The following is a 228,509-nucleotide window of genomic DNA, read 5'->3' on the forward strand; positions in this document are numbered from 1 at the left end:
CAGAACAAGTGGGTTCAGACTCCAGTACCCCTGCAGGGGTGGTGGGGTCTGCCCCAAAGATGGAATGACAGAAGGGTCCTGATCTGCTGACCTGTGTGCTGTCCCCAGTTCTGGCAGCTGTTGCTCGGCAGGATGGGGCCCTTAATGTTTCGACTTTTCTAGGGAAACTGGACATTCAGGTTTTTTTCTTTTTAGTATGAAAATTCCTGATTTGGGATGTTGGAAACTAACAACAACAACAAAGGAAAGTTACTGTATGAGATTTCAAGTGCTTGGGGCCATGGTAAGGCTCAAGTGGTAGAGTGCTTGCCTAACAAGTAGAAGGCCTTGAGTTCCAACAAAATAACAAACAAAACAACTCCAAAGGTATCTTTTTTTTTTTTTTTTTTTTTGCCAGTCTTGGAGCTCGAACTCACGGCCTGGGTGTTGTTCCTGAACTTCTTACTTCTTGTACTAAAGGAGAGCACTCTATCACTTGGGCAACAGCACCATTTCATTTCTGGCTTTTTCTGTGTGTGTGGTACTGAGGAATCAACCCAGGGCTTCATGCATGCTGGGCGAGCACTCTACCACTAAGCCACAGTCCCAGCCTCAAATGTATCTTGTAGGGCTGGTGGACATAGCTCAAGTAGTACAGCGTTTTTCCAAACAAGGTTGACTTCCTGGATTCAATCCTCCATAACACACACACACACACACACACACACACACACACACACACACACACACACACCTTTTTAGTTTTCATGTTGCGCGGTGAGTCTGGTGTCAAAAATTTGCCTAAGTGCTCAATCTCCAAGTTATATGCATATATGGCTCCTTCCTCTTCTTCACTTTGTAGCCCAGGCTGGCCTGGAACTTGTGATTCCCCTACCTCTACCTGCCAGATGCTGAGATTACAGATTACCATGCCCAGCTGTTTCTTTCTTTCTTCTACATTCAGCAAAGAGCTAGGCACAAAAGCCTCTCTCCCCTTGGCCCAGGTCTCTGAGGAAGAACCAGAATCGGGCTTTCAAAGATGTGTCTGCAATGCCGCCGGAGGCCATTAGAGGGCACATGTGAGTGCTGAAAACTGGCAGAGGTGGGGGGTTATGATCTGCAGAACAGGGTGTAGGCTTGAAAACCGCCGGGGTTGCTCCCTGGGAGTGCAGTGTGCCATGCCTTTCCCGGGACACCTGCCAGTGGGTACGCTTGGCCTCATCTGTGGATCCCAGGGGCATCTGCCCTTCTGGACTTTGTTCTTAACCTTTCTACCCATTCCACCCTTCCCCGCATCCCCCAGCCACTCTGCAGTCACAGGCTTCACAGGGATCTACCCTGGCCCCACCCGCTAAGGATCATGTCAAGAGTCTTCACAGGGGCTGGTAGAGCACTTGCCTAGCACACATGAAGCCCTGGGTTCGATTCCTCAGTACCACAGACACAGAAAAAGCCAGAAGTGGCGCTATGGCTCAAATGGTAGAGTGCTAGCCTTGAGCACAAAAGAAGCTCAGGGACAGTGCCCAGGCCCTGAGTTCAAGCCCCGGGACTGGCAAAAAAAAAAAAAAATAGCTGGGCTGGGAATATGGCCTAGTGGCAAGAGTGCTTGCCTCCTATACATGTAGCTCTTGGTTCGATTCCCCAACACCACATATATGGAAAACGGCCAGAAGGGGCGCTGTGGCTCAGGTGACAGAGTGCTAGCCTTGAGTGGGAAGAAGGCAGGGACAGTGCTCAGGCCCTGAGTCCAAGGCCGAGGACTGGCCAAAAGAAAACAAAAAAATAGCTCAGGAACACCACCTAGGCCCTGAGTTCAAGTTCCAGTACTGGCACACATACAGAAAAAAGATGTTTTAATCACAGACTTCATGTTACATTAGCATAGTATCAGGGAGAGGAGTGGAAAGAGAATAAATGTTTGATTTATTTATTTTTTTTTTTTTGCCAGCCTTGGGAACTGAACTCAGGGACTGGGCACTGTCCCTGAGCTTCTTTTGCTCAAGGCTAACACTCTACCACTTGAGCCACAGCGCCACTTCTGGCTTTTTTCTGTTTACGTGGTACTGAGGAATTGAACTCAGGGCTTCATGCATGCTAGGCAAGCACTCTACCACTAAGCCACATCTCCAGCCTGAGAATAAAAGTTTAAGGGGAAAAATTAGACGCAAACTTCCCTATGCTAATGAAGGGCTTATTTATATGTTTTGCAAACAGTTGATGGCACCAAACCTTCTTGTTGCTTAGACCTGACTGACATTTTATTTCAAGCTGTCATTAGTTCGGTTTCACTATAATTTCACCTTTTTTAAGTATTGAGACTTGGTGAAAAAAAATTCACATGAAATTGTAAATTTCAGAAGGATACATTGCTGTTATTATTATCCAAAACTAGGGTTTGAACTTAGGACATCATATTGGCCAAGCAGGTTCTCTACCACTTGAGCCATACTTCAGACCCAGAATGCATTATTTTTATTTGCTTGTTTGTTTTTGAAAGTTTGCTGAGCACAGATTTGTTTTAAGAAACCAGGGTTAAGTAGGAAGAAATAGAAAGGGAAAAACATTTCCTGTTCATGCAGAAAATGGAAGTTGAAAACTCAAAATGGTGACTTTTTTTCCCTTCAGTCGTGGGGCTTGAAGCAGGACCTGGGCACTGTCTCTTTTGCTCAAGCTAGCGCTCTACCACTTTGATCCACAGAGCCACTTCTGGTTTCCTGGGTGGTTAATTGGAGAAAAGAGGCTCAGGGACTTTCCTGCCCAGGCTGGCTTTGAACCTTGATCCTTGGATCTCAGCCTCCTCAATAGTTGGGATTATAGGTATAAGCCACACATGCTCGGCTTGCTGTTTTAATTATATCGGATTACAGTTTCCTTATACAAAATGAGCGGCTGGGAATGTAGCTGGGGTAGAGTGCTTGCCTAGCATGCATGAAGCCCTGGGTTCCATTCCTCAGTATCACGTAAACAGAAAAAAGCCAGAAGTGGCGCTGTGGCTCAAGTGGTAGAGTGCTAGCCTTGACCAAAAAGAAGCCAGGGACAGTGCTCAGCCCTGAGTTCAAGCCCCAGGACTGGCAAAGAAATAAATAAAATGAGAGCTTTATAGATAGGACTGGAACCATCACCCCCATTTCTCTCTCACCACTTCCTCAGAGATGACCTGGAGCTTTAGCTGGGCATGCAGTCCCTCGGAGCACATGGGTTTCCATGTGGGCACGTGTTGTCGGTGTTGTGCTCCTGAGAGCACACCGAAGCTCACGTCGGTGGCGGCGTGGGGCTGGGAACTGCTCTTTGTGCCTTGCAGCTGGGATTGGCTGGCTGAGAAAATGAGAGCTGTGATCACTGTGCTGTTAGAGTGTGGCATTCACAGCCGTGGCACTGGGAGGTGGTGGGAGCGCACTGAGCCTGAGCTGTGCTTGTTTATGGATGCCGGGCTAGATTCACCTCCCCTGGCGCGGGGATGCTAAGCTTACTCCCTTATCAGTGCTCCCCTTTTCACCCTCTCCCCTGGGCGCCCGACCCGCGGGCGGCCAAGGTGGAGCGAAGGGACACGGGCAAGCCTCGGGTGCACGTGGCCGAACGAGATCCCCTTTTCCTCCTTCCTTACCCACCAAGGAAGCCAGGCGCACACGGATCTCGGAGACGCTTCGGAGAGCAATCCGGTTTATTCAGGAAGGGCTCACAGTAACATAGTGATGATGACGAGGACTGAGCAGGAGCTGGCGATAGGCTGGTGAGCTTGTCCGTCCTAGAGCAGCTCCCAAGGACCTCCCTCATGGGCTAACGTCACTTCCCATAGTACCGCCCTCTGGGCAAAGCCCTTGAAAAGGGAGCACACGTGATCGCTGGTGCAAGGTGGGGGCTGGTCTCAAAGCTACCCCTCTGGTTCCGGACCCAGAAGGAGATAGGTGTGGCTCACTTCCACACTGCCCCAGGGCTGGGGGAAGGGTGGGGTCTCGGGAGCGCTCTCATCGCCCTTCCCCCCTCAAGGCCAAGCTGAATCCCCAACATATGGATATGCCTAACTCTAGAAACCGGTGACTCACTTGGTTTCTTCTGACCCTGACAAGGGCACAGAACACAGTGCATCCATCCACACAGGTGCAAGCACCTTCCCCCTCATCTTCACCCCGTCTTCAGCCTCATTGCTGGTGACAGGGGTAAGTGGTGCAGACTGTGGCGTGATGGACCAGCCAAGCTAGTTCTAATGGGAGCCCAACCAATGGAGGAATGTAGTTTTCTTGTTGAGTTTTTTTTTTTTTTTTTGCCAGTCCGGGGGCTTGAACTCAGAGCCTGAGCACTGTCCCTGGCTTCCTTTTGCTCTACGTTATCCCCCTTCCAAATGGAGCCATAGCGTCACTTCCAGCCTTTTCTGTTTATGTGGTGCTGAAGAATGGAACCCAGGGCTTCATGCATGCTAGGCAATCACTCTACTGCTAAGCCACCTTCCCAGCTGCCTCCTCCTCCTCTGTAGTAGCTTATTGGAGATAAGGGTCTCACAGACTTTCCTGCTCGTGCTGCCTTTAAGCCTAGATCCTTAGATCTCAGCTTTCAAGTAGCTGGGATTATAGGGTGAACCACTGGCACCCAGTTTCCAAAAGATTTTTACACATTTTGTTGCTCAAACATGGCATGCGTCTGCAGGCTGCGTTTATTCCGTGGGCTTTGAGTTTCTCACTCTGAGGCCAAGCATGGCGCCTCCCATTCATCTCCTAGTGTGTGCCTGGCTCTGAGACTTCAGTCTCCACCACTGTGGGAATGGTTGACTCCACGCCCCTTTCCAGTTCCTCCTGGCTTTCCAAAATCCATCTAGTGAATAGAAGGTTCCAGAAGCAGCCCTTATAAGTCTAAGGAAGTCAGCCAATCTAGATCCAGCCGAAGCCAAGGTCGGGCACTGGTGATTGGTCCTGAGGCCCCGTGTTTTTCTCTCTGCACTGGGGTGGGGGCGGGTTCCTGGGCAGCTCCCAGGTCGCAGTGCAGTGGGAACGGAGACTGGAGACCAAGTCTCAGAAGGCTTTGTCTGGTGACTAAAGCCAAGCAAGGCAGTCAGACACAAATGGAAAAGTACACACACACACACACACACAGACACACACAGAGCGCATGTGTACGCAGGCCTCAGCCCTCCCAAGACCTTTTCCCACGCAGCCCCAGCATCCGCCGGAAGGGCAGCCAGTCGTGGGAAGGCACAGAGTCCCCCTCTCCCCCTCCCGCCCCCCCCCACTGTGGCAGCCCCACCCTGCTCTGCGCAATCCCTGGCCGCCCTCCCCACTCCCTCCACAGGAGGAAGTAGCTGAACAATGTGGCAGATCAGAGAGCAGGCGTGGTGCCCAGAGCCCAGGGTCCAGGACTGGCCCTCCACAGGCCAGGGCCCTGACCCCTGGCTGCCCTGCTCCCCACCACTCAGGATAGCTTCTCCAACCCTCTACCCGTGGCCACCCACCCGAGGTCTCATTGTCTGTTTTGGATGGAGCCATTGCCTTGGCATGTGGGCCATTCTCAGAGGGACACAAGGTGACGGCCAGGCATTTCCAACTCCCTGGGGCTTAGAAACGGTGGGAACCACAACTTTGATTTTTCCTGTTGGTCTAAAATAGTGTTCTGCCTGGGACCGGAACCTGACCCAGCAGGACTCACCTCCCCCCCCCCCCCCCCCCCGCACCTTACGCCCAGTTCTAATATTTTCAATTACCTCATTTTCAAAAAAATACTCATTCAAGAGCAGGGTGTGGCAGCCCATGCCTGTAACTCCAGCACTTGAAAGGCTGAGGTGGGAGGATAGAGTTTGAGGCAAACCTGAGCTAAATTTTTTTAAAAAGGAAAGAAAACTGAGAGGCAGGGAATGTGGCTTAGTGGCTGAGCGCTTGCCTGGCATGCATGAAGCCCTGGGTTTGATACCACATACACAGAAAAGGCCAGAAGTGGCGCTGTGGCTCAAGTGGTAGGGTACTGGCAAAAAAAAAAAAAAAAAAGAAAAGAAAATAGATTCAGTTGGGTGTGTTAGTGGTCACCTGTAGTTCCAGTTACTTAGGAAGCTGAGGTAAAATCATCACTTCAGACAGGTGAGCCTGAGAAACATGAGCTCCACCCCATGTCTGTGTTGGTAGCGGCTTGAACTTAGTGCCTCAGGCTGTTTCTTCCCCCCCCCCCCATTCGTCCTGGGGCTAGATCTCAGAGGCGGGTGCTGTCCCTGAGCTCTTTTGCTCAGGGTCAGCACTCTACCACTTGAGCCACAGCGCCAACTTTTTGCAGGTTAGCTAGATAGAGATAAGAGTCTCCAGGACTTTGCTGCCTGCTGGACTGGCTTTGAACTGTGATCCTCAGAACTGGGCCTCCTGAGTAGCTGGGCTCACAGGCGTGAGCCACTGGCTCTCAGTTCCCCAGCCCTGCTTTGTTTTTGAAGGCTATTTCAGTGGTGGAGTCTCACAGACTTTTCTGCCTGGGCTAGCTTTCAACTTGCACATGAGCATGAGACACTAGGGGGCCCACTCTATTTGGGGGACACTTGGGATTGGAGGCTGTCTGGAGCCTTAATGACTTCTAGTTTGTAGTGCTGCTCTGTCTGTGAAGCTAGCCTTCCCCCAGCCTCCACGTTAAGCACTTCACCTTGTATTGTGATGGCCTCTTTGTGCCTCTCCCCCGGTCAGATTGTGACATCCAAGGCAGGAACCTTGCCTAGCTGATCACTGAGTGTTCCTGGACTCTAACCCTACCCTGAAGCACATAGTAAGTAGCTACTCAGTGAGTGTTGTGGGACAAATGAGTGGATGTGACGAGGTGTCTGGATTGCAGTGTGGATGGATGGGGAACAGAGAGAGCTGAGGCCGTCAGTGATTGTTTAGAAGTGCCTGTCATTGTGATTACAGTGTGATTTGAGGGCCTTGTACACCAGAGATAGGTCTTTTGGCACAAATCGATGGTAAGGATCAGTGAATGGACAGTGGTAGGTCAGTGAATGGAAGTGGCGGTGTAATGTTACATGATCCAGCCAAGCAGCCTGCATTGATTGTAGGCCTGAGTCAACAGTGAATGGGTTTAACGGTGATGCCTGTGGTCACGACCTACAAAGAGGTGGCTTCAGGTGACCCTGTGATTGGCCAGTGACTTAGCTTTGCCCATTTACCTGAAATGTGTCTTCAAGATGCAGAGCTGACAGCTGAGGTATTGATCTGTATTGGGATTGGGAACGGTGTATTGAGATCATCTGTGGGCCTACATCAGACCGGAAATGGCCTTTATGTGTACTAGTTGCAGATGAATGGTTTCGTTTCATTTAATGAAATATATCTCCCCCCCAAAAAAGTAAAATAAATAAATAAATAAAAAATAAAATATATTCCCCCAAGACCTGCGGGTTGAGTTGATCCGACTATCCTCCGACATTCAGTGGCATCTTGTGGGTAGCGCTGTCCAGACCACGCCCATTTGCCTTCATCCCGCTCCCCCCGCAAACTGGTCCCCGGTGCGCCTGCGCAAAGGCGGGGCGGTGCTTTGCCCTTTGTTGTGGGCCCCAGTTTCCCAGGGCACCGCGCGGCGCTGGGGTGTGGCTATGCAGATGAAGCCCTCGGGGGGGCGGGGCAGTTGCAGCGTCGGCGGCGGCCGGGGAGGGTCAGTTGGAGGCAGGCGCTCGCTGAGGCAGGAGGAGGAGGGTTCTCGGCCCGTGGCCTGACAGGGACTTAGCCCGCAGAGGTCGGCCCACGCGCGCGACCCCACACCCACCCACTCATCCACCTGCCCACCCCCCTGCGCCGCCTCCTCCCACCCTGAGCTGAGCCGCCGAGGATGATAAACACCCAGGACAGGTAACGGCCCGGCCCAGGCTCCCCGCCCCCATCCTCCCCTCGGCTCCGGAGGCCCCCTCCCCCACCGGGCCGCCGCTCCCCGCGCCCCACGGCCCCGGCCGCCCCCGCCGAGGCCCTTCCCCACCCGGGGCCGCCACGGTCCGAGCGCCAGCCCCCGGCCCGGGGCCTCCTGCCCTCCTTCAGCCCCTTCCCTCCAGCCCGGCCCAGCCCCCTCCTCTGGGCCTCCTCCAGCTCTGAAGCCACCATTTCCCCCCTCCCCCGCCCCGTCCAGGCTCCCCCATACCCAGACTCTGCCTTCCAGTCAGGCCCATCCCTACCCCCCACCTTTTCTTTTTTCTTTTTCTTTTTCTTTTCTTTTCTCTCTCTCTCTCTTTTTTTTTTAAAGCCCCAAGGACCTGTGCCTCATTTCCCCAGACTGGGGTTGTTTCTTCAAACCGATCTGCCTGGTTGGCCTCCCGTCTCCCCCAGGTCTTTCTTAGGCCGCCCAGAAGTCACTTCATAGCTTGGAATCGCTCCCCGAGGAAAACGGCACCCCAGCCCGGCTCCTCGCATCCATCCCCCCTCGCCCCTCAGAGTCAAGCCCTGGCCTTCACTTCTCCACTTGGGCCCTGTACCCCCAGTCATCTCTCCTACACCCCCCCCCCCCCGCAGGCCTTTACAAGGATGCCCAGTCTGCCTTCCGTTCCTCACCCCAGCTTTGTCTTTTCTCTTCCTTCCTCCTTCCATACACTTCTCCCCTGTAGGCCCCATTTTCCTTGTCCCCTGTCTTCGTGTCTTTTTATTTACTTAAACACTCTGGACTCCTGTCTTTCATCCTGTTCCTCTAGTGGTGGTCTTCCTACTATTCTCAACACCTTTTAAACATCCCCCTCCCCCTCTAGAGCTCATCTTTCCTCTTTCTCACCCCTCTCATTTTAATCGAACCCCATCTTTAAGGTGGTTTATTAAATCTGAGAAACTCAGCCCTGCCTACTTCCAGTGGAGACCTTTCAGGGCAGCCTCCATTCCTTGCACTTCCGGTGCCTCCACATTCTGCCCTGTTCCCTGTATGGCTGGGCCTTTGCAAGTTTCCCTCATCCCAGAGATAGCTGTGCTTCTTTCCAGAGCAGCACAGTGAATTTCTAAACTTTCATCCTGTATCCTTCCTGCCCAAACCTGGCAGAATTCATTGCTCAATGTTTTTTTTCTTTCTCTCCTCTTTCCAAGCACCCTTCTCATCCATCTCCCTCAAATGCACCCATGTCAGCTCTCTGATTTTCTTATTCTCACAATGTATGTGTGTGTGTGTGTGTGTGTGTGTGTGCACCCACAAGCACGTGTGCAGTAGTGGAGCTTGAACTCAAGAGCCTGAGCACTGCCCCTTAGTTGTTTCTTTGCTCAAAGCTAGTGCTCTCCCACTTGAGCCATAGTTCCATTTCTGACTTTTTTGGGGGGGGGCTAATTGGAAATGAGTCTCATGGATTTTCCAAGTCTTTTCTGCCTGTGCTAGCTTCAAAACTCAGTCCTGATTACAGGCATCAGTCACTTACCTGTGTGTGGCTTTCGTTCTCAGTTAACTCCAGTTGCTCCTTATGTATTGGAGTGGCTTCCATTTTCAATTCTGACCCATTTCCCTTTTTTTTTTTTGTCCCTAGAAGCACATTAATTTCACACACCAGACCTTTGTCCTCAAGTTCTACCTTACGACCTCTACCCACAGTAACACCTCATTTTGCAAGCAAGATCTGTTCCCTATAAATTCTCCTTAAAAACTGCACCAAGGTTACCCCTAAATCAGATGTACTGCCTTTTACAAATTAATCATGCTCTTATTATTTTATTTTTTTTTGCCAGTCCTGGGGCTTGAACTCAGGGCCTGAGCACTGTCCCTGGCTTCTTTTTGCTCAAGGCTAGCACTCTACCACTTGAGCCACAGCGCCACTTCTGGCCTCTTCTATATATGTGGTGCTGAGGCTTCACATGTGCGAGACAAGCACTCTACCACTAGGCCACATTCCCAGCCCCCCACGCCCCTTGTTTTTGAGACAGTCTTACTGTGTAGTTCCTGGCTGGCCTTGAACTTGACTTGAGGTCCTCCTGCCCCAGCCTCAGCTTCATGAATGATGGGATTATTGGGATGCACCATCATGCCTAGCTTTTTTTTTGCCAGTCCTGGGGCTTGAACTCAGGGCCTGAGCACTGTCCCTGGCTTCTTTTGCTCAAGGCTAGCACTCTACCACTTGAGCCACAACACCACCTCCAACTTTTTCTGTTTAAGTGGTACTGAGGAATCGAACCCAGGACTTCTTGCATGCTAGGCAAGTACTCTACCACTAAGCTACATTCCAGCCCCAAATAAGGGCTTCCTTAATGCTTTTCTTGACATAGGGCTAAGCAACTCATGTTTTTTGTCAAAATTTGGGTTCCCTTTTCCTGAACTCCCTTCTCATTAAATGGTCTCTAACTTTCTCCTTTGTTTAGTGTTTAGCAGCACCCTTCAGTATTCCAACTGGATTTTCAGGGTTCTCCCCAACACACCCCACCCCATGGCAGTACTGGAGTTGGAACTTAGGACTTGCTTGGCTTAGCACTCTACCACTTGATCCACACCTCCAGCTCAACTTTTTTGCTGCTTAATTGGAGATGGAATCTTGAGCACTTTTCTTTCCCAGCTGACTTTGAACCTCAATCTCCAGGTCTTAGCCTCAGTAGCTAGCATTACAGGCTTGAGCCAGTGGTGCTCTCAGTATTTCCTTTTCCTTTGTTGGTTGTGGGGCTTGAACTCTGGGTGTGGACATTGTCCCTGAGCTTTTTCACTCCAGGATAGTACTTTACCACTACCACTTTGAGCCTCACAATTGAGCTTCCGGTGGTTAAAGAATTTCACTGATTTTTCTGCCCAGACTGGCTTTGAACCACGATTCTCAGATCTCAGCCTCCTGAGTAGCTAGAATTACAGGTTTGAGCCTAGTGCCCTGCTCGTGTGTGGTCTCTCTCTCTCTCTCTCTCTCTGTCTCTCTCTCGTGCCAGTAATAGGGGTTGAACTTGGGGCCTCTCATTCTTGCTTAGCTTTTTCTGCTATCAGTTGGTGCTCTTACCATTTGAGCTTGCCTTCAGTTCCAGCTTTTTGCTGGTTGGTTGGAAATAAGAGTCTCAAGGATTTGTCTGCCCAGGATGGCTTTTCAACCTGGGTCCTCAAATCTCAGCCTCTTGACTAGCTAGGATCATAGTATGTGCTACAAGTGCCCTATTATTCTCAGTGTTTCTTAGCCCTGGCTGCTTGTATGTAAAGTTAGTCCCCTGGCCCTCCCTCATGGATTGTTCTTTTAGGCCTAGGATGGGACCTGGTCATCAGCATATGTGTGTGTGTGTGTGTGTGTGTGTGTGTGTGTGTGTATGTATATATATATATATATATATATATATATATAATTTTTTTCTCTCTCTTTCTCTCCCCCCCCCCTTTCTTTCTTTTTGCCAGTCCTGGGACTTTAACTCAGGGCCTGAGGGCTGTCCCTGAACTGCTTTTTGTTCAAGACTAGCACTCTACAACTTGAGCCACAGTGCCACTTCTGGCTATTTCTGTTAATGTATTGCTGAGGAATTGAACCTTGAGGGCTGCATGCATGCAAGGCAACAAGCACTCTACCACTAAGCCCCATTCCTAGCCCAGCATATATATTTTAAAGCTCCTCCAGCTAATGTGAAACCAAGGTTGAAACACTTTGCCCCTGTTCCCAAGAAGGCTTCTTTTAGCCCTCTTTTACTGACAGGGGCTGCCGAGATTTCTAAGTCTTTTTCTGTTCGGTACTCTTGAAGTACCTAGAATACTAGCAAGAATCTCTTAAATTCTACTACCTCCTCTTAGCCATATTACCAGTTTTACCCACCCCCATTTCACCCTACATAAAGAAAATTCACTCTCCATGTCCTGCTTTGTTATGGTCCTGTGTGATCTATTCCTGTCTCCCAAACCCTCTTTATGTATAGTACCATTCTGCTTTTCTATGTTCCTTTTCTATCCCTCTTTGTATTGCCCTCTTTTATTCCATCTTTTCTAACGCGGTCTCTGTGGAGCTCAGTGGTGGCAGAGGTGGATGCAAAAGATGTCAATGGTGGTGAGGCTGTGTGTGCACACACACACGCTCACATACACACACACACCCGTGACAGGAATGAGAGGGGGAAGGAGATGGTGGAGGGGTTGGCAGCTGAGGTGGCTCCGCAGTCTCCTGTCTCCTCTGGAGTGCTTTGGACTCTTGTGGTCGAGGGATGCTAAGTCCTTTGCAGACTGGCCCAGAGAACTGAGAACTTGGGACCAACACTTAAGGTCCTCGCTGAGAATTGGCTTCATTTGCCTTCCAGTCGTGCTTCCCTTGGCAGTCTGCCTACATGGGAATGGGGGTGGGTGGGTGGGTTAGATTAGCTTAACCTGGAAAATTTCTTTCAGTTTCCTAAGTGGCAAAACAGGCTGGCTCCTTGGTAGTCTGAGGGGCTTGGCCGCATGTGAGGCAGGTGGTGGGAGGAGCCTGCCGCGCCGGCCCAGGGGCAGGAGCTGGGCGGAGGATCCAGCTCCTCCACTTTGGCCTGGGGGTGGGGTGGGGTGTGCGGGGTGTCTGGTTTCTTTGAGCTGTGACAATCCTGTTTCCCAGCCTCTGCTGGCCTGCCTCTTGACTTTCTGAAAGGAACCCCAGTGGAGCCCTAGCTAGGGATTTTGATAAGAGCCGGATGTCTTGGTGTTTTGCGTGGCGGAGAGGGAAGCTGGCTGGGAGTTTGGCTCCCCCCCCGGGTGGGGGATGGGCCACCCAGCTTCCCCAGCTCCAGAGAAAAACTGCGAAGGTGGAGGCTTGGTTTCCTGGAAGAAATAGTTGGGCAGTATGTTTTCAAAACAGATTTCTTCCTTCCCAGTACTGTTCTGATTGGTGTGTAACTCCATAATGCCAAGATTCCGGATTGGGGTGGGGAGGAAGAAGACACAAGTACAAACCACTTTATTATGTTTTTTGGAGGCTTTTGTTGTTTTTTGGTGGTTGTATGGGGGTTTGAATTCCTCAGGGCCTTGCCCTTGCTAGACTGGCTCTCTACTGATCCAGCCACATCTCAAGCCCTGGATGTGAGGTTTAAATAGACGAGGAAATCACACTTGTAGCTTTTCTCTGCCTGGAGTGGCAGGCGTGGGGAGACAGTGTGTGTCCAGGGCTTGCCAGTACCGTGTGTGGAGAATGGTTAGCTCTGGCTCCTTAGCAGTATGGGCTTTGGGGAGAAGCATCTGATTACGCAGGCGTGATTCAGGGGAGAGGGACAGAACACAAGAGCACACCGGAGTACCTGAGGCTCATCACTGAATGGTTTTCTGGCTAGTTACTCTATATCTGCCTGTTGAGTGCAGAGTGGAGAGAGCACAGCTTCTAAGGTGTACCTTCAAGGTATGCCGACAGACAGAGACAGAGAGACTCCCAGGAATCCCCCCAAATTGGAGGGGGATTTTTCAGAAAGCAGTGTGGACTAATAATAGAAAGTCCTCATTCTGCCAAGAAATCCAAATTTAGCCTCAGAGCTGCTCGGATATATGGAGAAAGGGGACTGAGGAACTGAGTAGAGGAATGTTACAAATGTGCATTTCTGGAAAATAAAGTGAGTAGTTGGTCTGTTTTTGAAGCAGTGTGCATTGTTGATTCAAGTTAAGCGTCATGATTGGGAACATTAATTGAAAGCCGTGGACTAGAAATGGCTGAGCGGCTGAGCAAGGATTCCGTTACTTGAAGCCAGTAAGATAGCTTTGGCTAGTAGCAGCAGCAGCTACAGGGGCCACAGCAGTGCAACATGCTTTCTGTGAGATAAGCCTTAAATTTCCTAGGTATTTGCTATTATATAAACAGTGATGTAACTCTGTCCTTGAAGGCCAGGCTTTTGAGCAGCTTACTGCCCACATGAGGTTTCATTGGAAAGCGTGATTCTCTAGGTGTACCTGCTATCAGCAATGCCATTAGCAAACCTCCAGCACCGACAGTCCACCTATTCTTGCTTCTTGTCACACATGTGTTTCTTGTGGGGAATCAACCCAAACCCAATTTTGCCTTCAGCCTGTGATTCAGAGAGGTGACGTCATTATCTTATAATCATGCTTAGCAAGTAAGACTCCTTTGGAATGCATAATGGCCCTAAGTGAAATGATTTATGCCTGGCATCTGTTTTTCAGATGAATAGGGAATTGACAGCTGTAACGAGCCTCTGGTCATCCTAGACTGGGGGTGGCCATCGCCTCCCACCTTTCTTCCTATTTCTTCTTTGCTCAGTGTGATGGTAGGCTTAGATTAGTTGAGTTTACGTAAGGATTAGTCACCAGAGATATTCCTAGTCTCAGTAAAAGCAGCCTGTGAGGGTTATGAGAGCCCTCTGGGTGGGTATTCTGTGAGGCAGGGCCAGGGACATGTTTTTTTGTTTTTAAAGGAAATGAATGTAAAATACTAGGAATGTGACTTTCGGGTAATTTTTCCTTTTTGGTGCTGTTACTGGGGCTTGAACTCAGGACTAGAACACTTGCCCTTAGCTTTTTTGCTGAAGGCTTGTGCTCCATCATTTGAGCCACAGCTCCACTTCTAGCTTTTGGTTGGTCAGTTGGAAATAAGAGTCTCATGGACTTTGCTACCCAGGCTGGCTTCCAACTGTGGTTCTTAGATCTCAGCCTCCTGAGTAGTTAGGATTCCAGCTGTGAACCACCAGTGCCCAGACCTGGTTTTTGGATCTTTTCTTTGGGAATTGAAAGGTAGGTAAATACTGAGGCCATCGTGAAGGGGTTGAAGAGATAGGAAGAGACTGGCTGAAGTGAAACAAGATCCAAGTGAACGAGAATTTGAACTCAAGCAGTAGGTTGAGTTCTACTATGCTTTGAGCAAAGTAAATGTAGAAATGGAAACTGATTAACTAGAAGTGGGTTTCTTTTTTTTTTTTTTTTGTGGTACTAGGGTAGAAGCTAGGGCCTTAAGCATGCTAGGCAGACACTCTATCCCTGAGCGACATCCCCCTCCTTAGAAGTGATATTTCATTGTTATCTTTTGGGGAGGTTTGAATTCAGAGCCTGGGGGCTGTCCCTCACATTTTTGCTCAAGGCTACTGATTTACCACTTGAGGCACTGTTGTACATGGAGCTTTTTAGTGGTTAATTAGAGATAAGAGTCTCACTGACTTTCCTGCTTAGGCTGGCTTTGAACCTGATCCTCAGATCTCAGCCTCCTGAGTAGCTAGAATTACAAGCATGAACCAGTGGCACTCAGCTTTATTGTTATCTTTAAGTAGTTGTACAAAGAGTTTGGAAGTCATCCTTGAAGATATCAAGATATTTAAGCTTCAATAGTACCCCAGTGATTTCTTAAAAAATTTATTTATTGCCAGTCCTGGCGCTTGAGCTCAGGGCCTGAGCACTGTCCCTGGCTTCTTTTTGCTCAAGGCTAGCACTCTGCCACTTGAGCCACAGTGCCACTTCTGGCTTTTTCCGTATATGGTGCTGAGGAATTGAACCCAAGGCTTCCTGTATATGAGGCAAGCACTCTACCACTAGACCTTTTTCCCAGCCCTACCCTAGTGATTTTAAAATAGGATTTATGAAAATTTGATTAGCATCAAACTTTATCAGGAATATATCTGCCATATACCCTGCTTATTGGTAGCCAGTGGACCTGCTAAGGACATGCCACACAGTAGTTTTACAGGTATTTTATGTTCTTATTTTTGCTATACGGGATATCAAACCCAGGGCCTTATGCATGGTAGGCAGGTGCTCTGCCTTTGAGCCTACAAGGGCTGCAGTGAGATAGGTCCAGAGCCCTCCAATGTATCCCAAGGGATGTTAATTAACAATGGCTTTTTCTTTAACAACTGAGGAAGTGAAACGTAAGGTACTAATGTGTGGCTTGAGTCTCCCCTGAATTGCCTTGGCTGCTGGATACCTGTACCCTATTTCCAGCTTGGTCTATTTTTTCTTCTCTAAGCAGGACCAGTCCAGCTGGATGCTTTGGCTTGGTTTGATACATTTAACCCTCCCTAATCAGCCTGATCTTTTCAGCCTCCGGACTGAGCTGCTTAGGTCAATCTTTTCGGTGGGGATTTGAGCTGTACCTGCCCCCAGTAGAGTGACCCGCATGTAAGGAAGGATTGGAAAGAGCTGAGCTGAGCCAGTTAGAAGTAAGACTGAATTGAACATGAAGCCTCACTTGGTTTGGAGCTTGTGACAGACTTGTGTCTAGAAGCCACCTTCTCTTATGCTTAAATTCTTCGTCAGTGTTCCTAATGTGGTGGTTGATATAATTTGCTGTCACACCATTTGAACACTAAAGTCAGTATTAGAAGAAAAAGCTGTTGCTGGGCAATTTTGTACCCTTTATTTTCTTTAACCACTCATCCCCCTTCTCTTCCTTTCAGAAAGGAAGTGAACTCAGGGCCTGGGTGCTGTCCCTGACCTCTTTTGCTCAAGGCTAGTGCACTAGCACTTCACTTTGAGCCCCAGCACCACTTTCAGTTTTCTGGTGGTTCACTGGAGTCTCACAGACTTTCCTGCCTAGGCTGGTGTTGAACCACGATCCTCAGCTCAGCCTCCTGAGTAGCTAGGATTACATTACTGGGTGATCCAGGGGTGCAGGCATTCCATTGGAGGTTCAAGCCTGTGCACAGTTCCCTAAGAGCTCCATTTCCCCCAAGAAAGAGCCACGTATGCTCTTAAGCTCCTGCTTGTGAAATCGCTTGTGGACAGCGGGCTCACGCGTGGACTTGATGTCTCAGCCACATGCTGGTCACAGGCTTGTGTGTGCGGTGCTAAGGCGCCTCTACAGCCAGCAAGTGTGCGCTCAGTTGTGTTGCACTTGTTGCCCAAGGTTGGTGTGACATGTGTGGTCAAGCAAAAGACAATGGGAAGATCAGTCCCCTCACACCACTTCAGGGGTGAGAAACCTTCCACTCGCAGCGCTTGCTGATTGCTATGGTCACAATATTTCTTGCTTGACTGGTTCAAGCAAGTGACATGGTGTTACGTGTGGTTTCAGCACCCGTATCACTCTGGGTACCCCAAGGCTGTTGTGTTGTCCTGTGCTAGGTCAGGGTGTATGTGTACACCCAGTTCTTTCCCTGCGTCTTCACTGGTCCTTGGTCTGGGGGTCACCCTAGGCAGCCACTAAATCAGAGTCAAAGAAAGCTTGGAGTTCATCTAGAGACCTGTGGGGGCCGCCTGCAAGTCATGCCATGGCCAGCAAGGGCATAATACCACGAGGTGACAAGAAACGGCCGTGGGCGCTTCTGTTCCCATAATCCAGCCAGTCCTAATCAGGTTCCAGTGTGTGTGGCTTCTCCCCGCCCCGCCGAGTTACCCTGCGCCTTCACCACGCGCAGCGCAGCTCATGAAGGGGATCAGCAAAGGAGGGCAGGGGCAGTACAAACCCATACTCTGCTCTGGGCTCCAAATCCTGTTTGGTTTTTTTGTCTTTTGTAGTACTGCATTCTGTCACTTGAGCTATCTATGCCTTCAGTCCATCACACGTGGTTAATACAGAGATAAGAGTCCAACAAATTTTCCTGCCTAGGCTAGCCTCAAACGTCAGTCTTTGTGTTCTCTGCCCATTTGGTTGTATAGGCACATTTCTGGCTAGACATAGCCAGCCCTCTTTTTGGTTGTTGGTCATGGGGCTTGAACTCAGGGCCTGGGCACTGTTCCTGAGCTCTTCGGCTCAAGGCTGGCGCTCTACCACTTTGAACCACAGTGCCACGTCTGGTTTTCTGGTGGCTAGTTGGAGATGAGTCTCACAGACTTTCCTGCCCGGGCTGCCTTTGAACTGCCATCCTCAGATGTCAGCCTCCTGAGTAGCTGGGATGACATCGGGAGCCACCGGTGCCTGGCATAGTCGGCCCTTTTGACTTTTCAGAATGCTGGGTTCATTCAGGAGAGTGGAAGTTTTCCAAGAAGCTCAAGGAGACAGGGACTTGAGTGGCAGGGTGTGGCCTTTGGGCTTACGGAGGGCAAGTGGAGGCAGAGCAGGGTTGGGGCAGGATGCAGGTCTTGTGTTGACTGCGTTCCCTTCTCTGTCTCTTGCAGTAGTATTTTGCCTTTGAGTAACTGTCCCCAGCTCCAGTGCTGCAGGCACATTGTTCCGGGGCCTCTGTGGTGCTCCTGATGCCCCTCACCCACTGTCGAAGATCCCCGGTGGGCGAGGGGGCGGCAGGGATCCTTCTCTCTCAGCTCTAATATATAAGGTAAGTAGGGCCCCGGGCGGGAGGCGGGGACAGAACCTGCCGGGATGCCAGCTGGACTGTTGGTATTGGGGTTTGAACTTAGGGCCTCACTTAAGGTCTCATACTTACTAGGCTGGTGCTCTGTACTGCTTGAGCCACACCTCTGACCCTGTTTTTGCTGGTTATTTTTTTTTTTTGTTTGTTTTTGTTTTTTTAGCCAGTCCTGGGCCTTGGACTCAGGGCCTGAGCACTGTCCCTGGCTTCTTCCCGCTCAAGGCTAGCACTCTGCCACTTGAGCCACAGCGCCGCTTCTGGCCGTTTTCTGTATATGTGGTGCTGGGGAATCGAACCTAGGGCCTCGTGTATCCGAGGCAGGCACTCTTGCCACTAGGCTATATCCCCAGCCCGTGGTTATTTTTGATAGATTCTCCACCATGGTTTTTTTTTGCACCTTGGTCCTTCTGCTTTTGGCCTCCCAAGAAGCCAGGATTACCGGTGTAAGCTACGGGGTCCAGGCAGTAGTCACTTTTGCTAGTGAACAGTAGGGAGCTGGGCAGACGCCACTGAGGCTGCCACGTAGCCTTTCCAGATTCTTAGCACCAATTGCTGCCTTTTAATCCACTGGTTCAGCCTAGGTTAGCAGGCAGCGAGTCCTAGTGCGACTGGGCCTCAGGGAGATAATAAGGACTCCATATTCTCCCTGGAAGCTGGCTGTGGTTGATGGGGGCCCCAGCCAAATCCTCATAAATAGCCTTTTTTTTTTTTTTTTTTTTTTTGTGGAGACAGGATCCAGCTAAGCAGCCCAGGCTGGCCTTGAACTCTGGAGATCCTCCTGTCTTGGCCTCCCAAGCATTAGTGTGCATCCATCACTACAGTCTCATTTGTTTTTCATGTTTCCTTCATAGAAGGGAAAGAACATGGTGTTGGAAATAGTTTTGGCTTTTAGTCAAGGGGCGGGGCGTGGGGTTTGGATTTTAACACTACTATTCATTACTTTGGGAGCCTTATGTCTGTTACTTCAAATTCCAGTGGAGATATTAATGCCCATCTCAGGTGCTTGCATGGTAAATGAAGTAATGCCTGGGACTCTACCTTGGACAGTACTTGGCACCCAGTGGAGACTTTGTAAATGTTTTCCTTCCCATAATTCTGGCTCATTTGTGGGGTACCAGTGGTTTCCATCGGTAAAGCTAGCTACTTGGCAGGCTGAGAGCAGGATGGAGATTTGAGGCCATCCTGGATCTCAAAAATAACCCAGAAAAGCAGGATTGGAGGTGTGGCTTAGGTGGTGGAGCACTAGCCCAGCAAAGTGTGAAGCCCTGAGTTCAAACCCCAGTATCACTTCCCCTTGATCTATGCTACCCTGAGATTGGCCCAAGAGGCTGGGGTGTATGGTTCAAGTGGTAGAGTGCCTGCCTAAATTCCAGTGTTGCCAAGCAAAAGCAAAAGCCTTGGCTTGCCAAGGGATGCACATGGGCTAGGGGCCTGCAGTGTGGCCAGCAGCGGTGATGTCCTGTCCTCTCCTCCCAGGACGACAAGCTCACTGTGACCCAGGACCTCCCTGTGAACGATGGCAAACCTCACATCGTCCACTTCCAGTACGAGGTCACTGAGGTGAAGGTCTCTTCCTGGGATGCCGTCCTGTCTAGCCAGAGCCTGTTCGTAGAAATCCCGGATGGATTATTAGCTGATGGGAGCAAAGAAGGGTAAGGCTGGCGTGCTGGAGTAGGCAGAGGGGCGAGCGAGGAAGGTCTCCTGGCATACACGGGAGGGCAGGTGTGTATCAGGGTCACAGACCGTAGGAGAATTTGCATCTTCTCTTCTAGCTCTAAACTTGCCAAGCAGATCCCATTCTGTAACAGGTTATATTTAGCCAGTTAAAACAGGCCTCCTTTAGGTTATAATTAAAGCAGACAGTTATCACATTAACCAAATGCCTACCAGTTAATTGTCCCTTGGTTCAAGATTCCCAGCCAGCATCCAGTCCCCTCTGCCATTGTACTGGGGTTTGGTGCAGAAGGCCACCAGGCTCCCACACAGCAGTAGCATTTCACTGGCCTGGGCTCTGGGTAGCCTTTCTGTTATTTAAGCAATCTTGAGGACAGTTCTCTGAGTGGCCCAGCCTGTTGAGAAAACCCTTTAAGGCAGCGTCGGGACCCCCTGGGTAACAAGATTCAAGATTCATTCTCAGTCCCAATTTCTTGTGAGCCGCTTTACTTTCAGAGGAAGAACTCTTATTGTAGGAGGAGATAACTCGATAACATTTTTCTCAGGGATGGTGATTTACTTTTTTTCTGAACTCAGGGCTTTTGGGGTCCTGAGTTCCTTATCCCTAGAGAGTGTGTATTGTACTGGCTCAGAACAGCCTTTTTTAGGGGGGTGGGGGAGATGAGAAAGGAGGTCTTGGGAGTAATGTGTGAGTCATTTTCTTTTTTCTTTTTTGCAGATTGTTAGCACTGCTAGAGTTTGCTGAAGAGAAGATGAAAGTGAACTACGTCTTCGTCTGTTTCAGGAAGGGCCGGGAAGACAGAGGTTAGGAGTGAAAACTGTGAGAACTACAGGCGTGGGGAAGAAGATGGGGGGCGCAGCACCTTCGGGGAAATCACGGTGGTGGGGGCCTTAGTGCTGATTCCATCTGTTTCCATTTTTCCGTACTCTGAGTCCGCTCTCGCGTTTCTGCTCTTATCTCCTGCAGCTCCACTCCTGAAGACCTTCAGCTTCTTGGGCTTTGAGATTGTGCGCCCAGGCCACCCCTGCGTCCCCTCTCGGCCTGATGTGATGTTCATGGTTTACTCCCTGGACCAGAACTTGTCCGATGAGGACTGATGGTCATAGAGGATGCTTTGCCCAAGAGCTGCCGCGGGGGGTGAGGGGGAGTTAGGCAGCCATGGGACAGAGGAGAGGGGTTCTCGCTGTCTAGGCAAGGACGCAGAGGGGCTCGGGCTGAGGGTTGCCTGTTGTGTTCTTGGAGTTGACTCGTTGACATTGTTTTCCATAAAGAACAGTATAAACATATTATTCACATGTAATCACCAATAGTAAATGAAGATGTTTATGAACTGGCATTAGAAGCTTTTTAAATTGCGCTGTGTGACGTGCTCTATCTAGCCTAGGGGAGGACACTGCCGAGAGGGGGAGGGGCTGTCTGCACCTCGGGCCCAGAGGCCTCATGGGCGGCACCGGCAGGCCCAGGTTTCCCTATTGTTGGACTTTCATTTTGGATTTGTAAGACTTCATATTTTCTTCCTTTGCTTCCAGTCACCCCCAGGGCTCCTGGGCAGTGTCCCTGGGTTTTTTGACACCCCACCTGGGCTTCTCTATGTGCATTTGTGTCTGGCCTGGTGTACGCGGGTCTGACCCCTTCCTTCTTTACAGCTTAGTGTTATTCTAGCATTTGGTTAAGCTGGCTTAATCTGTTTGTTACCAGTGCATTTGAAATAGGGGCACTGAAGTTCACTTCCACTACTAGGGCCTTTTTGGGTTTTTTTTGGGTGCCTGAGCCTTATGGAAAGCCAGGTTCCATTTCTCGGATGACCACTAAGGGTTTTTGCTCCAGAGGCCGAGGCCCTGAGATTTCCTTCCTCAAGTTACGATGAGTAAGGAGGAAGAAGCCAGAAGCCGAGAGGGAATCTGTTCTTAGAGACTGGATGCCTCTGGCTGCCTCTCCCAACAGGTCTGAGCGACGCCTGGGCCCCTGCTTTGCAGAGCCTTAGAGGTAGGTTTTGGGGTGGAAGTGGCCTGGCCTTTTGTGTTTTCACTGAACAGCTTGTTGTAAGGGGAGAAGAAAGGGGGAAGAGATCTAGATTGGGTGAAGGGAGTGGGGTGTCAGGGAGGCAAGTGTGTTATGTTATTGTGTCAATAAACTGATTTAAAGTTGTGGTTGGTCTATTCTTTATTCTTATACCAGGACCAACTTCCTGTCCCTCCCAGAGCCTAACTTCATATGGCTGCGGTACATGTTTTTGAGGAAGAGGCTGTCTTTTGCAGGACAGAAACTGGTCAGGGTCTCTGGGGCCACGTTCTACTGTGAGGCGTGGGGTTCCTGGGAGTCCCCTAGAGACGATGTATGTTCACCAGCTTCTTCTAACAAGACTGGGTTCGGGCTTTTGCACCGAGTCACCTGCCATGTCATTTTTGAGATCTTTGAAGGAAGTAGCACACACCTCTCCTATTCTAGTTCCCTCCTTTTGCAGCTCAGCTTCTGGTCCCTCGGCATCACTGGCCTAAAAAGAATCATCTCAGCGGCACTATAGGGAGCCAGAATCCCCTTGTTTTTTCCCATTTCTCTTAAAAATTTCCCCTTTGCTTTTTTTTTTTTTTTTTTTTTTTTTGCCAGTCCTGGGCCTTGGACTCAGGGCCTGAGCACTGTCCCTGGCTTCTTCCCGGCTCAAGGCTAGCACTCCGCCACTTGAGCCACAGCGCCGCTTCTGGCCGTTTTCTGTATATGTGGTGCTGGGGAATCGAACCTAGGGCCTCGTGTATCCGAGGCAGGCACTCTTGCCACTAGGCTATATCCCCAGCCCTCCCCTTTGCTTTTACTGCCTCCTGGAGATTTTACAATTGTTGACTGTTGACCCTTCAGTTTCTGTGGGACTGTAGCTCATTTCCATGGAGCCTGGGCTCTACCTGACAAACATTCAAAGTAGCTCAACACTTCCACTCCCACAGTGTTAGAGAAAGTCTAGGACTTATACTTGAATCAGATGGCCCGAAGCTGTCCTACACTGAGCGGATGATTTAGCTAGAGGCAGCTCAAGAGTGGTAGGCAGGTCAGGCTTAAGATGTAAAACCCAATGAATCTACAGTACACAGGAATTTAAAAAAAAAAAAAAAAGTTCAGTTTAGTCCTTTACTTCCCTCCAAAGCTGGCAAACTGGATGGGAACACTGGAGATTTCTGCTGCCATCTGTTGGCGGGTCCTGTTCAACACAGCCAGAGTTAAAGGGCTGAATTAGAAAACGCAGGTACCTAAGATTTTCCTTTCACCAAAAAACCTGGTTATTGAAGACTTCTGACCGGGGGCAGGGGAAAGAAGACACCCAAAGGCTGCACTTCAGTTAAAAAAGGACTAGAATCTAGGAGTGGCGGTATTGGGGAGATCCGTGAAAGGCAAACTAAGTCTAAATTTAAGAACAGGGACATTAAAAACTTTATTTAATAAATACAGCAAATAATTTAAAAATATACCTCAATTCCAAAGCCAATTAAGAAAAAGAAGTAGAGACAAAGGGAAAAGATGGGAGAAGGTGGAGAAGGGGAAAAAGGAGGGACAAGGGTTTGGCTGAGCTCCTCTGAGGCTGACCGAATGCTCTTGACTCATAAGCCTATAGCCCTTGTTCTGAGGGAGGGTCCCCAGGCAGGAGTGGTCCTCTGGTCTCTAGGGGGTAGTGGAGGGAATCTGGAATCTCGGGGTGAGTAGTTTCCCACTTGTTCCTAAATAACACATCCTAACTCCCAGGCAGTTCTAAGTCAACGCTTCTGGCTGCATAGTTTCACAAGTGGCATTCACAGCCAGGGCCTTTGGGAGACGGTCCCAGAGCACCCCAGCCTCCAAAGCCACGCTGGTGAATGGGATCTGAGGGCAGAGAGGGGGGAGGCCCAGGCACAGGATGAAGCTTCTGAACTAAGCCCAGTGGCCAAGCCAGAAGACAGCTGTGGGCAGGTTGCCTGGACACTGCCATTAAGCTGGGAAAGGTGAAGCTGAGGATGCATTTGGCGCCGGACCAGGAAGACTGGGAATCGAGGGAGAACAGGAAGGACGGGAGGGAGGAGACAGCTCAGCAGCACACTCCAGGAGAAATAACCAGCAGCCCTCACAGATTTGTGATTGTCTCTTAAAAAGATTTATTTTCTCTTCTTGCCTGAGTGTACAAAGGCAAAAAGAGTACAGTTTGTATATATATTTATATATATATTTATATATATATATAAAAAAACAAGGAACTTGGTAATGTACACTTTACAGAAGGGAAGAATCAGGAAGACTGAAATTAAATCCAACAGAGCAACGCCAATGGAACAAAAGCTATGAACAGCAACACTGCCCCTCCAGCCCGGGCCTCCAGCTTGCCCCAACCTGCTCCCAGCGGGAGGGCTGAGCACCAAGGCAAGCGGGTGGGCTGGGGCAGGAGGGGCGGGGAGCAGGGCCGGGGGCCGCCCTGGCGGGGGAATCACTGGGGAGCTTCCTGGGATGCCCTGGTAATAAACGACAAAGGCCCAAGGTTAGGGGGCCAACTAGCTGCCCAGTTGAATCATGGGGGCATCAGAGTAGACACTAGGATGGTGAGAAGGGGATATATGGGTAGTAAGTGACGTATGAGGGCCTTAAAGCCTGTGTACACGTCTCTAGTCCTGCATAAGTCCCAATCTCTTTTAAGTCCTCCCACCCCTAGCTGGAGAGGAGGTCCAAGAAATCCATTCCCTTCTCTATGGTGCCCTCTTTACCCTTCCACACGGGATGCTTTGACCTTGAGATGTGTGGAGAATATGGGAGAAGAGACTTCACACACATGCCCACACATGGATAAGGCAGGGGGAAGGGGCGGGCATGCTGTACATGAGGAAGAAGCAGAGGCGAATCCTAAAGAGTAGCTCTTTGTGGGGATGCGGCCCTCATTTCCTGTCGCTTCTCCCCCATGGAGGCCCCAGAAATTGCTGTGAGGGTCCGGGCCATGGCTCAGGGAGAGGTTAGGTTTGGCGCCTAAGCCCTTAGCAGCAACCTTTTCCAGCCTTTGCTTGTCAAGTGGAATGGGGAATGGGGATCCCTTAGTCTAACTAGGTTACGGGGGCTACAGGACAGCTCTGGAATTGTGTTTCTCCTGTGTGAGAGGCTGGAGGGGGACAGCAAACTTCACTCGGCACTTGGGGATCTCCACAGCTCCTGCTGCTTCATTACTATTTCAGGGAGGGATTAGGGACCGGGCGGAGGGGCCTAAGGCAGCACCATTCTGCCATCGTTGCTACCTGCTCTGGGCAGCTCCTACTCTTGAAGGGAGACTTAGATATAAAGATCAGTGAGCCAAATGCTTTTTTAAAGTTAAAAAAAAAAAAAGAAAAGAAACAGCTATTCCCTTCTGCAGAACTCGAGGCTGTCCTGCAAATATGGAAGTTCCTCCTCTCTTACAGAATGAAGTGGAAATGGCAGGAACGTGGGCCGTGCCTTCCCAATGACAGAAAGTACTCCAACAGTTTCTATACACTATGTACAGAGCACGCTGCGGGCCAGCGCCGCAGACACAACACGCAACGGCGTTTCAAAAACACAGCAATGGAGATGGGCACTCGGCTCCACTGGAGGGGCGCGGAGGGCGGAACTGGGCGGAGAGGCAGTCACCCTTGGGTTACGTGGGGTGAATGTGTTCACACCAGCTGCTTCCACGGGTGACCGGAAAGTCAACTGCCCAAACCACTGCCCAATGGCCATTTCATCTGCTGGCTGACAAGAGGCAGAAAGAATGATGACGGGGAAGGAGGCTGCTCGCTGCCCTGCCTGCCACCGGGCTGAAAAGAAGGGGATTGGGGGGCGGGGGGCTCTGAGCCCAATGAACAAAAACAAGAACGTGGACACTAAAGGAAGAAAGGGCTGCGGGCTGTAAGGGCTCCTCTTGGACACGCGATCCTAAGCTGATGAGTGTGGAGGGCCCCAGCGGCGCCTGGAGACCCCCCTCTACTGGGCACTGTGCTTATGGCTCCCCACCTCCCCGTTTGCCAAAAGAAGAGCCACTCTTCCTGCTCTTGAACGCTCACTTTTGGCACTCTGATCACAAACACCTTTCTGAGCCTAGGCTAGTGTTTGTCCATCTTTCTCTTTTGCAATCCAGAGAGTCAAGGAAAGATGGGAGGGAAAAACAAAGGGATGACACACGAAAGTAAAGAGCTAAAGCTTTTTCCTTCAGGAGGAAGTGACTTCAAGAAAGCCACCAAATCATCACTGTCCCCGTGAACACAGCCATCTACCTCGGACCCAGAGGGGCAGAAAGGCTTTCTGTCTCGAAAGCGTAGGTCCACCGAGTCCGCTCTAGGATCCAACGATACGTAATGCTCGATGTGTTACCCAAGGGTCTGGGGAACAACAACCTCCCATGACCAACGGCCCCTAAAACAATCACGTGTGTGACAAAAACACACAATTGGCACATGTGGAGGCTGTGAGCTGAAGTACATAAAAGCACGTACTTCCAGACAGAAGAACTGGGCCGTGGACATTTCTGGCCCTAAATGAGGAAGCTGCTCGGATGGCTGAATGCCTGGAGGCCTCCGAGCACGCCAGGGGCTCCGGAGCCTGCCCGTAGCCAGGACTTACGGCGACCTGGCAGGCTCCGGGGAATTCTTTTCTGCCTGAGTCTTGAGCCAAGCACTGGGAAGGAAGAGGTGAGGCCGGTGTGGGGGCGCCCCTAGGAAGGCACCGAGGGGTCAGGAGGGAGGGGGAGGGCAAGGAGTCGGGAGGACAGAAGCAGCAGGACTTGTGGGGAAGCAGGTTCAGTTTTACACACTCCGTTTGTGTCTCCGCTCCAGCTTACTTGCAGCACCCCTGGGGAGCCCTGTGCTGGGGCTGGAACCCCGGACCTGGGCCCGAAAGGAAGTGCAAGGCCGTGGTGGGGCAAATGCCTTGGTCTTCCTTTCCAGACTAGGTGCTGAGCTCAATGTGCTCATGTTAGAGGGCGAAGTCTCCATGGCTGAAGACCTTGTCTTCACAATGAGAGAAAATGGCCCCCAATTTCTTTCCTGAGATTCTAATTCCTCCAACACGCTGCCAGTTCCCAGGGCCCGAGCCACTGGGGCGATGCAGAATCTGGTGATGGTGCTAATTAATGACAGAGGGATATGGCCGCTGTGCTGTCTTCAGGCTTTACCCAGTGCTTGGGGGAGGGGGGAGGGGCTCCCCCTGGAGCTGGGGCGGGGTGCTGGTGCCCTGACAGCAGACCGGGGGCTTGGAGAACAGAGCAGTGACTTCTCTGGGATGAGGCCATATTCCCCTAGTTGCTCCCCAAACCTTCATCTCCACAGAGGCCACAACAGTCATGATTGTGGCTGAGAGAATAAATATTTTTTGCCAAGTACCAGGGAGTCCAGGGGGGCTGGTAGAGGCAAGATAGCCAAGGGTCTGCCTTCAGTCATGGTAGAATCGGCAAACAGGATGATCAACACCATTTAACTGATGTCTGAATGGCACCTCCAGCACCTCCTTGGGTGAGCCAGGCTGGCCTGTGATGCTGACTTTAATCCGGGCACTTGGTTGTCTGTAAGGGAAACACGGGTCAGGTAACCAGGTCCTCAGCCTGGCAGTTTAACAACCACAAGGTGGCGCTAGAAGGCAATGAGCTGGGGGGGGGCGGGAGAGGTCAGCGCCGGTCACCCTCAGAGGCACACGGCCTCAGGAGACCTTCCTATGAGAGGACTGGTGTGCGGTTCACCCTTTCCAGTCCCCGCACTCAGATCCCTCACTGGGCTCCACACCTACTCTAGGATCCAGGTAGACGCTAGTCCTGTTCATCTGGCCACAAAATGAACAAAAGTTACTCACCATTCTCACCTCCTGGGAGGTGGGTAGAGGGAGGGAGTTGAGCCTTGCTGGCTGGCAACAATGGCTGTAGAAGAAAGCCCTAGGAGAACAGGAAGATGGGGAGTGAGGCACTCAGCAAACATTCCCTTCACACCAGGTATGGGGAGGAGGTCCCCCCTTTAATTCTTAGCTCCACTGAATTTGAGGTGCTGACAGAAAAAGAAAATCTGCTACTTGGTTAGAGCAGCTGAGGCTAGACAGTACAACTCTCTTCTTGTCCCTCCCTCCCTCCCTTCCTCCCTTCCTTCCTTCCTTCCTTCCTTCCTTCCTTCCTTCCTTCCTTCCTTCCTTCCTTCCTTCCTTCCTTCCTTCCTTCCTTCCTTCCTTCCTCCCTCCCTCCCTCCCTCCCTCCCTCCCTCCCTCATTCCTCTTTTCTTCCCTCCTTGCCAGTACTAGGGCTTGAACTCAGGGTCTGGGCAATGTCCCTTAGTTTTTTTTTTTGTTTTTTGTTTTGGCCAGTCCTGGGCTTGGACTTAGGGCCTGAGCACTGTCCCAGGCTTCTTCCCGCTCAAGGCTAGCACTCTGTCACCTGAGCCACAGCGCCCCTTCTGGCCGTTTTCCATATATGTGGTGCTGGGGAATCGAACCGAGAGCTTCATGGCAAGCACTCTTGCCACTAGGCCATATTCCCAGCCCTCTCTTAGCTTTTTTTAAGGCTTCCACTTGAGTCATACCTCCATGTCTCTCTTTTTGGCGGTCAGTGGAGATAAGAGTCTCTTAGATTTATCTGCCCAGGCTGGCTTTGAAACCATGATCCTCAGGTCTCAAGCCCTTGAGTAGCTAGGATCTCAGGTGTGAGCACCTGGCTTACAGGTCTGTTTTGCAGCTGCTTGTTTCTCCTTGGTGGAAGGATCACCTGTTCCTCACTCAAAGCTAAAATTCTGGAGGAGCGTGAGGGTTCCCAACTACCAGGGAGGGAAATGGCTGGCGTGTGCTTTAAGGATGACACAGGAGGCTAGGACTCTGGATGGATTAGAAACTTGGGCAAAGAAAAATTTCTATTTTTTTGGCCAAGACTGGAGGTGAAACTGTGCCTGACACTTTCACTCACTGGCTGGCGCTCTACCAGCTGAATCACACCTCTGAACCCAATAAAAGGCTCTAGTGGGACAGGACCTTGCTATAGGTACTGCCATGGAAACAGAAAACCAGGAGCCCGGGACGAGACCCACCTGCTGCATACGGTAGGTTGTATTGTGCTGGGAGCAGTGAGTACCCCAAGTGGTGGTGGTGGTGATGCGTGGACATGAGGCGCTGGGAGGGGGAGGTGCGGGGCCGGTCCACATTCCGATCACCCCCTCCTGATCCTCCAAGGCTGCTGCAGCTGCCACTACCCCCAACCACCCCACAGCCTCCCCGATCTCGCTCCTGAGACGTTTTATCACTTATCTGCAGAAGAAAGGAGACATACAAAAGCACTGTAGTGAGACACACGCATGAGGATTCCCTAACAATGCAAGATACCCCAAAACAGAAGAGGTGCCCTGTCAGCCAAGTGCACTGGAGTCAGACCCTGGGGTTCGGCCTCCTTGGTGGTTGGGGGACAGCCAGCTGCTGCAGGGCCTTACCGTCGGGGACTTGCTCTTGTAGTGGCTGGCGTGCTGCTGCAAGATGTCCAGGGCTTTGGACTCGGAGCTGGATTTACAACCGACGCTGGGGCTGGCTCGAGCCTTGTCCACATCTTCACCACCTGAGACCTTGCTGCCATATGGGGAGAAAGAGTAGCTGGAAGGCAAATAGGAACCTAAAGGAGGAGACATCAGTCAGTTACAGATGGGAGAGAGGGGGAAGAAACCGTTCGTGAGCGTTAGGCAGGCACTGGCTTCAGAGACACAGGCTAAGGGCATCCATGGCACGAGAGGACTGGCTTGTCCTTTAACAAGTTCTACAGGAAAATCAGAGAAGGGACAGAAGGGCCATGGCTCTCAGGTTCCTGGATTTGACTTCTCAACTACAGTCTTTTTTAATGCTATGGGTCTTTAAGTCTCGATTCATTGGGAAAGGTGACATGATAAAGTGGAAAGATTGCAGGATTTAAAGTCAGATAGGGGCTGAGTTGGGGGCTCAAGAGATTGCTTGCCCCATTGCTGGAGGCCCTGGGATAAAAAGGAAAGAGAGTTGGGCTGGTGGCTCATGCATTTAATCTACCTACTCAGGAACCTAAAATCTGGAGATTGATCCAGCCTGAGCAGAGATATTTGCCAAGGCTGAGGGCATAGTTCACGTGATAGAATACCAGCCTAGCAAGCATGAGACCCTGAATTCAAGTCCTACACCTCCACCAATACTACTATTACTAAGAAGAAGACAAAGAAGAAAAAAGTGTCAGATGACCTTGGGCTCAACCATACCTTTGAGAGTTACTAACTGGGTAACTGAGTAAATAGCCTTTTTGAATTTCAGTTGTCAAAAATGAAGATGCCAATACTTGAATAACTAAAAGATGATGGAAAGCCAGGCCTAGTACTGTATGCTTGTAATCCCAACACTTGGGAGACTGAGGAAAGAGTATTGTGAGTTCAGGGCCATCCTGGGTTACACAGCCAGACCCTGTCTCAAAAACAAAAAAGAAGTGCACCAGTTGCCCAGAATGGTGTCTGGATCAGAGCAGTTATAGGGGCTTGAACTCAAGCACTCATTGTCTCATTCAGTTGCTTTGCTCATAGCTGGCACCCTTAGTACCCGAGCCATGCCACCATTTACAGTTTTCTGCTGGTTAACTGTAAACAAGACTCTCAACAATTTGTCTGCCCAGGCTGCCTCCAAATTGTGATTCTCAGATCCCAGCCTGTTGCGTAGCTAGGATTACAGGTGTGAGCTACTAGCAACTGGTGATGATTTCCTCTATCAGTTTGAAATACTTGTCCTATTTCTGTTGTAGAGGGCTGGGAGTCTAAGGTGGAAGTGAATGCCCTAGTTGATCAGAATGTAGACTCGTGATTACTAGAGGGTGGGGATGGGGTGGAGACAAGTTAGGTAGAATGAATGAGTAATCTTGTATATACTTTGTAAAAGATTTAAAAGTACAGGAACCCAAAGGCTACAAACATAAATGAAGAGGGAAATGTTATTTATCCTGATTCTCGTGCATGCATGCATGTTATGCACATGTTGAAATAACACATAAACATGTATAATTATTACATGTTAATAAAATAAAATGAAATAAAACAGAAGGGTACTTCTGCTCCAGAAGAGTACCACATGGTACTTTAGGCCCCAGAAATCAGTGAGCAGAATTGAAGAACATTTTGTTCTGTTGAGTTAAAAAAAAAAAAAATTAACCCCCCCTATATGCCCCCACTAGAACTCACTGACATCAGCATAAAGCTCTCATCTTCCTCTAGCTGGACCTAGCCAGACGTTTTCCAAATTTGACTTCAAACTGTTCTTTCCGTCCTTTCCATCCTTGACTGCCTTCAGACCTCATCAGCTGAGCTTGAGCTTACAGCTAACGTTATTCTCGTTGCAGTTTTATTTGTTCCATGTGTCTCTTCTGCTATAATTAAGTCGTAAGGTCCTCAAGTGGAGGGAAACTGGTCTTCCTTCCCCACTTCTTTTTTTTTTTTTGGCCTGTCCTGGGGCTTGGACTCAGGGCCTGAGCACTGTCCCTGGATTCCTTTTGCTCAAGGCTAGCACCCTACCACTTGAGCCACAGCGCCACCTCTGGCCTTTTCTATATATGTGGTGCTGAGGAATCAAACCCAGGGCTTCATGTATATGAGGCAAGCACTCTTGCCACTAGGCCATATTCCCAGCCCCACTTCCCCACTACTTTTGTATTCCTTACCCTACAAAATTAGAGTATAAGTTGAAAAGTAAAACATAAAATCCAGAGATGGCATTGTAGGAAGAGAAGTTTTGTTGTTTTAAGGTGCAAGACCAGGATTCCAACTCAGTACTTGATGCTTTGGCTAGCACTCTACCAACTGAACATGCCTCCAATCTGGGAGTTTTTGTGTTTTATTTTTTTTAATCTTTTGTTATCAAGGAGAATCAACCCTAACTGGAACAGGGAGGAGAGAAAGTCCCTCAAAATGTAGTTAGAGGTCATTTAAAAGGCTATGGGAAGCTAGACATAGTGGTTCACACCTGCAGTCCTAGCTACTTAAGAGGCTGAGATCTGAGGACTGTGGTTCAAAGCCAGACCTGGCAGGAAAAGTCCTTGAGACTTTTATCTTCAATTAACCACCTGAAAACTGGAAATAGCTTTGTGGCTCAAGTGATAAAGCATTATCCTTGAGCAAATAAGCTCCGGTAAAGCACCCAGGCCCTGAGTTCAAGCCCCAAAGGCGGGGTGGGAGGGAGCTATGGGTTAGATATGTTATGTATTCAAAGAAGGGCTATCATCCAAGCCAGCCCCACTGAGCAGCAGAGCTCCTCCGGCTCTCAAGTCCATCCGTACCTGGGTAGTTCTGCATCATCACAGCAGGCATGCCTCGGTAGCTGGGATGGTTGGGGTCGTAGGACTGGCTGTAGGAGTAGCCGTGCATGTAGGGGATGTAGGACTGGTGCTGGGTGAGGGGGGAGGACACAGGCACATGGACACTCGGTCGGGGCTCCTTGCTCCCAAGGCGGGACTCCTCAGATGTGGGCAGCTTGCAGTCACTACTTGTGCTTTCTTTCCCATCTTCCTTGGGGATAGAGTCCTTACTCCGACTTCTCTCCTCCTTCAATTTGCGGTCCCGCTCCTCTTTCCACCGCTCATCCTCTGACTTGATGTCTGAGTACTTGGCAGGATAAACGTATGTCCACATCCGGGGCTCTGTCTCCTACAACAATCACAGAATGAATGCTGCGTATTGTACACAAGTGACAGAGATAGATACACTGGAACCTTGGACTTGTAAAACAAGAACAATTACTAGATACCTGGGGGTGGAGCAGGGTCTTGGCTCCTACTGACCCTTGTTTACGATCTAATTCCGCTCTCTTTTGCTTAAGAAGCACCCACCCCATACACCTAAGCAAACAAGATGCAAAGAGAGAAAAAAATGGCCAGGTGCCAGCAGCTCAAGCCTGAAATCCTAGCTACACAAAAGGCTGAGACCTGAGGATCATGGTTCAAAGCCAGCCTGGACAGGAAAGTCCCTGAGACTTTTCTCCAATTAACCATCAGAAAACTGGAAGTGGCGCTGTGGCTCAGTTATAGAGTGCCCACCTAGAGCACAAAAGCTCAGAGAGCACAACAGACCCCCCACCCCCCAAAAAAAATCCACCATGGATATTCACTAGGTGAGAACAAGCGTTCTGGGGCAACGCCTGCTGGACTGAAAGAGCCGCCTCCTGCCAAAAAGTTCCAGCGGCTTCCCTGCTGGGCAAGCGGAGGGGTGGAGGCGGCCATTGCTGCCTGGCTCACAGGAGGGCCGTGGCTGTGGCATCAAATGAGGGAGGACTTCACAATCCCAAGACCTTCTGTAGGGTCTCACAATACCTATAAAATCCTTTCAAAGGAACTCAGTAACTGAATAGTGTACTTTGACCCACTTTAAAGAACTGAGCAAGGGCCACTAATTCATTCCACAGGACCAATCAGAGAATGGAACAATGGGCTTGAAATCAAGATGCCGGGGTTCTGGATGGCTCTGCTAGTGAAGTTTCAACAAACCTTAGGCAAATTAAACAAATTTATCTGGGCCTTTTTTTCTGTTGTTGTTTGTTTTTCCTTTGTGTGTTGGTCCCGGGACTTGAACTCAGGGCCTGGACATTGTCTCTGAGCTTCCCCCTCCCCCCCCCCCTTTTTAAACATAAGGTTAGTGTTCTCCTGTGAGCCATATCTCCACTTTGGGCATTTTGGTGGTTAACTGAAGGTAAGAATCTCGTGGACTTTCTTATCCCGGTTGGCTTCAAACTTCAATCCTCAGATCTCATCCTCTTAAGTAGCTAGGATTACAGGTAGAAGTTACTAGTGCCTGGCTAATCTGAGCCTTTCTTGTCAGTAACTTAAAAAATGTGGTGCCAATCCTGGGGCTTGAAAAGGGACTGGGTGCTGTCCCTAGGTTTTCCCTACCCCTCAAAACTAGCAATCTACCACTCAAGTCATAGCTCCACTTCTGGCTTTTCCTGCCAGGATTTTCCTGCCCTAGCTGGCTTAGAATTGTGATAACCTTAGATCTCAGCCTCCTGAATAGCTAGGATTACAGGTGTGAGCCACCAGCACCCCGCTAGAAAAATAGCTTTAACAGAAGTAACTTTTTTTTTTTTTCTGTTTTCCTTTTTGTTCTGGTACTGAACTCAGGGTTTTGTGTTTGCTCATGTGGCTGGTGCTATACCGCTTTAGCCCACCTCCAGCCCAGCTTTTTACTGGTTATTTTGGAGATGGGATCTCATGGACTTTTCTGGTGTTCCCTCTAGATCGCTCCTTTTAAGGAGCTAGAATTACACTCCATGCCTGGCTGAAGGTGTTTTAAAATAAGTTCACGAGGGTAAAGAATTCCTAAAATTATTTTTTTAAAAACTGTCCTGTTAATGTTAATTCCTTGAAACTCCTACAGCCTTGATTTGTGGGGGAGACAGTTTATCAGACAGCATTTCCACATCCTCCTGTACACAGCAAACAGTTACCTGTCGGTACCAGAGTATTGGATCCACCTCCGCCTGCCGACCGCACTCAGTGCCTGTCTTAGCTTCGGAGGACTCCTTGCTTAGGTGGCTTGTTTCACTGAGCTTCACTTTAAGACCTTCCGGGGCCTGGCTGGGGAGTTTAGAAGAGTCATCTAACTTGGGAATGATGACTGACTTAGCAGGGTCAGCCCCTGGCTCTTTGGCCTTGCTGGGTCCTGACTTCACCAGGTCTGTAAGGCTGGGGGCCTTGGTGAGGGTTGGTGGGATGGACGGCTTTTGCTTCCACTCCTCCTTGAGTGCTGCCTCTCGCTCCTTCAGGCCCAAGTCGGCCTTCTTGTCCAGTCCCCGCGGCTGCTGCTGCTGCTGCTCCAGGTTCTGGCGTTTCTGCTGCTCCTCATACTGCTGCCGGTAGGCGGTGCTAGTGCTCAGGAGGTGGGTGTGGTAGCTCTGATCGCTGTAGCCGTATGGGGGCACATAGGCGTACTGGTTATAGTACAGGGACTGCATGTACATGTTGGGGCGCTGCTGGATGACAGATGGCTGCTGACTGGAGCTGCTCAGCTCCGATTTTTTGTCCTCGCAGGCATCGCTCTTCACTTTCCCCTCTATGCTTTCAGGCTCCTCATCCTTTTTTGTCTTTAGGGCCTGGCTCTCTACTCCTGCCTGGCTTCCAGAGTTCAGAGCCCCAGGGCTGGATTGTGCATAACTTGGAGAGTAGTAACTCTCGAAGCCTTGGTAATATGGAGAGTCTTTGCTCTGTGGCTGAGGGGGAAAAAGTGTTTTCTTAGCCCCTTCCTTAACCAGCTGTTCAGGGTCCTTGGATTTGACATTGTCCATCTTGCCCTCCCCGTCCTCCCCAGCATCAGAGATGTCAGAGTAGGCAGGGCTGTTGGTTTTCACCGAGCTGGCTTCGGCTCCATTCTGGGTCACCACATGTAAGGGTGTCAGGGGCTGGGTCGGGGTCCCACTATCAAGGCGACTGCTGCCTCCAATTGAAGGGCTGGGGGCATTGTCCGTGAAGCTGTAGATCTTGTCCGCCTCAGCTTTGATGCTGGCCAGGCGGCTCTGGTGGGGGTCTGAGGAGCCATTTAGGAGCCCCTCCATTTTAATCCCATCTCCCGATGGCTCCCTGTAGGGGCTTTTGCCTTCTTCTGCTCGACACACCTTCCCAGGGGTCAGTGGGCTTTCAAGTTCTTTCGAGGACTCCTTCTTTTTTTTGTCTTTCTTTTTCTTGTCCTTGGCGGGCGTCAGGGCAGGGTTGACGGTGAAAGGCTCCCCCATGACCGTGGGCTTGGGCTGAATGGGCTTCAGCTGGGGACTGTTGGGCATGGCCTGGACCACGGTGGTGGTCAAGCCGGAGGAGGCCCCCGGGCTGGCTGCTGTGAAGGTGGCCGTCTGGAAGGTGTAAATTTGCTGGGGCGGGATGGCAGGGGCAATGGGCCGGGCTGACTTTAAGCTCTTGGAAGGAATCTTTTCAGGTTTCAAACTAGAGGGCTTTTTACATTTTTCTTTGTCCAGACACTTCCTTTCCAAAGACTCAAAGGCATCATTGCTTGTTTCGTCCATTACAGAGGGGCCATCGTCAGAGCCATCATTAGACAAGGCGCCCAGGTCTGTGTCTCCCTCCCCGCTCAACTTTTTCTTACAGAGGCCTTTTGTGCTGAATTTGCTGGAAGGGGAAGGGCTATGAGGCTCTATGAGCCGAACTTTGGGGGTAGCTGAGCGGGCAGGGGACAAGGATCCTTTCTGGGAGACAGAGGCACCATTGCAGCTGCCAAGGTCTGCGTGGAGGCCGGGCTCCTCTCCGTACTCGCTGTCGCCGTCGGCTTCCGGCTTGCTGTCATCATCTGTATGAGCGTGAGCTTGGTGGTACTTCAGTCCATTGATGTGCTTGTACTTCTTGTTGCAGTTTGGGTGGGGGCAGTCGATCAGGACTGGGGATGGACAATTTCTGTCCAGAACAGTGGGTTCCACCTTGGCCCCAGGGAGGGGGCCAGTGGCCGAGCCCATGGAATTTGTGCGGACACGCTTGCTCCCTTTGGAGTCCTCTGAGCTGGAATTCAGCTCCATGTCAGAAAGGGGTTTATTCTTCCGCTTATTAGCTGAGGAAGGGCTGGCCTTGACGTCTTCAGAGGTGTTGCTGGCGGGTGGGCGATGCTCTGAAGAGTTTTGGCTGCCCCGACGGCCCTTGCTATTGGCGCCTGCTCGGGTTTTGCTGCTGCTGCTGGTCCCTTTGCTGTCGGTGGCTGTGGTGGCCTCGTTGACAGGTGTGTTACTGTTGGGACGCATACGTTTGCCTCTTCCTCGCCCATTGCGCATTTCTAAGTCACTGGTGGGGGAGTCACAGAACCTTGGCAAAGGACAAACACAACAGAATATTAAGAGAAAGCATCTTTAAACCAGCTGAGTGATACCTTTTTGCTTTCGTTATTATTTGGATATAAGGGTTTTTGTCTGGGCTGGCCTTGGACTATATCTTCTACCTATACCTCCTGAGTAGCTGAGATTCCAGATGTGAACCACCATGTCTGGTTTATTTGTGGAGATGGTGCTCCCACTAACTTTTTGCCAGAGCTGTCCACGAACCACAATCTTCCAGATCTCCACTTCCTGAATAGCTGGAATTACAGGTGTGAAATAATGCACCTAGCCTGCATTTAATTCCATCCCTCCCCCTCTCTTTCTTTCCCATCCTTCCCCCCATTTTATCTTCCTTCTGTCTTCCCCTTTTTTCTCCCCTGGTGCTAGGGCTTGAACTCTGGGCCTGGATGCTGTCCCTGAGCTTTTGTGCTCAAGGCTACCCCTCTAACACTTGAGCCAAAGCTCCACTACGGGGGTGGGGGGTGGGGGGGTGGGGATGTGTGTGTGTGTGCGCGCGCGCGTGCGTGTATTGTAGGGCTTGAACTCTGGGCCTGGGCACTGTCCCTGAGCTCTTCAGCTCAAGGCTAGCCCTCTACCACTTTGAGCTACAGCACTACTTCCAGTTTTCTGGTGGTTAATTGGAGATCAGTCTCTCAAAGACTTTCTTGCCTGGGCTGGCTTTAAACGACGATCCTCAGATCTCAGCCTCCTGAGTAGCTAGGATTTGCAGGCATGATCCATCAGCGCCCAGATACAACAGGAAGAACAAAATATCTACCCATCCATTTAACAGTTCCCTAAATAGTCTTAAACATAGTCAACAGTAATCAGGGGATCTAACCCAGGGCCTTGTACAAGCTAGGCAAGATCTAAGGATTGAGGTTCAAAGCCAAGCCAGGCAGGAAAGTCTGTCAAAATGCTCATCTCCAAATAACCACCAAAAAGTTGGAAGAAGCTGTTGTTCAAGTGGTAGAATGCTAGCCTTGAACAAAAAAGATCAGGGACAGTGCCCAGGCCCTGAATGCAGGCCCCAGGACCAACATATAGACATATAAACAAAAAACATCATCAATAAATATTTGTTCACTCCTAAGGGTCTCTTTTTGGGCGGTTGTGGGGTCTAGACCCAGGGCTTCACATTTGCAAGGCTTGAGTCACCTCCCCAGCTTGTTCATACATAGGTAAGATTTGATGGCTTTAGTCTTGTGGCGACTACAGGCAAAAGTTAGACATGGGCTTAGAAAGGATTTCTTCTCATTCTTTAATCCTCCCAGGAAACATTTAAATACAGAATTCAATGAGATTTTTTTTAAAATGCCAGATGAATATAGTGCCTTCTCTTGTCTCTACACTATGTTTGTAAAAGGTGGATGTGCATGCACCTGTAGCAGTAGAAAGGCATAAGAAGCAACTGGTAAGAGTAGTAGACTGACTACTATATAAGCAGAGAGCTCTAAGTGCTCACCTTGGGGGCGCCCAATCATGCCGTGTGCAGTCAAGAAGTGTGCCTACATACGTCTTATTTCTCCACGTCACGTTGACCACCAACATTCCTGGAAAAGAAGGGAACACAGATATGAGACAAATCTTGTTGGCTTCTGAGAAGATTATTCTTCATCTAAGCACTCTGACTTCTGTTAGGAGCCAGGAGCTCTGGAGGTGCCAGCAGAAAAGATATGACTGCATCAGAAGTGTTTCATGGAAACCGACTACAGTGCTACCTAAGAACCTTAGCAAGGCAGGAGGTTCGAAGACTTCACAATCTGGTCAGGACACAGTTGTTCATTCATTCTTTCCTTCCTTCCCTTTCATGTCTTTTTGTGTTCAGTACCAGGGCTTGAACTCAGAGCTTGGGAGCTGTCCCTGAGCTTTTTCCCAAGGCTAGCCTTGATGAGAGCCACAGCTCCACTTCTGGCTTTATTCTGGTTAACTGGAGATAAGAATCTCATGGACTTCCTTCAGTGGGCTAGCTTTGAACCATGACCCCTAGATCTCAAGAGGCCTCCTGAGCAGCTACAATTATAGGCATAAGCCACTGGTACCCAACTCTCTTAGTTATTTTTAAAGACTGGCAAAAAAAAAAAAGAGAGAGATGAGTCTCACAGATTTTCCTGCCCAGGCTGGCTCTGAACTGCAATCCTCTGATTTCAGCTTCCTGAGTAGCTAGAATTACAGGTATAAGCCATTGGTTACCTGGCTTAACATTTTTGCAATGTTATAAAAAAGTGAAAAGGAGAATAACATTTTTTGAAATTTCAATTATATAATCAAATATTACTACTCATGTGAAACAATCAGATTTGTTCATGACTACTTTCAGTGAGGATACAACCAAGAATAATACATGAATTGCATAGCTTAAATTTTTTATTGTTTGCCACCCCTCTTTGTTTTTTTTAATTATCATTATTATTTTATTTTTATTTCTTTGTGCCTGCTCTGGGGCTTGAACTCAGGGTATGGATACTGTCCCTTAGCTTTTTTGCTCAAGGCTAGCACTCCACCACTTGAATCACAGCTCTGCTTCTGGCTTTTTACTGCTAAATTGAAGATAAGAGTCTCATGGACCTTCTGCCTGTGCTGACTCCCAACTGCAATCCTCAGATCTCAGCCTCCTGAGTAGCTAGGATTACAGGTGTTAGCTGACAGTACCCAATCCCCTTTGTTTTATTTTTATTAAGACAGGGTCTGATTGTGTAGTGCAGGCAAACCTTCCATGTGCTAGAAATTACAGGTGTGGGACACCATGTCTAGCTTCTGTTTACTCCTTTGCAGAAAAACATCTCAGTGCTTTAGTGCTGAGGACTGAAGCCAGGTTCTGCTGAGTGAAAAGCATATACTCTACTGTTGCGCTGTACCTAGAAACCATAGTATGAGCATTTAAAGTCTTTTTGTTTTGCTTTGTTTTGCCAGTCCTGGGGCTTGAACTCAGGGCCTGAGCACTGTCCCTGGCTTCTTTTTGCTCAAGGCTAGCACTCTACCACTTGAGCCACAGCGTCACTTCCAGCTTTTTCTATGTATGTGGTACTGAGGAATCGGACCCAGGGCTTCATGTATACAAGACGAACACTTTATTTACCACTAGGCTATATTCCCAGCCCCGCATTTTAAAGTCTTACAGCCTATGTTAGGTACATCCCACGAGTTTGATAAGTTTTCATTTTTATAAAGGAGGTAAAAAAAAATGCTAGTTTCCTTGGCAATATCTTTTTTGATCTTAAGGCTATGTAGAAATGTGCTGTCCAATTTTTAATTGCCTAAAGCTGGGCATTAGTCACACATGCACACGCACGCACACACACACACACACACAGAGCTTGGATATGCGGCAGCTACATCTAAAATATAACTGGATATAACCACTTATACAGGACTCTTTTTTTTTTTTTTTTTGGCCAGTCCTGGGGCTTGGGGACTCAGGACCTGAGCACTGTCCCTGGCTTCTTTTTGCTCAAGGCTAGCACTCTGCCACTTGAGCCACAGCGCCCCTTCTGGCCATTTTCTATATATGTGGTGCTGGGGAATTGAACCCAGGGCCTCATGTATATGAGGCAGGCACTCTTGCCACTAGGCCATATCCCCAGCCCCTATACAGGACTCTTATACAGACTAAAGAAGGACAGACTTAGGGGAAGAACCCAAAGAAACAATTCCTCTTAGTATTTAAATTATTATTTATCAAAATGAATCCTAGGGGGCTGGGGATATGGCCTAGTGGCAAGAGCGCTTGCCTCGTACACTTGAAGCCCTGGGTTCGATTCCCCAGCACCACATATACAGAAAATGGCCAGAAGTGGCGCTGTGACTCAAGTGGTAGAGTGCTAGCCTTGAGCAAAGAGAAGCCAGGGACAGTGCTCAGGCCCTGAGTCCAAGGCCCAGGACTGTCAAAAACAAAACAAAACAAAACAAAAAACAACAACAACAAAAAAACACAAAATGAATCCTAGGAAATGAAACATGATTCTGTCATTGTTGTTATTGGTATTCAAAGTTTCTGCCTTTTTGTTTTTTAGGGTGGCAAAGTGGGGGGGGCACAGAAAGGGAGGGGGAAGGGTGAACAAATGCAATCATGTTATTCAGCATGCACTATGTAGAAAATGAACTATGTAATTTGCAGGCAGGGATTGGGGGGAGGCAAAGGAAGGTGATATTGTCCAAAAAAGAAATGTACTAAATGGTAGCCCCTCTGAACAACACATTAATAATAAAACCTTATTAAAAATTGTGTGGATTTCCCACATATTTCCCTCTTTTAAAACATGTTATAAATGTATAGCCACTGTACAAAGGGGTCTCATAGCTGGGAACTGGTGGCTCATGGCTCTAATCCTAGTGATTCAGGAGGATGAGATCTGGGGATTGAGGTTCGAAGCAAACTGGGGCAGAAAAGTTGTGAGACTCTTCTCTAGGATAATGGGTGTTAGCCATTAGCACCCACTATCCCCAGGGTCTTGGAAAAACTACTTTGAGCAGTGTGCTGATGGCTCACACCTGTAATCCTAGCTCCTTAGGAGGCTGAGATCTGAGGACTGAGGCTCGAAGCCAGCCTGGGCAGGAAAGTCCATGATATTCTTTATCTCCAGTTAACCATCAGAAAATTGGAGGTAGAACAAGGCCTGGGCATTGTCCCTGAGTTTTTATCTGGTCAAGGCTAACACCACTTCTGGCTTTTTACTGTTTATGTGGCATTGAGGAATTGAACCCAGGGCCCTGAGTTCAAGCTCCCAGAACACCACCAAAACAAAACAAAACACCCATCCTCAAACCCAAACAAACAACTACTTTGAAAATGAAATGAAAATCCAGAAAAGATAATTGATTATCCCTTCTAAGGATAAATAGAGGTGTAATAGTGGTTAGATATTTCAGACTCTTGAGATATGCCACTACTTCTAATGGATTCTATTGATTCTTGACCTTAGGCTAGTGGTGGTGGTTCACACCTATAATCCTAGCTACTCAGGCTAAGATCTGAGAATTGTAGCTGGGGCAGGAAAGTCCATGAGACTCTTATCCCCCAATTAACCAGCAAAAAGAAAGAAGAGCAGCTTGTGGCTTAAGTGGTAGAGCACCACTTTAAGAGAAAAAAACTAAGAGATAACATCCAGTTCCTGAGTTCAAGACCCAGTATTGGTACGTACATACATACGTGTACACACACACACATACACACACACACACACACTTCTTTTAAGGCCCTGGCCCCGTAAGGAAATGATATATCTCCTAAGAAAGTAATTAAACTAAATTTTCTCTGGCTATTAGCAAAGTGAATTTAACTGGATCTTCCCCCATCCCTCCTCATGATGGGCTGCTCTGCTTACTAACAACCAAATTAAACAGGGACAGTAGCCATTTATTCTAGACAAAGTAAGACTCAGAGATAGGCACATCATTTATAAGGGTGGATGGGCACAGCTGTATATGGAAGGCTGGCACACAATTAGAAGATGAATGTTACTGCTACTCTTGAAACAGGCAGGCAGGCACACGTGTTTATGAATGTGGCTTCTTCCTCTGGCATAATCTGTAAACTTGAGCAACAATGAATGAACTAAAGTGAAATCAAGTCAGAGTGCTGGAAATGGAAGAGAGGAAGAGGAATAATTCTAATATGGAAAGACAAAATGAAGGCATGTTTAAATGTCAGAGGAAACACATTTTGTTGAAGTGTAACACTCCTCCAACAAGGTTCTGAAATGAGACAGCTAGGAGAATAACAGGACAGGAAGGGAAAGTAGAAAAATAACACTTAACAGGCCTGTTAGAGGCTAGCTTTAGGGCATTAAGTCAGCTGAAGTCAGCTGAAGAAAAATAGGTCCTCTCTGTGGAAAGCTTTTTTCTTATAGTATTTGTAATAAGGAAAGCCTTGGTATGTTTGGAGATAACAATACTGCTTAAAATACTGTAATAGTAATAAATAGTGCTTCTCTAGGTGGTGATTATCTTTACCAAGATCCTAGACAAAATGTCATTGATCATTATCAAGGCTTATTGTTGAAGTACTACCTCTCCCCACCTCCTTTTCTTTTGTGGTGCTGGGAATTGAAGTCACTGTCACATATTAGGCAAGTGCTCTACAACTGAAAGGGTCAGTGTTAGCCCAAACTTGGCCTTAAATTCTCATTCCTTCCAGCTCAGCCACCCAAGTGCCAGGATTACAGGCATGAACCATTATAGTTGGCTCTTCTCTCTTCTTAAAAGTGATCAATTTTGAGACAGGATAAAGAGGACTTTATGGGGCAGTAGTTCGATACTCCCAAGTATCAGGAGAAATCCCAATGCCAAACCAGTCCTCCTTTGCTCCAGTGTATGGTTCACAATGCCAGCACATTTGTGTAGTCAAGACTGATCCAAGCCACTAGTCAGAAGACTAAATTTTACCTCAGTTTTACTTTCTGAAAGCACCCACTTTCTCTGGAATTTTGTGCATTCCTTCTGAGCTAATCTCTTTGGAATACTTGCTTCACTTGGCTTTAAGGACACAATTCTGTCCTGTTTTCCTGTCTTCGTTACTCCTCAGTGTTTTCTGCTGTTATTTCATGTTCAGCTAATGACTCAAGCTTCCATTTTCAGGCTCAATCTTTGCTTCAAGCTCTAGACTTAAATATTCAATTGCAAACATGACATTTTCATCTGGTGCTGAAACAGAGATCTTAAACTTCACATGACTTAAACTGAGCTCCTAAGAGCTATCTTCCCTTTCAGTCTCACAACAACAACAACAACTCTGAAATTTCCCTTATTTCAAGTAATGACATTTCCATCCTTCCAGTTGTTCAGGAATCTTGGAGTTTTATATGACTCCTCCCATACTATCATATCCTACATCTAACAGTCATCATCAGTCCTGGGGCTTGGACTTGGGGCCTGAGCACTGTCCCTGGTTTCTTTTTGCTCAAGGCTAGTGCTCTACCACTGAGTCACAGTGCTACTTCTGGCTTTTTCTATATATATGTGGTGCTGAGGAATCAAACCCAGGGCTTCATGTATACAAGGCGAGCACTTTACCACTAGGCCATATTCCCAGCCCCAGTCATCAAGCACTTTTTTTGGGGGGGGGGGCAGTCCTGGGGCTTGGACTCAGGGCCTGAGCACTGTCCCTGGCTTCTTTTTGCTCAAGGCTAGCACTCTGCCACTTGAGCCGCCACCTCTGGCTGTTTATTGTAATACATGGTGCTGGGGAATTGAACCCAGGGCTTCATGTATATGAGGCAGGCACTCTTGCCACTAGGCCATATTCCCAGCCCCAGTCATCAAATCTTGATGGCTCTAACTCCCAACCTGTCTAATTGCTCCTTAAGGTGCTTTGATCCTTATTCCTTTCTGACCTCTTTTCAACATAGGACCTAGAAAGATCCTGTTAAAGCCTCAGTATTTCTGGACAGTGTTGGCTCATACCTATAATCCTAGCTACTCAGGAGGCTGAGATCTGAGGATTGCAGTTCAAAGCTATCCCAGACAGGAAAGTCAATGAGACTCTTACCTACAATAAATCACTCAGAAAAAGCCGGAAGTGGTGCTGTAGCTCAAGCAGTAGAGCTGTATCTAGCTTTGAGCAAAAAGCAGCTCAGGGACAGCACCCAGGCCTTGAGTTCAAGGCCCAGGACTGCCACTCTCCCCCACACCCCCCAAAAAAAAACCATGTATGCACACATATATGTGCTCTCTCACGCTCTCTGCCTCCCCAACTAAAGTTGTTTTGTTTTTTGTCAGTCCTGGGGCTTGGACTCAGAGCTTGAGCACTGTCGCTGGCTTTGTTTTGCTCAAAGCTAGCACTCTACCACTTGAGCCACAGCTCCACTTCTGGCTTTATCTATATATGTGGTGCTGAGGAATTGAACCCAGGGCTTAATGTATGTGAGGCAAGCACTTTACCACTAGGCCATATTCCCAGCCCCTAACCAACCAAAGAAGTTGATTGTAAATAGGATTTGGGGGATGAAGGGAAAGTAAAAATAATACTAAATTACACTAACAATATTGAAATGCATTGTGAATGTGTGAAGATTGCATAAGAAATCTCACTGAAGCTGGGCACCAGTGGCTCATGTCTATAACCCTAGCTTATTCAGGAGGCTGAGATCTGAGGATCTAGTTCAAAGCCAGCCCTAGCAGGAAGTCTGTGAGTCGCGTGTCTCCAATTAACTACCAGAAAACGAGAAGTGGTGCTGTGGCTCAAGTAGCAGAGCGTTAGCCTTAAGCTAAAGAGCTTAGGGACAGTGTCCAGGCCCAGAGTTCAAGCCCCACAACTGACAAAAAAAAAAAAAAAAAAAAAAAGGAAGGAAGGAAGGAAGGAAGGAAGGAAGGAAGGAAGGAAGCAAGGAAGGAATCTCACTGAAAGCAATAAAGGGTGGGGGAACAAGGAAAGAGAACATATTTAGTTAAACATTATAGAACTTGAAAAAATGTAAAACAGGGGCTGGGGATATAGCCTAGTGGCAAGAGTGCCTGCCTCGGATACACGAGGCCCTAGGTTCGATTCCCCAGGACCACATATACAGAAAACGGCCAGAAGCGGCGCTGTGGCTCAAGTGGCAGAGTGCTAGCCTTGAGCGGGAAGAAGCCAGGGACAGTGCTCAGGCCCGGAGTCCAAGGCCCAGGACTGGCCAAAAAAATAAATAAATAAAAAATAAAAAAAATAAAAAATGTAAAACAAAACCAAAAAGACAGCACACTTTTCACTAAATATTAAAGTAATTTTAAAAGTAATTTTTCATGAAAACACACTAATATGGAGAAGATTCATTAGTATTTGATAATTCATTCTAGGAGTTAAAACTCATGACCTTATTCCTAAGCAGGTGCTCTACCACTTGAATCATACCTCCAGTCTTAATAGCCTTATTTTTCAAATGGAGTCTTGTATTTAATTTTTTTCTTTCCTTCCTTCCTTTCCTTTTTTTTTTTTTTGCCAGTCCTGGGGCTTGAACTCAGGGCCCAAGCACTGTCCCTGGTTTCTTTTTGCTTAAGGCTAGCACTCTACCACTCCAGCCACAATGTCCCTCTGGCTTTTTCTATATACGTGGTGTTGAGGAGTCAAAGCCAGGGCTTCATGTATACAAGGCAAGCACTCTGCTACTAGGCCATATTCCCAGCCCCAAGGTCTTGTATTTATGATTGGGCCTTGACTGTGGTCCTCATATTTATGCTGCCTGCCTAGCACAATATGTATGACAGGCATACAGCACTACTCTCAGCTTTTTATTAAGTTGATTTGAACATGGATCTTCCTGGTCTCTATCTCTAGATAAGCTGGAATGACAGGCATGAGCCACTGTGTCCAGTGAATTATTTCAGTAAATTATTATATATTATCATAACAATGCATATTTAAGTCTCTTATTTTAATTGCTAATATTATTAATAATGTACCATATTAATAATCTACTATTATCAAATGATATAAAGGAAATCTCTTTTAGGTCCTCAACTTTTTATGTTTCTTTGAGAGAGGGTCTCACATGATGGCCCAGGCTGACCTCAAACTCCTGATCCTCTTGTTTCTTCCTACCAATTGCAGGAGTCCACCAACACACAGTAATTGGGTAGGTGGGGGGTGGGGGGGAGCAGATAAGTTCTAGGGCTTAAACTCAGTGCCTCAAGCTCTTGCTCAGCTTGTTGTTCATGGCTGGTATTCTACCACTTAAGCAATACCTCCAGCTCAGCATTTTTCTGGTGAACTGGAGACAGAATCTCACAGACTTTGCAGCTGGAGCTGGTTTTGGACTGTGAATCCTCCAGGTTTCAGCCTCCTGGGTAACTATGATTATAGTTGAGCTATCTGCACCCTGCTTGAATAATTTTTAAGATAAGTGAAAAGGGTTCCTGAGACCAAAAGGCTTGAGAAATGCTAAAGGTATAATACAGAGAGAGGCAGTGCTTTAGTTCTGCTTCTTTAAAAGAAAGTTATGTAAATTGTTGCTATCTTCATGCTGAGAGACAGAAAGCTGGGGACCAGCCAGTTCTTCTATTGCTGTCTGTTTTGCCTTCCAACTGCCTGCGCCCAGTCAGAATTTTCTGTTGTAAGAATTCTGCGTCCGGGCTGGGAATATGGCTTAGTGGTAGGGTGCTTGCCTACCATGCATGAAGCCCTGGTTTTGATTCCTCAGTGCCACATATATAGAGAAAGCCAGAGGTGGTGCTGTGGCTGAAAGTGGTAAAATGCTAATGCTAGGTTTGAGCAAAAAGAAGCCAGAGACAGTACTCAGGCCATGAGTTCAAGCCCCAGGACTGGCAAAAAAAAAAAAAAAAATTCTGCATCCTGGGCTAGGAATGTGTCTTAGTGGTAGAGAGTTTGCCTTGCATGCATGAAGCCATGGGTTCGATTCCTCAGCACCACATAAACAGAAAGGGCCAGAAGTGGCGCTGTGGCTCAAGAGGCAGAGTGCTGGCCTTGAGCAAAAAAAAAAAAAAAAAAAAAAAAAAAAAAAAAGCTAGGGACTGTGCTCAGGCCCTGAGTCCCAAGCCCCAGCTCTGGGGGGGGGGGGGGGGGGGGGGGAATTCTGTATCCTGAAGAGAAGCAGCAGCTGATCTTGTAAAACAAGCTGGAAACTTTGGGCATAACCAGGAAGGAACATGGGTTGAAATCTCTTGAAATAATGTATCCTTTCTATATTCCCACTACACATACTTGAAGCATTACTGGATATACAAAAGGAAAAAGAAAAAGAAATGTGATTACTCAACTCCAAGTTTAATTCTATTTGGGGGAAGAGGAATAAATATGAACTACTATTGTTAAAACAATGACAAGGAACAACTAGTTGGTCAAATGTAGTGGTGCATACCTGTCTCTCCAAATGCTTGATAGCCTGAGCCTGAGACAGGAGTTTGAGGCCAGCCTGGGCAACATAGTAATACCCTATCTCAAAACCCAAACCAACTAAACAAACAAAACAACAACCATATACTAAGACACAAGCTGGTGGCTCACACCTATATCAGGAAATCAAGGTCTAAGGATTTCAGTTTGAAGCAAGTTTAGAACAAATCAGACTCTTATCTCCCAATTAACTAGCAAAAAAGCTGGAATTGGAAGTATGCATCAAGACTTGAGAGAGCTCAAGGCCCTGAGTTCAAGTCCCAGTACCAGCACAAAACCAACCAACCAGGGATGGGGAATATGGCTTAGTGGTAGTGTGCCTGCCTAGCATGCATGAACTCCTCAGTACCACATAAACAGAAAAAGCCAGAAGTGGCACTGTGGCTTAAGTGGTGGTAGAGCGCTAGTGCTAACCTTGAGCAAAAGCAGCCCTGGGATAGTGCCCAGGCCCTGAGTTCAGGTTCCAGGACTGGCAAAAACAACAACAAAACCACACAACCAAATTCTACATTATTGTGGTAGCCATGGAGTGTTACAGTCAGAGAAAGAATACATGATTTAGTAAGCCCTGAAAGGTTTGGGATGAATATAACAAATAAGGAAGTGTGAGACTGGAGAGATAAATGGAGGCTGTCAGAAATTTCAAATATTTCCTCTAGGTGGTGCTGAAGCAACCACATGGTCATCAATGTCAAGTGTCCTTCAAAGGTTAAGAGACGAGGTAATTTATAAATCATTAACACCTTGATGACTCTGCTACCAATTTTATAGCACTCTGAATACCTGTCTAGTATACTGTGAAATTCTGGGCATTATCAAGAGATTAAATTTACAGATAAATAACACAGACCTTAGTAGCTTTTAAACCTACAAAGAGCTCCTAAATCAAAGATGGAAGTGTCACACTGAATAAATTTATCTCTGCACCCAGAAAGTTTATATTATAGAATGAAAAAAACCTCTAAGATACAGCAGATGACATTATTACAAGCTACACTAACCACTACTAATTCAGAATCATAAGAATGCATAAAGTAGGTAGTGGATATTTTAGCCTGCCTAAGAATGTAAGGGGCTTTTTTTTTTTTTTTGGAGGGGGGAGGAGAGTCATGGAGCTTGAACTCAGAGCCTGGGTACTCTCCCCTGAGCTCTTTTGCTCAAGGCTCACCATTTGAGCCAGTGCTACTTCATTTTCTGGTGGTTAATTGGAAATAAAGTCTCACAGACTTTCCTGGCCCAGCTGGATCCTCGGATCTCAGCCTCCTGAGTAGCTAGGATTACAGGAGTGAGTCACTGGTGGGTGTCTGGCTAGTAAGGAACTCTTTTTTAACAGTCTTGCCATGCAATCCAGGCTGACCTGTAACTCACGATCCTTCTGCCTTAGCCCCCTGAGTACTGTTATTATAGATATATGTCTACAAGACTACCAGGGTTTTGGATTTTTTTTCTTTCTGTTCCTGAGCTTTTGTGCTCAAGGCTAGTGCTCTACCACTTGAACCACAGTTCCATTTCTGACTCTCTGGTGGTTAGTTGGAGATAACTGGACTTTCCTACACTGGCTGGCTCCAAACTGCTATCCTCAGATCTCAACCTTGAAGTAGCTAGGATTACAGGCATAAGCTACTGGTGCCTGCCTAAGACTCTATAACATTTTAAAATAAACTTATTGCAGTATGTACATATACTCAACTGGCTTCTGGAGCCAAATGGAAGCCCTGGTTTCCAAGCAGTGCCTGGTGCTGGTCACTCAGCCTTGGAAGACTGATAGTGCACTTAAATGTGTAGTGTTTTGGCTAATACAGTATAATGAGAGAAAAATGTAAACGAGGAATAGGTTACCTCATGTTATGATTTAAAAATAAATCTTCTGAGTAACTGAATTTCTGGTACACTGAGTTGGCTGGTGGTTGTGACAGCAGTTAAGGAAACGGTGAGGTGATACACATGACAGAAACAAAACAACTTCTACTTCCTTGGCAAGAGAGAAGCAATTCACACAAAATTATAGCTGGGGTTCTGGAACACACCTGTGAGAACACTCTACCCACGCATCCATTACCAGCGATCACTGCCAAGCCTTTAGGTGATCTCAGATACTTTCTCCTTGACACCTCCTGCCATAAGTCTTTTCTCTCCAAGGCCAGGGAGGATATGGCTGGGAAACACCCACATCAAGCAGGAGCTGAGTGCCATGGCCCCCTTCTCCAGTCTAACCTCCAAGTAGCAGGTGCCTATTGCAGTTCCTGGTTTCCTACTTAAACATAGGTGGAGCCGGATGCCAGTGGCTCATGCCTGTAATCCTACTCAGAAGGTTGAGATCTGAGAATCATGATTCGAAGCCAGCCTGGGCTGAGAAGTCCCATGAGACCCTTATCTCCAATGAACCACTAGAAAACCAGAAGTAGTGCTGTGGCTCAAAGTGGAAGAGTGCTAAACTTGAGTGAAAAGAGCTCAGCTACAGCACCCAGGCCCTGAGTACAAGCCCTACAACCACTACCACCAACAACAAAAAGTCAGGTTAAAGCTGCTATGGTATATATAGCTGCTTTTTTGTTTGTTTGGTTTTTGCCAGTCCTGGGGCCTGAACTCAGGGCCTGAGTACTGCCCCTGGCTTCTCTCTCTTTTTTTTTTTTTTTTGCTCATGGCTAGCATTCTACTACTTGAGCCACAGCGCCACTTCCGGCTTTTTCTATATATGTAGTGCTGAGGAATCAAACCCAGGGGGCTTCATGTATATGAGGCGAGCACTTTACCACTAGGCCATAGTCCCAGCCCCTTTTTGTGTTGGTTGTGAAGGGTGAACTTGGTCGGCCTGGGCACTGTCCTTGAGCACCTTTTGGTTAAGGCTAGCACTCTACTACTTTGAGCCACAATGCCACTCCTGCTTTTCTGGTGGTTAATTGGAGATAAGAGGACCACTGGCTAGGGGCCAGTGGCTCACACCTGTAATCCTAGCTACTCAGGGGACTGAGATCTGAGGATTGCAGTTTGAAGCTGTCCGGGGCAGAAAAGTCCCCACACAATGGGAGACAGCGCCCAGGCCCTGAGTTAAAATCTCATAACCCCCTCTCCACCCCCAAAGGAAAAAAAAGCGTGCCACAGACTTTCCGGCCTAGGCTGGCTTTGAATTTTGATCCTCACATCCCAACCTCCTGAGTAGCTAGGATTATAGGCATGAACTACCAGAAGCTGGCCCTAGCTGCCTTTTTACCTAGTCATTTTTTGTTGGTGGTGCTGATCCTAGGGTATGAACTCCAAGACCTGGGCCATGTCTCTGAGCTTTGTTGCTCAAGGCTAATGCTTTACCACTTACGCCATAGCTCCACTTTTTTTTTTTTTTTTTTTTTTTGCGGTTAATTGGAGATGAGAGTTTCACTTTCCTGCCTGGGCTGACTTCTAACCTAGATCCTCAGACCTCAGAATTCAGAGTAGCTAGGCTAACAGGTCTGAGCCACCTGCCGCAGGCCCGAATCACCTTTTTAGGAAAGACTGGAAATAAGCTAAGCACTATAATGTAGTCAAAAGTGCTCCTTTGGTTCTCAATAATATGACATCTACTGATTGATTATATCATCGACAGGGATCTTACAACACATTTTAAGACGATAGCTTAGTTTTAGTAAAATTTCCTGAAAAATGAGCTATATACAAAGCACATGAGCAAAACTATCCCACAGTTCTTAGGAACCATAGTTCCTATTAGTATTTAGTATCACATGGCAAAAATGTTGCAGAGTAGTATTTCTTGTCATCTCAGCCCATTTAAAAGCAAACACAGCCAGCTTTAGGCGAAGTTAAGATGTTCTTTGCTGGGTGAGACTGAATGGAATTCATTGTATACATGTGTGGAAATGTCACAATGAGACCTCCCTTGTATAACTAATGTATACTAAGGGCATGGGCTTAATAATGAAATCTAACATTTTCTTTCTTTGTAACAGTTCTTTGTAAAGTTCAAAATAGGTAACATCAACCTATGTTAGCAGTCAGAACTGATGGAGGCGGGGTGTGTTAGGGATTATGAAAGGGCTGTGACACTCTAGTGTTTCTTCATCTAGGTTCTGGAACATGCAGTGTGTGCACTTAGAAAATTCAGTGGCCTGAGTCAGGCATTGGTGGCTGATGCCTGTAATCCTGGCTAGTCAGGAGGTTGCCATCTGAGGTTCATGGTTCAAAGCTAGCCTTGGCAGGAAAGTCTGTGAGACTCTTATCTCCAATTAACCACCAGAAAACTAGAAGTGGCGCTGTGGCTTGAGCTGAAGAGCTCAGAGACAGCTCCCAAGCCCAGAGTTCAAACCCCATGACTGCCCCCCCACAAAAAAAAATAGAAAAAAAATTCAATAACCTGCACACTTATGCGGCACTCACATATTGTGCAATAAAACCTAACACAGAAAGAAACCAAACCTGTGGATTCATGAGTTATATAGGTCAGTGCTGGGGCGAGGGGTGACAAAGCAGGCAGTGCCAGAATCAGCTGAGCTGGGGGCTACGTTTATACTTTAGACAGTCTTCCCAGCCTTCAGGTCAGTAGTGTCTAGGATGAAGCGCAGTAAAACATGGGGGAGATGGAAGGTTCCACTTTCTTCACCTGTCCTTTCTCCACATTAATCCGTGATTATTCAGATCATTTATCTAATTCTAAGGAGAAACCTAAAAGCTGAATGATGTGGGACATTTTTCAAAAGGTGGAGGTAATTAGTCTAATGAGGAAGCAGGTTGTTCACTGAATTGGTTTGGGGTTAAAAGTTTGATTATGAGTTCAATGAAGGAGAAAGCTGTTTGATAGTCTTTAGTCTTCTTTTCGAAAGATAACCTGCCAAAGCAAATAAGAGTGCAACTTGGGGAGAGCAGTTCACTCCATTTTTTACCATAGCCTTTTGATCATATAGTTGTTGCTATGGAGAAGGCTATGAAGGCAGTAACTAAAGGAAATAAAGGATCTGGTAGGGGTAAGCACAGGAATAGTGGATTAAATAAAAAATTCCTTAAGCAATTAGCAAATAGCAGGACCTTTAAATGACATATTTTTCATGTTTTTCCTAATTCTTGCTCCTCGGAAAGTACATGGGCCTAGTTTGCCACTATAATTTACCTCAAAAACAGAGAACCCTGAATGGGCCTAACAAAGCCTAAGCCTGACAGGCAAAATACAATGCCATTTAGCAACGCTGCCGCATGCCAGGAGGAACCAGCTACCTACCCACCCTATCCTGAGGAAATTATCTCCAGCTGCCTAAATTATAAAGTTGATACCCTGTGATTTCTTTGTTCTGTAAAGCCTAAGGGAGATGCGATAATGAGGTATCAGAAGAAGTAGAGAACAGGGGGAGGGGGTGTTGGGGAGGGAAAGGAATAAGGAGAGGGAAAGGAAAGGGGTGGAGGGAGAAGTTACTGATATTAAGAAGCACAGGCAGTCTCAGTAGCAACAAGCCTGGGAGCAAAGATCTGCCTGAACTGGTCTGAAACTGCTGCCATAGGAGAAAAGGCTAGTTGCCAAGTTTGTTAACAGCTTTGCCCACTATTGTTACAGCAGCATTACCCACCAAGGAAAGGCTAGGGCTGTCACCAAAGAGCTAGACATCTTCTAGATCATATGACAACTAATAACAATAAAGATTACATCCCCTCTTCTGTCCTACACACATGATCAGTGTGTACATATCAGAGTTAGGAGGACTACAGGTATCATGTAGTCAAACCTTATTTTATAAGTAAGGAAACTAAGGCCCAAACAAGGAAAATGACCCAAGCAACAGTGTAAGAAAATCCCAACACTGGGGGCTGGGAATATGGCCTAGTGGCAAGAGTGCTTGCCTCGTATACATGAAGCCCTGGGTTCGATTCCTCAGCGACACATATACACAAAAAGGCCAGAAATGGCGCTGTGGCTCAAGTGGCAGAGTGCTAGCTAGCCTTGAGCAAAAAGAAGCCAGGGATAGTGCTCAAGCCTGAGTCCAAGGCCCAGGACTGGCAAAAAACAAAACAAAACAAAAAAAATAAAATCCCAACACTGGGCTGGGAATGTGGCTTAGTGGTAGAGTGCTCACCATGCGTGCATGAAGTCCTGGGTTCGATTCCTCAGTACCAGAAAAACCAGAAAAAGCTGGAAGTGGGGCAGGCTGTGGTTCAGGTGGTAGAGTGCTAGTCTTAAGCACAGAGAGGCTAGAGAGGCTCAGGGACAGAGCCTAGGCCCTGAGTTCAAGCCCCAAGACCCGCAAAAACAAACAAAAAAGCACCCCAAACCCAACACTCTGAAATGGGGCCTTTCTCCTTGCAATCATACTTCCAAACTAAACTAGCCAGGGCTAGTCATCAGTGTCATGTCATACATGGACTATAATGCCTAGACATCACTCATCTGCTGAATGTTAAGTATCAGGAAATACATTATTTATTAAACAATGACATTAGTAACAAAATAGGCCAGTGTCTGTGTGTAAGAATTTTTGTTACTGACATCAAAAGAATCTAATTTGGAAACAAGCTTACTTATCTGCCAGCCCACAGCCAGGCCACCTGTACTGCTTGTCTATGTTTTGCTAGGTGGAAAGGAGGAGGTGAGAAGAGGTGGGTGAGAACAAATAAAATGGGGGCATCTCTTTCCCTTGAAGATTAGACTGCTTTGCAAAATGAAACCTAGAAAATCACGTGACTGAAATTTTTCCTTAGGGCTTCAGGATTTAAATATATGAAAAGTGGACAGATCACATATTCGATGAGGATATAAATAAACATGTCAGGCTCTAAGTATCCACTGAGACTAAGTAAGCTGCTAGGTGTTGGCTGTTGTTTTGGGTGGAGGAGGGGTGGGAGAAGTGGATGTATTGATTTCCCTAATGTTTTCTTTGTGTGGCTGCTGTTGCCATGTGGGGTGGTCTGTTGCTATGAAGAGTTGTGGTGCCAGACAATGGCTGCTAGGCTTTTTATGACTGTGCTATTGGGTAGAGCTGTTTTTGCAGGCATCAGGCTAGGCAGCCAGGAAAGCTTGGTCACCATGTACCATCTCTCTAGGTGAGTGCTGCCTGAGGTAAGCCTGAAGGTGAAAGGGCATTAATTATAGCCTATGAGAAAGAAAAACCAGCAGCTGGGTACCATCTCACTTTTCCAGTACAAATATTAAAAGTTATGTATTTCAGAGCTCATTCCTACACTGCAACGTCAGAATCGATCTCAATAAACAAAAGTAACTACCAAGGTTAACGTTTTCAAGAAGAAAGATGAATAAAACTTCCCTTTCCCCTACAGATAAAGACACATAGCCAATTCTGCAGGAGATGAGGATGAAGAATCACTGGGTCAGGTTGTCAGCAGAGCTACCACAGGCAAACTAACTTCCTGTTAAGCAAAACCACTGCTTATTACTCTGATAATGAGAAAAAGAAAAACCCACAGACCAAAGAGCAGAGCTCAACCACAGAGTTTGATGCAGGGCCAAATGTCTTCCTGAGTAACAGGGGCTGGAGTATAGAGAAGTCACCATGGATCTGTTCAGATGTGAGCTCCTTTCCCACTCTCTTCCCACACAATTACTATTCCATCTCATAGCATATACACATAAATACTATCCAAAATTATAAGCCACTAATTATAATCACTACATTTATTTCACCCCATACTACTTCCCCTTTCTTTTCTTTTTCTTTCTTTCTTTCTTTTTTTTTGGGGGGGGAGGGGGGGGTGCAATCCTGGTACTTGGACTCAGGGCCTGAGCACTGTCCTTGGCTTCTTTTTGCTCAAGGCTAGCACTCTGCTACTTGAGCCACAGCACCACTTCTGGCCTTTTCTACATGTGTGGTGCTGAGGAATCGAACCCAGGGCTTCATGTATACAAGGCAAGCACTCTTGCCACTAGGCCATATTCCCAACCCCTCTTTTCTTTTTCTTTTTGTCAGTTGTGGGGCTTGAACTTGGCGTGGGTGCTATCCCTGAGCTCTTCAGCTCAAGGCTAGTGCTCTACCACATGAGCCACAGCACCACTTCTGGTCTTCTGGTGGTTAATTGGAGATAAAGAGTCTTTCAAGAGTTTCTTGCCTGGGCTGGCTTTGAGCCTCAATGCTCAGATCTCAGCCTCCTGAGTAGCTAGGATTACAGGCGTGAGTAACCAGTGCCTGACTTGGGCCACTGAATTTTCTAAGTGTACACACTACATGTTCCAGAACCTAGATGAAGAAACACTACAGTGTCAGAGCCTTTTTCATATTTCCCAACCTTGCCTGGTCTGGCTGGCTTCAAACTGCAATCGTCAGAGATATCTGCCTCCTAGGTAGCTAGGATTTTATAGGTGTGAGCCACCAGCACTTGGCTGCATTGGGTATTCTTAACAGTCTGAAGGACAGACTGAGTCAAGGAGGAGCTTTTGCAGTGCTGGCTGAATTAGAAACAGCCTAAAGAGAAGGGATCTGCAAAAAACTTTCAAAATGTCCCTGGGGTGAAGTCTAACATGAAAGATAGGAAGAGAAGTGGAAAGAAAGAGAAATACTATAGAATGAAAGGCAAAGAAACCAAGAATCACTGCTACTATGACCCCTATACTTGTTCTTCAGTTCTACAGGGGCCTTAGCATCTTCCATTCTATCCACTGGCCAAGTCTTCACAGCTTCTTTCTAAGCTGGAAGAACTATTCTGTTTGAAGATAGCAGTTTTCTGGCCAAAAAAAAAAAAAAAAAAAAAAAAAAAAAACCCATCAGATGCAGACATAAAGCATAAAGGCCTAGAAATGTTTTTCAAAGCATCTCTGTGTAGTTCTTATTAACCTGAGGACCGACTCAGTACTCTAGATCTTATAATCTTTAGGGAATCATTTTTGCAGAAAATATTCTGTGACTTGAAAAGGAAAGTGAACCAACCATGATCTCAATCAGACCTCTGCCAACTGAAAATTGAGACAAGACTCTCTGGGATGGCCAGCAAACAAAAGGAAGTAGAGTATATCATTGTAGAGTAGTTTTTTTCCCCTTGGAAGGAGAAGAAAAAAGTGTGAAGAGAAGAACTAAGCCTTGAAATATGATATAGTAAATGGGAGAAAAATCTATTATTAAAAATAGAACTGTAAGGCCAGGTGCCAGTGGCTCATGCCTGCAATCCTAGCTACTGGAGAGGATGAGATCTGAGGATTGAGGTTCGAAACCAGCCCAGGCAGGAAAGGCTGTGAGACTCTTTTCTCCAATTAACCACTAGAAAACTGATGGTGTTGTGGCTCAAGTGGTAAAGCGCTAGCCTTGAGAAAAAGAGCTCAGATATAGTAGGCAGGCTCTGAGTACAAAAGCCCAATGACCGACAAAAAAAAAAAAAAAAAAAAAAACTATAGCCAGGCGCTAGTGGCTCACATTTGTAATCCTAGCTATGCAGGAGGCTGAGGTCTGAGGTTCAAAGCCAGCCCAGGTAGGGCTTATTAATCACCAGAAAACTGAAAGTGGAGCTTGTAGGTCAAAGTCGTAGAGGGCTAGCCTTGAGCAGAAGAGTCAGGGACAGTGGCCAGGCCCTGACCTCCAGTCCCACTGTTGTGCCAAGGCGCAAAACCACCACCAAGAAGACCACCGAGACTCAGACATTCCGAAATGCAAAAGCAAGGCAAGGCTTTATTTAACGAGCTGCCAACTCGGGCCTCGTCCTACCCACCGACACAGCGGAGGTTAGGAGGCAGCCTCGAGCTGTGATTACACAGGGCTTATAAAGGCAAAGAACAAGGTTACAACAATCAGCTGTTCAAGCAAGCAAGATTAGGACACAGGTACAAATCTGATTGGCTCAGGGTTCGATTCTAAAATGGGGCTCACGTGGTAAAATGGGGTTCACGTGGTAAAGTAGGGCCTGACTTCAAAGTCTGGCACTTCACCACAACAGATTACCAAAAAGAAAAAAAGAACTACAAAACTACAAAACGAAACCAATCAAACTTATAAGATTTATTCTGACTGTGAGAGAAGTTTGGAAATTATTATGACACGATTACTAAATTAAAGCAATATTATAATATCTGCTGAATATTTTAGCATAGCTCCAGAAATAACAGTGACATGGAGGCATTCATTTATTCACTCAAAAAAAATTTCTTGAGATAGGATCTATGTAGCCCACGGTGGCCAGGAGCTCACTACGTAGTCCAGGTTGGCCTCAAGCTTTCCCATTCTCCTGCCTTATCCTCCCCAGGTGCTAGGATTCAAGGCGTATGTCACCTCACTCAGCTTGTTTTTTTTTTTTCATTTTTGTTTGAGTCAAATACTTTTGAGAGCACATTAGAGGTGTTAAGTTTTGGTGACAAAATAGAGAGTCTAGCTAGATGCCAGTGACTCGTGTTTAATTCTAGCTACTCAGGAGGCTGAAATCTGTGGATCATGGTTCAGAGCCAGCCCAAGCAAGAAAGTTCGGGAGACTTTTATCTCCAATTACCTACCACACCCCCCCCACCCCCCGCCAAAAAAAGAAGGGCTGGAAGTGGTAGAGTAGCAGCTTTGAGCTAAAAAGGGACAGCTGGGAACCAGTGGCTTATCTCTGTAATCCTAGCTACTCAGAAGGCTGAGATCCGAGGATCACAGTTTGAAGCCAATCTGGGCAGCAAATGTGTGAAACTCTTATCTCCAATAAACTACTAAAAAAGCCAAAGTGGCGCTGTGGCTCAAGTGGCAGAGTGCTAGCCTTGAGCAAAAGCAGCTCAGGGGCAGCACTCACGCTCTCAGTTTAAGTTCCAAGACTGTCACCAAAACATAAATTAAAAAAGCTAAAAGACAGAGCCCAGGTTCCTTAGTTCAAGTCCTAATACTAGCACAACACAGCAACAACAGCGTCACTGAGCTCATAAGATTTTCTAAAACAGTGTTTGAAAAGCTGGGCATGGAGGTTCATGCCTATAATCTTAGCAGGGAAGTAGAGGGGAGAGGATACGAGGGCAAAAAATTGGGGTGGGGGGAGAGAAAGGGAAACAAAGGCAAGAAGGCAAGAAGTAGGAACGAGTGGAGGGAGAGAGGAGGAGGAAAAGAAATCATAGGATATATTAAGAGCACCTAAAGCCAGTGGCCAGTGGCACATACCTGTAATCTTAGCTACTCAGGAGGCTGAGATCTTAGGACTGAGGTTTGAAGCCAGCCTGGGCAGGAAAGTTCCCGAGACTCTTATCTCCAATGAACCAGCAAAAAGTAGAAAGTGAAGATGTGGCTCACGACACAGGTAGCCTGAGCAGAAAAGCTAAGGAAGTGCACCCAAGGCCTGAATTCAAGCCCCAGTACACACACACACACACACACACACACACACACACACACACTCTTAAGGAACACACACACACACACACACACAATTGAGGAATGTGGTCATTGGTTGATAGTGACAAGTAAACAATAAGAATGCCCTTCAGAGTCAAAAAGAAAAGAAAAATTTGTCCTATCCTTATGGCAGGGAGGAAATTGATATATTCAATATATTTAGGCAAGGGGTCCTGAAGGTTGCTTAATAAGTACATAGATGGTCTTTTTTTTTTTTTTCACTATGGTCTCAGGCGCACAGTAAAACTGCATCAGCAATATTCTTGAATGCTGAAGATTTATTATATTCCTAATGATGAGACTGCTAAGAATACAGAATTCTTTACCTGGAACACATCAGCACCCATTTGCCTAGAGGACCTGGAATACCGAACAACAAAATATTCAAGGAAACAGAATTCTGGTAGAATAACTAGAATAAAATGCCTAAATTTCTTACATTTTCTATTTTTTTCTTTCTTTCCTCCCCCCCGCCCCCCCCCCCCGCCTTTTGTAGCATAGGGACTTGAAATTACAGCCTTGCACTTGCTAGGTAGGTGCTTTTACTATTGAGCCACGTTTCTAGCCCTAAAATGGCTGAATTTCTATTGGCAGACTGATTAGTTAGCTCTGTGATAATCAGAGATAATTAGCTGTGTTCCTCTGGGCCTGTAGACTCCTCAGAGTGAGGATGCTTTGAAAATCTGGCTACCGATGCAGAAACACGATGGGACTCTGAGACCCAGCCTCTCCAATCACATATATTTTGATGAAGATTTGGATTCTTTATTCAAAGAATATTCTGGAGAATCCTATTGCCACAAGATGTTACCAAGGGATCTGAAATACTTGGTTAAATACCCTTGCACTTTGATTCCACATTTGTTTAGGTTTATGAACTTCCAAAAACAGAAGAGATCTGTTTTCAGTAATCAATGGAACATATAAGAAGCCTGGATGATAGCCTTGGGCAGCAGCAACCTACAGCAAGTCAACTGTTTGGTTTATGGAAGCCTGAAAACTAGACCATGTAAACATTTCCCTGTTGATCTGGCTTAGAAAGTCTGTGCCAAGTGACAGATGCATTAAGTGGTGTAGGTGGCTGGGCAATGAGGCAACCAGTGGAAGGAAGGAGTTGGCCACACTTGTATGTGTAACACATTGGCACTGGCACTCTTTAGGAGAAGGAGACTTTGCTAAGGAGTTTGCTGCTATCCTCTGTGCAGGCATTGCCAGCAAGATGTGGACCTAAGGCTTTCTACAACTATTTGGCAGTATATACAACAGTAAGCACCTTCTGGCTCTTCTGCTAGAGCAGGTTGAGATGGGATGGGAAAGCATGTATAGGACTTACCATCTTCTTTTTTTTTTTTTTTTGCCAGTCCTGGGGCTTGGACTCAGGGCCTGAGCACTGTCCCTGGCTTCTTCTTGCTCAAGGCTAGCACTCTGCCACTTGAGCCACAGCGCCACTTCTGGCCATTTTCTGTATATGTGGTGCTGGGGAATCGAACCTAGGGCCTCATGTATACGAGGCAAGCACTCTTGCCACTAGGCCATATCCCCAGCCCCCAAGGACTTACCATCTTCTGTTTCCTGCCACACAATGCCTTCAAGGTTGACGCTGGTTCCAGGTTCACAGGGGCCCAAGCACTCAGGCTCTGTGGCTAGAGCCACGTCACATGTGTTGACCCCGACTGATCGGGTTCGAACCATGATCTGCTCACAGGGGGATGAGATGTCATTATTGACTACTGGCACCAAAAGGTGCAGTGGTAGCACCGCTGGCGTGGAGACAGGGGACTCCATCTGTGGAAGAAGAGAAAGCAGTAGCTGAGTTTCAGGTTCATTTAAAGGAGACAACTAAATATTTAAAATATGAAATATATTAGAGAATATTTAATCGAGTCCTACATTCTTTGCTACCCAGTGCAGTAGAGATATATGTCCTTCTCTTCAAGTTCTAGCTCATGATACCACTACAAATGTAGAAGTTTAGATGAGAGCACCCTGTGCTAAGAGACACATAGGAATAGACAGACACATACACACATATTCATTTGGTCATTTGTTGGGCTTAAACTCAGGGCCTGGGCACTGTCCCGGAGCTCTTTGGAGCAAGGTTAGTGTTCTGCCACTTAAAGCTGCAGCTCCACTTCAGTTTTTGGTGGCTAACTGGAGATAAGAATCTCAAGGACTCTCCTGCCTGGGCTGGTTTTGAACTGGATCCTCAGATCTCAGCCTCCTGAGTAGGTAGAAATAAGGGCATGAGCCACCGGCACCTGGCTCTATTTTTTCTTGTCTCATTAAAATTCTCTAGTGAAAGAAGAATCAGCGCCAATTTTGATTATATTAAAGCATCTAACTAAGAAAAGACTCGGCTTCTGGGGTATTTTGCTGTTACCATTATTGCTTCTTGCTAATCTAGTATGTGGGTGTATATGTATATACATATGTGTATATACACACACACACGTGTGCATGGGCGTGCGTGCACACACATATTGGTGCTGGTCCTGGGGCCTGAGCTGGAACCTCCACCTCCAGCTTTTTGGTGGTTAATTGGAGAAAAGTGTCTCACAGACTTTTCTGCTCAGGCTGGCTTCAAACCACAGTCCTCAGATCTCTGTTTCCTAGGATTATAGGCATGAGCCACTAGCAGCCAACTAACAACCAGCATATTAATCATATTGTATAAATATAAGTGGGGACAAAGGAATATTCAGATTTAGCAAGCCCATGATTCCTAATGATCTTAGGTGCTTTAATACAACTTTAGCTAGAAGGAAATATACTTAAAAGATATAGGAGAGCTGGGAGCAATCTAACAGGATTTTCTGACCCTCAGAGATTGTAACAGTGTGTGGTTAATGAGAATGGCATTTTGGAGTGGGACTCTAACATCAGATTTATCTGTAAGAAACAGTAGGTGCTATTACTATCCAGGAGCCAATCCACAGCAATCTGAAGATACAACTGACAGTGTAAACAGAGATAAAAAATGGTTAAAACACCAGAGATAACACAGAAGTTGTAATGGAGAGGGTAATGGGCTCTCTCCACTCTCTCAAATGTTATCAAAGTAGCACTCAATGCATATATAAACTTATTTAGTTTGAAGATTAGGAGGATACCAATTAGTAAACCTATAAAACAAGAGTCAAGGATTGGGACTCTTTCTCCTTATGAAAGATTTGTAGTTAGGATAAATATAGCTCTTGAATAGTGATTCAGAGAGTTGTACATATATCCACAATCCAAACGTCTGGACAGTTCTGCACTGGAGCTCTGGTTCTGAGAGAATTTGCTACATAACAACCACTCTATTGATAATCCACCACTTCTTTCTCCCCACCTTCCTAACCTCAAAAACTAGTTTAGAAGCTTTCTGGATACTGCCTCTACTTTGGCAGCTGGCTCTGACTTTTTGGCCTATAAAGTAATCAACATTTCATCTTAACAATGAATGTTAGACCCCAGACTGCTCCTACACTGATTCTGATTAACTCTGGCCCCTGAATAGTTGCTATAACATTATCCTTATTGCTTATACACACACACACTCTCTCTCTCTCTCTCACTCACACACACACTCACACACACACACACACACACACACACACACACATCTTACTCTACCTTTTTTAAAAAAACAATAAAATGGAAGTAGGAGCCTGCATAGTAAATCTTCTGCCAAAGTCATGCTTTGCTTTTTTGAAAATGGGGAATTAATAATTTAAATTGGCAACCTTCTTAGGATGTGGTTGATTTTGAAAGACTTTTTATGTATAAATCTGGAGGCTATAAACACAGAAAATGTAAACTGGAATCTCCTCCCTACTGATCCTTTGCAGTGTCTGAATATGGTTCTAATCCTTAAGCTCATTCAGGAACATTGTAAGAAACTCTTGAGAGTCACTAGGAAAGGAAAATTAGAGAAAGACAATTCAGATCATCTTTTCTTGGCTGCCTCTGCAAAGAATTGAGATAGAAGCAATTTCACAGTCGGTATATTTTTTTTTCCTTTTCTTTTGATACCAGGACTTAAAGTAGCACTCTTGCTGCGCTTGAGCCAAACCTCTAGTCCACCACTTTGCTAGTTAACTGGAGATAGAATCTTGTGGACTTTTCTGCTTTGGTGGCTTTGTACTGTGATGTGCCAGGTCTCAGCCTCTTGGGTAGCTAGGATTACAGGTGTGAGCCAGGGCACCCACCCAGTGTGTGCTTTTCTTTCGCTTAGGTTTTTTCCTTTTTCTATACTTTTTTCCACTGGCAAGATAAATTCTTGCAAGGTCCCCTCCCTCTCTCTTTCCCTTCCTTTTTTGCCAGTCCTGGGGCTTGAAGTTAGGGCCTGAACACTGTACCTATCTTCTTTTTGCTTAAGGCTAGCACTTTACCTCTTGAGCCTTTTCTGTTTATGTGATGCTGAGGAATCAAACCCAGGGTTTGATGCATGCTAGGCAAGCACTCTACCACTAAGCCACATTCCCAGCTTTCAAGGTCCTCTTTCTTGTGCAAAGAAACTGACCTCAGCCTTCTAGGTTACTCCTGTGAAGTTGTTGATTGCCATGCTTGCACGTGTACTGTTGCCAATCTGTTCCAATAACTGAGACAGCAATTCCAGACACAAAAGGCAAGTCCCCAGGGAGACATCCCCCTCAGTCTCTCTCCTCACTCAACTAGCCAACAGGAAAAGCTCTTCCCTGAAAGTGGCTTCTTTCCCGGCTAATATGTTCTAGATAAAGCCAAGCCTCCCAATATAGAATACAACATACAAATGTAAATTGTAAACAACAGTTCTATTGCCTTTAAGCAATATGTTATTTAAACCTTGCTACAAATATCTGAAGAACCACTGGCTGCTAAGAATAACATAATTTACTAATACATGAGGAACTGATAAACATATATATACCAACAATACTACCCAAAAGAGCTTAGGGTCTCTTTTGTATGAGGATAACTTTATTTCATTATTTACTTAGTAAAAAGAGAGCTTGTGTATGGAAAAGTGAAGGTATTTCTATTTGGGTTTGGAATTATTTGTTTCCCTCTAGTTTGCAATAGAAATCTCAAGAGGTCACACTCTAGGGATGACCTGTCAGCTGAACATATATTTCTTTCATAATAAGCTTGTCACTTTTACTACCAGAAAAGAAAAGAAATCTAGAGAGAGATCACAGAGAAGCACAAGAGTATTTTAATTACAGCTCTGGCTCTGCAAACTACCATTTGGTCATATCTATCATCTACATTAAGCCATAATAGATTATATACAGATCTGTGATAGTCATCTTATAACCTAGGTAGCTTTACAGGATTTTATACTCTACTACTCATAGGAATAAGCATTACTTCATTTACACTCTCTGGAGAAAATAAAAATCAGAAAAGAGGGGCTGGGAATATGGCCCTGGGTTTAATTCCTCAGCACCACATATATAGGAAACGGCCAGAAGTGGCGCTGTGGCTCAAGTGGCAGAGTGCTAGCCTTGAGCAAAAAGAAGCCAGGGACAGTGCTCAGGCCTTGAGTTCAAGGCCCAGGACTGGCCAAAAAAAAAAAAAAATCAGAAAAGAGGTGTGGGGTATGGTTCAAGTGGTAGAGTGCCTGCCTAGGGAAAGGCTCAGAGATTCAGAATTCTAATGAAACATATCTATACTGCAGCAAAGGTTTCATCAGGTCTGACTCTGAAGCCCATGGCTTCTCTTAGAGGCTCAATTAATATCTCAGTAAACCACTTTTTTTTTTTTAACTGCAGCTCTTTTGAGGAGTCTGTCTGTGGAGGTTTCTATTTTTCCATAAAACAGCTATGTTAGAAATTTTGTGAGTGCCCCATCTCTCCTCAATAAGCCTCCCTACTACTCTTCCCTCCTGATGAATTGTTTTGTTACTTTGACTTAAGACACATGACCTTAGTGTTGCAAATGCTATTAGTGAGCTATGACATTAACCTTTAAAGAAACGATATGGAGCCAGACACTGGTGGCTCACACCTGTAATCCTAGCTAGTCAGGTCTGAGGAGCATGGTTCAAAGCCAGCCCAGGCAGAAAGTCTTGTGAGATTCTTATTTACAATAAATCACCCAGAAAAAGCCAGAAGTGGGACTGTAGCTCAAGTGGTAGAGTGCTAGCCTTGAGCACAAAGAGGTTCAGGAACAGTGCTCAAGGCCCTGAGTTCAAGCCCCAGGCCTGGCCAAAAAACAAAAAGGATTTGATCTGAAGAACTATGAGCCCTAGTTTTTGCCAGTCCTGGGCCTCGAACTCAGGGCCTGAGCAATGTCCCTGGCTTCTTTTTGCTCAAGGCTAGCACTCTGCCACTTGAGCCACAGCGCCACTTCTGGCCATTTTCTGTATATGTGGTGCTGAGGAATCGAACCCAGAGCTTCATGTATAGGATGCAAGCACTCTTGCCACTAGGCCATATTCCCAGCCCCTGAGCCATTTGGTCACCCAGACTCTTAAGCGTATCTAATATATACACTTAGAACTACCAAACAGGTAGGTTTTGAAGTCACTTTAGGATTTAAAATGTAAGACCATCTCCAAGTCCCGCATCCCCACTTTCAAGTGAAACAGTAATTCTAGAGGTTAAAATTTGTTTAGAGGGGCTGGGGATATAGCCTAGTGGCAAGAGTGCCTGCCTCGGATACACGAGGCCCTAGGTTAGATTCCCCAGCACCACATATACAGAAAACGGCCAGAAGCGGCGCTGTGGCTCAAGTGGCAGAGTGCTAGCCTTGAGCGGGAAGAAGCCAGGGACAGTGCTCAGGCCCGGAGTCCAAGGCCCAGGACTGGCAAAAAAAAAAAATTTGTTTAGGGATAATTAGAGCTTCACTGATGCTTTCTCACTATGAAGTTTTTGGTTTTGTTGCCAGTCCTGGGGCATGGTCTCAGGACATGAGCACTGTCCCTGGCTTCTTTTTGCTCAAGGCTAGTGCTCTATCACTTGAGCCACAGCACCACTTCCGGCTTTCTGTTTATGTGGTGCTGAGGAACAGATCCCAGGGCTTCATGCATGCTAGGCAAGCACTCTACCTCTAAGCCAAATTCCCAGACCCCTCACTGTGAATTTTATGGTGTTGGGTACTTACATTTGGAGTATACTTAGTAAAAACAAAGTTTTGGCTTCTATTTGGAAAAGATCTAGGGAAATACTTTTTGAAGATCTTTCTCTTTCCTGGCCCGGGGGCTTGAACTCAGTCAGGGCCAAGACACTCACCCTTGACTTTGTAACTCAAGGCTGTTGTTCTACCCCTTAAGCCACAGCCCTACTTCCGGTTTTTTTTTAGTGGTTCCCTGAGATGAGAGTCTCATGGACTCAAAGCTGGGTTGGCTTTGAATTGCAAACTCAGATCTCAGCCTCCAGAGTAGTTAGGGTTACAGGCATGAGCCACTGGCACCTGGATGATCAATCTTCCTTTCACTATGACTTATCTACCTAATATGTTTCCTAAGACATGTATGGAAAATTTCAAAACTGTTGTATTTAGAAAATATGTAAGAATCTTTTTTCGGTAGTACCTGGGTTTGAACTTAAGGCTTTTTGCTTGCCTTGAACACTAAGCCTTGAGCAAAAAGAAGCTCAAAAGTGCCCAGACCCTGAGTGTGTACCCCAGGACCAGCGTGCACACATACATTAGTGAGACACCCCCTCCCATTTCAAAATACAAGCCAGGTGTGATAAACAGTTATGTTGTTATATATGTGTATTATCTGAGAAGCCACATATTGAAGGATCAAATCTTGGAGTTTTTATTAGAGCATTAGCAGTCTGCAGGTAGCCAGTTGCTACAGAGGCCTGCAGCCCACAAATACCCTTAACACTATCAGGAAACAGCCCAGAGAGGAAAGATAAGAACAAAAACAATACCAACAAACCAATCCAGCTCCAATAGAGGGCTGCCTTGGGACGCTCTGGTGACCAGAGACGGAGATGAGCCAGGACACAGGACGCGAACATGGAGACATGCGGCACGGCTTACTCGTGCCTGAGCTGGCCCGACCCTAAATAGGGTCAGGTCAAGGGGCAGGGTCACAGGAAGCTCCCAGTCCCAGGCACTTGACTGATAGGTTCAGTAACCTATAGGCCAAGTGCCCACCCCAGTCTCTTGGGATTCAGGAACACCCATCACCTGGGGATGGGACTGCCCTTCCCTTAGGAATCCAGGCACACCCATCAGACAAAATACCAGATAGTTCAACTCGCCAGGTGGCCAATGAGGGCGCTGGCCAGATCAGACCTCCATATTACAATGTAGGAGGCATAGTGATCCTCCAGACAAAAGGCAAGACTATCTAAAAAATAATCTAAAGCACAAAAGCCTGGAGATATGGCTAAAGTGGTGGAGTGTTTGCCTAGCAAGTATTGAGTTCAAAACCCAGTACACACACACACATACATACACACACACACTCACACACACACAGACAAAAATCAGGGGCTAGGAATGTAGCTCCGTTGTAAAGCGTTTGCCTAGCAAATGCAGTGTCTTGGGTTCAATCCACAGTACCAAAAAGAAAAGACAAAAAACAAAAAACCCACTGTTAAGAAAAATCAGAACTAAGTTTACTTCTTCTCATATACCTAAGATATAAAAGCAGAGATTATTAATTCGGCACCAACAGGGAAAATAAGGATTAGGAATATAAAGATATTAAAGTTATTAAATGTCTTAATAATCATCACAAACTGGGCTAATTCTTAGTCTCTGAAATGTTAAGATGTGTCATCCTCCTCCTTGGACTCAGCAGAAGTTAAACAACAAAACAAAAGCCTAAAAAGACTCTTGGACTTACAGAGAATTAAAAAAAATAAACTTTCGGAGTTTATATCCTTTACATTTTAATGCTATTTCTTTTTAGTTTACCTCTAGAAATATATTACTTTAATAGCATCAACTAAAGTTCTGAGTGCTGACAGACAGGTGAAATAGGGATTGAGAGAATAGAGAGAAAGACCAGAGCCATTAATCTCCCCAGTAATTACACATTGACTTCAACTGACTCCCACACATGAGAGGCATTGATGGAGACAATCTTCATGGCTAAAGCATAATTTTTTACTAAAGAAATACCTGGGGCAGACACTTCTTCCTCCTTCACAATGTGAATCTGGACCTTCTATTGACAGGAAATTTGAAAAGACAAATTAAGTTTACTACATTTCCTAATAATAATTTTGCTTATTCTAAAAATGAGAAATTCCTTGTTGTAAAAGATTGGCAGTGGGAAATCATAGAATGAGAAGGAAAAATCTAAATTTCTTCTTTCTGCAAAGTTTATGTCACAATACAGAACATGCTGTATGCAACAACATAATTATTGATGGAGGAAATCAGCTGCTTTCTAAAAAACACAAACAAAAATAAGCCCCAAACCCATTACAAATATGTAGACCTTCTCCCAGTTAAAAAGAAAACAAACAGGTAAAAGAACTGGGAAACTGAGGCACATAATCTCAAGTTTGAGGTCAGTATGGGCAATGTTGTGAGACCCTGTCTCAAATCTTGTAGCAGAAGGCAAAGAAGAACAAAAGGGAGAAGGGGAGAACACATGATCACTGATGCCATAATCAGACTTCAAACAGTTCTTAGAAGTTATAAATTCTATTATTCATAGAAGATTTACTCCATTTAACACTTAATTTAAATCAACTGGTACTTGGTCAAGGTCAACAGTAAAGGCTGTTCCAGTGTGCCCTAGAAAAACTAAGTTCAATGAAGTCACAATACACAAACTGTAGACTTGCCACAGTTTTGGAGTGATCCCTCTATACTTTCAGGTTCAAGACCCTGTTGACCCTCTTTTGGTAAAGAAAAGAAATAGCAGCAGCTTATTCTAGTATTCAAGCCTGTCTAAATTCCTAATGCATAGGAATGGATGAACCATGTTTAAAATTTAACAAAGAAGGGGCTGGGGATATGGCCTAGTGGCAAGGGTGTTTGCCTCGTATACATAAAACCCTGGGTTCGATTCCCCAGCACCACATATACAGAAAATGGCCAGAAGTGGCGCTGTGGCTCAAGTGACAGAGTGCTAGCCTTGACCAAAAAGAAGTCAGGGACAGTGTGCTCAGGCCCTGAGTCCAAGCCCCAGGATTGCAAAAAAAAAAAAAAAAAACACAAAAAAAAAAACACAAAAAAAAAATTTAACAAAGAAGAAATTTTCATAAGCAAAATCAATACATAATACAAATCATGATGATGTCCATTACTGTAGGAAAGGTTTGTTGAAGAAGGCATCATTTGTGCTCCTCCTAAATCTTTTCATTCTACAATGAATTGCCTGCTTGCTTAAAGTTCACATTTTCCTTCAGCAAAGCTATTACCTGATGAGTGATGACTGACACCTAAGTACTACCTCTAAAACCGACTGCATTTTCTTTACCACAGAAGACTAATGATTCCCCCATCTCTGTATTATTACAAAGACATAAAGAATGTGAGAAAAATTCATTCTTTGGCCATAACTACTATGCCCTGAATACGCCTCTTTTAACTCCTTTTACGTGTTCATTTCCTAAGGAGTCATGGCTGAAGTGTGTTACTTGTACTCTCAAAGCAGAAAAATGAACAAAAACTAATAAAAATATAAACCCACCCACAAAATCAGGCTAGCCCAGTTCTGGTGGTTCTGTAATCTCACCTTCTCAGGATGAAAACCAGAAGGGGCAGGGAAGTCTAATAGACTCTTTTTTTTTTTTTTTTTGCCAGTCCTGGGGCTTGGACTCAGGGCCTGAGCACTGTCCCTGGCTTCTTTTTGCTCAAGGCCAGCACTCCACCACTTGAGCCACAGAGCCACTTCCCGCTTTTTCTATATATGTGGTGCTAAGGAATCGAACCCAGGGCTTCATGCATGCAAGGCAAGCACTCTACCACTAAGCCATATTCCCAGCCCCTCTAATAGACTCTTACCTCTAATTATCCACAAGAAACTGGAAGTGGAGCTGTAGCTCAAAGTGGTTGAGTGACAAGGCTGACACAACAGAGACCTAATTTTTCCCCCCTGCATCATAGGTGTCAGAGGAAATATCTATCTATCTATCTATCTATCTATCTATCTATCTTTTTTCCTTTTATTGAGATTAAGTAACTACAAGAATTTTACAGTACACAGTTTTACCTTCCCAATGATGGACATTGTCATTCTAATCCACAAAACCTGTGAACTCTACAAACATTAACAATAAAATTACTTAAGAAGATCTTTGTTTGTTTGTTTTTGTTTTGACAGTCTCTATAGCCTAGGTTGGCCTTTATCTCATCATATATCAAGACAACATAGGACTTTTATCCTCATCAGTTTCCCAAATCTAAGGATTATAGGCAGGGGTTATCATGCCCAGCAAAAAGAAGGGTCTTACACAGTGATTTCTAGGTTAGCTCACACAGACAATTTAACCTTTAACATGGCTAGACCAAACTACTAAAGACCCTAAATCATTATTCATATTAATTGTCATATGAGAAAACATGACAATTCTAAACTGAAATCTCACAAACTATATCTTGCTCTTTTGTAGCTTAGGGAGGTGAAATGCCATGATTTCTTTTGTTCTAAATATATGTTCCTAAACTTTTTCGTTTTTGGAATCCTTTATGCTCTTAATAAATAAGAACCTGACTCTAATAAATAAAAACCTGCAGTTTCATTCCCAATACTGCAAAGTAAACAAACAATCAAGAAAACAGAATAGCAGTAGCTAGGGACTGGGGCTGGGAGGGATGAGGTATAGTTATGACAGGACAACACAAAAGATCCTTATACTGGATGGAACTATTCTGTGTCATGACTGAATGGTGAGTAAGAAACCTTATACATGGGAAAGAATTGCATGGAACTAAACATATATGCAAAATGAGCATAAATTGAAGAAATGTGATTTCATTACATAGGCGTATTGCATCAATGTCAACATTCCAGTTTGGATGCTGTGCTCGGCACATGAGCTCTCTCTGCATTATTTATTAAAATGATAACCATTTAAAATTGTCACACAAAAATGAAAATCCCAAAAAATTGTTACATGGGATACATTTGTTGCTATTTAGAAAACTGGTATTAAAACAAACAAAATTAATGTTCATTAATTAAAACATACTTAAAAATCTTGTGTCTACACAGTACGTGGTGGCACATGCCTATGTGATGTGGTAGCACAAGCTACTAGAGAGGCAGAGGCAAGAGAATACAGGGAAGATAGCAGGGCAAAACTAGGGAGTTCCTTTCTCAAAAACAAAAACAAAAGGGCTGGGGTCATGGCTCAAGTGGTACAGTGCCTGTCTAGAAAAGTGTGAGGCTCTAGGTTTAATTTCCAGTAGCAAAGAGGGGGTTAAAAAACACATAGATTTATTTGTGTGTGTGTGTGTATGTGTGTGTGTGTGCGTGCGTGCGCGCTTTAAGAAAGAGTATTTTTCATGTTTTTACATTATATAAATCTCCCCCCCCCCCTTGGTGCTGGTCCTGGGGCTTGAACTAAGGGCCTGGGAGCTGTCCCTGAGCTGCTTCTGCTCAAAGATAGCACTTTCCAACTTGAGTCATAGTTCTACTTCCAGATTTCTGGTAGTTTATTAGAGATAAGAATCTTGCAAACCAGGTTCTGGTGGCTCATGCCTGTAATTCAAGCTACTCAGGAGACTGAGATCTAAGGATTTGGGGTTGAAGCCAATCTGAGCAGAAAAGTCCTCATATAACTCCTATCTCCAATTTACCATTCAAAAGCCAGAAGTTCAAGTCCAACAACAACAACAAAAAGACACCAAAATTTAAGTGATGTTGTCAGTAGTTTAAAGGGAGAAACCAACAGAAGGGGTAACACTGATCAAGATGCACTGTATTCAGAAATTGATATGTTGAACTAAAACCCTTTTGTACAGCTACTTAAGGCCCATAGGCTTTGTGTCATGTGAAAAAAAATTTTTTTTTTGCTAGTTCTGGGGCTTGAACTCAGGGCCTGGGCTTTGTCCCTGAGCCTCTCTGTGCTCAAGGCCAGTGCTACCCCTTGAGCCACAGCACCACTTCCAGCTCTTTCTGTTTCTGTGGTACTGAGGAATAGAGCCCAGGGCTTCATGCATTCTGGGCAAGCACTCTACCATTAAGCCACATCTCCAGCCTGTCATGCAAGATTTTTAAATATCGTTCGGGGAAATCCTGACTCTGAGTTATACACAGTCCTAGCAAATACACATTTCACTAATATAAAAATATCATACAGATAGATAATGAAATATATTAATAGTCTGATCTAATTTAAAAAAGGCTTTAAGTACGGTGAAGCTGTCAAGTTTAAAGAGAAACAGATACATGTTTTCCAAGATTATATTTCAGCTTAAAAGTTCAAGTTTTGTCATTAATAATAAATACTGTCAGTTGTTATCCTTAGAGAAATAGGCTAATTTCATTCATTTTTGAGGAAATGTCTACTAAATAACCAAGTCTGATAACTATAATCTGTCAGTTGTTCTTTCAAGGAAAAAAAAAAACAATTAAAAGTTTAGCTTATAACTCAATCCATCACACAATGCTTTTCTGAGACACAAACATCATACTTTGGCACAAAGCAAAAGTGTCTCATGCTACTTCTAAAAGAACATAAATGGACATGTACTCAAAGGTTGAGATTTAATAAAATTACTATTTTAGTGGTCATACCTGGGGCTTGAATTCAGGGCCTGGGTGCGGTCTTTGAGCTTTTCTGCTCAAGGCTCTACCATGTGAGCTATGGCTCCACTTCTGGCTTTCTGGTGGTTAATTAGCGTTTAGCCACTGGCACCCAGCAATAAAATTAATTTCACCACATTATTAAGGACATCTGTAGGGCTGGCTGGGATGTAGCTCAGTGGAGAAGCGCTTACCTAGCAAGTACAACATCTTGGGTTTGATCCTCAGTACCAAAAACAAGACACCAGTAGCTCACACCTGTAATCCAAACAGAGGGCTGATACCTGAGGATAACAGTTCAAAGCCAGACAGGTGAGGACAGTCCATAAAACTCATTTACAATTAACAACTAGAAAGCTGAAGTGGAGCTGTGGCTCAAATGGTAGAGTGCTTGAAGCTCAGGGACAGTGCCCAGGTCCTTGGTTAAAGCCCTAGTACTGGTACTAACACAAAAATGACAATTAAAAAAAAGAACCTGGTTCTTAAATAAAAAAAATTTCTTTATTTGAGTACATAGTGGTGAGGAAGACTGTGATGCTACTACAAGTATAATTTGATGTTACTGCTTTGATTTATGCAAAGATGCCAGCAATTTGCACACTATCATTTCTGCATTAGCAATGTAAATGTCAACAGTGTAAAAGGCAAAATGTTTTACTATGAAAATAGTTTAACCTTGAAGAAACCTTGAAAAAGTTTCAGAAATACGTAGCAACTGTGGGTCATATTTTGAGAACCAATCACATTTCAAGATCTGAATTTGGAGATGAGAACAGCTTCTCCAGACACATATATACACCTGAATTCCTAAACTGAATAATAATTTATGCCCCAATAAAACATTCTAGAAGGATAAGCAAAAAAAAAAAAAAAAAAAAAGCTGGAGGATCATAAAGGATCATAAATGGTATAGACAAGTATACTTCCACTAAGATTTTATGTCATCCTACATATTTCATATCAGGGATGCTTAAAAGCTAGATATTAATAAATCTGAAATCTTAGCAACTGAGTGGTAAAGAAGCCTGTCAACTCAGTTCCTTGGGAGGTAGAGTTTGGGAGGAAGGCAGTTCAAGACTGGCTCCAGGGGACTGGGGATATGGCCTAGTGGCAAGAGTGATTGCCTCGTATACATGAGGCCCTAGGTTCGATTCCCCAACACCACATATACAGAAAATGGCCAGAAGTGGCGCTGTGGCTCAAGTGGTAGAGTGCTAGCCTTGAGCAAGAAGAAGCCAGGGACAGTGCTCAGGCCTTGAGTCCAAGCCCCAGGACTGGCCAAAAAAAAAAAAAGAAAGACTGGCTCCAGGAAATAAAAGCAAGACCTCATCCAAAAAATAGCTAAAACAAAAAGGGCTAGGAGTGTGGCTACACTGGTAGAGCATCTGCCTAGCAAACATAAAGGCCCCCCCAGAACCATCAAAACAAACAAATAAATAAAATAGCTAAGTGAATGATGATGAATGACTGTATTTACAAAATTGACCTCTTTCCATTGGCAGAGGAGGGGGACTAATTTTCTCCAGTGCCTTCTTTTGCAATTGCCAAGAACAAATCAATTATCTCTGCAATTAGGATTAAGTAATTTGGAAATTGCCATTATCTAAAAGAAAATTTTAAATAGGTCCTCAATTGACCAAGAGTCCTTATTTCCTTGCTCTTGCCATTTAAGCTAAAAGTAGAGGGATGAAACTTCAAAGTGGTAAGATGGGTATAAGATGGGTTAGTTCTTGATCAGGACACCTCAGCACCCTTTGAATCAAGCAGACAATGGCTATCATCTTAGGATCCATTGCCCAAGTGTTTCCTACATGATTTTGGATTTTGTACTCTAGAGGACTCTAGAATAGTCAAATCCTATGTCTAGCTTGCATGTAACACTCATGGGTTTGACAAGAAATAATGAGTGATTCTGATGAAGTCATTCTATCTAAAAGAAAGCAAATAAAGCAGCAAATTTGTGTTCCTACAGAATATATTCATATACTTTATATCATGTACATCTTTCTAAAAAATTGCACAAAATCACAGTATCATAGTATGGAAGAAAGTTAAAAATTACTTAAGTAATCAAGGGTAGAATCTTCTCTACAACAGCTAGTCTGAGAAATACTATTTGAACTCCGTTCCCTACCTACCTGGGTGAGAAGTAGAGAAAATGACCCTTACTTTTCTTTACTGGTATGATTGAAAAGACTAAGTTCCTTTTTGGGAAGAGGAGTGGGCAGCCCGAGGTTTGACGTGAGGACCTTGAGCTTGCTAGGCAGTTCTATCACTTGAGCCATGCCTGCAGCCCAAAATTAAGATGTGGGGTGCCTAAGCAGTGTATCTGCCATTCTCACATGAAAGCATTAGATCTTCTGAGTTTGTGTGTTTGCTTTGGTGGTATTCATTCAGGTTTTCAGTTCAGGGTCTTGTTTTTGTTAGGTAGGGACTCTACTACTTAAGCCCAGCCCCTATTCTGGGTCAAGTTATTCCTCCCCCAACTACCCCCACCCCTGCTTCCACATGGGGCTTGAACTCAGGGCCTGGGTGCTGACCCTGAAGCTCTTTATGCTCAAGGCTAGCACTCTACCACTTTGAGCCACAGTGCCACTTCTGGTTTTCTGGTGGTGAATTGGAGATAGAGTCCTGCCTGTGCTGCCTTTGAACTATGATCATGAGATCTTAGCCTCCAGAGTAGCTAGGATTACAAGCGTGATTACACCAGCTAGGATTACACCAGCACCCAACCCATTTGGTGTTTAAAGTAGCTTCCTACAAAGGCTTGAATGATTCAATCATTGGTCATTAGTGAGTAACCTAACTTGAAGCTCCCTAAGTACTCTCAGAGGTCTGTCAATCCCATAGCACTTGAGAGAGTCCAAGAATTTTGGTGCTATGCCAAGTCCCAACGTGGCTCTTGCTGGTTATTTTGGACTCTGCAGTAATCCTTGGTATCCTTAGGGGATGGGTTCCAGGACCCTCAAGTGTATTTAAATACACAGACGAATCCCCTTTTCTGAAGGTGGAGGTAGGGAAACTTTGAGCTTGACACCTGGGCCACCTAGTAAGAACCCTCTCTCAAAATAAACAAAAATCCACAGATGCTCAATTTGCTCATGTAAAGAGCCAGAGTTTTCTTCTCTTTCTCTCTCTCTCTCTCTTTTTTTTTTTTGGTTGGTCATGGGGCTTGAATTCAGGGCCTGGGCACTATCCCTAAGCATTTCTGCTAAAGGCTAGCACTCTACCACTTGGAGCCACAGAGCCACTTCTGGTTTTCTGGTGTTTAATTGGAGATACGAGTCTCATGAACTTTCCTGCCCAGGCTGGCTTTGAACTATGATCCTCAGATCTTAGCCTCCTGAGTAACTAGGATTATGGGTGTGAGCCACCAGTGCCAGCTCAAGTTATTCTTAAATGCTCATATTAAACTTCATATTCTAGCTGCATGCTGGTGACTCATGCCTATAATCCTAGCCTTTAGCACATTGTGAACTTCTTTTGTGTGTGCCAGTCCTGGGGCTTAAACTCAGAGTCTGGGCATTGTCCCTGTGCTTTTTTACTCAAGGCTAGGTTTCACCACTTGAACCACAGCTCTTTTGGTAGTTAATTTGGAGATAAAAGTCCCAAAGACTTTCCTTCCCTGGATGGCTTTGAACTGCAATCCTCAGATCTTAGCCTCCTGAGCTAGAATTATAGGTGAGCCTCTGGCCTTATTATTAATTTTTGAGTATCAATATTTTATCAGGGGCTTTCATTTTAACATGTCCATATATGTATATGATGTGCTGTGATCAGGTTCAACCTCTCTGTCACTGTCCTTTATGCTCCCCCTTCTCTCTCTTTCCAAGGTAATCTCAACAAGCTTCACTCTTCCATTTTCATGCATGTACAGCAAGTATTTTGACTATATTCACCCTCCGTCACCCTCTCTGTTGGCCCTCCTCCCTCCTGCTAGTACCCATATCCAGGCAGGATGTATCTCACCTTCCAAACATTCACTTGTTGTTAAACTTCATGTTAATTGTTCAATGGGGCTTCACCATGTGAACTTTCATCCACACATACAGCACTGGAGCTGCCTCTCTATTGTAGTGTTCATAGTAATGAAGGTTTGACTTTCTATCTGGTAGAACAATCTCTCTTTCCAGCGGGAACTCCTTTTCTACTAATCACTACAGGATGCTTACATATCTGGAATAGATTCTTCCCAGGCTACAGAGTCTCTCTTCCTTTACCCTAAGCTAGACAGGCTAATTAAATCTGCAGCTGTCAGATTTTTGCCTGGCACATGAAGAAAATGTTCATGAGGATGAAGCCAATTCAGGGAAAAGGCAGTATAGGAATGTGGGTAATGACAAGATCCTAATGACATTCTTTGAGACCTTGCTTGATGTTAATAAAATCCATTCCTGGGAATGTACAAATTCTTTGATGGTTTAAATGAGCTTGAGCCAGGTTTTTAACACAAGTGAAAAAGTGTAGCCCACCACCAAGTTTAGACACATATTTTTAGTCACTGAAGTTATTATAAAATGTTAGATAAGATTGGATTGAAGGCAGTCTGGCCTCCATTCTAACTGACAAACAGCTGGTAATCTATATTCATTTTTCCTTGTGCCAGTCCTGGGGCTTGACTCAGGGCCTGGCACTGTCCCTGAGCTTTTTTTGCTCAAAGCTAGCACTCTACCACTTGAGCCACAACACCGCTTCTGGCTTTTTCTGAGTAGTTTACTGGAGATAAGAGTTTCATAGACTTTGCTGCCCAGGCTGGCTTTGAACTGCAATCCTTAGATCTCAGCCTCCTGAGCAGCAAGGATTACAAGCATAAGCCACCAGACCCTGGCTATATTCTTTAAATATAGTTCTTCAGCCAGCTATACAATCACCCAACTTGGGGTTGGAGGTGTAGATCAGGTCTTATAGCACCAGCCAATGAGCAAATGAAATCCTCAGATATTGAGTTTGAGTCCTGGTCCAGGACAAAAACAAACAAAAAAATCACCCAACTCTTATTATACTCCACCATTCAATGGGCATATCATCTAAAATATTATAAAAGTCTTTTGCCAGTCCTGGGGCTTGAACTCAGGGCCTGAGCACTGTCTCTGGTTTCATTCTGCTCAAGGCTAGCACTCTACCACTTGAGACACAGAGCCACTTCTGGCTTTTTATATATGTGGTGCTAGGGAATTGTATACAAGGCAAGCACTCTACCACTAGGCCAGATTCCCAGCCCCTAACAAAAGTCTTTTTCAATACCTTGGCATAACCAAGCTACCCTAAACTTCCCACCTAACAACTCTACTAGTGCAAAAGGAGGTGGGAACAGAGGAAAAAAATAGCACATCTTGCTTTAGAACTACAGTGGTTCCTAATAAGCATATTTTTTTCCTGGACATCTTTCTTTTTTTTTTAAATTGAGATTAAGGAACTACATATATTTCACAGTACACATTTTAACTTTTACAATGATGAAAATCATCATTCTAATCTACAAAGCTTATGAACCCTGAACTTTAACAATAAAACAATTTCTGGACATCTTTCTTATTTAGCAACATTAAATACCTACTATGGTCTAGGTACTATGCAATGGGTAAGTGATGAATATGAAATGAACATTCACTTCAGGCATGGGGAAACATGTGAACAGGTAGTTAAAGAAGTACAGATGAAGCAGGTATGCATATATTGGCAGAATCCCTCGTGTCTCTCTGGGAGAGAGGCAGGTGACATTTCAGCTGAATCTTAAGGATGGATTCAACAGAAAGATAAAGAAAATGAGGTTATTTCAGTATCATATAACACTAAAACAAAGACATGTGCAGAGAGTTCAACAATAGTTTGACATGGAGGGGTAGGAGAGAGTAGTGGGATTACATATCATAGAAAAGAAAGTGACTATGAGCCTGGTGCTGGTGGTTCATGCCTGTAATCCTAGCTACTCAGGGGGCTGAGGCCTGAGGACTTCGGTTTGAAGCCAGCCCAGGCAGGAAAATCTGAGAGACTTTTACCTCCAATGAACCACCAAAAAGCCAGAAGTGGAGGTGTGATTCAAGTGGTAGAGTGCTTGCTTTGAGCACAAAATAAAACAAGTTCAACTATGAACACAGGTTTTAAGTGGGGAGCTAGAGGTCAGGACTAGAACTTATGAGAAAAGTCAGAGCAGTAGATAACAGAAGCTATAAACTGATTTGGGTAAGATAGCCTAAGGATATTGGTTAAACAAAAAAAATTGAGAACAGAAGGAATATCAACATTTGAAGGAATAAGAAGAAGACATCACAGAAGTCTGAAATTAATAATAATCATGATGATAAAAGAAAAATTTATTCCTTATTGTATGAATGCACTAAGCACTTTCTAGATCTTGGGTTTTTTTTTTCTTTTGTTTTTTGGTCATGGGGCTTGAACTCTGGACCTGAGCACTGTCCCTGAGCTCTTCAGCTCAAAGCTAGTGCTCTACCACTCAAGCCACATCACCACTTCCAGTTTTCAGGTGGTTAACTGGAGATAAGTCTCATAGGCTTTCCTGCCTGGGCTGGCTTTAAACCGAGATCCTCAGGTATCAGCCTCCTGAGTAGCTAGAACTACAGGCTTGAGCCACTGGTGCCAGGCTTCTAGATCTTATTTAGGGGGAATACATACATACATACATACATACATACATACATACATACATACATACATACACACACGCACGCACACACACAATTTATTCCTCAAAACAACCCTCTAGAGAAATCATTGTGAGCGACTTCTTTTAAAGATGGGTGTGGGTGATTCACAGCTGTAATCCTAGCTATTCAGGAGGCTAAGATCTGGAGGATGACAGTTCAAGGCCAGCCTGAGCAGAACATAATGAGACTCCCGTTTCGAATTAACCAGCCAAAAAAGGGCTGGAAGCATGCCTCAACTGGTAGTGAGCCCATCTAGCAAGCTTGGGACTTTGAGTTCAAATGCTAGTACTGGGGGGCGGGGGGCGGGGGGCTGGGAATGTGGCCTAGTGGTAAAGTGCTCACCTCGTATACATGAAGCCCTGGGTTCGATTCCTCAGCACCACATATATAGATAAAAGCCAGAAGTGGCGCTGTGGCTCAAGTGGCAGAGCAAAAAAGAAGCCAGGGACAGTGCTCAGGCCCTGAGTCCACACCCCAGGAGTGGCAACAAAAACAAAACAAATAAACAAATGCTAGTACTGGGGTGGGGTGAGGGGCTGGGAGTGAATATACCAAGGGTAGGAATGGGGTAAGTAACAAAGGCTCCCAGCTTGGCACTATTGGGTGGTGGCAGGAATTCAAGAAGTGGGGCCTAGTAGGAGGCTTCCCAGGTCACTGAGGATGTGCCTTTTATAAGGGATTATGGGATGCCAGTCTCTTCTTCATTTTCTCTTTTTCACTTCCTAGCCATAGGGGTGTGCAGGCAGACTTTGCATGTGCTCCTTGCCAGGATGTCTGCTTTAGCCCAAATCCAAAAGCAGTAGGACCAGCTGGTCATGGAGTGAAACTTCTAAAAAGCAAAAGCCAAAATATTTTTTTTTTCTCTAAGTTAATTATGTCAGATACATGTGTAAGGTCCGCCCCTGGGAGGGCTCCATGCAGATGCCTTGGCCTGTCCAAGGTCTCTGCCCACTGCTGCAGTGGGAAGGTGTGGCCAGGTATGGGGAGGTGGCTCCCTCTAGGCACGCTAGTTACCTAGGTAACACAGGTACTGGGCGGAGACCTTAGACAGGTGGGAGCATCTGCATGGAGCCCTCCTAGGGACGGATCTTACAATATGTGATAGTGAAAGAAAGCTAACTTATTCAACAATTTGCTTGGCCAAGTTAGTTACTAGGTAATGAAGTCTGGATCTAAATTTAGGTAAATTTGGTTCCAGAGCCTATTTAGGAATGGTAGGGGGAGGGGGAAGAGGAGACAGAGAACCCAAACACACAAACTGATTTGGTGCTACAAAACTTGAAAGGAAAATGTAGTCTAAATTATAAAATGGAGGTGCGATTCAGTGATCCAACACTGGCCTATTATGTGTAAGGCTCTGGGTGATAGTCTCAACACTGAATACAAAGACGTAAGAAGAAACAGACCAGTGTTCATCCATTTATGAAGAAGTTCCAGCTGCAGAAAAGGATAGGGCACAACAGCTATGCTGCACTGGGTAAAGGAAATCATGAGGCATAAAAAAAGATAATTAGAATCTCCTGTATGTATTCCCATACTGTGTGCCAAGAACTCTGCATATATTGGCTAATGAAATCTACCCGTCCTATGAAATAGTTTATTGCTTTGTTTGGTAGAAAATAACCAGAGTAGCAAGAAAATTAATTGATCTATTTGTAACTACCTAGTTATTATGTGATGAGTCCAGAATTTGTATCAAGATACAGTCTAACTCTGAAACCTAAGCTTGTCCCACTATAGTGTGCTACTCTAAAGAAGCTCAGAAAGGAGAGTCAGAATGCAAGTAGCTCACAAACTGCTGAAGACCACTGGTGGTCTATGGTATATGCTCTTGAAAATATAGACATTCTCCTGTCATGTACTTTTCTGTACTCCCCTATTTAGTAGGCTACCTTAGACAACAGGATCATCGACTGTGTGCAAATTCTTTCTATAGTTTCTAATATGGATACTCTGGATGTAGACACTTGAACTCAGTCAAAAGATAGTATTTGTTATTTGCTTTTGGGAAGTCCTCTGGTAAAGCAAATTCATCTTTTGTAAACTAACAATACTTTGAGGTTGTCTATGGTTTTATCTTTTTTCAGAACTGGAATCATATATTAGTTTTGGCAAATTAACTGGAGGCAGGGCTCAAATGGTAGAGCAATGGCCTTGAGTAAACAAGCCAAGTGTGAGCATGAAGTCCTGAGAGTTAAAACTCCAGGACCAGTGCCTGCAGGTGCATGCGCACACACATACACACTTAAGTTGCTTAAGTTGTATTGTAACATGGTTATAATTTTTCTGCACAAAGATTTTAACCTATAGCTGAAATACTTGTCATAAAACAGTCTTGCTAAACTGTATTTCACTTTTCAACAACTATTCTTTAGTTCAGCTTTACAAACAGACCAACATAAACCAAAACACCAAATAATACAACTATATGACACTTAAGAATTTGATAGAACATACTTAACATATAGAGCTTACAAAATCTATGGAAATTTTGAGAGGCAATCCTCCTTTAAAGGGACAGAATAGTAAGGTTTCTCTTTTGTTTTAAAGGAATAGGGGATACATGGAGGGGAATCCAGTCTCTCTGCATGCTAGGCAGGTTCTCTACCACTGAGCTACATCTACAACCCTTGTTTACTTTTTTTGAGGCAAAGTCTCTCTCTATGCAACCTAAGCTATACTTGAACTCAACAATTTTCCTGCCTCTTCATCCTGAGTGCTGTGATTACAGATGTGTACCACTATGTCCAGCAAAGATTAGGTTTCTTGAAAACCATAATTTAGAGATTTCAACACTGTGTCCATGAAAGCTTATTTTCCCTCAATGAGCTCTCCTTGGAACCATATACCCATGAATACCATGTCCTCTTTTCTTGGAGGGGGGTGTTTTGAGGTTTTTAACTCAGGGCCTTGTGTTTGCAAGGCAGGTACTTTACCATTTGAGCCATACCTTTCTGAGTGTGCAAAATGCATGCCCTTTTTGCTTAAAAAAAATTAATTTGAGGGGAGAAGGAAGGTGGGAAAGGGTAAAAAGTTTGACAATAAATGTACTGACTACGTTACAAACCTCTGTACATCACCTTGACAATAAAATTAAATTAAAAAAATGATTTTATTTATTTGTTTTTGTGGTGCTGAGGAATAGACCCTCATGCATGCTAGGCAAGCACTCTACCACTAAGCTACATTCCCAGCCCCCTTTGTACTTTTTTTTTTTGGTCAGTCCTGGAGCTTGAACTCAGAGTATGGGCTCTGTCCCTGAGCCTCTTTGTGCTCAAGGCTAGAGCTCTACCACTTGAGCCACAGTGCCACTTTTGGCTTTTTCTGTTTATGTGGTACTGAGGAATCGAACCCAGGGCTTCATGTATGCAAAGCAAGAACTCTAGCACTAAGCCACATTCCCAGCCCCCTTTGTACTTTTTAAACAATAAAAGCAGAAAAGGCTGAGGGTATGTCTAGCAAGTGTAAGGCCCTGGGTTCAAATCTTAGTATGGACAAATCCAAATCAAACCAAACCAAACCAAAACTCTTTAATGAAGCATATTAGGCAAACTCAACAGTTTAAGACTTAAGCTATTAATTATAATCCTAAACACAGTAAGTGGCAATATGCCAAGAGAAAAAGAAAAAAGTATACTTTAAGCAGAAGGAACAGCCTGCTCAAAGGTGCAAATATAGGAACAAGCAATACATTCAAAGAGCCATCCAATATATTCAAAGAATAGCAAGTTGGCTTGGCTGGAATAAAGAATACAGGCAAAGCAGAATTTGAATTTAGCTGTGCAGTTCATAAAAAGTCACCGGAGAACTAGAGGTGATGGTGCACACCTGTAATCCCAGCTACTCTGGAGGCAGAGGCAGGCAGATAAAAAGTTTGGGGTTGGGCTGGAATGTGGCTTAGCAGTAGAATGCTTGCCTAGCATGCACGAAGCCCTGGGTTCAATTCCTCAGCAGCACATAAACAGAAAAGGCTGAATGTGGCACTGTGGCTCAAGATGTAGAATGCTAGTTTTGAACAAAAATAAGCCAGGGACAGTGCCTGAGTCCCAAGCCCCAGGACTGACCCCCCCCCCCCAAAAAAAAGAAAAGTTTGGGGCAAAGTTATAAAGTTAGTGATACAGTATCTCAAAAACAAAATATAAAACAAAAGAGGATGGAGGCTTGCCTCAAGTGTTAAAAAGTGCAAAAAGTTCTGGATTCAACATCAAGTATTGGAGGGTGGAAAATGAGAAGCAGCAAGAGCCTTGAGCACATGGGGATACAGCTTAGTGGTAGAGCACTTGCCTAGCATACATGAGGCCTTGGGTCTGACTCCAAGCTCTAAAAAAAGAAAAGAGGTCATTGAAGCAAATAAGTGATGTAATTATATGTAGCTATTTAATGGTGAAATTAATAGGAGGAAGCAGGGAAGGAAGTAAGCTAAAGAGATTGAGAGGTGTGCACAATGGTACATACATGTATTCCCATCGCTTGGAAGGCTGAGGCAGTTCCAAACCAGCTCCTTGCTCAAGAAAATGAGAGGTAGAAAAGGAAAGTTCCTTGAAATAAATACAGTAAATAATGACAGTGGCAAGGAAGGGAGCTGGTGGTTCACATCTGTAATCCTAGCTATTCAAGAGGCTGACATCTGGAGGATCAGTAACCCAGGAAGGTAAGTCTGTGAAACCAAATCTCCAAAATAACTAGCAAAAAGCAGGGCTGGAGGGATAGCTAGTAGAGTGCCAGCGGACTCCGCAAGCTGAGCGAGTATGGAGCCCTGTGTTCAAACCAGCTCCTCCAAAATGAAAAGTTACAAGTAAAGATAGAACAGGAAGGACTCAAGAGACAATCAGAACCTATAAGCAGTTTCACTTTGTGAGGAATCAGATATGCAGGTAATGAGGAAAGTGGTCAGGTAGGATCAGAATGTCTGGTTCAGAAGGCTGCAAAGTGATTCATCCCATAAATACTGAGGACCTAAAATATGCCAGGCACTACGCTAAACAGCTATGAAGAAGACAAAAACTCGTCTCAAATAACAACAACAAAAAACACAAATCTGAAAAAAAAAAAACCCACCAAAACACAATAACTCCGTCTATCACTTGAGCCACAGTGCCACTTCCAGCCCTGGCAGGAAAGTCCATGAGACTCTTATCGCCAATTAATCACCAGAAAACAGAAAGTGGCACTGTGGCTCAAAGCGCTAGCCTTGAGCAAAAAAGCTCAGCGACAGAGGCCAGGCCCTGAGTTCAAGCCCCATGACTGACCAAAAGAAAAAAGAGAGTAGATTTTCAGTACACAATTTTAAAGAGTCATCTGGGTATTTTTAAGACACTAACAGTACAGTGACCCCTTACCTATGGAGGGAGTTACCTTCCAGAGATCCCCTGCCATAGGGGAGGGATCACTATTTATATTTTTTTAAAAAGAGCCACAATACGTTGAAGCCACAATAAGGAACCACAACATAGTGAGGGATGACTGTATAATTCTCCATCTATTTAACTAACTAAGATTTAATAGTTGAACTTATCCAAACTGACAAGGGTATGTTAAAAAAAAAAAAAAGGCATGCATGGAGCTATTATCTGGTGTCCTTTACGGAATGCAGTTTGGTAATATAAATTATACATGTACTTTGCTCCTAAAGCTTCACTTCTAGAATATATCAAGAAGATAACAAGACAAGGCCATAATATAGGGCTAGGAATATGGCCTACTGGGAAGAGTGCTTGCCTTGTATACATGAAGCCTTAGGTTCAATTCCTCAGCACCACATATACAGAAAATAGCCAGAAGTGGCGCTGTGGCTCAAGTGGCAGAATGCTAGCCTTGAGCAAAAAGAAGCCATGGACAGTGCTCAGGCCCTGAGTTTAAAGCCAGGACTGGCAAAAAAGAAAAAAAAGATTCCAATATAGTTTACTTGAAGAGTGTCTTTTATTTCCTTTTGGGGGCATGAACTCAGGGCCACAAGCTATCTAGGTAAGCACTGTACTGCTTGAATCATGGCCTTCAGCCCTCAATATTTTTTGTTTTGTTTTGTGCAGGTCCTAGGGCTTAAAGTCAGGACATGGGCACTGTCCCTGAGCTTTTCTCTAAAGGTTTGCACTCTACCACTTGAGCCACAGCTCCGCTTGGAGCTTCTTGGTGGCTAATTGCCTGGGCTGACTTCAAATGACAATCCTCAGATGTCAGCCTCCAGTAGCTAGGACAACAGGCATAATGAGCTTTTTAATATTATTTTTAATAGCCAAATAGAAACAAAACAAGAAATTGGAGGTATGACTCAAATAGTAGAACCCCAGCTATGAGTAAAAAAACCGAGAGCTTGAGGCCCTTAGTGCAAGTCCTCCCCCCACACACACACACAAAGGAAAGAAATAATCTAAATGTACAACATAGAATAATTTCTATCTACTATTAAGGACAGATAACTACAACATATTCACCAGAAAAGGTTGTATGATAGCATGCAGCATACCAGCCCATTGATGTTACACTGATCTCTACCTAAGAACATATGATTCATTTTTTCTTTTTCTTTATATTATCTTTAAGTAGCTACATAAAAGGATTTAGACCCAACTTGTCAATTTATGAGTACTATGCATCTGATCAATGTCGCCCCTTCCATTGTTCAGAATACACGATTTTTACAACACTAGGGCAGAATTAGAGGTTGAAATTTGGAAGAATATTTTAGCAATCATCTTTGGGCAGTGAGATTCTACATGATTTTTAGTTACTCATTTTTTTTTAGTATTTCATTATATTGAAATTTTATTATTCTAGCTTAAAAATCTATTTCTATTTTGAAGGAAAGAAAATGATTTTGTATGTGATATATTATAAGAAAAAGAACCCAGGCTAACATGAAATGGGCAAGTAGGAGAAGAGACAAGAGTGGAGCACAGTCCTTAGAAGAGGGGGCAAAGCTGGGTGCTGAGGCCTCAAGCCAGTCACCCTAGGAGGCTGAGATCTGAGGATTATGCTTGAAAGCCAGGTCCAGGCAGGAAAGTCCTTGAGACTCTTATCTCTAATTAACCAGAAAGTAGAGCTGTGGCTCAAAAGGGTAGAGCACAAGACTTGAGCAAAATAAGAAAAAAAGAAAGATGGTGAAGAAGAAGATGAAGATGAAGATGAAAAAGAAGGAGAAGGAGAAGGAGAAGAGGAAAGAGCTCAGGGAGAGTACCGAGGCCCTGAGTTCAAGCCCTATGGCCCACAAAAAAAAAAGGAGAAGAGGCGGGGGGAGGAGGAAAAGGAGGAGGAAGAAGAGAAGAGAGCAGAAGCCAGGAAACATCTATTGCATAGGTTGCTGGCTGAGCAATAGGCTTGGCCCAGAACAGCTTGGTGGTTGGGCAGTATCTCAATGATTGTTGTAAGGGGGGGGGGGGAGAGAGGGAGAGAGGGAGACAGAGAGAGAGAGAGAGAGACAGACAGACAGACAGACAGACAGACAGACAGAGAGAAAGTGTTTATGTGTGTGTGTGCACTCATATTCATACCTCTGGATGGCCTCTATTCATCTGATTCTAGATGTCTAGAACCAACAAGTATGTTTCATGCATATGCAAATATATAAAATCCTTGTTGAGAAATAAACAGAAGTCCCAAACCTCTCTCTGTGGCAATCAGAATCCAGTCTGGAATAATGCCAGAAAAAGCCATGTTTCTAGCACTTCTGAGAAAACTGTGGCTGCTGCTTATCAAATTAAAATGCAAAGCAGCTCACTGCAATGTCACTGGGAACTGTCAGAAAGGGATTATGGTTCCCACCCCAAGGATACAGGTCAGCTAAACAATACCCATCTTCCAGAGCTGAGAAGGAGGGGGGAGGAGGAGAAAGATTAGGCCTGTTTCCAAATAACAGTCCTGTCTGCTTGTTACCGTGGTAACCTCCTTTCCCCGAGCTGCTCTCATTTGTCTCTCTGTGCCTGACCTTCATGTTGCTCTGACAGTAACTGAGAAGGAAAAGGTGCCTGCCTGCCAGCTAAGCACTCGAGCTGAGGGCACTGAGCAAGTAAAAGAGGCATTCAAAGGCCCTCTCATTCTAGACACCAAACTATGACCTCAGAGCGATTAGAGTTCTGAAAGAGATTTCTGGTGGCCCTTGTCATTCCATCCTTCCTCCCCTGCTCTCAGGGCCACCTTGCTTCTCAGAGCTATCCTTTGAATGTGAGGAATCTGAGTCAGAGTCAAGTGGGAAGGTGAGAATTCACAGAGAAGAGAAAAAACAAGGCATGACAAGCTGAAGAATAGAGATAATAAAATATTAACTCAAAGCTGACTGCGCATCAGCATGGTAGTTAGGTTCAGCTTCTAGTTTCCGCTCTTCAAGGTTTGTGCCTCAGTTCAGTCCATGGAGGCCTGAGGGCGATAAACATATTTGGGACCAGAGCTGGGGAAAGGGCTCTAAATTCGTATTGCCTCTTTTTGTTGATGAGAACCTGGATACAAAGAATTCAGTCATTTAACAATGAATTCCTTCTACGTGAAGCTCCCCTGCAAAATAAGCACCTTTTGTAGAAGAAAAACTAATGGGCAAATACATATAAACTAGAAACTATTAAGGGCTGCTCATGGTGGTACACTTCTTAGAGGCTGAGACAGAAAGATTTCAACTTTCAGGCCAGGTTGGCTACACAGAAGAAAGAGGAAAAGAAAACAACAGTTATTCAGAAACAAACAGGACATGTGAGATTGTATTCAAACTAAGACCTGAAAGATGAGAAGGAGCCATTCAGATGGCATTACTGGCAGAGGGAACAGCAATGCAACCCCCTAAGGTGGGGAAAGGCTTGGCATATACTTGAGCTTAGCATTTCATTTCATATTACTAGACACATTCATGGGAAAATGAATATGCTGATTCTACAAGCTTAGGAGGCCAAAGGAATGGGCAATACTCAAACAGCTTGTCAAATGTGATCAACTAAGTCATTAATAAGTTATGACTAAGATATCAATCACTACAATCCTATGGTCTGTGAGCACCTTACTCAAAGCCTTAGAAAATTAAGAGCTACTGGGTCAGTTTTCTACTAACAGCAGTTAATGACATTCCCATACTTTGTATAAGACTAAGGTTGACTTTCACTAGTTCATCTTAACTGGAATCTTCAAACCCATGACAGACTATTCCCTCGATGTACTTATATTGATTATGTTGAAGTAAGACGCTTATAAGGGAGGTGGGAGGTCTAGGTATAATCTCAGTCTTCCACCATTTTAGTTGTATAACCTTAGGCAAGGCACTTCATTTCTCCAAACTTTGTATGTGTGCATGTTGATACCTAGGAACTCAAGGACCTCTACCACTTGAGCCATGCCTCTAGTCTTGAGTTTTTTGTTTTTTTTTTGGCCAGTCCTGGGCTTTGGACTCAGGGCCTGAGCACTGTCCCTGGCTTCCTTTTGCTCAAGGCTAGCACTCTGCCACTTAAGCCACAGCGCCACTTCTGGCCATTTTCTGTATATGTGGTGCTGGGGAATCAAACCCAGGGCCTCATGTATACGAGGCAAGCTCTCTTGCCACTAGGCCATATCCCCAGCCCCTCTTGAGTTGTTTTGCTGGTAAATTGGGGAAAGACTATCATGGACTTTTCTGTCCAAGCTTGCTTTGAATTGCAATAATCTATGTCTCCGTCTTCTGAGATTACAGGTGTTCACCACCAGTGCCTTGCTTTCTTCAAACTTAAGAAATAAAGGAGTTGGATTTGATCCCTAAGGAGATTTGCATTTGGAGTCTTTCCATTCCAAGTGAAAGGAAAACACAGACATATTTACTAAGAGGATTTAGTGACTCCCATGTAACTGAAAAAGTCGAAATCAGGCATGTGCTGACATAGGGACCTTCTTTTGTTATTACTTTTTCTGATCTAACTATTTTCATCCAAGTTCACCTGCTAAGGTGGCAAGGTGACTACAACTGAAGCTTCACAAGTTTGTAATTCCAAACCCCCTAGAAAGAGAGGTTCTAAGAATACTAACAAAATTCCTTAGATTCATTCTAATTGGATGAGCTCCTAGGGTTTAAAAAACAATGTCCTGCTAGACATTGTGGTGAACACCTACGAGCACTTGGGAGGCTGAGGCAGAAGGATCTTGAGTTTGAGGCCATCATGGGCTACCTAGTGAGATCCTGTCTCAAAACACAGGGATGAGGGCTGGGAATGTGACTTAATGGTAGAGTGCTTACCTAGCCTGCATGAAGACCTGGGTTTGACTCCTGAGCACCATATAAACAGAAAAGGCTGGAAGTGGCACTGTGGCTCAAGAGGTAGAGTGCTAGACTTGAGCAAAAAGAAACCAGGGACAGTGCTCAGGCCCTGAGTCCCAAACCCCAGAACACACACACACACACACACACACACACACACACACACACACACACACGAATCTGAAAAACTTCCACAGAAGTGAACTGTTTTAGAAAGAGGGCAGCTTTGGTTTAAGAATTGATGAGGGGGCTGGGGATATGGCCTAGTGGCTAGAGTGCCTGCCTCGTATTCATGAGGCCCTGGGTTCAATTCCCCAGCACCACATATACAGAAAATGGCCAGAAGTGGCACTGTGGCTCAAGTGGCAGAGTGCTAGCCTTGAGCAAAAAGAAGCCAGGGACAGTGCTCAGGCCCTGAGTCCAAGCCCCAGGACTGGCCACAAAAAAAAAAAAAAAAAAAAAAAAGAATTGATGAGGGAAGAAAGACTTTTGCAGTAAAAGGGGCAAAGATAAACGATATAGAGACTTTGAAGATAGTCACTTAATACTCAGACATTTACTACAGTTTGTGAAACTATAAAAGATATTTAACTTCAAGCCACACTTTTTCTAGTACAGTGAAAATTATACTAGTCTTACAAAGCTGTTGCAAGAATTAAATACATAAAAAGCATTTAAAGTCAGGCATTGATGGATCATGTTTGTAATCCTAGCTACTCAAGAGGCTGAGACCTGAAGATCCCAGTTCAAAGCCAGCCTGAGCAGGGGCTGGGATAGTATCTAGGTCCCAGAACCAACTCACATAAAAAAAAAAATTAAAAAAAAAATTTAACCATTGCTGGGTATGTAAAACAGGTATCAGCTCTTTTCAGGTTAAGAACAAACAGGTCAGATGTTGTGTACTAAATCATTTAGTAAAGCAAAAACAATCAAATAAATTCTATATCTGTCTCTTGCCTTTTCAAGCTCATCCTTATTTCAGGATAGAATATATATACCTAAGGCAGGAGTATGTTCCACAATTCTTGCACTATTTCTACTCTAGGCTCTACCAGCAAAGCTAAAATGGAATGAGCTACTGTTCACCAAACAACAAACTCAGCAAACAACAAACTCAGTAAATAAATTCTGACATATAGTTAAACTGCCTCCCCTATTTGGGCAGCAAAAATTCTTAACTTAGTGATACTTTTCTTTCTTTTTTTTTTTTTTTTTTTTTTTTGCCAGTCCTGGGGCTTGGACTCAGGGCCTGAGCACTGTCCCTGGCTTCTTTTTGCTCAAGGCTAGCACTCTGCCACTTGAGCCACAGCGCCACTTCTGGCCGTTTTCTGTATATGTGGTGCTGGGGAATCGAACCCAGGGCCTCATGTATATGAGGCAGGCACTCTTGCCACTAGGCCATATTTCCAGCCCTTAGTCATACTTTTAAGCTTGAGGAAGAGCTAAGATATAGCTCAGTAGTAGATACTTGCCTAGCCTGTGTAAGGCCTGGGTTTTTTGGTTTTTTGTTTTTGTTTTTGTTCTGGGTTTTGTTTTTGATTTTTGACAGTCCTGGGGCTTGGACTCAGGGCCTGAGCACTGTCCCTGGCTTCTTTTTGCTCAAGGCTAGCACTCTGCCACTTTAGCCACAGCGCCACTTCTGGCTTTTTCTGTTACTGTGGTGCTGAGGAATCAAACCCAGGGTTTTATGCATGCTAGGCAAGCAATCTACTGATAAGCTACCTTCCCAGCCTAAGGCCTGGGGTTTTGATTCTCTAATACAGCAGAAAGAATAAGAAATAAAACAGGTGGCTCATACCTGTAGTCCTAGATACTCTACAGGCTGAGATCTGGGGATTGCCATTTGAAGCCAACTCAGGCAGATACACCTGAGAGACTTTTACTCAATTAACCAGCAAAAAGTCATAGTGAGGATATCCAAGTGGTGAGCACCAGCCTTGAGCAAAAAATGAGCATGAGGTCTTGAGTTCAACCCCCAATACTAACAAAAAAAAAAAAAAAAAAAAGAAGGAAGGGACAAAGGGAGGGAGGAGAGAAAAAGAAAGAAAGAGAGAGAGAGAGAGAAAAAAGGAAATAAAGAGAAAAAGAAAAAAAAGAGACTGCCACATGCAGGGCACTGGTGGCTCACCCCAGTAATCCTAGGTAGACAGAGATCTAAGGATTGAGATTTGAAGTCAACCTACGCAGGAATATCTGTGAGACTCTTATCTCGAATTAGCCACCAAAAAGCTACAAATGGAGCTGTAGCTCCAGTGGTAGAGTGTTAGCCTTCAGCAAAAAGCTCAGGGAGCTGGGCGCCAACACCTATAATCCTAAGCTATTTAGGAGGCTGAGATCTGAGGGTCGCAGTTCAAAGACAGCCGGCAGGAAAGTCTGTGAGACTCCTATTAACCACCAAAACCTGGGAAGTGGTGCTGTGCTCAAAGTGGTAGAGCACTTGCACTGAGAGCACTTGCACTGAAGAGCTCAGGGACAGCACCCTGGCCCAGAGTTCAAGCCCCATGACTACCAAAAACAAAACAAAACAAAAAACAAACAAAACACAACAATAACAACTCAGGACTGGCAGAGAGAGAGAGAGAGAGAGAGAGAGAGAGAGAGAGAGAGAGATTGCCACAATCTCCAATAGTCTCTAAAACATTTGTTGTCTCCTTCTTATAGAATAAACTGCATAATCCAAAAGCACACAGTATCTCCAAGAAGATAAAATTGGTCAACAGGTGACAAGTTGGTTATAATCCTATAATTCTCTTAAGGAGTTAGAGAAAGCACTTAACCTCCACTTTAATAAGCATTTGGCTACTTATTTGAGAATATAAAGAACCACAAACATGTGGGACAGCATCTAATATACCTACAGTACAAGTACACTTTTTAGATCTTTCCTTCCCTCCTTACTCCTCTTCTTTCTGAAGTGCTAGGGATGGGATCCTGGGCATAAAGCACTCACTAAAGGCAAGTGTTATACCACTAAGCCACATTCCATGGCTTTGAGCCACTTGGCTTTTTCATTCATGGCTAATGCTCTACCAATTGAATCACATCACAAATTCAGCTTTTTTTCTGGCTAGCTGGAGACAGCCTCTTGGACTTTTCTGCCCATTCAGTTTTTCCCGTAATTATGTACAATGAAGAACTCCACCTCTATTCCTTATTTCCGGAATAGGCTGAGGTAAATTAGGCTAGTGAGGCATTCACTGTAGTGCAAAACTTAAGGCGGTGGGCAAAAAATTCAGCAATCAAAAAAAAAATCTCTTTGTTGCTAGACTCCAATGGCTCAAGCCTATAATCTTAGCTATTCAGGCTGTGATCTGAGGATTGCAGTTCAAAGCCAGCTTGGCCAGAAAGCCCATGAGATTTTTCCCCCCCTTTATTGTCAAAGTGATGTACAGAGGGGTTACAGTTTCATCCATAAGGCTGTGAGTACATTTCTTTTTTCTTTTTGCCAGTCCTGGGGCTTGAACTCAGAGCCTGAGCACTGTCCCTGGCTTCTTTCTGCTCACTAGCACTCTGCCACTTGAGCCACAGCGCCACTTCTGGCCATTTTCTGTATATGTGGTGCTGGGGAATTGAACCCAGGGCTTCATGTATACGAGGCAATCGCTCTTGCCACTAGGCCATATTCCCAGCCCAGTGAGTACATTTTTTTAAAATTTTTTTATATATATATTTTTTATTATTAATTGAACATAAATTTTTTTACAAGGTGTTGTGCAAAGAGGGTGCAGTTACATAGTAGGGCAGTGTGTACATTTCTTGTGATATCTTACAACCTGTTTTTCCATCCCTTGTCTAGGTCAGGTAGACCCATATGCAATATACAATGTATCAAGCACATATACAGTGTTCACAGACTTGGTCTCTACTGTCTCTCCGTCTCCCTTTGTTAACAGTCATATATCAGGGAGATCCAGTGAGTACATTTCTTATCCAACTTGTTACCTCCTCCCTCATTTTTCTCCCTGCTTCCTCATCCCCCACCCCCCAATTGACCACTCTTAAGTGGCATTATGGCTCAAAGTGGTAGAGTGCTAGCCTTGAGCAAAAAAAACCCTCAGAACTCAGGGACAGCGCCCAGGCCCTGAGTTTAAGCCCCATGACTGACCACCCCCTCAAATAAAAAAATCTCTATGCAATAGTTTTAAAGATAAGAATATATAAATCCACAATAAACAAAACATCAAAATTTAAATATAGAGTTAGTCAATATTATTGAGTTTTCCTTTTTCATCAGACTTCCCATATGTCTCTGCATGGCACTGTTATTGATTAAAAAAGGTAAGTGAAGGGCAGACAGTGCAGGCAGAAGGGAAACAGCATACACAGAGGCTATAGGGAAGGATGTCTTGAATGTTTAAGGAATATTAACCAGCCTATCTAACAGGAGAAGAGAAGTCGAGGAGTAAGAAAATAAGGTCAGACTAGAAATAGGGGCTAGATGATGTAAATGACTAGGAACTTTGTATCCTTCTAGCTGATAAAAGAATAAAGGGTTTTGAATAGAGAAATAAAATAATCTAACAAACTTGAAAAAGATTGTTTTCCAGTTATATTGAGAAAGATAGGTCACTAAAGACAAAAAGACTATTGAGGGGCTACAAATCCAAATCCAAAAGTGTTTAAACAATATTTTAGACAGGTTAAGTAGCAATGGAGGTGATGAGTACAGGATAGTTAGTGGGAGTTGTTGATGGATTGATTCAATGTGGGGATTCAAGGATAATCTCACATCTTAAGGAACAGGAAGAATGAATTGAGGAAGGATTGAGTTTTGGAGAAAATCAGAAGTCTGTTTTTTGTTGTTGTTTTTTTAATTTCCTTTTGCCAGTCCTGGTGCTTGAACTAAAGTTGAACTTGACTCTGTCCCTGAGCTTCAGTTTGCTCAACGCTAGTACTCTACCACTGGAGCCACAGTTCCACTTCTAGCTTTTTCTGAGTAATTTATTGGAGGTAAGAGTCTCAGGGACTTTACTGCCTGAGCTGTCTTCAAACCGCAATCCTCAGATCTCAGCCTCCTGAGTAGCTAGGATTACAGATACGAGCCACCAGCACCAGCTATGAGTCTGGTTTAAAAACATTAAAGTTTGTAATACCTAGCAGATATCTACATGGAAATGTCAAATAAGCAGTTGAATATAAGGGACTAATATTAAGTTTGAAGCTGCCAGCAGGTTCTCATTTACAAATGAGAGCACAGTTGATAACAAGAGATTTAGTGTGGGAATTGAGCTTTGAGGCACTTTGATGTTTGGAGGTTGGAGAGCAGAAAGGAGACTGAGTTGATACAGACATTAAGGTGAAAGGTTGAAAAAATGAAGTCAGGAGGTTGTGATATTCTGGAAGTGAAGAAAATAAATAAAGAGTAATCAAGTCTGATTAAAGTTCAAGTGAGATAAAAGCACCAACCATGAGCAGAAAAAGCAGCATGAGAGGCCCTGAGTTCAAATCCCAGTAATAGCACAAAACAAAACAAAAAGTTGAGTAGAAAACAGTAAAAGCTATGAACAAATAACAGCTATAAGAAATACAAATAATCACTACATATATGTTAAAATAATACTTAACTATACTATAACTAGGGAAGGTACAAATTAAAATGTCAATCATTCTTCCTATCAAATTAGCATAATTATAAAGGATAATAGTTTCTGTAAGGACATGGGAAACAGAAACTCTTGCCTATTTAAATCTGATTCACCTTTTACTTCCATGATGAAATCCAAATTCCTTAATTTGATTTAAGGCATTTTATGATACAATCTTGCCTTACCTTTACTTTCTTATCCCTACTCAGCCTGAGCTTTACCACATATAACCAAAAAAAAAGGCCTGGGACATGTCAGATATTTTTTAATGCCCTAGCAGTTACAGATATACTATTCCTGTTGCCTGACTGGGTGTTACCTTGCTATCCTCAATTGTAACCACATTATGTCAAAAAATAACTCATGATATCCCCAGAGTTAGTAGAAGCTCAAGGCCTTGAGTTCAAGCCCTAGTAATTCCAAAAAATGAAACACAACAGCAACAACAAAAAACACCAATAATTTAGGAGCCTATAACATGCTGTTAGTGCAAGTTAACTGTTAAGATAATTGTCATTCTAAAACACTGAGAGGAAAATGCCTGAGACTCTAGTCTTATTATGTTTTTGTAGAACTGAACACATATATAGAGTTCCATAAAAACTATACATTTCCCTTAGCACCTAAGGTAGCATAAAGCTGTCTTACTTCTTAAAATCAATAAACACCAGGGGCTGGGGATATGGCCTAGTGGCAAGAGTGCTCGCCTCGTATACATGAAGCCCTGGGTTCGATTCCCCAGCACCACATATACAGAAAATGGCCAGAAGTGGTGCTGTGGCTCAAGTGGCAGAGTGCTAGCCTTGAGCAAAAGGAAGCTAGGGACAGTGCTCAGGCCCTGAGTCCAAGGCCCAGGACTGACCAAAAAAAAAAAAAAAATCAATAAACACCAGTATTTAATAGTACCCTAAAATTATACTTTTTCTAGCACATCATCCAAAAAACCAAGGCTGGGAGTATGGCCTAGTGGTAAATGCTCGCCTCATATACACGAAGCCCTGGGTTCAATTCCCCAGCACCACATACATAGAAAAAAGCCGGAAGTGGCGCTGTGGCTCAACTGGCAGCGTGCTAGCCTTAAGCAAAAAGAAGCCAGGGACAATGCTCAGGCCCTGAGTTCAAGCCCCAGGACTGGCAAAAAACAGAACAACAGGGGCTGGGGATATAGCCTAGTGGCAAGAGTGCCTGCCTCGGATACACGAGGCCCTAGGTTCGATTCCCCAGCACCACATATACAGAAAACGGCCAGAAGCGGCGCTGTGGCTCAAGTGGCAGAGTGCTAGCCTTGAGCGGGAAGAAGCCAGGGACAGTGCTGAGGCCCTGAGTCCAAGGCCCAGGACTGGCCAAAAAAAAAAAAACAGAACAACAACAACAACATCCAAAAAGCCAAAATCAAATAACCATAATAACTTTATATTGGTAAATTTTTATTATTGATTAAATGATCAATAATCAATGAGCAGGCTAAAAAAGCTTGTCTACTGTAAGCTAAATTAGAGTTAAAAATAGCACTGTTAGAATCGACATGGCTGGGCACCACTGGCTCATGCCTTAACTAGCTACTCACTCAGGAGGCTGAGATCTGAGGATTGCTGTTTGACACCAGCCCAGGCAGAAAAGTCCCTGGGAGACTCTTATCTCCAATTAACTACTCAAAAACCAATCAAAAACCAGAGGTGGCAGGGTGGCTCAAGTGATAAAGCGCTAGCTTTGAGCACAAAGAGATTCAGAGATAGCGGCCCAGGCCCTGAATTCAAGCCCCACACAACCATCAAAAGAAAAAAAAATACCGGGAAGTGGAGCTGTGGCTCAAGTGGTAGAGTGCCAGCCTTAAACAAAAGAAGCTCAGGGGCACTGCTCAGGCCCTTCGTTCAGGCACCAGGACTGGCAAAACAAAACAAAACAAAAACTCAAAGATAATAAAACCTGCTGGGAGCTCCTGGGAAAGTTTCCTCACAGCTAAGATTTAGAAGCAGATTTCCCACTTTAAATTCATGCTGCAGTACCAGGATGAAGAGCTTAGAAAACCTTGGTCATAGATTTTCCAAAACAAGCAAAACACAAAATATAATCCCCAAACTTGACCTACCTCTGAATTTTATTATCTGGGAGATAAGAAATTTTCATGTTAAGCCACCTTAAAATAGTTTCTATGACTTGTACTCAAAAGCATATTAATAGAAAAAGATTTATGTACTGAACAAATATTCTCATCAAAATATAATTTATCTTAAGGGTAACTGATTTTAAGTTATTTTTTTTTTACTTTAACATTTTTTCCTCTTACATCTACAACTGTTTTTGAAGATTAAAAAAAAAATGTCTGTAGGGGCTGGGAATGTGGCTTAGTGGTAGAGTGCTTGCCTACCACCATGCATGAAGCCCTGGGTTCAATTACTTAGTACCACATAAATAGAAAAAGCCACAAGTAGCACTGTGGCTCAAATGGTAGAGTGCTATCCTTTTTTTTATTATTTGATTTTTAAAATAAATTTATTTTATTGTCAAGGTGAAGTACAGAGGGTTACAGTTTCATCTGTAATACAGTGAGTACATTTCTTATCCAACTTGTTACCTCCTCCCTCATTTTTCCCCCGCCTCACCCCTAAAGTGCTATCCTTGGGCAAAAGAAGCTCAGGGACAGTGCTCAGGCCTTGAGTTCAAGCCCCAGGACTGGCGTAAAAAAAAAAAAAAATTCTATAAAGGTCCTAGGTTAAGTTCTCAGCACTGAAGAAAAACAGGGGGGTGGGCATAGTTTTATACAGTTCTATTTTATAAAATATGTTCTCATTACCTGCCTTATAAACAAAACAGTAATCCGTCTGTACAACATCTTAATAATAACAACAGAAACATTTAAAGAAAGGTGTCAAGCATGATGGTAGGAAGCAGAGATAGGATTCTCCTTTTAATAAGTGCCCTGTACGAAAGAAACACAGTTGTATAGTCTAGGGTCCTATTAATTTGCCTAATTAATAGCATACAAGAGGCAAGAATAAGAAATGGGATTCAGGCTGCGTGCTTTAAAATTTCAGTGCTTGGAGGCTAAGGAAAAAGAATCACAAGTCTGGTTCCCTGTCTCAAAAAACCACAAGAGGGGCTGGGGATATGGCCTAGTGGCAAGAGTGCTTGCCCCGTATACATGAGGCCCTGGGTTCAATTCCCCAGCACCACATATATAGAAAATGGCCAGAAGTGGCGCTGTGACTCAAGTGGCAGAGTGCTAGCCTTGAGTAAAAAGAAACCAGGGACAGTGCTCAGGCCCTGAGTCCAAGCCCCAGGACTGGCCAAAACAAAACAAAACACACACACACACACACACACACACACACACACACACACACACACACACACACACACAAGGAACCAAGGGAACAAACAAAAAAAAGAAACAATAATGATCCCCATTCTCTGGTCAGAGTGGAATTTGAGCATATTAATATTTGGGTAAATGAAGGAATTTAAGAGTTCACAAAAGAAAGGAAGGAAGGAAAGGAGGGAGGGAAAAGAAGAGAGGAAAAGAAAGAAAGAGGAAAAAAAGCATGTTGCATACTTCCTCTACTTTATGGAAAGTTCAGAATCTATCATCCAGTCATATAGCTAACATCAGATCAGTCGTCTAATTAAATTCTTTTTAAGTCTTTGAGCAACTATATCTTTGCACATTAGACTCAAGAACCCTAACAGATATATGGGCTTAGCAAAACCATGAGAATTCTCAGAAAGAATTACGGCCAGAGTATGGCTTCAGGTAAAAGAAATTCAGATTATAATTTCAATAGGCCAGTGTTGCTTGAAAATAAAAGCTGATTAAAAATACAACAAAACCCTCTTTGGAATCTATCACAACACAAAAGAGAACTAACTACCTGCCAGAAAAATCAAAACATTAAGTCTTAGCTATTTGTAAGAATTATCCCTAGGCCAGATCTAGTCATAGTTTCCAGACTGATGGCAGCATTAAGCATACCTGGGATGCTGAGTTCTGTAATCTAGCCTAGATTCTTTTTTTTTTTTTTTTTGCTAGTCCTGAGGCTTGAACTCAGGACCTGGGCCCTGTTCCTGAGCCTCTTTGTGTTCAAGGCTACTGCTCTACCACTTGAGCCACAGCACTGCTTCTGGCTTTTTCTGAGTTTATTGGAGATAAAAGTCTCATGGACTTTTCTGCCTAAGCTAGCTTCGAACTGCAATCCTCAGAGCTCAGCTTTCTGAGTAGCTAGGATGACAGGAGTGAGCCACTGGTGGCCAGCTGATCTAGATTCTTAATTTCCACAGAAATCCATTTATTTATTTATTTATTTATTTATTTATTTATTTATTTATTTATTTAATGTTTTGAGACAAGTGTTGACATGCTCTCTAGTCTGCCCTTGAACTTGCAATATAACTGAGGCTGGCCTCAAACTGGCAATTTTCCTACCTGAACCTTCCTAGTGCTGGGATTACAGGCGTGTAACACCAAATCTGGCCCTGGATTTGGTTCTGAGTCTTCTGCATATTGAGACTGTGATTTCCTTCATGTTCTTTTTTTTTTTTTTCTCAAATTTTTATTATCAAACTGATGTACAGAGAGGCTACAGTATTCCTTCATGTTCTTTCATAATTAAAAATGAAAAGTACTGGGCTGGGAATGTGGCTTAGCGGTAGAGTGCTTACCTAGCATGCAGGAAGCCCTGGGTTCGATTCCTCAGTACCACATAAACAGAAAAGGCCAGAAGTGGTGCTGTGGCTCAAGTGGTAGAGTGCTAGCCCTGAGCAAAAGGAAGCCAGGGACAATGCTCAGGCCCTGAGTCCAAGCCCCAGGACTGGCAAAAAGAAAAGAAAAAAAAAAAGCAATGTACTTTCTATATCACCAACAAAAAGCATTTTAGTATTCTCTATATACTGTGCTGCCAAATATAAACTGAATTAATGAATAGCACAAGGACCTAGGGCTTAGTTTGGTAAAATGATTAGAGTATCAGCAAAAAAATCCAACTCTGCAAGCTGTTGCTTTTACTGAAATTCATTTAACTGGAGTCACAGGTCCCTCCCTTGCCTCACTTCAAAATCAGATGTTCACCCATCCCTAGCAGCAAGGTGAAGATCTTAGAGAGAGGGCACTGACAGCAAACCACAGAGGCTGCAGACATAGCTCATTTTAATTGCATCAGCAACTGCTAAGCAATTAATGAAACAGCAAAAGATAGAGGCGGCATCAGGGTAAAAAAGAAAAGGATCTCATACAGCCATGTGTAAATACTTCACCTTCACCTCAATGAGAGCAAGTTATTTATGGCATCAGCCAAGGCTTCTACATTACCAGGCCACTTTCCAGGCAGCAATAAAGCTACATAGTCTAGATTGCCTCTTGCTTACAGGTTTTTTTAATCGCCCACATTTTTCCCTGTAGTCACCAACAAAGGTGAGGAAGGGAGAAAGCCAACAGATCAAGGAGGTCATTCAGCTATTGAGTCCTGCGGGCAGATCCTGAGCTTTGCACAATACAGGATGAGCATCACTAAATACGAAGAGCAGTGTTGCACCAGAAGCACACATAAACTAGGCCTAGGGCATGGTGATACAACTCCATCAATAAACCCTTGCAGTTTCTTCTTATCAAGCCATAACCTAATGCAATCATGAAGAGAAAGGCTTAAGATAAAAATGGCTAGCAAAAACCTGGGGGGGAAGGGGGTTGGGAACGTGGCTTAGTGGTAGAGTGCTTGCATAGCATGCATGAAGCCCAGGGTTCAATTCCTCAGCATCACAAAAACAGAAAAAGCCGAAGTAGCACTGTGTGGCTCAAGTGGTAGAGTGTTAGCCTTGAGCAAAAGAAGCTCAGGGGCAGTATCCAGGCCCTGAGTTCAAGCCCCAGGACTGGCAAAAAATAAAGAAAAGAAAGAAAGAAAATCTCAAATACCAAGATTCCAGTTGTCATCTCCTTAGTGAATGCTAATCAGAGGTTGATGGTCTTTTGTGGTAAGGAATGAGGGCAAGAGTTGATTTAAAAAATAAAGTAAGCCTGATTCACTCATACAAGAAGTTCCTAAGCAAAATGTTCGCGTGTCCTCATTTCCTCCACACCATTCAATCACAAGGACCACAGGTTGCAGGTTCTCTGTAATAACTTTGATTTTTATGTATTGGTAATTCCAAATTCCCTAGTATAGCACTTGACAAAATATGTCAAAGTGAAACAGGTAGGCAAAATAAAATGCCAAACAGATAAGGAAGAAGTAGGTAGGAGACAGGCCCTTGGAAGGCAAGCACAAAACAACCTAGCCTATGACTTCCTTTACTACAGAATTACTTGAAACCACTTGTTAAAAACACAGATAATAATCGAATGAAAAGTATTCCACTTTACTAATCTATTTAGGAAGAATAGGAAAAAAGGTTTGACAAGACCTTCCTGGGTTTGGATTCTACCTACTTTCTCTGCCATACAACCGTTCTTCTCTCTCACTTTATTGTGTCATTCTATAAATATTTACTCAGTACCTGTATATGTCCTGGCACAGTTCTAGGTACTATGGATGTACCACCCAGAACTGCTATGTAATGGCTTTTCAGCAAAGGAGGCTGAAATCTAGGTCATGACTTCTTAGATAAACTGTATGTCCTGGAGTAGGGCCACAACCTCTTGGAATAGAAATTTTTTATTTTTCCAATTTGCTGGGAAAAGTCTCATGGCCTTAGGAAAGGCTGACTTAATTAATTAATTAAACAATAACTCTTCATAGAGCTTATTTCCCATTGTGGCAGAGAGAATTGAATAAAGCAAATATGCAGTGTGGTATAAAACAAATGATGTGGGAGTGTTAGACAATGTTAAATGTTAGGGAGAAAATATGTGTGATTCTCAAGGAAATATTCAGAAAAGGATTCAGGGAAGGATTCACAGAGCTGGTGAGACTTCTGCATTTAGAACTATAATCAAATCCATTTCCCCTTTCAGTCTCTGCATTGCCTCCCAACATCCTGCCCCAATTTTTACTTGGCTAGCCTCTTTCAGACTTAGCCTAAATGTTTCTTCCTCATAGAACATGCTGCACAACTACCAATATCTCTAGGCATTCCTAACCAAATAAAGACTCAACTATACACATCTACAGATTTGACTTCTGTTCTGTTTCCTAGCTTAACCTCTCTGGCATCCAGCTTCTCTATTTGTAAGATGGATAATAATAGCACCTAACTTATGGTTTTGCTATGAAGATTTATTACAATAACAGTAAGATACAATGGCAGTTATTACTGACATAGCTCTCACCATGTACCAGAGGCAGTATTGAGTTCTATATTACCTCGATTAATACATTCAATATATTTAAAGCACTCAGCATTGTACTTGGCACACATTAAACAAATGTTTACCATCATTCTTATTATCACCATCAGCAGTGGCAATATTAGCGATTCAAGGGTAAAAGCCCCTTGCTTGACTGACTTTCTGCTCAACTGAGGGATCTATGTCTAAGAGTTCCTTATTTTCCTCTCTGGGATTAATACTCTAAAGGAGTTTGTGCTTCAACCTTAACACACATTGCAAAGTGAACTCTCAAGTGATATGTCATTCTTCACAGCAGCATGGACTTTAAAAAGGAAACATAGCTGAGTGCCAGTGGCTCATGCCTGTAATCCTAGCTACTCAGGAGGCTGAGATCTAAGGATCATGATTCAGACAGAGCCAGCACTGGCAGGAAAATCCATGAGACTTATCTCCAATAAACTACTCAGAAAAAACTGCAAGTGCACTGTGGCTCAAGTGGTAGAGCACTAGGCTTGAGTCAAAGTAGTTCAAAAGGCCTGAAGTTCAAGCCACAGGACCACCACACATACACAAAAAGGTGGTTTACACGTATAATCCTAGCTACTCAGGAGCCTGAGATCTGAAGTTCACAGTTTGAAGCCAGCCCGGGAAGGAAAGACCATGAGATAGTCTCCAACTAAGAACCAAATAGCCACAAGTAGAGCTGTTTCAAGAGATAGAGCTCCAGCCTTGAGCAAAACTACTAAAGGATAGTGCCCAGGCCTTGAGTCTAAGCCCCAGAACACACACACACACACACACACACACACACACACACACACACACAGATAAAGAGCCAGGAGTCAGGACGGACACACACACACACACACACACACACACACACACACACACACACACACACACACACACACACACCAGGACACTCACCTGTAATTCACACACACACACACACACACACACACACACACACACACACACACACACACACACACACACACACACACACACACGGATAAAGAGCCAGGAGTCAGGGGCTCATGCCTGTAATTCTATCTACTCAGCAGGCTAAGATCTGAAGATTGCAATTCTAATTTAAAGTCAGAATGTTAAAGAGTTCGTCCCGGTTTATCCCTCTTAAAACATAAAGAACTCAAGAGAATAGAAATCATGTGCTGGGGCTGGGAATGTGGCTTAGTGGTAGAGTCCTCGCCTATCAGCATGAAGCCCTGGGTTCCATTCCTCATCACCATGTAAACAGAAAAGGCAGAGAGGTGCTGTGGCTCAAGTGGTAGAGTGCTAGCCTTGAGAAAAAGAAGCCAGGAACAGTGCTCAGGCCCTGAGTTCAAGCCCCAGGCAAAAAAGAAAAAGAACTTATGTGCTGACTTGCTCAACTACACAGTTACTCCATTATATACCTGGGAACAGAATCCATTACCCCATAGACCCACCCATTCCAAGTGATCATTTACACAATAAGTAAACTAGATTTGCTCATTACAGAAGCCTCGCCCCAATCTGTTCCAACACTATATAGTTATAATTGGGAAGGAGCTAAAAAGGAGAGTCTCAAACTTTCAATTTGGAAAGCAATATAGTTGAATCCAGTAGTTATATATTTGTAATAGGAATTATATTCAAAAACTTTACAAAAGGGCTAGAAAGGTGGCTTAGTGGTAATGCACTTGGCCTAACACTCATGAAGCCCTAGGTTAGATTCCTCAGTACCACATAAACAGAAAAAGCTAGAAGTGGTGCTGTGACTCAAGTGGTAGAGTGCTAGCTTTGAGCAAAAGAAGATCAGGGACAGTGCTCAGGCCCTGAGTTCAAGCCCCAGGACTAGCAAACATACGACACAAAAATAATCTGTTGGGACTGGTTACACAGGAAGCTGAGATCTGAGGAGCATAGTTTGAAGCTAGCCAAGCAGGAAAGTCTGTTCAAGTCCCAGGACTGGCACAAAAACAATAACAACCAAAAACACCTCCTCGTTTTGGAGAAAATGTCCAAGTATAAAATCCTAAGAGTTTATATAAATTCTAAAGCTATATTTAAGTAAACTTGTTTCTGCCCACAGTGTAGGGAAAAGGATAAACTACAGTAGAATTTTAGATCTGCTATTATTTTTTACTCCAGGCAAATCACTTTCCTATTTTTAACTCAATTCTTGCACATGGAAAATGGGAGAGTTAGGCTAATTATTTCTAAGGTCTTTTTCAACATTTAACAATCCAGGATTTGAGGCCAATTGCAAAGGAGAGGTTATAATTTCAGGATTAGCAACACAGTTTTTGTTCTAAACAAGCTCTAACAAAGTCAGTGCTAGGGTTGAATATGTGCCTCAAATTTCATGTGTCAGGAACTTGTCTCCCAAAGCAGCAGAGGCAGAACCTTTGGGAGGTGGTTGTGTTAAGAGGGCATTCATCAAATAAACACATTAATCCCTCCATGGATTAATGGTTTATCATGGGAGTGGCTTTGTTATTAAATCAAGATCTCTGGTATATTTGCTCCGTCTAGTCTTGTGATACTCTGAGCTGCCTTGGGACTATGAAGAGTCTCCCGGTGACAAGCAGGACTACCAAACTCCAGAACCATGAACTAAACTTTTCTTTTGGTGTTTTGGTAATTCTGGAGTTTGAACTATTGCTTCTCATTTGTTAGGCAGGAACTCTACTAATGGAGTCTTTAGCCATTTTTGCCTTAGTTATTTTTTTTTTTAAATAAGATTTCACATTTCTGCTCAGATGGAAGTGCCCCTACACTACCATTCCTGGCTAGTTGGTTGAGATGGGGTCCTAATGACACTTGCTAGTCTCAAACCACAATCCTCTTATATCCATCTCCAGAGAAGCTGAGATTACTACCATGCCCAGTCTAAATCATGTGTGTGTGCACGCATGCGCCAGTCCTGGGTTTGAAGTCTGAGCCTGGGCATTGTCCCTGAGCTTTTGTGCTGAAAGATGGCATTCTACCATTTGAGCCACAGCTCCATTTCCAGCTTTTCTGTTAGTCTCATGGGCTTTCCTGTCTGGGCTGGTTTTGAACTGCAAACCTCCTGAGTAGCTAGAATTAGCAGGCATGAGCCACCAGTGCCCAGCTAAACCTTTATTCTTAATAAATTTCCTAGTCTGTAGCTTTCAATTACAGTAAAAATATGTATTAAGATAACTTATTAGCTTAAAATAAGAAGGGAAAAAAGCTTGAATAGTTAATTGCTAAGGTTTAATATTAATTCTTTATAGGAAATAATGCTCTAATATGAATAGCTAACTTTTAGAAAGCTATTTAATCATGGAAACTACTTGGCACAATGCTTAGTACATAGCAAGTTCTCAAAAAGTTGTTCAATGATTGGCTGGGAACGTGGCTTAGTGGTAGAGTGCTTGCCCAGCATACATGAAGCCCTGGGTTCAATTCCTCAGTACCACATAGCACAGAAAAATCCAGAAGTGGTGCTGTGGCTCCAGTAGTGAAATGCTAGCCTTGAGCAAAAGCAGCTCAGGGACAGTGCCCAGGCCCTGAGTTCAAACCCCAGAACTGCCCCCAATGCCCAAGACTTTCTATTTCAGGTTCATTCAATGGCAGATATTTTAGCATTTAGATTATCTTACGTACAAAATCAGATAACTTCAGATAAATGAACCTTGAGCTATTTCCCAGCCCCATAATCTCACTCTTGCCAAAAATGACAAGAACTATAAATTAATACTAAATGATTATTAAGTGAGCCTAGATCTGGGGGATAATTATCCTGTTTCCACCATAAGGATCTGATCTTTAGTACTTTATCCTATGTATATCTCACTTGTTTTATATCCTTTCAAAAAGCTGGATATAAGGAACCTGCGCTCCATCTCAAGTGATAGAGCACAGTCTTGAGCAATAAAAGTTCAGGGACAGTACCCAAACACTGAGTTCAAGCACCAAGACTGTTTACTCCCCCCCCCAAAAAAATATATAAGCAGGATATAATAATTAAAAAGCATATCAAGCAGACTGGGATGTAGCTCAGTGACAAAGCAATTGTCTAGCACATGCAATATCCTGGGTTCAGTATCCAGTACCAAAAAGGAAAAAAACAAAAAAACAAAAAACCACCATAAAACTGTATCAAGCAGTGACAGAGAACTATGAGTCTAGTCACTATGAAAAACAATCTAAATAAACCTATGTTACAACAATAGTAAAGAAGTTAAAGTTGGAAGGGAAACAAATATTAACATCTGAAAGTCAGTCAGTCAATATGGTGGCATGAAGTTATAAACTAACTACATTGACATTATGACAAAGATCAATGAAAAAGTGTTAAATATTAGTGCCTAGGAGAGAAAGAGAAATGTTTCTATTAGGTTTCTAATTAGATTTGGAAAACTGATCATTTACTTAAGCTTTTATTTGGTTTCCTCATCCATGGAATGGAAATAAATAATACTGTATTATTTGGTGGTTAAGCAAATTAATAAATATGAAGAATCCAAAATTGTGACTTGAATTTAGTTAAGTGTTGTTACTAACAGAGATTAATAATATTAACAAAGAATTCATGAAAGTTATTAAAACAGATTCACAAACTTCGAAAGAGAAAATGAAAAAAGTAATAATAAAAATATTACAATTTGGGGGCTGGGAATATGGCCTAGTGGTAAAGTGCTCACCTCATATTCATGAAACCCTGGGTTCGATTCCTCAGCACCACATAAACAGAAAAAGCCAGAAGTAGTGCTGTGGCTCAAGTGGCAGAGTGCTAGCCTTGAGCAAAAAGAAGCCAGGGACAGTGCTCAGGTCTTGAGTCTAAACCCCAGGACTGACAAAAACAAAACAAAACAAAACAACAGAAACAATTTTTATGTGTCTATTTATAATAATTATGACAATTATAAATAAAATATAAATTGGAGGCTTAGGATATAGGTGGTGGAAGAACAGGGAGCTTAGTATGTAGGACATCATGGGTTCAGCTCAGCAAGCTAAATGGAAAAAAGAAGAACAGACACTTGTGGTACACTAATTGACACCTGTAATCCTAGCTACTCAGGAGGCTGAAATCTGAGGATTATGATTCAAAGCCTGGGCAGGAAAGTCCATGAGACTCTTATCTCCAATTAACTAGGAAAAAGTCAGAAGTGGAGGTGTGGCTCAACTGGCAGAGTGTCAGCGTTGAGCAAAAAGGCCAAGCAAGGCACTGAGTTCAAGCCTAGAACCAACCAGCACAAAATAAACACACAAAAGATATTTGAAGTGGGGTTGGGAATGTGGTTTAGAGGTAGAGTGCTTGCTTAGCATGCGTGAAGCCCTGGGTTTGATTCCTCAGAACCACATAAACAGAAAAAGCCAGAAGTGGTGCTGTGACTCAAGAGGTAGAGTGCTAGCCTTGAGCAAAAAGAAGCCAGGGCCAGTGCTCAGGCCCTGAGTCCAAGCCCAAGGTCTGGCAACAAAAACCAAAAAAAAACAAACAAAGATATTTGAAGGATCTTTCATTAAAGATGAGATACAGGTATCAACTAAGTTCCTGAAAAGATGGCATTAGTCAGTCATGATAGTATATTGCTATAAATCTCAGCAATTGCGAGGCTAAGGCAGAAAGATCACATGTGTGAGGCTAGCTTGGGTTTCCTGGTAAAATTCTTGTTTGTTTGTTGCCAGTCCTGGGGTTTGAACTCAGAGTCTGAGCACTGTCCCTGGCTTGTTTTTGCTCAAGTCTAGCACTCTACCTCTTGAGCCACAGCACCACTTCTGGCTTTTTTCTACAAATGTGGTGCCAAGGAATCAAACCCAGGGCTTTATGTATAGGAGACGAGTACTTTACCACCAGGCCATATTCACAGCCCTAAACTCTGAGTTTATGATAATGGTTATCCATTGCATCCCAGTCCCAAACACTGCAAAACAAAATAGTTAAGGTTGTGAATTTTGTTATCTGTGTTCTATCATATTTATTTAAAAAATACATAGATTCTAGAGCAAGATTGCCTGGATTTGCACTTTGGTGCTACCGTTTTCTAGTTGTAAAGCACTGGGCAAAGAAAGTGCCTAGTTCTCCCATGCCTGAGTATCTTCAGCTGTAAACGGGATGATTTTAATAGTATATATGTAATTATTAACTTGTGAGGATAAAATTAGTAAATATATAGTATATCACTCCTGATACACAGAGAGTATTTTAAGTGTTTGTTATTACAGATTCCACTTTGAAGAAAAAAAAGTAGTGCTGGGGATTGAACCCAGGTCCCTGTACCCAGGTACTCTACCACAACACTACCACTCAAACCCACAAACGTAATTTTTCTTTTTTGGCCTGTCTTTTTGGCTTGAACTCAAGGATTGGGCGATGTCCCTAAGATTTTTCACTCAAAGCTAGTATTCTACCACTTTGTGACAGAGCCACTTCTGGTTTTCTGGTGGTTAATTGAAGATAAGAGTCTCACGGACTTTCCTGCCTGGGCTGGCTTTGAACTGTGATCCTCAGATCTCAGCCTCCTGAATAGCTAGGATTACAGGTTTGAGCCACTGGTACCCTTTTTATGCAAAAATAAATTATTCATGTGCTTGAATCTCAGAGTTTTCAGGCAAACACTTGACATAAACTCTTTGTATTTGTTCACCTGTGTTGTTACAGCACTTTCATTACACAAACTGACAAGACATTTCTACACTGTCTTATTTTCAAGACTCATTTCAAACCTTAAATATTTCATCAAGTATATTGTTTTCATAGTCAGTACAAAAACACTTCTAAGAATTTCTCTTCAAGGATTTTCTTTTTATTTTTTATAAGGCATGTAACATAGCCTAGGCTGGTCATGAATTCATGAGCCTCCTGTTTAAGTTGCTTGAGTGCTGAGATCTCTCCAAGGATGCTAACCATTATTATTACTTTTATGATTATTTTTGTATGGGAGTTTGAGAACCTATCACTTGAGCCTCCAGTCCCCCAAACAGTATTGAGCACACTTGTAACATCATTACTCATCGATAAAACACACTTGATTTAATACCTATCTGATGCAGTATTATTTCTTTTGCGTATATTTGATGTTTTATCCCAGTGTCCACAAATAAACTATTCAAAATTAACACCTTTTCTGCTATCTTTGTGTCACTGATTTCAAATAGAATACTGACCATTTCTAAAGTAGATGATAAAAAAAGAAAATCTGCACTTGTAAAAAAAATATATATATATTTATATATATATTTATATATTATATATATATATATATATATATATATATATATATATAGCCTGTGTTTGCTATTTTGTGTTTGTAGATGCTTAAAAAAAAAAAAATCATGAAGGGGCTGGGGATATGGCCTAGTGGCAAGAGTGCTTGCCTTGTATACATGAGGCCCTGAGTTCGATTCCCCAGCACCACATATACAGAAAATGGCCAGAAGTGGCGCTGTGGCTCAAGTGGCAGAGTGCTAGCCTTGAGTAAAAAGAAGCCAGGGACAGTGCTCAGGCCCTGAGTCCAAGCCCCAGGACTGGCCAAAAAAAAAAAAAAAAAAAAAAAATCATGAAAATGAGACATTCTGTAGTGAGGAGTCTGTAGTTTGTCTGAACCATTTCTTCTAAAAGGTCTTCCTTACAAATAGGACAGGTTAAAGAAAGGAATCACTGGGGCTGGGGATATAGCCTAGTGGCAAGAGTGCCTGCCTCGGATACACGAGGCCCTAGGTTCGATTCCCCAGCACCACATATACAGAAAACGGCCAGAAGCGGCGCTGTGGCTCAAGTGGCAGAGTGCTAGCCTTGAGCGGGAAGAAGCCAGGGACAGTGCTCAGGCCCTGAGTCCAAGGCCCACGACTGGCCAAAAAAAAAAAAAAAAAAAAGAAAGGAATCACTGGCTGGGAATGTAGCTTAGTGATAGAGTGCTTGCCTAGCAGTTCTACTCCTCGGCACCACATAAACAGAAAAAGCCAAAAGTGGCGCTGTGGCTCAAGTGGTAGAGTGCTAGCCTTAAGCTAAAGAAGCTCAGGGACAGTGAGCAGTCCTTGAGTCCAAGCCCCAGGACTGGCCAAAAAAAAAAAAAAAAAATCACTGAGGAATACCTATCTGAGCAAGGTAATCCATTAGAGATCATCATTAACTTAACAATTTTGAATTACTTTTTTCCTTGTTACTTCGTTTGTAGCGTCAATCTGATGACTTACTAGAATTAATAGTAAGGATGTTCTAATAGTGTACTTCCTCTACATCCCCATCTTCCATCTTTATGTTCTTCAGCATCCTTCTTGCCCTTAATAAGTAGTATTTTCACACTTACTAGAATATAAACACTTACTAGAATATGCTACTAGAATATAAACAATATAAGGATGTGTGTGTGTGTGTGTGTGTGTGTGAGTGCGTGTTTCTAGGGATTGAACCCAAGACTTCAGCATGCAAGCAAGCAGTCTAATAGTGCTAATTAATGCTCAGGTAGCCTTGACCACAAGTTCAATATCCTCCTAATTCAGCCTCCAAATTAGTTTGGATAATAGGCCCATACCATAAAAAAGGGACTTCTGACTATTTTACTTATTGATATATCTCAAGAGCCAAACAATACATGTACCTAATAGGCACCCACTGAATATCTAATGAATGAGATGGTAAAAGGCTTTATAAAATTACTAACGGCTGGGCTGGGAATATGGCCTAGTGGTAAAGTGCTCACCTCCTATATATGAAGCCCTGAGTTCGATTCCCCAGCACCACATATATAGAAAAAGCCGGATGTGGTGCTGTGGCTCAGGTGGTAGAGTACTAGCCTTGAGTAAAAAGAAGCCAGGGACAGTGCTCAGGCCCTGAATCCAAGCCCCAGAACTGACAACAAAACAAAAGAAAACAAAATTACTAGAGGTAATATTATTGAACTCCTAAGTAGTGTGGCTCTAGGAAGTGTCTCTTTGGGCCACAGTCAAATTATTCTCTAGAGCATCATAGCTCTTGTCAAAATTTTCCAAAGTCCAGAGCACAAGGCCAACTTGTTTGCTATCTGCTCTGCCAGTTCCACACGGTCATTAAACTATACTCATGCACTTCAAATTCATTGCTTACACTTCTATTAATTATGTCATTCTAGCATATATGCAGAGGCCTTCAAAGACAAGACTTCAAATATCCAGAATAATCAAACAAGCCAACATTCTATATCATGTGAACCCAATTCTCATTCTCTAAGTTGAAAAAAACCAGTGTAATACAAACATCATATTGTTTGTGCAGAAAATCCGAAGAAATCTAAAAACAGTTCATAGAAGAACTAAATGACAGTAATGAGGCCATATACAGGAGCCTCCAGTGTTGGGATTACAGTTATGAGCAACCATGCCTAGTCTGCATGATTCCTTCTATGTACACAGAAAACAGCAAAACTGGGCCGAGAATGTGGCCTAGTGGTAGAGTGCTCGCCTCGTATACATGAAGCCCTGGGTTCGATTCCTCAGCACCACATATACAGAAAATAGCCAGAGGTGGCACTGTGGCTCAAGTGGCAGAGTGCTAGCCTTGAGCAAAAAGAAACCATGGACAGCGCTCAGGCCCTGAGTTCAAGCCCCAGGACTGGCAAAAAACAAAACAAGGAAAAAAAGAAAACATCAAAACTAATCTATAGTGTTAGAGACCAAATTTGATCAAATCAGGGTTACTACAATGGAGGGGCAGATTGCAAAGGGACAAAAAGGAACATTCTGGGGGATTTAAATGTTCTATATCTTGGTTTGGGTAGTGGTTTAACAAATGCAACCATTTGTCAATTTTTACCCACCTGGGCCAGTCATGGTGGCTCACACCTGTAATCCCAGCTACTCAGGAGGTACAGATTGGGAGGATCTTAGCTGCAAGCTAGACCTGGAAAAAAAGTTTGTGTGATTGCACCTCAATATGAAAATGGGCATGGTGCTCAACACCTGTAATCCTAGCAAGGCAGGAGGCAAAGGCAGAAGGAGCAAAGCATGGGGAAGGGGTAGGACATCAGCCTATAAACCTAAAATTCCATTTTGTTTTGGTAGTATTAGGATCTGAATTCAGGGTCTATACTTGCTATAGGTAGACACCCTACTGCTGAACCACACCTCCAGTCCTATTTTTTGCCGGTCCTGGGGCTTGAACTTAGGGTCTGGCTCTGTCCCAGAGCCTCTATGTGCTTGATTAGCACTCTAGTACTTGAGCCACAGCATTACTTCCAGCTTTTTCCGTTTATATGGTACTGAAGAATTGAACCCAGGGCTTCATGTATGCTAGGCAAGCACTCCACCACTAAGCCATATTCCCAGCTCTGCACTTTTTTTTTTTTTGGCCAGTCCTGGGCCTTGGACTCAGGGCCTGAGCACTGTCCCTGGCTTCTTTTTGCTCAAGGCTAGCACTCTACCACTTGAGCCACAGCACCACTTCTGGCCATTTTCTACATATGTGGTGCTGGGGAATCAAACCCAGGGCTTCATGTATATGAGGCAAACACTGTTGCCCCTAGGCCCTATTCCCAGCCCCTGCACTTGTTATATTTAAGATTGGGTCTTATTTCCAGCCCATGCATGTGCCTGGACTGGAATCCACTTACTTTGTTTCCCGTGGTAGCTAGATGACAAGCAGGTGTCATCATGCCCAGCTGGTTCTGTTGAGATGTAATTCCATGGATTTTTCTTCCTAGACTGGCCTGGAATAGCAACCTATCTCATCTCAGTTTTTCATGTAGCTGGGATGAGATAGGTATGTGCTACTGCACCCAGATATTGCTTGAGAAGAGGGCTCATGTGTATGCTGAGGCTAGCCAAACTATGATTCTCCTAATCTCAGTCTTCCAAGTAGTAAGGATTACAGGCATGAGCCTCTAAGCACTGGCTAAAATCAATTTTTTTTATGAGAATGATATACCATGATAAAGGGGATTATTTTTGTCGGTTGTGGGACTTGAATTCAGGACTTGGGCACTGTCTTTGAGCTTTTTTGAGCACCACTTCCAGTTTTCTTGCAGTTAACTGAAGGTAAGAGTCTCACAGACTTTCCTGACAGCAGTAGCTTTAAACCTCAATCCTCAGATATCTCAGCCTCCTGAGTAGCTTGGATTACAGGCATGAGCCACCAGTGCCCGGTGATAGATGAATTCTAAAAAATTCTAACCACAGCACTGCCAACAAGAAAAAGACAAAACCTTGCTGGAAGTACAACTCAAATACAGAATACCTGTTTACCCAAGAGTAAAACTGAGTTTAAACCTCCATACTGCAAAAAAACAAAAACTCCCCCCCCAAAATGAAAAAAACCAAAAACATTTTAATATCTGGAGCCTCTAACTGAGAGCTGATGGCTCATACCTGTAATCCTAGCTACTCAGGAGACTGAGAATTGAGGATTGCAGTTCGAAGCTAGCCTAGGTAAAAAAGCCCTAACTATCAAAAAAGCCAGAAGTGAACTGTGGCTCAAGTGGTAGAGGGCTAGCCTTAAGCACAAAAGCTCAGGGACAGCACTGAGTTCAAGTCCTAAGACACACACACACACACACACACACACACACAACACACACACACACACACACACACGATCCTCTTCTCATGATACCAATCCCTCTCCAATCTTTAATCAAGCAGATCTGATTGCAAAGCAGTAACCAGAGAGCGTCAACATTTTAAAGAATAGGTTTCTAGTTTCATTTAATCTTCCTGAATTGTCAGTCTTAATTCCTTACCATCTGCTAATCAGAATGATAAAAACCCACAGGTATATAGTCCTCTCACAATAGTGAGAGTTGCATCTTGCAACTGTCCAATATCCACAAATGAAATATGCAGCACATCAACAACTTGAGAGCTTGAGAGCAAGGAGAAAGCACGATTTACAATCCAGAGATTAAAAACCACATGCCTTAGAATGTGCCTTCCTCGTTTGTATTAATTAATGGTTATTAATGATAGGTACTTGGGAAACAAAGATGCTCAAAATAAAACACAACAAAATTCTGTACTAGGAGAGCATATATATATATATATATATATATATATATTCTAGCAGGTAGAATCAGACAATAAACAATGAAGTACAGATATTATAAATTAGGAGGTTAGTGTTATGAGAAAAAATAATGGGGCAGGAAGAAGTGGAGGTAGAGACACTTCTTATTCATGGAATAGTGAAGGATGAAGAGGAAAGAAGGAAAAAATAGGAGATGAGACCACAGAAATACTACAATACTGTAGTGCAGATCATGGAGGGCTTTATAGACAATGGGCTTTTCTCTGAATGAACTGAAGGGCCAGTGGAGGGTCCAGAGAGTAACACTGGACAGTTTAAAAGAAAACGTTAGGGCTCGGAATATGGCTTAGCGGTAGAGGGCTCGCCTAGCATGCATGAAGCCCTGGTTCCATTCCTCAGCACCACATAAACAGAAAAAGCTGGAAGTGACACTGTGATTCAAGTGGTAGAGTGCTAGCCTTGAGCAAAATGAAGCTAGGGACAGTGCTCAGGCCACAAGTTCAAGCCCCAAGACTTGCAAAAAGGAAAAAAAAAAAAGAAAGAAAACATTATATTTGTTGATTTGAGAAGATACTTGTTTGTTTAAGTCCCTAAGCAGAGGCATAGTATGTAAGGAGAGGGGAAATAGAATCTCAAAACTTTAGGGATGGGGCTGGGGATATGGCCTAGTGGCAAGAGTGCCTGCCTCGTATACATGAGGCCCTGGGTTCAATTCCCCATCACCACATATACAGAAAATGGCCAGAAGTGGCGCTGTGGCTCAAGTGGCAGAGTGCTAGCCTTGAGTAAAAAGAAGCCAGGGACAGTGCTCAGGCCCTGAGTCCAAGCCCCAGGACTGGCCAAAAAAAAAACAAAACAAAAAACAAACAAAAAAAAAAACTTTAGGGCTCACAAAGGCCTAGGAATAACCTTTTTCCAAGTCTTTTAGTTCATAAAGTTAAACAGGTTTTCCATAGTCATGTATTAAAAGGTGGCATAATACACTTTACACTTAATGCTTTCAAGATTTATCATTTATTGTTTAACAATTCTGAGTAGATCAGGATGAAAGTTGCCACTTATTACAAAACTGCCAAAATTGGAGATCAGGTCTAGAATATTCTTCCTCAGTACTCAATATAAAACTATTAACTACACAGTGAATGATTCTGCCATCATGTCCATAATATCACCAAGTGCTAAATAATATAGTTGATTCAGACTTTCAAGCACTGGAAATTACTTCCTTCCTTATGATTTAATCCTATAGTTCCAAAAGTTCCAAAGCAAAACCAGGCTTCTAAATGCAGTCCAGCCATGACAAGTAGAATGGCATACATGATAAATTAAGAAAAATAACAAGTAATTCTGAGGTAAATGGAAAACGGCAAGTTTGCTCCCCCATGATACTGTGTTTGGTTCTCTTCTCTTCTCCCTCCCTCTTTTTCTCTTTTCTTTTTTCCCCCCCTATTCAAATCTCATCCTGCAAGGTCTTTCTCAGACTAGAAAGCACCTGATAAACAACAATTTCCCATAAGACGCTGTGGATAATAGCTTTAAGTATTATTATCTCTCTCCAGGGGCATGTGTGCTTTAATAGGAAACAGAAAACCTTCAAATCCCAAAGGAATTGCAGTCAAGTTAGTAGAGACTATTACTCCAAAGAAATACCTCATAGCAATTCTTCAAATCACACTAAATAAATTCAAACTCAACAGCTGTTTATTGGTAAGTTAACATACTATCAGTCACCAAAATAAGACATGGCTCATGTGCTTATGCCAAGTCCTGAGCTACACAGGAAGGCTAGATGGGAAGATCATGGTTCCGGGCCAGCCTAGGCAACAACACACAAGTAGGCAAGGTGACACTAATTTGTCATTGTAGCTATGGAGGAAGCAGAGGCAAGAGGATCATTGTCTAAAGCTTAACCTGGACAAATACAAAACTCTACCTGAAAAAAAAAAGTTATATATATGTATGATATATATATATCATACATATATATAACTTTTATATATATATATAACATATATATATATATAACTTATATATATATATGTAAAAACTATTTGGAAGAGGGGCTCAAGTGGTAGAATGCCTATCTGGCCAAGCACAAGGCTCTGAGTTTAAACATCAATACCACCAGAAAATGAAACATGGAAAATTGTGTTTAAGAACAAATGAACGGACTGGGAATGTGGCTTAGTGGTAGAGTGCTTGCTTAGCATGTATGAAGCCCTAGGTTCAATTCCTCAGTACCATATAAACAGAAAAAGTGGGAAGTGGCGCTGTGGCTCAAGTGGCAGAGTGCTAGCCTTTAGCAAAAAGAAGCCAGGGACAGTGCTCAGGCCTTGAGTCCAAGGCCCAGGACTAGCAAAAAAAAATTTTTTTAAATCATAAATAAAGCCTTTCCTTTTTATCCAAGAACCCTCATAAATTATTACTTGACCAAGTTCATCAATGGAAGCAAATTACTAAAAGAATCAATAGATTACAGACACTTTTCTTCAAAGAAGTAAACTTTAAACCTTTAAAAATAAAGCTAGAGGTTGGTAGCTTGAACTTGTAATCCTAGCTATTCAAGAGGCTGAATCCTGGAATACTGAAGTTCTAAGCAAGACCAGACAGAAAAGTCTGAGACTCTTATCTCCAATTAACCAGCAAAAAGCCAGGCTGAAAGTGCCAAGTGGTAGAGCCACAGCTATGAGCAAGAAAGCTGAGTGAACAAGAGCTTGAGGTCCTAAATTGAAGCCCCAGTACTAGTATACACATGCACAAAAACAACAAAACTACATTCCTCTACTTACTAAAAAACACCTAGGCTTCTAAGAAATCACCAATGACTAAGAATTTGGTTTAAGACAATTATAAAACTTAAATATACAAGATGAGTTTCATACTCCAAAGTGATTTTATCAAATGTAATAAAATTTAGCCAAGCAAGGTCAAACCAGGTCAATTCTCTTAATGGGAAGATTAAACTTGATTGAAGGCACAGAGTTGAGATTCATAAATTATATAGATCATGCATGCCCAAACCAGTCTTGGACCAATAATCTCAGCCAGTTCCACAACATTAAAGACATTCTTCCCTTATGAAAGAATATGGTAGAATCAAGTATAATTTTTGCTTTCCTTTTACTTTTCATTTCCCAAATTCTTTACAATAAGAGCACTATTTTTTTTTTTTACAAAATTTAAAACTTTAAAATAGACCACTAGTGGTCTTGAAGGCTAAGCCCTCATTAATAAAGAATAATCTCAAAAGAAACACAAGACCAAGCAGACAGGTTGCTGTAAACTCACGTGGTCAAAGCATTCCCAACAAGCCAAGTAGACAGTTTACCCTGAGGGCACCAGAGATAACAATGCTTGTACTTTGCCCCAATCTTCTCCCTGACAAAACAGGTTTTTGTCTAGAAACACCAGATGCCTCACAGTTAAGTTGGCTAAATGCCAGAGGCCTGAGCCTAGATAATACAACTGGAATTTGGTACCCCTATTCATGGATTAAGAAGCAATCTCTAAGCAACAACTCTATGGAGCAAACCCTGGCACCTGCCAGACCAGTAAATGATAAGGGACAAGCCTGCTGTTGATGGTGGCCTAATCCTAGCTACTCTGGAGGCTGAGACCTGGCCAGCCCAGGCAGAAAAATTCAATAGACTCTATCCAACAAAAAGCAGGGCTGGAGGAATAGCACAAGTGGTAGAGTGCCAGCCTAACGAGTGCAGGGACCTGAGTTCAAATCTCAGCACCATCAAAAACAGTAACAAGCCAGGTGCCAGTGGCTCATGCCTGTAATCCTAGCTACTCAGAAGTCTGAGATTTGAAGGTGGTTCCAGGCAGAAAAGTCCTATGAGACTCTTACCTTATTTGAGCTGGGGTTCAAAGTGGTAGAAGGCTAGCCTTGAGCAAAAAGCTCAGGGGCAGTGCCCAGGCCCTGAGTTCAATCCCTAGGACTGGCCAAAAAACACAAGAAAAGAAAAGCCACGTGAGGGCAATAGGTCCTGAGTTCAAGCCCCAGTATTACCTACCTGCCCCCCACACAGTTGACAATAAATTTTAATAAAATCTAAACACTTTTGAATAAACTAAGTTTCTCCGCCTAGGGTATTTCAAGGTTATGAGCCTTGAGTCTACCTAGTTTACCTCCTTCTAGCTTTAGTTTTAACAGACCAGAATATTAATCGGTTATCCTGAAGAGCTGAGGGGGAAAAAATACTCAAAAGCCAACTATATCCTGTACCTTTAAATGTTAGTTCTAAGTGGGGGTGAGGGGAGAGAACAGAAGAAAAAGAATCCTTTCTCTCTCAAGGCAAAGTCCAGATCGCAGAGACCAGATCCAAATTCTCTCCCTACTCCATTTCCAGCCATATAACAGCCAAAGCCAAAAAGAATCCTTTTACTTACAGAGCCTTCCACACACTTATTTCTTTAGCCAATTTTGGAGCCAGGATGAGAGACTTTGTTGGCACATGCCAACTCTTGTTTATGAGCTGGTTACCACCTCAAAGGCTGCTTGGCCCAAAGCCTGCCCCTCTTTACAGGATTTTACAAACTTCAAAATAGTACCTTTTCTTGGACTCCTCTCCAGATACTCAAGTAGGTTACTTAACCTATTGCTTTCAGCCTGGCCCCTGTCTTCAAAACTTCTCTGTGAATTATGTTCTCAGGGAGCAGTCAATACCATCTAATATAGAAAGACTCAGCACCAACAAATGTAAAGAGAAATTGAGAGGTTTTATATTAAAGGTAAAAGTAAAACCCTTTCAGAAGTAACCAGTGGTCATCAATAAAGGGAGTTGTAAGAGATGAAGCAATGAAAATCAGGTGATTCTCTTTACTTTGTGGTCACATAGCCAAGAAGCTGGAAAGGAAGATAGTGTTTTGTTGATAATTTATATCTGAATTCATAAATTATTTCTGAAATCTTGCGATAGAAATTTTCTTAGGTTGAATTATATACCCTATAAATTAAGGGTTGAAAAAAATTTGAAGTGATTATCAAACTATTTTGTACTATCTTTCTATCATACCATGAATGAGCTTTGCTTTGTAGGGATTTAGTGAGAATGAAAACTTAAACACAGTTATAGGTCAAACAGCCTAATTCTCTCTTACTGCCTTTGTCTACTTTCTATGGAAATATTACATTTGTTTTGTTTTGTTTTTTTGCTAAGTCCTGGGGCTTGAACTCAGGGCCTGAGCACTGTCCCTGGCTTCTTTTTACTCAAGGCTAGCACTCTGCCACTTGAGCCACAGCGCCACTTCTGGCCATTTTCTATATATGTGGTGCTGGGGAATTGAACACAGGGCCTCATGTATACCGGGCAAGCACTCTTGCCACTAGGCCATATCCCCAGCCCCTCTTGTGGTTTTTTGAGACAGGGAACTGTGTAGCCCAGACTGGCCCTCAAACTTGTGATTCTTTTTCCTTAGCCTCCAAGAGTGCTCAGGCCCTGAGTCCAAGGCCCACGACTGGCCAAAAAAAAAAAAAAAGCTCAGGGACAACACATCCTGATTTCAAGCCCCAGGACAAGCATGCACATGTACACACACACACACACACACACACACACACACACACACACAAATATATTGTAGCTAGTAGTTACACACACACACACACACACACACACACACACACACACACACACCCAACAAAAATATATTGTAGCTAGTAGTTCCAGGGGCAATGTGGGACATTTCTAGTTGTTTCAACTTTAGAGTTGGGGATGTTACTAGCTGTTAGTGGGTAAAATGTAGACTGCTAAATACCCTACAATAGATAACAAATGCCTCCACAACAAAAAATTACTAAACCCCAAATGTCACTGATTTTATACACACACAGTCTAAAAGCCAAAATGAACAGAGGTAAAGAGCTCCTGCTATGTCCTCTACAGTCTTCATCACTTCCAGATTTGTAGCTAAGGCTGCAACCAGTCTCCCTCCTCTCCAGGCTGCTTTACACTATTGCTGTAATGCAGTTTGTTCCTTGGTGCATTTCCCTAACCAACATCTCAATTCTAAAAAAAAAAAAATTAAGTTGTTAATAGTCAAGGGTGCTACTCTTTCACTGGCATATTTTTAATCAATAACATTTATTTTTTTATCAATATGATTATTGTTTCAACATAAACTAGGTTTTAGATGAGACTGCAACTGAAGAAATAGTGGCTTATCTCAATATTAGAGAAAAAAAATGAGCCAGTGTGTTAGTCTCTAACATGTGTCATTTAAGTTCTTATGAGGTATAGCTCCTGATTTCTGTAAGAGATAGGAAAAAAGCCAGGTGCTAGTGGCTCATGCCTGTAATCCTAGCTACTTAGGAGGCTGAGATATGAGGATTGTGGTTTGAAGCTGGCCCAAACAGGAAAAGTTGGTGGGACTCTTATCTCAATTAACCACCAAAAAAGCCAGAAATGGAGCTGTGGCTCAAGGTGGTAAAGTACTAGCCTTGAGCACAAAAGCTCAGCAACAACACCCAGGTCTTGAGTTCAAGCTCCAGGACTGGTACAAAGAGGGAGAAAGAAGGGGAGAGGTAGTGAGTAACAGAAAGGAGGTAACAGGGAAAAACAAAAGGGAAAGCATTTCTCAGCCTCTTTCTAAAACTGTACTAAGCAATCAGTTTGTTTGACTTCAAATCCCTATATTCTCCATCCAAGCACATATGTATGATCAAAATGAAAAATGCCTTATGGCATATTTTGTCTAAAACAGACACTCTACCAGATGTTTAGAAATTTGCATAGTGAAGGAATTAAGATCTAGTGTAACATAGTATATAGAAATGTGTAGTCACTGTATGAGGACTTTTTCCTCACATTTGCCAATTTTTTGTCCTCCTACTCAGTGGTATTTGTATCTGAGCTACTCCAAAGTCTTTAAAAAATTAATCTGAAGGGCTGGGGATGTGGCTTAGCGGTAGAGCGCTTGCCTAGCATGTATGAAGCCCTGGGTTCGATTCCTCAGTACCACATAAACAGAAAAGGATGGAAGTGGCACTGTGCCTCAAGTGCTAAAGTGCTAGCCTTGAGCAAAGAAGCTCAGGCCCTGAGTTCAAACCCCAGGATAGGCGAAGAAGAAGAAGAAGAAGAAGAAGAAGAAGAAGAAGAAGAAGAAGAAGAAGAAGAAGAAGAAGAAGCAGCGGTGGCAGAGGAAGCGGAGGAGGAGGAGGAGAAAGAGGAGGAGGAGGAGGAGGTGGAGGAAGAGGAGGAGAGAGTAGTGTATATTTGTGAATAGAAGTAATTTACCCCAAATACACCATCTTACAATGTTTTAAAATCAGTTCACAATACATTCAAGTATGTGTTCATATCTGATAACAACTAGAGTTCTAGTTAATCTTCCTTAAGTATGAGACTTAAATACAAGCCAAGAATATTCTGTACCTCAAAACATTCTCTATTGAACTTAAAAAAAACAACAACAAACCTATAACACAAGAGATTTCTACTACTATCTCTGTGAGGTAATGTTTTCTTCTCCTAAAAAGCATGTTAAATTGAATGTGTCCAGAAGCAAACTGAGGAGCAAGATCTTTTATCCATAGCAGCATTCATTTATTTTGGAATATCACAAATTTCCAGAAAATTATTAACTTTTGTCCAATAAGGACAGAAATACATTCAACAAGTTAATGAGAAAAAGATCCTGCTTTTGGATTAGTAGTAAATTTTCCTTATCTGCTCCCTACTAACCTACATTTACAAAATCACAATGTATGGCACATAGATGTATTCTTAAGAATTTTCTTCAAATTTGCTCCCAAAATTCTAAGATATTATTTTGAGACTGAAACATTAATGTTGATATGGACACTGTATCTTAAAGGCTTTTTTTTTTTTTTTTTTCCAGTCCTGGGCCTTGGACTCAGGGCCTGAGCACTGTCCCTGGCTTCTTTTTGCTCAAGGCTAGCACTCTACCACTTGAGCCACAGCGCCACTTCTGGCCATTTTCCATATATGTGGTACTGGGGAATTGAACCCAGGGCTTCATGTATATGAGGCAGGCTCTCTTGCCACTAGGGCATATTCCCAGCCCTCTTAAAGGCTTTTAACTGTAAGGATTTCAATAATTCTCCTTATTAGAAAGAAATTGAGAACTCAGGTTTATTACAGTGGTATTCCTAAATGACTAACTCCATCTTAAGCATCCTGTAGATTGTAGAAAGGACAGCTAGAGGAGAATCTTGAGCATGCTTTAAGATACTTATGACATCTAAAATGTAATGCATAGCTCCATCTGGCAATGGCAAAAAGCAGGCAATTTCATTTGCTGGGCTCAGTGGCTCATACTTCTAATCCTGGTTACTTGGAAGGCAGGGAGGACAGAGATTCAAGGTCAGCCAATATAACAAGTTCACAAGACCTTTTCTCAACTAATATCCAGAAGTGAGGTAGTGAGGTGGTGAGATGGTGGGATGGTGAAATTCAGAGGACTGCAGGCCCGGCGCCTGTAATCCTACTCAGGAAGCCAAGATCTAAGGATTGCTGTGGCTCAAGTAGTAGAGCGCTAGCTAGTGCTCTTTTTTTTTTTTTTTTACCCTTCCCTGCAACTAGTGATAAGGCCACAAAAAAGTATCTCAATCCTCATTCTTTTCCTGTTTCGTTACCTGAGCTAATCCCTTAAAAGGCTAACATCACCACTTTACATGACTAGCAGAAAACAACACACATACTTTCTAACTAAAACAATCCTGTTATCTCCATTTCAAACCTTAGGAAAACAAGTCAGAAAGAGCTGATTAAACACCAAAGAAATAAATATTAATAGAAAAGAGTTGAGCAGGAGCCATGGGTTTTCCAGCTGATACCAGCCTGCTATCTATCAAAAGGAATCTAAAAAAACACATCTAATCCAACCAGCCAGTCAGCCTCCTAACCAATAAAAACCCAAACGTCAATGATTCTACATTCTCTGAATCAATCCCTCCCTCAAGCCTTCCTGGAAATCAGTAAGGGTTAGGATATTAACTATAATAAATTAATGTTTGTCTAAACACTTCAGGGTGTAAACTCTTCAAAGTCTCTAAGGGATGGGTTTTCTCTTTAATTGCAATGACCTTGCACCTCAAAGCTCCACTTCTGGCATTTTGCTGGTTAATTGAAGATTAATGTCACAGACTTTTCTACCAAGGCTGGCTTTGAACCTCAGCCTTCAGATTTCAGCCTCCTGAGTAGCTAGGACTACAGGTATAAGCTACCAGTGCCCAGTAGGAAGTAGATTGTTTTGTAGGACCAAGCACCAAAATGAAGGCAGGCCTTAAAATATAAAAATTTCGTCCTATAATTAGAAAATATCAAAATGCTCTAAATTCTTGTCTTTCTCATTCATCTCAAAAGAACTACTTCTTGTATGCATAGTTCATCCGAAGTCTATCCCTTCTTAGGTAGCATAAGTATTAATTATGCCAATGTCATCTAGGACGAACAACTTCAGAGAAAAGGAATTGTTAAAAATGTCTCCTCAGCCAGCTGGAGAAGCTTCTTGTGTGGGTGCTCTCAACCATGACTAAACTGTACCAAGAGAAATATATTTTAAAGTATTAATATGGTCTGGCACCTTCCTGATGCTAATGCTTCCAAGCTCATCCCAATGGCACAACTGGGAAATTAAATGAAGAGAAAAGCAATCTTCCTTCGGCTCTCTACTTTCACATGCTCTTCCTCTAAAGCTTTACCATGCATAGACTCATTCTATACAAATACATAGAGATAAAACATGCTCGCACATAAATAACTCTCTGCAGGAACCAAAAATCAAAGCCTAACCCCACGGTCTTTAAGTGAGTAAGTCCAATTTCCTTCTTTGTAGCTCTTGACACATGCTGGCTAGGAGCCGTCTGGATTTTTTTCTGTCTTGTTCCTGCACCAGAAGGCTCTGCACTGCAGGTCAGGGGATGATAAGGAAATAAACAGTGTAATTTCCAAGGCCTCTGAACACAGCCCTGTCAGCAGCTCTGGAGGCAGGTTACTCGAGCATGGCTTGAAGAGTGAAAACCACAGAGAGAAGAGCTCAGACAATCAGCAGTGGCAGGATCTCAGCTGTGTGCATTACTGCCATCTCCAGCCTGAAAGCACAAGCCCCGCTGCCATCCTGGATAAGCTCTGATGGTAAAAGCTCTTATACCCAAACGGCAGAAATACAAGTTCACACTGGGGGAGGAAAATTAAGGACTAGGACTTAGGTTTTTCTATGCTCGCTTGTATAGAAACAAAAAAACACTTACTGCTTTTCAAGCATCCAGGAAAATTGCATATGATGGCAAATCCACAGCAACATCCATCCAACAAGGGGATATGTCCAAAGAAAAAACAAACTCAATTCATGAGAAATCTGAAATTCAAGGAGGCACCTCGATATCCTCTGAAGCCTATATTTTGGTGTCTTGTCCTGTACCCTCCCCACCCCCAACTACAAATACCAAGACCTTGAGTACGTTAGCACTACCATGCAAATTTCTCAGTCTAGGATTGTCTGAGACTCCTTTTGAGCTTAGTGCTAAAAGTCTTAGTCAACATGTTTACCTGCTCATACTAGATGAGCTTCCTATATAGTGGAATGTTGTTATATTTTATTATTGCCACATTATCACCTCAAGATTAAGAGCTATTTCACATAAATTGTACATATCTATCTTTTTTTTTTCTTCTTTTTTTGCCAGTCCTGGGTCTTGAACTCAAGGCCTGAGCATTATCCCTGGCTTCTTTTTGCCCAAGGCTAGCACTCTGCTACTTGAGCCGCAGCACCACTTCCGGCCGTTTTCTATGTATGTAGTGCTGAGGAATTGAACCCAGGGCTTCATGTATACGAGACAAGCACTCTTGCCACTAGGCCATATTCCCGGCCCAAACTGTACATATCTATTATTTTCTAAGTGCTTCCTAATAACAGGCAGCAAGACTTAATCTGAATTAACTAAAAGAAAACCTAAGGCAGATCAGTTAAGTAACTTAGTCAAGATCACTCAATAAGTGGAAGAGCTGGTTACAAACCCAGGTAGTCTGACAATAGAATACACTATTTTTTTGTGTGTGTGCCAGTACTGGGGCTTGAACTCAGGGTCTCATCTTCTTGCTTCATTTTTTCTGCTCAGAGGTGGCACTCTACCACTTGAGCCACACCTCTAGTTCCAGCTTTTTGCTAGCTAATTGAAGATAAGAGTAACCAGGACTTTTTTTCCCAGGCTGGCTTTGAAATCCAGTCATCAGAGCTCAGCCTCGGGAGTAGCTAAGATTACAGGAGAGCTTTAAGACATTGGCTCCTGGTCATTGTACACTCCTGACAACTAAATCAAACATAAGAATACATATGAAACTAGAGTTAAAAGGTTTATATTTAAAAGTAGAAATGACTCCCAATATCTACCTGATAGAGAAAACTCACAAAAGTTCTCAAACTTTAAAGTATATAGAAATTACCTACAGAAAGTACAGATTTCAGGGCTCTTAATCCTAAAACTTACTTAGCAGATCTGAGGTAGGTCCCAAGAATCTTTACTTTTTTAAACACATCTGGTAGTATGGGACATACTTTTAAATACTCTTATTCTAGTCGATAGATTATAAGGTCTCAAAAATGAAAGGATTATTTGACGCTGATGGTTCTTGCCCATAATCCTAGCTATTCAGGAGGCTGAAATCTGAGGGACATGGTTTGAAACCAACCCAGTCAGGAAAGTCTGTGAGACTCTTATCTCCAATTAACCACCAAAAAGTCCAGAAGTGGAGCTATGGCAAGTGATAGAGCCTTGAGCACAAAAGCTTAGAAACAGTACCGAGGCCCTGAGCTCAAAACCTGGGACCAGCACAGAAAAAAATGGGGAGGGACCTTTTGATCATTTCATTGCATATATGCACCAAATTACCACTATACTTCATAAATATGCAATTATTGTGTACCAATTTAATGAAAAGACCTAGCAATGCCTTAGTGATTATAATGAAAGTTTGGCGGAATGATATATATTCCAACACACACACATATATACAACCTTTAGGGAATCAAGTGCACATAAACAGTTTAAAAATAACTTTCCTTCTCTGTATACAAGACAAATTCTGCCCCAGCTGTAAATGGTTATTCTTTGCAAATACCATCACTCTCCCATGCTGAGCTCTGGTGGCCCAAGTCTGCAATCCTAGCTACTCAGGAGATGGAGATCTGAAGAATCAATGTTCAAAGTCAGCCTGGACAGAAAATTTCACTAGACTCCATCTCAAAACAAAACAAAAAACCAACCTCCAATAACAATACAGGGCTAGAGGCATGACTTAGGACACACTGTTTGCCTAACAAGCATGAAGCCTGGAATTAAAACTCCAGTACTAACACACACACAAATATATACACACATATATATTCAAAATGTACTTGTTTAACAATGCTAAAGTCACTAAGAAAACCAAGTATAAGTAGTTTTTTGGTTTTGGTTTTTTTTTTTTGTTTCTTGGTGCTGGTTCTGGGGTTGGAACTCAGGGCTTGGGCACTGTCCTTGAGCTTTTGAGCTCAACACTAGTACTTCGCCACTTGGAACCACAGTGCCATTTATTACTTTTAATTAGAGATAACAGTTTCTTGGACTTTCATGCCCAGTCTGGCTTTGAGCCATGATCCTCAGAACTCTGACTCCTAAGTAGCTAGTAGTAGGCATGAGACACTGGTGGTGCCTGACTAGTTTAAGTAGTCTTAAGGTAGGAACAGTGCCCAGGCCTTTAGTTCAAACTCCAGTACTGGCACAAGAATAACAACAAAAACAAGCAGTCTTATGGTATATGGGCATTTAGATTCAATGCTTCTATGGTAGTTTTTAAAGTGGGACATGTAAGAATCCTTTGTGACAAAGACTTGTAAGAAACAGAGTAACAATATGCCATAAGAATTTGGTGTCCAAAATCCTACCTTTTCTAAGCTCAGCTTTGCCACTGTCTACCTGATGCTAAGCAAATCACATGATCACCTCAGGCTTAGCTTCTTTTTGTATAAAACGAGGAAACTGGGCAAGATAATGATTCTCTAGGCCCTCTTTGAATTACAGCACCTAGAAGGAAAAAAGCTTACAGAATGAAAAAATAAATTAAGCTTAGAGGTAAGAGGATGTAACTCTGTCCCCATATAAATAGTAACTTCTTTATTTTTCCAAGAAGGAAAATGCTTGAGGGCATCTGGCTTCAGGAGGCAAGGCTGACTGCAGTGCCATCAATAGCTGAGCAAGAACAGCTAGAAGGAGGAAGGTGTTAAGAAAGCCTTGGATCAGAAAGAATAAAAAAGACTTGACCTTGGTTGGGCAATGAAGGATTACAACACAAAAGACATCATCTGAAAAGTATAACTGGGCCAAGAATACAAAAACCAAGGGCAAAAGAAGATGCTCTTAAAATACAGATATGATAGCATACATGACCAAAAAGAAAAAGACCAAAAAGAGCACAGTTCATTGTTTTCTTTGTAGCCTAAACTAATGGAGGTGGAGGAAGGTAAATATATGCAGCAGCTTGAAAGTAGCAGAAGCTGATTTTCAACCATAGAAAAAAAACAGTGGAGTATTCTTACCTTGAAAAAATAAAAAAACAACTACTAAGATGAGACTAGGGCAAGTTTTGGGTTGCAAAATTCTAGACCCTTTAGCCAATAGAGCCTACCTTATACGATTGGGGGGTGGGGGGAGAAAGAAGGTTTCTTTAAACTTCTGGAAAGAAGCCTTGACAGAGTCAGCACAGATAGATCACTGCAGTGTGTGGTTTGTAAATTCCCTTTTTTTTCTTGCCTGCCAGATCAACAACAAAAAGCACTATGCTTGGGAGACTCAAGACAGACGCCTTCCCTCCTCCTTTCTCCTCTATCCCTAACTTAACAACCTATCAATCAAACCAAAGGCAAGGAAGCATGCAGGAGCCTGAGTGCTCTGTCTTGTTTATTCCTCTCTCAACATCCCCTCCCCCATTTCTTCACTTGGCAGAAAGTATGAGGCAGGAGTGTTCAACAATTCAGGGCAGGAGCAGTTGCTAAGAGCCATCTCTGGTCTTCCTTAGAACCCAGAAACAGCAAAGTGAGCCCTGCCAGAGAAGTGTGGTGGAATTAAAGTGGATTCCATGAAGAGAAATCCACATCCTCAGCTCCACAGAAAATTTCCTCAGCCACAGTCTGAGATGCTTACTGTGATGAAAGAAAAGGCTCCTGAGATGTGTAATTTGCATATTCAAATTTCCCTCATTAGCTAGTACTCAACTTCTAACAAGACTTCTTCCCTATTTGCAAGGGAGGGAGGGTTGGGGACACTCTTCTTAAGACACAAATTTTATGAGGTTCTTCTCTTAATGACAGTTCCTAGTTTAGAGTATACAATTCCAAATTGCATCAAAACATCTGTTTTGCTGTTCTGGTTCTGTGGGTTGTCTTTACAAAGGAACATTCCAAACCAGTTAGGCCACAGGCAAGCCTACATTTCAGAGAAAAATTTTAAGGTTTTCAAAGACTTTGCTTATAAAACTATAATACTAATCATTAACACTAAGACCCCACTATGTCCAGCACTCTGGGACTCTAGGGGAGCCCTTGTTTCTCAAAAGCTACTGCTCCACTGCAAGTCTCCTTTTCCCTTTTTTTCCATTTGCTAGGAATTGAACTGAAGGCCTGTCTCATACATGTGAAGCAAGAATCCTACCACTTAGACCACTAGCCTTGAGCTGAAGAGCTCAGGGACAGAGCCCAGGCTTGGAGTTCAAACCCACAACCGAAGGGGGGGGGGGGGCGGGAAGAATCCTACCATTGAGCTACATCCCCCCAGTCCTTTCCTTTCTTTCATCTTACCTCTTGCTCTCCTTCCATTCCACAAATGCTTTTTCCCTGCACAGTATCTTCATCTCCTAGCAACTTCTAAACATTTACTTAAATATAAGACAATATGGTAATGCACCCTTGAATCAGTGTGTCCAAAAGGATTTGAGTACAGGGAAAGAATTTTAAAAAATCAGGCTCTTGCTTATAGTAACATCTAACTGCACAGGAACATTTCTGCTTCTCAAAGCACTTGCAGGATATTTTGTCTTTCTCCCTTTTATTTCTCCTTTCATTGCTTCATTTTCTGTCTTTCCAGTAGCTAAAACCTATAGCTCTGTCTTTCCAGCAGGTAAAACTTAAAGCAAAGCTACATGATTAAGAGGCAAAACTTCCTAGCACTAAGGTGTATTCTTAGCTAAATGTTCTGCATCTTTCAGCCCACTCATAATCTGAAGGGCAGCTACCCAACCAGTCTCTGCACCTATGTGAGAGAAAATAGATTCCATTTGCTTCTCTGTTTGAGATAATCATGGACATTTAGACTTAAATCCAATATGAAGCTAAGCTAAAGCTAATCCTTTCACCCACAGACAACAACTGGGCTTAGAAGATTACAACCTAAGTAGTATAAAGAGAAAAGAAAATGAAGACTACCTTCTGATGCGCTTTTTAGCACAAGAACAACAATGATTATGAACATGAATATATGGCAAAAGTTTCCAGAAGCCAGATGTAGGGAACAATCTAATGAATCTGGAACAGAAGCAAGAACTCCTGGTACTCCTAGGCCTCTTAAAAAGAGTATTATCCATCTGCACCCCAGAGAAAATGGCAAATCACAGCCAGCACAGAATGAACCATGCCAGTAACCAGCTGGAACCTGACTCTACTGAGGTGGACTACAGCATCTGCCACGGAAACACAGACAGCCTCTCTGGCAGCTGCCACTGGTGAAGGGGAATGAGCCATTGTGTTATTAGTGGAAGAAATTCATAGCCCTGTTACCAGAGATACCCAGATGTTGCTAAAAGCTACAGATGTGCCAGAGGCAAAGACCAAAATACCTACAGGAAGGAAAGCATGATCTACCGCTAAAATCCAGGCATTGAGAGGGTACCACCACCCAAACATACATATCCAGCCTTTATTTATTAACACTTACATATGGAAATAAGTATTCCCTGCTGCAGCTGATGTAATTACAGAGAAATCAATTTATTCTGACTACATCTGCTAAGATCAGCTAAACGCACTGGGTGAGCAGAGCAGAAAAATCAAGAGCCACTAAACAGTTCATCACAGGGCCAGCTACTTTGGAGGAAATCATAAGCTGTTGAATTTAAGGCAACCTGAGCTGACCCTAGACTCACACCTACTCTGCTAAAGCCCTGTGAGTTCCATTTTCTGAGACATCAATGGAGATTATCTTCCCAGAGGAGGGACTTGGTCCTAACCTTTCCTGGAGCTACAGGAACCAACCCTTCCTAGTGAAGCAGAAGACAGGGTATCATTACATTATTTGGCAGCTATAAAACCACCAGGAGACTTTGATTTCCAACAGTTGCAGGAGATAGCTGACAAACAGCTACACTTTCATGGACCAAAGAATCTTTCTAGGCCAAACTTTCATAGTCACAAAAGAAACTATGACCTGAGTATTTCACAGTATAGTTAGTACCCCCTATCCCTTGTTTACCAGCTCTGAAACCCTTTTGCTCTTTGGTAGCCACCAGTAAACACTTGATAAATATGCTATGAAAATTAACCCTTTATTCTGCTAGAGACCCAGCAGTACCATTTATCCCATTAAGAATAACACTCAACTTATACATGTACCAATAAAAGCCTATTAAACTTATCATCTCTTATAATTCTGATGACAAGATGTCAGCCAGGCTGGAAAGCATGTAAAGATTTGCTGCCAGCCTCTAGCAATAAGTGTCTAAGGTAGGTCAATAACAAGGTAGAAGAACATTCATTCTACCAAGTAGTTGCCCCCCAACAAGGGATATCCTATGCCAAAATGTCCAGGCTTGCTGCAAATGAGTCTGTAGGGAATCCCCTAATTCGGAACAAAACTACATTATCATTACCAGCTGCTCCGACCTTATAACTGGTCATTACCCACAAAGTAATGAGCCTCCCACAGTACGCGCAGCATTTGGCAGTTCGTCCAGGGCAGTTCTGACTGGCAGTGGGCAGCCAGATCTGGCCACCTCTTACCTTTTCAGACTTGACTTTCTTTAGCGGGCGACACTCATTCTCCCCTTCCTCTTGCTCCGGTTTAGCTCCCAAAGGATTGAGCGCTGCTCCAGGCTCAATAGCTATACTCCCAAGAGGCTCCACAGCTCCTGTGTCCACCCCTGCACTTGCATCATACTGACCACCCCGTCCTCCCAAAGAAACTGGCTGGAGGACCCCAGAATCCTTTTCTGAACAAGTCCCCACGCCTTCGCTTCTCTCCTTCTTGCTCTTAGAAGAGCTGTTCTCTTTTTCCTTTTTGGAGCCGGCTACACTGCGGGATGTCTTAGCCGCCTTCTCTGCACCCTTGGGAGCAATAGTAGCAACCAGGCCTCCTGCATTGGCACCATCTCCTGAGCGTCCCTGCACCTCTTTCTTGCTAGCTGTCCCCTCACTTGGAGTGAACAAGGAAGTCCCTGGAGTGGGTTTGCTAGTGTCTTTGCCACTCTTATTCCTTTTGGATTTTGATTTGCCTTCCTTCCCTTGAGGACCTGGCACTGGGGTCACAAACTTGATGTTGTCTGGTAGTGTGGCCACAGCATTGGGAGCCGGTATCCCCACCTCCTTTGAGCCTGACATTTCCAGTTTCTGCTGGTCCTTTTCCAGATCGGCGTCCAGGTCAATGATGAGATTCCCTACTCCAATGTCCCATTCATCCCCACTGTCGTATGTCTCAACCGGGTTTGCATCCACTCCTTTCCCTCCGGAGGCTCCACTGCTCAAGGACATCTTAGAGTCAACGTCCCACCTCAAGATTCAAGGCTCTTCCTTGCCCCCAGCTTTCCTATTTTCAGCTTCAGCTATGTTCTCAGACCTGCCACCTTGGTCAGTACATGCCCAGCGGACAACATCATTGCTGGAAAAAGAAAATTTAAAAAGCTGTTAAAGGAAACAATACAGGCAAGGAGACAGCCTGAAATAAACTCCCACACAAAAACAGACTCTTCCTGCGTGGCTATCATCTCACAGTGGACAAGACAAACAGGTTCAACTGTAATTTTAACACAGTAACATTGGATCCAGGGAAAAATTAATTCCCACTCCATCTCCCCAGGGGAGGGTACAATGGTTCCAACTGCCCAGAGATTTTGGTGGTGAATCTTAACTAGAAGTCCTTGAAAGTTAGTTTCCCCATCCTGAAAGACTTGATTTCTATTATCACTATCCTGGTTCAGTCAGTAGAGACCCTGGCATATGGCAGACTCAAACTATAGTGCAACTTTACTCACAACTCCTTTCTCCTTGCTTCTGGAATTAGCAGAGACTCTGTACAAATAGAACATTCCCCTATTAAAAACAGTATAAAATCTGGTATTCTTATATCGAGGAGAAAAAAACCTTATGATTAAGTTAAAGAGAAAAGCAAGAAAAACTGGTGAAAATCCATTTTAGGACAGGTACAATGGCTGAAATTCTCAGAAAGGACTCAACCTATCTCTTAAGGCCAGAGATGTTACACCTACTTGACTTATCAAACTCCAGACTACAAATAATGTCCAAAAAGGCAGGTTTCAACATAGCCTTTTTTTACTTTCCACTACAACTTATGATACAGAAAATAAGAGTTTACCCTACCAAGAAACAGGACACGGCTAGGAATATGGCTCAGTGGCAGAGTGCTTAACTAGCATGCATGAAGCCCTGAGTTCGATTCCTCCTAAACAGAAAAGGCCAGAAGTGGTACTGTGGCTCAAGTGGTAGAGTGCAGGCCCTGAGTTCAAGTGTCAGGACGAGCAAAAAAGAAAACCAAAAAAAGCAAAACAGCTGGGCGCTGGTGGCTCATGTCTATAATCCTAGCTACTCAGAAGGCTGAGATCAGAGGATTGCAATTCAAAGCCAGCCAGGGCAGGAAAGTCAGTGAGACTCTTATCTCCAAGTAACCGCCAGAAAACCCGGAAGTGGCTCACAGTAGAGCACTAGCCTTAAACTGAAGAGCTCAGGGACAGCGTCCAGGCCAAAGAGTTCAATTCCGACGACCAAAAAAAAAACCCCAAAACCAAAAACAGAACACTACAAAAACCTACCACCAAATTGTAGGATAATTCTCCACTTTTTTATATAAATAAAATTGATGGCACTGTACAAACACAAGGGCTCCACATCACATGGAACAGAGACTGGCTTAAAAAGGAGGCAAGGGAGTATCAATAGGGCCTGGCCCCTGACTCATAAGGCTTAGGAAACATACTGCCTAGAAAACCTGACAGCTGGGTACGAGTGGCTCACGCCTATAATCCTAGCTTCCCAGGAGGCTGAGACCTGAAGATTGATGCTTGAAGGAAGCCTGGGCAGGAAAGACCCAGAGACTCTTATCTCCACTTAATCCCAGAAAAAGCCAAAATGGCACAGTGGCTCTAGTGGCAGACTGGTAGCCTTGAGCAAAAGCAACTCAGAGACTGAGCACAAGGAGAGGGCCCAGGCCCATAGCTTAAGCACTAGGACTAGCAAGGAAGGCAGGCAGGCCAGCCCAGCCAGCACTGGTGGTTCACACCTATAATCCTAGCTACTCAAGAGGCTGAGATCTGAGGATCATGGTTCAAAGCCAGCCAGGGCAGAAAGTCCGTGAGACTCTGATCTCCAGTTAACCATCAGAAAACCAGAAGTGAAGCTGTGGCTCAAGTGGTAGAATGCTAGCCTAGAGCAGAAGAGCTCAGGGACAATGCCCAGGCCCAGAGTTCAAGCCCCACAACTGACAAAAGAAAGAGAGAGAGAGGGGGAGAGAGGGAGAGAGGGAGAGAAAGAGAGAGAGAGAGAGAGAGAAAGAGATAGAGAAAGAGAAAGAGAGAGAGAGAGAAAGGAGGGAGGCAGGGAGGGGAGGAAACCTGACAGTCAATATATAGCATCCAAGATAAAGCCAGAGTTCTGGTTTTACTTATATTATCTTTCTATACTCATTTAGAAAATAAGCTTTTGTAATATAATTGAATTGAAAGAACAAACCAGTGGTGGCAGAATGTATCTGGCAAAGTAGCTACAGATTGCTACAGATACAACAGACAAGACAAATTTTGCTTTTTTACCTACTATCTCAGAATAGTGTCAACAAACCAGAGAGCAGGGGCAAGGAGAGTAGAAGCAAAGAGATGAATACCTTGCTAACAATTGGGATGTAAAAGAGGAAGGTATGCATATTAATTTGCACCTTAGTTTAGATGTGAGAATAAAAGACATCCATAACCCAAGACAAACTTTACTGCCAATGGAACAAACAACTACCTTTTATTAGCAAACTTTATTATCTACTTGGGGGGCTGGGAATGTGGTAGAGTGCTTGCCTAGCATGCACGAAGCCCTGGTGATTCCTCAGCACCACATAGACAGAAAAAGCTCGAAGTGGCGCTGTGGCTCAAGCGTAGAGCAAAAAGCAGCCAGGGACAGGGCTGGCCCTTAGTCCAAGCCCCAGGACTGGCAAAAAAAAAAAAGAGTAAAATCTACCTAGATCTTCCTTACAGGATGAGCAAAAAAAAAAAAAGGGGGGGGGGGAGGAGATATAGGAACTATGCAAAAAAATAAAAACACCTAAAACTTTGGATGGCTCATGCCTTGAATCAGGAGGCTGAGATCTGAGAATGGAGAGTTGAAGACAGCCCAGGCTGACAAATGGGCAAGATTCTTATCTCTAGTTAACCAGTAAAAAGCCAGAAGTGACTCAAGGGACACAGCATCAGTCAAAAGTGCCCAGGCCCTGAGTTCAAGCCTGACAAAAAATAAAAAATAAAAAAATAAAAAAGCCAAGTGAGTGTTCAAAGCCCTGCTTCAAGTCCCAGTACTGGTGAGAAAGAAAAACAAAGCATTAGCCACAAAAATAAGAAAATATAATTCCTGAAGAGTCAGAAGGAGGTCAAGATTCTTAAGTCTACAATGAATTGTTTGGAATTCTCGATTAGAAGCCAAGAACATCTGTATTCCAAGAGAGACCATTTAAAGGGGGGAGGGGTGTTCATACTTGCAATCCTAGAGAGTCATAGAGGCTGAAATCAGAGGAACACATTTCGAAGCCAGCCCAGGCAGGAAAGAACATGAGACTCTTTCCTCAAATTAACTACCAGAATGCCAGAACTGGAGCTGTGCCTCAAGTGGTAGAGTACTAGCTAGCCTTGAGCAAAAAAGCTAAGGGAGTACCCAGGCTATGAGTTCAAGCCCCAGTTACCCCTACTCAACCCCCACAAAGAGGCCATTTGAATTTTTAAAATTCATTACGTACTATTTGCCACAAATTAAAGTAGATGCTGGTAATACAACAAATAAAACATGAATCAGACAGTGGAACATAGTATGGAAAATAATTCTTTGAGGCGCTTAAAGCATTTCTGAGAAGGGAATGTTAAATTGAATCTCTACTACATAGGATTATTAAAGTTCTTCCCCAAATCATAATTTATCATCTCTGTAATCTCTAAAATGATGTCTAGGTCTAGTGCACAATCCACACTATTCTTAAGTATCCTCCAGATCTGTACTATCATCAGTATGTCATTAAGCTATTAAAATCACTTCATGTTGCTGAGTGCCTATCACCCTAATAGCTACTCAGGAGGATGAAATCTGAGGATCACAGTTCAAAGCCAGCCTGGGCAGGATAGTCTTTGAGAGTCTTATTTCCAACACAACACACATACAATTGTGCTTTTTCTAAAAAGGGAGTTGGGGGCTGGGAATATGGCCTAGTGGTAAAGTGCTCACCTCCTATACATGAAGCCCTGGTTCGATTCCTCAGCATCACATATATAGAAAAAGTTGGAAGTGGTGCTGTGGCTCAAGTGGCAGAGTGCTAGCCTTGAGAAAAAAAAAGCCAGGGGTAGTGCTCAGGCCCTGAGTTCAAGCCCCAAGACTGGCAAAAACAAATAAATAAACAAATACATAAAAATGCATAAGATTTCCCTATGTACTGTAGGATTTGTCTGGACATGCCTACAATCTTTTCAGATCTAGCATCCTATTACTGATGTACCTATCAAGAAGTTCTTTCTCTACTAGAAAACTACTTCAAATATCTGAATGGCCAAGATGCCAAAAAAAAAAAAAAAAAAGTATTTAATGGTGATGTTCTTTTAGAGAGCTCTTGTCCTATTTTTTTAACCACATGACTCGGCAAAAGTCTCTATTTCCAAACTAAACAGTCTATAACTTTGGTGGGATAAACTGTAAAATTTCCCAGGGTTCTTTAATCAGCCTGGCTATGGTAGCCAAACCACTTCCTCTCTGTTCCCTACAGCAATCAACTCTGACAGGTCATTGTAGAGATGTTCAACCTCAAGGGGTAAGATAACTAACACACTAGCTGGAAATGAAAAGCAGTGATCTCTTGCTTCCATAAACTGGGGAGGTGCAGAATCAGCACAACCAATATTACAGAGACTGTTACAAGGCAATTATAGTTTGAATGCACTCCTTTAAAGAATCATTTTCTCCCTTTTCATTTTTCCTTTCTGCTTAATTGTATGCCTCTTCTCTACATAAAACTGCCATTCTCCAGACTCTAGAATCATTTGTCCACTATAATGTGGGTCCTTCTGGTGCTCTGCTCCTGCACTTCATCATCAAGGCACTCCTCTCTGGACCTCGACAGTCATAACAACTGTGCTCCATACTCTGTACTCACCCAAAGCATTAATGTTCAAAAGCACCACAACTAAAGTTCAGATCCAAGTTAACTATGTGGAACCCAAATTCACTTCCTGGACTACCAGGCCCACAGAGTGATACATTAATAAATTACACATCTCAGATTACTAATGTCCCTTTTAAAGTATCTCACAAATGCCTCTCTTCTAGAAAGCTAAGTGAAAATAAGGAGTTTTCTGCCTTGCCCCTGCCCAAAGGGCAAAAACAGGCATAAGGCCCTACTTATGTTCAAGCACAACAATGAAACTAGGATGTATATCCATCCTAGGTTTCAAAGAGAGAATTCCTTTAATTGGTAACTACCAAAGACAAAGACAATCTAGCCTAAGCAACAAATATGGTATACAACACTGATGAACCATAAATTATCTGTCTTCTCTTCTTGCATGTTTTTTGGTAAATCTTAAATGGCTTCGGCTTAAGCAAGAGACAATTATGTGCATATGTATGTGCATGTATATATATATGTATATATATATATATACATATATATAATCTGCTTGCAAAACTCAGGTCATACACATAAAACATGGATGTTAGGACTGTTTAGGTGGACATTCCCTTCCAAAGGCCACAAGCTGAAAGGGGGGGTGGGGTGGACGACACCCAATTCTAGGAAAGTTTACATGGTAAAGATAATATTGAATCAGAATTAAGAGATCTAATTTCTGGATTCAAATTTCCATACATTAATCAAGTTTCTTTATTAAAATTTAATTTTCTCATTACAACAGAGGGAGAATCTGCAATGTTTTAAGCATATTTTAAAGATACAAAAAAACAGAAAATAAGCCAAACTGTGTTATATATTGTGGTACCTGAACTTAAAGAGGGCTGTCTAACAGTTGTACTTTTTACAAGTATAAAGAAAAATAAAGCAAAGCACCAGTGGCTCACACCTGTAATCCTAGTTACTAAGGAGGCTGAGATCTGAGGATCACAGTTCCAAGCCAACTAACTGGTCAGGAAAGTTCAAGAGACTCTTTTTTTTTTTTTTTTGGCCAGTCCTGGGCCTTGGACTCAGGGCCTGAGCACTGTCCCTGGCTTCTTCCCGCTCAAGGCTAGCACTCTGCCTGCCACTTGAGCCACAGCGCCGCTTCTGGCCGTTTTCTGTATATGTGGTGCTGGGGAATCGAACCTAGGGCCTCGTGTATCCGAGGCAGGCACTCTTGCCACTAGGCTATATCCCCAGCCCCTCAAGAGACTCTTATCTCCAATTAACCAGCAGAAAGTCAGAAGTGGAACAGTGGCTCAAGTGATAAGAGCACTACCCTAGAGCATAAAAGCTCAAGGACAAAACCTAGACCCTGAGGTTCAAGCTCCAGCATCAGACCTAATTAACAAAAGAAAAAAAAAAAAAAAAAGAAGTCCAGATTATACTGACAGCCATCTGAGTTAGGAAGGGAAATGGCAATTCTTTCTCTGAACTCAATGATATAGCCTTTCCGCTTAGACTATTCATTCCTATTCAGATATGGTTCATAAAACCTTCTTCTATAGTGATTGACAGAGAGATTCCATCTTGCTTCAAAAATCTCCCAGGGCTGGGCTAGAGGTACAACTAAGTGACAAAATATTTGTCTAGCTGCATAAGGCCCCAGGCTCAACACCCCCACCCCAGTACTGCAAATGAATGAATAAATGAATGAATAAATACAACAAAAAAGCCATTCTCAAGGCTAAGGAGTTTTTTGTTTTGTTTTTGCCAGTCCTGGGTTTTGAACTCAGGGCCTGGGCAATGTCCCTGAGCTTCTTTTGCTCAAACCTAGCACTCTACCACTTTGAGCCACAGTGCCACTCCAACCTTTTCTATTTAGTGGGGTATTGCGGAATCAACCCAGAGGTTCATGCATACCAGGCAAGCATAACACCTGGACTATCTCCTCCTTATCAATTCTTCCAATCTGCGGAGGCTGCAGACCCCTGACAGGACAGGCCTTCAAATCTAAATTATGTCAAATTCAACAAGGGTTTGATGCCCTAGAAGTACTGCAAATAAACCAATGTGACACACCAAAATTCCACACTGTATCATCTCTGAATTCCAGATGCTGCCCTGAAATCTCTTCATACTTCAGTAGCCTCAGGTGAAGGTAGTACAACATGTAAACCATCCTCAGTGACTCTGAGCTTAGCCAGCTGGAAGAACAGGCATCTCCCTCTCAACCTGCCACACTTCCTGGCAGCTCACTAATCAATTGAGTTTCCACCTAGGGCTCTAACAAGAAACAATCAACTTCCCTTTGGGCCTCTCCCTTAATTCATTACATTAATTATAGTAACAAAAGAACTGTGTCATCTCTTCAAGTACCATAGCTCTCTGCCTATATTGCCAATGAGATTAGATAAGGAATAGAATAACTGACAATTTGAGAACAAGTCCAATTCAGCATGGTTCATCTGACCATACATATGTCACATAAGGACACAGGAGTAACATTGTAGCATCTCTGTCTCCACATTCTCATATGCAGCAGCTCATGAATAATTGTATGGGCTTTAAAAGCTGCTACTTTCAGGCAAAGATTATGAGACTTGACCTGTTTCATTTCACAAAAACAACTATTTCCACTAGTACAAAGCTACTCAACAGGGCTTAGGTTTAGATCCTTGGTGTTTATCAATACTGCTCTGTTCTAGCTAAACAGCATACTGAATCAGTAAATAATTCAGTCCCAACTCTACAGGGACTTAGTTGGTGAAACTGATCCCTCCACAAAACCTACTAAGATAGGTGTGTAAGTGGGCTGAGAAGCAGAAGGCAACACTTTTCTAAAATAATTAACTTTAAAAAAACAACAGCTATACCTCTTCCTCTTCTAATTGGAAGGTTACCTGGCCCTTTATAACTTAATTATTATCACCAAAGGTAAATTTTGTAAAGTTTTTCTAAATGTTAAAAAGACACAGATTCTCAGGGAAAAATATGAATAGGGGAAGGCTGGGGATTTAGTTTAGGTAGCAAAGCACCTAGCAAGCACAAGTCCCCAAATTCAAACATCAGTAACTCCCCCTGTAAATAGTGGTGATAGCTAAGAATCAACAGATGAATCTAAGAAACCTGTCTGTTCTGCCAAAGCTTTTCTGTATCTCAACTTCTCAACTCTAAAATATGGTCTACCGGTTGAGGTAAAGGAAAAACTCAGCATTTTTCAGAAAACGCAAGGAATTATCTTTTCATATTCTAGACTGCATCTCCCCTTTCAGGTATTTTACACAAGGACTACTATAGTAGTAAAGCTAAGAAAATTCTGTTTTTGTTTTTTTTTTTGCCAGTCCTCGGGCTTGGACTCAGGGCCTGAGCACTGCCCCTGCTTCCCTTTTTCTTTTTTGCTCAAGGCTAGCACTCTATCACTTGAGCCACAGTGCCACTTCTGGCCATTTTCTGCTTATGTGGTTTTGAGGAATCTAACCCAGGGCTCCATGCATACAAGGCGAGTACTCTACCACTAAGCCATATTCCCAGCCCCAGTAAAGCTAAGAAAATTCTTAACAAATGACTATATCTACACTAGCCATAAAAAGAGTGCAATTCATATGCGCCCTTAAAGATACTTAACTAACCCTGCCTAGTTTAGTAGTACATACAGGAGGCAAAAGGACTGAAAGTTCTAGGCTAGCCTGTGCTACACAGTAAGCCTCTGTCTCAAAAGAAACAACCAGAGCTGGGAATATGGCCTAGTGGCAAGAGTGCTTGCCTCATATACATAAAGCCCTGGGTTCGATTCCTCAGCACCACATATATAGAAAACGGCCAGAAGTGATACTGTGGCTCAAATGGCAGAGTGCTAGCCTTGAGCAAAAAGAAGCCAGGGACAGTGCTCAGGCCCTGAGTTCAAGGCCCAGGACTGGCAAAAAATAAATAAATAAACAAAAGAAACAACCAAACCCCCACCTCCAAAAATAGTATACCTAACTCTTGCCTACTTTTCCACATTCTGTAGTCCACTACCTCTACATTTTTCACATGGCTACATTTTTCATGGCTTTCATCTGATAGACCCTCAGCATAACCTGCGTTATTTTCCTTCCACAACATATGTGACTATGTGATTAACATGTTTTCTCAACTGGACAGCAAGCACTCTGAGTGTAGGGCCTTCAATCTCCTCACCATTGAAGAACAGTGTTTCCTTCACAATCTGACAATCTGCCTTCAATAATATTTCAGTTAATAAATGAGTAACTGAGCAGTTTTTTTTAACCAAATAGTAGTACCTAACCCGGATTTTTCCTCCCCACTCTTCCTTCAGCTTGATTTGTCACTACTAATAAACTCTCTTAATTACCTGTCAATATACTGGAATAACTGTATTCTTCTCCAAAGGAGAAAGAATACAGAATTCATTAAGAGTCTAAGGAGGCTGGACACCAGTGGTTCACATCTGTGAAGTCAGGAGACTAAGATCTGAGGATTACAGTTTGAAACCAGCCTGAGCAAGAAAGTCCCTGAGACTCTTATCTCTAATTAACCATCAAAAAGCCAAAAAATGGAGCTGTGATTCATGTGGTAGAACACTAGCCTTGAGCACAAAAGCTCAGGGATAGTACCCAGGCCGAGTTCAAGCCCCAAGACTGGCACACACCTACAAAAAGAGTCTAAGGGAAGGCTGGATACTACAGCTCAGTGGTAGAGTGCTTGCCTAGCACTGATGAGGCATGAAGCCCTAGCTTTTGATCCTCAGCAACAAAAACACACACAAAGACAAGGATGGAAGGAGTAGCACATACCCTACTAGCAGAAAGATCAGTTAGATGTCAGCTCAGGCTACAGTGAGTTCCAAGCCAACCTAGAGACAGGTTAAGACAGTCTCAAAACAGTAAAATATAATGAAGTCTAGGGGAAAGTTAGACACATTTTGTAAAAAGTAACTGCTCCAGTGTACTATCTTTGCTTTCATTCTCACCCATACACAAGGATTTCCAGAATAGGGTTAGTCCACAAAACAGCTGCTCTAAGTATAACCAACTCTTTGGAAGCAGCACTTCTTAGCCTAGAAGAGAAGGGGGGGTTACATCTCAATAAATATATCTTAGTCAAAAAAAGTGAGTTAAGTAATAATATTAAATTCTGGGGGAGAAGCTGGTCACTGGTGGCTCAATGCCTGAATTCATAGTTACTCAGGAGGCTGAGATCTAAGGATCACAGTTCAAAGCCAGCCCAAGCAGGGAAATCCATGAGACTCATATCTCTAATTAACCACTAGAACATCAGTGATGGAGCTGTAGCTTAAAGTGGTAAAGGACTATACTTGAGCAGAAAAAGCTCAGGGATAGCACCCAGACCATGGGTTCAAGCCCCATGACTGACCAAAAAAAATTTTTTTGAGGGAGAGAAGTACTCTTACCCCCAAAATATAGTGGTATATCAAGTGGCTAAGAAAGAATATTTAGTCAATATAATAAATGATAAATATTGATCTAATCAAAAGTTATAACATGTACTTAAGATAATTCAATAAGGAGAAGGCAAGAGGAGAATATTGTAATTATTATTTATAGCAATATGGAGATTGCACTGCAGGATCATGTGCCCATAGTCCCAGCTACTCGGGAAGCTTCCAGACATGACTGACTGCAATTTTCACCCTGATTAACTTCCAGGAATGCCAGCTAGAGGAGTAGCCAGGAGAAAAGAACACAATGAGGAGCTATTTCCCCTCAGTGTCAGCTGTACTGGGAACAACTGCAGACACTGCCTCTTTCTCTCTGCTAGGCAGAAAAGCATCCACAAACTCCAGGGGGAGTGCCTAACTGCCCAGGATCACACTGGTACCAACCAATCTAATTGAAAGCTGTAACCCTTCCAATCTCCTATACTTACTCTCCTCCACACATTTAATGTCCTCTTACCCTGCTCTTTCCCCTTGCATCATTTATCAACTTCTTAATATTACAGTTATTGCTTATTTCTATCTACTCCTTCTAAAATGTAAAGTCATGAGACTGAGGGGCTTTTTTGGTTGCTGTTGGTTTTAGTTTTGTCTATTCTATTCAGCAATACATCTGAAACAGAACAGAGTCTCACACATAACAGATATTCCAATAAATATTTATAGGATGACAGAAGTAAATAAGAAAAGCTAGCCAGGTACTGGTAGCCCATGCCTGTAATCCTAGCTACTCATAGGATCACAGCTCAAAGCCAGACCAGGCAGGAAAATTCATAAGGCTCCAATCTCAAATGAACCACCAGAAAACCGGAAGTGGAGTTATGGCTCAAATATAATGAGATAATGAGTATTAGCCTGAGCATGCGCACTAGTGCAGGCACACACACACACACACACACACACACACACACACACACACACACACGCCCTGAGTTTAAGCCTCACATCCAATCAAAAAAAAGGGGGGGTGGGGAGGCTGAGAATGTGGCTTAGTGGTAGAGTGCTTGCCTTAGCATGCATGAAGCCCTAGATTTGATTCCTTAGTACCACATAAATAGAAAAAGCCAGAAGTGGGACTGGGAATGTGGCATAGTGGTAGAGTGCTTGTCTAGCATGCATGAAGACCTGGGTTCAATTCCTCAGTACCACATAAACAGAAAAAGCCAGAAGTGGCACTGTGGCTCAAGAGGTAGAGAGATAGCCTTGAGCAAAAAGAAGCCAAGGACAGTGCTCAGGCCCTGAGTTCAAGCCCTAGGACTGGCAAAGAAAAAAAGAAAAAGCGAAAAAGACTTTCCAGAAGTCAACCACAATCAGAGGGCCCAATAATGTCCCTCTTCCTCTAGCCAGACTCGTTTCTGTGATGACTTACCTAGCTCCTACTTGCCTTGCACCATCCCTATCTCTCCTCCAAGTTAGGATGTATGATCACAGTATCTTTACAAGTAGTAAAGGTAACAAAGTTTGTCCTCCAATCTAAAGGATTTGTTAAGGCTTTTATAGTCTATTTTGTTCCTAGTTTATTTAGTATGGGATAAAACTATGAATCAGCTGGGTGCTGGTAGCTGAAGCCTGTAATCCTAGCTACTCAGGAGGCTGAGATCTGAGGATTGTGGTTCAAAGCCAGCCTGGGCAGGAAAGTCCTTGAGGCTTTATCTCCAATTAACCACCAGAAAACCGAAGTGACACTGTGGCTCAAGTGGTAGAGTGCTAGCCTTGAGCTGAAGAGCAGCCAGGCCCAGAATTCAAGCTCCATGACCAACAAAAAGATACAGTAAGAAAAATATATTAAACATGCCAGGTTTGAGCAAGACATACAGAATTTTGAACTGGCTTCTGTAGGCCACAGGAAACATTAATGGTTTTCTAGCAAGAAATGAAATGTTCACTACTTTAGTAGAGCGCTGGTGGTTCAGTCCCCTTATCCTAGCTACTCAAGACCTGGGGGATCACAGTTCAAAGTCAGCTTGTGCAAAAAAATCTGCATCTCCAATCAATCAACAAAGATCAATCAATAAGACTGGAGGTCTGGCTCAAGTAGTAGAACACCAGCAAGACTAAGAAAACTGAGCAAGAGCATAAGATTCTCAGTTCAAGCTTTGGTACCAGACCTCCTCTCGTGTGTGTGTGTGTGTGTGTGTGTGTGTGTGTGTAAACATGAATATAATATATATATTTTAAAGTCTATGATGGGTTTCTTTGCTACATACTCATCTCATCTAGAGACAATTGTTTTTCTTTCAGAGCACTTTAGTTTGAAATCATACATTCATTAGTTGATTCCATTAGACTCTAGGTCCCAATACAACAAAGATCATATCTGGCACAGAACATGAAGTACACAATAAATATCAGGTAGATGAATAAATAAAAATGATAGCAGCAGCATGTAGTGTGAAATAAAGAGCATAATTAAAATACTATAGAGTACAAAGGCTTGAACTATGGCAGTTGAAAAAGGCAGGTAAGTGGCAAGACAGCTAATTTAATGAATGATTAGATGAAATGGCAAGGAAGAAAAAACAAGTGGGGAAGTCAAAAGTTTTGAGCAAGAGTAGTATCACTTAGAGGAAAAACGGTAGGAAGTTTCCGAAATTACTAGAACAGTACACATGAAAAGATATCAAATAGAAAAAAAAAAAAACTCCTTCCTTTCCTGTATGTCTTGCAAGTACTGAACTATACTCTAAAAACATGATAGGCAGCCTGAGATCTGATGATCATGGTTCAAAGCCAGCCTGGGCAGAAAAGTCTGTTAAGACTCATCTTCACTAAACTTATCTCCACTAAAAAGCCAGAAGTCAAGCTATGGCTCAAGTGGTAAAGTGCTAGCTTTGATCAAAAGAAGCTTAGGTTGGGCTGGGGACATGGCCTAGTGGCAAGAGAGCTTGCCTCGTATACATGAGGCCCTGGGTTCGATTCCCCAGCACCACATATACAGAAAACGGCCAGAAGTGGCACTGTGGCTCAGGTGGCAGAGTGCTAGCCTTGAGCAAAAGGAAGCCAGGGACAGTGCTCAGGCCCTGAGTCCAAGGCCCAGGACTGGCCAAAAAAAAAAAAAAAAGAAGAAGCTTAGGGACAGTACCCAGGCCCTGAGTTCAAGCCCCAAGACTGGCACAAAAACAAGAAGAAAAAAAAAAAAACCCAGGCACAAGCACAAATTAGATTACTAATACACAATGTGCCCTACAGTGTCAATCTGGACTTCAAACTGTGTGGCTTACTCTGGCCACTTGCTAATCCAGTCCCCCATGCTTCACATGATAGATACTCTTTCTTTATAACTTATCTACCAACAACAACAACAAAAGAATATTTCCAAACTAAATCTCTATAAAATCTGATATTCAAGATGAATATTCCCAAATAAAGTATAGATTACCTGAAAATTAGTAATATGCGACAGATAGCTGGGAAAGAAAAGCATTCTGAGGATTTCTTAGAAGCCCAAACAAATGACAGTTCCATCCTCCAGATTTTCCTATTCCAAATCAGTGGATGCTATAAATGCAAATTTAAAAACAGTGAATTGGGGCTGGGAATATGGCCCTGTGGTAAAGTGCTTGCCTCATATACATGAAGCCCTGGGTTCGATTCCACTTATACAGAAAAAGCCTGAAGTGGCTCAAGTGGCAGAGTGCTAACCTTGAGCAAAAAGAAGTCAGGGACAGTGTGCAGGCCCTGAGTTCAAGCCCCAGGAATGGCAAAACAACAACAACAACAAAACAGTGAATGAGTACAGAAGCTCAACACTGTAATGGTAGCTACTTTTGGAGGTGAAAATCATGAGATTGAGGTTTGAAGCTAGCTCACACATAAATGGAGACCATTTCAAACAATGGCTGAACACGGTGGCACATGCCTGCTACTGAGCAATCCAGAGAAGCACAAGTAAGAAAATCACACAGCCAGACCTGACTTGAAACTACTTAACACAAAACGGGGCTAGAAGTAAGGCCTGAGTGGTAGAGTTCCTGCCTAGCAACTGTGGGGCACTAAATTTAACCCCTAATAATTGCAATAAACAAACAAAAACAATGAATGATATTTTCAATATTCAAAGGTACATTAAAAGCCAGGCACGGTGACTCAGCTCTGTAATCCTAGATATTCAGGAGGCTGAGATCTGAGGATCCCAGTTCAAAGCCAGCCTGGGCAGCAAAGTTCATGAGGCTCTTATCTACAATAAACTACTTAGAAAAGGCTGGAAGTGGTCCAGTAGCTCAAGTAGTTGAGTGCTAGCCTTGAGCAAAAGAAGCTCCAGGACAATGCCCATGGCCAGAGTCAAAGCCCCAGGACCAGCAAAAAAAAAAAAAAAAAAGGTATATTAAAGACAGGCACAGGCTGGGAATGTGGCTTAGCAGTACAGTGCTTGCCTAACATGCATGAAGCCCTGGGTTCCATTCCTCAACACCACATAAACAGAAAAGGCTGGAAGTGGTGCTGTGGCTCAAGTGGTAGAGTGCTAGCCTTGAGCAAAAAGATGCCAGGGACAGTGCTCAGGCAGAGTCCTGGACTCAGGCCTGGCAAAAAAAAAAAAAAAAAAAGACAGGCACTAGTGGCTCATGCCTGTAATCCTAGCTACTCAGGAGGCTGAAATCTGAGGACTGAAGTTCAAAGCTAGCCCAGCTAGTGAATTCTGTGAGACTTATCCCCAATTAACCACCAGAAAACCAGAAGTGGGGTGCTGTGGCTCAAAATGGTAGAGTGCTAATCTTAAGCAAAACAGCTTAGGGACAGCACCCAGGCCCTGAGTTCAAGCCCTACAATCAATAATAATAATGATAATAATAAATTAGCCTGGCACTGGTGGCTCATGCCTGTAATCTTAGCTACTCGGGAAGCTGAGATTTGAGGATCACAGTTCAAAGCCAGCCTAGGCAGTAAAGTCTGTAAGACTGTTATCTCCAATTAACCACCAGAAAACAGGAAGTGGTACTGTGACTCAAAGTAGTGGAGCACTAGCCTTGAGCTGAAGGGGTCAGGGACAGTGTTCAGGCCCAGAGTTCAAGCCCCATGACCAACAAAGAAAAAAAAATTAAGTAGAGCCAGACGCTGGTGGCTCACATATGTAATGCTAGCTACTCTAGAGACTGAGATCTGAGAATCATGATTTGAAAAGCCAGCCAGGGCAGAAAAGTCAATGAGACTCTTATCTCTAATAAACTACTTCAGAAGAAGCCAGAAGTGACACTGTGGCTCAAGTGGTAGCCTTGAGCAAAAGCAGCTCAGGGATAGCACCCAGGTCTTAGGACCAGCAAATTGAAAAATTAAAGTAGAATACATCAGAGACCAATGGCTCATACCTACAGTCCTAGTTATTCAGGAAGCTGAGATCTGAGGATGGAGGTATGAAGCCAGCCTGGTCAAACTAGTCCTCGATGGAAGTGGGAAGTGTGGTTCAAATGGTAGCATACCAGCCTTGTGCAAAGAGCCAAGCCTCAGTAAAAGGCTCTGAGTTCAAGCCCTACTAACCAAAAATAAAATATAAAAACTGGATTGGAAGCTCCAAACCTAAGAGTTAATTGGGGAACACTACTAAAAATCCTAATGTAGAAAACTGACAACTTGGTTACTTAGTAATTTCACTCCCTTAAAACTGTGGATGGGGCCAGGTAAGGGTTTCAAGCCTAACAAGCTCAAGTACCTGAGTTCAAACCCCATTGCCACCAAAATAAATTTAAAAAAACATAAAAGAGCTGGACACTGATAATTCATGCCTGTAGTGCTAGATACTTAAGAGGATGAGTTCTAAGGATGGAGGTTCGAAGCCAGCCCAGGCAGGACAGATAAAAGAGAGAAGATTCTTACCTCCAGAAGTGGAGGTGTTGCTCAAATGGTAGAGTAGCAGTCTAAAGCATGAATTCTAGACTGGAACTCCAGCCCCTGAGTTCAAGCCTCAGTATTGGTGCACATGTGTATGCATGTGTGCGTGCATCCTCCCTCCCATAAACAGAAACAAAAACAAATGCTTAAGGGCTAGAGATATATAGCTAGTATGTAAAGCACTTCTTCAGCATGCATAAGACACTGGGTTTGAGCCACAGGACCAAAAGCAAAATAATCCATATATTCATTTTCCAAACAAAACATTGTTTGCATCAACAAGTTAATTCAAAGTAGGGATTTTACTGACTGGCTGAAAATGGAAAAATATCCGGCCAGCCTCTGCAATTTAAGCTCAATAATATTTGGATATAAGAAATTATTAGACCTCTGAATGAAGTTACTTGTTTTGGTGTCAGTCCTGGGGCTTGAACTCAGGGGCCTGTGTGCTGTCCCCGAGCTTCCTTACGCAAGTCTGGAGCTCTTCCACTTGAGCCACAGCTCAACTGGCAATCAGAGTTGCACAAACTTTCCTGCCCAGGTTGTCTTCCAACCATGATCCTGAACTCAGCCTCCTGAGTAGCTAGGATTACAGGCATGACACACGCGCATTTGGACCAAAGTTAGTTCTTAATATGTGGTACATTCGTCCAGATATGTACAACTTTCCAAAATATCGTAACAAGTCAAAGTCACACCTCAGAGAAATAAAGATGTCCAATGTATTCATTATCTACATGAGAAAAGTAAAAACAGAGAAGTGATTTGCACGAGGTCACACTAGATGCATAGCAATGACCAGAACCTGGATGTTAAGACTCCCAATTCTGTTTTCTCTCTATGCTTTGAAAAGTTACACAAGTGTTAGTTCAGACAATATCTCAATTATAACTAAGCTACACAAACAAAAAGTTTCCCAGGCTGAGGTTGTAGTTCAGTGGTATAGCACTTGCTTAGCATGCACAATGTCCTGGGTTTTATAAACAAATAAAACTCATCTCAAGGAAGAGAACAAAATGTTAGGACAAATACCACCACGCAGGGTACTCCTAGTAGCTCAGGTTTAAAATCTTAGCTACTCAGGAGACCGAGATCTGAGAATTTGAAGATTAAGGTTCCAATCTAGTTCAGGCCAAATTGCTTGAGACTCTTATCTCCAATTAATAAGCAAAGAGCTGGCTCCAGTGGTAGAAAACCAGCTGTGAGCAGAAAAAGTCAAGTGAGATCTTGAGGCCCTGAGTTCAAGCCCAAATATTGGTAAAAAGAATAAAAAGCTAAGGTGAAGCCCTTAACTCGGTTACCCTAGCTACTCAAGAGGCTGAGATGCAGTTCAGAGTCAGCCCAGGCAAGAAAATCTATGAGATTCTTATACCTATCTAATTAACCCGCAAAAATCAACAAGTAGACATGTGGCTCAAGTGGTAGAACACTAGCCTTGAGCACAAAAGCTCAGGGACAGAATGTAGGCTCTGAGTTCATGCTCCAGGATTCCTCCCCCCCACACTCTACTCCCAAACTCAACAGAAAGAAGCAATATTTGTTTATAATGTGGTACAATTGGTGATGCAATTATATAACATTTGGGTTTTTGTGAGAGTACAACCTGGGAACAAATGCAATCATGCTATTCAGTATACAGGATGTGGAAAAAGACCTATATAACTTGTGGGCAGGGATGGGAGGAGAAAACTGGGGGAAAGAGAAAGAAGGGTGACATTGTCCAAAAAAAGCAATGTAGGGGCTGGGAATATGACCTAGTGGTAGAATGCCTGCCTTGTATACATGAAGCTCTGGGTTCGATTCCTTAGCACCACATATATAGAAAAGGTCAGAAGTGGTGCTGTGGCTCAAGTGGTAGAGTGCTAGCCTTGAGCAAAAAAAGCCAGGGACAGTGCTCAGGCCCTGAGTCCATGCCCCAGGATTGGCAAAAAAGAAAAGAAATGTACTCATCTGGGTGCTGGTGGCTCATGCCTATTATCCTAGCTACTCAGGAGGTGAGGACTGAAGTTCAAAGCCAGCCGAGTAAAGTTCATGAGACTCTTATCTCCAATTAACCACCAGAAAAAAAAAAAAAAAAAAAAACAGAAGTGGTGCTGTGGCACCACTTAGCCTTAGCTTTGAGCTGACGAGCTCAGGTACAGTGCCCAGGCCTAGAGTTCAAGCCCCAAGACTGATTTAAAATAAATAAATATACTCAATACCATACTTAAGAAGTGGTAACTCCTCTGAACACCTTAACACCTTAATAATAACAATAAAACTATATTTTAAAAACTACAACCGGCCAGACACTGGTGGCTCACATCTGCAATCCTAGCTACTTGGGAGGCTGAGATCTGAGGATCATGGTTCAAAGCCAGCCTGATCAGGAAAATCTGTGGGACTTTTTGGGGGGGGAGGTCAGTTGTAGGGCTTGAACTCAGGGCCTGGGCCTCTGACCTTGAGCCTCTTTGTGCTCAAGGGTAGTGCTCTTACCACTTGAGCCACAGTGCCACTTCTAGTTTTTAAGTGGTTAATTAGAGATAAGAGTCTCTTGGGGAATTTTCTGCTTGGGCTGGCTTTCAACAGTGATCCTCAGATCTTAGCCTCCCAAGTAGCTAGGATAATAGGCATGAGCCACCCATGTGCAGCCGGTAAGACTCTTAACTCCAGTTTTTAACCACCAGAAAACTGGAAGTGGAACTGTGGCTCAAAGTGGTAGAGGGCTATCCTTGAGCAAAAGAACCCAGGGACAGCACCCAGGTTCTGAGTTCAAGCCCCATGACCGACAAGGGGGGAAAAAATACAATCTGGCACATGTCTTTGAGGCATTTTATAAATTATCACCTGCTGAAATTTATCTCCTTTGTGTGCATCAAATGTGCCTCCTTAAGGAGAGATCACAATAAACAGTTAAGGTGTTAAGTATATGAAAAGTAGTATTTCTGACTAGATAACTGGCTATATAAGAACTTACAAATGTAATACCAACAATTAAGAAAGAAATGATGCTGAAGGGGTAGAGATATTGCTGAAAGCCAAGTAATTCTGAAAATGAAATAAGAATAAAAATCCAAGAAGGAAGTTGGGCAGACATTAATTAAGAACCCCAGAGCACAGTTAAAAAAAAAAAAAAAAAGAAGAAAATGAAGGTAGTTTCAAAGCTTGCCTGACATCAGAGAGCTCTCATGTGCAAGGGAAAGTAGGAGAAATTCCCACAGACAAGAGAAACTTCCTAGCTTTGCCCCTGAATGATGGGCTACATACGACCTAATAGGTATTTGCCATCTCTTATTTCTGGGACTCTGATCCAAGAACAAACAGCAAGAGAACCATGAAAAATCAGCCCTGCTGGATCTGGAGTTCTGCCTTGACAAGATATAAAGCTCATTCATAGATCTGACTGTGTTCATGCGACTGTAGTTCAACTCCTGCTGCTAGAGCAAGGGGAGGGGGGAAAGGAAGACAGAAAGGGGTGAAAGGGAGGGAAGTGGAAGATATGGACTGTGACTATAATAGCTACAATAATTAAAGAGTGTTTCCATGCTGCTAGAGAAGTCTTCAAAGCAAAGAACTAAGACGAGAGATGGGGAGGAGGAGAAGCACAAGAAAGCAAACTATTGAGAATGCTAGGAAAGAATGATGGTTGTGGACAGTTAGGAAAAAAAAAAACTTTGATAGCTTTATATGAATAAAATCATGAAGTCTCTATTCCTTCTTAAAAGTGAATACGAAAGAACTATTAGTAGGTTATCATTTGAAGTCAGATTGCAAGCTAGACTTAAGCAGCTCTTTACAAATATCTTTGTCTATGCAGTGTCCAAGGGTTCTAGCCTCAGAGTCAGCTTGTCTCTCCCTCAACTCTGTCTGAAGCTAAACTTCAAAACAATTAAGGTAACTTTCTCTTCAAACAACTAGTCTTCCTGAAAATTCAATTAGTCCACTATAGGTTTGGGGGGTGGGGAGTGGGAGAGGAGGGATGGAGGGATGGGGAAAGAGAGTGAGTTACCTTGCCAATGGCCTAATACAGAAAATTAGAGGGCACAAGTAAAGTCAAAAGACAAATACAAAGGTACTTGCTCATAAATTTAAGCTTAGGATCAAATGTGGTGGTACATGCCACCAAAACGTGGACCATAATTTTGAGGCCAGCTTGAAACTACATAGTAAGACTTTGTCAAAAAAGACTGGGCAAGGTGGTTCATACCTGTAATCTTAGCTACTTAGGGGGCAGAGATCATGACTCTTTCTCAGCCAATAAACTGGCTATGGTGACACATGCCCATCATTTAGGATAGCCCAAGCAAAACCTCAAGCCTTCATCCCTCAAAAATAATTAAAAATTGGGGCCAGGAGTTTGGCCTAGTGGTAGAGTGCTTGCCTAGCATGCATGAAGCCCTGGGTTCAATTCCTTGGTACCACGTACACAGAAAAAGCCTGAAGTAGTGCTGTGGCTCAAGTGGTAGAGTGCTAGTATTGAGCAAAAAAGAGCTCAACGACAGTGCCCAGGCCCTGAATTCAAACCCCAGGACTGGAAAAAAAATGAATTAATTTTAAAAAGCACAGTGAGGTGGGGTTGTGGCTCAAGCACCTGCCTAGCAAGCAAGCCTGAGTTCAAAACCCAATGTAGACGAAAAAGAAAAAAAACTTCAACTGCCTACTAATGTGGTATGAACACGAGGAAGAAATATCTTAACAGAAGATGATAATCTTAAGAAAAATCTGAGAATTTTCAGCAAGCCTTAAAATAGCATTCTTTCAAGTTATAGGACCTTTTTTTTAAACCAGTCCTGGGGCTTAAACTCAGGGCCTGCATGCTGTCCCTGAGCTTTTTTACTCAGGCTAGTGCTCTACCTCTCGAGCCACCACTCTGCTTTTGGCTGAAGGTGCTTAATTGGAGATGAGTGTCACCTGCTTTCCTGCCCAGGCTGGCTTCTAATTGTGATCCTTAGCTCTCAGCCTCCCGAGTAAATAGGATTCCAGGCCTGAACTACCAGCTCTTTTTTTTTTTTTTAAGATAAATAATTAGGTCAGGCACCAGTGGCTCACACCTGTAATTGTAGCTACTCAGGAGGCTGAGATCTGATGATCATGATTTGAAGTCAACCAGGGCAATAAAGTCTGTAAGACTCTTATCTCCAATTAACTACTCTTCCCCTAACCCCGCCAAAAAAAGTAAGTAGTGGAGCTCTGGCTCGAGTGATAGAGCACCATTGGTAGAGCAAAAGTAGCTCAGAGACACCAAACTCCAGAATAGACACGCGTAGACGTGTGCATGTGTGTACCCCCCCCTCCCCACACACAAATAAATGTTTAGTAGAAGTATTTCCTTGACATCATTTGGCCCTCTGGTAATGATTTAGTTCTAACTAGTGGTGCTAAAATTTGAGGGACAAGTTACATCGATGCTGGGAAAACTAAACACTGATCAAAAAAACAAGTGAAAGATGCAGACTTCATGTAGAGAATTACATTCATAAAATAAAAACACATGCAAATTTCTTCAGTAAGGCACGTCAGGGTAGAACATAAAAATTCATCCTTTGCATAAAATCAGCTTGGGTATCCATGCAGCGGACTGAAGCTGTTTCACCACACTGAATGCAAAGAATTTTCTGCTTCCCATTCCTTTCTACTAAACAAGATCTAGAAACACCGAATTACCACTATTTCCTTCCCATTCATAGGGTACAAAGCCAGAACTCCCAGAAATACAAAAGGGCTATGGAGGACCATGTCTAGAGAGGGAATGATACTCAGTAATCTAAAACAGAGGATCTCTTTCCTTTATTCCATTATCATTTCACTAACATATCAACATTATTAAGAAATGTGAAACAAAGCGCAATTTCACACATATGAACTGAACCTAAACCGCAGAGGACCAAGTATTTCCTTGTCAGTGTGGCATATGATTCTTTAACCACCTGCTCAATAATCCCTCTTCAGCTGCACAGCTGCTGCCTATTCCACATGCCTTACCAGGCAGGTGCTTTGGTGAATTACCTGTTCTCTAGTAAAGAGTCCTTCACTGACACTTAGTGGACCCAAAACCTACCAATCAGCATCACCCATCCTCATTTTTGCCTGTCAAAACCAACTTTTATCGGAGAGGTAATGTAAAGACATATTTAATATACCGACTTTGCATTTTGTGCAGTATTTTTGTCATTCTCTTGTTTTTAAAATGAAACTGATTTTTGAAAATCAAACAGAAGTGGAAATTAAGCTGCTGAAAAGAAAACTTGCCACACAACAGAAGGCTGCCTGCTTGGCAATACTTCCTTCCATGATAATTTCCCACAATGGGAATAACAATTATTTAGCTGCCTTTGGATCAGGTCAAAGAGGCAGAAGTACTAAAGTACCTGGCAGAGAAGAACTAGGGAGGGGAGGCAGAGTGGGAACTCTTCTGGAGAACAAATATTCCTGTTTCTATTCTCCATGCTCAGGCAGTAGTGTTGGGAGTCATATAATAAGGAGTGGCACTTCTCCATGACAGAGCAATCAGTAAACCCCTCAACAAATTATCCTGTTCCAGTCATTTAGTTGCTATATGCTAATTGCAATGTAATTACAACCAGGAGCCAAAATTATGCTTCTACCATATCCTCATACAAAAAAGTGGTAATCTGTCCAGCTATCTAGACTTATTGCAAGGAATTATTTCCTACCAAGAAACTGGGGGGAAGAAGTGGGGGAAGGAATTGCAATGATCTTTGAAAGATAAAAGTCATCATCAGAAGACTGGAAAGAGTCCTAGTTGAAAGGGCCCATCTCTGAAACTACTGTATCTAATCAGGGCAAATTTAATCTGAGGCTTCTGTCTTTACTATCACCTGACAGTACTCAAATGTAAATGCCAACAGCCCAAGAACAAAAGGCTTTGGATTTAGTTTAACTAAGGCTTCACTCAGAGACCTAGGACAGATATAGTCCAAAGACAGCACCTCCAGTAAGCCTAAAGATAGTTCTACTAATGAAAAAATATAATCTGTTCTCTTCTATCAAAAGCTTAACACCTATGTGACAAAACTCAGTAAAACAGATGAGAGAAGGAGGCTCACTGTCGCTGAAAAACCTTTACCAAAATCAAAGGTTAAAGTTCCTATTCAATAATACCCTAGGGAAAATGGTTGGTTGGCTAGTGTGTATGGTGTATTATATATACGAGTTTCCTCTTAGAATGTATTTTATTTCTAATCTTTTTAGAGAAAACTTTTCTTTAATGTCCTACAAGATTTTCTTTAAAACAAAAACACTACCTAAATATAATGTGGGCACTCTACGAAACATATAAAGGATAGGATTTCTTCCTTCTCTCATTAAGAACCTCCAATACCTAAATGATTTTTTAATTTATCCCTTATTATTTCTCCCTTTGGCAAATTTCTAATACAAAGAGCAAGTCATCTTCTTTCATCAGTTAAATTATAAAAGGAAAGTTGGGTTTATTTCCACAGCTTGTCTGGGTAAGCAAATTGGGTGGCTTTTTTTGTGGTGTAATTATTGTTGACCAGGAAGTCCCCATTTAAAAAAAAACAAAACAAACAAAAAAAAAACACTTGGTCCTTGACTCCCCGTCTTAGCTCTGCACAGGGTTTTAGTGATATTTTTAAGCCAATAAACAAAAAAATCATGACATAAATGTTCCATTTCTATTTTTTTTTAATTTGATATGATGGTTTAAGTGTAGAACCCGCCATTTGCAGGCTTCTTCCTTAAAGATCTGACACAAAACATCAGGGTTGATTGTCCCAGACATTAATCCTCCACAACTTAGTACAGGCTAACCAAAGAGGCAGGCACAACATGGCTGGCACCCCCTATTCTCCTGGAAAAAAAAAAAATGTGTGCCAATGAGCTCTGCATTGTTCCTCACTCAAAAAAAGAAGAGCCTTTCTTTCTGGCCTCCTCCAATGGCAAGCCCCAGTCTGGAAAAGGAAGAAAATGACACTGAGGAGCCTGGGAGATGGAGCATATCCAAAGCTCTCAGACAAGACTTGAACCTATGACCTTCGCTGTGTACACAATAGGCGGGTGAGAGAGACCGGGTTTATCTCTGCAGCAGCAGTTCTCAGCCCTGGGGTAGCACTCCTGATAAAATGACACGACTATTGTGTGTGGCAGCAGAACAGTCATCTCCACACAACAGCCTAAACCAGCATTCCCTCCCTCCCCCCCCCCCCCAGACAAAGCAGCGGGGGTGAAATTAACTCAAGGCTGCAGAGCAAAGCCTAATACAGCGGAGAGAGGCCTGTGGGGGCTTTAGGGACTCTCCTCAACCCCTGGGGCTCTGGACACATGGCTGCAAACCAGACAGGCTTTCTCCCCAACCTTTCCCACTCTCATTTAGGTTAGGAAGCTTTTCTTAAGAGAATTTAATCATCTGTGATTTGTTCAGAAATATTCCCCCTGAAGGGCTTCTGATCTCTCCACCCTGTGTGAGCCTAATTCCTAGAAGCTGAAATGACTGTTTGCTGCTGCCTGTTTCACAAACACACATTAATTGGTCAGATGTGTCTCCTCCTCCTCAACCCCAGAGGGAGGAAGGAGAATCTGAGCAAAGCACAAGAGATGATCCAACCGTAATTACACATAAAGGGAAAAAGAGGGCAGCGTGGGGTTTCCCAACAGGACGGGGTCACAGACCCTTCCCGGGGAGGGGGTGGGGGTTCCGAGGACAGCAGTTAAAAGTCCAGACCCCAGGGTCCCTCCATCTTGAAGACAAGGACAGTAGTAGATGTGACCCGGGGACTGGAGGGGGGCACACACCCACAGCCTACTTACTGGACGCTCCCAGCCACCTTGCTCCCCCCCCCCCTCCGGGCCGCGCACACGTCCTGCCTCCCACCCCTCGCTCCGACCCTCCTCAGCCCCGACGGGTCCCCGGTCGCCCAGGGCCCCTCGACCTATCCACACTCGCCTCAGAAACTCTCTGGGCCTGCCCCCCACGATCAACCTTGCCAGAACCCCCCCCCCCCAATCCCCGCCCGGGCACCCACCCCCCCCCAACCCGGAGCCTTCCACCCGCCCCGGCCACGCTTTGAACTTCACCCCGCTCCCCGCGACGCCCCCTCCCCCACCCACCCAACGACCCCCTCCCCCCCACACCCTCCCCCTCGCTCCGCCCCGGCCCCCCCAACCCCCACTTCCTCCGTCAGGCGCCGCTGCCCCGGCCCCCCCTCCGCTCCCCGCAGCCCCCCGGCTGCCTCGGCGCCGCCGCCCCCCTCCTCCCGCAGCCCCGGCTCCACACAAAGCTTCGCACTCACCGCGCGGCCGGTCCCGGGAGCCGCCACCTCCGCCCGCCCGGGGGCCCCGGGCCGTAGAAGCCGCCGCTGTTAGGGGTCCCAGGCCGCCATCCGTTCCTGCGGCCCCTCCCCCCCCACCCCACCCCGGCTCCGGCTCTCCGCCCCCTCCCCGCGCCGCTCCGCCCCGCCCGGCCGGTGCCGCCTTGTCCGGGGCCGCGGGTCCCTCAGCCGCCGCCGCCGCCGCCGCCGCCGCCGCCACCGCCGCCGCCGCGATCCGGGACAACCAGGGCTCCCTGCAAGTCCCGGATACTGGATTCCAGCGACCTCGGATCTGGATCCAGTGCTGGTGTGGAGTGTGAAGCGGGTGAGCGCAAGGAAAACCCGGAACCTGGACGAAAGAGTCAAGCTCCATCTCGAGTGCGCGGTTACCCGGAGTCCCTTAGAATCGTCGCTTGGGGAATGCAGGAAAACCCGGTGAGCCGGTTGAAGAGAGATAAAATGAGAAACGTGGGTTGGACAGTTCGAATCTAACGCTCTCTCCTCGTGGAAAGAACCTTCGCTGCACCAGTCTTCTCGCACAGAGGTCTCTAGAGAAGTATTGTACCTTAAATAAAGAAGATTCACTAGTTCCATGCGTGTCCTTCAACCGTGGGCAGAGAAAAGGCCCATCCGAGCGAGGTCTGAGCCTGAGCGTGAACACTCACCAAGAACGGAGGAGCAATCACAGGCTGTGATAATTCCATTGATTAAAAAAAAAAAAACTCTTAGTTCAGAATCCCCCTAACTTTTTACCCTTTGTCCCCCAGGATATTTTTTTTTTTTAAGGATCACCACGTTTTCCTCTACAAAGTAGCCATTTCTAATCCTTGTGTATCTTCTACTCACTTCACCGTGCTACTTCACTAAACGTTGTTGCTTTTTTATTATCCGCACATCTTTATCCTCCTACTCACCACTCGGTGGCTGATTGTAACTTTTTATCTGGCTCTATCCCATTCACCTGGTAGCCCAGCTCCCACCATCCAGTGTTCAGTCCATGTTTTAGGAACCATCTCACCAGTCACTTGTGAAACATTCCTGACCTCTTAAAGACTCCCACCTCCTACCACAAACAAAACTTATCATAATTCCCAAGGCTCCCCCACTTAGTTCCTATTATGTCCTTCCTGTGTCCTTGACCATTTTATTTGGCTTTTCCATTATCTCTCCTTTCTTTCTTTATCCCGAGGCATCTTTCAAGAGTGCCACACAAGATATCATGTGACTTGGAGATTGAGTTATAAAATACCTTTACTATGCATCTCTACAAAATGAAAATAAGGGTGGAAGGGGTTAGCAACTGAAGATAAACACTGGTCTAGGAAAAATAATCCCCTTTAGTTTACCAATATTTATTGTTCATGGGCAGTACAGGGGTAGCAATAATTCTTGGTTACAATGACTTCCAATCTGCTCTGTAGCTACTTCTCAAGTAGAGAAAGAAGAGGGCTTAGTTTTAGATTTATGTGTGACTTAATTAAGGGTTAAAAATGCCATGCTTTACATTGGTGAAGCATGGCTACCACACTGGAGAAATAGACAGCAAAAGTAGAGGGGGAAAAAAACTCTACAATGGAAAAAATGACTAAAAGTTTTCAAGCGATCAGATGTACTGTACAGTAAAAGAATTTTGATTTACCTGTAGGCCAAGGTTTGACACAGTATGGCCTACAGACGAAACTCAGACTCATTACTTGTTTTGGCTTGCCCCTTGAACTAAAAGTAGGTTTTGTATTTTTAGAAGTTAAAAATTGGGCTGGAGACTGGGAATATGGCCTAGTGGTAAAATGCTCACCTCGCATACATGAAGCCCTGGGTTCGATTCCTCAGCACCACATAGATAGAAAAAGCCGGAAGTGGCGCTGTAGCTCAAGTGGTAGAGTGCTAGCCTTGAGCAAAAAGAAGCTAGGGACAGTGCTCAGGCCCTGAGTCCAAGCCCCAGAACTGGCAAAAAAAAAAAAAAAAAAAAAAAAAAATTGGACTGAGAATGTGGCCTACTGGTAGAGTGCTTGCCTAGAAGGCATGAAGCTCTGGGTTTGATTCCTCAGTACCACATAAACAGAAAAAGCCGGAAGTGGCGCTGTGGCCCAAGTGGTAAAGCACCAGCCTTGAGCTAAAGAACTCAGGGACAGTGCCCAGGACCAGAGTTCAAGCCCCATGACCAAAAAAAAAAAAAAAAAAAAAAAAAAAAAGTTAAAAATTAAGCTGGAGCCTAGTGCTGGTGCCTCATGCTTATAACCCTACCTACTCAGGAGGCTAAGATGTAAGGATCATGATTCAAAGCCAGCTGAGGTAGGAAAATTCATGAGACTCTTATCTCTTATTAACTTCTTAACTCTATTACTAACCACCACCAGAAAACCAGAAGTGGCACTGGGGCTCCAAGTGGTAGAGTACTATACTAGCTTTAAGCATAAAGAGCTCAGGGACAGTACCAGGCTCCAAGCTCAAGCCTACAACCAACAACAATAAAAAATAAAATAAGAATAAAAACAAGCGGGGCTGGGGATATGGCCTAGTGGCAAGAGAGCTTGCCTCGTATACATGAGGCCCTGGGTTCGATTCCCCAGCACCACATATACAGAAAACGGCCAGAAGTGGCGCTGTGGCTCAAGTGGCAGAGTGCTAGCCTTGAACAAAAAGAAGCCAGGGACAGTGCTCAGGCCCTGAGTCCAAGGCCCAGGACTGGCAAAAAAAAAAAAAGAATAAAAACAAGCTGGAGGCTCACACATGTATTCCTAGGTAATCGAAAGGCTGAGATCTGAGGATTGCTCAGGGTTGGAAGCTAGTCCAGGCAGGGAAGTCCATGAGACTCTTACCTCCAATTAACCAGCAAAAAGCCAGAAGTGGAGCTGTGGCTTAAGTGGTAGAGAGCCATCTTTGAACAAAGAAGCTAAGAGATTGTTCCCAGATCCCCCCCCCCCAAAAAAAACACAAAACAAAACAAAGTTTAAAAATTAAAAGAAAACAAAAAACAAGTACTAGTGGCTCACATCTATAATCCTAGCAATTTAGGGAGGGTGAGACCTGAGAATTGAAGAAACAAAAAAAAGTCATAAGACTCATCTCCAATTAACCATTAAAAAGTCAGAAGTAGAGCTGTGGCTCAAGTGACAGGCCATTAGCCATAGTGAACAGCCAAGCAAGGAGAGCACAAGGCCCAGAGTTTGAGACCTAGTACTGGTGCACAGCGTGCACACGCACACGCACACACAATTTTTATTATTTTTTTTAAAAGGCCAGGCCAGGCACTGATGTGGTGGCTTACCCCTGTAGCTACTCTGGAATCTGAGTATGAGGATCATGGTTCAAAACCAGCCAAGACAGGAAAATCCATGAGAGTCTTTATCGCTAATTAATCACCAAAAAGCCAAAAGTGGAGCTGTGGTCCAAGAAGTAGAGCACTAGCCTTAAGTAAAACAAAACAAAACAGAACAAAAAACTCAAGGACACCACCTGGACCCAAGTTCAAGCCTTAGAACCAGCATGAAAGGATATTATGACTCAAAATTGTATGCAGCCAGGTCCATGTGGTAGGATACACTTATAATCCCAGCACCTAGGAGTAGGAGGCTAAGATATATATTGGTAACTCTAGGGATAGCCTTGTCCACATGGGACACCCTGTCTCAAAAAAAAAAAAAAAAAAAAAAGAAACAACTAAAAATAAATGAAATTACTGACTATATCCACCTCATTTATTTCCATTATCTATGGAGGCATTTGTACTATAATAGTCCAGTTGAATGGCTGTAACAGATTTGATGTATGCCTTGTGAAACCTAAAAATCTGCTATTTGGACTTTATGGACAAAGTTTGCCAAAAGTTTGCCAACCCCTGTTCCAAACAAGTCTAGATCTTGCTGTTCAACTCAGAAGTCACTAGTCAAATGGGACTTTTAGAGCACTTCACATATGGTTAATACGAAGTTTAACTAACCATTATGTGCCCTGTGACTACCATATTGGACAGCATAACTCTAGACTCTTCTCAAATCTTATTATTTATTTATTTAGCCAGTCCTGGGGCTTGGACTCAGGGCCGGAGCATTGTCCCTGGCTTCTTTTTGCTCAAGGCTAGCACTCTGCCACTTGAGCCATAGCCCCACTTCTGGCCTTTTCTATATATGTGGTGGTAAGGAATCTAACCCAGGGCTTCATGTATACGAGGCAAGCACTCATGCCACTAGGCCATATTCCCAGCCCCTTCTCAAATCTTATGTATTGACATTTTTTTCTCCTCAAAGATTTTCATTGCCTTTCTATGCCATACTAGATTCTCAGTATCCTCTTCAAACTCTCTGCCATTTTCCTGATCCCAAGCTAAGGTAGTTTTCCTAGGATATTTTGCTGGCTTCTCTCATACTTCAACTCAAATCTAACATCTGATTCGTTTGTCATATTTCATCCCATGTACTAAACCACTTTGTGTGCATATCACAAATGGACAGGCATTTATACATTTCTTTGTGTCAAAGGATGGCACTGTGACTGGTTTTTCTCACACACACAAAAAAAGTAGGAAAGCTGTCCATGTGCTGCTGGAGTCTGTGAGATGGGTCACCTCCCTCCAAACACATTCTGAGAGCAGCAGATGTGTAACTGCTATTTGAATCTCAAGGGAAAAAAATAATCACTGGCCTTTCTTTCCTCTTTCAGGCCTACCAAACTAAAACTCACTGATTTCTCTCATTTAATAGATGCTTTTTGTTGTTCTTTTAGATGGTCAAGAAAACAACCTCCATGTTATCTCAGACTTGGCTAGAAGCTCTAGCAGAGGTATTAAATTGTACTAAATTAAATGAAATCCACATAAATGCACTTTAGTAGAGATAGTAGTTAAAATGACAAGATTAAGGGTTGTAACTCACAAAAACTCATTGCTTGATAATTATTTGTAAAAGTAATTATGTATTTTTGGTGGTAATAGAGAATGAACTCAGACCTCATACCTGAGCATGAGCTAAACCCCTGGCCCTTTTGCTTTGGGTTTTTCGGGTAAAACCTCTAATTACCTAGCTGGCTTCAAATCTCCATCCTGTCTGTACCTTCTGAGAAAGCTTGTTTTTCTTTTCTTTTCTTTTTTTGCCAGTCTTGGGCTTTTAACTCAGGGTCTGGGCACTGTTCCTAAGCTTCTTTTGCGCAAGGCTAGCACTCTACCATTTGGGCTACAGTACCACCTCCAGCCTTTTCTGTTTATGCGGTACTGAGGAATCAAACCCAGGGCTTCATGCATGCTAGGCAAGCACTCTACATTCCCACATTCCCAGCCCCATAAGCTTGTTTTTTGCTAGTCCTGAGGCTTGGACTCAGGGCCTGAGCACTGTCCCTGGCTTCTTTTTGCTCAAGACTAGCACTCTACCACTTAAGCGCCACTTCCGGCTCTTTCTATATATGTGGTGCTGAGGAATCAAACCCAGGGCTTCATGTATGTGAGGCGAGCACTTTACCACTAGGCCATATTCCCAGCCCTCATAAGCTTGTTTTTAAGATAGTGTATTGCGGGCTGGGGATATGGCCTAGTGGCAAGAGTGCCTGCCTCATATACATGAGGCCCTGGGTTCGATTCTCCAGCACCACATATACAGAAAATGGCCAGAAGTGGCGCTGTGGCAGAGTGCTAGCCTTGAGCAAAAAGAAGCCAGGGACAGTGCTCAGGCCCTGAGTCCAAGCCCCAGGAGTGGCCAAAAAAAAGATAGTGTATTGCTAACTTTTTCCCAGGCTGGCCTTGAACCATGACCATCCTCCTGTCTCTGACTCTTGAGTAGTTAACTGGACTTATGGGGCCACCAAACCTAACCTCAAAAGTGATCTTTTTCTCTTTTCGGGTTTGAACCCAGGGCCTGGGTGCTGTCCCTGAACTCTACCACTTGAGCCGCAGTTCCACTTCCAGCTTGTTACCTTCCTTCCTTCTTTTTTTTTTTTTTTTTGGCTTTTCTTATTTGGTACTGGGGATCGAACCCAGGACGTTGCACTTCCTCTAGAAGCGCTTTGCCATGGAGCTACATTCCAGCCCCCTTCTTTTCTTTTTGGTGGTTAATTGGGGATAAGAGTCTCACAGACTCTCCTGCCAGGACTGGCTTCAAAATGTGATCCTCAGATCTTAACCTCTTGAATAACCAGAATTACAGGCTTGCGCCACCAGCATAGGGCTCAAAAGTAAATTTTCAAGTGTTAAGTTTTTCACACCTAAAATAAGGGGGGAGGTGTTTGTAAACTTCTAGCTCAAAAGGAAAAGAGAGAACACCTAGTTAGGCATAGGAAACAAAAGAGAAAGCAAACAAATAAACACCCAAATACCTTTATTTCAAATACCTTTGCAAGGCCAAGGCCTCATAAACTCTTGACAAAGTCTCCAGTTTCATATTTCCCTACTGTAAGTTTATACAAAGGAGACTGAGTCCTGCCTGGCAAACAAATAAACAGAGTCCTTAAGGTACCATCCAAAAAGGGGCATAGATATTAAGGCTGCAACAGAAAACCAACTTCAAAACATAAAACTTCCTCAGGCTAAACTGTCTCAGAGTTACAGGGTCAGAATGAAGTGCTTGTTGTACAGCATGGACAGGCTATTCCTGAGCATGTTTGCTACTCAGACTGCTAAGAATTTCCACTAGACTTTAAATTATGCTATTCATCACTGAGCAACTGAGGGCCATCTACCCACAAGCTTCTACCACACTTCCTCCCTGGTGTCTCAGCAAATAGAAGAGAGACCTTATACTACCACTACCATGTGAACTAAAGACAGGCAGGCTTTCACAGCCTGACCATGAAAAGGAGAAGTTTCCAAGTTGCCATTTATTCAGGTGGCTCCAGCTGCATATTCTGGATGCTGAGGTGAGTGGGTTCTTGTGAACTTGTAAAGTTCTTGTAAACTTTCTTATCATGGTATACAAAATGGTTGCATAACCTGGTCCGTTGTAATTCCTCATGTTTTTCTTTAGGTGCACACACAGAACCTATCCTAGTAGAAAAATCAACCCAGACTCTGGTGAGCACATTGTCTTCAAACAAAAGGCAGAGAAAAAGAATTTTCCCCCTCTCTAGGCTTTTCACTTGTTGAGTTTTATTCTGGTATTAAGAAGGCTAGACAAGCTAGGCACTGGTGTGGTTCACACCTGTCATCCTAGCTACTCAGGAGGCTGAAATCTGAGGATTGCAGTAAGAAGCCAGCTGGGGTAGAAAAGTAAGGTAAGTACCTTACCTCCAATTAACTAGTAAAAAGCGAGAAGTAGAGGTGTGGCTTAAGTGGTAGGGTACCAGCCTTGATCAAGAAAAGCTAAGGGGGGGCGCTGGGGAGATAGCCTAGTGGCAAGAGTGCCTGCCTCGGATACACGAGGCCCTAGGTTCGATTCCCCAGCACCACATATACAGAAAACGGCCAGAAGCGGCGCTGTGGCTCAAGTGGCAGAGTGCTAGCCTTGAGCGGGAAGAAGCCAGGGACAGTGCTCAGGCCCTGAGTCCAAGGCCCAGGACTGGCCAAAAAAGAAAAGCTAAGGGACAGCAGGCCCAGGTCCTGAGTTCTGGGACTAGTACTAGCACACGCACACACGCACGCAGACACACACACACACACACACACACACACACACACACACACTGGTGGGGGGCATAGACTTCAAGGAGCTCTTGCTTGATATACTGCACAATGAACCCAATAACCTTTCATTAATAGTAAGGTCTGTAAGAGGCAAGAAGTTACCTAAAGAAATTCCATTAGTGTCCTTTCCACTTTCCCTACAGAGGCTGGACACAAAAAGAGAGAACACTGCATGCAACATCAGAATAAGAATCCGGTGGAGTTTCCCTGGGAATCCAGAGTGATCAGGCACTACAGAACCAATGCTATGCAACAAGCAGTGTTCACAGTTGAGTGCACATCAATGTACAATGAGTGGAGGTATTTCAATGCAAATAAACCATGAATATGAAGGATTAAAGAAAGGAGAAATTAATCTTTTTCATAACACAGGACACTTTTTTTCCCCTCTCCCTTACTCTCTTTTTTTAAGTCATGCACACAACTCCTGGAAGGAGTCCAATTTCCCGTGTGGTAGAGTTGTTTTATAAAAAGCAGAACATACAAACTTAAGACCATGAATTTCCTCAGGATGCCAGCAACTGAGATTTTGACAGGTCCTCAGAGCAGTCTCAAAAACAAAGTGCTTTACTAAATAGATGGACCAGTAGAAACCTCCTTCCAAGCTAACCTCTTGTTTTTCTAAAGCCATAGTTTCTTGAGATATGGATGGCTAAAGAAGGTTTGGTTTCAGCAATTGGAGGGTATTTGGTTTTTTTGCCAGTCCTGGAGCTTGAACTCAGGGCCTGAGCACTGTCCCTGGCTTCTTTTTGCTCAAAGCTAGCACTCTACCATTTGAGCCACAGCGCCACTTCCAGCTTTTTCTGTTTCTGTGGTGCTGAGGAATTAAACCCAGGGCTTCATGCATGCAAGGTGAGCACTCTACCACTAAGCCATATTCCCAGCCGTGAGATTTTCAGGATTTTTTTTTTTCTTGTTGGTGGTCATGGAGCTTGAACTCAGGGCCTGAGTGCAGTTCCTGAGCTTTTTTGCTCAACACTAGTGTTCTAACACTTTAAGCCATAGCTTCACTTCTGGTTTTTGAGACAAAATCCCACAGACCTTCCTGCTAGGCTGACTTTGAACTGCAATCCTCAGATCTCAGCCTCTTGAGTAGGTAGGATTATAGGCATGAGCTACTAGAACTCAGCCAGTATGTTTCTAATTGTCTCATTCAAGTGATTCTTTTGAAATACCAATGAAATAAATAAGGTAACTTCATGCTACCTCTTCCTGACTGGATCCTTCTATGTCCTTCCCGGCTTCCCAAACTAAAGGACAAGGCAAAAGTAGTTCCAAGTTATCCTTTACAAAACAATAATTTGCCAGTAAGAACTACTCGGCTTTTCACTTGAGAAGATGTTGGACCAGGGCAGAAAATCTGTTTTGTTTTTAAAAACAAAAACAAAAACAAAAAAAACCCTTTTGTTACACAGTAGGCTTTGTATTAAACAGAGTTCCCCAAACAGCCTAATATTTTATAAGACATTTGCTTCCAAAATACAAAACAAAACAAAAAAAGCCTGCTGGGCATAGGTAACTCATGCCTATAATCCTAGCTATTCAGGAGGCTGAGATATGAGGATCGAGGTTCAAAGCCAGGCTGGGCAGTAAAGTTCATGAGGCTCTTATCTTCAAATAAGCACCAAAACAGCCAGAAGTGGAGATATGGATCAAGTGGTAGAGCACCAGCTATGAGCAAGAAGGTTCAGGGACAGTGCCCAGGCTCTGAGTTCAAGCCTTAGGACCAGCACCAAAAAAACAAAACAAAACACACAAAAAAAACCCAAAACCTTTAAGTTCAAAGAGGATCTCAAGAAACTGTTAACCTAAGATCATAATTTTCCTAACTACAAATACAAATCTTAGAGGAAAGTAATTTTTAACATGTTTCTCTTTTGATTACTATGATGAGAAAAATGTCAAAGACCTAGAATTTTAAAAATAAATTTTTATAAATAATGTATTCAAAGATTTTTGACCCATTACATAAAGAATCCTATTCTTTAAGAAAAATAAACAGATTTTGGTATGAGTTTAAATTCTGAGACATTAAAGCCTGATGGGCCAGCCTTTAGATTTCTACTGCTTTGATTCTGAAGGATCAGTGGATACCAATTTTAGTACACGGAATTCCACTATGCTGTATAGTCCCTTTTCTCCGGGGTCAGACAGTTTTATTCTGCTTCATTAACCCCTTCTTTGCTCCTTGATGGATCTTGGAATCCAGTTTCCCTGTAAGGGAGAAAAAGAAGTCTCATTATTTATTTATTTTTCTATTTGCAATGCAAATCTTGCCTGGCCTCCCAGGTCTTCTGGTTACTGTGTCCCTGTCACATTCAATTATCTTGCTTCAGAACTGAGACATTTCCAAACCTCAGAGTTAGTTTCATTTTGTAAGAATGAGGAAAAAATACAGTGGAAACACTGTATGAAGAGATGGACATGCACACACAAGCCTGGGGGGAGGGAGGCTTGTACACACAGACACAAAGTGAGTATTTGTCTAGAGAATCTAAATCCCTATGTCTAAGTTTATAGTTACTAGTAAAGAAGCATCTTATTTTTCAAGATGTCTGATGCCCAGACAAACTTTTTAAGAATACACAGTGTAATAAAGGAAAGCATTTCACACAGTGGGAAACTCATTCCACTGACCTGTTAACTGGCTGAGCATAATGCATGACCCTCCTTCACAGTGGGAAAAGCAGTTCAACTCACCCCTAGGCTGCCACAGACTTTAATAGGGGGAGTGACCTGAAACAGTGCAGTAGAATCCACTTGAATGCTTTGCTGACAAAGGGCCCCTATCACCAGCTAAGAAGGGTAAAGGTCATAGGCTGTATGACTCCACTAAGTGGTAAACTTAGAAAATCAGGGCTAAGGGATGTGGCTCTGTGATACAGCTTTCCCCTGTAATGCCCTGAGGTTGGATCCCTAACAACAAAAAAGGAAAAAGAAGAAGAAGAAAAAAAGCAACCTTCAGGTTCCTGGTGATTCAAATGAGAGATGTTTTACTAAAGTGGCCTTTGAACTCTTGCTTCTCAGAGAAACCAGGAGAGAATGTGGTGCGGTGGTAGCAGCCTTTGCACCCATCAGTTTCACGAAGAAAAGCTTAGGAATTTCTATCTGACTGGCTTGAGAAAAGAGCTTGCAATGTTCTTTCTCCCACAAATAGCCTCAATTGAGTCAATAGCAAAGCTGATGCTAAAAACAGAAACAATTCCTTTCAGCTTCAGCACCAAAAAAATGAGGAGACTGGGGTAAACCATAAATAAGAGTGGTTAGGTATGTTATGGGCCAACACCCACATCCACTACATCCATTCCCATGCATTGCCATTTTTATTTGTTGGGCAAACAGGTGTAACAGATTACTGTACTAGTCAAAAGACCAAATTTCTAATCCATCCCTTTCTGGTATTAACTAGTTGGATGAACTGGGGCAAGTGATACAACCTAAGTGGATTTCAGTGGTCTCCTTTGTCCAATTGGGATAAGAATACATGTTCTGACTCATGCAGGAGGAGAATGGAGAAAAATAATCTCACTTTTCAAGTTTCTTTTTTCATTTTCTTTACTTTTTTCCTTTCTTTCACTTGAGAGGCAGGTGCTCAGCTGCTGAGCCATTCCTCCAGCTTTTTTTCAAACTGATTTTTTTTTTCTTTTTGGGCCAGTCCTGGGGCTTGCGACACAGGGCCTGGCTACTGTCCCTGGCTTCTTTTTGCTCAAGGCTAGCGCTCTGCCACATGAGCCACAGCGCCACCTCTGGCAGCACTCTACTGCTAAGCCACATTCCCAGCCCCGAACTGATTATTATTATTTTTATTATTATTATTTTTTTTTGCCAGTCTTGGGCCTTGGACTCAGGGCCTGAGCACTGTCCCTGGCTTCTTTTTGCTCAAAGCTAGCACTCTACCACTTGAGCCACAGCGCCACTCCTGGCTGTTTTCTATATATGTGGTGCTGGGGAGTCAAACCCGGGGCTTCATGTATACGAGGCAAGCACTCTTGCCACTAGGCCATATTCCCAGTCCCCGAAACGATTATTTTTGACAGAGGGTCTTGGCTCTGACTACGTTCCTATTTTTCACTTCCCACTGTAGCTGGAATGCCAGGCAGGTGTTCCCCATGGCCAACTTTTTCTGCTGAGATGGAGCCTCATGGACTTCTTTGCCTACACTGGCATGAAACCATGATCTTCCCATTCTAAACTTCCCACATACATAGCGAGGATGACAGGCATATGCCAACAGCATTCAGCTATGGCTCGGGCAGGGGTCTTACAAACATTTTTGCTCAGAGTGGCCTTGAACCATAATCTTCTAATTTTCAGCCTCCCAACTGTAGGTATGAACTACCAACATCTAGCCATTTCTTTGTTTTCTAGAATCTACTTCCCCTATTCTCTCCACAGCTAATCCTGCATCTAGGCTTTCTCAGAATCCATCCCTAACTGATACCTTGAATGTCATCCACAACAGTCACAATGCTGTTAACTTTAATTTGGGCTTTAAAGTAGAGGGCATTCCCAGGGATTTAGTTCTTTCATTCCGTAGGCTGCCTGGCTGGAAATCTGAACATGTGCCAGCAACTTGGCAAAAGAACTCTATTACAAGGCAAGTTTTTCTTTGTATCTCGAACATTACCATAGTGACTGTCAAATGGTAAGTGCTGGATAAATGCTTTAATCAAATGAATTAAACAAAGAAAGCAGACCTACAAATTTTAAATCCTTTATATTATGGGGACTATACAATAACCCAAACCAGCAGATATGAGATAAATACATTGTAAAAGGTGGTACAATTCAGAAGTACAAGTAAGTATTATGTCTCATTCAAATCTTTAGGAAAAGCTAGGAGAAAATTTAGTTTTCCATTCAAGACTCCAGACGTCTAGCTTTCAGTATCGAATAAGTCGCTTCTATCTCTTAGACTACTTCTAGCCAAATAATCTTGAGGATGCTTCATACTCACTCTTTTTTTTTTTCCTTGCCAGTGCTGGGGCTTGGGACTCAGAGCCTGAGCACTGTCCCTGGCTTCTTTTTGCTCAAGGCTAGCACTCTACCTCTTGAGCCACAGCATCACTTCTGGCTTTTTCTGTTTATGTGGTGCCGAGGAATTGAACCCAGGGCTTCATGCATGCTAGGCAAGCACTCTGCCGCTGAACCATATTCCCAGCCCTCCTACTCACTCTTGTCCTCAATTTAAGAGGAAGCTGGACAGTCCTGCAGGCCCCTTCTATCTCGATAATGTAACCTAAAAATAAGATGCAAATTGGAATAATTTGCTCCTGAGGCAATCTGATAAAGTGCAAAGAACAGGAAATCTAGGGCCAGAAAGACTTGAGCAAAATAGAACTTCTGTTAAATTTGTTTACTCAACTATAAAATCCAAGGAGGGGGAAAAAAATAAAACAAAAAAACCATACTACCCAGGCAAGAGTGGCTCAAATCTGTAATCTTAGCTACTCAGGAGGCTGAAATCTGAGGTTTGAAGTCAGTCCAGGTAGCAAAATCCTGTGAGACTTATCTCCAATTAACTACCAAAAGAGCTAGAAGTGGAGCTGTGGCTCCAGTGGTAGAGCATTAACCTTGAGCACAAACCTCAGGGACAGTGCTCAAGCCTTGAGTTCAAGCCCCAGGAACAGCCTCCCACCCCACAAAATAAAAACAACTACTTCTTCCTTTTTTCTTTTTCCTTTTAAAGTGCTCAGGGTTTTACCATTTATACTTGAACCATACACCCTTCCCACAAAATGTGCTTTCTACACACTAAGCACTGTGCTATTTTACATACAATTAGTCATTTAATTAGATAAAATTAAAATAATATAGTTGTTACTCCATTATCTGTAGGATTGGTTCCAGGACCCCTATGGATATCAAAACCCACAGATGCTCAAGTCCCTTATGTAATATAGTGTAACAGAAGGCTGGAGGCATGGCTCAATGGTAGAGCACCTGCATAGAAAGACCCTGAGTTTAAACCCCAGTATGGCCAAAATATAAACTGAAAAATTGGTATAGTGCTAATATATATCCTGCAGCCTCTAGTATACTTTAAATAATATCTAGATTGCTTGAGATATTGAGTGCTCTATAAATAGATATCTACTGTATTGTTTAGAGGAATGTCTGTACATCCTCAGTATAATCTCAAATATTTTCAATTCTTTGATAGTAAATTCATGGATGAAAGTCAAACATGTAGGGGCTGGGAGTGTGGCTTAGTGGTAGAGAGCTTGCCTTGTCTGCATGAAGCCCTGGGTTTGATTCCTCAGCACCACATAAACAGTAAAAGCTGGAAGTGGCACTGTGGCTCAAGAGGTAGAGTACTAGCCTTGAGCAAAAAGAAGCTAGGGACAGTGCTCAGGCCCTGAGTTCAAGGCCCAGGACTGGCAACAAAAACAAAACAAAACAAAAAACAAAGTCAAATATGTATGTAAAAGAGCTGAAAAAAGTGCTTGTTATGCTTCTTACTTATGGTCTAATGTCACCAGTAAGTCTACACAAGCCCAGACAAGTCTTCTCGTTGCTGTTGTTGGCAGCCCTAGGGATTGAATGCAGGGCCTCACACATGCAAGGCAAGGCAGGCACTCTACCACTTGAACCATGCTCCCTTCATCAGATTCTTCATATTTTTATTTATTTATTTTTTGCCAGTCCAGGGGCACTCTAAAACTTTAGCCACAGCTTGGGTTTGAGGAATCAAACCCAAGGCTTCATCCATGCCAGACAAGCAGTCTACCACTAAGCCACATTCCCAGCCCCAGATTCTTCACATTAAAATAAAAAAAAAAATAGTTATCAGTTTTTTCCCACATTTTGAAAGCCTTAGTGTATAAGAATATTCCAAATGTGTTAAACCACATCCTTAATCACAGTGCCTAAGAGAATAATATCAAATTCATGTGCAGCAGATAGGCAAGAAGTTACAAGAGGAAAAAGCATTTGTCATCAATTTACCCATCTACATAACTTTCATAGAAATTTTCACATGTAAGCCATGTACTGGTAGCTCACACCTGTAATCCTGGCTACTCAGGAGGCTGAGATCTGAGTATTGTGGTTCAAAGCCAGCCCAGGCAAGAAAGTCTATGAAATTCTTATTTCCAATAAACTGCTCTGAAAAAGCCAGAAGTGGTGCTGTTGCTCAAGTGCTAGAGCACTAGCCTGAGCCCATGCCCCGAATTCAAGCACCAGGACTGGCTCCCCGCAAAAAACAAAAAAAAGTTAGAAAGAAAATTTCACACGCTCCACAGAAGGCATAGAGTTGCATTTGCATGAGTTGGTAAAACATATAAAGTGAAAAAAAAAATTCCCAGATGAAGTACAGACTAGTAGTACTTTTCTAGCAAGCCAAAGGTCCAGGTTCATTCTCCAGCACCATCAAAAAACCAATTACAGATGGGTGCCTGTAACTCTGATCTGTAATCCTAGCTACTCAGGAGGCTGAGAGCTGAGGATCTTGCTTTGAAGCCAGCAAGGAGCAAGAAAGTCTTTAAGACTCTTGTCTCCAGTTAACCACAGAAAAGCTAGAAGTAGAGCTGTGGCTCAACTGATGGTGCACTAGCCTAGAGTGAAAGAGCTAAGGGGCAGTGCCCAGGCCCTGAGTTCAAGCTACCATAATGGCAACAACAACAACAAAAAGCACTACCTATTGTTTCTGACCAATATTTTACTTTGTTTAGTCTACCTTTAACTGTAAGAGGCATGATAGGGAAAAAGATGTTATTAAAGCTTTATCTTTTTTTTTTTTTTGCCAGTCCTGGGGCTTGAACTCAGGGTCTGAGCACTGTCCCTGGCTTCTTTTTGCTCCAGGCTAGCACTCTGTCACTTTAGCCACAGTGCCACTTCTGGCCTTTTTCTATATATGTGGTGCTGAGGACTCAAACCCAGGGCTTCATAGTACAGGAGGCAAGCACTCTTGCCACTAGGCCATATTTCCAGCCCTTAAAGCTTTATCTTAAGAACATTATTTTCCTCAATCCCTATTAAGCCTTAGGAGAAAAATGAAGGCCATATATGTACTAAAGGTGGGTATCTGGGTAAACAAAGTACTAAAAGAAAACATTTCAGAGAAATATCTTAACAGGGCTGGGAATATGGCCTAGTGGCAAGAGCGCTTGCCTCCTACACATGAAGCTCTTGGTTCGATTCCCCAGCACCACATATATGGAAAACGGTCAGAAGGGGCGCTGTGGCTCAGGTGGCAGAGTGCTAGCCTTGAGCGGGAAGAAGCCAGGGATGGTGCTCAGGCCCTGGGTCCAAGGCTCAGGACTGGCCAAAAAAAATCTTAACAACGTTTACCCAGAACATTTTCTCATATAAGTTAGGGAGCAGATGAGAATCAAGATATGGGAGGAGGGGCTGGGAATATGGCCTAGTGGCAAGAGTGCTTGCCTCATATACATGAAGCCCTGGGTTCGATTCCTCAGCACCACATATATATAGAAAATGGCCAGAAGTGGCACTGTGGCTCAAGTGGCAGAGTGCTAGCCTTGAGCAAAAAGAAGCCAGGGACGGTGCTCAGGCCCTGAATCCAAGGCCCAGGACTGGCAAAAAAAAAAAAAAAAAAAAAGATATGGGAGGAAGCAAGAAAAAGGAACTGGGACCAAAGATCAAGCCATAGTGGTTTGAGAGCAGACTGAACATCTTTTCCTCCTACCACCAAAGCCACCAGCAGTGCCTAGAGGAAAGTGAGGATGAAGGAATAGAATGCCACAAGCAAAACCAAGGAAGAGTAACATTTGAGGGCTTGGAAGGTGGCATAGTGGTAGAGTGCTTGCCAAGCATGCATGAAGCCCTGGGTTCAATTTCTCCATACCACATAAACAGAAAAAGCTAGTAATGGTGTTGTGTGGTTCAAGTGGTAGAGTTCTAGTCTTGAGCATATGAGGACAATCATGCTACTTAAGCAGGTAATCAGAGCCAGGTACCAGTGGCTCATACCTGTAATCCTAGCTACTCAGGAGACTGAGATCTGAGGATCACGGTTCAAAGCCAGCCCACGTAGTAAAGTCTTCAAGACTCGTATCTCCAATTAACCACCAGAAAACCAGAAGTGGCATTGTGGCTCAAAGTGGTAGAGCACTAGCCTTGAGCTAAAGAGCTCAGGGACAGTGCCCAGGCCCTGAGTTCAACCCCCATGACTGACCAAAAAAAAATATAGATAGATAGATATCAGAGTTGCATGCTAAGGATAACACCTGTAATCCCACCTACTGAGAGCTGAAGAGGCAAGAGTGATCTTAGGATCATAGTTCAAAGCTAGACCGGGCAGGAAAGTCCATGAGACTCTTTTTTTTTGGCCAGTCCTGGGCCTTGGACTCAGGGCCTGAGCACTGTCCCTGGCTTCTTTTTGCTCAAGGCCAGCACTCTGCCACTTGAGCCACAGCGCCGCTTCTGGCCGTTTTCTGTATATGTGGTGCTGGGGAATCGAACCTAGGGCCTCGTGTATCCGAGGCAGGCACTCTTGCCACTAGGCTATATCCCCAGCCACCATGAGACTCTTATCTCCAATTAATTAACAAAAAAGCCAGTAATGGAATTGTGGCTCAAGTGGTAGAGTGATAACCTTGAGCTTTTTATAAAAGCTCAGGAACAGAGCCTAGGCCGAGTTCAAGCCCCAGGAGCTACACGCATGCATACACACAGACACACAGACACACACAAAAGGTAGCCATCAGTATTATCTGATCCAGGAATCTGTGGGGGTTTTTTTGTTTTTTGGCCAGTCCTGGGCCTTTAACTCAGGGCCTGAGCACCGTCCCTGGCTTCCTTTTGCTCAAGGCTAGCACTCTGCCACTTGAGCCACAGCGCCACTTCTGGCCATTTTCTGTATATGTGGTGCTGGGGAATTGAACCCAGGGCCTCATGTATACGAGGCAAGCTCTCTTGCCACTAGGCCATATCCCCAGCCCGGAATCTGTGTTTTAATATTTGCTAGATTTTGCTTCCATTTGGATTTGAGAAGTGTTTTTCTTGAGAACAGACTTAATAAATGGCTAGCCAGTCCTCAATGTACAGGGTAAGGCTGAGCTGTACACAATGGAGATAATGTGTGCCCCCAAATCATCCAGTTTACACAGTGGGAAAGCGGTAACATGAAAGCATAAACCAGTAACTGATAAAAGCAAATGGGAGCTGGGCAATAACCACCAAAAAGCCCAAAGTGGGACAGTGGTTCAAGTGTTAATGCACCAGCCTTGAGTGAAAAAGCTAAAGGACAGTCCTCAGACTCTGAGGTCAAGCCCCAGTACTAGCACACACATACACACAAAAGTTGTCTTAGTCTTGAATACTGAAGAGCAATGCATAGATGACAGTATCGCCCTTGGTAATGGCTTCCACTTCCATCATAAGGTGGGGTAAGGCATGTATGTTCTCTTAACTAACAAGTAGCTTTTTTGTTTTGCTTTGGCCAGTCCTGGGGCTTGAACTCAGGGCCTTAACACTGTCTCTGGCTTCTTTTTTGCTCAAGGCTAGCACTCTACTACTTAAGCCATTTCTGGCTTTTTCTGTATGTGGTGCTGAGGAATTGAACCCAGGGCTTCATGTATAGGAGGCAAGCACTCTACCACTAGGCCCTATTCCCAGGCTGTATTTTTTCTTATTGTTTTGAGACAGGGTCTTACTATGTAGCCTAGGTTTACTTAACTTGAAATACTCCTGCCTTCCCAGGTGCTAGGATTCCAGGTGTATGTCACCATGCTCTCCTCAGTAACAAATAACACTTTAATGTCATAGGATTTTAATGGAAGTTTAGAGTGATTCACTGTCATGCCAATAACTATAGAACAAGGTTTTCTTTGGAAAGACTACACTGTACTTAATGTAACATTAAAGTTATTGATAAATATAACTGTATTATCCCTCCAACACTAGGGAGTCATAGAACAGAGCACAAGGCATTTTTAAAAAAAAAAAACAAAGACAAGATGAAAGACAAGAAGAGAAAATTACACCATCAAAGACTGCCAACTTACAGATTTTTGGATTTCCTTTGATAGGAAACTTCACGACCATTTCCTGGGGATTTTTGCAGATGAAAACAAATGGAGAATCAGATTCTTGACTCATATCTGGAAACTGCAAAATATAAAAATAAAAAAAAAATCCAGGCTAGTTGGGACAAATTCTGAATTTTAAAGCGCTCAAAGGATGTCCTAGATTTCACCTTAGCATTCGGCTTGAGAGTATATTCCATTTCTCAAATAAAGAGGATTATGCTTAACAAAGCAGGAAGAAACCACCATTCCACAGACCTTAGCCCAGTATTATGTAGCCCATTGTCTGCCTTCTCTGGCTTTCCATAGTGGGAAGCTTGCAATAAAGATGCCTGTTACCCTCCCAGGAGAGTCAGAACTGACCTTCCTTTTCATACAGGAAACTGGAACTGGGAGATTCAAAGGTCATTGGGAACATTTGGCATGCTCTAGGTTCGGGTAAACCTAAAGGAAGACTTAAGAAAAGGGGAAGCTTTTGTGGAAATTCTGCCAGAAAACAGCACATATATCCCTTGCTCTCATTGAAGGGAAGGTGATTCATACTGAGTATGGACATGTAAAAGCTGTTCTGCTGGATGAATTCCAGACCTACTTAGGGTGAAAGGTAACTGGGAGAGCAATTCTGAAAACTATTTACAAGTCTCCTTTGGATCTCTTATCACAAAACAAATTTCCCTGAGTACTTAGGACTTCTATTCTTTCTGTGAAACAGATATGGAATTTAAGCTAAGACTGTGTAGGCCCGGCAGTCACAATCTAAGAAAATTGGCTGGCAGAAAATGTTCCCCAATAATGTTGAAATTATCTGAAGTTTTACTATTTCTTATCTTAGGATGTCTTGTGTTTAGCATATTTGACAAAAATGAGTGATAGGCATCTGAATCAGACCTAACTGCCAGAGAAATTTTCCTCCTAGTAACTACTATTATAAGGTATGACTTTCCATTCCTATTCATCTGTTAAGAACTATGGGTCTAAAGTGAAAATAGAGGTTTCAATTAAGAAAAGAAAATGCAAATTTCTCAGTTTTGAAAGTATAAATAGGCTTTGTAAGAGGGATGCAGAAAGAAAGAGCAATAGATGAGGTTAATCTGGCTAAATTATAATATAATATATGCATGTGGGAATTACCATGGGAAAACACCTTATACAAGTAATATATGCTAGAAATGGGGGAAAGAAAGTAAAGAAAGTAACACAGGCTATGTTTGGGGGTAGGTTCTGGTGGGAGGGGGAAGTGAATGAGGGTGAATGTGGTTCAAGTACTTTATTTGTATGTATGAAAACAGAACAGTAGAACTTGCTGAAATTGTTTGAAGAAGGGGAGAGAGGAGTAAGGGAAAGAAACAGAGGGATGAGTTTGATCTGGTACATTGTTATTAAAGTGTCACATACATATCTACACTTTCCCCTTGTATAATCATTATATGCAAATAAAATAAAATCTGGGGCTGGGAATGTGGCTTAGTGATAGAGTGCTTGCTTAGCATGCATGAAGTCCTGGGTTTGATTCCTCAGTACCACATAAACAGAAAAAGCCTAAAGTGATGCTTTGGCTCAAGTGCTATCCTTGACAAAAGAAGCTCAGGGACAGTGCCCAGGCCCTGAGTTCAAGCCCCAGGACTGGCCAAAAAGAAAAAAAAAAAATCTCTTAGCTAGGCACTGGTGGCTCATGCCTATAATCTTAGCTATTTAAGAGGCCGAGATCTCAGGATCACAGTTTGTAGCCAGGGCAAACAGGAAAGTTGTGATAATCTAATCTCCAACTAACCACCCAAAAAAGCTGGAAGTGGGACTATGGCTTGAATGATAGAGGGCTAGTATTGAGCATATAAAAAGCTCAGGGACAGCATTCAGACCCTGAATTCAAGCTCTAGCATGTGCACACGTGCACACATGCACGTACGCACACACGCACACACACATACGCACGTACAAAAATCTCTTAAAAATAGTAAAACTGCTTTACTAAGAACTCTATGGTAATAATTGTAATACTGGAGAAAAACTGAACGTGTGTGTGTGTGGTACTGGGGCTTGAACTCAAAACCTAGGTGCTGAAGGTGTGTATGTGTGTGTATGGTACTTGAAGTGTGTGTGTGTGTGCGTGCGTGTGTGTGTGTGTGTGTGTGTGTGGTACTGGGGCTAAAACTAAGGGCCTGGGTGCTGTCCCTGAGCATTTTCACTCAAGGCTGGTGCTCTACCATTTGAGCCACTCCACCTTTGGCTTTTTGGTAGTTAGTTGGAGAAAGAATCTCAGAGACTTGGGGAAAAACAGGGGAAAAATGAGGGAGGAGGTAACAAATTGGATAAGAAATGTACTCACTGTCTTACATATGAAACTGTAACCCCGCTGTACTTCACTTTGGCAATAAAGAAGAAAAAAAAGAATCTCACAGACATTAATAGTCAGTTTGGGTTCAAACTGTGATCCTCAGATTTCAGCCTCCTAGAGAAGCTAGGATTATAGATATAAGGCACTGTTGCACAGCTCAAACAACATTTTGGTATGGGTATGGCATTACTTTGATTTTAAAAAAAAAGCTTATTATTAAGTACCAGCCATAGTAATACCACAGACAAGGTCAAAACATTCATGGTAGGAAAAAATAGTGATAAAAAGGTAAACCCTCTTATTTCCATATCCACTGACTCTATTTAGAACAGAAAAACAAAGGCCCTAATGTTATTGCTGGGTATTAAAAGGAAGCACTTGGGACTAGGAATGTGGCTTAGCAGAGTGCTTGCCTAGCATGCATGAAGCTCTGGGTTCGATTCCTCAGCACTACATATATAGAAAAAGCCACGGGCTGGGAATATGGCCTAGTGGCAAGAGTGCTTGCCTCGTATACATGAAGCCCTGGGTTCAATTCCCCAGCACCACATATAGAGAAAATGGCCAGAAGTGGTGCTGTGGCTCAAGTGGCAGCGTGCTAGACTTGAACAAAAAGAAGCCTGGGACAGTGCTCAGGCCCTGAGTCCAAGCCCCAACACTGGCAAAAAAAGAAAAGAAAAAGCCAGAAGTGGTGCCATGACTCAAGTGGTGCGTGACTCAGATGGTAGAGTGCTAGCCTTCAGCAAAAAGAAGCCAGAGACAGTGCTTAGGCCCTGAGTCCCAAGGCCCGGGACTGGCGAAATTAATTAATTAGCTAATTAATTAACAATAAAAGGAAGCATTCTACACAAGATCCTTGCTGAAGTGTATTGGCACAAATAAGAACAGAGATTAATGGAGATTTTTTTCCCCCTCCTTTTTAAAGAAAGGTCTCCCTATGCAGGCCAGGCTGGAATCCTTCCTCAGACTCCTCAGCAGGTATCACCACCATGCCCAGCCCCATGGAAATCTTTAAACCTACTGCAACAGAAGCCAAAGGAGCAGAAGTCACAATTACTATTTCTTCAATTCTCCTGTTTTTCCCCTCTCATGCTTTGGAGAATATCAAGGTGGAGGATAGTGCTGCTAGACTTTATAAGCTCTGTTTTTCCCAAACTACAAACCATCTCAGCCATTCTTTCCCCTTTCTTCAGCTTCGATATATCTCTCTATGGATCGATCCCATTAACACACATTCTCTAATGTCTGCCCTAAAGCAAAAAAAAAAAATCTCTCCAGATCCTACATCTTCCTCCAGCTAACCACCAATTTCTCAACTCTCTTTTACAATAAAATTAATCAGAAAATTATCTATCCACACTACTTTCAATTCTTTTTTTCTTTAATTCATGATAGACAGTCCTATTCCTTCACCAAAATTATTCTTTTTTTTTTGGTCAGTCCTGGGCCTTGGACTCAGGGCCTGAGCACTGTCCCTGGCTTCTTTTTCCTCAAGGCTAGCACTCTACCACTTGAGCCACAGTGCCACTTCTGGCCATTTTCTATATATGTGGTGCTGGGGAATCGAACCCAGGGCTTCATGTATAAGAGGCAAGTGCTCTTGCCACTAGGTCATATCCCCAGCCCCATGGTGATAAATTTAATAGTCAAATCTCAGTTGTTGTTGGTTTTAGTTGTTGTTATTGGTTGTGGGGCTTGAACGCAAGGCCTAGACCCTGTCCCTGAGCTTTTTCACTCAAGGATAGGCTTCTACCACTTTGAGCCACAGGCCCACTTCCAGTTTTGGGGCGGTTAATTGGAGATGTCTCACAGACTTTCCTGCCTAAGCTGGCTTTGAATCCCAATCTGTAAATCTCAGCCTCCAGAGTAGCTAGGATTACAGGTGTGAGCCACCAGTGCCCGGCTCTCAGTTATTTTAGTTACCTGTAAGTAACTTGATGTTAAGAGACCAAACCTTAGCATTGCATATGCTAGTAAGGACTCTACCACTGATTCCTTGCCTGACAGAACTGTACAGCCTCCCTCTTACTGACTTTCCTGCTCAGGCTGGCTTTAAACCATAATTCTCAGATTTCAGTCTCTTGCCTAGCTAGGAGCTACTGTGGCGTGAGCCACCAGTAGCTGGCTTGCCTTTCTCTTTGACCTCCAGGATATCATTTTCTTCCTGGTTTTGTTACTATGCTGACTGTTCCATTTCTCTGGTCTTCAAATGTGGCAGGGGGCAGGACTTCGATCCCTTCATTGTCTACATTTACAACTGTGTTGAGCTCCTTCAGCCTCAAAGTAAAAAAATATCCATCTGTAGCCTGGTATAGATGGCTCATGTCTATAATCCTAGACACCCAGAAAGCTGAGATCTGAGAATCATGGTTCAAAGACATCCCAAGCAGTTAAGTCCCTAAGACTCTTATCTCTAAGCACCAAAACAGCCAGAAGTGGAACTGTAGCTCAAGTGGTAGAGTGCTAGCTTTGAGCAAAAGAGCTCAGGCTCAGGCCCTCAGTTCATATATCGAGGAAAAAGCTAGAAGTGAAAGCATGGCTCCAGCTATGAGTCAAAAAACTAAGTGAGAATAAGACATGCTGAGTTCAAGCCCCAGTAAACAAACAGAAAAAAAAAAAAAAAAAAAAAACCAAGCTGGGCACTGGTGGCTCATACCTGTAATCCTGATTACTCAGGAGGTTGAGACCCGAGGATCATAGTTCAAAAGCCAACCTGGACAGAAAAGTCTGTGTGACTCTTATCTCCAATAATGTACTCAGAAAAAGCTGAAGTTACACTGTGACTCAAATGGTACAGTGCTAGCCTTGAGCACAAAGAGGCTCAGGGACAGTGCTCAGACCCTGAGTTCAGGCCCCAGGATTTGGCAGGGAGGGGGTGCAAGTCCCAAACAGACAAACAAACAAAAAATGTTAAGTTCAGAGTTCCCAATTGAATTTTAAATTCAAGTTCCTTTGAACACTCCTTTTCCCAGTACTACCAATGACCTTCAGGGACTTACAAGAAACCAAGGTGAGGAACAAAGCACGGAGTAAAGAAAGGAAGGCCTGTGCAATGGGAGAAGCCACTTGTTCACCTTATCAAATACACTAAGTCAAGTCAGCTTGGCAGAGCCTCAGCTCCTCCACAGGGGCCGAGACACCAAGGAGCACATTCCACACTAACAAGTCAGGGGTATAACAAAGACACCTTTGTTTTGAGAGTCCAAAGACTAAAATGCAGCTGACCCAGAGAGAGTAAATTAAGAAGAGGTTGGTGAAGAATGTGGATAAGATCTGATGTCACAAGCAGTTTAAGGAAGATGGTAGGCTAATGATCACTGTTATGACATGTTAGGGAATACCAATTCTAAAATCAAGAAAACGCCCAAATTTGGTTAATTAAAAAAAAAAAAGACTCTTCAGGTAGTTTGTTGGTGTTCATAAAGCTGTCTGATTTCCAGCCTGAGGAGCTGGGCCTACTCTTCTTTCATGCCTCATAAGTTTCATAGCTGTCTAACATAACAGGTAATTAACTACTAAACAGTCATTTTCTTCTCCACCCAAGGGAAATTGTTCACCAGCCATCTAGAAAACATTTCTTTTGCCATTTTCATAAGAGAGAAAGAAATGGCTCATATTTTTTTAGTCATTACTAAGATTTAGAGCCAAATGGGCAGTTTTGCCCAACTCTGAAAGCCTCCACTTAGTTCTTGCACTAAAATGATCAATAACTCTAAACTATGTCACTTTTCACAACAAATCCCCAGATGACCTATATATCTTCTACCTGTCTCCAGAAGGAAGACTAACAGCTAAAGCAAACAGTTAAAAAATAACTCACTGATGAAGAATGTGTACATGCTGCAGCTTTTCTTGGCTTGAACTTTAGGGAACTAGATAGGACAAGCAATCAGGCTCTGGAATCTAGTTAGCTGAAAACTGACTCCAAGAAGATCAAGGTGATAATACTCGGAAAGAGAAGGAAGTAAGTGTGACAAAGACAGAGGCCACAAACACAACAGATCCAAAGAAGCACTTCCTGAAAGCAGCTGTATTCTCAGATAAATGGCTCTCATTTACACTTTTCTTCAAATGAATTCAAGGTATTCACAGGATAACTATGCTGGAAGATAAAAGTATTATATTCTTGTAGCAGGGTAGCATACTAATCATGATACTCTGACTACATGGACTAGATGACTTCTGTATCTGACTACTGTTGAATAAAGCTGTCAGCTGTTCCAAAGTCAGATAGCTGAACTCTCATATGCCAGTACCTAACTCATGCCATGTGCCCAGTATCAAGGAGGAGACAGGAGAGGATACTGGGAGGGGGGGAGAAAGGGGAGAGAGAGAGAGAGAGAGACAGAGAGACAGAGACAGAGAGAGACAGACAGACAAGAGACAGAGAGAGAGAGAGAGAAAGACAGACAGAAAAGAGACAGAGGCAGACGCAGCGGCAGAAGCAGACTGCCTCTAAGGACTTGAAGGAAAGAAAATTTATTTCTCATAGGATGGGATCCCAAAAGACTTTCTTAAAAGATGGCTTTGATAGACTGGGAATGTGGCCTAGTGGCAAGAGTGCTTGCCTCGTATACATGAAGCTCTGGGTTTGATTCCTCAGTACCACATATATAGAAAAAGCCAGAAGTGGCGCTGTGGCTCAAGTGGCAGAGTGCTAGGCCTTGAGCAAAAAGGAAGCCAGGGACAGTGCTCAGGCCCTGAGTTCAAGCCCAGGACTGGCAAAAAAAAAAAAAAAAAAAAAGAAAAGAAAAGAACTGGCCAAAAAAAAAGAGGCAAAAAAAAAAAAAAAAAAAGATGGCTTTGAGTTAACCTTGAAAAAAATAGTAATAAGGAGCTGGGGATATGGCCTAGTGGCAAGAGTGCTTGCCTCATATACATGAGGCCCTGGGTTCAATTCCCCAGCACCACATATACAGAAAATGGCCAGAAGTGGCGCTGTGGCTCAAGTGGCAGAGTGCTAGCCTGGAGCAGAAAGAAGCCAGGGACAGTGCTCAGGCCCTGAATTCAAGTCCCAGGACTGGCAAAAAAAAAATTATACTATTTATTACTTTTTTTTTTTTGCCAGTCCTGGGGCTTGGACTCAGGGCCTGAGCACTGTCCCTGGCTTCTTTCTGCTCCAGGCTAGCACTCTGCCACTTGAGCCACAGCGCCACTTCTGGCTTTTTTCTATATATGTGGTGCTGAGGAATCGAACCCAGGGCTTCATCTATATGAGGCAAGCACTTTACCACTAGGCCATATTCCCAGCCCCACATAGTATAAAGTTTGATCTGCTATTATGTGCCCTGATGACTATATGTTATTTTTTTTAACTCTACAACAAATCTAAACAAGAAAGAAGAGAGAACTTAAAACTGAAAGTTAGGAGTCAGAGGTGTGTCAGCCAATGAGCAAAAGTGTCCTATACCAAGTTTGGAACCAAAACAAAACTGAGAGTTAAAATAACTTTGTAACATTGGTGAGTAAATGGTAAAATTAGGGCTTTGCACTTCAAGTGGCCTTCTTTAGGTGGTAAGAAAGCATAAAAAGGAGAGGATACAATGTGATGAAAGGCACAGGTGGGAATTTGGGGCCTGTGTGGATGATGGTGGCAAGCCAGTATACTGAAGGAAGTGAGTGAAGGAGAAGTAGGGAGTATGAAGGGACAGCTAGGTGTGGTCAGAAGATAGATAGCCCAGAATGATAAGCTACAAAGGTCAGATCTATTTCTGTGCTGAGAGTGGAGGAAAGGGGAGGAGAGCCTTGAAGGTTTTTATGAGGCAATAACTGATAAAGAGCCTTGCCTGAGGAAAACTCATTGCCAGTAGTGTGAAAGATGCATTGAAGTGTAGACATTCAAAAGATCTCTTTTAGGATGATGCCAGTGGAATAAGACTAGAGAGGAGAAGGGTGTTTTGTTGTTGTTGTTTTTTTTTGTGTGTGTGTGTTTTTCGGGGGGGGGGGGCAGTCCTGGGCCTTGGACTCAGGGCCTGAGCACTGTCCCTGGCTTCTTTTTGCTCAAAGCTAGCACTCTACCACTTGAACCACAGCGCCACTTCTGGCCGTTTTCTATTTATGTGATGCTGGGGAATCGAAACCCAGGGCTTCATGTATACGAGGCAAGCACTCTTGCCACTAGGCCATATTCCCAGCTTGCCAGAGGTTTAATGTAGGTAGAATCCACCAATTTGTCTTTTAACTTAAAGTAAACCAGTGCTTTGAGGAAGAGGTTTCCTAGATGTGGAAGAAATCGGCTGTGGCCTTGCAGTCTTCTTGTACTCTATTCAACCTTCTTCATTTATCATCTCGTCTACTGTACCATAAAAGTGACAAATTATCTCCTAAGATTTTATTAGTCAGAATGTGATAAGCATGCATTTAGTATGTATTATTGACTGCCTGTCACTGAAATAGGGTGTGGTGCTGCATATCCTTAATTATAATACTCAAGAGGCTGAGGCAGAAGGATTTCAAGTTCCAGACAAACCTGGGCTATAAAAGTGAGTTCGAAGCCAGTCTGGGTTGTATAGCAAGACCTTCTCCTGGGGAGGAAAATAAAACAAAAAAGACTGGACATGGTCCCACACATCTGTAATCGCAGGTACACAGGAGGCGACTGGGAGGATGGCAGCTCCAGGCCAGCTTAGGAACAAAGTTAGCAAGTCCCCCATCTCAACTTAAAATAGGATGGCATAGGCTGAGGAGACCCTATTGAAAACCAGTTAAACAAAAGACCCCTCTATATAAGTAATGAAAGCTAATAAAAAAATAAGTAAGCAAACAAAATTGCTGGGCATGTGACTCAAATGGTAAAACACCTGCCTAGCAAGCAGAAGGCCCTGAGTTTCAAACACCAATACCACCAAAGACTTTGGATCCAGAGTTTTCATAGAAATTTCATTCCTTCTAGTTTTCGGTTTGTGTATGTGTGTGCCCCATCCTGGGACTTGAACTCAGGGCCTAGGCACTGTCTCATAGTTTTTCACTCAGAGCTAGTGCTTTATCTCTTGAACCACAGCTCCAATATTTGTTTGTTAATCAGAGGTAGTCTCATGGAAATTCCTGCCCAGGTTGGCTTCAAACCACAATCCACTGAGCTCAACCTGCTGAGTAGCTAGGATTAAAGGAGTGAGCCACTGGTGCCCCTCTTGTCTGTCACTTCTCGCTCTCCCCTCCAGGGTCTCACTATGCAGTGATATAATCCTTCTGCCTCAGCATTAACTTTGTACTTCTGTACTCAATAATTTTAGTTTCTGCTCTTAAAAATGGGCTGGGAATATGGCCTAGTGGTAGAGTGTCAGCCTTGAGCAAAAAGAAGCCAGGGACAGTGCTCAGGCCCTGAGTTCAAGCCCCAGGACTGGCAAAAAGTAAAAATAAAACAAAATGAAAAACAGAAGGGAAGGGAAAGAGGGAAGGAGGGAGGGAGGGAGGAAGGGACATGGCTCAAGTAGTAGAACACTTGACACAATCACAAGGCTCCAGATTCAATCCCAAATACTGCAGTACATGAGCATGAGCCTGACCCTGAACATACACATATACCTTAAACCATTTTCAAATGGGTACTCAATACTCAGTTTGTTTTTGCAGTGTTCAGGATTGAACCCAGAGCACTGCAATTGCTAGGCAAGCATTCTACCATATATGCTAAATCCCCAACCCAAGACAGAATACTCAGACCTAGAAACTCCGGTAATCATTCTACTCTTCATTAAAATTCTGAAGACACATTCTCTACCATACTCAAGTGAGCTGTGATTTTAAAGAATTGCTTGGGGTTAGGCTAGGTGGTGCCATACATTTTTTCTCTTTGTTGGACTTAGATATAGACTTAGATATAGCAGCCCTCATGATCCCTTAGGAGTCTTCTGAAGTCTAGTTGGTAGATTTTCTCAGTACAACAGAGGACTTTTTTTTTATTCCAGTGCTAAGAATCAAACACAGGGCATCACACATGCTAGGCAAGTACTCTATCACTGAGCTCTAGCCTCAAATGCTCACATATTTTAAGAGACTAGCTGCTGGGTACCAGTGGCTCATGCCTGTAATCCTAGCTATATGGGGGGCTGAGATCTGAAGACCAAGGTTCAAAGCTAGCCCAAGCAGCAAAGTCTTTAATAATCTTATCTTCAATTATCCACCAAAAAGCCAGAAGTAGAGATGTGGCTCAAGTGGTAGCACATCATTAAGCCTTGAGCAAAAAAGCTCAGGGACAACGCCCAGTTCAAGCCCAAGGACCAGCATAGGCAAAAAAAAAAAAAAAAAGTAATTGATTGGGGATGTGGCATGGCATGAGGATAGAGTGCTGGCCTAGAAAGTTCTAGGCCCTGAGCTCAAGTCCCAATATTTGAAGAGAGACAGAGAGGTACAGACACAGACACAGACACAGACACAGACAGAAAGAAATTGAGGGACTTTACATTTTCAATGCTAATGCCTGGTTGGCTATTCCTTCATTTTCTAGTTTCTCACTTCTTAGGCTCACAGACAAAAATCCATTAGTGAAAGAAGCTGATGATTTCCGCACATGAAGTTCTACTTGTAATCTTCCTGAAGATCTCTGTGGTTTAGATGCTCTTACAGAAGATGGAACAACTAATACTCTCTTCTGTACTAGAAGACTACAATTCTATTGTTGGTGTCAATTGCTGTCAATAGGAACCCAATAGAATCGTAATTCTGCATAATTCCTTGAAGATAGGTGTTTACTATTACAAAAGCCATGTGATCAAATGAACTAAAGGGTCAGAAATTTGGCAGAAGAGGAATGGATTCCGTTCAGGAGAAAGAGAATAATCAATACCCTTGGAGGTTTCAGACAAATCAGATTTTCCTTGGAAGGCAGGAATATAAATAGTACAAACCTAACACAGACACACAGAAACAAAAGCCACCAATTCAACTTTTGTTTGAAAACTTGTTAGGTCTAGAGAACACTTCACAACCACAGCTGCTAATGGTTATAGATTTGGCAATCAAATGTCTTTTAGAAAAAAAAAAAAGTTTTAACTGCCTTACTATTGAGGTTACAAACCACAGCCTTGATGCATTGTTGCAGTCAACATCCTCCCTGCTGATTTTGAGAGCTTACATCTGCTGCTGGCAGATAAAATGCTGGCAAACAGCATGAGCTCCTTCCAGAGGCTATAGGAGAAGCTTTAAGGAAAGGGCTCTGATCTACCTTTCTCCAGTAGTCTTATCTATTTGTACCATGCCTATCTACCCTGTCTAGGTAGGTTCCCTTACATTACTCAGGAAGGCTGATGATCTGGTGGCAATTTATTTTATTGGCACAAATTAAGCATACTGGCCAAACTAGTATTGAAAGATAAAAGAGATATTTTTAGCTTAGGAGAAAGCATGCTAAACACATATTTTTAATAATTTATTTATTAATTAAACAAAAATTTTTTGACAAGGTGTTGTGCAAAAGGGGTACAGTTACATAGTAGGGCAGTATGTACGTTTCTTGTGATATCTTACACCCTGTTTTTCTTTCCCTTCCCTAGGTCAGGTAGACATATATACAATACACAGTATACCAAAAACATATACAGTAGCCATGTGGCCTACGCCAAATAAAATTTGCCTAGGGCTTTAAATATAATGTCTACAATAGACAATATGTCGACAATAGTCTTTTTTTTTTGCCAGTCCTGGGCCTTGGACTCAGGGCCTGAGCACTGTCCCTGGCTTCTTCCTGCTCAAGGCTAGCACTCTGCCACTTGAGCCACAGCGCCCCTTCTGGCCGTTTTCTGTATATGTGGTAGTGGGGAATCGACCTAGGGCTTCACGTATGGGAGGCAAGCTCTCTTGCCACTAGGCCATATCCCCAGCCCCGACAATAGTCTTAGATGACCGTACATACATAGCTTTTGAGCTATTGTGGTCCACTGAGAGGTTAATTTTTGACCTTTATATGTTGAGTCATTTTTTGATTTTAGTTACATAATGTAGGGTCGCTGACCCAAACCTGTGGGAAATACCATTTGACAAGATGTTTTTGGTTTCATAGACCTGGTCTCTACTGTCTCCCCCTACCCCCACCTTAACAGTCATATATCAGGGACATGATATGATGCCCCTTTGTTTTCTGTGTTCTAGGCTTGCCTCGCTCAACATTATTTATTCGAGTTCTGACCATTTCCCTGTGAATACCAATATTTCATCATTTCTAATCGCTATATAATATTCCATTGTGTATAGGTACCATATTTTTTGGATCCATTCATCTGTGGAGGGGCATCTGGGTTGTTTCCATATTTTGGCTATTGTGAATTGTAAACACATCTTTTTTTTTTTTTTTTGGCCAGTCCTGGGCCTTGGACTCAGGGCCTGAGCACTGTCCCTGGCTTCTTCCCGCTCAAGGCTAGCACTCTGCCACTTGAGCCACAGCGCCGCTTCTGGCCGTTTTCTGCATATGTGGTGCTGGGGAATCGAACCTAGGGCCTCGTGTATCCGAGGCAGGCACTCTTGCCACTAGGCTATATCCCCAGCCCCTAAACACATCTTTTTTGTAAAGCCATTTATACTATAATGCACTTGGTTCTAAAACTCACATGAACGAAAAACTCTTTTGTCTTTATTTTTTAAAGAGTAGTAAATGGTCACTGTATGCCAAAAATAATGAGGACTTAGTGTATTTTAATTTGTCAGAGACAAGCTAAGAATGTGAGGTCAGAAGTAAATTGCTGAGTTTCTTCAGGGAAGGAATAAAGTACAGAACAAAGTAAATGTGATCCAAGTCACATAGGAAGTTAATTTTGGTTGAAATAAAAATGATCAGATACACACTGGTTCATAAAGAAAACATAACTTAGCTGGGTGATAAGAATAAAGTGTTGTACAGGGTGCCAGTGATTCACGCCTGTAAGTCTGCCACTAAGGAGGCTGAGATCTGAGGACAGAAGTTCAAAGCCAAACTGGGCAAGAAAGTCTGTGAAATCCTTATCTCCACTTAACCACCACAACACAGAAGGAAAGTTGTGGTAGAGTGCCAACCTTGAGTAAGAAAGATAAGGCCCTGAATTTAAGCTTCAGTACCAGTGCACGCACATGTACATACACACGCATGCATGCACACACACATACACGCATGCATGCACATGCACACACACACATGCATGCATGCACATGCATACACACACACATTTGGACTAGCTAGAGAAGTAGCTCAGGTGTATAGCAACTGCTTAATACACACAAGCCCTGGACTTGGTCCCTAGTACAACCAAAAATAAAAAGATTTGAGAAAACTGCACCTATCACAGAGCAATAATACATATGAAGAGATTAAAGGCTCTGAGAAGTTTTAGGGTAAACAAATTGGTTTAATCTAAAGGTATTTGTCACATTTATGTATGTATGTTTGAGAGGACAATTATGCCATGAAACATTTTGGAAAATGCTACTAAATGGATTTTGTTCCTCAATTCTTACTTCTTCAGAAACAATGAGCTGGTAGAGCACTTGCCCTAGAGAGTTATAGAGGTTGTATAATCATAACATACAAGGTGATTCCGTTTCTCACATCACAAAACTCTAGTTCAGAGACAGATGGATTATTAGCAAGGATGATCTAGATGTTTTCAAAGAGGCAACCAAATACCAAAGCTACAATCTTTTTATTGTAGTTGTTGTTTTTGATGTGCTTTGAATTGAACCCATGGCCTTGTGTATGCTAGCAAGCACTCTATCACTGATCTACATAACTAGCCCCCAAAGCTATGACCTTTAAAAGTCATAACATCCATAACCAAGAAGTAATACCAAAATATGGCTACTGTCCATGCTACCCTCAGATGATGGCAAAATGCCAAAGAAAAGCTGATGACCATGGGGAAATGGTATGGAATTCCTGTGTTCCATGAAGTATTTTGGTAGATTCTAATGTCATACATAAGAGAAATTTATAAGGAGAGTTGCCAGGACCTCCAGCTGGGAACATAAGGGAGGATTCTTACACTTTTACAAGCTGCTTTCAGCAATTCAAGACATAAAACATAATGTACGTTCAAGGAAGAGCATCATGCTGACCTCCAAGAGGGTTATCCCTGATAAAGCAAAAAGCTATGTTTTGTTAGATTTATAATTCTTATAAGCCTCGCAGTACTCACACACATTAAAATTGCAGTTTCCTATCCTCTATACAATCTGGGGTAGAAAGAAGATTGGTTCACTGTCCAGAGATTGAAATCAAATCATTTGACCTTGTATCAGGTAGCACTTTGTTTGACTGATAAATGAGAAAACAGAGCAGGGCCCCTTGCCAAAACCACTGTCCAAACCCGATGCAGCTGGATTCTCTTTTATAATGCAAATACAACATGAAATGAACAAAATGCATTAAGTCAGACTAAGCTGTTAATGACTGAGTCTCTAAAACTTTAAAGCCTACACTAATGAGGTACTTCTGTAATTATTAGTTCTGGACTATAATAAAAGGGGGAGGAGGGAAAAAGACAATGGGAGTGGCTTGCTTAGTAGTAAAGCGCTTGTCTAGCAAGTGTCAGGCACTAGTTTTGATTGCTAGAACAAGAAAAAAATGTAAACAAATCAGAAAAACAAAGAATTTACCAAAAAAGTTTAAGTTGAAATATATGCTAAGCACACAGTGGTTAGAAAACCCATTGCCTAAAGTGACTGTACAAAGAATAGGAAAACATTGTTAGATAAGACTTGCTCTGCTTCAAGGATGGACTATTCTTTTTTTTTTTTTTTTTTTTTGCCAGTCCTGGAGCTTGGACTCAGGAGCTTGGACTTCTGGCTTTTTATACATATGTGGTGCTGAGGAATAGAACCCAGGGCTTCATGTATATGAGGTGAGCACTTTGCCACTAGGCCATATTCCCAGCCCCCAGGGATGGACTATTCTTGCTTGGATTTTTACCAAGCTGAGCCTAACTATAAAAACTCTAGGCTGTATGCCGGTGGTTCACACCTGTTAATCCTAGCTGTTAGGAAGGCTAAGATATAAGGATCATGGTTTGAAGCCAGTCCCAGCAAGAAAGTTCACAAGACTCTTATCTCCAATTAAGCACTAAAAAAGCCAGAAGTAGGGCTGGGGATGTGGCCTACTGGTAGAGTGCTTGCCTCGCATGCATGAAGCCCTGGGTTTGATTCCTCAGCACCACATATACAGAAAAAGCTGGAAGTGGAGCTGTAGCTAAAGTGATAGAGTGCAAAAAGAAGCCAGGGACGGTGCTCAAGCCCGGAGTTCAAGCCCCAGGACTGGCAAAAAAAACCAAAACAAAACAAAAAAGCTAGAAGTAGAGCTGTAGCTTAAGTGGTAGAGTGCTAGCCTTGAGTGAAAAAGCTCACGGACAGTGCCCAGGCCCTGAGTTCAAGCCCCAGGACTGGCAAAACAACAAACAAAAACAAAACAAAAAAAAACCCCGAAAAACCCTCCACTTCTCAGGAAGTTTTCAATGACACTAAAGTCCTCTGACTCCCCCTACTGTTCAGAAATGTGCTTTGGTCATGTCAGTTCAATCCTTAAGTGACCAAAAATTAAAAACACATACATATATACACTTATACATGCACAGTCTCAGTGTGTCACAGTTAAAAAAAAAAAAATCAGCCGGGTGCCAATGGCTCAGACCTGTAATCCTAGCTACTCAGGAGGCTGACATTTGAGGATCAAGGTTCAAAGCCAGTCCTGACAGGAAAGCTCATGAGACTCCTATCTCTAGCCATCAGAAAACTGGAAGTGGTGCTATGGCTCAAAGTGGTAGAGTACTAGCCTTGAATGAAAAAGCTCAGGGACAATTCCCAGGTTCAAGTCCCACGATCAACAAAAAAATAAATTAAAAAATCAAGAGCTCAAACACATTCACCAATCATGAGTTCAATATGCTGGGCTGAATGCTTCAGAAAAAGTAGTAAGAGGCATCTGCCCCGACAAGTAGGCTTTACTTACCTGCTCCTTAAATTGCTTCTGGGACAAGCATTCAGTCAGGTCCACACATCCCAGAAGACAACCTGATGGATAGTCGTTTGGAAATTCCACATCTGAAACAAGAATAAGAAAAGGATTGGATTAATTTCCTTCTTTGTGACCCTGAAACTCAAGAATCTGTTTTCAATTCTGAATAACTTTTTCCATTATCTCTTTGCAGACATAAGGAAAGCAATGATGTTTTTATTTGGCACAACTCAATGTATTTTGGCAAAAGAAAAATACAAACAAACAAAAAAAACCTAGTGAGAGGCTTGTTTTGTTTTCTATCCACATGTTAAGGTGGGGAATTTTTTTCCTTTAGGAAAGCTCTTTATACCATCAAATTTCAAGGGTGCTACAAAGTTCATGCTAAACAAATCCTACTATACTCAGCTGAATCGGACTGAGGTTTGGTGGTGATGGGTTTTAGAAACAACAAAAGGTAGCTACAAGAACAAGAGAAAAACCATTAAAATGTGGAGAAAAAAACAATATCAAGAATATAAGGGGCTGGGACATGGCCTAGTGGCAAGAGAGCTTGCCTCGTATACATGAAGCCCTGGGTTCAATTCCCCAGCACCACATATAGAGAAAACGGCCAGAAGTGGCGCTGTGGCTCAAGTGGCAGAGTGCAAGCCTTGAGCAAAAGGAAGCCAGGGACAGTGCTCAGGCCCTGAGTGCAAGGCCCAGGACTGGCCAAAAAAAAAAAGAATATAAGAATGTCAGAACACAAATTTAAAATAAACCAGTCATATCAGTCACAACAGAAATATATGTTTTAAGGAAGCATGCATTTTTGATACCTAGTGGTTACTTTAGCTTGGTTTCTCTTTTTTTTTTTTTTTTTTTTTTTGGCCAGTGGTAGGGCTTGAGCACTGTCCCTGGCTTCTTTTTGCTCAAGGCTAGCACTCTGTCAACTTGAGCCACAGCGCCACCTCTGGACTTTTCTACATATGTGGTGCTGAGGAACTGAACCTAGGGCTTCATGTATACGAGGCAAGCATTCTTTCCACTAGGCCATATTCCCAGCCCCACTTGGTTTCTTTTTTAAAGGTAGTTCTATAATTATGCTTTCATGTCTGGCATTGGTGGCTTACCCCTATAAACCTAGCTATTCATGCGGCTGAGATCTGAGGATCACTGTTCAAAAGCCAGCCTGTGCAGGAAAGCCCAAGAGACTTTTATCTCCAATTAACCACACCCAAAAAGCCAAAAATGGAGCTGAGGTTCAAGTAGTAGAGAAAGCTAAGAGACAGTACCCAGCTTGAGCCTGAGCTCAAGTTCTAGTACTGGCGTGTGTGCGCATGTATGGGCACGCGTGCGTACGCACGTACACATGCACATACACAATTATGCTCCCATTCTGCCTTCAAAACAGATGTATGATTTGGATAAAAGGAAGGAAACAGGATGCCCTAAGGTCAGAAGAGGTTTTTTTTAGGACCTAATAAGGGGGTGACTACTAAAATTCTCTGCTGGGCTGGGAATATGGCCTAGTGGCAAGAATGCTTGCCTCATATACATGAAGCCATGGGTTCGATTCCCCAGCACCACATATATAGAAAACAGCCAGAAGTGGTGCTGTGGCTCAAGTAGCAGAGTGGCCTTGAGCATAAAGAAGCCAGGAACAGTGCTCAGGCCCTGAGTCCAAAGCCCAGGACTGGCAAAAAAACCAAAACAAACAAACAAAAAAGCTTGCCTCATAAAATTCTCTGCTTAAGTGAATCAAGCTTGATTTATCCATGTCTGATAATAGGGGTCAATATGGGGTCAACTCTTTCCAAAAAAGATTCTTGGCTGGGCACTGGTGGCTCACAGCTGCAATCCTAGCTATTCAGGAGGCTGAGATCTGAGGATCATGGTTCAAATCCAACCCAGGCAAGAAAGTCCATGAGACTCATGGCCAATTAATCACCAGAAAACTAGAAGTGGCATTTTGGCTCAAAGTAGCAGAGTGCTTGCTTGAGCAAAAGGGCTCAAGGACAGTGTCCAGGCCCTGAGTACAAGCCCTACAAAGATTCTTACTGTGATTTTTTTTTCCATCTAAAGATCACAGTTATAGGAATTATTTAACCTTTGTAAAAAAAAAAAGATGGAGGTCTTTCTCAGACACAATTAAAATTAGTTGATGTTTGTATTATTATTATTATTATTATTTTTTTGGCCTGTCCTGGGGCTTGAACTCAGGGCCTGAGCACTGTCCCTGTTTTTTTTTTTTTGCTCAAGGCTAGCACTCTCTACTACTTGAGCCACAATGCCACTTCACAGTGCCACTTCTGGCTTTTTCTATATATGTGGTGCTGAGGAATCGAACCCAGGGCTTCATGTACGCGAGGCGAGCACTTTACCACCAGGCCATATTCCCAGCCCTGATGTCTGTATTTTTAATGTGTGTGTGTGTGTGTGTGTGTGTGTGTGTGTGTGTGTGTGTGTCCTGGGCACTGTACCTGAGCCTCTTTGTGCTCAAGGCTAGTGCTCTACCACTTTAGCTTCAGCTCTACTTGCGGTTTTCTGGTGGTTAATTGGAGGTTAAGATTCTCATGGATTTTCCTGCCTGGGCTGGCTCTGAATGATCCTCAGATCTCAGCCTCCTCAGTATTCAGGATTACAGGTGTGAACCACTAGCAAAAAACTAGTTAGTTGATTTCTGGTATTGGAAACTGAGAGATTTATTGTACTCTTGAGGTAACAAATGGTTTGAACAGCTGCCTATGATTTTCCCCTAGCAAACTAATAAACCTGTACAAGGTTTAAAAATCCTCTTTAGCCAAGATAAGGTCACAGGAAGAAAGAGTGAAAGATGAATGTCAATCAATGACTTCTCTCCCCAGAATAAGACTGAAAGGAGAATACATGGCTGTTACCTTTCCCACGAAGAAGGCGATAGGTAGCCTGAAGTTCTGAGACTTCTTGAGGGGAGGGTTTTTTGCCTGTGGCTGCTATCCAAAGTCGTCCTCGGTGGGGAGTGTACCAGGATCTTCCCTCCACCCTTAAACAAATACAAATTTAGTAGAAAGGGTCTAAATTCTAGTTTCCTGGAAGAGGAAACATAATATACAACAAACACTATTGCAAACAATAGAAGATAGCTCACTAAGAGGAATTCTTTTGTGAAAAACACTTTTGTCCCACAATACCTTTCCCTTGAGGATGAACCCTGTTCTTTAATTTCTCCTGTCAGCAGAACAAAGACAGTTATTTACTTCTTGGCACCTGATTTCAGACCTGGAACCCTCACTTATATTGGGACTTCTACAATCTAAACTCTGTTTTTAAGGTATATAAATTGACATGCAGGTAAGAAAAATCTTCTTCAAGTGGAAAGTGAACTTTTTCCCAGAAGATTTGTTGATCTATCATCCAATCTGACAGAAAATCCTTGTGCACACCTCATTCCCTAAGAATGGTATTTATAATTACTATTTAATAGAATCCAAGTAAATAAAAATAAACTTTGCCACTACACCTGTATACATATTCTAATTCATTTATATAGGGTTATATTCAATGTGGACAATAAAATAACTTGTAACTAGTCTGGAAGAATTTTTATGTAGAATAACAGAATGGAATCAAGAGGGGGCTGGAATGTGCCTTAGCAGTAGAGTGCTTGCCTAGCATGCATGAAGCCTGGGTTCAATTCCTCAGTACCACAGAAAAAAAGGGAAACGGCACTGTGGCTCAAGTGGTAGAGTGCTAGCCTTGAGCAAAAAGAAGCCAGGGACAGTGCTCAAGCCCTGAGCTCAAGCCCCAGGACTGGCAAATAATAATACATTCAAGAGAATTTAATTACTTTGCCATTTTAAAATATTATTATTATTATTATAAAGGTGATATACAGAGATGTTACAGGTTAATAAGTTAGGTAAGAGTACATTTCTTTTTTTCTTTTTTTTCTTTTTGCCAGTCCTAGGCCTTGGACTCAGGGTCTGAGGCCTGTCCCTGGCTAGCACTCTGCCACTTAAACCACAGAGCCACTCCTGACCAATTTCTATATATATGTGGTGCTGGGGAATTGAACCCAGGGCTTCATGTATACGAGGCAAGCACTCTTGCCACTAGGCCATATTCCCAGCCCCAGTACATTTCTTTTTGAACAATGTTATTCCTTCCTTTTTTCTCTTCCAGTACTTTGCAATTTTTCATGACCTACAGAAGATGCTTCATTTTACTTCCTATAACAATTACATGGGGGTATTGGGATAATCACTTTTTCTTTTCTTTGTTTCTGGCCAGTGGGCTAGGAACTCAGAGCCTAGGTGCTGTCCCTGAGCTGTTTTGTTCAAGGCTAGGGCTCTACCACTTGGGCCACAGTGCCACTTCTGGCTTTTTTGAGTAGTTTATTGGAAATAAGAGTTTCATGGCTGCTGGGCACTGGTGGCTCACATCTGTAATCCTAGCTACTCAGGAGGCTGAGTTCAAAGCCAGCCCAGGCAGAAAAATCCGTGAGACTCTTATCTCCAATTAACCACCATAAAAACAGAAGCAGCATTGTGGCTCAGGTAGCAGAGCACTAGCCTTGAGCTAAAGAGCTCAGGGACAGTGCCCAGGCCCAGAGTTCAAGACCCATGACAGAAAACTCCCGACCCCCCAAAAAGCTCATGGAGTTTCCTGCCTGGGCTGTCTTTGAACCTTGATCCTCAGCTCTCAGCCTCCTGAGTAGCTAGGATTACAGGCTTGAGTCACTGGGTCCAGCCAAAAGATTCTTAACATAAAGTAACCAGCAAAAAGCTAGAAGTGAAAGTGTGACTCAAGTAGTAGAGCACCAGCAGTGAGCAAAAAGGCCAAATGAGAACACAAGGCCTTGAGTTCAAACATAATACTGACACAATAAGAAGAAGAAAAAAAGAGTTACTGGGTAGGACCATTGCCCACTGTATTTCTGTGGGATAAGGTGGTTGTAGAATGGTTGTAGTTCTTTTCAGTGAGAAAATCTTAGTAACAAGAGATCCAAAATTAAGATGAGACATGTGTAAACATTCTGATTCCCTTAGCAGAGGTAAGCTATTTGCTTTTCTCCTTTGGAAAAGGGAGACACATAAATTGGAGAGAACTGAATGAGAGAACAGACATCTGAAAGTACGGTTGTCCTGGAGCAAAATCAGATTCACACATACATTTCAAAGCCAAAGCAAGAAAGCCTAACTTCAGCAGGAGAAGAAAACTATAGTGTACCTCAGTCAAGGAGAGAAATGAAAGCAAATAGTTCAACTACCACCATAGAAATGGCTGATCCTAAGTGCTCATAACTGTTATTTCCAGAAAGTAGGGAAATGACTGTGAAGTTTGTGCAACAGAATGCAAAGAGGACCTGGTAAACCTGAATGATTTGAGTTCTGTCTTTGTCACTAACTACCTTGGTGATTCTGAGCAATCTACTTTACGTTGGCCTGCCTCAGGGTCTTCATTTGTCAGACTGTGATACTGCGCTGATCAGGCTTAGAGAGCTACTGCCTTAAAAATTAAAATTCTAGGCTAGGAGTCTGTGGTTCATGCCTGTAATCTTAGCTACTCAGGAGGCTGAGATCTGAGGATCCCAGTTCAAAGCCAGCTCAGGCAGTGAAGTCCATCAGACTTACCTCCATTTAGCCACCAAATAGCTGGAAATGGAGCTATAAAAGCCAAGGAACAGCACCCAGGCCCTGATTTCAAACTCCAGTACAGGCACTAAAAAAATAAATAAGCCAGGCGTCAGTGGCTCACACCTATAATCCTAGCTACTCAGGAAGTTGGGATATGAGTACTGAGGTTCAAAGCCAGCCCAGGTAGGAAATTCTGGGAGACTTTTATCTCCAACAAAGTACTCAAAAAAGCTGGAAGTGGCACTGTGGTGCGCATGGTAGAGCACTCGCCTTGAGCAAAAGAAGCTCAGAGACAGCACCTAGGCCCATAGTTCAAGTCCCAGGACCAGAAAATAAATAAATACAATAAAGTTCTTCTTTTTTTTTTTTTTTTTTTGGTTGGTTGTAGGGCTTGAACTCAGGGTCTAGGCATTGTCTCTGAGCTCCTTTGCTCAAAACTAACACTCTACCACTTTGAGCCAGAGTGACACTTTGGTTTTTGAGTGGTTAATTGGAGATAAGAGTCTTAGAGGACTTTTCTGCCTGGGTGGCTTTGAACCATGATCCTTCAGATCTCAGTTTCCTGAGTCACTTGTGTCCAGGCTAAATTCTATTTATTAAAAGTTTTTTAGGGGGCTGGGAATATAGCCTAGTGGTAAAGTGCTCGTCTCATATGCATGAAGCCCTGGGTTCGATTTCTCAGCACCACATATATAGAAAACGGCCAGAAGTGGCGCTGTGGCTCAAGTGGCAGAGTGCTAGCCTTGAGCAAAAAGAAGCCAGGGACAGTGCTCAGACCCTGAGTTCATGGCCCAGGACTGGCCAAAAAAAAAAAGTTTTTTACGGCTGGGAATATGGCTTAATGGTAGAGTGCTTGCCTAGCATGCATGAAGCCCTGGGTTCGAGTCCTCAATACCACATACAAATAAAAAGCCAGAAGTAGTACTGTCCTTCAAATGGTAGAGTGCTATCCTTGAGCAAAAGAAGCCAGGGACAGTGCTCAGGCCCTGAGTTCAAGCCTCACGAATGACAACAACAAAAAAAGAAGTGGCTCTTGGGCTTCAAGTGTCAGAGCAATAACCTTGAGCAAAAGAGGTCAGTGACAATGCCCATGCCCTGAGTTCAAGTCCTAGGACAAGAAGAAAAGTACCTCCCAGACTTATTCACCCGGGTTGGCATGGAACTGTGATCATCATATCTCTGCCTCCTGTGTAGCTTCAATCATAGAATGAGCCACAGGCATTTGATCCAGAAGATTTACTTCCAAAGATGAAAAATTTAGATTCCTATCGTTTTTATGGGTTTAGATCTTTCTGGATGCATTTGTCTATCTGCTACAGCATCTATCTAATCTATCTATCTACCTACCTGCCTACCTACCTATCTATGATCTAGTATTGAATATTAAATCCAGGACCTTGTGTAAATAAGATCCTTACTACAGAGTTACATCTTAGACCTTTAATAGCCTCCAATTCACTACTTAGCCTCAGAGTAGCCAGGATTGCAGACCCATACCATCATACCCAGCTTCATTTCATTCTTTAAGCGAGTCAGTTAAAAAAAAAAAAAAAAGACCATAAAGCCATGCAGTTGTGGCTCATGTCTGTAATCCTCGCTACTCAGGAAGCGGAGATCTGAGGATCAAGGTTCAAAGCCAGGTAGGACAGAAAAGTCTCTAAGATTCTTATCTCAAATTAACCAGAAAAGTGATGGAAATGGAGCTGTGACTTAAGAGATAGAATACCAGTCTTAAGAGACAAAGCTCAGGGACAGAGCCCAGGACCTAACTCCCAAGTCCCAGTAGTAGCACCAAATAACAAAAAAACCACACACACACAAAAGAAAAGAAAACCTACAATGATTTCTGTTAATTTTATTTTGGCCAGTCCTGGGGCTTGAACTCAGGGCCTGGGTACTGTCCCTGAGCTTCTTTTGCTCAAGGCTAGCACTCTACCACTTGAGCCATTGTGCCACTTCTGGCTTTCTGTTTTATGTGGTGCTGAGGAATCGAACCCAGGGTTTCATGCATGCCAGGCAAGCACTCTATCGCTAAGCCACATTCTCAGCCCAAGTTAAAGTTTTTTTGGAGTTGTTTTTTTGCCAGTCCTGGGCCTTGAACTGAGGGCCTGAGCACTGTCCCTGGCTTCCTTTTGCTCAAGGCTAGCTCTCTGCCACTTGAGCCATCGCGCCACTTCTGACTGTTTTCTATATATGTGGTGCTGGGGATTTGAACCCAGGGCTTCATGTATACAAGGCAAGCTCTCGGGGCTGGGGATATGGCCTAATGGCAACAGTGCCTGCCTCATATACATGAGGCCCTGGGTTCGATTCCCCAGCACCTCATATACAGAAAACGGCCAGAAGTGGCGCTGTGGCTCAAGTGGCAGAGTGCTAACCTTGAGCAAAAAGGAAGCCAGGGACAGTGCTCAGGCCCTGAGTCCAAGTCCCAGGACTGGCCAAAAAAAAAAAACAAGGCAAGCTCTCTTGCCAGTAGGCCATATTCCCAGCCCCCTAAGTTAAAGTTTTTAATTAATTTAAAAATTAAAAGTGCTAGGCACTGGTGGTGATTTATGCTCACAATCCTACCTACTCAGGCGAGCTGAGGATTGAGTAGGAGATCTGACAACTGCAGTATAAAGCTGGTCCAAGCAGACAAATCTGAGGGGCTCTTTTCTCCAGATAACCAACAAAAAGCCAGAACTATAAAAGCCAAAACTAGGGCTGGGAATATGGCCTAGTGGCAAAAGTGCTTGCCTCGTGTACATGAAGCCCTGAGTTCAATTCCTCAGCACCACATATATAGAAAACGGCCAGAAGTGGCACTGTGGCTCAAGTGGTAGAGAGCTAGCCTTGAGCAAAAAGAAGCCAGGGACAGTGCTCAGGCCCTGAGTCCAAGGCCCAGGACTGGCAAAATAAAATAAAATAAATAAAAAATAAAAGCCAAAACTAGAGGCATAGTTCAAGTGGTAGAACATTAGTCATGAGCAGAAAAAGCCAAGCAGGAACACAAGGCCTTGGGATCGAAGTATAACTCAGTGGTAGAGAGCTTGCCTAGCAAGCATGAGGCCTTCTGTTTAAAACTAGTACTGCGAAAAAAAAATTTTTTTTTAAACAACCTACCAATGAATCAAAAGCAATAAAAAGAAATAGAGCTGTAGTCCTAGCTAGTTGAAAGGCTAGGTGACCACTTGAATCCAGAAGCTCAAGACTAGCCTGAGCATCATAGCCAGATCCTGTCACAAAAAGAAAAATTACTAACAAGTCCTGGTGGCTCATGCCTGTAATCCTAGCTACTTAGGAGGCTGAGATCTAAGGATTGTGATTTGAAGCCAGCCCGAATAAGAAAGTCCTATCTCCAATGAACCACCAGGAAATCAGAAATGGAGCTGTGTGGCTCAGAGTGGTAGAGCACTAGCCTTGAGCAAAAAAGCTCAGGGACAGTGCCTAGGCCCTGAGTTCAAGCCCCACAACTGATGAGAGAGAGAAAGAGAGAGAGAGAGGAGGGAGGGAGGAAAAATAACTATACTACCATTTAGTATTGTTTATGTACATATACATACATACACACCACATGTACACACTTATTTTAAAAATTTCTTTTTGTTGTTGGTAGTAGGGCTTGAAATCAAGGTCTTGTGATTGCTTAGGCAGGTATTCTACTACTGAGCTATTGCTCCAACCTCTTTTGGTCCATTCAGCTCTTTGCCTGGACGGCCCTGGACTGTGGTCCTCCTATTCCCCATATCACTGGAATGATGGGTGCACACCATCACACCCAACCTTTGTACTTTCCCTGTAGCCTGGGATAATAGTTGAGTATCACTTCACTAAGACACTGGTTGAGATGGACTCTTCTGGATGTCTTTCTGTCTGTCCTTGCCTGAAATTATGCAGTCTCTATCTAGTAGTACTCACTGGCTTTTGCTTGGCTAAATTATTTTTTATTTGAGACAAGGTCATGCTAATGTAGCACAAACTAACATCAAACTCTTGATCCTACTCTATCAGCCTCCCAAGTACCAGGATATAGGTATGTATCACCATATCAGGCCCTATTGAAAGACCTGTACACTGAAGAATATTATAAATCATCACTAGATTAGAGAAAATAAGTTCCAATCTTAAGAGTAACATAAACTTGATTTAGAATAAAGTTCATGTTACTTTAAGGAATTTCACTGCCATGATTCATTTGCATTCTTACCTTTTAATCCCTCTAACAAGGAAAGAAGCCCAGGGCTGATGCATAGAGAGACACCAGCCACCATCAAAGCCTTCCTGGAATTCTTGATCCTGGATTCGCAACTGATGCTGACGTAAATTGAACTCTAATCCCATTCCTGCTGAATGGAAAGCCTTCTTCTGTGAGGATGTACTTGTTTGGTCTACCCACTATACAGGGAAAATAAAACAAAAGAGAAGATATAATTCTTCCATGCAAGGGAATAACCTGGGGAAGGTAGTAAAGTGAGGTCAATAATAATAATGAGAAAATCATACTAGGAATATTCCTTTAGAATATATTAGCCTATCTTTCACTGAAACAAAGCCAAAAAAGAGTAGAGATAGTATAAATTCAGTAGGAGTCAGTTATGATGACAAAGTCCCATCTTAGAGATAACTACTAGAATAAAATGTCTGCACATAATGCTTCCAATTCCAGTGATGATACAATACAACTATCATAGCAAAAAAGCTGTAATTGTATTTGATAATAAAAAGAATAACAATGAGTGAGCAAATTAATAAAGCAGTCTATGAACTCCCCATATCCTATAAAAGGTGGTGCTGGGGATCCAGAACAGGATCTCCCATATGCTAAGTAAGCAATCCACCACTAGTTGCCCCCTCAAGCCCTACTAGGGCGAGTAGCAGGGCATTAACAATTGAACTCAGTGCTCCCATACATCATGGCAAATGCTCTACCACGTGAGCCACACCCTCAGTCCTACACCCTCAGACCTCTTGTCTAAAGTCCTACAGTAATTTAGGACCAGAGGATTAAGGTTGATGTGTGTGTTGAGAGAACAGACTGGCATCTAAAGTCTAACAAATAAGTACCCTTGAAAGGAGAAATATTTGGAGCCCAAATTCTAGCATTATCAGTGAACAGAAAGGTATAACAACCTGTGGAGGAGACTGGTACAGGTTGGGGTTTACTAGAACTCCCAAAGGCTCGTCAGAAGATGTATCCAGTTTGATCAGCGATTGGTTCAAGGTTCCATTGGAAATGGCTTGTATTGTCTCATCTAACCTGTGATAACAAACCAAAGAGATGCAAGAATTGTAATGTTCTATGTTCTGAGTCCTTACCACCAACAGGAAACTTTTTAGTAGGAATAAGATCAGTTTACATACACAAATATTAAAGAGAAACTGAGCAAAGCATTAAAGAAACAAAAAATCAACCATACAATTCAATACAAAACCTGGGGGAAGGGGTGGGGAAGGGGGGAATGAGGGAGGAGGTAACAAACAGTACAAGAAATGTACCCAAGGCCTAACGTATGAAACTGTAACCTCTCTGTACATCAATTTGTTTGTTTGGTTTTTTTTTTTTGGCCAGTCCTGGGCCTTGGACTCAGGGCCTGAGCACTGTCCCTGGCTTCTTCCCGCTCAAGGCTAGCGCTCTGCCACTTGAGCCACAGCGCCGCTTCTGGCCGTTTTCTGTATATGTGGTGCTGGGGAATCGAACCTAGGGCCTCGTGTATCCGAGGCAGGCACTCTTGCCACTAGGCTATATCCCCAGCCCTCTGTACATCAATTTGACAATTAAAAAAAAAACAAACCTGGGGGAAGAAAAGACCTTTTTTTTTTTTTCCTTTGGCTGGTCCTGGGGCTTGGACACAGAGCCTGGCACTGTTCCTGGCTTCTTTTTGCTCAAGGCTAGCACTCTACCACTTGAGCCATAGCACCATTTCTGGATTTTTCTGTTTTATGTGGTACTGAGGAATCAACCCTAGGGCTTCATGAATGCAAGGTAAGCACTCTACTGCTAAGCCACATTCCTAGCCTGAAAAGGCATTTTTAAAAAGATCTAGAGGGGCTGGGGATATAGCCTAGTGGCAAGAGTGCCTGCCTCGGATACACGAGGCCCTAGGTTCGATTCCCCAGCACCACATATACAGAAAACGGCCAGAAGCGGCGCTGTGGCTCAAGTGGCAGAGTGCTAGCCTTGAGCGGGAAGAAGCCAGGGACAGTGCTCAGGCCCTGAGTCCAAGGCCCAGGACTGGCCAAAAAAAAAAAAAAAAAAAAAAAGATCTAGAGCCTGGGCACTGATGACTCATGTTTCTAATCCTAGCTACTCAGGAGGCTAAAATCTGAGGCAGGATAGTCCATGAGACCTTCATCTCCAATTAACTACCAAAAAGCTGGAAGTGAAGCTGTGGCTCAAGTGATAGAGCACTAGCCTTGAGCTGAAGAGCTAAGGGACAGAGTCCAGGCCCAGAGTTCAAGAGAAAACCCAACAGCAGCAACAAAAAAATCATTAATACAGCATTTCTAAGGGAGGAAAGGTGCTTTTTTTCTTCCATATACTGGCCTCAAAGTTCAGAGGAAAAAAAAAAGCTGCTTTTAATTAAGTGCAGCAATACATTTCAAACTCTTTTTTTTTTGGTCATGGTACTTGAACACTGGGCCTGGGTGCTGTCCCTGAGCTCTTCAGCTCAAGGCCAGAGCTCTACCACTTGAGCCACAGCACCACTTTGGGTTTTCTGGTGGTTAACTGGAGATAAGAATCTCATGGACTTTCCTGCCCAGGCTAGCTTTGAGCCATGATCCTCAGATCTCAGCCCCCCAAGTAGCTAGCATTACATGCATGAGCTACTGATACCTGGCTTTCAAACTTTTTTTTTGTAATTTATTTATTAATTAAACAAATTTTTTTTGACAAGGTGTTGTGCAAAAAGGGTACAGTTACATAGTAGGGCAGTGTGTACATTTCTTGTGGTATCTTAACCCTGTTTTTCTTTCCCTTCCCTGGGTCAGGTAGACATATATACAATACACAATGTACCAAGAACTTATACAGTAGCCACGTGGCCTACGCCAAAGAAAATTCGCCTAGGGCTTTAAATGTAATGTCGACATTAGACAATATGTCGACAGTAGTCTTATATGAACATACATAGCTTTTGAGATATTGTATTCCACTGAGAGGTCAATTTTTGTTGTTGTTTTTTTACTTTTTTTTTTTTGGCCAGTCCTGCGGCTTGGACTCTGGGCCTGAGTGAGCACTGTCCCTGGCTTCTTTTTGCTCAAGGCTAGCACTCTGCCACTTGAGCCACAGCGCCACTTCTGGCCATTTTCTGTATATGTGGTGCTGGGGAATCGAACCCAGGGCCTCATGTATATGAGGCAGGCACTCTTGCCACTAGGCCATATCCCCAGCCCCAATTTTTGACCTTTATATGTTGAGTAGTTGTTTGGTTTTAGTTACATAATGTTGGGTCGCTGATCCAATCCTGTGGGAAATACCATTTGACAAGCAGTTTTTGGTTTCACAGACCTGGTCTCTACTGTCTCTCCATCACCCCATCTTAACAGTCATATATCAGGGAGATCATGCCCCTTTGTTTTCTGTGTTCTAGGCTTGTCTCACTCAACATTATTTGTTCAAGTTCTGACCATTTCCCTGCGAATAACAATATTTCACCATTCCTAATCGCTGTGTAGTATTCCATTGTGTATAGGTACCATATTTTTTTGATCCATTCATCTGTGGAGGGGCCAAACATTTTTTTAATTCAGCCAAATTTGATGAACCTCCCCAAATAAAAATATCTTTTTATTGTTTTGTGTGTGTGTGTGTATTTGTATGTACATGTGAGTAGGTAAATGCAGGTCCTACGGCTTTGAACTCAAGGCCTGGGTGCTGAGCTTTTTTTTTCTCAAGGCACAGTACCACTTCTGGACTTTTCTAAGTATTTTATTGGAAATAAGAGTCTCAGACTTTTCTGCCTGGGTTAGCTTTGAACCATGACCTTTAGATCTCAGCTTCCTGAGTAGCTAAGTTTACAGGCAGTTGAACCACTGGCACTCCTCAACCTACATCTTTTTTTTTCAGAGCTTTACTAGCACTGCCCACTTACCTGCTATGATACTCTGCTAGAGGATTTTCATCTTCTAAGATCTTCCGGCCTGCAAAGTCAATGGTGATTTTTTTAGAGAGTCGAGAGGCATGGCGAAGTTCTCTCAGCTCCTCCTCTCGCTTCTGCAGGGTTTCTCGCTCGATTTTGGACAACCATTGGTTAGAATCACTGGCAAAGTAATCTGATTCATCATCAATGACTTGAGTTCTTCGAATGCTAAGAAATAAAAACAAGAGCATATAACAAATAAGCCAAGATTGACACAGAGTAGTTACTAGAGAACTGTTTCAAAGTAACTTAAATTCTGGAGCTTACTGTTTCAACTATTGAAGCAAGAATTTTCCAAAGTCAGGCTAAGCTGTCTGATTCCCAGTTTCTGCATCTATCTTATCTCCACTGCAGGCTCCTACAACTAATGTCAACCTCAGAAAGGGAAAAGCAATATACCATAATCCACTGTCCTTCTACCTTTGTGAGTAGTCCAGCCTTCACTTACTCTTTTGCTTATGAAAACCAGTCCTATGGCTTAACAATTTACTTTGTGTTTTTTATTTTTTGCCAGTACCAGGGCTGAAACTGGGGGCCACATGCTTTTTTGTATGTAGCTGGTTCTCTAGTACTTGAGCCCTAGCTCCACTTCCAACTTTCTTCTGGTTATTTGGATGTAGAGTATTAAGGATTTATCTATCTGAGCTGTCTTTGTACTGCAATTCTCAGATCTCAGCCTTCTGTGTATCTAGGATTATAGGCACCAATGCCCAGTAACTACTTACTTTATTTTATTTTTTTACTCCTGGTACTGGGGCTTGAACTGAAGGACACAGGGGCTCTATCGTAGCTTTATCACTCAAGGTTGGTTCTCTACCACTTGAGCCACACCTCCACTTCCAGCTTTTTGCTGGTTAACTGGACATAAGAGTTTCAACGATTTCTGTGCCAAGGCTGGCTTTGATATAAAATCCTTAGATCTCAGCCTCCTGAGTAGACAGGAGCTACTGGTACCCAGCTCAATTTACTTTCCTTCCTTCCTTCCTTCCTTCCTTATTTCCTTCCTTCCTTCCTTCCTTCCTTCCTTCCTTCCTTCCTTCCTTCCCTTTCTTTCTTTTTTTATCACTCATAGGGCTCAAACTCATATCCTGGGCACTGTCCCTGAGCTTTTGTGCTTAAGGTTAGCACCCTACCACTTTGAGCCACAGTTCCACATCCAGTTTTCTGGTCGTTAGTTGGAGATAAACAGTCTTATGGACTTTCCTACCTGGGCTGGCTTTGAACTATGACCCTCAGATCGTAGCCTCCTGAGTAGCTAGGATTACAGGCTCATGCCACTAGTGCCTGGCTTGATTTAATTCTTTTATTTACAGATAACAAACCTGCAGGTCACAAAAAGTAACTGATTACTCCTAAGGCACAAATTCAGTTAAGATGAACTATCCCCGTAATTATAAATTAGTGATATACAGAAGCAAAAGGAATACATTGAAATTATTATTATTATATATATATTTTTTTTGGCCAGTCCTGGGGCTTGGACTCAGGACCTGAGCACTGTCCCTGGCTTCTTTTTGCTCAAAGCTAGCACTCTGCCACTTGAGCCACAGTGCCACTTCTGGCCATTTTCTGTATATGTGGTGCTGGGGAATTGAACTCAGGGCCTCATGTATACGAGGCAAGCACTCTTGCCACTAGGCCATATCCCCAACCCTGAAATTATTTTTCTTGCCAGTGAAACTTCTGAAATTACATTGAATTTTGATTTGTTTCTCAGGACTCAGCTGGAATTACAAAAAGAATTTATTTTAAAATACAACTGTAATCCTAGCTAATCAGGAGGCTGAGATCTAAGGATCGTGGTTCAAAGCCAGCCTGAGCAGAAGAGTCTCTGTGAGACTCTTACCTCAAATTAACTACTTTAAAATGCCAGAAGTGGTGTTGTGGTGGCTGTGGCAGAGTGCTAGACTCGAGTACAAAGAGGCTCAGGGACATGCCCAGGCCCAGAGTTCATGCCCCAGGACCAGTGAAAAACTAAAGAAATAAAATAAAATAAAACAGTCAGAACTCAGGATTCTTACTGGTACAATACCAGTAAAATGAACTCTAGAGGGGCTGGGGATATGGCCTAGTGGCAAGAGTGCTTGTCTCGTATACATGAAGCCCTGTGTTCAATTCCCCAGCACCACATATATAGAAAATGGCCAGAAGTGGCGCTGTGGCTCAAGTGGCAGAGTGCTAGCCTTGAGCGGGAAGAAGCCAGGGACAGTGCTCAGGCCCTGAGTCCAAGCCCAGGACTGGCCAAAAAATAAATAAATAAATAAATAAAATGAACTCTAAGTCTAGATAATAAAACAGGTACTCTTGAATACACCAGTAAAACAGTACCATCAGTAGGGAGACATTTTCTTCTAATCTCTATTTATCCAGAAATGCAGGCCTAGGGTAGTGGCTGACATCTGTAATCTGTCCTACACTGAAAGCATATATAGGAGGATCGTGCTGACCTGAGTAAATACTTGAGGTACTTTCCAAAAGTGAAAGAAAAAAAAAGATTTGGGCATCACTGAAGAGTATAGCTCAGGGCTAGCTTTGAACCTCAATCCTCAGATCTCAGCTAGTAGCTGAGTAGTTAGGATTACAGACATGAGCGACTGGTGTGGGAAGGTTTTTGAGACTCATCTCCAATTAACTACCAAAAAGGCAGAAGCAGAAAATAGCACAAGTGTCAGAGTGCCAGCTTTGAGGACCAGCACAAACAAAAAGTATGCCAGGGGGCTGGGGATATGGCCTAGTGGCAAGAGTGCCTGCCTCATATACATGAGGCCCTGGGTTCGATTCCCCAGCACCACATATACAGAAAATGGCCAGAAGTGGCGCTGTGGCTCAAGTGGCAGAGTGCTAGCTTTGAGCAAAAAGAAGCCAGGGACAGTGCTCAGGCCCTGAGTCCAAGCCCCAGGACTGGCAAAAAAAAAAAAAAGTCTGCCAGGCACTGGTGGCTCATGCCAATAATCCTAGGTATGCAGGACTGAGGCTGAAATCTGAGGATCATGGTTTGAGGTCAGAGCAGGCAGAAAAGTCTTAAGACTCTTATCTCCAATTAACCACTCAAAACTGGATATGGGCTGGGGATATGGCCTACTGGCAAGAGTGCTTGCCTCTTATACATGAAGCCCTGGGTTCAATTCCCAGCCCCACATATATAGAAAATGGCCAGAAGGGGCGCTGTGGCTCAAGTGGCAGAGTGCTAGCCTTGTGCAAAAAGAAGCCAGGGACAGTGCTCAGGCCCTGAGTCCAAGGCCCAGGACTGGCCCAAAGCAACAACAACAACAAAACTGGATATGGTATGTACTGCCTTATATATGAAACTGTAACCCCTCTGTACATCACTTTAACAATAAAGAAATGAAAACAAACAAACAAACAAAAAAGCATACACACACAAAAACTGGATGTGGAGCTGTGACTCAAAGTGGTAGAGCATTAGCCTTGAGCAAAACAGCCCAGGGACAGTGCTGAGTTCAAGCCCCACACTCCCTCCCTCCGCCCCCCCCCCCCCCAAAAAGAAGAAAAGTATCTGCTGGGTGCCAGTGGCTAATGCTTGAAATCCTAGCTATAGAGAAGGCTGAGATCTAAGGATTGTGGTTCAAGCTGGCCAGGACAGGAAAGTCCCTGAGTCTCTTATCTCCAATTAATCACAGAAGAAGCCAGAAGTGGCACCATGGTTCAAGTGGTAGAGTACTAGCCTGGAGTAGGAAGAGTTCAGGGACAGCACCCAGGTCTAGAAATCAAGCAATCAATCAAAATACCCAAAATAATGTTTTAAAAGCCAGAATCTATAAAGTAAGCTATTTCTTATTAGCACTTCTTCTAACTCTATCATACCTAGTTCTGTCAAACTCTAACAACTTGTCTTTATGCTTGATAGCCTTCTCCAGACCAGACTTAAGTCGAGATTCTTGATGAGGAAGAAGGTCTTTGGTAGAGACATCCACCTTTCCAGAATTCTCCGACCCTGAAATTCAATAAAAAATAGTATCAGTAGAAATGAGTTGTATTACTGTGAAGCAAAGAACATATTATTTGATTCTGGCCTGATGGTCTGGACCCTTCATATCAATGGAAAACAAACAGGCAGGCCATGCCTGATCATTAAAGTATGAGTAACACTTCACACAGTGTATCTCTTCCATTATAGAAAATCAAATCACTAAGGATACCAAATTTGTTAATAATAGAACACAAAAACGCCTTATAGAGCTGAGGAAGTACTTCAGTGGTAGAAATCTTCCCTGGAATGTATAAGGCTTTGGGTTCCATCCCCTGTTTTGCCAAACAAAAAAACAGAAAGGAAAAAACCTTGTCAATGAAAAAACTGACTGGGACTCACTATCACCTCTAAATATACTTTTAAGCACTAAATAAGGAACAAAAATTACAAGTTTTCATTATCTTTGTTTACAAATAAGGAAACTCTGGTTCAGAGATGACAATAAATTAATTGAGCTACTAATTTTTTTTTCTGGTCCTGGGGCTTGAACTCAGGACCTGGGCTCTGTCCCTGAACTTCTTTTGCTCAAAGTTAGCACTCTACCACTTGCACCACAGTGTCATGTCTGGCTTTTTCTGTTTATGTGGTACTGAGGAATCAAACCTCTACCTCTAAGCCATATTCCCAGCCCATGTGATAATTCTTTTTTTATTATTGTTATTATAAAGGTGATGTACATATTTACATTAAGTCAGGTAATAAGTACATTTCTTTTTGCATCACCCCTTCCATTGATCTCTCCCAGTTTTTCCTCATTGATAATTTTTCTTGAGATAGGGTCTCAGTTCCTGTACAGATTGAGAGCTTGGGCCACCATCTGCCTACTTCATCCTTCCAATTGTATTTAGAATAACAGACATGTGCTACCTTTTTCCATTGAGACAGAGTCTCTAGAACTTTTCTGCTTTGGCTGGCCTTGAACCTGTATCCTCCTGTTCTCAGCCTCGTAAGTGTAATTAGGATTACAGCTGTGAGCTATGCACTACCAGTATCTGGCTTAATAATAACAAAAAAATGCTCATTGAATAAATGAGTGTGAAAACTGCATCTTGCATACTATAGAAAAGAAAAACAGCTTGGCTGGTGGCTCATGCCTGTTCTAGCTCATGCCTAATTCTAGCTACTCAGAAGGCTGAGAACTGTAGATCACAGTTCAAAGATAGCCCAGGAAGAAAAGTCCTCATGAGACTTTTTTTTTCCGGTATCCCTAAACACTGTCCCTGCTCTGCCACTTTGTTTGGTTTTGTTTTTGTTGCCAGTCCTGAGGCTTGAACTCAGGGTCTGAGCACTGTCCCTGGCTTCTTTTTGCTCAAGGTTAGCACTCTGCCACTTGAGCCACAGTGGCACTTCCGGCTTTATCTATATATGTGGTGCTGAGGAATTGAACCCAGGGCTTCATGTATACGAGGTGAGCACTTTACCACTAGGCCATATTCCCAGTCCACTTTCTGGTGGTTAACTGGAGTTAAGAATCTCAGACTGCTGGCTACGTTGGCTTTGAACCATGATCATTAGATCTCGGCCTCCTGAATAGCTAGGATTACAGGCATGAGCTAGAATAGGCATGAGCCACCAGTGCCTAGCCCATCTCCAATTAACTACTCAAAAACTGGAAGTGGAGCTGTGACTCAAAGTGGTAGAGTGCTAGCCTTGAGCAAAAAGAGCTTAGTGGGATGGGAATGTGGCTTAGCAGTAGAGTGCTTGCCTAGCATGCATGAAGTCCTAGGTTCGATTCCTCGGCACCACATACACAGAAAAAAAAAGCCACACCACATAAACAGGGAAAAAAAGCCGGAAGTGGTACTGTGGCTCAAGTGGTAGAGTGCTAACCTTGAGCTAAGGACAGTGCTCAGGCCCTGAGTTCAAGCCCCAGGACTGGTAAAAATAAAAAATAAAAAAAGAGCTTAGGGACAGCACCCAGGCTTTGAATTCAAGCTCCATGACCACCACCAAGAACAAAAAAGAAAAACAATCAAAAATTAAAAAAACAATCAAAAACTTTCAATTAGAAAGTTGGGTCTACCTGCCATGAGCTTCTTTAGCAGTTTTTGGCTTTTGTTTGAGTCACGTTGTAAAATATCTTGCTCTTCATGAGTACATACCTATAAAAATAATAAGCAAAATACATATTATATATTGTTTGCTAGACAGATCTTAAAAAGTAACCTCAAGCAGGGAACCAGTGACTCATGCATGGCTAAGATCTGAGGATTACATTTCCAAGCCAGCGTGGGCAGGAAAGTCCATGAGACTCTTATCACCAATTAAATACCAGAAAACCGGAAGTGGTGCTGTGGCTCAAAGTGGTAGAGCAATAGCCTTCACTACAAATGCTCAGGGACAATGCCCAGCCCTCAGTTCAAACCACAGGACTGAAGAAAAAAAAAGTAACTTCAAATCATATATAAACTACAACAATAAAAAAGTAAGATGGTACTTTTTTCCCCCTACTACTGGGGTTTGAACTTAGGGGCTCAGACTTAGTAGGTAGGTGTTCTACCTCTGACATGCCTTCAGTCCTATTTTGCATCAGTCACTAGTGATTTTTGAGATGGTCTTGCTTCCTTTCCAGGCACAAACTTGGGTCTCAACAGCCTTATTATTATTCCTGAAGTTGACAGCAGGTACATACCACTACATCCAGGTTGCCTCTGTTAAAATTGAGTCCTGTGGATTTTCTGCCCAGGCTGTCCTAGAACCTTGATCATCCCAAGTGCACTCCCGAATAGCAAAGTATGACTGGGGTATACTACTGTGGCAAGCTATGATACTTTAATTATCCAGAAAAAAATCACTAAAATAAATTAACAAATAAGGGCTGAGAATGTGGCTTAGTGGTAGAGTGCTTGACTAGAATTCATGAAGCCCTAGGTTTGAGTCCTCGGCACCACATAAACAGTAAAAGCCAGAAGTGGCGCTGTGTCTCAAGTGGTAGAATGCTAACCTTGAGCAAAAAAAAGAAGCCAGGGACAGTGCTCAGGCCCTGAGTCCCATGCCCCAGGACTGGCAAAAAAAAAAACCCCAAAAAACAATTAATTAATTTACAAATAAAATTTTGCCATAGGTCTCTTTTTATTTCTATCTTTTGAATAAGCCATTCAAAAATTTATCTCACTCCACGTATCTGTAAATGACCTGAATGTTGTTTCTTTAATTTTATTTAATCTAATCTACTTTCTAAGGACAAGTATTTGTTTCTGTTAAGAATACTGGAAAAATCATGTAAGATTTTATTTTTTATTTTTAAAGTCATCTAGTTCTAACAGTGAAATCCCAATCGGACAAGAGAAATTAAAAGCAGATGTCTTATTAAAAAGAACCAGAAAAAGAAGCCACCAATAGTGGTTCATGCCTATAATCCTAGCTACTCAGGAAGCTGAGATTTGAAGACAGGTTTGAAGCCAATCCCAGGCAGAAAAATCAGAGAAACCCCATCTCCTATTAACCAGCAAAATGCAAGACTGGCAGCATGTCTCAAGTGGTAGAGAGGCTGGGAATATGGCCTAGTGGTTAAGTGCTCGTCTCAAGTGGTAGAGAACTAGCCATGAGAAGAAAACAGACTGTTTGAGGTGCTGAATTTAAGCTCTAGTTCCTGTACCACAAAAAGAACCATAGTAAGACTAGCAAGTCACCATAGTAAGAACTAGTCTAGCTTTTATACTATACAGTGTATTTTCTTTCTTTGTTTTTTTTTTTTTTTTTGGCCAGTCCTGGGCCTTGGACTCGGGGCCTGAGCACTGTCTCTGGTCTCTTCTTGCTCAAGGCTAGCACTCTGCCACTTGAGCCACAGCGCCCCCTCTGGCCATTTTCCATATATGTGGTGCTAGGGAATTGAACCAAGAGCTTCATGTGTAGGAGGCAAGCGCTCTTGCCACTAGGCCATACTCCCAGCCCACTATACAGTGTATTTTCTATCCTTTCAAACATTACTTACTTAGAAAATCATGAAATACTAAGCCCCTCAAACCCTATTTTTTGGTGCTGGTCCTGGGGCTTGAACGCAGGGCCTAGGCAATGTCTGAACTTTTTGGCTCAAGGCTTGAGCTCTATTGCTCATGCCACAGCCATTTTTGGCTTTTAAAATTTTTTTTTTATTTTTTAGTTTATTTGGAAGATAAGAGACTCCAGACTTTCCTGTCCAGACTAGCATCAAACCATAATCCTCTCAAGCACCTGAGCAATTTAGGATTATACGTATGAATCAATGGTGCCCACTAACTCTATTTTTTGTTTTGTTTTTTGCCAGTCCTGGGCCATGAACTCAGGGCCTAAGCACTGTCCCTGGCTTCTTTTTTTGCTCAAGGCTAGCACTCTATCACTTGAACCACAGCACCACTTGTGGCCTTTTCTACATGTGTGGTGCTGAGGAATCGAACCCAGGGCTTCATGTATACAAGGTGAGCACTCTACCAGTAGGCCATATTCCCAGCCCACTAACTATATTTTTTAAAAAAGAAAACCACTGCAATTTTTAAGATGGGCACTGAGAAGGAGCTATACTGAACTTATAAAACTACGAGACTTCAGGAGCAGGACATTCCCACTACACAGCAGAATCACAAGTTGAAGATCAACCTGGCTACACTGTGAATTCTGGGCTACAGTACAGTGTGACTTTGTCTACAATATAAAAATGAGACAAAACCCAGAAACTAAAAAGCAAAAGAACTCTCATTACTACTAGGCCTCCGTACTAAACTATATCAATAGATTCTTGAGTAATCAGTGTTCATTGGAATTTTTTTTTTTTGAGAGGTTCCCACTAAGATCTCAGGTTGCCCTTAACTTCACAATCTTCCTACTTCAGCATCCTGAGTGGTAGGTTTCCCTGGACATTTTAGAGAAGGAATTTACTGGAAAAGAGAATTAAATGAGCTCTGAATAACTATGTGCATTAACTCAAAGGAAAATAAAACAAAACAAAAAGGAATTTACCAGAGAGCCACAGAATAGGCAGGGGCCGGAACCCTCTTGTTCACAGACAATCCGTCCACAGACCAGACAGTTATTGATGAGCTTGTGCTTCTGGCCCAGGCAATCACAAGGATGGCGACCAGGAAGCAGGACCGCAAGCTTGTCCTGTCCCTCTCTTGTGTATAAATTGACAAATTTTGTCTTCTTCTTTACAGAGTTACTGCTTTCTTGTGCCTAATTAACACAAAGACATAAAAATAACACTGAATAATAACAATGAAAACAAATAAAAGGAACAAAGTGAGTTGTTAGATTTTAGCTTCTATATTATCTAATAATCATAAAAGAGAGGGGCTGGGGATATGGCCTAGTGGCAAGAGTGCCTGCCTCGGATACACGAGGCCCTAGGTTCGATTCCCCAGCACCACATATACAGAAAAACGGCCAGAAGCGGCGCTGTGGCTCAAGTGGCAGAGTGCTAGCCTTGAGCGGGAAGAAGCCAGGGACAGTGCTCAGGCCCTGAGTCCAAGGCCCAGGACTGGCCAAAAAAAAAAAAAAAAAAAACCATAAAAGAGAGGAGGGAGGGCTGGGGATATGGCCTAGTGGCAAGAGTGCTTGCCTCATATACATGAGGCCCTGGGTTCAATTCCCCAGCACCACATATACAGAAAACGGCCAGAAGCGGCACTGTGGCTCAAGTGGCAGAGTGCTAGCCTTGAGCAAAAAGAAGCCAGGGACAGTGCTCAGGCCCTGAGTCCAAGCCCCAGGACTGGCCAAAAAAAAAAAAAAAAAAAAGAGAGGAGGGAGAAATATGAACTAGTTATAATTATGGATCTGAGAAGTTATGTTCTAGAAAAAAAACCTAGTTAATAATTACCTTGCCTTAGCCAGGCACTGGTGGCTCATGCCTATCATTCTAGCTACTCAGGAGGCTGAGATCTAAGGATCACAGTTCACAGGAAAATCTGTGAGACTCATAGCTCCAATTAACCAGAAAATCAGAAGTGATGCTGTACCTTACAGTAGTAGAATGCTAGCCTTGAGTAAAAAAGCTCAGAAACGATGCCTAGGCCCTGAGTGCAAGCCCTATGACCACCAAAAAAATAAATAGTAAGATGGAATAGCACTACAGCATTCAGAATGATCGACTTAAAAACAAAAATATGAAGTATTGGCAAGGATACAGAACAGGTAGAACTCTTATACAGTACAACTGTTATATCTTAAAGCTAATCAAATATATGAACTTAATCTCTGAATACATATTCAGAAAAAAAGTACAAATCTGCTCACCAAAGCATGTACAAGACATTCACTGTAGCAATGAAATTGGAACTACGGCCAATGCCCCAAAATACAATAAATTACAATGCAGTTGTTTAATAAAATCCTGTGTTAGATTCCCTGCTTCTTGCAAGATGAACACAAGAACAAGCATCACTACCCACAAAAAAAAGGCCATACTGGTGGCTACTTGTGGTTCATGCCTGTAATCCTAGCTACTCAGGAGGCTGAAATCTGAGGATCATAGTTCAAAGCCAGACCCACCAGGAAAGTCCCTAAGACGCTTTATCTCGAATTAACCACCAAAAAGCTAGAAGTGGGGGCTGGGGATATGGCCTAGTGGCAAGAGTGCCTGCCTCATATACATGAGGCCCTGGGTTCGATTCCCCAGCACCACATATACAGAAAATGGCCAGAAGTGGCGCTGTGGCTCAAGTGGCAGAGTGCTAGCCTTGAGCAAAAAGAAGCCAGGGACAGTGCTCAGGCCCTGAGGCCAAGCCCCAGGACTGACCAAAAAAAAAAAAAAAAAAAAAAAAAGCTAGAAGTGGAGCTGTGGCTCCGGTGGTACAGCACTAGCCTTGAATACAAGTTCAGGAACAGCATCAAGCCCAGAATTCAAGCCCCAAGACTGGCAACAGAAAAAAAAAAAAGAGAAAAAATTATTTAAAATAAATGCTAGGCAATAGTGGCACAATTCCTGTATTCTTAGCTACTCAAAACGCTGAGATTTGAGGATCTGAGGATCATGGCTTTTGGCTAGCCCAGGCAGCAAAGTCTGTGAGACTCTTCTCTCCAATTAACCACCAAAAAGTTGGGCTCAACAAAAGCTGGGCTTGGAATGTGGCTTAGTGGTAGAGCGCTTGCCTAGTATGCATGAAGCCCTGGGTTCAATTCCTCCATACCAAATACACAAAAAATGCAGGAAATGGTGCTGTGGAGTGGTTGCCTTGAGCAAAAGAAGCTCAGGGACAGTGTTCAGGCCCTGAAGTTCAAACCCAAGACTAGTACACACACACCAAAAGAAAAAAAAATGTATATGCTTAAGTGTCAAAATCAAAACTTTGCCTTTCTTTTCTTTTTCTTTGTCTTTTTTTTTTCTTTTTTTTTTTTTTTTTTGTTGGTCATGAAGCTTAAACTTTGGGCCTGGGCACTGTTGCTGAGCTCTTCAGCTCAAGGTTAGCACTCTAACCAGTTGAGCCACAGCACCACTTCCAGAAAACTGGAAAAAGAAGTTAATTGGAGATAAGAGTCTCATAGACTTTCCTGCTTCGTCTGGCTTTGAACCGTGATCCTCAGACCACAGCCTCCTGAGTAGCTAGGATTACAGGTGTGAGCCACCAGCACCCAGATTAGTAGAAATTGTAAGAGAATATTTTTTACCATGGTTAGAAAAAATTAGAGAATTAAATCAGACATCATGCTCTTACTCAGGCATTTTGCTCACGGCTGGCACTTCACCACTTGAGTCACACCTCTGCCGATGATTTTTGCTGGCCAACAATGTAAGAGACTTCTGGATTTGTCTGCCTTTGAACCCAATCTCTAGATTTCAGCCTTTTGAGTAGCTAGGATTATAAATGCAGGGTCTAAGTTGCCCAAGCAGGCCTTGATCTTGTGATTCTCCAGCTTCAGTTTGTCAAGCAGGCGGGATTACACACATGTCCGATCAGACCTGTTTATTATAACCACTTTAGATACTACTTTGGTAGTTTCAGTAAAATAAAAATTAGGGAATTAATTAAAGAAAAAGAAGCTTTTTTTTTTTGCCAGTCCTGGGGCTTGAACTCAGGGGCCTGGGCTCTGTCCCTGAGCCTCACTGTGCTCAAGGTTAATGCTTTACTACTTGAGCCACAGCACCATTTCCAGCTTTTTCTGTTTATGTGGTACTGAGGAATTGAACCTAGGGCTTCATGAATGGTAGGCAAGCACTCTATCACTAGGCCACATTCCCAGCCCCAAAGAAGCTTTTTTGTGTGTGAACTTAGAACTCATTTATATGGCCCAGACTGGATTCAAACTTCTGGTCATCCTGCCTGAGTGCGGAGATTACAGGCATATGTCACCATGCCTGCTACTTGTCTAGCATTCATAAGGCCATGTTTGCCTCTAAGCACTGCATAAAACAAAAAATTTGCCACACAGAAAAGAGTATGTATACCATCATTAACACTAACATTCCCTAAAAGTCATTTGCTTAAAATTAACATTGTAGATCAATTTGTATATTTGGCTCACTGATACATTTTAGATGTATTGGCTTTTTCCATATAGCCAAAAGGCTTCATTTTATAAACACTCACCTTAAGCCAAGTGCTGGTACTCACAACTGTAATCCTAGCTACTCAGGAGGCTGAATTCTGAGGATTGTGGTTAAAAGCCAGTCCAGGCAGGAAAGTCCCTAAGACTCTTATCTCTAATTAACCTCCAGAAAACCAGAAATGGTGCTGTGGCTCAAAGTGGTAGAGCGTAGAGCAAAAAGAGCTCAAGGAGCATTCAGATAGAGCCCTACAACTGACAAAAACAAAACCACTCACCTTAGCCAAATCAAAAGGTGTTTTGACTTCTACAACCGTGTCAGGCTCAGCAAATGCAGGAACTTCCTGTTTGTTTCTTCCTTTCCGCCTACCCCGCTTTAGCTGGTCTCCAGACCTCTGTCCATCTGAAATTTCTTTAAAGAATAATGAATTATCACACACACATATGCATATGTATATGCATACACATACATAAATAGGTTCAAACATAACAGCAAGACTCACTGGTTAACTTCTGCAGCTAATAAACAGAAGGCAATGCTTAAAAGTTAGTCAAGGGCTGGGAATATGGCCTAGTGGCAAGAGTGCTTGCCTGGTATACACATGAAGCCCTGGGTTCGATTCCCCAGCACCACATATACAGAAAATGGCCAGAAGTGGCGCTGTGACTCAAGTGGCAGAGTGCTAGCCTTGAGCAAAGAGAAGCCAGGGACAGTGCTCAGGCCCTGAGTCCAAGGCCCAGGACTGGCAAAAAAAAAAAAAAAAAAAAAAAAAAGCCAGAAGCAGAGCTGTGGCTCATGAGGTAAAGCACTAGCCTCCAACAAAGAAGCTTAAGGACAGCATCCAGGCCTTGAATAAGCAAGTCTCAGGACCAGTTTCAAAAAACAAAAAACAAAAAACTGGGCTCTAGTAGCTCATGCCTGTAATCCTACCTACTCAGGAAGCTAAGATCTAAGGATCCTGGTTCAAAGCCAGCCTGGGCAGGAAAACCCATGAGACTTTCATCTCCAATTAACAACCAGAAAACTGGACGTGTAGTTGTGTTTCAAATTGGTAGAGTGGGGCTGGGGATATGGCCTAGTGGCAAGAGTGCTTGCCTCATATACATGAGGCCCTGGGTTCAATTCCCCAGCACCACATATACAGAAAGTGGCCAGAAGTGGCACTGTGGCTCAAGTGGCAGAGTGCTAGCCTTGAGCAAGAAGAAGCCAGGGACAGTGCTCAGGCCCTGAGTCCAAGCCCCAGGACTGGCAAAAAAAAAAATGGTAGAGTGCTAGCCTTGAGGGAAAAAGTTCGGGACACTGTCCAGGCTGAGTTCAAGCCCACAAAGGACAAAAAAAAAAAATTTTTTTTTAAAATGGGGGCCAGGTCCCAGTGGCTCACGCCTATAATCCCAGCTTTAAGATACATGAGAAGTATGTTTTGAAGCTAGTTAACAGAGAAAATCCTTGAGACTCCACCAGGAAATAGAGCTGTGGCTGAAGTGGTAGAGCACTAGCCTCAAGCAAAAAGGCCTTGAGTTAAAGCCCAGGACTAGTTCCAGAAAGAACAAAATTCCTTTTGCAGCACTGAGAAGAGAACCCACGACCACAATCAAGTTTGGTGAAACACTCTATCATTGAATTAGGAAAGCATTTAATCCATGCATAAATTTTCAGAGTATTCTGAAGCCAAATTTGTGTTTTCAAACTGATTATTTTTGTTGTGTTTGGTACATTCTATGTCTAGCTGGTCCAGTACATACCTATAATTCTAGTGTTAGGGAAGCAGAAACAGGAAGATCTAAAATCCCATGCCAACCTGAGTTACATAGTGAGACTTTGTCTAAAAAGAAAAGTTTGAGGGGCTAGGGATATAGCCTAGTGGCAAGAGTGCCTGCCTCGGATACACGAGGCCCTAGGTTCGATTCCCCAGCACCACATATACAGAAAACGGCCAGAAGCGGCGCTGTGGCTCAAGTGGCAGAGTGCTAGCCTTGAGCGAGAAGAAGCCAGGGACAGTGCTCAGGCCTTGAGTCCAAGGCCCAGGACTGGCCAAAAAAAAAAAGAAAAGTTTGAGCTTGACATTAGTCATTATTAAGTAAATAAAACTAAAAATATGTACACATATGATTCTGCTTAAAATTCTCTGTAGAGAAAGTGAAGAAATACAAAGTGGCAGAAAACAGGTAATATTTTGTTTTTGTACCTGTTCTGGGGCCTCAATTCAGGGCCCAGGTGCTCTCCCTGAGCTTTTTAGTTTAAGGATAACACTCTACCACTAGACATGCCGTCCATTTCTAACTTCTTGGTAGTTAATTGGAGATAAGAAATTTAATCCTGGGCTGGGGATATGGCCTAGTGGCAAGAGTGCTTGCCTCCCGTACATGAAGCCCTAGGTTCGATTCCCCAGCACCTCATATACAGAAAATGGCCAGAAGTGGCGCTGTGGCTCAAGTGGTAGAGTGCTAGCCTTGAGCAAGAAGAAGCCAGGGACAGTGCTCAGGCCATGAGTCCAAGCCCCAGGACTGGCAAAAAAAAAAAAAAAGAAAAGAAAAGAAATTTAATCCCAGGCTGGGGATATGGCCTAGGGGCAAGAGTGCTTGCCTCGAGTACATGAAGCACTAGGTTCGATTCCCCAGCACCACATATGCAGAAAATGGCCAGAAGTGGCGCTGTGGCTCAAGTGGTAGAGTGCTAGCCTTGAGCAAGAAGAAGCCAGGGACAGTGCTCAGGCCCTGAGTCCAAGCCCCAGGACTGGCAAAAAAAAAAAAAAAAAAGAAAAGAAATTTAATGCCAAGCTGGGGATATGGCCTAGTGGCAAGAGCGCTTGCCTCGTATACATGAAGCCCTGGGTTCGATTCCCCAGCACCACATATACAGAAAATGGCCAGAAGTGGCGCTGTGACTCAAGTGGCAGAGTGGTAGCCTTGAGCAAAAAAGAAGCCAGGGACAGTGCTCAGGCCCTGAGTCCAAGGCCCAGGACTGCCAAAAAAAAAAAAAAAAAAAAAAAAGAAAAAGAAAAAGAAATTTAATCCTCAAATCTGTCTCCTGAGTAGCTAGGATGACAGGTGGGAGCCTCCAGCGCCAGGCTTCAGGTGATTCTTTTTTTTTTTTTGGTCAGTTGTGGGGCTGAACTCAGGGCCTGGGTGCTGTCCTTGAACTCTTTTGCTCAAGACTAGTGCTCTACCACTTTGAGCCACGGTGCCACTTCTAGTTTTCTGGTGGTTAATTGGAGATGAGTCTCATAGGCTGGGAATGTGACTTAAGGAAGAATGCTTGCCTAGCATGCATGAGGCCCTGGGTTCAATTCCTTAGCACCACATAAATAATTTTTTCAAATAAAAAAAAAGAGTCTCAAAGACTTTCCTGCCTGGCAACTAGGATTATAGGCATGAGTCACCAGTGCTTGGCTAGATCATTCTTTTAAGTTGTCTACTTATCATTAATATATATATATATATATATATATATTTTTTTTTTTTTTTGGCCAGTCCTGGGGCTTGGACTCAGGGCCTGAGCACTGTCCCTGGCTTCTTCTTGCTCAAGGCTAGCACTCTGCCACTTGAGCCACAGCGCCACTTCTGGCCATTTTCTGTATATGTGGTGCTGGGGAATCGAACCTAGGGCCTCATGTATACCAGGCAAGCACTCTTGCCACTAGGCCATATCCCCAGCCCCTTATCATTAATATTTCAAACTTTACTAACTGCAAACTTACCATCTTTTTTGCAGCACTGCTGCAAAGGATCACAAATCAATTCTTGATCATTTTTTTGCCATTTGGTTATAAGATCTTCTATGAATTGGCCTTTTTTGCCTTCATTTCCCTGTAAAAGGTCTGTCACATACTCTCGTATCTCTTCAGCACTTTCAATTGACAAAACATACCTCGAGAAACAAAGAAGAAATTGTTGAAAGAAGAATAGTTACTCTAGGGCTGAGAATGTGGCTTAGCAGTAGAGTGCTTGCCTACCATGCATGAAGCCCTGGGTTTGATTCCTCAGTACCACATAACCTGAAAAAGCCAGAAGTGTCACTGTGGCTCAAGAGGTGGAGGGCTAGCCTTGAGCAAAAAGAAGCCAGGGACAGCGCTCCAAGCCCTGAGTCCCAAACCCCAGGAATGGCCAAAAAAGTTTCTCTAAGTTGTTCTAAAATCATAATAGAGGTTAAGGTAAAAACACTTATTTGAACTGGGAAAATAGCTAAGTGGAAGAAAACTTGCCTAGGATGTGTAAGTTCTCAAGTTTAACCCCAAACATGGCTTAAAAACAAAAAAAATTATTGTTATTCTTGGGGCCAAGAAGGATTCTCTGCAAGGGATATAACTTTGATTAGGGCAAGGACCCTGATCTCAAGTAGTTCATAATCTGACTTTTCTATGTATTTAGCCATTTATTGATTCTATTTTTTCGTTTGTTTTCCAGTCCTGAGGCTTGAACTCAGGGCCTGGGCCCTGTCATGGACTCCTTTTGTCCAAGACTAGCACTCTACCATTTGAACCACAGCACTACTTCTGGCTTTTTCTGTGATTTCTGGACTTTCCTGACCAGGCTGGCTTCAAACCACAACCCTTAGATATCAGTCCCCTGAGTAGCTAGAATTACAACAGGTGTAAGCCACCAATGCCTGACTTGTATTTTTATTTATCTTTTTGCCATTCCTAGGGCTTGAACTCTGGGTGTGAGCACTGTCCCCGAGCTTCTTTTGCTCAAGGCTAGTGCTTTACCACTTGAGCCACAGCACCACTTCTGGGTTTTCTGCCCATGTGGAACTCAGGAATCGAACACGGGCTTCATGCATGCTAGGCAAGCCACTGCTCCATTTCTGGCTTGTTGGAGGTTAACTGGAGATAAGAGTCTCATGGACTCTCATGGCTTTCCTGCCTAGGCTGGCTTTGAACAGTGATCCTCAGATCTCAGCCTCCTGAGTAGCTAGGATTGCAGGCATGAGCCACTCCACTAGTATTTATTTTGTTTTTGAGATAGAGATTTGCTAAATCTGTCTAGGATAGTTTCAAGTTCTCAGTCTTCTTTGCTGCACTCATTTCAGACTGTGCAACAAAGTTTATTTTGTTAATTCTATGTGAAGATTTAATGTCTTATAAACATGGCATTAATTAGGAATTTAATAATTCTGGTCTTAGCAGGGAGCGGCTGCTCACGCCTATAATTCTAACTACTTAGGAGGCTGAGATTTGAGGATAGAGCTTCCCTCCCCCCCTTTATTGAGATTAAGTAACTACATAAATTTCATAGTACACAGTTTTAACTTCCCAATGATGGACATCGTCATTCTAACCTACAAAGCTTATGAACTCTATGAACATTAACAATAAAACAATTTCTTCCAGGTCAGGTGATATGTACATTTCTTTTCTTTTGTTTAGTATCATGTTTCCTCTTTTTCTCTCATTTCTTCCCTCCCTTCATTGTCCTAGAGTTGCTTAGTTCCCTTTCATCATTATCCACTGCAGCTATTGGGCCCCTCTACTGTATTTTTTTTCCACTCCCTTTCCTCTCATTCTGTGCCCTCCTCCCATCTTCCCTCAGATATGCACATGCATACACCATATTTGAGGTAAAGAATACAGTCTTCTAAATACTGTAAGACAAATTAAGGAGAAGTCCTTTGTTTCCTTATCTTTGGAGTTCTTTTCAGTCTGTATATTGTTTTATGTACACATGTAGTACTTGGGTCTTACTATTTGGTGTTTTTCTCCCAGGATTGTCCTTTTTGGTCCCACTGTTTATTGGTATCTTGGGTCCTGTTTGCTTTATCATATCTCACTGAACTTTAATTTTAACACCTGCATATCAGGGAGACCATGCACCATTTGTCCCTTGGTTCTTGGCTTGTCTCATTCAACATTATTTGTTCTACTTCTGTCCATTTCCCTGTGGATGCCATTATTTTATCATTTCTAATGGCTGTGTAAAATTCCATTGTATATAGGTACCATTTGAGTCCATTCATCTGTAGTGGGGCATCTGGGTTGTTTCTATATCTTGGCTATTGTGAACAGCAATGAACATGGAGGTGCAGGTGTCCTTGTCCTATCCTGGATCCTGTTGCTAAGGGTAGATGCCTAGGAGTGGTATAGCTGAGTCATAGGGTATGTCTATGTTTAGTTTTTTGAGGAACCTCCAGACTGCTTTTGATGATAGAGTTTTGAAGTCAACTCAGGCAGGAAAATCCATGAGAATTGGCTCAAGTGGTAAGAATGTCAGCTTTGAGCAAATGAAACCAAGTGAGAAAATGAGGCTCTGAGTTCAAGCCCCAGTACGGGTACAAAAATAATATTAATTATGAACTATTAAAAAATTCCACATAAGAGGCTGGGAATATGGCCTAGTGGCAAGAGTGCTTGGCTCATATACATGAAGCCCTAGGTTCGATTCCTCAGCACCACATATATAGAAAAGGCCAGAAGTGGTGCTGTGGCTCAAGTTAGCAGAGTGCTAGTCTTGAGCAAAAAGAAGCCAGGGACAGTGCGCAGGCCCTGAGTTCAAGCCCCAGGACCGGCAAAAGAACAAACAAAAAAATTCCACACAATATAACTGGGTAATTCCAAATCAAATGTCCGATGAAACACAGCAAAGCAAATGCTTTCATCATGGCATAATAGCAGGCTGTGTAACAACTAGTAAATATTTAATAAGGGGTTCATATACTATTTGTTTTGACATAGCATCACTTCTAGTTTTTGAGTAGTTAATTGGAGATAAGAGTCTCTTGGGAACTTTTCTGCCTGGGCTGGCATTGAACCATAATCCTCAGATCTCAACTGAGTAGGTAGGATCATAAATGTGAGCCACCAGCACCCAGCTATAGGTATTTTTAATGCTTAAGTTAAGAACACTTCTTGGGGTGACCGGGCCCAGGTTCTGGGAGTGTCGCCTAGTCCTTGTTGCTTCACCTCTTCCTCCGCTCCCTCCCCACCCTCAACTCCGCCCCCCCTGAGGAGCTGCGGCTGCAGCAGCTGAGGGAGCTCAGAAGGCAATGGCTGAAGGACGAGGAACTGAGTCCTCGGGGGAGACCGTGATGCCCTAGCAAAAAGGGTGACCCGTGGAGTTCTGAAAACGCTTCCTGCGGAAAGAGACCCCCTGGAGGAAGTTCGTCTATAACACATATAAAAACAGCGTGTTTGCTGTTACTCGTATACTTATACCCGCCTGGATTATTCATTATTATGTCAAATATCATGTGGATACAAAACCATATGGCATTGTTGAAAGGAAGCCCAGAATATTCCCAGGTGATACAATTCTGGAGACAGGAGAAGTAATTCCCCCAATGAAAGATTTTTCTGATCAGCATCACTGAAGATTATGTACAACTTTCAAGGCTTATATAACAGCCCATCATTTGTATTTGTGTTACTATCTTTACTGAATGTATTCCTGGAAAAGTAATTAATAAAGTGTGCTCTCGGGAAAAAAAAGAACACTTCTTATCTAATACTTATGACAAAAAAATGCAAGCCACATTTTAGTCATTAAAGCTTCAACTTTAAAATAGAAATGTCACTCAACCACTTTCAAGGATGTGAATAAGTTTAACTCGGGGAAAAAAATGGGTTTTCAAAACAAGTTGTAAAACCATTACCTGCAAGAATCACAATAATGTTGATATTGCACAATCACAGACAATACATTGGATTCTGAGTCTGAGAAGACTGCATTTATCATCCTCTCTTAAAATACCGAGTGACTAATGTAAGTGAATCTGAATTGACTTATATTAGCAAAAATTACTTCTTATCATACATGGTAGGCAATCACATCTACCACACACCGAATTACACTCCAGCCCAGGACTTTAAAAAAATTTGAGATTAGCGAGCACTGGTGGCTCACACCTAACCCTAGCTACTCAAGAGGCTGAGATCTGAGGATGGAGGTTCAAAGCAAGCCCAGGCAGGGAAGTCCTGAGACTCATCTCCAATTAACCACCAGAAAACTGGAAGTTGTGCTATGACTCAAGTGGTAGAGCACTAGCCTTGAGCTGAAGAGCTCAGGGACAGCATGTCCAGAGTTCAAGCTCCATGGTTGACCAAAAAAAAAAAAAAAGTGAGAGCTTATTTAACCTGATTTTGCTGTCAAAGCCAAACCATATATGGTTTATCTGTTGTTGTTTGCAGTCTATTTAGTTTTTTTGTGTTTTTTTTAAATTAGGTCTGGGTATATGGCCTAGTGGTAAACTGCTTGCCTCCTATACATGAAGCCTTGGGTTCGATTCCTCAGCACCACATATATAGAAAAAGCTGGAAGTGGCTCTGTGACTCAAGTGGTAGAGTGCTAGCCTTGAGCAAAAAGAAGCCAGGGACAGTGCTCAGGCCCTGAGTTCAAGTCCCACGAATGACAAAACAAAACAAAAAAATCTAGTATGGTGGTATACATCTGTAATCCCAGCATGGGGAAAGGGAGTTTATCCTTCCATTGTATGCCCTGGGTCTCCATCTCTACCTATTTTTTTTTTAAATCAGGTGAAAGACATTGTTTGCTGTAAATCTTCAGGGCTTCGAATCCTAATGGGAACCTTTCATTTCGGGCTTCCACAACACCTTTCCCCATGTCTCAGTACTCACCCACACAGCCAGCCATAACCAACTGTCATGACAGTCGTTGTTGCCCAGCGACTGGTATGAAGTATTAGCATAATAAATATTTGCGGATCAAAACAAAGAAAATATTAATATCACCCTCTCTGTCATAATTTTAAACTACTAAATAGAAGTTATACTAATTATACTGTTTATTATAAATAAGGAAACCAAGATACAGAGCTTCCAAAACTGGTAAATGACAACCTAAAAATAAAATCTAGGGTTCTCGAGTCAGAAACTATGTGCACTGTACCACCACATCACCTCAGTTTAAATGCTAGGTCCTACTTGACACACTTCAGACGCGGAAAATTAGAATGCTCTGAGTAAGAAATTTCTGGAAAGATGGCTTGACTTGCTCCTTCTCTCCGGAATCTGTATGGAAAGTGGAGCAATCTAACAGATATGATTATTACAGATTTGGCATTTCCCAAAGAAAACAAGCCCTGTTCGCATACTGTGGAGCCCGACACACTTGCACAGAAGCTGTACTAAGAACAGAAGACCAAACTTCGGACCCCACAGACCAGCCCGCAAATCACATTTCTTCTCTCAATTTGAGTCCTCCCCGTTCCGCCTTCTCTCTAACCAGTCTATATTCCCTCCTCGATCTTACTGCATAATCTCCTCGCTGACATCCAGGCCGAAAGTTTTCCGCAACTCCTGGGTACACCAGTGGACCAGGAAATCCCGGCACGCCGGCCCAGCTGCCGCCATTTTCGCCAGCCGGAACCAGCTGGGCTACACAAGCCCAACCCCAGGTCCGGCACCGGACTAGTTCCCCACGCAACACCGACATCGCGTCCGCAGTTCCACCGCCTTTCCCCGCCCCTCATTTAACCCCGCCCGCCTGGAGCCACGCCCCCCCAGTTGGCCGCGCCCCCAGCCTCGGCTCTCGGGATTGCCCCGCCTCAGGTGCTGATCCACTCCCTTGCCCAGATGCCCGCCTGTTCCAGCCGGCTGCACTTCTCCCAGTGAAACGTAGATCTGTCCATGCCTGATTGATTGTTCCCCTCACTAGATGCAAAACTGGAGGATCAAGGGCAATTTTGCTGAGAAATAGTGCAAAAATACCTCTAAAATTGACATGTGAAGGAAAGAAGAAAAAATTATATTCTCTACGCTGAGGGTACAGCTTTTAAATCTGGTTTCATGTAAAACACTTAAAACAGCTCTTGTATTTAATAAGTGCTGCATTCGTTTTTTTGTTCGGTTGGTGGTAGTTGTTCATATGACCTTCAGTTAGTTGAATACTAGATTCACACCGGTGCAGTCTGTTTAGGTTTCCTCTCCCTCCTTCTCCTTCTCCCCACCCCCACCCCCCGGCCCCACCCCCAACCGTACTGGGGCTTGAATTTCGGGCCCAAGCGCTGTTCAGTTTCTGGCTGGTTAATTGTAGGGTTTTCTTACCCAGGGTGGCTTCAAAAACGAATCCTCTTAGCTCACTGTCCTGAGTAGCTAGGATTATAGTCGTGAGCCACGGGGCTTTTGTTCAGTTTCTTGGATCTGGTCTTTTCCAAGAGAGTTAAGAAAATTCAAACGTGCAAAAATTTAAAAAGTGCTGACGCCCTTAATCCTATCTGTCCAGGAGGCTGAAATCTGAAGATCACGGTTCAAAGCCAGCCCGGGCAGGAAAGTCCATGAGACTCTTATCTCCGGAAGTGGCACTGTGGCTTAAAGTGATAGAGCACTAGCCTTGAGCTGAAGAGCTCAGGGGCAATGTTCAAGCCCCATGACTGACAAAAAATAAAAAGTGCTGGGATTTGGGTATGAAAATTGTCCATAGCAATTCTCCACACACACTCACTCATTGACTGACTATAAATACACCATACATACATACATATATACATAAATGAGAGAAAAAACAATATCTAGGTTTTAATCTCTACAGGAATACAGAATATGAGTTTAAATTAAGGAATTAAAATCTATGTAGAAATGACTAATTGAAAAGAAAGTAATGGCTT

The 228,509-nt window shown here is 43.3% G+C and overlaps 3 protein-coding genes and 1 pseudogene across 5 annotated transcripts; 2 read left to right on the forward strand and 2 right to left on the reverse strand.

The window, feature by feature from the left end:
* The first annotated feature begins 7,020 nt into the window (after positions 1 to 7,020).
* On the forward strand, positions 7,021 to 21,848 carry Oaz2 (ornithine decarboxylase antizyme 2). Its single transcript, XM_048333127.1, is given in 7 exon segments — positions 7,021 to 7,057; positions 7,491 to 7,584; positions 17,836 to 17,911; positions 17,913 to 17,993; positions 19,503 to 19,678; positions 20,419 to 20,504; positions 20,668 to 21,848. Coding segments are annotated over 7 exon segments (681 nt in total). The 3' UTR covers positions 20,799 to 21,848.
* A 3,408-nt stretch (positions 21,849 to 25,256) lies between these two features.
* Positions 25,257 to 157,091, reverse strand: Znf609 (zinc finger protein 609). 3 transcript variants are annotated; one of them, XM_048332833.1, is made up of 10 exons: positions 156,937 to 157,089; positions 130,827 to 131,700; positions 60,105 to 60,330; positions 37,925 to 38,012; positions 34,099 to 36,448; positions 31,940 to 32,306; positions 29,103 to 29,278; positions 28,707 to 28,923; positions 27,496 to 27,574; positions 25,258 to 27,211 (listed from the first exon to the last, which is right to left on the reverse strand). In XM_048332833.1, the coding sequence occupies exons 2-9, from the start codon at positions 131,571 to 131,573 to the stop codon at positions 27,501 to 27,503; spliced, it is 4,245 nt and encodes a 1,414-aa protein (XP_048188790.1). In that variant the 5' UTR covers positions 131,574 to 131,700; positions 156,937 to 157,089; the 3' UTR covers positions 25,258 to 27,211; positions 27,496 to 27,500. The 3 variants fall into 3 exon arrangements, with proteins under 3 accessions (XP_048188793.1, XP_048188790.1, XP_048188791.1); XM_048332836.1 differs by lacking the exon at positions 130,827 to 131,700 and having other exon boundaries at positions 25,257 to 27,211; positions 156,937 to 157,091; XM_048332834.1 differs by lacking the exons at positions 25,258 to 27,211; positions 27,496 to 27,574 and adding an exon at positions 28,237 to 28,586 and having other exon boundaries at positions 28,630 to 28,923.
* Positions 157,092 to 166,467: 9,376 nt separating this feature from the next.
* Trip4 (thyroid hormone receptor interactor 4) lies at positions 166,468 to 227,308 on the reverse strand. The gene is made up of 13 exons (XM_048332837.1): positions 227,156 to 227,308; positions 221,653 to 221,822; positions 218,233 to 218,366; positions 214,436 to 214,648; positions 211,524 to 211,602; positions 209,335 to 209,464; positions 205,462 to 205,677; positions 202,499 to 202,625; positions 201,576 to 201,763; positions 194,672 to 194,796; positions 191,787 to 191,878; positions 175,528 to 175,630; positions 166,468 to 166,771 (listed from the first exon to the last, which is right to left on the reverse strand). Exons 1-13 carry the CDS (start codon positions 227,254 to 227,256, stop codon positions 166,704 to 166,706), a joined length of 1,746 nt encoding a protein of 581 aa, XP_048188794.1. The 5' UTR covers positions 227,257 to 227,308; the 3' UTR covers positions 166,468 to 166,703.
* LOC125341045 lies at positions 222,055 to 225,364 on the forward strand (annotated as a pseudogene).
* Positions 227,309 to 228,509: the final 1,201 nt, after the last annotated feature.

Source organism: Perognathus longimembris, chromosome 23 (genome assembly GCF_023159225.1).
Source record: "Perognathus longimembris pacificus isolate PPM17 chromosome 23, ASM2315922v1, whole genome shotgun sequence".
Taxonomy (NCBI): Eukaryota; Metazoa; Chordata; class Mammalia; order Rodentia; family Heteromyidae; genus Perognathus; species Perognathus longimembris.

Excerpts from the sequence above, each read along its gene's own strand:
- Trip4 (XM_048332837.1), bottom strand. The coding sequence starts at position 227,256 with ATGGCGGCAGCTGGGCCGGCGTGCCGGGATTTCCTGGTCCACTGGTGT. Across the intron at positions 205,678-209,334 it reads TTAGAGTTTGACAGAACTAG|CATTCGAAGAACTCAAGTCA; the intron begins GTATGATAGAGT and ends TTTATTTCTTAG. Across the intron at positions 175,631-191,786 it reads AGAAGCAATTTAAGGAGCAG|TTTCCAGATATGAGTCAAGA; the intron begins GTAAGTAAAGCC and ends TATATTTTGCAG.
- Znf609 (XM_048332833.1), bottom strand. The coding sequence starts at position 131,573 with ATGTCCTTGAGCAGTGGAGCCTCCGGAGGGAAAGGAGTGGATGCAAAC. Across the intron at positions 60,331-130,826 it reads AGAAAGTCAAGTCTGAAAAG|ATGGAGTCCCCTGTCTCCAC; the intron begins GTAAGAGGTGGC and ends CTTCTTCCACAG. Across the intron at positions 36,449-37,924 it reads CATGATTGGGCGCCCCCAAG|GTTCTGTGACTCCCCCACCA; the intron begins GTGAGCACTTAG and ends TCCTTTGCCAAG.